Source organism: Oncorhynchus tshawytscha, unplaced genomic scaffold (assembly GCF_018296145.1).
Source record: "Oncorhynchus tshawytscha isolate Ot180627B unplaced genomic scaffold, Otsh_v2.0 Un_contig_4748_pilon_pilon, whole genome shotgun sequence".
Taxonomy (NCBI): domain Eukaryota; kingdom Metazoa; phylum Chordata; class Actinopteri; order Salmoniformes; family Salmonidae; genus Oncorhynchus; species Oncorhynchus tshawytscha.
Genome location: NW_024609781.1, coordinates 157,636 through 445,993, shown reverse-complemented (window position 1 = coordinate 445,993; position 288,358 = coordinate 157,636). Strand labels below are relative to the sequence as shown.

The 288,358-nt window shown below is 47.5% G+C and overlaps 7 protein-coding genes across 14 annotated transcripts; 4 read left to right on the top strand and 3 right to left on the bottom strand.

Annotated features, from left to right (window-relative positions):
- Positions 1 to 25,799: 25,799 nt before the first annotated feature.
- On the top strand, positions 25,800 to 27,601 carry LOC112240548 (inhibitor of DNA binding 4). The gene is made up of 2 exons (XM_024408821.2): positions 25,800 to 26,407; positions 27,539 to 27,601. The coding sequence occupies exons 1-2, from the start codon at positions 26,027 to 26,029 to the stop codon at positions 27,599 to 27,601; spliced, it is 444 nt and encodes a 147-aa protein (XP_024264589.2). The 5' UTR covers positions 25,800 to 26,026.
- A 65,065-nt stretch (positions 27,602 to 92,666) lies between these two features.
- On the bottom strand, positions 92,667 to 111,814 carry cep76 (centrosomal protein 76). 4 transcript variants are annotated; one of them, XM_042318019.1, is made up of 12 exons: positions 111,536 to 111,814; positions 111,084 to 111,239; positions 108,591 to 108,678; positions 108,261 to 108,485; positions 107,127 to 107,312; positions 106,511 to 106,608; positions 104,387 to 104,512; positions 103,331 to 103,525; positions 97,739 to 97,905; positions 95,556 to 95,889; positions 93,336 to 93,553; positions 92,667 to 93,041 (listed from the first exon to the last, which is right to left on the bottom strand). In XM_042318019.1, exons 1-12 carry the CDS (start codon positions 111,596 to 111,598, stop codon positions 92,903 to 92,905), a joined length of 1,995 nt encoding a protein of 664 aa, XP_042173953.1. In that variant the 5' UTR covers positions 111,599 to 111,814; the 3' UTR covers positions 92,667 to 92,902. The 4 variants fall into 4 exon arrangements, with proteins under 4 accessions (XP_042173953.1, XP_042173954.1, XP_042173951.1 ...); XM_042318017.1 differs by having other exon boundaries at positions 92,668 to 93,041; positions 104,387 to 104,515; positions 111,536 to 111,813; XM_042318020.1 differs by lacking the exon at positions 104,387 to 104,512.
- A 4,704-nt stretch (positions 111,815 to 116,518) lies between these two features.
- On the bottom strand, positions 116,519 to 119,676 carry LOC121845855 (tyrosine-protein phosphatase non-receptor type 2-like; the record flags this gene model as incomplete). Its single annotated transcript, XM_042318022.1, has 2 exons — positions 116,519 to 119,134; positions 119,477 to 119,676. Coding segments are annotated over 2 exons (390 nt in total), but the record flags the coding sequence as incomplete, so codon positions are not given.
- Positions 119,677 to 119,815: 139 nt separating this feature from the next.
- On the bottom strand, positions 119,816 to 129,085 carry LOC112238094 (tyrosine-protein phosphatase non-receptor type 1-like). Its single transcript, XM_042318023.1, has 8 exons — positions 128,298 to 129,085; positions 125,536 to 125,626; positions 125,306 to 125,406; positions 125,047 to 125,145; positions 123,489 to 123,626; positions 123,190 to 123,399; positions 122,386 to 122,547; positions 119,816 to 119,961 (listed from the first exon to the last, which is right to left on the bottom strand). Exons 1-8 carry the CDS (start codon positions 128,352 to 128,354, stop codon positions 119,881 to 119,883), a joined length of 939 nt encoding a protein of 312 aa, XP_042173957.1. The 5' UTR covers positions 128,355 to 129,085; the 3' UTR covers positions 119,816 to 119,880.
- A 4,510-nt stretch (positions 129,086 to 133,595) lies between these two features.
- LOC112238091 (nucleoporin SEH1-like) lies at positions 133,596 to 151,063 on the top strand. The gene is given in 11 exon segments (XM_042318016.1): positions 133,596 to 134,017; positions 134,362 to 134,412; positions 134,577 to 134,723; positions 134,905 to 135,116; positions 135,517 to 135,619; positions 137,845 to 137,859; positions 138,081 to 138,202; positions 138,440 to 138,594; positions 142,473 to 142,626; positions 150,836 to 150,843; positions 150,846 to 151,063. Coding segments are annotated over 11 exon segments (1,152 nt in total). The 5' UTR covers positions 133,596 to 133,906; the 3' UTR covers positions 150,920 to 151,063.
- Positions 151,064 to 153,705: 2,642 nt separating this feature from the next.
- On the top strand, positions 153,706 to 156,085 carry LOC121845854 (centrosomal protein of 192 kDa-like). Its single transcript, XM_042318015.1, has 4 exons — positions 153,706 to 154,004; positions 154,427 to 154,646; positions 154,957 to 155,067; positions 155,863 to 156,085. The coding sequence occupies exons 2-4, from the start codon at positions 154,480 to 154,482 to the stop codon at positions 156,068 to 156,070; spliced, it is 486 nt and encodes a 161-aa protein (XP_042173949.1). The 5' UTR covers positions 153,706 to 154,004; positions 154,427 to 154,479; the 3' UTR covers positions 156,071 to 156,085.
- Positions 156,086 to 157,294: 1,209 nt separating this feature from the next.
- cep192 (centrosomal protein 192) lies at positions 157,295 to 215,220 on the top strand. 5 transcript variants are annotated; one of them, XM_042318012.1, is made up of 43 exons: positions 157,295 to 157,338; positions 158,655 to 158,796; positions 162,243 to 162,352; positions 164,612 to 164,701; positions 168,247 to 168,399; positions 168,649 to 168,790; positions 171,234 to 171,523; positions 171,795 to 171,944; positions 172,650 to 172,902; positions 174,474 to 174,617; positions 177,830 to 178,119; positions 178,398 to 178,539; positions 179,979 to 180,362; positions 180,488 to 180,596; positions 180,636 to 181,714; positions 182,393 to 182,519; positions 182,615 to 182,789; positions 185,041 to 185,950; positions 186,103 to 186,251; positions 186,519 to 186,749; positions 187,917 to 188,042; positions 192,003 to 192,143; positions 192,243 to 192,306; positions 192,763 to 192,902; positions 193,085 to 193,177; positions 194,231 to 194,349; positions 194,622 to 194,822; positions 195,154 to 195,244; positions 196,144 to 196,323; positions 200,275 to 200,535; positions 200,649 to 200,770; positions 200,989 to 201,098; positions 202,448 to 202,613; positions 204,458 to 204,639; positions 204,818 to 204,944; positions 205,372 to 205,477; positions 205,872 to 206,091; positions 206,535 to 206,707; positions 207,481 to 207,600; positions 208,511 to 208,626; positions 209,938 to 210,064; positions 210,173 to 210,231; positions 212,895 to 215,220. In XM_042318012.1, exons 1-43 carry the CDS (start codon positions 157,327 to 157,329, stop codon positions 213,025 to 213,027), a joined length of 8,259 nt encoding a protein of 2,752 aa, XP_042173946.1. In that variant the 5' UTR covers positions 157,295 to 157,326; the 3' UTR covers positions 213,028 to 215,220. The 5 variants fall into 5 exon arrangements, with proteins under 5 accessions (XP_042173946.1, XP_042173945.1, XP_042173944.1 ...); XM_042318011.1 differs by having other exon boundaries at positions 168,256 to 168,399; positions 180,488 to 181,714; XM_042318010.1 differs by having other exon boundaries at positions 180,488 to 181,714.
- Positions 215,221 to 288,358: the final 73,138 nt, after the last annotated feature.

Genomic DNA, 288,358 nt, shown 5'->3' with positions numbered 1-288,358 from the left:
TGACTACACTAAGACACGGGGGGCCGTTATGACTGCACTAGGACACTGGGGGGGGGTTATGACTACACTAGGACACGGGGGTCGTTATGACTACACTAGGACACGGGGGGTCGTTATGACTGCACTAGGACACGGGGGGGTCGTTATGACTACACTAGGACACGGGGGGTCGTTATGACTGCACTAGGACACGGGGGTCGTTATGACTACACTAGGACACGGGGGGGCCGTTATGACTGCACTAGGACACGGGGGGTCGTTATGACTACAGTAGGACATGGAGGGGGCTGTCGTTATGACTGCACTAGGACACGGGGGCGTCGTTATGACTGCACTAGGACACGGGGGGTCTGTCGTTATGACTGCACTAGGACACGGGGGGCTGTCGTTATGACTGCACTAGGACACGGGGGGGCTGTCGTTATGACTGCAATAGGACACGGGGGTCGTTATGACTGCACTAGGACACGGGGGGCTGTCGCTATGACTGCAATAGGACACGGGGTGGGGGGTCGTTATGACTGCACTAGGACACGGGGGGGGCTGTCATTATGACTGCAATAGGACACGGGGGGATCGTTATGACTGCACTAGGACATGGGGTGGGGCTGTCGTTATGACTGCAATAGGACACGGGGGGCTGTCGTTATGACTGCAATAGGACACGGGGGTTCGTTATGACTGCACTAGGACACGGGGGGGTCGTTATGACTGCAATAGGACACAGGGGGGTCGTTATGACTGCAATAGGACACGGGGGGGATGTCGTTATGACTGCAATAGGACACGGGGGGTCGTTATGACTGCAATAGGACACGGGGGGGGCTGTCGTTATGACTGCAATAGGACACGGGGGGCTGTCGTTATGACTGCAATAGGACACGGGGGGGTGTCGTTATGACTGCAATAGGACACGGGGGACACGGGGGGCGTTATGACTGCAATAGGACACGGGGGGTCGTTATGACTGCAATAGGACACGGGGGGTCGTTATGACTGCAATAGGACACGGGGGGTCATTATGACTGCAATAGGACACGGGGGGGGGGTCGTTATGACTGCAATAGGACACGGGGGGACTGTCGTTATGACTGCAATAGGACACGGGGGGCCGTTATGACTGCACTAGGACACGGGGGGCTGTCGTTATGACTACACTAGGACACGGGGGGGACTGCACTAGGACACGGGGGGGTCGTTATGACTGCACTAGGACACGGGGGGTCATTATGACTGCACTAGGACACGGGGGGGTCGTTATGACTGCACTAGGACACGGGGGGGTACTGTCGTTATGACTGCACTAGGACACGGGGGGGGTCGTTATGACTACACTAGGACACGGGGGGGGTCTGTCGTTATGACTACACTAAGACACGGGGGTCATTATGACTGCACTAGGACACGGGGGGTCATTATGACTGCACTAGGACACGGGGGGGTATGACTGCACTAGGACACGGGGGTCGTTATGACTACACTAGGACACGGGGGCTGTCGTTATGACTACACTAGGACACGGGGGGGGTCGTTATGACTACACTAGGACACGGGGGTCGTATGACTACACTAGGACACGGGGGGGTCGTTATGACTGCACTAGGACACGGGGGTCGTTATGACTGCACTAGGACACGGGGGGTCGTTATGACTACACTAGGACACGGGGGGGCTGTCGTTATGACTGCACTAGGACACGGGGGGGGTCGTTATGACTGCACTAGGACACGGGGGGCCGTTATGACTGCACTAGGACACGGGGGGTCAGTTATGACTGCACTAGGACACGGGGGCTGTTATGACTGCACTAGGACACGGGGGCCGTCGCTATGACTGCACTAGGACACGGGGGGGGGGTCGTTATGACTGCACTAGGACACGGGGGGGTCTGTCTATGACTGCAATAGGACACGGGGGGCTGTCGTTATGACTGCACTAGGACACGGGGGGGGCTGTCGTTATGACTGCACTAGGACACGGGGGGGTCGTTATGACTGCAATAGGACACGGGGGGGTTATGACTGCACTAGGACACGTTATGACTGCAATAGGACACGGGGGCTGTCGTTATGACTGCAATAGGACACGGGGGGCTGTCGTTATGACTGCACTAGGACACGGGGTGGGGCTGCAATAGGACACGGGGGGGGGTCGTTATGACTGCAATAGGACACGGGGGGGGGTCGTTATGACTGCAATAGGACACGGGGGGGGGTCGTTATGACTGCAATAGGACACGGGGTGGGGGGGGGGTCGTTATGACTGCAATAGGACACGGGGGGGTCGTTATGACTGCAATAGGACACGGGGTGGGGGTCGTTATGACTGCAATAGGACACGGGGGGCTGTCGTTATGACTGCAATAGGACACGGGGGGGGTCGTTATGACTGCAATAGGACACGGGGGGCTGTCGTTATGACTGCAATAGGACACGGGGGGGGGTTGTTATGACTGCACTAGGACACGGGGGGGTCGTTATGACTGCACTAGGACACGGGGGGTCGTTATGACTGCACTAGGACACGAGGGGGGCTGTCGTTATGACTGCACTAGGACACGAGGGGGGTTGTTATGACTGCAATAAGACACGGGGGTCGTTATGACTGCACTAGGACACTGGGGGTCGTTATGACTACACTAGGACACGGGGGGCTGTCGTTATGACTGCACTAGGACACGGGGGGTCGTTATGACTACACTAGGACACGGGGGGCTGTCGTTATGACTACACTAAGACACGGGGGTCGTTATGACTGCACTAGGACACTGGGGGGGTTATGACTACACTAGGACACGGGGGGGTCGTTATGACTACACTAGGACACGGGGGGTCGTTATGACTGCACTAGGACACGGGGGGGCCGTTATGACTACACTAGGACACGGGGGGCACTAGAGACACTGTTATGACTGCACTAGGACACGGGGGTCGTTATGACTACACTAGGACACGGGGGGGTCGTTATGACTGCACTAGGACACGGGGGGGTCGTTATGACTACAGTAGGACATGGAGGGGGCTGTCGTTATGACTGCACTAGGACACGGGGGCGTCGTTATGACTGCACTAGGACACGGGGGTCTGTCGTTATGACTGCACTAGGACACGGGGGCTGTCGTTATGACTGCACTAGGACACGGGGGGCTGTCGTTATGACTGCAATAGGACACGGGGGGTCGTTATGACTGCACTAGGACACGGGGGGGCTGTCGCTATGACTGCAATAGGACACGGGGTGGGGGGTCGTTATGACTGCACTAGGACACGGGGGGCTGTCATTATGACTGCAATAGGACACGGGGGGATCGTTATGACTGCACTAGGACATGGGGTGGGGCTGTCGTTATGACTGCAATAGGACACGGGGGGGCTGTCGTTATGACTGCAATAGGACACGGGGGTTCGTTATGACTGCACTAGGACACGGGGGTCGTTATGACTGCAATAGGACACAGGGGGGTCGTTATGACTGCAATAGGACACGGGGGCTGTCGTTATGACTGCACTAGGACACGGGGGGGGACGTTATGACTGCACTAGGACACGGGGGGCTGTCGTTATGACTGCAATAGGACACGGGGGGCTGTCGTTATGACTGCAATAGGACACGGGGGGGGGTCGTTATGACTGCAATAGGACACGGGGGGGGGTCGTTATGACTGCAATAGGACACGGGGGGGGTCGTTATGACTGCAATAGGACACGGGGGGTCGTTATGACTGCAATAGGACACGGGGGGCTGTCGTTATGACTGCAATAGGACACGGGGGGCTTGTTATGACTGCAATAGGACACGGGGTGGGGTCGTTATGACTGCACTAGGACACGGGGGGGTGTCGTTATGACTGCACTAGGACACGGGGGGTCGTTATGACTGCACTAGGACACGGGGGGCTGTGTTATGACTGCACTAAGACACGGGGGGGTCATATGACTGCACTAGGACACGGGGGGGCCGTTATGACTACACTAGGACACGGGGGGCTGTCGTTATGACTGCACTAGGACACGGGGGTCGTTATGACTACACTAGGACACGGGGGCTGTCGTTATGACTACACTAAGACACGGGGGTCGTTATGACTGCACTAGGACACGGGGGGTCGTTATGACTACACTAGGACACGGGGGGGGCCATTATGACTGCACTAGGACACGGGGGTCGTTATGACTGCACTAGGACACGGGGGTCGTTATGACTACACTAGGACACGGGGGGCCGCGTTATGACTGCACTAGGACACGGGGGTCGTTATGACTGCACTAGGACACGGGGGGGTCGTTATGACTGCACTAGGACACGGGGGGTCGTTATGACTGCACTAGGACATGGAGGGGGCTGTCGTTATGACTGCACTAGGACACGGGGGGCTCGTTATGACTGCACTAGGACACGGGGGCTGTCGTTATGACTACAGTAGGACATGGAGGGGGGCTGTCGTTATGACTGCACTAGGACACGGGGGGCTGTCGTTATGACTGCACTAGGACACGGGGGGTCTGTCGTTATGACTGCACTAGGACACGGGGAGGGGCTGTCGTTATGACTGCACTAGGACACGGGGGGCTGTCGTTATGACTGCAATAGGACACGGGGGGCGTTATGACTGCACTAGGACACGGGGGGGGGTCGCTATGACTGCAATAGGACACGGGGGGCTGTCATTATGACTGCAATAGGACACGGGGGGGATCGTTATGACTGCACTAGGACATGGGGGGGGCTGTCGTTATGACTGCAATAGGACACGGGGGGGGGGGCTGTCGTTATGACTGCAATAGGACACGGGGGTTCGTTATGACTGCACTAGGACACGGGGGGGTTATGACTGCAATAGGACACAGGGGGGTCGTTATGACTGCAATAGGACACGGGGGGGTCAGTTATGACTGCAATAGGACACGGGGGGATCGTTATGACTGCACTAGGACACGGGGGCTGTGCGTTATGACTGCAATAGGACACGGGGGGGGGTCGTTATGACTGCAATAGGACACGGGGGCTGTCGTTATGACTGCAATAGGACACGGGGGGGGGGTCGTTATGACTGCACTAGGACACGGGGGGTCGTTATGACTGCAATAGGACACGGGGGGCCGTTATGACTGCAATAGGACACGGGGGGGTCGTTATGACTGCAATAGGACACGGGGGGGCTGTCGTTATGACTGCAATAGGACACGGGGTGGGGGTCATTATGACTGCAATAGGACACGGGGGCTGTCGTTATGACTGCAATAGGACACGGGGGGTCGTTATGACTACACTAGGACACGGGGGGCTGTCGTTATGACTACACTAAGACACGGGGGGTCATTATGACTGCACTAGGACACGGGGGGGCCGTTATGACTACACACTAGGACACGGGGGGGGCTGTCTTTATGACTGCACTAGGACACGGGGGGTCGTTATGACTACACTAGGACACGGGGGGCTGTCGTTATGACTACACTAAGACACGGGGGGTCGTTATGACTGCACTAGGACACTGGGGGGTTTATGACTACACTAGGACACGGGGGGGACTGCACTCGTTATGACTACACTAGGACACGGGGGGCCGTATGACTGCACTAGGACACGGGGGTCGTTATGACTACACTAGGACACGGGGGGTCGTTATGACTGCACTAGGACACGGGGGGTCGTTATGACTGCACTAGGACACGGGGGTCGTTATGACTGCACTAGGACACGGGGGGGTCGTTATGACTGCACTAGGACACGGGGGTCGTTATGACTACACTAGGACACGGGGGGGCGTTATGACTGCACTAGGACACGGGGGGCCGTTATGACTACAGTAGGACATGGAGGGGGGCTGTCGTTATGACTGCACTAGGACACGGGGCGTCGTTATGACTGCACTAGGACACGGGGGTCTGTCGTTATGACTGCACTAGGACACGGGGGAGCTGTCGTTATGACTGCACTAGGACACGGGGGGCTGTCGTTATGACTGCAATAGGACACGGGGGGTCGTTATGACTGCACTAGGACACGGGGGGCTGTCGCTATGACTGCAATAGGACACGGGGTGGGGGGGTCGTTATGACTGCACTAGGACACGGGGCTGTCATTATGACTGCAATAGGACACGGGGGATCGTTATGACTGCACTCTTGACTGTGCTCTTAACAACTAGTGTTATCTTAACAACTATTGTTCTCTTAACAACTAGTGTTATCTTAACAACTATTGTTATCTTAACAACTAGTGTTATCTTAACAACTAGTGTTATCTTAACAACTAGTGTTCTCTTAACAACTAGTGTTATCTTAGCAACTATTGTTATCTTAACAACTAGTGTTATCTTAACAACTAGTGTTATCTTAACAACTATTGTTATCTTAACAACTAGTGTTATCTTAACAACTAGTGTTATCTTAACAACTAGTGTTATCTTAACAACTAGTGTTATCTTAACAACTAGTGTTATCTTAACAACTAGTGTTATCTTAACAATAGTACATGATGCTGAAATGAAACCCTGATCAAAAACATTCCAAAATAAGGTACTTTTCAGTTTAAAAAATAAATAAACTAACATGAGTGTGTTCTCTGGTGTGTAATTATTGTGAATTATTTTTGACTTTCTCAAAAAACAAAATCTAAACAATTACTTGAATTTGACAATTTTTCGGTTTTATAGTTATGTCCAAAGTAAAGAGATTTCGATAATGAAATGATCTTCTGAACCCTTTACACATCATACTACAGGAACCCCAATGTCCTTCAGTATGACTTCTGAACCCTTTACATCATACTACAGGAACCCCAATGTCCTTCAGTATGACTTCTGAACCCTTTACACATCATACTACAGGAACCCCAATGTCCTTCAGTATGACTTCTGAACCCTTTACACATCATACTACAGGAACCCCAATGTCCTTCAGTATGACTTCTGAGCCTTTACACATCATACTACAGGAACCCCAATGTCCTTCAGTATGACTTCTGAGCCAACTTACACATCATACTACAGGAACCCCAATGTCCTTCAGTATGACTCTGAGCCCTTTACACATCATACTACAGGAACCCCAATGTCCTTCAGTATGACTTCTGAGCCTTTACACATCATACTACAGGAACCCCAATGTCCTTCAGTATGACTTCTGAGCCTTTGCATCATACTACAGGAACCCCAATGTCCTTCAGTATGACTTCTGAACCCCTTTACACATCATACTACAGGAACCCCAATGTCCTTCAGTATGACTTCTGAGCCTTTACACATCATACTACAGGAACCCCAATGTCCTTCAGTATGACTTCTGAACCCTTTACACATCATACTACAGGAACCCCAATGTCCTTCAGTATGACTTCTGAGCCCTTTACACATCATACTACAGGAACCCCAATGTCCTTCTGTATGACTTCTGAACCCTTTACACATCATACTACAGGAACCCCAATGTCCTTCTGTATGACTTCTGAACCTTTTACACATCATACTACAGGAACCCCAATGTCCTTCTGTATGACTTCTGAACCCTTACACATCATACTACAGGAACCCCAATGTCCTTCAGTATGACTTCTGAACCCTTTACACATCATACTACAGGAACCCCAATGTCCTGTACGACTTCTGAGCCCTTTACATCATACTACAGGAACCCCAATGTCCTTTTACACATCATACTACAGGAACCCCAATGTCCTTCTGTATGACTTCTGAACCATGAAATTAGGACCTTAAAAGACTTCCTCGTTTGAATAAACGTTTCCAGGAGCAAAATAATAACAGTTGAAATATAAATAAATGAGATGCGGGTTCCCTAATTATAATATTATCAGTCCCCCTTAATGTATATTTCTAACTTTAAAGATCATGATGTTATTTATAGAACTCCATTTCACCCAAACTTTATTTATTTATTATGATCCCCATCCTCTAAAATCCCCACATTTCTTCACAGACTCATCTTTCAGAACGATGAGAGAGTTCAATACGGTGTGTGTGTGTGTGTGTGTGTATGGTGTCGGTCTCTCTGTGTGTGTGTGTGTGTGTGTGTGTGTGTGTGTGTGTGTGTGTGTGTGTGTGTGTGTGTGTGTGTGTGTGTGTGTGTGTGTGTGTGTGTGTGTGTGGATGGTGTCGGTGTGTGTGTGTGTGTGTGTGTGTGTGTGTGTGTGTGTGTGTGTGTGTGTGTGTGTGTGTGTGTGTGTGTGTGTGGATGGTGTCTCTCTGTGTGTGTGTGTGTGTGTGTGTGTGTGTGTGTGTGTGTGTGTGTGTGTGTGTGTGTGTGTGTGTGTGTGTGTGTGTGTGTGTGTGTGTGTGTGTGTGTGTGTGTGTGTGTGTGTGTGTGTGTGTGTGTGTGTGTGTGTGTGGATGGTTTGTTGAGCAAGGAGAGGCAGGAAGCACAATGTACAGTGCAGGGTTTTTATTTTAAAGCTCTTGGAGCAGGTGCAGCTATTACCAACACGTAGAATTCATCCAACAAGATGCTTGACCAGGCTCAAAGTAAATAATAAACAGATTTTTATTTTTTAAATTAGTCAAATAAATACAAAGACTGAAAATCAGTCTGACTAGCCCCTAGGACTCGCATCAGCCCTACCTAACCCCTGCAGAGACAGGCAGCCATTTTGTATTGAATCTCCCATAAAGCTCTAGAACTTTAAGCCCTCCAGCCACTGGCAGAGATCAGGTGACAGGAAATAGGAAACACTTGCATTAACAGAAGGCACCTTGTCAAACTAAGCCCTTAGGAGGGAGCTATCACACAATAATCCCGGGTTCAAAATTATTGAAAATTATGTGGATATATTGAAGCAACATCTCAAGATATCAGTCAGGAAGTTAAAGCTTGGTCGCAAATGGGTCTTCCAAATGGACAATGACCCCAAGCATACTTCCAAAGTTGTGGCAAAATGGCTTAAGGTCAACAAAGTCAAGGTATTAGAGTGGCCATCACAAAGCCCTGACCTCAATCCTATAGAATTTTTGGGGGCAGAACTGAAAAAGCGTGTGAGAGCAAGGATGCCTACAAACCTGACTCAGTTACACCAGCTCTGTCAGGAGGAATGGGCCAAAATTCACCCTAAACAATCTTAGCTTAGCGTAGCTTAGCATCCGCATCATCTAACCACTTCCCTATTGACGGTAAACAACCCGTCTCTGATTTGAAGACTTCCCCATAGTTGTTATGCTGCCTAGGAGGGAGAGAGAGAGAGAGGACCCCCCTATTAGCATCTGAAGGAGCTAAACATTGGCCAAGAAAGAAAGATGTCCTGTTGAATGGCATGAAGAAAACAAACTCCTTGTCCTTTGGTGTCCAGCCATCTGTCCTTCTGTCCCTGCACAGTAAACAGAGTCTAGGGGGGCAGAACAGAGCAGAGGCTCGGGAGGCGCCATGGATAAAACCCCTCTCATAATAAACTTCTACATCCCGTTAATTTAATACTTTACAAGTCTTCACACTCATCACCTTTTCTTCTATGTCGAATCACGTCCCAAAGAACTGTCCCAAATCACGTCCCAAATCACGTCCCAAAGACCTGTCCCAAATCACGTCCCAAAGAACTGTCTCAAATCACATCCCAAAGAACTGTCCCAAATCACGTCCCAAATCGCATCCCAAAGAACTGTCCCAAATCACGTCCCAAATCGCATCCCAAATCACGTCCCAAATCACGTCCCAAAGACCTGTCCCAAATCACGTCCCAAAGACCTGTCCCAAATCACATCCCATAGACCTGTCCCAAAGAACTGTCCCAAAGAACTGTCCCAAAGAACTGTCCCAAATAACTGTCCCAAATAACTGTCCCAAATCATGTCCCAAAGAACTGTCCCAAATCATGTCCCAAATGACGTCCCAAAGACCTGTCCCAAATCACATCCCATAGACCTGTCCCAAAGAACTGTCCCAAATCACGTCCCAAATCACGTCCCAAATAACTGTCCCAAATCACGTCCAAAGAACTGTCCCAAATCACATCCCAAATCGCGTCCCAAAGAACTGTCCCAAATCACGTCCCAAATAACTGTCCCAAATCACATCCCAAATCACGTCCCAAATCACGTCCCAAAGACCTGTCAAACGTTCCTCATATGTTAAAGGACCCATCCAGAGGAAGCTGTTCCTTTTAAATATTGATTAACTCACACCACCATACTGGGAGAGTCCACAGTGTTAACCCACACCACCATACTGGGAGAGTCCACAGTGTTAACCCACACCACCATACTGGGAGAGTCCACAGTGTTAACCCACACCACCATACTGGGAGAGTCCACAGTGTTAACCCACACCACCATACTGGGAGAGTCCACAGTGTTAACCCACACCACCATACTGGGAGAGTCCACAGTGTTAACCCACACCACCATACTGGGAGAGTCCACAGTGTTAACCCACACCACCATACTGGGAGAGTCCACAGTGTTAACCCACACCACACCACTGGGAGAGTCCACAGTGTTAACCCACACCACCATACAGGGAGAGTCCACAGTGTTAACCCACACCACCATACTGGGAGAGTCCACAGTGTTAACCCACACCACACCACCGTACTGGGAGAGTCCACAGTGTTAACCCAAACCACCATACTGGGAGAGTCCACAGTGTTAACCCACACCACCATACTGGGAGAGTCCACAGTGTTAACCCACACCACCATACTGGGAGAGTCCACAGTGTTAACCCACACCACCATACTGGGAGAGTCCACAGTGTTAACCCACACCACCATACTGGGAGAGTCCACAGTGTTAACCCACACCACCATACTGGGAGAGTCCACAGTGTTAACCCACACCACACCACCACACTGGGAGAGTCCACAGTGTTAACCCACACCACCATACTGGGAGAGTCCACAGTGTTAACCCACACCACACCACTGGGAGAGTCCACAGTGTTAACCCACACCACCATACTGGGAGAGTCCACAGTGTTAACCCACACCACCATACTGGGAGAGTCCACAGTGTTAACCCACACCACACCACCGTACTGGGAGAGTCCACAGTGTTAACCCACACCACCATACTGGGAGAGTCCACAGTGTTAACCCACACCACCATACTGGGAGAGTCCACAGTGTTAACCCACACCACCATACTGGGAGAGTCCACAGTGTTAACCCACACCACCATACTGGGAGAGTCCACAGTGTTAACCCACACCACCATACTGGGAGAGTCCACAGTGTTAACCCACACCACCGTACTGGGAGAGTCCACAGTGTTAACCCACACCACCATACTGGGAGAGTCCACAGTGTTAACCCACACCACCATACTGGGAGAGTCCACAGTGTTAACACACACCACACCACCGTACTGGGAGAGTCCACAGTGTTAACACACACCACACCACCACACTGGGAGAGTCCACAGTGTTAACTCACACCACCATACTGGGAGAGTCCACAGTGTTAACCCACACCACCATACTGGGAGAGTCCACAGTGTTAACCCACACCTCACCACCGTACTGGGAGAGTCCACAGTGTTAACCCACACCACACCACCGTACTGGGAGAGTCCACAGTGTTAACCCACACCACACCACCATACTGGGAGAGTCCACAGTGTTAACCCACACCACCATACTGGGAGAGTCCACAGTGTTAACCCACACCACCATACTGGGAGAGTCCACAGTGTTAACCCACACCACCATACTGGGAGAGTCCACAGTGTTAACCCACACCACCATACTGGGAGAGTCCACAGTGTTAACCCACACCACACCACCACACTGGGAGAGTCCACAGTTTTAACCCACACCACACCACCATACTGGGAGAGTCCACAGTGTTAACCCACACCACACCACCATACTGGGAGAGTCCACAGTGTTAACCCACACCACCACACTGGGAGAGTCCACAGTGTTAACCCACACCACACCACCGTACTGGCAGAATCCACAGTGTTAACCTACACCACACCACCGTACTGGGAAAGTCCAGTGTTAACCCACACCACACCACCACACTGGGAGAGTCCACAGTGTTAACCCACACCACCATACTGGGAGAGTCCACAGTGTTAACCCACACCACCACACTGGGAGAGTCCACAGTGTTAACCCACACCACACCACCATACTGGGAGAGTCCACAGTGTTAACCCACACCACCATACTGGGAGAGTCCACAGTGTTAACCCACACCACCACACTGGGAGAGTCCACAGTGTTAACCCACACCACACCACCGTACTGGGAGAGTCCACAGTGTTAACCCACACCACCATACTGGGAGAGTCCACAGTGTTAACCCACACCACCACACTGGGAGAGTCCACAGTCTTAACCTACACCACACCACCGTACTGGGAGAGTCCACAGTGTTAACCCACACCACCACACTGGGAGAGTCCATAGTGTTAACCTACACCACACAACCACACTGGGAGAGTCCATAGTGTTAACCCACACCTCACCACCGTACTGGCAGAATCCACAGTGTTAACCTACACCACACCACCGTACTGGGAGAGTCCACAGTGTTAACCCACACCACACCACCACACTGGGAGAGTCCACAGTGTTAACCCACACCACACCACCATACTGGGAGAGTCCACAGTGTTAACCCATACCACCGTACTGGGAGAGTCCAGTGTTAACCCACACCACCATACTGGGAGAGTCCACAGTGTTAACCCATACCACCGTACTGGGAGAGTCCACAGTGTTAACCCACACCACACCACCACACTGGGAGAGTCCACAGTGTTAACCCACACCACCATACTGGGAGAGTCCACAGTGTTAACCCACACCACCACACTGGGAGAGTCCACAGTGTTAACCTACACCACACCACCGTACTGGGAGAGTCCACAGTGTTAACCCACACCACACCACCGTACTGGGAGAGTCCATAGTGTTAACCTACACCACACAACCACACTGGGAGAGTCCATAGTGTTAACCCACACCACACCACCCTACTGGGAGAGTCCACAGTGTTAACCCACACCTCACCACCGTACTGGCAGAATCCACAGTGTTAACCTACACCACACCACCGTACTGGGAGAGTCCACAGTGTAAACCCACACCACACCACCATACTGGGAGAGTCCACAGTGTTAACCCACACCACCGTACTGGGAGAGTCCACAGTGTTAACCCACACCACACCACCGTACTGGGAGAGTCCACAGTGTTAACCTACACCACACCACCATACTGGGAGAGTCCACAGTGTTAACCCACACCACCGCACTGGGAGAGTCCACAGTGTTAACCTACACCACCACACTGGGAGAGTCCACAGTGTTAACCCACACCACCGTACTGGGAGAGTCCACAGTGTTAACCCACACCACCACACTGGGAGAGTCCACAGTGTTAACCCACACCACCGTACTGGGAGAGTCCACAGTGTTAACCTACACCACAACACCACACTGGGAGAGTCCACAGTGTTAGCCTACACCACACCACCGTACTGGGAGTCAAGTGTTAACCCACACCACACCACCGCACTGGGAGAATCCACAGTGTTAACCCACACCACCGTACTGGGAGAGTCAAGTGTTAATCCACACCACACCACTGTACTGGGAGAGTCCACATTGTTAACCCACACCACACCACCGTACTGGGAGAGTCCACAGTGTTAGCCTACACCACACCACCGTACTGGGAGAGTCCACATTGTTAACCCACACCACCGTACTGGGAGAGTCCACATTGTTAACCCACACCACCGCACTGGGAGAGTCCACAGTGTTAACCCACACCACCACACTGGGAGAGTCCACAGTATTAACCCACACCACACCACCGTACTGGGAGAGTCCACAGTGTTAACCCACACCACCATACTGGGAGAGTCCACAGTGTTAACCCACACCACCATACTGGGAGAGTCCACAGTGTTAACCCACACCACCACACTGGGAGAGTCCACAGTATTAACCCACACCACACCACCGTACAGGAGAGTCCACAGTGTTAACCCACACCACCACACTGGGAGAGTCCACAGTGTTAACATACACCACACCACCGTACTGGGAGAGTCCACCGTGTTAACCCACACCACACCACCACACTGGGAGAGTCCACAGTGTTAACCCACACCACCATACTGGGAAAGTCCAGTGTTAACCCACACCACACCACCACACTGGGAGAGTCCACAGTGTTAACATACACCACACCACCACACTGGGAGAGACCACAGTGTTAACCGACACCACACCACCACACTGGGAGAGTCCACAGTGTTAACCCACACCACCACACTGGGAGAGTCCACAGTGTTAACCCATACCACCGTACTGGGAGAGTCCACAGTGTTAACCCACACCACACCACCACACTGGGAGAGTCCACAGTGTTAACCCACACCACAACACTGCACTAGAAGAGTCCACAGTGTTAACCCACACCACACCACCACACTGGGAGAGTCCACAGTGTTAACCCACACCACACCACCGTACTGGGAGAGTCCACAGTGTTAACCCACACCACCATACTGGGAGAGTCCACAGTGTTAACCCACACCACCACACTGGGAGAGTCCACAGTGTTAACCCACACCACACCACCGTACGGGAGAGTCCACAGTATTAACCACCCACCATTTGGGAGAGTCCACAGTGTTAACCCACACCACTGTACTGGGAGAGTCCACAGTGTTAACCCACACCTCACCACCGTACTGGCAGAATCCACAGTGTTAACCTACACCACACCACCGTACTGGGAGAGTCCACAGTGTTAACCCACACCACACCACCGTACTGGGAGAGTCCACAGTGTTAACCCACACCACACCACCATACTGGGAGAGTCCACAGTGTTAACCCACACCACCGGGAGAGTCCACAGTGTTAACCTACACCACCACACTGGGAGAGTCCACAGTGTTAACCCACACCACCGTACTGGGAGAGTCCACAGTGTTAACCCACACCACCACACTGGGAGAGTCCACAGTGTTAACCCACACCACCGTACTGGGAGAGTCCACAGTGTTAACCTACACCACAACACCACACTGGGAGAGTCCATAGTGTTAGCCTACACCACACCACCGTACTGGGAGAGTCAAGTGTTAACCCACACCACACCACCGCACTGGGAGAGTCCACAGTGTTAACCCACACCACCGTACTGGGAGAGTCAAGTGTTAACCCACCCACACCACTGTACTGGGAGAGTCCACATTGTTAACCCACACCACACCACCGTACTGGGAGAGTCCACAGTGTTAGCCTACACCACACCACCGTACTGGGAGAGTCCACATTGTTAACCCACACCACCGTACTGGGAGAGTCCACAGTGTTAACCCACACCACCGTACTGGGAGAGTCCACATTGTTAACCCACACCACCGCACTGGGAGAGTCCACAGTGTTAACCCACACCACCACACTGGGAGAGTCCACAGTATTAACCCACACCACACCACCGTACTGGGAGAGTCCACAGTGTTAACCCACACCACCATACTGGGAGAGTCCACAGTGTTAACCCACACCACCATACTGGGAGAGTCCACAGTGTTAACCCACACCACCACACTGGGAGAGTCCACAGTGTTAACCCACACCACACCACCGTACTGGGAGAGTCCACAGTGTTAACCCACACCACCACACTGGGAGAGTCCACAGTGTTAACATACACCACACCACCGTACTGGGAGAGTCCACAGTGTTAACCCACACCACACCACCACACTGGGAGAGTCCACAGTGTTAACCCACACCACCGTACTGGGAAAGTCCAGTGTTAACCCACACCACACCACCACACTGGGAGAGACCACAGTGTTAACCGACACCACACCACCACACTGGGAGAGTCCACAGTGTTAACCCACACCACCACACTGGGAGAGTCCACAGTGTTAACCCATACCACCGTACTGGGAGAGTCCACAGTGTTAACCCACACCACCACACTGGGAGAGTCCACAGTGTTAACCCACACCACACCACCATACTGGGAGAGTCCACAGTGTTAACCCACACCACCACACTGGGAGAGTCCACAGTGTTAACCCACACCACACCACCATACTGGGAGAGTCCACAGTGTTAACCCACACCACCATACTGGGAGAGTCCACAGTGTTAACCCACACCACCACACTGGGAGAGTCCAAAGTGTTAACCCACACCACACCACCGTACTGGGAGAGTCCACAGTGTTAACCCACACCACCGTATTGGGAGAGTCCACAGTGTTAACCCACACCACTGTACTGGGAGAGTCCACAGTGTTAACCCACACCTCACCACCGTACTGGCAGAATCCACAGTGTTAACCTACACCACACCACCGTACTGGGAGAGTCCACAGTGTTAACCCACACAACACCACCACACTGGGAGAGTCCACAGTGTTAACCCACACCACAACACCGCACTAAAAGAGTCCACAGTGTTAACCCACACCACACCACCATACTGGGAGAGTCCATAGTGTTAACCCACACCACCATACTGGGAGAGACCACAGTGTTAACCCACACCACACCACCATACTGGGAGAGTCCACAGTGTTAACCCACACCACCACACTGGGAGAGTCCACAGTGTTAACCCACACCACCGTACTGGGAGAGTCCACAGTGTTAACCCACACCACCACACTGGGAGAGTCCACAGTGTTAACCCACACCACCATACTGGGAGAGTCCACAGTGTTAACCCACACAACCACACTGGGAGAGTCCACAGTGTTAACCCACACCTCACCACCGTACTGGGAGAGTCCACAGTGTTAACCCACACCACCACACTGGGAGAGTCCACAGTGTTAACCCACACCACACCACCGTACTGGGAGAGTCCACAGTGTTAACCCACACCACCATACTGGGAGAGTCCACAGGGTTAACCCACACCACTGTACTGGGAGAGTCCACAGTGTTAACCCACACCACACCACCATACTGGCAGAATCCACAGTGTTAACCCACACCACCGTACTGGGAGAGTCCACAGTGTTAACCTACACCACACCACCGTACTGGGAGAGTCCACAGTGTTAACCCACCACCATATTGGGAGAGTCCACACCACCACACTGGGAGAGTCCACAGTGTTAACCCACACCACCGTACTGGGAAAGTCCAGTGTTAACCCACACCACACCACCACACTGGGAGAGTCCACAGTGTTAACCCGCACCACAACACCGCACTGGGAGAGTCCACAGTGTTAACCCACACCACACCACCATACTGGGAGAGTCCACAGTGTTAACCCACACCACACCACCACACTGGGAGAGTCCACAGTGTTAACCCACACCACAACATACTAGAAGAGTCCACAGTGTTAACCCACACCACACCACCATACTGGGAGAGTCCACAGTGTTAACCCACACCACCGTATTGGGAGAGTCCACAGTGTTTAACCCACACCACCACACTGGGAGAGTCCACAGTGTTAACCCCCACCACACCACCACACTGGGAGAGTCCACAGTGTTAACCCACACCACCATACTGGGAAAGTCCAGTGTTAACCCACACCACCACACTGGGAGAGTCCACAGTGTTAACCCACACCACCATACTGGGAGAGTCCACAGTGTTAACCCACACAACCACACTGGGAGAGTCCACAGTGTTAACCCACACCTCACCACCGTACTGGGAGAGTCCACAGTGTTAACCCACACCACCACACTGGGAGAGTCCACAGTGTTAACCCACACCACACCACCGTACTGGGAGAGTCCACAGTGTTAACCCACACCACCGTATTGGGAGAGTCCACAGGGTTAACCCACACCACTGTACTGGGAGAGTCCACAGTGTTAACCCACACCACCACCGAACTGGCAGAATCCACAGTGTTAACCCACACCACCGTACTGGGAGAGTCCACAGTGTTAACCTACACCACACCACCACTGGGAGAGTCCACAGTGTTAACCCACACCACACCACCACACTGGGAGAGTCCACAGTGTTAACCCACACCACCATACTGGGAAAGTCCAGTGTTAACCCACACCACACCACCACACTGGGAGAGTCCACAGTGTTAACCCGCACCACAACACCGCACTAGAAGAGTCCACAGTGTTAACCCACACCACACCACCATACTGGGAGAGTCCACAGTGTTAACCCACACCACCGTATTGGGAGAGTCCACAGTGTTAACCCACACCACCACACTGGGAGAGTCCACAGTGTTAACCCACACCACACCACCACACTGGGAGAGTCCACAGTGTTAACCCGCACCACAACACCGCACTGGGAGAGTCCACAGTGTTAACCCACACCACCCACCATACTGGGAGAATCCACAGTGTTAACCCACACCACCGTACTGGGAGAGTCCACAGTGTTAACCCACACCACCACACTGGGAGAGTCCACAGTGTTAACCCCACCACACCACCACACTGGGAGAGTCCACAGTGTTAACCCACACCACCGTACTGGGAAAGTCCAGTGTTAACCCACACCACACCACCACACTGGGAGAGTCCACAGTGTTAACCCACACCACCGTATTGGGAGAGTCCACAGTGTTAACCCACACCACCGTACTGGCAGAATCCACAGTGTTAACCCACACCACACCACCACACTGGGAGAGTCCACAGTGTTAACCCACACCACCACACTGGGAGAGTCCACAGTGTTAACCCACACCACACCACCACACTGGGAGAGACCACAGTGGCAGAATTAACCCACACCACCACACTGGGAGAGTCCACAGTGGCAGAATCCACAGTGTTAACCCACACCACCACACTGGGAGAGTCCACAGTGTTAACCCACACCACCACACTGGGAGAGACCACAGTGTTAACCCACACCACACCACTGGGAACTGAAACTAGCAGCTGGGGAAGTTTGAGAAACTCCCATTGAAGATACTGAAACTAACTATTCCTAATAATGCTGTTCAGTCCCAGAAGATCTGATATGATACACTTGATACTGTATCCAATAACGTCCCAAAACACTGTAGGGACGCTGGAAGAACCTGTGCACTGCAGGGAGTATCTGAGAAAGAGAAAGAGAGAGATAGAGAGAGAGGGAGGAGAGAGAGAGAGAGAGACAGAGAGAGAAACTCAGGAAATACTTTTAAAAACATTGAGGTCGCCACAAAACTACCTTCATACTTCTATTAGTTTTTTAACGGGTTCTGGTTACCTTCAGACGAGTCCTGTGACACTTGTGGGGTCGAACACTCATGGTGTTCGTGAGTCTCCTCTTTCCATAGAAGGGGTCACAATAGTTCGTAGGTCAAACCGTTCGGACACCACAGACATTTACATCAGAAGACCGATTTCCGGGATGTCTCCTGGTCTGACTAAACACCGCTCTGGCTCTGCCACCTTTCACCTCAGATGGGATGTCTCCTGGTCTGACCAACACCGCTCTGTCACCTTTCACCTCAGATGGGATGTCTCCTGGTCTGATAAACATCACTCTGGCACCTTTCACCTCAGATGGGATGTCTCCTGGTCTGACAAACACCTCTCTAGTTCTGTCACCTTTCACCTCAGATGGGATGTCTCCTGGTCTGACAAACACCTCTCTATCTCTGTCACCTTTCACCTCAGATGGGATGTCTCCTGGTCTGACAAACACCTCATCTCTGTCACCTTTCACCTCAGATGGGATGTCTCCTGGTCTGACAAACACCTCTCTGTCACCTTTCACCTCAGATGGGATGTCTCCTGGTCTGACCAACACCTCTTTCTGTCACTTTTCACCTCAGATGGGATGTCTCCTGGTCTGACCAACACCTCTCTATCTCTGTCACCTTTCACCTCAGATGGGATGTCTCCTGGTCTGACAAACACCTCTCTATCTCTGTCACCTTTCACCTCAGATGGGATGTCTCCTGGTCTGACAAACACCTCTCTATCTCTGTCACCTTTCACCTCAGATGGGATGTCTCCTGGTCTGACAAACACCTCTCTGTCACCTTTCACCTCAGATGGGATGTCTCCTGGTCTGACCAACACCTCTCTAGTTCTGTCACTTTTCACCTCAGATGGGATGTCTCCTGGTCTGACCAACACCTCTCTAGTTCTGTCACCTTTCACCTCAGATGGGATATCTCCTGGTCTGACAAACACCGCTCTGTCTCTGCCACCTTTCACCTCAGATGGGATGTCTCCTGGTCTGACCAACACCTCTCTGTCACCTTTCACCTCAGAACGTGTGACATCGGTCAGATGCGGTGGATTGAGAACAGACATCTCTCTCTTAAATTAAGGACTTTGATTGGAACTTAGACCAACCTACCGGTGTGTCAATCGACTCAAGGGGGTTAAAAAGGGAGCCATTTCCATCTTAAAATGTCAAACTTGATTTGTCTTAATGAACTAAAAACGTATCAACCCCTACAAAAAGAATGTCCATTAATTATAATCCACATAACAAATAACATTCCCTGTTTCTGCAGGATTATTTTCCTGCTGTAAAAACCCTGGGTCAAATTAAGATGCGGCACCAGTAACAGAGGTAGTTTCTATATACTATATCTATGTAGTTTCTATATACTGTAGACTGTAGACTGGAACTACAGAAGTGAGGACAGACGGATCAGCTAAAATCACAGCTAAAGGAACCAGAGAGAAGTCATGGTTTCTCTGTGTATTATATTGACCAAAGGGAACCAAATCAAATTTTATTTGTCACATACACATGGTTAGCAGATGTTAATGCGAGTGTAGCGAAATGCTTGAAATGCCAGAGAGAAGTCATGGTTTATCTGTGTATTATATTGACCAAAAGAAACCAGAGAGAATCCAGAGTCATGGTTTCTCTGTGTATTATATTGACCAACAGAGTCATGGTTTCTCTGTGTATTATATTGACCAACAGAGTCATGGTTTCTCTGTGTATTAGATTGACCAAAAGCATCCCTCTACACCCTCCTGTCTCCTGTCCTCTACACCATCCTGTCTCTCATGTCCTCTACATCCTCCTGTCTCATGTCCTCTACACCCTCCTGTCTCATGTCCTCTACACCCTCCTGTCTCCTGTCCTCTACACCCTCCTGTCTCCTGTCCTCTACACCCTCCTGTCCCCAGTCCTCTACACACTCCTGTCTCCTGTCCTCTACACCCTCCTGTCTCCTGTCTCCTGTCTCCTGTCCTCTACACCCTCCTGTCTCATGTCCTCTACACCCTCCTGTCTCCTGTCCTCTACACCCTCCTGTCTCCTGTCCTCTACACCATCCTGTCCCCTGTCCTCTACACCCTCCTGTCTCCTGTCCTCTATACCCTCCTGTCTCCTGTCCTCTACACCCTCCTGTCCCCAGTCCTCTACACACTCCTGTCTCCTGTCCTCTACACCCTCCTGTCTCCTGTCTCCTGTCCTCTACACCCTCCTGTCTCATGTCCTCTACACCCTCCTGTCTCCTGTCCTCTACACCCTCCTGTCTCCTGTCCTCTACACCCTCCTGTCTCCTGTCCTCTACACCCTCCTGTCTCATGTCCTCTACACCCTCCTGTCTCCTGTCTTCTACACCCTCCTGTCTCCTGTCCTCTACACCATCCTGTCCCCTGTCCTCTAAACCCCTCCTGTCTCCTGTCCTCTACACCCTCCTGTCTCCTGTCCTCTGCACCCTCCTGTCTCCTGTCCTCTACACCCTCCTGTCTCCTGTCCTCTACACCCTCCTGTCTCCTGTCCTCTACACCCTCCTATTTCCTGTCCTCTACATCCTCCTGTCTCATGTCCTCTACACCTCCTGTCTCCTGTCCTCTACACCTCCTGTCTCCTGTCCTCTACACCTCCTGTCTCCTGTCCTCTACACCCTCCTGTCATCTACACCTCCTGTCTCCTGTCCTCTACACCCTCCTGTCTCCTGTCCTCTACACCCTCCTTTCTCCTGTCCTCTACACCCTCCTGTCTCCTGTCCTCTACACCCTCCTGTCTCCTGTCCTCTACACCCTCCTGTCTCCTGTCCTCTACACCCTCCTGTCTCCTGTCCTCTACACCCTCCTGTCTCCAAGACAACCAATACTAATCTTCCCACATAGTATGAGAGTTACTGGGGCACCATGGCAACCATCCTGGTATTCACCCTCACCTGTGTAGCTTCTTCCTCTGCTGTACAGCTATAGGATCGGGTGCAGCAGAAACATCAAATTGTAGGGAGAGAGGATTGCCATAAAGGAATATCCAGCTCCAAAACTTGTTTGGTGATCAAGAATAGAAACGTCTACTTTGCTCACCAGCAATGGGGCAGATATCAAACAACAACTACTAGCATAGGCCTGCTGGTCTTTTGGTATGTCAAAGTTGCTGGACATTTACAATTTACTTATGCATTTGGAATTTGTTGTTAAAATGTATTATTATATAATCAAAATGTGTTGTAGACTAAATAATGAAAAGGGCTGTCTGGTAGCCTCAATACATAGACAGAGGTTTGTAGTTGAACAAGTCGTTGCTGGAAAGATTTTTGTTTTACTTGACTTGAGACTTGACTTGAGACTTGACTTGAAAAAACGTGTCACTTGACTTGATTTGCTCTTAGAACGCACAACTTGGACTTGACTCGAGACTCGACCTGTTCTACTTGGGTCTCGACCTGTTCTACCTGGGTCTCGGTCTCGACCTGTTCTACCTGGGTCTCGACCTGTTCTACTTGGGTCTCGACCTGTTCTACCGGGATCTCGACCTGTTCTACCTGGGTCTCGACCTGTTCTACTTGGGTCTCGACCTGTTCTACCTGGGTCTCAACCTGTTCTACTTGGGTCTCGACCTGTTCTACCTGGGTCTCGGGTCTCGACCTGTTCTACCTGGGTCTCGACCTGTTCTACTTGGGTCTCGACCTGTTCTACCTGGGTCTCGGCTTGGACTTGACTCGAGACTCGACCTGTTCTACCTGGGTCTCGACCTGTTCTACTTGGGTCTCGACCTGTTCTACCGGGTCTCGACCTGTTCTACCTGGGTCTCGACCTGTTCTACTTGGGTCTCGACCTGTTCTACCTGGGTCTCAACCTGTTCTACTTGGGTCTCGACCTGTTCTACCTGGGTCTCGACCTGTTCTACCTGGGTCTCGACCTGTTCTACTTGGGTCTCGACCTGTTCTACCTGGGTCTTGACCTGTTCTACATGGGTCTCGACCTGTCCTACCTGGGTCTCGACCTGTTCTACCTGGGTCTCGGCTTGGACTTGACTCGAGACTCGACCTGTTCTACCTGGGTCTCGACCTGTTCTACTTGGGTCTCGACCTGTTCTACCTGGGTCTCGACCTGTTCTACTTGGGTCTCGACCTGTTCTACTTGGGTCTCGACCTGTTCTACCTGGGTCTCGGCTTGGACTTGACTCGAGACTTGACCTGTTCTACCTGGGTCTCGACCTGGGTCTCGACCTGTTCTACCTGGGTCTCGACCTGTTCTACCTGGGTCTCGGCTTGGACTTGACTCGAGACTCGACCTGTTCTACCTGGGTCTCGACCTGTTCTACCTGGGTCTCGACCTGTTCTACCTGGGTCTCGACTTGTTCTACCTGGGTCTCGACCTGTTCTACCTGGGTCTCGACCTGGTCTACCTGGGTCTCGACCTGTTCTACCTGGGTCTCGACCTGTTCTACCTGGGTCTCGACCTGTTCTACCTGGGTCTCGACCTGTTCTACCTTTGTCTCGGCCTGTTCCACCTGGGTCTCGACCTGTTCCACCTGGGTCTCGACCTGTTCCACCTGGGTCTCGACCTGTTCCACCTGGGTCTCGACCTGTTCCACTAGGGTCTCGACCTGTTCCACTTGGGTCTCGACCTGTTCTACCTGGGTCTCGACCTGTTCTACCTGGGTCTCGACCTGGTCTACCTGGGTCTCGACCTGTTCTACCTGGGTCTCGACCTGTTCTACCTGGGTCTCGACTTGAGAATTGGACTTTGTGACTTGGGGTCCTCGACTTGTTGGTTCTCCAATAATAATGACTTGATTGGTCCTCCAATAATGACTTGGTCCTCCAATACCTGGGGTCCTCCAATAATAATGACTTGGTTCTCCAATAATAATGACTTGGTTGGTTCTCGATTGGTCCTCCAATAATAATGACTTGTCTCCAATAATAATGACTTGGTTGGTCCTCCAATAATAATGACTTGGTTCTCCAATAATAATGACTTGGTTGGTCTCAATAATAATGACTTGATTGGTTCTCCAATAATAATGACTTGGTCTCCAATAATAATGATTGGTTCTCCAATAATAATGACTTGGTTCTCCAATAATAATGACTTGGTTGGTCCTCCAAAAATAATGACTTGGTTGGTCCTCCAATAATAATGACTTGGTTGGTTCTCCAATAATAATAACTTGGTTGGTCCTCCAATAATAATGACTTGGTTCTCCAATAATAATGACTTGGTTGGTTCCACTTCTGGCCCCTAGTGGTCGGTTTTGAAGGCATGCAGGCCAGAAGTCTGCAGTTCATGCTCATCTATGAATAGAAGCTGAGTGCTATAGACTATTCTATGATATTCATTTAGGCTATCCTTTTAATAACATTATAACAATCACCTAATTGTGTTTGATATTATATTTACTTTGTTCTTCTTTCATATTTCACTGTTGAGAGGTAGCTGGCTAGCAGCATTTCACTGCCCTGTTGAGAGGTAGCTGGCTAGCAGCATTACACTGCCCTGTTGAGAGGTAGCTGGCTATTACACTGCCCTGTTGAGAGGTAGCTGGCTAGCAGCATTTCACTGCCCTGTTGAGAGGTAGCTGCCCTGCTGGCTAGAGCATTTCACTGCCCTGTTGAGAGGTAGCTGGCTAGCAGCATTTCACTGCCCTGTTGAGAGGTAGCTGGCTAGCAGCATTACACTGCCCTGTTGAGAGGTAGCTGGCTAGCAGCATTACACTGCCCTGTTGAGAGGTAGCTGGCTGCCCTGTTGAGAGGTAGCTGGCTAAGCATTACACTGCCCTGTTGAGAGGTAGCTGGCTGGCTAGAAGCATTACACTGCCCTGTTGAGAGGTAGCTGGCTAGCAGCAGTTGAGGGTAGCTGGCTAGCAGCATTTCACTGCCCTGTTGAGAGGTAGCTGGCTAGCAGCATTTCACTGCCCTGTTGAGAGGTAGCTGGCTAGCATTACACTGCCCCGTTGAGAGGTAGCTGGCTAGCAGCATTTCACTGCCCTTCAGAGGTAGCTGGCTAGCAGCATTACACTGCCCTGTTGAGAGGTAGCTGGCTAGCAGCATTTCACTGCCCTGTTGAGAGGTAGCTGGCTAGCAGCATTTCACTGCCCTGTTGAGAGGTAGCTGGCTAGCAGCATTACACTGCACTGTTGAGAGGTAGCTGGCTAGCAGCATTACACTGCCCTGTTGAGAGGTAGCTGGCTAGAAGCATTTCACCTTTTGCTCCCTGTTTGTTGTATCTTGTGTATGACATAAAAACGTTGATTTCATGTACAAGATATATAAAATAGAAATATATATTTTAAGTGAACGATGATAATCAGTTTAAACAGAATTGTTGCATTTTATATTTCAAATGCTCCGGCCTCCTTACTGATTAGATGTTATATATCGACCACACACACACACACACACACACACACACACACACACACACACACACACACACACACACACACACACACACACACACACACACACACACACACACACAAACACACACACACACACACACACACACACACACACACACACACACACACACACCTTCGACAGGCGTCACCCTCCGCAGCGCAGAGGCAGGCACGCATTTCTATAGGGTGGTGTTGTTCCATCATGGGCACCGGGCGGCTCGTGATTGACCAGTTTCTCTCCGGTTCTGTCAACCAGCAGCGCGCCGGCGCCTCCTTTCCCATATAAGTGAACGGAATCTATTCATTCTTCACGCGGTGCTTGGTGAAGTAGAACCGACTGGTCCACGGGATGTTGACAGAATAAAATCTACTACTTTTGAAACATTTTTGTCGACCGTTTTCTTTTGGTAGTTTGGCTTTTACGTCGGTCATAGCCATCTTCATCGCCTACATATAATATCCGGTATTTGGCACCAGTGATTGTTTTCTCTCTACCCCGCGGTACGGGTGCGTTATTACCGAAATGAAGGCTACTACTCCCGTCCGCCCCCAGAAGGATACCTCAAGCAGCAGCGGCAACGAGCTTTCTTTACACTACCTCTCGGATCACAGCCTGAACATCGCTCGGTCGAGGTTGCAGGAAGAAGAGCAGCTGTGTCTGCAGGACGATATGAACCAGTGTTACAGTCGCCTCAAGCGCCTCGTACCCACCATACCGCAGGATAAGAAAGTCAGCAAAGTGGAGATCCTTCAGCACGTCATAGATTACATCTTGGACCTGCAGCTCGCGCTGGAGACGCACCCTTCCCTCCTGAAACAACAGACGGGGACCTTGACGGGGACGTGCCCGCCGTCCCCAGTCTCTAACCGGACACCACTAACGGTTCTCAACACAGACCACCAGGTAAGAAGCAATGGCACAAGACGTAAATTCAACGTCTCTTCCACGTTGGTTCAACAATGAAATGACGTGGAAACAACGTTGATTCAACCAGTGTGTGCCCAGTGGGATGGTCTAGAAAACTATATATGGAATGGGTGGTGTGTATCAGTGGCGTTGTCCTTTTCAAGTCAGAAGACTCCTGTATTGTAGAATAACAAATGGTCTTGTTTATGTTCTTGTGGAAAACACCATATTGGCAGAGACACATGTTATTGAAACATCGTATTGGCAGAGACACATGTTATTGAAACATCGTATTGGCAGAGACACATGTTATTGAAACATCGTATTGGCAGAGACACATGTTATTGAAACATCGTATTGACAGAGACACATGTTATTGAAACATCGTATTGACAGAGACACATGTTATTGAAACATCGTATTGACAGAGACACATGTTATTGAAACATCGTATTGGCAGAGACACATGTTATTGAAACATCGTATTGACAGAGACACATGTTATTGAAAGGCAGAGACACATGTTATTTCTAGTGGCAGTGGTTATTGAAACATGTGGCAGAGACACATGTTATTGAAACATCTATTGACAGAGACACATGTTATTGAAGGCATAATACGTTTCTAGTGGCAGTGGTTGGTGATGCTCTCAAAGATGATAAGTTGGACCCCTGTGCATGAGGTGAAGGAGTCTGTGGTCCTGCTGTGATGCTCTCAGATCAGATGATAAGTTGTGTTGTGGTCCTGCTGTGATGCTCTCAGATCAGATGATAAGTTGTGTTGTGGTCCTGCTGTGATGCTCTCAGATCAGATGATAAGTTGTGTTGTGGTCCTGCTGTGATGCTCTCAGATTAGATGATGATAAGTTGTGTTGTGGTCCTGCTGTGATGCTCTCAGATCAGATGATAAGTTGTGTTGTGGTCCTGCTGTGATGCTCTCAGATCAGATGATGATAAGTTGTGTTGTGGTCCTGCTGTGATGCTCTCAGATCAGATGATAAGTTGTGTTGTGGTGAAGGGTCATGTCATGTAGTCAACACTGGTTCATTCTCTGTATAGCTCGTGGTTTGTGTCACCTTACCTGACTCATTAACTGTCAGGTAGTATTAATTCTTTTCCCTTATTTCAGAGGATGTCAACAGGCAAAAAGGACGACTCAGTTTTTATGTCGCTGAGAAATGGCAAATGGTGAGTAGGATCCTATTATTCTGGCTTAAATCTGCTTCACAATCTGTGTGTTCTCTTCAATGGAATAGACCTTCAATTCACCTGGATTAGTATTATTATGAGTAGTACTAGCAGTATTATTATTATGAGTAGTACTAGCAGTAGTAGTATTATTATGAGTAGTACTAGCAGTATTATTATTATTGTGAGTAGTACTAGCAGCATTATTATTAATATGAGTAGTACTAGCAGTATTATTATTATTAGTATGGGTAGTACAAGCAGTATTATTATTATTATTATTATTATTATGAGTAGTACTAGCAGTATTATTATTATTATGAGTAGTACTGGCAGTATTATTATTATTATGAGTAGTACTAGCAGTATAAGTGTTATTATGAGTAGTACTAGCAGTATAAGCGTTATTATGAGTAGTAGTAGCAGTATTATTATTATTATGAGTAGTAGTAGCAGTATTATTATTATTATGAGTAGTACTAGCAGTATTATTATTATGAGTAGTAGTAGCAGTATTATTATTATTATGAGTAGTAGTAGCAGTATTATTATTATTATGAGTAGTAGTAGCAGTATTATTATTATTATGAGTAGTAGTAGCAGTACTATTATTATTATGAGTAGTAGTAGCAGTATTATTATTATTATGAGTAGTAGTAGGAGTATTATTATTATTATGAGTAGTAGTAGCAGTATTATTATTATTATGAGTAGTAGTAGCAGTATTATTATTATTATGAGTAGTAGTAGCAGTATTATTATTATTATGAGTGGTAGTAGGAGTATTATTATTGTTATTATTATTATTATGAGTAGTAGTAGGAGTATTATTAATTGTGTTATTATTATTCTGAGTAGTAGTAGCAGAATTATTATTATTATTATTATGAGTAGAGGTCGACCGATTAATTGGAATGGCCGATTAATTAGGGCCGATTTCAAGTCTTCATAACAATCGGAAATCGGTATTTTTGGGTGCCGATTTTGCCAAAAATTGTGTATATATATATATATATATTTAAAAAAAATCACTTCACTTAACTAGGCAAGTCAGTTAAGAACACATTCTTATTTTCAATGACGGCTTAGGAACGGTGGGTTAACTGCCTCGTTCAGGGGCAGAACGACAGATTTTCACCTTGTCAGCTCGGGGGATCCAATCTTGCAACCTTACAGTTAACTAGTCCAACGCTCTAACTACCTGCCTCTCATTGCACTCCACGAGGAGCCTGCCTGTTACGTGATTGCAGTAGAAGCCAAGGTAAGTTGCTAGCGAGCATTAAACTTATCTTATAAAAAACAATCAATCAATCATAATCACTAGTTATAACTACACATGGTTGATGATATCAAACAGCACTTTCGCGCGTTTTGCCAGCAGCTCTTCGCAAGCACAGCGCTGTTTATGACTTTATGCCTATCAGCCTAACGGCTGGTGTAACCAATGTGAAATGGCTGGCTAGTTAGCGGGGTGCGCGCTAATAGCGTTTCAAACGTCACTCGCTCTGAGACTTGGAGTAGTTATTCCCCTTTGTGGAGCGATGGGTAACGCTGCTTCGAGTGTGGCTGTTGTCGATGTGTTCCAGGTTCGAGCCCAGGTAGGGGCGAGGAGAGGGACGGAAGCTATACTGTTACACTGGCAATACTAAAGTGCCTTTAAGAACATCCAATAGTCAAAGGTATATGAAATACAAATGGTATGGAAAGAACTACAACCTAAAACGTATTACCTGGGAATATTGAAGTCTAATGTTAAAAGGAACCACCAGCTTTCATATGTTCACATGTTCTGAGCAAGGAACTGAAACGTTAGCTTTCTTACATGGCACATATTGCACTTTTACTTCTCCAACACTTTGTTTTTGCATTATTTCAACCAAATTGAACATGTTTCAGTATTTATTTGAGGCAAAAAAAAAAAATATTGATGTATTATATTAAGTTAAAATAAGTGTTCATTCAGTATTGTTGTAATTGTCATTATTACAAATAAATAAATAAAAATTGTCCGATTAATCGGTATCGGCTTTTTTGGCCCTCCAAAAATAATCGGTATCGGTATCGGCGTTGAAAAATTATAATCGGTCGACCTCTAATTATGAGTAGTCGTAGCAGTATTATTATTATTATTATTGTTGTTGTTATTATGAGTAGTACTAGTAGTATTATTGTTATTGTTATTATGAGTTTAGTAGTAGTAGTAGTATTATTATTATTGGTATTATGAGTAGTACTAGTAGTATTATTGTTATTGTTATTATGAGTTTAGTAGTAGTAGCAGTATTATTATTGTTGTTATTATTATTAGTATTGTTGTTGTTGTTATTATTATGAGTAGTACTAGTAGTATTATCGTTATTGTTATTATTATTATGAGTGGTAGTAGTATTATTGTTATTGGTATTATGAGTAGTAGTAGTATTATTGTTATTGTTATTATGAGTAGTAGTAGTATTATTATTATTGCTATTGTTATTATTATTCTTGTTGTTGTGAGTAGTACTTGTAGTATTATTGTTATTGTTATTATGAGTAGTAGTATTATTATTGCTATTGTTATTATTATTCTTGTTGTTGTGAGTAGTACTTGTAGTATTATTGTTATTGCTATTATTATTACGAGTAGTAGTAGTATTATTATTGTTATTATTATTATGAGTAGTAGTAGTAGTATTATTGTTATTGTTATTATTATTACGAGTAGTAGTAGTAGTATTATTGTTATTATTATTACGAGTAGTAGTAGTAGTAGTAGTATTATTGTTATTATTATTGTTATTGTTATTGTGAGCAGTAGCAGTATTATTATTATTATTATGAGTGGTAGTAGTATTATTAGTATCATTATTATGAGTAGTTGTAGTAGTAGTAGCAGTATTATTATTATTATTATTATGAGTGGTAGTAGTATTATTATTATTATTATTATGAGTGGTAGTAGTAGTAGCAGTATTATTATTATTATGAGTGGTAGTAGTAGTATTAGTATTATTATTATTATGAGTAGTAGTAGTAGCATATTATTATTGTTATTATGCTATTATTATTATGAGTAGTAGTATTAGTATTATTATTATTGTTATTATTATGAGGTAGTAGTAGTAGCATTATTATTATTATTATTATTATGAGTAGTAGTAGTATTATTAGTATCATTATTATGAGTAGTTATAGTAGTAGTAGCAGTATTATTATTATTGTTATTATTATGAGTAGTAGTATTATTATTATTATTATTATTATGAGTGGTAGTAGTAGTAGCATCATTATTATTATTATGAGTGGTAGTAGCAGTATTATTAGTATTATTATGAGTGGTTATTATTAGAGTTATGAGTAGTTGTAGTAGTAGTAGCAGTATTATTATTGTTGTTGTTGTTATTGTTATTATGAGTAGTAGCAGTATTATTATTATGAGTGGTAGTGTTGTTGCTGTGGTTTCAGCTATTAAACTGTGACTTGCAGTAGACAGAGTGTCATTGAGTAACCTGATTATTGACAACACCCAGGAGCCAGCTGTGTGTTGCACAATAACTGTCCTCTTGTGTAGCAACGTTCCAAGCAGAGGGTTAAAGGTCATCTGCCTGTAAATGAGGAGCAGAGCATGGTTAGCTGGAGCAGAGCATGGTTAGGGCCTAGTTAGCTGGAAGGCTCTGAGACCCAGACAGGCCTGGTTAGGACAGGCAGGCAGCTGGCAAGGCTCTGTGTCAGCAAGACAGACAGACAACAGACAAGGCAGGCAGGCAGGCAGGCAGGCAGGCAGACAAGCAAGCAGACAGACAAGACAGACAGCAGACAGACAGACAGGCAGGCAGGCAGGCAGGCAGGCAGGCAGGCAGGCAGGCAGGCAGCTGTGTTTGTGGTATACTGGAAGTCAGTTGTCTGAGCCGGTTCGTTTGTTTTGGCTTGTTGATGAAGCCCTGTGTTGTGTTGACGGCGCCAGTCAGTCTGGAGCAGACCGTTCACACACCCCATCTATTCATTCTGTCCACAGGTGTGCAGAGCAGAGCTGAGAGCAGAGCTGAGAGCAGAGCTGCTCCAGTCCACAGCCAGCACAGCCTCAGCCTCCAGCCAGGGAATCTCAGCCAGCCACATGAAGCTTTATCACACAGGGGATACCCCCCCCAGCTGGAGAACCTACGACTGGCAAATAAAAACATATTTATAACACGTTTATTAGAAACAAACTAAAGCCTGCTACGTTCAACTGACCCATAACTTAACTGTAAATGTCAAATACAATTACAACCTGAAAGGGTGAATGAAGAATCCCTTGTTGTTGTGAGGTCTTGCTAGAAACTAGAGCTTGTTGAACGACAAATACCAGTTTATAAAATGTGACAAATACCGGTTTATAAAATAAAAATAACTAAACCTACAGTGTGGAACTTTACTAAACAGGAATATAATTGTACATGTTTTGCCATCTATTGTTTAAAATAGATGATTTGTGTCGGACAAGGTTTTTCCCTGAAATCAACTTGTTTCATATTGTGAAGGGGAACAAATGGCTGGAGACAATTCAGATGGTCTATGTAGAAACAGATGCTCTAGGTGGAAGAAAAGATCTATTATCCTCAGAAAGACTATTGTAATTATAAGATATTTTTATTAAAACCTTTTGACATGTAAATAATGTGTTTTTGATTAAATATTAATACTTCAAGATGTTTTGTTAATAAACTCTCCACAGCAGTTCATTTTGCAGAGTTATATTTCAGCGTGTTGTTGTTATATTTCAGCGTGTATATTTCAGCGTGTTGTTGTTATATTTCAGCGTGTTGTTGTTATATTTCAGCGTGTTGTTGTTATATTTCAGCGTGTTGTTGTTATATTTCAGCGTGTTGTTGTTATATTTCAGCGTGTTGTTGTTATATTTCAGCGTGTTGTTGTTATATTTCAGCGTGTTGTTGTTATATTTCAGCGTTTGTTGTTATATTTCAGCGTATTGTTGTTATATTTCAGCGTGTTGTTGTTATATTTCAGCGTATTGTTGTTATATTTCAGCGTGTTGTTGTTATATTTCAGCGTGTTGTTATATTTCAGCGTATTGTTCTAGTTCAACGTTTTAGTTTTAAAGCACACAGCATGTAAAGGCTCCAGTAATAGCTGGAAGAGCAGTTTAAAATGTACTAAAACTGTTTGTATGTAATTTGGTAAAGCCAAAATTCCCTTGTTTTATATTCCTTTCAATTGTTAGGATTGTTGATGATTTGGTAACATTTGACTGTAACTGTTGAAGAACAATACAACTGGAGAAACTAACCTCCAATCACAGCATCAGATTGTTCTGAGGACCACAAGGACCAAAACTAACCTCCAATCACTGCATCAGATTGTTCTGAGGACCACAAGGACCAAAACTAACCTCCAATCACTGCATCAGATTGTTCTGAGGACCACAAGGACCAAAACTAACCTCCAATCACTGCATCAGATTGTTCTGAGGACCACAAGGACCAAAACTAACCTCCAATCACTGCATCAGATTGTTCTGAGGACCATAAGGACCAAAACTAACCTCCAATCACTGCATCAGATTGTTCTGAGGACCACAAGGACCAAAACTAACCTCCAATCACTGCATCAGATTGTTCTGAGGACCACAAGGACCAAAACTAACCTCCAATCACTGCATCAGATTGTTCTGAGGACCACAAGGACCAAAACTAACCTCCAATCACTGCATCAGATTGTTCTGAGGACCACAAGGACCAAAACTAACCTCCAATCACTGCATCAGATTGTTCTGAGGACCACAAGGACCAAAACTAACCTCCAATCACTGCATCAGATTGTTCTGAGGACTACAAGGACCAAAACTAACCTCCAATCACTGCATCAGATTGTTCTGAGGACTACAAGGACCAAAACTAACCACCAATCACTGCATCAGATTACTGTGCTATCCCGATAAGGATTTCCATGGTGATTTCTACCTCTGAGCCTGGATCTGTGTGAGAGGACAGCTGTTCAGTATTTACTGTGTTCCACTGTTGGACAACGTGACCTTCCACGTGATGGAGAGGAAGAGCTGTCATCACATTAAAGGGTTTCCAGTCACACTTCATGGGTCGTCCCACACTTCATGGGTCGTCTCTAGTTAAAGGGTTTCTGGTCACACTTCATGGGTTGTCTCTAGTTAAAGGGGTCACACTTCATGGGTCGTCTCTAGTTAAAGGGTTTCCAGTCACACTTCATGGGTCATCTCTAGTTAAAGGGTTTCCGGTCACACTTCATGGGTCGTCTCTAGTTAAAGGGTTTCTGGTCACACTTCATGGGTCGTCCCACACTTCATGGGTCGTCCCAGTCACACTTCATGGGTCGTCTCTAGTTAAAGGGTTTCCAGTCACACTTCATGGGTCGTCTCTATTTAAAGGGTTTCCGGTCACACTTCATGGGTCGTCTCTAGTTAAAGGGTTTCCAGTCACACTTCATGGGTCGTCTCTAGTTAAAGGATTTCCAGTCACACTTCATGGGTTGTCTCTAGTTACAGGGTTTCCAGTCACACCTCATGGGTCGTCTCTAGTGAAAGGGTTTCCGGTCACACTTCATGGGTCCTCTCTAGTTACAGGGTTTCCAGTCACACTTCATGGGTCGTCCCACACTTCATGGGTCGTCTCTAGTTAAAGGGTTTCGAGTGCACACTTCATGGGTCGTCTCTAGTTAAAGGGTTTCTGGTCACACTTCATGGGTCGTCCCACATTTCATGGGTCGTCTCTAGTTAGAGGGTTTCCAGTCACACTTCATGGGTTGTCTCTAGTTAAAGGGTTTCCAGTCACACTTCAAAGGTTGTCTCTAGTTAAAAGGTTTCCAGTCACACTTCACGGGTCGTCTCTAGTTAGAGGGTTTCAGGTCAGACTTCATGGGTCGTCTCTAGTTAAAAGGTTTCCAGTCACACTTCATGGGTCGTCTCTAGTTAGAGGGTTTCCAGTTACACTTCATGGGTCGTCTCTAGTTAAGGGGGTCACACTTCATGGGTCGTCTCTAGTTAAAGGGTTTCCAGTAACACTTCATGGGTCGTCTGAGAGGGTCCTGGTCAGTCATCAGTAGTTGTCATAGTGCTGATCTGACTGATGTAGGTCTTCTGAATTGATCTCGAATCCACATACTGTTCTGTTCTGTAATTATTCCCTCTTATCGATTGATCTATTCTAGATTACTACTTGGCTGCTGTGAAAGGCTGAGCTATTGATATTTACAGTGATGAGGACATTATATACTGAAATTTAAGAAATATACTTTTGACAACCTGATATGCATGGTTTAAGATAACTAAGAGAGAGACCTAAGGACAGGGTTTAAGATAACTAAGAGAGAGACCTAAGGACAGGGTTTAAGATAACTAAGAGAGAGACCTAGGGACAGGGTTTAAGATAACTAAGAGAGAGACCTAGGGACAGGGTTTAAGATAACTAAGAGAGAGACCTAGGGACAGGGTTTAAGATAACTAAGAGAGAGACCTAGGGACAGGGTTTAAGATAACTAAGAGAGAGACCTAGGGACAGGGTTTAAGATAACTAAGAGAGAGACCTAGGGACAGGGTTTAAGATAACTAAGAGAGACCTAGGGACTTTAAGATAACTAAGAGAGACCTAGGTTTTGTAGGTGTGACTACGTGAGCAGAGAGACTAGGGACAGGGTTTTGTCGTTAATGTAGGTGAGCAGAGAGACTAGGGACAGGGTTTTGTCGATAATGTAGGTGAGCAGAGAGACTAGGGACAGGGTTTTGTCGTTAATGAGGTGAGCAGAGAGACTAGGGACAGGGTTTTGTCGTTAATGTAGGTGAGCAGAGAGACTAGGGACAGGGTTTTGTCGTTAATGTAGGTGAGCAGAGAGACTAGGGACAGGGTTTTGTCGTTAATGTAGGTGAGCAGAGAGACTAGGGACAGGGTTTTGTCGTTAATGTAGGTGAGCAGAGAGACTAGGGACAGGGTTTTGTCGTTAATGTAGGTGAGCAGAGAGACTAGGGACAGGGTTTTGTCGTTAATGTAGGTGAGCAGAGAGACTAGGGACAGGGTTTTGTCGTTAATGTAGGTGAGCAGAGAGACTAGGGACAGGGTTTTGTCGTTAATGTAGGTGAGCAGAGAGACTAGGGACAGGGTTTTGTCGTTAATGTAGGTGAGCAGAGAGACTAGGACAGGGTTTTGTCGTTAATGTAGGTGAGCAGAGAGACTAGGGAAGGGTTTTGTCGTTAATGTAGGTGAGCAGAGAGACTAGGGACAGGGTTTTGTCGTTAATGTAGGTGAGCAGAGAGACTAGGACAGGGTTTTGTCGTTAATGTAGGTGAGCAGAGAGACTAGGGACAGGGTTTTGTCGTTAATGTAGGTGAGCAGAGAGACTAGGGACAGGGTTTTGTCGTTAATGTAGGTGAGCAGAGAGACTAGGGACAGGGTTTTGTCGTTAATGTAGGTGAGCAGAGAGACTAGGGACAGGGTTTTGTCGTTAATGTAGGTGAGCAGAGAGACTAGGGACAGGGTTTTGTCGTTAATGTAGGTGAGCAGAGAGACTAGGGACAGGGTTTTGTCGTTAATGTAGGTGAGCAGAGAGACTAGGGACAGGGTTTTGTCGTTAATGTAGGTGAGCAGAGAGACTAGGGACAGGGTTTTGTCGTTAATGTAGGTGAGCAGAGAGACTAGGGACAGGGTTTTGTCGTTAATGTAGGTGTGACTATACGTGAGCAGAGAGACTAGGGACAGGGTTTTGTCAGTTAGTAGGTGAGCAGAGAGACTAGGGACAGGGTTTTGTCAGGAAGGCAGGTGAGCAGAGAGACTAGGGACAGGGTTTTGTCGTTAATGTAGTGAACCCTAGAGAGACTGGGACAGGGTTTTGTCAGGGTTAATATAGGTGTGACTACACGTGAGCAGAGATGACTAGGGACAGGGTTTTGTCCTCTACCTCAGGAAGAGGACCAGGGACAGGGTTTGACTACAGTTATTATAGTGAGCAGATGACTAGGGACAGGGTTTTGTCCAGGAGGTTTTCCAGACACCAGAAGACTGGCCCTTTAAGGACAGGGAGGCAGTCAGCTAGCTGTGTGTTTCCAGTCTGTGTACATAGTGAACATGACCCTTATGGCCTGGACAGCCCTGACAGTTATGGTGTTCATGTCTGTTGTTGTGATGGCTCAGGGTTAAATAGCCTGACATCGTTACCTTCACACACGCACAGAGATGACAGGAAACAGAGTTACAGTCCTCTACCTCAGGAAGAGGACCACATCGTTATGACTACAGTTATTATAGAGATGACAGGAAACAGGGTTACAGTCCTCTACCTCAGGAAGAGGACCACATCGTTATGACTACAGTTATTATAGAGATGACAGGAAACGGGGTTACAGTCCTCTACCTCAGGAAGAGGACCACATCGTTATGACTACAGTTATTATAGAGATGACAGGAAACAGGGTTACAGTCCTCTACCTCAGGAAGAGGACCACATCGTTATGACTACAGTTATTATAGAGATGACAGGAAACAGAGTTACAGTCCTCTACCTCAGGAAGAGGACCACATCGTTATGACTCCAGCTATTGTTTTCAGTCGTGTTTATATTTAGTCATCTCGTAGACGTTCTTGTCCAGAGCTTCTGGCAAATAAGTCGAATCACTAGAGGCAGTGACCTTGAAGCCAGTTCCACTGCATTTGTTAATTGTTGCCTTCTAATCAGGGATTTGTTTAGACCGGGGACACCAGCTACGTGCAATTAATGATCAGGTAGAACAGAAAACCAGCAGGCTCTGGACCTCGTCAGGTCAGAGTTGAATAACCCTGTAATAGGCTGAGGTGATCACACCTGTTTCTTCATAGACTCTGTGAGATATCTGCTGGGCAGGGCTGAGATAATCACACCTGTTTGAGGTAGAGGCTTGTGTACACTATGTGGTCAGACTGTGTGTGTGTGTGTGTGTGTGTGTGTGTGTGTGTGTGTGTGTGTGTCAGTCAGTCAGTCAGTCACCAGTGCTAAGCTACCCTTCATCTCTTCTCCGGCCTGGGTCTGGAGGGAAGTATCCCTAGCAATGGCGTATCTTCTTGGAAAGAGACAACCACGTCCACAAGATATGTTTTCTCTTGCCAAACATGGAGGGAAGTATCTCCTAGCATGGCGTATCCAACCTTGGACAGAGGCAACCTCTATGTCCCCACATGGAGGGAAGTATCTCCCAGCATGGCGTATCCAACCTTGGACAGAGACAACCTCTATGTCCCCACACGGAGGGAAGTATCTCCCAGCATGGCGTGTCCAACCTTGGACAGAGGCAACCTCTGTGTCCCCACATGCGTCCTCCATTGCCTGGAGAAGCGGCATGCGGGCATAGGGGCATTGGCGATCATACACTTTCCAGCGGCAGGCTGAGAAGAATTCCTCTATGGGATTTAGAAAAGGTGAATATGGGGGGAGGTACAAAACTACACATTGTGGATGGGTGGCAAACCAGTTTTGGACCAGAACAGATTGGTGAAAACTAACATTGTCCCATAAAACCACAAATCTAACAGGCTCCTGATCTGGATCAGGGACAAGCATTGTGTAAATTGCCTCCAGAATAGTGAGCATATGGCCGGTGTTGTACGGACCCAGTGTGGCGTTGTGATGGAGGACCCCGTTTTGAGTGATGGCAGCACATATAGTTATATTACCCCCACGCTGTCCAGGGACATTGGTAATTGCCCTCTGTCCTATTACATTTCTTCCACTGCGCCTGGTTTTGGTGAGGTTGAAGCCGACCTCATCCACATAAATAAATTAATGGCGAATTACATGGGCATCCAGCTCCAATACGCTCTGTAACAGACAAAAGGATATACAGATGAGTAAATATGGTCTGGAGTACTGGATGTAGTGTTGCATACATACCTCTACAAAGTCATGTCGCATATTCTTGACTCTGTCAGAGTTTCTCCCAAATGGCACCTTGTAAAGTTGTTTCATCGCCACTCGGTGCCGTTGGAGGATGTGTTGTATGGTCGACAGTAAAGTTGTTTCATCGCCACTCGGTGCCGTTGGAGGATGCGTTGTGTGGTCGACAGTAAAGTTGTTTCATCGCCACTCGGTGCCGTTGGAGGATGTGTTGTGTGGTCGACAGTAAAGTTGTTTCATCGCCACTCGGTGCCGTTGGAGGATGTGTTGTGTGGTCGACAGTAAAGTTGTTCCATCGTCACTCGTGTGTGTTCCATCGTCACATCGTCGGTGCCGTTGGAGGATGTGTTGTATGGTCGACAGTAAAGTTGTTCCATCGTCACTCGGTGCCGTTGGAGGATGTGTTGTATGGTCGACAGTAAAGTTGTTTCATCGTCACTCGGTGCCGTTGGAGGATGTGTTGTATGGTCGACAGTAAAGTTGTTTCATCGTCACTCGGTGCCGTTGGAGGATGCGTTGTGTGGTCGACAGGCTTACAGCATTGATGTTGTTAAATATGGTGTCGTTATTCAAGATATGCTCTCTTATCTCTCGAATCCTAATTGCCTTGTTGGCCAAAACCATATTTATAATTGCAGTCTCTTGTACATGTGTAAACAAGCGTCCTCGTCCTCCATGATGCCTTTGCCTTTCCACTCTGTACAGAATTCAAACACAGTATGTGTTCAGCATAGGAACTGTAAACAATGTACAAAAACATGTAGTACAGCATGATAACCAACCTCATTCATTCAATGCAGTGCAGTAAATGGATGGCTTAGAGTTACAGATGTTTATGCAATACTATGCAGTCATATGTATTTTACAGTACATTACTGTAATACTAAAATAGTCATTAGATAGTTGCATACCTGTTCTCATTTCTGAAGGTTCGAATTATGGACGCCACTGACTCTCAGTCCAGCCTCTCTCATGGTCAAACCGTGTTTGATCACATGATCAACAAGTGTTGCCCAAATCTCATCTGAGATGGCTCTCCTTCCTCTTCCTCTCCCTCCTACTCCTCTTGCTCTCTGTCCATTGTTGGCGTCCATTGTTCAAAACAGGTCATCTGACCTTTGACCTATTTATAGGCCTATACTACAGTAAAGCAGTGATTGGTTGGTGATCAGTTAAGCTATTAGTGTTTGCACATGTGAGGAGTGTGTGTGTGACCTGGTGAATAAGTGTAGCATTTTGATTGGTTGTGTTTGGAAAAGGAAAGCAAGTCACTTCCTGTTAGATTTTTGTGTTTTAGGTAGAGAATTGTGTGTAGTGTTTTGAAAAAAAGTGTTTTATGCAATTGACAACTGAGTCCAAGGCTGAGAAATAGCTTATGGTTTTGGAAATTCGGTGTGTAGTTTTGCACTTTGAGTGAGAGGTTTCAAAAATCGTGTGACATGAAAAGATGTGTGTAAGCAGTTGAAAAAAACTGTAAAATACTGTTTGATTGTGTGCGTAACCTCCAAATGGAGGTTCCTTGTCACATAACAAAATACATATTGAATATTAAAATTAAAGTTTAAGATTAGAAGGTTATTTTGCAGTAGTTTTCCTATAGACACAAAGCTTGTGATCAGAGTTTACAGAAGACTTCAGGAAATGTACTTCTAGTCTTGGTTTGGTCTGTCTACTGAGTGGACAGACATCACCACTTACCACCTGTCTCCTAAAGTCTTGGTTTGGTCTGTCTACTGAGTGTGCAGACATCACCACTTGCCACCTGTCTCCTAAAGTCTTGGTTTCGTCTGTCTACTGAGTGTGCAGACATCACCACTTGCCACCTGTCTCCTAAAGTCTTGGTTTGGTCTGTCTACTGAGTGGACAGACATCACCACTTACTACCTGTCTCCTAAAGTCTTGGTTTGGTCTGTCTACTGAGTGTGCAGACATCACCACTTGCCACCTGTCTCCTAAAGTCTTGGTTTCGTCTGTCTACTGAGTGTGCAGACATCACCACTTGCCACCTGTCTCCTAAAGTCTTGGTTTGGTCTGTCTACTGAGTGGACAGACATCACCACTTACCACCTGTCTCCTAAAGTCTTGGTTTGGTCTGTCTACTGAGTGGACAGACATCACCACTTACCACCTGTCTCCTAAAGTCTTGGTTTGGTCTGTCTACTGAGTGGACAGACATCACCACTTACCACCTGTCTCCTAAAGTCTTGGTTTGGTCTGTCTACTGAGTGTGCAGACATCACCACTTACCACCTGTCTCCTAAAGTCTTGGTTTGGTCTGTCTACTGAGTGGACAGACATCACCACTTACCACCTGTCTCCTAAAGTCTTGGTTTGGTCTGTCTACTGAGTGGACAGACATCACCACTTACCACCTGTCTCCTAAAGTCTTGGTTTGGTCTGTCTACTGAGTGTGCAGACATCACCACTTGCCACCTGTCTCCTAAAGTCTTGGTTTGGTCTGTCTACTGAGTGGACAGACATCACCACTTACCACCTGTCTCCTAAAGTCTTGGTTTGGTCTGTCTACTGAGTGGACAGACATCACCACTTACCACCTGTCTCCTAAAGTCTTGGTTTGGTCTGTCTACTGAGTGGACAGACATCACCACTTACCACCTGTCTCCTAAAGTCTTGGTTTGGTCTGTCTACTGAGTGGACAGACATCACCACTTACCACCTGTCTCCTAAAGTCTTGGTTTGGTCTGTCTACTGAGTGTGCAGACATCACCACTTGCCACCTGTCTCCTAAAGTCTTGGTTTGGTCTGTCTACTGAGTGGACAGACATCAACACTTACCACATGTCTCCTAAATAAGTCAAGTGGAATGTTTTTATGGTATAGAAAAGCCTCTTCTTTAATCACACATGTTCTGCAAGCCTAGTGCATAAACTATGTAAGCTAGAGATGGGCTCGGTCTTCAATAAACCTTCTGAGTTATACTGCAATAACAGGTTTAGCTGTTCTCCCCTCCTGATTTAACTTCACAGTACACCATTCCACAGGAGCACACATCGGTCTGTGTGTGTGTGTGTGTGTGTGTGTGTGTGTGTAAAAAGAGGAGAGCGTGCTGCCTCTTGGACAGTACTTGATGAGACTCTAATTGGTGCAGAGTGATTAAATATCTCATGCTTCTTACTAATTGCATCTATTTAAAGCAGCTATTAGCTTATAAACCACCAACAGGCGTTTCCTCAAACTAAATGTTCGATGTTGTTCAGAAAACCCAGAGGACAGGAAAACAATATGAAGACAGAGAGAAGAAGAGAGGATTGTATTTTATGATGTTGTTCAGAAAACAATACGAAGACAGAGAGAAGAAGAGAGGATTGTATTTTATATGATGAGGTTCAGAAAACAATATGAAGACAGAGAGAAGAAGAGAGGATTGTATTTTATATGATGTTGTTCAGAAAACCCAGAGGACAGGAAAACAATATGAAGACAGAGAGAAGAAGAGAGGATTGTATTTTATATGATGAGGTTCAGAAAACAATATGAAGACAGAGAGAAGAAGAGAGGATTGTATTTTATATGATGAGGTTCAGAAAACCCAGAGGACAGGAAAACAATATGAAGACAGAGAGAAGAAGAGAGGATTGTATTTTATATGATGTATTTTATATGATGTTCAGAAAACCCAGAGGACAGGAAAACAATATGAAGACAGAGAGAAGAAGAGAGGAAGACAGAAAACCCAGAGAGGAAAACAGAAGAGAGATTGTATTTTATATGATGAGGTTCAGAAAACAATATGAAGACAGAGAAAGAAGAGAGGATTGTATTTTATATGATGAGGTTCAGAAAACAATATGAAGACAGAGAGAAGAAGAGGAATGAGGTTCAGAAAACAATATGAAGACAGATTGTATTTTATGATGTTGTTCTTTTTCTTCTTTGTTTCTACTGGCTTCATTTTAGCAAAAAAAGACTGAATCCTTTTAAAAAGTCTCTATACTGAATCCTTTTTAAAAAGTCTCTATACTGAATCCTTTTTAAAAAGTCTCTATACTGAATCCTTTAAAAAAAGTCTCTATACTGAATCCTTTAAAAAAAAGTCTCTATACTGAATCCTTTAAAAAAAGTCTCTATACTGAATCCTTTAAAAAAAGTCTCTATACTGAATCCTTTTTAAAAAGACAATGTTACCAAATACTAATTGAGTGTATGTAAACTTCTGACCCACTGGGAATGTGATGAAAGAAATAAAAGCTGAAATAAATCATTCTCTCTACTATTATTCTGACATTTCACATCCTTAAAATAAAGTGGTGATCCTAACTGACCTAAAACAGGGCATTTTTACCAGGATTAAATGTCAGGAATTATGGAGAAACTGAGTTTAAAGGTATTTGTCCACGGTGTATGTAAACTTCTGACATCAACTGTATACAGGACCAGTCAAGGTTGGACACATCAACTCATTCAAGGGTTTTTCTTTATTTTTTACTATTTTCATTTACTGATCGTTTTAAGTAAAACAAAAATGTATTATATTTCTGTAAATGTGCAAAATCACTAAAGTATTAATGTGCAGACTATTGAACCACTTCTCAGTGATGCTTCAGTTATAGTTTGATTTCACTGAACTTAATTTCTGCAGCTCCGTCTCATTGAGATCAAATGTATGTTTAATGACTGACCTTGTCCACGTCGAGTCCCCATTCAGGGTAGCTAGCCTGGTGTTTTACAAAGCTTCAGGCCGGATAGAGAAAAAAACTGGCCAGGCACAACCTGTGCCAACTCCATCTCCCCGGAGACCCTCAATGAATTACAGAAATTACATCTCTCTGATAAATGCCAAGCTCTTCTAAGGAGGCCAGCGTCAGAAAGGCTCAGCTCCCGGAGAAGCAGTGATTAAGGAGGAAGGAGAGGCTGCCAATACCCTGACTGGAACACAGAGGACCAGGGCTGCTGGGGGTGGCTGGAACAACAGCCTTGTCACGCAACACGACTCTGAGGGGATGTCAGTGATCAGGCATCAATATGTCACGGTAAATACCACTGCAACAAAGGCTGGGGCTGGAAGCTGGGTCTGGAAGCTGGGGCTGGAAGCTGAGGCTGGGGCTGGGGCTGGAAGCTGAGGCTGGGGCTGGAAGCTGGGGCTGGAAGCTGAGGCTGGAAGCTGGGGCTGGAAGCTGGAGCTGGAAGCTGAGGCTGGAAGCTGGGGCTGGAAGCTGGGGCTGGAAGCTGAGGCTGGAAGCTGGGGCTGGAAGCTGAGGCTGGAAGCTGAGGCTGGAAGCTGGGGCTGGAAGCTGAGGCTGGAAGCTAAGGCTGGAAGCTGGGGCTGGAAGCTGAGACTGGAAGCTGAGGCTGGAAGCTGGGGCTGGAAGCTGAGACTGGGGCTGGAAGCTGAGGCTGGAAGCTGGGGCTGGAAGCTGAGGCTGGAAGCTGGGGCTGGAAGCTGAGGCTGGAAGCTGAGACTGGGGCTGGAAGCTGGGGCTGGGGCTGGAAGCTGAGGCTGGAAACTGGGGCTGGAAGCTGAGGCTGGAAGCTGGGGCTGGAAGCTGAGGGTGGAAGCTGGGGCTGGAAGCTGAGGGTGGAAGCTGGGGCTGGAAGCTGAGGCTGGAAGCTGAGGCTGGAAGCTGGGGCTGGAAACTGGGACTGGAAGCTGAGGCTGGAAGCTGGGGCTGGAAGCTGAGGCTGGAAGCTGGGGCTGGAAGCTGAGGCTGGAAGCTGAGACTGGGACTGGAAGCTGAGGCTGGAAGCCGGGGCTGGAAGCTGAGGCTGGAAGCTGGGGCTGGAAGCTGAGGCTGGAAGTAGGGGCTGGAAGCTGAGGCTGGAAGCTGAGACTGGGGCTGGAAGCTGAGGCTGGAAGCTGAGGCTGCCAGGCGGGAGTTACACTTTCCTACAGATTGTGATGGAGTAGCATCACTCTGTGCTGTCTCTGTTCTGTCTCTGTGACTAACTGTCATGGACGACTGTCTCTGTACTGTCTCTGTACTGTCTCTATTCTGTCTCTATTCTGTCTCTGTACTGTCTCTGTGCTGTCTCTATTCTGTCTCTGTACTGTCTCTGTGCTGTCTCTGTGCTGTCTATTCTGTCTCTATGCTGTCTCTGTACTGTCTCTATTCTGTCTATTCTGTCTCTATGCTGTCTCTATTCTGTCTCTATTCTGTCTCTATGCTGTCTCTGTACTGTGTCTGTGCTGTCTCTATGCTGTCTCTGTGCTGTCTCTATTCTGTCTCTGTACTGTCTCTATTCTGTCTCTATGCTGTCTCTGTGCTGTCTCTATTCTGTCTCTGTACTGTCTCTATTCTGTCTCTATGCTGTCTCTGTACTGTGTCTGTGCTGTCTCTGTGCTGTCTCTATTCTGTCTCTATGCTGTCTCTGTACTGTGTCTGTGCTGTCTCTGTGCTGTCTCTATTCTGTCTCTATGCTGTCTCTGTACTGTGTCTGTGCTGTCTCTGTGCTGTCTCTATTCTGTCTCTGTGCTGTCTATTCTGTCTCTGTGCTGTCTCTGTGCTGTCTATTCTGTCTCTGTGCTGTCTATTCTGTCTCTGTGCTGTCTCTGTGCTGTCTATTCTGTCTCTGTGCTGTCTCTGTGCTGTCTCTGTGCTGTCTATTCTGTCTCTGTGCTGTCTCTGTGCTGTCTCTATTCTGTCTCTGTGCTGTCTCTATTCTGTCTCTGTGCTGTCTCTGTGCTGTCTCTGTGCTGTCTCTGTGCTGTCTCTATTCTGTCTCTGTGCTGTCTCTATTCTGTCTCTGTGCTGTCTATTCTGTCTCTATTCTGTCTCTGTGCTGTCTCTGTACTGTCTCTATTCTGTCTCTGTACTGTCTCTGTACTGTCTCTGTACTGTCTCTGTTCTGTCTCTGTGCTGTCTCTGTACTGTCTCTATTCTGTCTCTGTGCTGTCTCTGTACTGTCTCTATTCTGTCTCTGTGCTGTCTCTGTACTGTCTCTATTCTGTCTCTGTACTGTCTCTGTACTGTCTCTGTACTGTCTCTGTACTGTCTCTGTTCTGTCTCTGTGCTGTCTCTGTACTGTCTCTATTCTGTCTCTGTGCTGTCTCTGTACTGTCTCTGTGCTGTCTCTGTGCTGTCTCTGTACTGTCTCTATTCTGTCTCTGTCTCCTTAGTAATGGATCATGTTATTTATTCCCCTTTGAAAGTCTGTTTCAGTGTAAATTACGTCGTTACAGAAAGAAGGTAGAAACGATAAGAATGTAAACATTCTATTCCTCATCTCATTCCTTCAACTCTCTGACTGACAATCTGTCGTTCTGTGTCAAAATGTAGATTATATTTGTCGTTCTGTGTCAAAATGTAGATTTATTTGTTGTTCTGTGTCAAAATGTAGATGTTATTTGTCGTTCTGTGTCAAAATGTAGATTTTATTTGAGGTTGAATCTGCCTGAGGGAAACAAACACATAATCCCATTAAGTCTGAATGATGAAAGGGACCACTTGAACCACTGTAAAACAACCATTATAATTGGAGGTTAAAAAATCCCTTGTCAATACCCCTCAGTCCAATGTCTTCAAGCCTTCCAAATGGTACCAGTCTATTGATCTGCATTGGGGTATGTATAATGTACAGTATTTTGTAGTTCCCATGCATGACGGAACATACCTTCCATTTATACCCTCTGGTGCTGCTCAGATCTGAACCCGACTGGAACAGAACCCAGTGCTATCTGATAGTTCTGTTGCGTAATATGTCCTGATTATTGACATCAACATTACTGATGAGCAGACTGTTATCCTGTGTTGTCACGCTGCTAGCTTGGCACTAATCAAACAACTCCACTTGGCATAGACCCCAATTCTCTAATTCACATGGTAATCAGTTCCAGTCCAGGGGGTTCCTCCCTCTTACCCCCAAAACTGGTCCTGTTGACTCAAGAGCTGATTGGCCCAGATGGCCACCTGCTGCACCCCAGGAGGAGGCTTTGTTCAGGGGATCCCTGACATATGATCAACAACATGAGGCGACTATACGCTGAACCCTGTTTACTACAGCCGTTGCTGTCACATCCAGGGTTACAGTTTAAATCGGTCGACTGTCACATCCAGAGTTACAGTAGGCTTTAATCGGTCTACTGTCACATCCAGAGTTACAGTAGGCTTTAATCGGTCTACTGTCACATCCAGAGTTACAGTAGGCTTTAATCGGTCTACTGTCACATCCAGAGTTACAGTAGGCTTTAATCGGTCTACTGTCACATCCAGAGTTACAGTAGGCTTTAATCGGTCTACTGTCACATCCAGAGTTACAGTAGGCTTTAATCGGTCTACTGTCACATCCAGAGTTACAGTAGGCTTTAATCGGTCTACTGTCACATCCAGAGTTACAGTAGGCTTTAAATCGGTCTACTGTCACATCCAGAGTTACAGTAGGCTTTAATCGGTCTACTGTCACATCCAGAGTTACAGTAGGCTTTAATCGGTCTACTGTCACATCCAGAGTTACAGTAGGCTTTAATCGGTCTACTGTCACATCCAGAGTTACAGTAGGCTTTAATCGGTCTACTGTCACATCCAGAGTTACAGTAGGCTTTAAATCGGTCTACTGTCACATCCAGAGTTACAGTAGGCTTTAATCGGTCTACTGTCACATCCAGAGTTACAGTAGGCTTTAATCGGTCTACTGTCACATCCAGAGTTACAGTAGGCTTTAATCGGTCTACTGTCACATCCAGAGTTACAGTAGGCTTTAATCGGTCTACTGTCACATCCAGAGTTACAGTAGGCTTTAATCAGTCTACTATCACATCCAGAGTTACAGTAGGCTTTAATCGGTCTACTGTCACATCCAGAGTTACAGTAGGCTTTAATCGGTCTACTGTCACATCCAGAGTTACAGCTTTAATCGGTCTACTGTCACATCCAGAGTTACAGTAGGCTTTAATTGGTCTACTGTCACATCCAGAGTTACAGTAGGCTTTAATCGGTCTACTGTCACATCCAGAGTTACAGTAGGCTTTAATCGGTCTACTGTCACATCCAGAGTTACAGTAGGCTTTAATCGGTCTACTGTCACATCCAGAGTTACAGTAGGCTTTAATCGGTCTACTGTCACATCCAGAGTTACAGTAGGCTTTAATCGGTCTACTGTCACATCCAGAGTTACAGTAGCCTTTAATCTGTCTACTGTCACATCCAGAGTTACAGTAGGCTTTAATCGGTCTACTGTTAAATAAAGTTAAATTAAAAGATAAGAACATTCCAGGCATTTCATTCTAGTCCCACAAAAAAAAACGCAAATATGCAAAAAAATCCTCCCTCTGTCACTCAGAAACATAATGCGTCTGCCTGGCAGCTGGAACTCTCTGCCTGAGCTGTTGCATGTTAATGCTACCTGCTCTCCCACTCTGGACCAGGAGCCAACAGTACCTGCTCTCCCACTCTGGAGCAGGAGCCAACAGTACCAGCTCTCCCACTCTGGACCAGGAGCCAACAGTACCTGCTCTCCCACTCTGGACCAGGAGCCAACAGTACCTGCTCTCCCACTCTGGACCAGGAGCCAACAGTACCTGCTCTCCCACTCTGGACCAGGAGCCAACAGTACCTGCTCTCCCACTCTGGACCAGGAGCCAACAGTACCTGCTCTCCCACTCTGGACCAGGAGCCAACAGTACCTGCTCTCCCACTCTGGACCAGGAGCCAACAGTCCCTGCTCTCCCACTCTGGACCAGGAGCCAACAGTACCAGCTCTCCCACTCTGGACCAGGAGCCAACAGTACCTGCTCTCCCACTCTGGACCAGGAGCCAACAGTACCTGCTCTCCCACTCTGGAGCAGGAGCCAACAGTACCTGCTCTCCCACTCTGGACCAGGAGCCAACAGTTCCAGCTCTCCCACTCTGGACCAGGAGCCAACAGTACCAGCTCTCCCACTCTGGACCAGGAGCCAACAGTACCTGCTCTCCCACTCTGGACCAGGAGCCAACAGTACCAGCTCTCCCACTCTGGACCAGGAGCCAACAGTACCTGCTCTCCCACTCTGGACCAGGAGCCAACAGTACCTGCTCTCCCACTCTGGAGCAGGAGCCAACAGTACCTGCTCTCCCACTCTGGACCAGGAGCCAACAGTTCCAGCTCTCCCACTCTGGACCAGGAGCCAACAGTACCAGCTCTCCCACTCTGGACCAGGAGCCAACAGTACCTGCTCTCCCACTCTGGACCAGGAGCCAACAGTACCAGCTCTCCCACTCTGGAGCAGGAGCCAACAGTACCTGCTCTCCCACTCTGGACCAGGAGCCAACAGTACCAGCTCTCCCACTCTGGACCAGGAGCCAACAGTACCAGCTCTCCCACTCTGGAGCAGGAGCCAACAGTACCAGCTCTCCCACTCTGGACCAGGAGCCAACAGTTCCAGCTCTCCCACTCTGGACCAGGAGCCAACAGTTCCAGCTCTCCCACTCTGGAGCAGGAGCCAACAGTACCAGCTCTCCCACTCTGGACCAGGAGCCAACAGTACCAGCTCTCCCACTCTGGACCAGGAGCCAACAGTACCAGCTCTCCCACTCTGGACCAGGAGCCAACAGTTCCAGCTCTCCCACTCTGGACCAGGAGCCAACAGTACCAGCTCTCCCACTCTGGACCAGGAGCCAACAGTACCAGCTCTCCCACTCTGGACCAGCAGCCAACAGTTCCAGCTCTCCCACTCTGGACCAGGAGCCAACAGTTCCAGCTCTTCCCACTCTGGACCAGGAGCCAACAGTACCAGCTCTCCCACTCTGGACCAGGAGCCAACAGTACCAGCTCTCCCACTCTGGACCAGGAGCCAACAGTACCAGCTCTCCCACTCTGGACCAGCAGCCAACAGTTCCAGCTCTCCCACTCTGGACCAGGAGCCAACAGTTCCAGCTCTCCCACTCTGGACCAGGAGCCAACAGTACCAGCTCTCCCACTCTGGACCAGGAGCCAACAGTTCCAGCTCTCCCACTCTGGACCAGGAGCCAACAGTACCTGCTCTCCCACTCTGGACCAGGAGCCAACAGTACCAGCTCTCCCACTCTGGACCAGGAGCCAACAGTACCTGCTCTCCCACTCTGGACCAGGAGCCAACAGTACCAGCTCTCCCACTCTGGACCAGGAGCCAACAGAGATCTTTAAATAGCTATAGAAGAATGGATTCTCTTTTCAATGCTAGTTAAGGATACTATAGGCCTAGATATCACGTTGGATTTATTTACTACAAACAGGTAATACGTGTTTTTAATTCTGGTGTCGCTCTGCAAGCAGAAGCTTGTTAGCTAAATAGATTAAAAGGACATTCAGAGTTCCTCCATAAAAGCCGCTCCTCCTAGATATAATTGTGTGGACTTAAATCAGATAGTGCATGTCACAACAAGATGCCCAGCGCTTCAAGCCTCTTCCTCAACCCTCTCTGGCTCTCTCCCCACCTGCAAAATTTCACTCACATCTTGCGGCATCGGCAACACTTGTCTCTCCATCACGCATGTGAACAACTATATTGCCTGCTCTGTCCTCACTGATTGGTCTAAACAACTATCTTGCCTGCTCTGTCCTCACTGATTGGTCTAAACAACTATCTTGCCTGCTCTGTCCTCACTGATTGGTCTAAACAACTATCTTGCCTGCTCTGTCCACACTGATTGGTCTAAACAACGATCTTGCCTGCTCTGTCCTCACTGATTGGTCTAAACAACTATCTTGCCTGCTCTGTCCTCACTGATTGGTCTAAACAATGATCTTGCCTGCTCTGTCCACACTGATTGGTCTAAACAACAATCTTGCCTGCTCTGTCCTCACTGATTGGTCTAAACAACGATCTTGCCTGCTCTGTCCACACTGATTGGTCTAAACAACGATATTGCCTGCTCTGTCCTCACTGATTGGTCTAAACAACGATCTTGCCTGCTCTGTCCACACTGATTGGTCTAAACAACGATCTTGCCTGCTCTGTCCTCACTGATTGGTCTAAACAACGATCTTGCCTGCTCTGTCCACACTGATTGGTCTAAACAACGATCTTGCCTGCTCTGTCCTCACTGATTGGTCTAAACAACTATCTTGCCTGCTCTGTCCTCACTGATTGGTCTAAACAACGATCTTGCCTGCTCTGTCCACACTGATTGGTCTAAACAGCGATCTTGCCTGCTCTGTCCTCACTGATTGGTCTAAACAACGATCTTTCCTGCTCTGTCCTCACTGATTGGTCTAAACAACGATCTTGCCTGCTCTGTCCTCACTGATTGGTCTAAACAACGATCTTGCCTGCTCTGTCCTCACTGATTGGTCTAAACAACGATCTTGCCTGCTCTGTCCACACTGATTGGTCTAAACAACGATCTTGCCTGCTCTGTCCACACTGATTGGTCTAAACAACGATCTTGCCTGCTCTGTCCTCACTGATTGGTCTAAACAACGATCTTGCCTGCTCTGTCCTCACTGATTGGTCTAAACAACGATCTTGCCTGCTCTGTCCTCACTGATTGGTCTAAACAACGATCTTGCCTGCTCTGTCCTCACTGATTGGTCTAAACAACGATCTTGCCTGCTCTGTCCACACTGATTGGTGAAGTCATTTAATGAGCTCAATGTAAACAGTTGATTTCACCAGTTGAAAAAGGAACAGGAAAGGAACCGGTCCTCGTCTTGGTTTGAACCGGTCATCGTCTTGGTTTGAACCGGTCCTCGTCTTGGTTTGAACCGGTCCTCGTCTTGGTTTGAACCGGTCCTCGTCTTGGTTTGAACCGGTCCTCGTCTTGGTTTGAACAGGTCCTCGTCTTGGTTTGAACCGGTCCTCGTCTTGGTTTGAACCGTCCTCGTCTTGGTTTGAACCGGTGCTCGTCTTGGTTTGAACCGGTGCTCGTCTTGGTTTGAACCGGTGCTCGTCTTGGTTTGAACCGGTCCTCGTCTTGGTTTGAACCGGTCCTCGTCTTGGTTTGAACCGGTCCTCGTCTTGGTTTGAACCGGTCCTCGTCTTGGTTTGAACCGGTCCTCGTCTTGGTTTGAACCGGTCCTCGTCTTGGTTTGAACTGGTCCTCGTCTTGGTTTGAACCGGTCCTCGTCTTGGTTTGAACCGGTTCAGAACGTTATTTTGCCTGTCGGAAACAGTGGAACAGAATGTTTTTTTAAAAAACGGTTCTGATCAGAACAAAACAAACGGAAAATAATGTTGGTTCTAACCCCTTGTAACGAGTCAGTCATCAGTACACACCATTGAAGTGGAATAGTGTGGACATTATAATCCTAACCTCAGTGGTTCTGGGGATGGGTACACTATAGATTGACGGAGAGAGAGGAAGCTTGATTAAACCTTGATTAAATCATTGCTCTACCTATCCTAGAATAATATTTTAAATTAATGAGCCTATTCATCATTTCCTGATTCCACCTGTCATTACATCATCATAGAGCCATAGGGTCAAAGCCGCTGATGTAGAAAGAGATTCTCTTTATATTCATCAGAGTTAGGTCACAAAAATTCAGAGCTGGTAACACCATGCAATACAGGATTCATTTAAGAAAGATGTTACTATTTTCCAAGTCACCTTCCCAGCATACAGCTGTGCACTCTGATGACGTCAGTTGTCGTATTTGACGTACATGATTACCATTGTGTGTTTCTACAGGAATTATTATTCAGCACCTGGGATTTGAACTCATAACCTCTTGGTTCACGGCAGTCCGTTCCTCCTTTCTTCTTCCTGCCACCATGCCTGTGTCAAAGACTGATGTCACCTGTATTCCTACACTTTGCACTTCGGAGTAGATCAAAGCTCTGTTCATAAAAGTAAAGTACACTCAAGCAAAACTATTTTATTTGTCATAAAACATTTAAAATAAGTCAATAAGTAACTCAAATCGATGGTGAGAAAATAGTTAGATTAATTGATTACTGACAGACGTGGTGTCGTAGCAGGAAGAACGGAACGCCTTGAACCAAGAGGTTGTGAGATCAAATCCCAGGTGAGGACAAGTTGAATAATAATTACTGTAGAAATGTAATCGTGTACATCAACGTGTGTCAAATATGTACGTTGAAAACATTCTAAGTTGGAGGCAAGTTTGGGCCAACTACACATTTTGAGTTCAGATAACACTTTGAACAAAAAAAGGCTGTGGAATAATTATTTGTTAAATCAACCAGATTTGTTTTTACAGTGTGTGTGTGTGTGTGTGTGTGTGTGTGTGTGTGAGGAGCGGGATGTGGGTCACACAAGACAGCTCTGTAAAGCACCCCATGGTGAGGGTCAACAACATCTCCTCCCATCTCAACACTGGGGCCCCACAAGTGCGTTCTGAGCCCCGTCCTGTACTCCCTGTTCACCCACGACTGCGTGATGACGCCTCCAACTCAATCATCAAGTTTGCGGACGACACAACAGTGGTAGGCTTGATTACCAACAACGAGTACTGTAAGGGAGTGGGGCCCTCGGAGTGTGGTGTCAGGAAAATAACCTCACACTCAACGTCAACAAAACTAAGGAGATGATTGTGGACTTCAGGAAACAGCAGAGGGAACACCCCCCATCCACATCGATGGAACAGTAGTGGTGAGAGGTACTGTAGCAAGTTTTAAGTTCCTCGGCATACACATCACAGACAAACTGTGGTCCACTCACACAGACAGCATGGTGATGGAAGGCGCAGCAGCGCCTCTTCAACCTCAGGAGGCTGAAGTGGATCAGGTGTCACCAAAAGCACTCACAAACTTCTACAGATGCACAATCGAGAGCATCCTGGCGGGCTGTATCACCGCCTGGTATGGCAACTGCACCGCCCTCAACCGTGGATCCAGAGTGGTAGACAGGTCTGCACAACGCATCACCGGGGTGATCCAGGACACCTACACCACCCGATGCTACAGGAAGGCCATGTATCATCAAGGACATCAACCACCCGAGCCACTGCCTGTTCACCCCGCTGTCATCCAGAAGGCGAGGTCAGTACAGGTGCATCAAAGCTGGGACCGAGAGACTGAAAAACAGCTTCTATCTCAAGGCCATCAGACTGTTAAACAGCCACCACTAACATTGAGTGGCTACTGCCAACACACTGTCAATGACACTGACTCTACTCCAGCCACTTTAATCATGGGAATTGATGGGAAATGATGTAAATATATCACTAGCCACTTTAAACAATGCTACCTTATATAATGTTACTGACCCTACATTGTTCATCTCATATGCATACGTTGATACTGTACTCTATATCATCGACTGCATCCTTATGTAATACATGTATCACTAGCCACTTTAACTATGCCACTTGGTTTACATACTTATCTCATATGTATATACTGTACTCGATATCATCTACTGTATCTTGCCTATGCTGCTCTGTACCATCACTCATTCATATATCCTTATGTACATATTCTTTATCCCCTTACACTGTGTATAAGACAGTAGTTTTTTTTTTTTTGGAATTGTTAGTTAGATTACTTGCTCGTTATTACTGCATTGTCGGAACTAGAAGCACAAGCATTTCGCTACACTCGCATTAACATCTGCTAACCATGTGTATGTGACAAATAAAATTTGATTTGATTTGATTTGATTTAAAGCACCAACCATTGGACTCTGTTACACCTCATCTGCCACTGTATCAGGTGGTGATGACAGAGTACTGTAGCAGTGGATCAGGTGGTGATGACAGCGTACTGTAGCAGTGTATCAGGTGGTGATGACAGTGTATCATGTGGTGATGGCAGCGTACTGTAACAGTGGATCAGGTGGTGATGACAGCGTACTGTAGCAGTGTATCAGGTGGTGATGACAGAGTACTGTAACAGTGGATCAGGTGGTGATGCCAGAGTACTGTAACAGTGGATCAGGTGGTGATGACAGCGTACTGTAGCAGTGTATCAGGTGGTGATGACAGTGTATCATGTGGTGATGGCAGCGTACTGTAACAGTGGATCAGGTGGTGATGACAGCGTACTGTAGCAGTGTATCAGGTGATGACAGTGTACTGTAACAGTGTATCAGGTGGTGATGACAGTGTATCATGTGGTGATGGCAGCGTACTGTAGCAGTGTATCAGGTGGTGATGACAGTGTATCAGGTGGTGATGACAGCGTACTGTAGCAGTGTATCAGGTGGTGATGACAGCGTACTGTAACAGTGTATCAGGTGGTGATGACAGTGTATCATGTGGTGATGACAGCGTACTGTAACAGTGTATCAGGTGGTGATGACAGTGTACCATGTGGTGATGACAGCATACTGTAACAGTGTATCAGGTGGTGATTACAACATTGCAGTCTCTGGCAGGCTGGGATGACAGTTTTTGTCTGTTATCATCTGGTCTGTCCAGCCCGCTGGCGCCCCCACCACTACACTCAGGGAGAGATGCTGTCCTGGCTGGGGGGAGATGCTGTCCTGGCTGGGGGGAGATGAGATGCTGTCCTGGCTGGGGGTGATGCTGTTCTGGCTGGGGTGAGGTGATGTCCTGGCTGGGGGGGAGAGATGCTGTCCTGGCTGGGGGTGATGCTGTTCTGGATGGGGAGATGCTGTCCTGGCTGGGGGAGATGCTGTCCTGGCTGGGGGAGATGCTGTCCTGGCTGGGGGAGATGTTGTCCTGACTGGGGAGATGCTTTCCTGGCTGGGGGAGATGCTGTTCTGGCTGGTGACCTGACAGGGGTGAGGTGATGTTCTGGCTGGGGGAGATTATGTCCTGGCTGGGGAGACATGCTGTCCTGGCTGGGGGAGATGCTGTCCTGGCTGGGGAGAGGTGATGTCCTGGCTGGGGAGAGATGCTGTCCTGGCTGGGGAGAGATGCTGTCCTGGCTGGGGAGAGATGCTGTCCTGGCTGGGGGAGATGCTGTTCTGGCTGGGGGAGATGCTGTCCTGGCTGGGGGAGATGCTGTCCTGGCTGGGGGAGATGCTGTCCTGGCTGGGGGAGATGCTGTCCTGGCTGGGGGAGATGCTGTCCTGGCTGGGGGAGATGCTGTCCTGGCTGGGGGCGATGCTGTCCTGGCTGGGGGGGGTGATGCTGTTCTGGCTGGTGACCTGACAGGGGTGAGGTGATGTTCTGGCTGGGGGAGATGCTGTCCTGGCTGGGGAGAGATGCTGTCCTGGCTGGGGAGAGATGCTGTCCTGGCTGGGGGAGATGCTGTTCTGGCTGGGGTGAGGTGATGTCCTGGCTGGGGAGAGGTGATGTCCTGGCTGGGGAGAGATGCTGTCCTGGCTGGGGAGAGATGCTGTCCTGGCTGGGGAGAGATGCTGTCCTGGCTGGGGGAGATGCTGTCCTGGCTGGGGGAGATGCTGTCCTGGCTGGGGGAGATGCTGTCCTGGCTGGGGGAGATGCTGTCCTGGCTGGGGGAGATGCTGTCCTGGCTGGGGGAGATGCTGTCCTGGCTGGGGGCGATGCTGTCCTGGCTGGGGGAGATGCTGTTCTGGCTGGTGACCTGACAGGGGTGAGGTGATGTTCTGGCTGGGGGAGATGCTGTCCTGGCTGGGGAGAGATGCTGTCCTGGCTGGGGAGAGATGCTGTCCTGGCTGGGGGGAGATGCTGTTCTGGCTGGGGTGAGGTGATGTCCTGGCTGGGGAGAGGTGATGTCCTGGCTGGGGAGAGATGCTGTCCTGGCTGGGGAGAGATGCTGTCCTGGCTGGGGAGAGATGCTGTCCTGGCTGGGGATCTGACAGGGGTGAGGTGCCACTATACAGGCACTGACAGGGACAACACAGACACCTCTAGAAGACTGCTGTAGCTGGTTGAGAGAGAATGAGAGTGTGAGAGGAAGATAGAGAGATAGATAGAGAGAGAGACTTAAAGGGTGTTTGGAGAGTGAGAGAAGATAAAGAAGATAAAGAGATAGATAGAGAGAAGATAAAGAGATTAAAGGGTGTTTGGAGATTTTCAAAAGCTTTTAACTACCACACTGATGGCACCCGTAGCCCCGGTAGAACAGGGACTTCAGGGAGTTGCTTTTTCCTTGCGGTAGTGCAATCCAAAATACATTTAGCTGTAAAGCTAATGAGAGACAAATATAACTGCAGGAAACATCTGAGTAGAGCATCTGCTGCCGGTTTCAGGGGAACGAGTCCAGTCCCTCACAGAGCCATGTATAGATACAGCCCATGTCCCTCCAGATGCACCAAGCCTGCTGGAGACCTGTCGGCTGATTGGCCGGCACGGTGGCACCCTCTCCCTGATTGGCCCGGCACGGTGGTACCCTCTCCCTGATTGGCCCGGCACGGTGGTACTCTCTCCCTGATGGGTTGTTGTGCAGCTGGGTTCCATTAACACTCCTTTCTGCTGATTCAGCTGAAACTTTATTTGAGACAAAGCAGCATGCGCTTCCCATTGAGCAACAGTGACCTGTACAGTACATCTGTGGGTGCTTGGTACACTGCTGGAGATGTTAAACCTCACGAACATACAGAGGCAGCTATCGAGGACAGTGAAGAGTGACCGACAGGTGACAGTCAGCTGGGATAGCAACCACACAGCAGAAGGACTCCAAAATAGCACCCTATTCCCTATAAAGTGCACTACTTTAGACCCCTATGGGTCCTGGTGGGTCCTTCCGTTTGATCCAGATTCACTGGCTACCTCTTTCAGCTGCTTGACAAACTGCTCTGACGGTCTGCCGCAGAGCCTGTCCATGGATTCCAAGTTCTTTCAGCAACCTGATGGTGGAAGAAGCCACGAATCCTCTGCATCCCACTTCAACTGGCCAGACTTTTGCATTCCAGCCACGCTGAGTTGCATCTGCTGCCAACTCTGTGGAACACAGTTTCTTACGCTCGTAGGCCTCTTCAACAGAGTTTTCCCACGGGACTGTGAGCTCTATGATGTACACAGCCTTTCGTGAAGGGGACCAGAGTACCATGTCTGGCCTAAGATTGGTAGAAGCAATCTCAGGTGGACAAATGAGTTGCTGGCCAATATCGACAAGCATCTTCCAGTCCCGGGCCATGGCTAGGTGTCCAGTTTCTGGCTTCGTAGGAGGATGCTTGGGCCTTTTCTGTCTCTCACGAATGAATGTTGTTGTTTTGATGGGATTGCTTGTTTTTGGAGGTAATGAATTGGTTGCATATGAAATGAGTAAAACAGCATGTAAACATTATTAAGGACTAGAATACAGTATATACATATGAAATTAGTAATATCAGCATGTAAACATTATTAAGGACTAGAATACAGTATATACATATGAAATGAGTAATATCAGCATGTTAACATTATTAAGGACTAGAATACAGTATATACATATGAAATGAGTAATATCAGCATGTTAACATTATTAAGGACTAGTGTTCCATTATTATAGCTAGGCAATGAGTAATATCAGCATGTTAACATTATTAAGGACTAGTGTTCCATTACATGGTCTGTACATGCTCTGAGGACACGGCTAGAGATACTGTCTCCTCTACCAGCCAGACAGTTACATAGACAACCTCCTATACCAGCCAGACAGTTACATAGACAACCTCCTATACCAGCCAGACAGTTACATAGACAACCTCCTATACCAGCCAGACAGTTACATAGACAACCTCCTCTACCGGCCAGACAGTTACATAGACAACTTCCTCTACCAGCCAATTACACAGGCAACCTCCTCTACTAGCCAGACAGTTACACAGACAACCTCCTCTACCAGCCAGACAGTTACATAGACAAACTCCTCTACCAGCCAGACAGTTACATAGACAACCTCCTAGACAGTTAGACAACCTCCTATACCAGCCAGACAGTTACATAGACAACTTCCTGTACCAGCCAATTACATAGACAACCTCCTCTACCAGCCAGACAGTTACACAGACAACCTCCTCTACCAGCCAGACAGTTACACAGACAACCTCCTCTACCAGCAAGACAGTTACATAGACAACCTCCTCTACCAGCCAGACAGTTAGACAGACAACCTCCTCTACCAGCCAGACAGTTACATAGACAACCTCCTCTAGCAGCCAGACAGTTACATAGACAACCTCCTCTACCAGCCAGACAGTTACATAGACAACCTCCTCTAGCAGCCAGACAGTTACATAGACAACCTCCTCTACCAGCCAGGATCTGAAGACAGATCCTCTGTCCTATATGAAGCTTATCCCAAGTGGACCACAGCAATTCCTTTTACAATGTCAATTCCTTTTACAATGTCAAAGAAATCTTGCTATTGGTGATACAGTGCTGCAACCAAGAGATGGTATGATAAAATATACAATATCTCTCTTTCTCTGAGTAATACTGTAGAGAGGAAAGGAGATGAGGGGAGAAGAGGAGAGGAGATGAGGGGAGAGGAGAAGAGGGGAGAAGAGGGGGAGGAGATAAGGGGAGAAGAGGAGAGGAGAGGGAGAGGAGAGTGGTGGAGGAGGCATGAAGAGAGGAGGAGGGGTTGGCGAGGAGAGGGGAGGAAGAGAGGGAGAAGAGGAGGAGGGGTTGAAGAGGAGGAGAGGGAGCGGAAAGGGGAGGGAGAGGAGCAGAGTAGATGGACAGCTCTATAATCTGAGAGGTCTGTCTGTTACGACAAGACAAAAGTTAATGAGGTCTGAACGTTGCTGCATCGAAGCCTTGTCTTTGTCTTCTCATCTCCTCCCCCTCCCTTCCTCTCTCCCTGCGTCCTGCCCCTTCTTAGCAGACTAATACAACATGGGCCTTAAGTGTGCAGCTGCAGAGAGACAGAGAGAGATACAGTGAGCGAGACAGAGAGAGAGAGAGAGATACAGTGAGTGAGACAGAGGGAGAGCGAGACAGAGAAGGACAGAGAGACAGAGACAGAGAAGGAGAGAGAGAGAGAGAGACAGAGGGGGAGAGTGAGAGAGAGAGACAGAGAGGGAGAGACAGAGAGACGTACAGAGAGACAGAGAGATGGAGGGCAGCGTCTCTTATTAATTGGGGTCTGGTTGTAAAGATAGTAATTGATGTCTGGTTGTAAAGATAGTAATTGATGTCTGCTTGTAAAGATGGTTATTTGAGGTCTGGTTGTAAAGATAGTAATTGGGGTCTGGTTGTAAAGATAGTAATTGTTGACAGTCTGGTTGTAAAGATAGTAATTGTTAACAGTCTGGTTGTAAAGATAGTAATTGGGTCTGGTTGTAAAGATAGTAATTGTTGACAGTCTGGTTGTAAAGATAGTAATTGTTAACAGTCTGGTTGTAAAGATAGTAATTGTTAACAGTCTGGTTGTAAAGATAGTAATTGTTGACAGTCTGGTTGTAAAGATAGTAATTGTTAACAGTCTGGTTGTAAAGATAGTAATTCTGGTTGTAAAGATAGTAATTGTTGACAGTCTGGTTGTAAAGATAGTAATTGTTAACAGTCTGGTTGTAAAGATAGTAATTGTTAACAGTCTGGTTGTAAAGATAGTAATTGTTGATCATCTGGTTGTAAAGATAGTAATTGGGGTCTGGTTGTAAAGATAGTAATTGTTGACAGTCTGGTTGTAAAGATAGTAATTGTTAACAGTCTGGTTGTAAAGATATTAATTGTTGACAGTCTGGTTGTAAAGATAGTAATTGGGGTCTGGTTGTAAAGATAGTAATTGGGTCTGGTTGTAAAAACAGCAATTGTTGACAGTCTGGTTGTAAAGAGAGTAATTGTTGACAGTCTGGTTGTAAAGACAGTAATTGTTGACAGTATGGTTGTAAAGATAGTAATTGTTGACAGTCTGGTTGTAAAGACAGTAATTGTTGACAGTCTGGTTGTAAAGATAGTAATTGGGGTCTGGTTGTAAAGATAGTAATTGTTGACAGTCTGGTTGTAAAGATGGTAATTTAGGTCTGGTTGTAAAGATAGTAATTGAGGTCTGGTTGTAAAGATAGTAATTGGGGTCTGGTTGTAAAGATAGTAATTGGGGTCTGGTTGTAAAGATAGTAATTGATGTCTGATTGTAAAGATAGTAATTGTTGATAGTCTGGTTGTAAAGATAGTAATTGGCGTCTGGTTGTAAAGATAGTAATTGATGTCTGGTTGTAAAGATAGTAATTGAGATCTGGTTGTAAAGATAGTAATTGATGTCTGGTTGTAAAGATAGTAATTGGGGTCTGGTTGTAAAGATAGTAATTGGGGTCTGGTTGTAAAGATAGTAATTGATGTCTGGTTGTAAAGATAGTAATTGTTGACAGTCTGGTTGTAAAGATAGTAATTGGGATCTGGTTGTAAAGATAGTAATTGGGGTCTGGTTGTAAAGATAGTAATTGTTGACAGTAGGTTGTAAAGATAGTAATTGGGGTCTGGTTGTAAAGATAGTAATTGGGGTCTGGTTGTAAAGATAGTAATTGTTGACAGTCTGGTTGTAAAGATAGTAATTGGGGTCTGGTTGTAAAGATAGTAATTGGGGTCTGGTTGTAAAGATAGTAATTGGGGTCTGGTTGTAAAGATAGCAATTGATGTCTGGTTGTAAAGATAGTAATTGGGGTCTGGTTGTAAAGATAGTAATTGGGGTCTGGTTGTAAAGATAGTAATTGGGGTCTGGTTGTAAAGATAGTAATTGTTGACAGTCTGGTTGTAAAGATAGTAATTGTTGATAGTCTGGTTGTAAAGATAGTAATTGTTGATAGTCTGGTTGTAAAGATAGTAATTGTTGATAGTCTGGTGGTAAAGGTAGTAATTGTTGATAGTCTGGTTGTAAAGATAGTAATTGAGGTCTGGTTGTAAAGATAGTAATTGGGGTCTGGTTGTAAAGATAGTAATTGGGGTCTGGTTGTAAAGATAGTAATTGGGGTCTGGTTGTAAAGATAGTAATTGATGTCTGATTGTAAAGAGAGTAATTGTTGATAGTCTGGTTGTAAAGATAGCAATTGGGGTCTGGTTGTAAAGATAGTAATTGATGTCTGGTTGTAAAGATAGTAATTGGGGTCTGGTTGTAAAGATAGTAATTGATGTCTGGTTGTAAAGATAGTAATTGGGGTCTGGTTGTAAAGATAGTAATTGGGGTCTGGTTGTAAAGATAGTAATTGATGTCTGGTTGTAAAGATAGTAATTGGGGTCTGGTTGTAAAGATAGTAATTGGGGTCTGGTTGTAAAGATAGTAAGACAGTTGACAGTCTGGTTGTAAAGATAGTAATTGGGGCCTGGTTGTAAAGATAGTAATTGGGGTCTGGTTGTAAAGATAGTAATTGTTGACAGTCTGGTTGTAAAGATAGTAATTGGGGTCTGGTTGTAAAGATAGTAATTGGGGTCTGGTTGTAAAGATAGTAATTGGGGTCTGCTTGTAAAGATAGTAATTGGGGTCTGGTTGTAAAGATAGTAATTGTTGACAGTCTGGTTGTAAAGATAGTAATTGGGGTCTGGTTGTAAAGATAGTAATTGGGGTCTGGTTGTAAAGATAGTAATTGGGGTCTGGTTGTAAAGATAGTAATTGTTGACAGTCTGGTTGTAAAGATAGTAATTGGGGTCTGGTTGTAAAGATAGTAATTGGGGTCTGGTTGTAAAGATAGTAATTGGGGTCTGGTTGTAAAGATAGTAATTGTTGACAGTCTGGTTGTAAAGATAGTAATTGTTGACAGTCTGGTTGTAAAGATAGTAATTGAGGTCTGGTTGTAAAGATAGTAATTGGGGTCTGGTTGTAAAGATAGTAATTGGGGTCTGGTTGTAAAGATAGTAATTGGGGTCTGGTTGTAAAGATAGTAATTGTTGACAGTCTGGTTGTAAAGATAGTAATTGTTGATAGTCTGGTTGTAAAGATAGTAATTGAGGTCTGGTTGTAAAGATAGTAATTGATGTCTGGTTGTAAAGATAGTAATTGGGGTCTGGTTGTAAAGATAGTAATTGGGGTCTGGTTGTAAAGATAGTAATTGGGGTCTGGTTGTAAAGATAGTAATTGATGTCTGGTTGTAAAGATAGTAATTGGGGTCTGGTTGTAAAGATAGTAATTGATGTCTGGTTGTAAAGATAGTAATTGATGTCTGGTTGTAAAGATAGTGATTGTTGATAGTCTGGTTGTAAAGATAGTAATTGTTGATAGTCTGGTTGTAAAGATAGTAATTGTTGATAGTCTGGTTGTAAAGGTAGTAATTGAGGTCTGGTTGTAAAGATAGTAATTGGGGTCTGGTTGTAAAGATAGTAATTGTTGATAGTCTGGTTGTAAAGATAGTAATTGAGGTCTGGTTGTAAAGATAGTAATTGTTGACAGTATGGTTGTAAAGATAGTAATTGTTGACAGTCTGGTTGTAAAGACAGTAATTGGGGTCTGGTTGTAAAGATAGTAATTGGGGTCTGGTTGTAAAGATAGTAATTGGACAGTCTGGTTGTAAAGATAGTAATTGGGGTCTGGTTGTAAAGATAGTAATTGGGGTCTGGTTGTAAAGATAGTAATTGGGGTCTGGTTGTAAAGATAGTAATTGTTGACAGTCTGGTTGTAAAGATAGTAATTGGGGTCTGGTTGTAAAGATAGTAATTGGGGTCTGGTTGTAAAGATAGTAATTGTTGACAGTCTGGTTGTAAAGATAGTAATTGGGGTCTGGTTGTAAAGATAGTAAAGGTCTGGTTGTAAAGATAGTAATTGGGGTCTGGTTGTAAAGATAGTAATTGGGGTCTGGTTGTAAAGATAGTAATTGATGTCTGATTGTAAAGATATAGTCTAATTGTTGATAGTCTGGTTGTAAAGATAGTAATTGGGGTCTGGTTGTAAAGATAGTAATTGATGTCTGGTTGTAAAGATAGTAATGTCTGGTTGTAAAGATAGTAATTGGGGTCTGGTTGTAAAGATAGTAATTGATGTCTGGTTGTAAAGATAGTAATTGGGGTCTGGTTGTAAAGATAGTAATTGGGGTCTGGTTGTAAAGATAGTAATTGATGTCTGGTTGTAAAGATAGTAATTGTTGACAGTCTGGTTGTAAAGATAGTAATTGGGGTCTGGTTGTAAAGATAGTAATTGGGGTCTGGTTGTAAAGATAGTAATTGGGGTCTGGTTGTAAAGATAGTAATTGGGGTCTGGTTGTAAAGATAGTAATTGTTGACAGTCTGGTTGTAAAGATAGTAATTGGGGTCTGGTTGTAAAGATAGTAATTGGGGTCTGGTTGTAAAGATAGTAATTGGGGTCTGGCTGTAAAGATAGTAATTATTGACAGTCTGGTTGTAAAGATAGTAATTGGGGTCTGGTTGTAAAGATAGTAATTGGGGTCTGGTTGTAAAGATAGTAATTGGGGTCTGGTTGTAAAGATAGTAATTGTTGACAGTCTGGTTGTAAAGATAGTAATTGGGGTCTGGTTGTAAAGATAGTAATTGGGGTCTGGTTGTAAAGATAGTAATTGGGGTCTGGCTGTAAAGATAGTAATTATTGACAGTCTGGTTGTAAAGATAGTAATTGGGGTCTGGTTGTAAAGATAGTAATTGGGGTCTGGTTGTAAAGATAGTAATTGGGGTCTGGTTGTAAAGATAGTAATTGTTGACAGTCTGGTTGTAAAGATAGTAATTGTTGACAGTCTGGTTGTAAAGATAGTAATTGTTGACAGTCTGGTTGTAAAGATAGTAATTGTTGACAGTCTGGTTGTAAAGATGGTAATTTAGGTCTGGTTGTAAAGATAGTAATTGAGGTCTGGTTGTAAAGATGGTAATTTAGGTCTGGTTGTAAAGATAGTAATTGAGGTCTGGTTGTAAAGATAGTAATTGGGGTCTGGTTGTAAAGATAGTAATTGATGTCTGGTTGTAAAGATAGTAATTGGGGTCTGGTTGTAAAGATAGTAATTGATGTCTGGTTGTAAAGATAGTGATTGTTGATAGTCTGGTTGTAAAGATCGTAATTGTTGATAGTCTGGTTGTAAAGATATGAATTGTTGACAGTCTGGTTGTAAAGATAGTAATTGTTGACAGTCTGGTTGTAAAGATATGAATTGTTGACAGTCTGGTTGTAAAGATAGTAATTGGGGTCTGGTTGTAAAGATAGTAATTGATGTCTGGTTGTAAAGATAGTAATTGGGGTCTGGTTGTAAAGATAGTAATTGGGGTCTGGTTGTAAAGATAGTAATTGATGTCTGGTTGTAAAGATAGTAATTGTTGACAGTCTGGTTGTAAAGATAGTAATTGGGGTCTGGTTGTAAAGATAGTAATTGATGTCTGGTTGTAAAGATAGTAATTGGGGTCTGGTTGTAAAGATAGTAATTGTTGACAGTCTGGTTGTAAAGATAGTAATTGGGGTCTGGTTGTAAAGATAGTAATTGGGGTCTGGTTGTAAAGATAGTAATTGGGGTCTGGTTGTAAAGATAGTAATTGTAAAGATAGTAATTGGGTCTGGTTGTAAAGATAGTAATTGGGGTCTGGTTGTAAAGATAGTAATTGGGGTCTGGTTGTAAAGATAGTAATTGTTGACAGTCTGGTTGTAAAGATAGTAATTGGGGTCTGGTTGTAAAGATAGTAATTGGGGTCTGGTTGTAAAGATAGTAATTGGGGTCTGGTTGTAAAGATAGTAATTGGGGTCTGGTTGTAAAGATAGTAATTGATGTCTGATTGTAAAGATACTAATTGTTGATAGTCTGGTTGTAAAGATAGCAATTGGGGTCTGGTTGTAAAGATAGTAATTGATGTCTGGTTGTAAAGATAGTAATTGGGGTCTGGTTGTAAAGATAGTAATTGGGGTCTGGTTGTAAAGATAGTAATTGATGTCTGGTTGTAAAGATAGTAATTGGGGTCTGGTTGTAAAGATAGTAATTGGGGTCTGGTTGTAAAGATAGTAATTGATGTCTGGTTGTAAAGATAGTAATTGTTGACAGTCTGGTTGTAAAGATAGTAATTGGGGTCTGGTTGTAAAGATAGTAATTGATGTCTGGTTGTAAAGATAGTAATTGTTGACAGTCTGGTTGTAAAGATAGTAATTGGGGTCTGGTTGTAAAGATAGTAATTGGGGTCTGGTTGTAAAGATAGTAATTGGGGTCTGGTTGTAAAGATAGTAATTGTTGACAGTCTGGTTGTAAAGATAGTAATTGTTGACAGTCTGGTTGTAAAGATAGTAATTGGGGTCTGGTTGTAAAGATAGTAATTGGGGTCTGGTTGTAAAGATAGTAATTGTTGACAGTCTGGTTGTAAAGATAGTAATTGGGGTCTGGTTGTAAAGATAGTAATTGGGGTCTGGTTGTAAAGATAGTAATTGTTGACAGTCTGGTTGTAAAGATAGTAATTGAGTCTGGTTGTAAAGATAGTAATTGTTGACAGTCTGGTTGTAAAGATAGTAATTGTTGACAGTCTGGTTGTAAAGATAGTAATTGTTGACAGTCTGGTTGTAAAGATAGTAATTGTTGATAGTCTGGTTGTAAAGATAGTGATTGTTGACAGTCTGGTTGTAAAGATGGTAATTTAGGTCTGGTTGTAAAGATAGTAATTGAGGTCTGGTTGTAAAGATAGTAATTGGGGTCTGGTTGTAAAGATAGTAATTGGGGTCTGGTTGTAAAGATAGTAATTGATGTCTGATTGTAAAGATAGTAATTGTTGATAGTCTGGTTGTAAAGATAGTAATTGGCGTCTGGTTGTAAAGATAGTAATTGATGTCTGGTTGTAAAGATAGTAATTGGGGTCTGGTTGTAAAGATAGTAATTGATGTCTGGTTGTAAAGATAGTAATTGATGTCTGGTTGTAAAGATAGTGATTGTTGATAGTCTGGTTGTAAAGATATTAATTGGGGACAGTCTGGTTGTAAAGATAGTAATTGGGGTCTGGTTGTAAAGATAGTAATTGGGGTCTGGTTGTAAAGATAGTAATTGTTGACAGTCTGGTTGTAAAGATAGTAATTGTTGACAGTCTGGTTGTAAAGATAGTAATTGTTGATAGTCTGGTTGTAAAGATAGTGATTGTTGACAGTCTGGTTGTAAAGATAGTAATTGGGGTCTGGTTGTAAAGATAGTAATTGTTGTAAAGATAGTAATTGATGTCTGGTTGTAAAGATAGTAATTGTTGATAGTCTGGTTGTAAAGATAGTAATTGGGGTCTGGTTGTAAAGATAGTAATTGATGTCTGGTTGTAAAGATAGTAATTGATGTCTGGTTGTAAAGATAGTGATTGTTGATAGTCTGGTTGTAAAGATAGTAATTGTTGATAGTCTGGTTGTAAAGATAGTAATTGTTGATAGTCTGGTTGTAAAGGTAGTAATTGAGGTCTGGTTGTAAAGATAGTAATTGGGGTCTGGTTGTAAAGATAGTAATTGGGGTCTGGTTGTAAAGATAGTAATTGTTGATAGTCTGGTTGTAAAGATAGTAATTGAGGTCTGGTTGTAAAGATAGTAATTGGGGTCTGGTTGTAAAGATAGTAATTGATGTCTGGTTGTAAAGATAGTAATTGGGGTCTGGTTGTAAAGATAGTAATTGAGGTCTGGTTGTAAAGATAGTAATTGTTGTCTGGTTGTAAAGATAGTAATTGAGGTCTGGTTGTAAAGATAGTAATTGGGGTCTGGTTGTAAAGATAGTAATTGGGGTCTGGTTGTAAAGATAGTAATTGATGTCTGATTGTAAAGATAGTAATTGTTGATAGTCTGGTTGTAAAGATAGTAATTGGCGTCTGGTTGTAAAGATAGTAATTGATGTCTGGTTGTAAAGATAGTAATTGGGGTCTGGTTGTAAAGATAGTAATTGATGTCTGGTTGTAAAGATAGTAATTGGGGTCTGGTTGTAAAGATAGTAATTGATGTCTGGTTGTAAAGATAGTAATTGATGTCTGGTTGTAAAGATAGTGATTGTTGATAGTCTGGTTGTAAAGATAGTAATTGTTGATAGTCTGGTTGTAAAGACAGTAATTGTTGACAGTCTGGTTGTAAAGATAGTAATTGTTGACAGTCTGGTTGTAAAGATAGTAATTGGGGTCTGGTTGTAAAGATAGTAATTGGGGTCTGGTTGTAAAGATAGTAATTGGGGTCTGGTTGTAAAGATAGTAATTGGGGTCTGGTTGTAAAGATAGTAATTGTTGATAGTCTGGTTGTAAAGATAGTAATTGAGGTCTGGTTGTAAAGATAGTAATTGGGGTCTGGTTGTAAAGATAGTAATTGATGTCTGGTTGTAAAGATAGTAATTGGGGTCTGGTTGTAAAGATAGTAATTGGGGTCTGGTTGTAAAGATAGTAATTGTTGACAGTCTGGTTGTAAAGATAGTAATTGGGGTCTGGTTGTAAAGATAGTAATTGGGGTCTGGTTGTAAAGATAGTAATTGGGGTCTGGTTGTAAAGATAGTAATTGTTGACAGTCTGGTTGTAAAGATAGTAATTGTTGACAGTCTGGTTGTAAAGATAGTAATTGTTGACAGTCTGGTTGTAAAGATAGTAATTGTTGACAGTCTGGTTGTAAAGATAGTAATTGTTGATAGTCTGGTTGTAAAGATAGTAATTGAGGTCTGGTTGTAAAGATAGTAATTGAGGTCTGGTTGTAAAGATAGTAATTGGGGTCTGGTTGTAAAGATAGTAATTGATGTCTGATTGTAAAGATAGTAATTGTTGATAGTCTGGTTGTAAAGATAGTAATTGGCGTCTGGTTGTAAAGATAGTAATTGATGTCTGGTTGTAAAGATAGTAGGGGTCTGGTTGTAAAGATAGTAATTGTTGATAGTCTGGTTGTAAAGATAGTAATTGATGTCTGGTTGTAAAGATAGTATTGTTGATAGTCTGGTTGTAAAGATAGTAATTGTTGATAGTCTGGTTGTAAAGATAGTAATTGTTGATAGTCTGGTTGTAAAGATAGTAATTGGGGTCTGGTTGTAAAGATAGTAATTGTTGACAGTCTGGTTGTAAAGATAGTAATTGGGGTCTGGTTGTAAAGATAGTAATTGGGGTCTGGTTGTAAAGATAGTAATTGGGGTCTGGTTGTAAAGATAGTAATTGGGGTCTGGTTGTAAAGATAGTAATTGATGTCTGATTGTAAAGATACTAATTGTTGATAGTCTGGTTGTAAAGATAGCAATTGGGGTCTGGTTGTAAAGATAGTCTGGTTGTAAAGATAGTAATTGGGGTCTGGTTGTAAAGATAGTAATTGGGGTCTGGTTGTAAAGATAGTAATTGATGTCTGGTTGTAAAGATAGTAATTGGGGTCTGGTTGTAAAGATAGTAATTGGGGTCTGGTTGTAAAGATAGTAATTGATGTCTGGTTGTAAAGATAGTAATTGTTGACAGTCTGGTTGTAAAGATAGTAATTGGGGTCTGGTTGTAAAGATAGTAATTGGGGTCTGGTTGTAAAGATAGTAATTGGGGTCTGGTTGTAAAGATAGTAATTGGGGTCTGGTTGTAAAGATAGTAATTGTTGACAGTCTGGTTGTAAAGATAGTAATTGGGGTCTGGTTGTAAAGATAGTAATTGGGGTCTGGTTGTAAAGATAGTAATTGGGGTCTGGTTGTAAAGATAGTAATTGACAGTCTGGTTGTAAAGATAGTAATTGGGGTCTGGTTGTAAAGATAGTAATTGGGGTCTGGTTGTAAAGATAGTAATTGGGGTCTGGTTGTAAAGATAGTAATTGTTGACAGTCTGGTTGTAAAGATAGTAATTGGGGTCTGGTTGTAAAGATAGTAATTGGGGTCTGGTTGTAAAGATAGTAATTGGGGTCTGGCTGTAAAGATAGTAATTATTGACAGTCTGGTTGTAAAGATAGTAATTGGGGTCTGGTTGTAAAGATAGTAATTGAGGTCTGGTTGTAAAGATAGTAATTGTTGTCTGGTTGTAAAGATAGTAATTGTTGACAGTCTGGTTGTAAAGATAGTAATTGTTGACAGTCTGGTTGTAAAGATAGTAATTGTTGACAGTCTGGTTGTAAAGATAGTAATTGTTGATAGTCTGGTTGTAAAGATAGTAATTGGGGTCTGGTTGTAAAGATAGTAATTGATGTCTGGTTGTAAAGATAGTAATTGGGGTCTGGTTGTAAAGATAGTAATTGATGTCTGGTTGTAAAGATAGTAATTGATGTCTGGTTGTAAAGATAGTGATTGTTGATAGTCTGGTTGTAAAGATAGTAATTGGGGTCTGGTTGTAAAGATAGTAATTGATGTCTGGTTGTAAAGATAGTAATTGATGTCTGGTTGTAAAGATAGTGATTGTTGATAGTCTGGTTGTAAAGATAGTAATTGAGTCTGGTTGTAAAGATAGTAATTGTTGATAGTCTGGTTGTAAAGATAGTAATTGAGGTCTGGTTGTAAAGATAGTAATTGGGGTCTGGTTGTAAAGATAGTAATTGATGTCTGGTTGTAAAGATAGTAATTGGGGTCTGGTTGTAAAGATAGTAATTGGGGTCTGGTTGTAAAGATAGTAATTGATGTCTGGTTGTAAAGATAGTAATTGTTGACAGTCTGGTTGTAAAGATAGTAATTGGGGTCTGGTTGTAAAGATAGTAATTGGGGTCTGGTTGTAAAGATAGTAATTGGGGTCTGGTTGTAAAGATAGTAATTGTTGACAGTCTGGTTGTAAAGATAGTAATTGTTGACAGTCTGGTTGTAAAGATAGTAATTGGGGTCTGGTTGTAAAGATAGTAATTGGGGTCTGGTTGTAAAGATAGTAATTGTTGACAGTCTGGTTGTAAAGATAGTAATTGGGGTCTGGTTGTAAAGATAGTAATTGGGGTCTGGTTGTAAAGATAGTAATTGTTGACAGTCTGGTTGTAAAGATAGTAATTGGGGTCTGGTTGTAAAGATAGTAATTGGGGTCTGGTTGTAAAGATAGTAATTGGGGTCTGGTTGTAAAGATAGTAATTGGGGTCTGGTTGTAAAGATAGTAATTGATGTCTGATTGTAAAGATAGTAATTGTTGATAGTCTGGTTGTAAAGATAGTAATTGGCGTCTGGTTGTAAAGATAGCAATTGATGTCTGGTTGTAAAGATAGTAATTGGGGTCTGGTTGTAAAGATAGTAATTGGGGTCTGGTTGTAAAGATAGTAATTGGGGTCTGGTTGTAAAGATAGTAATTGTTGACAGTCTGGTTGTAAAGATAGTAATTGGGGTCTGGTTGTAAAGATAGTAATTGATGTCTGGTTGTAAAGATAGTAATTGTTGACAGTCTGGTTGTAAAGATAGTAATTGGGGTCTGGTTGTAAAGATAGTAATTGATGTCTGGTTGTAAAGATAGTAATTGTTGACAGTCTGGTTGTAAAGATAGTAATTGGGGTCTGGTTGTAAAGATAGTAATTGGGGTCTGGTTGTAAAGATAGTAATTGGGGTCTGGTTGTAAAGATAGTAATTGTTGACAGTCTGGTTGTAAAGATAGTAATTGGGGTCTGGTTGTAAAGATAGTAATTGGGGTCTGGTTGTAAAGATAGTAATTGGGGTCTGGTTGTAAAGATAGTAATTGAGGTCTGGTTGTAAAGATAGTAATTGGGGTCTGGTTGTAAAGATAGTAATTGGGGTCTGGTTGTAAAGATAGTAATTGTTGATAGTCTGGTTGTAAAGATAGTAATTGAGGTCTGGTTGTAAAGATAGTAATTGTTGACAGTCTGGTTGTAAAGATAGTAATTGTTGACAGTCTGGTTGTAAAGATAGTAATTGTTGACAGTCTGGTTGTAAAGATAGTAATTGTTGATAGTCTGGTTGTAAAGATAGTAATTGTTGACAGTCTGGTTGTAAAGATGGTAATTTAGGTCTGGTTGTAAAGATAGTAATTGAGGTCTGGTTGTAAAGATAGTAATTGGGGTCTGGTTGTAAAGATAGTAATTGGGGTCTGGTTGTAAAGATAGTAATTGATGTCTGATTGTAAAGATAGTAATTGTTGATAGTCTGGTTGTAAAGATAGTAATTGGCGTCTGGTTGTAAAGATAGTAATTGATGTCTGGTTGTAAAGTTAGTAATTGGGGTCTGGTTGTAAAGATAGTAATTGATGTCTGGTTGTAAAGATAGTAATTGATGTCTGGTTGTAAAGATAGTAATTGTTGATAGTCTGGTTGTAAAGATAGTAATTGGGGTCTGGTTGTAAAGATAGTAATTGTTGTCTGGTTGTAAAGATAGTAATTGAGGTCTGGTTGTAAAGATAGTAATTGTTGACAGTATGGTTGTAAAGATAGTAATTGTTGACAGTCTGGTTGTAAAGACAGTAATTGTTGACAGTCTGGTTGTAAAGATAGTAATTGTTGACAGTCTGGTTGTAAAGATAGTAATTGGGGTCTGGTTGTAAAGATAGTAATTGGGGTCTGGTTGTAAAGATAGTAATTGTTGTCTGGTTGTAAAGATAGTAATTGTTGATAGTCTGGTTGTAAAGATAGTAATTGGGGTCTGGTTGTAAAGATAGTAATTGATGTCTGGTTGTAAAGATAGTAATTGATGTCTGGTTGTAAAGATAGTAATTGTTGATAGTCTGGTTGTAAAGATAGTAATTGTTGATAGTCTGGTTGTAAAGATAGTAATTGGATAGTCTGGTTGTAAAGATAGTAATTGATCTGGTTGTAAAGATAGTAATTGGGGTCTGGTTGTAAAGATAGTAATTGATGTCTGGTTGTAAAGATAGTAATTGTTGATAGTCTGGTTGTAAAGATAGTAATTGAGGTCTGGTTGTAAAGATAGTAATTGGGGTCTGGTTGTAAAGATAGTAATTGATGTCTGGTTGTAAAGATAGTAATTGGGGTCTGGTTGTAAAGATAGTAATGGGGTCTGGTTGTAAAGATAGTAATTGATGTCTGGTTGTAAAGATAGTAATTGAGGTCTGGTTGTAAAGATAGTAATTGGGGTCTGGTTGTAAAGATAGTAATTGGGGTCTGGTTGTAAAGATAGTAATTGATGTCTGATTGTAAAGATAGTAATTGTTGATAGTCTGGTTGTAAAGATAGTAATTGGCTCTGGTTGTAAAGATAGTAATTGATGTCTGGTTGTAAAGATAGTAATTGGGGTCTGGTTGTAAAGATAGTATTGATGTCTGGTTGTAAAGATAGTAATTGGGGTCTGGTTGTAAAGATAGTAATTGAGGTCTGGTTGTAAAGATAGTAATTGATGTCTGGTTGTAAAGATAGTGATTGTTGATAGTCTGGTTGTAAAGATAGTAATTGTTGATAGTCTGGTTGTAAAGATAGTAATTGTTGATAGTCTGGTTGTAAAGATAGTAATTGTTGATAGTCTGGTTGTAAAGATAGTAATTGAGGTCTGGTTGTAAAGATAGTAATTGGGGTCTGGTTGTAAAGATAGTAATTGATGTCTGGTTGTAAAGATAGTAATTGGGGTCTGGTTGTAAAGATAGTAATTGTTGATAGTCTGGTTGTAAAGATAGTAATTGAGGTCTGGTTGTAAAGATAGTAATTGGGGTCTGGTTGTAAAGATAGTAATTGATGTCTGGTTGTAAAGATAGTAATTGGGGTCTGGTTGTAAAGATAGTAATTGGGGTCTGGTTGTAAAGATAGTAATTGTTGATAGTCTGGTTGTAAAGGTAGTAATTGAGGTCTGGTTGTAAAGATAGTAATTGGGGTCTGGTTGTAAAGATAGTAATTGTTGATAGTCTGGTTGTAAAGATAGTAATTGAGGTCTGGTTGTAAAGATAGTAATTGTTGACAGTATGGTTGTAAAGATAGTAATTGTTGACAGTCTGGTTGTAAAGACAGTAATTGTTGACAGTCTGGTTGTAAAGATAGTAATTGTTGACAGTCTGGTTGTAAAGATAGTAATTGAGGTCTGGTTGTAAAGATAGTAATTGAGGTCTGGTTGTAAAGATAGTAATTGGGGTCTGGTTGTAAAGATAGTAATTGATGTCTGGTTGTAAAGATAGTAATTGTTGACAGTCTGGTTGTAAAGATAGTAATTGGGGTCTGGTTGTAAAGGTAGTAATTGATGTCTGGTTGTAAAGATAGTAATTGGGGTCTGGTTGTAAAGATAGTAATTGATGTCTGGTTGTAAAGATAGTAATTGATGTCTGGTTGTAAAGATAGTAATTGTTGATAGTCTGGTTGTAAAGATAGTAATTGTTGATAGTCTGGTTGTAAAGATAGTAATTGTTGATAGTCTGGTTGTAAAGATAGTAATTGAGGTCTGGTTGTAAAGATAGTAATTGGGGTCTGGTTGTAAAGATAGTAATTGATGTCTGGTTGTAAAGATAGTAATTGGGGTCTGGTTGTAAAGATAGTAATTGTTGATAGTCTGGTTGTAAAGATAGTAATTGAGGTCTGGTTGTAAAGATAGTAATTGGGGTCTGGTTGTAAAGATAGTAATTGATGTCTGGTTGTAAAGATAGTAATTGTTGACAGTCTGGTTGTAAAGATAGTAATTGGGGTCTGGTTGTAAAGATAGTAATTGATGTCTGGTTGTAAAGATAGTAATTGTTGACAGTCTGGTTGTAAAGATAGTAATTGGGGTCTGGTTGTAAAGATAGTAATTGGGGTCTGGTTGTAAAGATAGTAATTGGGGTCTGGTTGTAAAGATAGTAATTGATGTCTGGTTGTAAAGATAGTAATTGGGGTCTGGTTGTAAAGATAGTAATTGGGGTCTGGTTGTAAAGATAGTAATTGGGGTCTGGTTGTAAAGATAGTAATTGGGGTCTGGTTGTAAAGATAGTAATTGTTGACAGTCTGGTTGTAAAGATAGTAATTGGGGTCTGGTTGTAAAGATAGTAATTGGGGTCTGGTTGTAAAGATAGTAATTGTTGACAGTCTGGTTGTAAAGATAGTAATTGGGTTGTAAAGATAGTAATTGGGGTTGAAAAGATAGTAATTGGGGTCTGGTTGTAAAGATAGTAATTGGGGTCTGGTTGTAAAGATAGTAATTGGGGTCTGGTTGTAAAGATAGTAATTGTTGACAGTCTGGTTGTAAAGATAGTAATTGTTGATAGTCTGGTTGTAAAGATAGTAATTGAGATCTGGTTGTAAAGATAGTAATTGATGTCTGGTTGTAAAGATAGTAATTGGGGTCTGGTTGTAAAGATAGTAATTGGGGTCTGGTTGTAAAGATAGTAATTGATGTCTGGTTGTAAAGATAGTAATTGTTGACAGTCTGGTTGTAAAGATAGTAATTGGGATCTGGTTGTAAAGATAGTAATTGATGTCTGGTTGTAAAGATAGTAATTGTTGATAGTCTGGTTGTAAAGATAGTAATTGGGGTCTGGTTGTAAAGATAGTAATTGATAGTCTGGTTGTAAAGATAGTAATTGATGACAGTCTGGTTGTAAAGATAGTAATTGGACAGTCTGGTTGTAAAGATAGTAATTGGGGTCTGGTTGTAAAGATAGTAATTGATAGTAATTGGGTCTGGTTGTAAAGATAGTAATTGTTGATAGTCTGGTTGTAAAGATAGTAATTGGGGTCTGGTTGTAAAGATAGTAATTGGGGTCTGGTTGTAAAGATAGTAATTGGGGTCTGGTTGTAAAGATAGTAATTGTTGACAGTCTGGTTGTAAAGATAGTAATTGTTGACAGTCTGGTTGTAAAGATAGTAATTGTTGACAGTCTGGTTGTAAAGATAGTAATTGTTGATCTCTGGTTGTAAAGATAGTAATTGTTGACAGTCTGGTTGTAAAGATAGTAAAGATAGTAATTGAAAAGATAGTAATTGAGATAGTAATCTGATTGTAAAGATAGTAATTGTTGATAGTCTGGTTGTAAAGATAGTAATTGGCGTCTGGTTGTAAAGATAGTAATTGATGTCTGGTTGTAAAGATAGTAATTGGGGTCTGGTTGTAAAGATAGTAATTGATGTCTGGTTGTAAAGATAGTAATTGATGTCTGGTTGTAAAGATAGTGATTGTTGATAGTCTGGTTGTAAAGATAGTAATTGTTGATAGTCTGGTTGTAAAGATAGTAATTGTTGATAGTCTGGTTGTAAAGGTAGTAATTGTTGATAGTCTGGTTGTAAAGATAGTAATTGAGGTCTGGTTGTAAAGATAGTAATTGGGGTCTGGTTGTAAAGATAGTAATTGTTGACAGTCTGGTTGTAAAGATAGTAATTGTTGATAGTCTGGTTGTAAAGGTAGTAATTGAGGTCTGGTTGTAAAGATAGTAATTGATGTCTGGTTGTAAAGATAGTAATTGGGGTCTGGTTGTAAAGATAGTAATTGGGGTCTGGTTGTAAAGATAGTAATTGGGGTCTGGTTGTAAAGATAGTAATTGATGTCTGGTTGTAAAGATAGTAGTTGTTGACAGTCTGGTTGTAAAGATAGTAATTGGGGTCTGGTTGTAAAGATAGTAATTGGGGTCTGGTTGTAAAGATAGTAATTGTTGACAGTCTGGTTGTAAAGATAGTAATTGGGGTCTGGTTGTAAAGATAGTAATTGGGGTCTGGTTGTAAAGATAGTAATTGGGGTCTGGTTGTAAAGATAGTAATTGTTGACAGTCTGGTTGTAAAGATAGTAAAGATAGTAATTGGGGTCTGGTTGTAAAGATAGTAATTGGGGTCTGGTTGTAAAGATATTAATTGGGGTCTGGTTGTAAAGATAGTAATTGTTGACAGTCTGGTTGTAAAGATAGTAATTGTTGACAGTCTGGTTGTAAAGATAGTAATTGTTGACAGTCTGGTTGTAAAGATAGTAATTGTTGATAGTCTGGTTGTAAAGATAGTAATTGGGGTCTGGTTGTAAAGATAGTAATTGTTGATAGTCTGGTTATAAAGATAGTAATTGGGGGCGTTCCAGCTCGACATTATCCTTTTGTTCTGAAAGTCAAGAAGAAGAAACACCCTGCAATCCCCTGAGGTTGTAATATCGCTATCCTCAGCCAGGTAGAACCACACCAGCAGATCTCTAGTGTAGTACCTCTATCCTCAGCCAGGTAGAACCACACCAGCAGATCTCTAGTGTTGTACCGCTATCCTCAGCCAGGTAGAACCACACCAGCAGATCTCTAGTGTAGTACCTCTATCCTCAGCCAGGTAGAACCACACCAGCAGATCTCTAGTGTAGTACCGCTATCCTCAGCCAGGTAGAACCACACCAGCAGATCTCTAGTGTAGTACCTCTATCCTCAGCCAGGTAGAACCACACCAGCAGATCTCTAGTGTAGTACCGCTATCCTCAGCCAGGTAGAACCACACCAGCAGATCTCTAGTGTAGTACCTCTATCCTCAGCCAGGTAGAACCACACCAGCAGATCTCTAGTGTAGTACCTCTATCCTCAGCCAGGTAGAACCACACCAGCAGATCTCTAGTGTAGTACCGCTATCCTCAGCCAGGTAGAACCACACCAGCAGATCTCTAGTGTAGTACCGCTATCCTCAGCCAGGTAGAACCACACCAGCAGATCTCTAGTGTAGTACAGCTCTCCTCAGCCAGGTAGAACCACACCAGCAGATCTCTTCGTCTTAGATGGGTCGCAGTCTTTTCCCTCTACACGGAGGTGGCCTACATTAGATGGGTCGCTGTCTTCATCTTTTCCCTCTACGTGGAGGTGGTCTACATTAGATGGGTCGCAGTCTTTTCCCTCTACCGGAGGTGGCCTACATTAGATGCGTCGCAGTCTTCGTCTTTTCCCTCTACGTGGAGGTGGTCTACATTAGATGGGTCGCAGTCTTCGTCTTTTCCCTCTACGTGGAGGTGGCCTACATTAGATGGGTCGCAGTCTTCGTCTTTTCCCTCTACGTGGAGGTGGCCTACATTAGATGGGTCGCTGTCTTAGTCTTTTCCCTCTACGCGGAGGTGGCCTACATTAGATGGGTCTTGGTCTTTTCCCTCTACGCGGAGGTGGCCTACATTAGATGGGTCTTGGTCTTTTCCCTCTACCGGAGGTGGCCTACATTAGATGCGTCGCAGTCTTCGTCTTTTCCCTCTACGTGGAGGTGGTCTACATTAGATGGGTCGCAGTCTTCGTCTTTTCCCTCTACGCGGAGGTGGCCTACATTAGATGGGTCGCTGTCTTTGTCTTTTCCCTCTACGCGGAGGTGGCCTACATTAGATGGGTCTTGGTCTTTTCCCTCTACGTGGAGGTGGCCTACATTAGATGGGTCGCTGTCTTTTCCCTCTACGCGGAGGTGGCCTACATTAGATGGGTCTTGGTCTTGTCCCTCTACGTGGAGGTGGCCTACATTAGATGGGTCTTGGTCTTTTCCCTCTACTGGAGGTGACCTACATTAGATGGGTCTTGGTCTTTTCCCTCTACCGGAGTGGCCTACATTAGATGGGTCGCCGTCTTCGTCTTTTCCCTCTACGCGGAGGTGGCCTACATTAGATGGGTCGCCGTCTTCGTCTTTTCCCTCTACGCGGAGGTGGCCTACATTAGATGGGTCTTGGTCTTTTCCCTCTACGTGGAGGTGGCCTACATTAGATGGGTCGCTGTCTTTTCCCTCTACGCGGAGGTGGCCTACATTAGATGGGTCTTGGTCTTTTCCCTCTACGTGGAGGTGGCCTACATTAGATGGGTCTTGGTCTTTTCCCTCTACGCGGAGGTGACCTACATTTCAAAGAGAAATATCACTGGAACACAGATATGTAATATGGCACAGGCAGGGGAATTCAGACAGAGCCGAACAGCCATTTTAGAGCCTGTACTTTCACATTCAGCACTTGTAGTTCTTGTATGCCAGGGAACCTGAGAGTTCGTTCTCCCTCTGTGTCTGTGTCTGTCTCTCTCTCTCTCTCTCCCTCTCTCTCTCCCTCAATTCATTTTAAGGGCTTTATTGCCATGGGAAAGTGCGCACATAGCCTGTGTTCTCTTGAGAGCCAGGTTTGCCTACGGTGGCCTTTCTCAATAGCAAGGCTTTGCTCACTGAGTCTGTACATAGTCAAAGATTTCCTTATGTTTGTGTCAATCACAGTGGTCAGGTATTCTGCCACTATGTACTCTCTGTTTAGGGCCAAATAGCATTCTAGTTTGCTCTGTTTTTTAGTTGATTCTTTCCAATGTGACAAGTAATTATCTTTTTGTTTTCTCATGGTTGGGTCTAGCTTGCTTAGGGGACTCAGGTTCATCTCTGTGAGAAGGTTTGGGATGAGTCGGACCGCAGAGTGAAGGAAAAGCAGCCAACAAATGCTCAGCATATGAGGGAACTCCTTCAAGACCGTTGGAAAAGCTTTCCAGGTGAAGCTGGTTACGAGAATTCCAAAAGTGTGCAAAACTGTCATCAAGGCAAAGGGTGGCTATTCGAAGAATCTCAAAAATATTTTGATTTGTTTAACACTTTTTTGATTACCCCCTAAAATATTAAATCTGATCCACCCCTAAAATATTACATCTGATCCACCCCCTAAAATGTTCAATCTGACCTACCCCCTAAAATATATAAAATACAATTAAAAACAATTAAGAGAGAGAGTTGTGGTGTGAAAAACCAACAAGGTATCTGCTACTACAGACCTACAAGAGAACATCTCTCTCTCCACTCTCCACCTGCACCACCATTCATCATAGTCTCGTTACTCGATGTGTATCACTGCTCTCCCCCTGCAGCACATTAAAAAGGCCAAGGCGTGTGTTATGTGATCCGAATCATGCATTCTACACCAAACAATGAGTGCTGAACACAAACTGACAGTGTTACCTGGCTGGGATGCTTTAAGGAAAGGCTGGTGTCTGGACTGATGAATTCACCAGGACTACAGTCAGGGAACCAGTCAGAACTGGACTGATGAAACCAGTCAGTAGTGGACTGATGAATCCAGTCAGTAGTGGACTGATGAAACCAGTCAGTAGTGGACTGATGAATCCAGTCAGTAGTGGACTGATGAAACCAGTCAGTAGTGGACTGATGAAACCAGTCAGTAGTGGACTGATGAAACCAGTCAGTAGTGGACTGATGAATTCACCAGGGAATACAGTCAGGGAACCAGTCAGAACCGGACTGATGAATTCACCAGGACTACAGTCAGGGAACCAGTCAGAACCGGACTGATGAATTCACCAAGGACCACAGTCAGGGAACCAGTCAGAACTGGACTGATGAAACCAGTCAGAACCAGACTGATGAAACCAGTCAGTAGTGGACTGATGAAACCAGTCAGTAGTGGACTGATGAAACCAGTCAGTAGTGGACTGATGAAACCAGTCAGTAGTGGACTGATGAATTCACCAGGGAATACAGTCAGGGAACCAGTCAGAACCGGACTGATGAATTCACCAGGACTACAGTCAGGGAACCAGTCAGAACCGGACTGATGAATTCACCAAGGACCACAGTCAGGGAACCAGTCAGAACTGGACTGATGAAACCAGTCAGAACCGGACTGATGAAACCAGTCAGTAGTGGACTGATGAAACCAGTCAGTAGTGGACTGATGAAACCAGTCAGAACCGGACTGATGAAACCAGTCAGTAGTGGACTGATGAAACCAGTCAGAACTGATACAACCCACCGTCAGACCTGATACAACCCACCGTCAGACCTGATACAACCCACCGTCAGACCTGCTACAACCCACCTGATTACAACCCACCTGATACGACCCACCGTCAGATCTGCTACAACCCACCGTCAGACCTGATACAACCTGATACAACCCACCGTCAGACCTGATACAACCCACCGTCAGACCTGATACAACCCACCGTCAGACCTGATACAACCTGATACAACCCACCGTCAGACCTGATACAACCCACCGTCAGACCTGATACAACTCACCGTCAGACCTGATACTACAACCCACCGTCAGACCTGATACAACCCACCGTCAGACCTGATACAACCCACCTGATACAACCCACTGTCAGACCTGATACAACCCACCTGATACAACCCACTGTCAGACCTGATACAACCCACCGTCAGACCTGATACAACTCACCGTCAGACCTGATACAACCCACCGTCAGACCTGCTACAACCTGATACAACCCACCGTCCTGATACAACCCACCGTCAGACCTGATACAACCCACCGTCAGACCTGATACAACCCACCGTCAGACCTGATACAACTCACCGTCAGACCTGATACAACTCACCGTCAGACCTGCTACAACCCACCGTCAGAACTGATACAACCCACCGTCAGACCTGCTACAACCCACACTGGCATCCTAGAGTCCAGCCCAGCAGCCTGCCTGAAGGACCTGATACAACCCACCTAATACACTGACTGACTGACTGACTGCCAGCTTCCATCCTCCTCAGCCCTGGTTGACTGGCTGGCTGACTGGTTGACTGGCTGGCTGGCTGGCTAGCTGACTGGCTAGCTGACTGGCTGACTGGCTGGCTGGCTGGCTAGCTAGCTAGCTGACTGGCTAGCTGACTGGCTGGCTAGCTGACTGGCTAGCTGACTGGCTAGCTGACTGGTTGACCTGGTTGACTGGCTGCCTGGCTAGCTAGCTAGCTGACTGGCTAGCTGACTGGCTGGCTAGCTGACTGGTTGACTGGCTGGCTGGCTAGCTGACTGGCTGACTCCCTGAATGCCTGGCAGTCTGACTGGCTGGCTGGCTGGCAGGCTAGCTGGCTGACTGGCCATCTGACTGGCTGGCTAGCTGGATGGCTGGCTGGTTGACTGGCAGGCTGGCTGACTCCCTGAATGCCTGGCTGTCTGACTGGCTGGCTAGCTGGATGGCTGGCTGGTTGACTGGCAGGCTGGCTGACTCCCTGAATGCCTGTCTGTCTGGCTGCTGGAGGAGAGGAGATTGCCTGACCTTATTGTTTGCCTTCGTCTTCTCTCTGTTCTTCAGAAACTAAGGTGTTTTAATAAACTGAACGGGCCCATAGAGAGATGAAAGGGGGCAGTGAGGTGTGCTACGATGTGGCAGGAAAAGAAGCCGCTCATCAGGAAATAACAAAGGTGCTGCTTGAAGATAAGGCCGCTGCCAGAGATTAATCCAGCTGCTCTGATTGTTTTCTTTAATAACAGTCTTGCTACGGCAAGCGATAAGTTTGCTGAGTAATTTGGTTTTCTGGGGAGGGAAGGGGGTGCTCAAAAAATATTCAGGTGTTCTCCGGGAATTTATTTCCTTTCCTGCAAATAAAAGAACAAGGAAAACAGAAAAAACGCTGAAACTCTGAAGTGTTTTGACTTGATGGTCCTCTTTCTGCCTTTACTTTCCCCTGGATTCATAAAGGAGCTTTGCTCCAGACAATAAGGACAGGACAGGGACGTGCTTGAGAAAGCAGTGTTGTCCTCTCTGCTCACAGGCCCATTGTAGAGGACTCTAGAGACAGGCAGGCAGACAGACAGACAGACAGACAGACAGACATGTGTCAGGCAGGCAGACAGACAGACAGACAGACAGGTGTCAGGCAGACAGACAGACAGACAGACAGACATGTGTCAGGCAGGCAGACAGACAGACAGACAGACAGACAGACAGACAGACAGACAGACAGACAGACAGACAGACAGACAGACAGACAGACAGACAGACAGGTGTCAGGCAGACAGACAGACAGGTGTCAGGCAGACAGACAGACAGGCAGCAGTCAGTCAGTCAGACAGAAGTCAGACAGACACGCAGGTGTCAGGCAGACAGACATGCGTCAGGCAGACAGAAAGACAGACAGGCAGCAGTCAGTCAGACAGACAAGCAGGTGTCAGGCAGACAGAAAGACAGACAGGCAGCAGTCAGACAGACAGACAGCAGTCAGACAGACAAGCAGGTGTCAGGCAGACAGACATGCGTCAGGCAGACAGAAAGACAGACAGGCAGCAGTCAGTCAGACAGACAAGCAGGTGTCAGGCTGACAGAAAGACAGACAGGCAGCAGTCAGACAGACAGACAGACAGACAGACAGGCAGCAGTCAGACAGACAAGCAGGTGTCAGGCAGACAGACATGCGTCAGGCAGACAGAAAGACAGACAGGCAGCAGTCAGACAGACAGACAGCAGTCAGACAGACAAGCAGGTGTCAGGCAGACAGACATGCGTCAGGCAGACAGAAAGACAGACAGGCAGCAGTCAGTCAGACAGACAGGCAGCAGACAGACAGACAGACCACTGTGTGACATTTTGATGAGCTTGCAAATTAATGTAAAGAACAATAGATTAAAATCTATTAGTTCACTAATGAAAAGAGGGCATGCAGTCAGACAATGTTAATTTGGTTGCATAAATGAAATATGTAAATAAGGTTTAGAATGGGTGAAATGTTGCTTGCGGTCTATCCCAGAAGCCTTTACAGTTTCTTCCAACATAACTGTTCTGTCTCTCCTCTTGGGGAGCTCACTAGTATAGTAGTCAGTTTCTCTAACTACTAAACATATGGGATAACGTGAAGGAGCCTTGTTCTACCATTCAGAACAGAAGAAAAGCCTTGTTCTACCATTCAGAACAGATGGAAAGCCTTGGTCTACCATTCAGAACAGATGGAAAGCCTTGGTCTACCATTCAGAACAGATGGAAAGCCTTGGTCTACCATTCAGAACAGATGGAAAGCCTTGGTCTACCATTCAGAACAGATGGAAAGCCTTGGTCTACCATTCAGAACAGATGGAAAGCCTTGGTCTACCATTCAGAACAGATGGAAAGCCTTGGTCTACCATTCAGAACAGAAGTAAATTATTCCTGTAAAACAATGACGTCGCAATAATGTTTATCTCCTCCATGTCCAGTGGAGAGTACTGGTTATCTCCTCCATATCCAGTGGAGAGTCCTGGTTATCTCCTCCATGTCCAGTGGAGAGTCCTGGTTATCTCCTCCATGTCCAGTGGAGAGTCCTGGTTATCTCCTCCATGTCCAGTGGAGAGTACTGGTTATCTCCTCCATGTCTAGTGGAGAGTACTGGTTATCTCCTCCATGTCCAGTGGAGAGTACTGGTTATCTCCTCCATGTCCAGTGGAGAGTACTGGTTATCTCCTCCATATCCAGTGGAGAGTACTGGTTATCTCCTCCATGTCTAGTGGAGAGTACTGGTTATCTCCTCCATGTCCAGTGGAGAGTACTGGTTATCTCCTCCATGTCCAGTGGAGAGTACTGGTTATCTCCTCCATGTCTAGGGGAGAGTACTGGTTATCTCCTCCATATCTAGTGGAGAGTACTGGTTATCTCCTTCATATCTAGTGGAGAGTACTGTGCATATTTGGCAACAAAACAAATAGCCTACTGAACTGACACACAAACTCACTCACACTCCCAAAAGAAGAATCATGTAGGTGACAGAACAGTTCCCAGTATGAATCATGTAGGTGACAGAACAGTTCCCAGTATGAATCATGTAGGTGACAGAACAGTTCCCAGTATGAATCATGTAGGTGACAGAACAGTTCCCAGTATGAATCATGCAGGTGACAGAACAGTTCCCAGTATGAATCATGCAGGTGACAGAACAGTTCCCAGTATGAATCATGTAGGTGACAGAATAATGTAGGTGACAGAACAGTTCCCAGTATGAATCATGTAGGTGACAGAACAGTTCCCAGTATGAATCATGTAGGTGCCAGAACAGTTCCCAGTATGAATCACGTAGGTGACAGAACAGTTCCCAGTATGAATCATGCAGGAGACAGAACAGTTCCCAGTATGAATCACGTAGGTGACATAACAGTTCCCAGTATGAATCATGCAGGTGACAGAACAGTTCCCAGTATGAATCACGTAGGTGACAGAACAGTTCCCAGTAGGAATCATGTAGGTGACAGAACAGTTCCCAGTATGAATCATGTAGGTGACAGAACAGTTCCCAGTATGAATCATGTAGGTGACAGAACAGTTCCCAGTATGAATCATGCAGGTGACAGAACAGTTCCCAGTATGAATGATGCAGGTGACAGAACAGTTCCCAGTATGAATCATGCAGGTGACAGAACAGTTCCCAGTATGAATCATGTAGGTGACAGAACAGTTCCCAGTATGAATCATGTAGGTGACAGAACAGTTCCCAGTATGAATCATGTAGGTGACAGAACAGTTCCCAGTATGCCTCATGTAGGTGACAGAACAGTTCCCAGTATGAATCATGCAGGTGACAGAACAGTTCCCAGTATGAATCATGCAGGTGACAGAACAGTTCCCAGTATGAATCATGCAGGTGACAGAACAGTTCCAGTATGAATCATGTAGGTGACAGAACAGTTCCCAGTATGAATCGTGTAGGTGACAGAACAGTTCCCAGTATGAATCATGTAGGTGACAGAACAGTTCCCAGTATGAATCATGTAGGTGACAGAACAGTTGCCAGTATGAATCACGTAGGTGACAGAACAGTTCCCAGTATGAATCATGCAGGTGACAGAACAGTTCCCAGTATGAATCATGCAGGTGACAGAACAGTTCCCAGTATGACTCACGCAGGTGACAACAGTTCCCAGTATGAATCATGTAGGTGACAGAACAGTTCCCAGTATGAGGAATCGTGTAGGTGACAGAACAGTTCCCAGTATGAGGAATCGTGTAGGTGACAGAACAGTTCCCAGTATGAATCATGTAGGTGACAGAATAATGTAGGTGACAGAACAGTTCCCAGTATGAATCATGTAGGTGACAGAACAGTTCCCAGTATGAATCACGTAGGTGACAGAACAGTTCCCTGTATGAATCATGCAGGTGACAGAACAGTTCCCAGTATGAATCACGTAGGTGACAGAACAGTTCCCAGTATGAGGAATCGTGTAGGTGACAGAACAGTTCCCAGTATGAGGAATCGTGTAGGTGACAGAACAGTTCCCAGTATGAATCATGTAGGTGACAGAACAGTTCCCAGTATGAATCACGTAGGTGACAGAACAGTTCCCAGTATGAATCATGCAGGTGACAGAACAGTTCCCAGTATGAATCACGTAGGTGACAGAACAGTTCCCAGTATGAATCACGCAGGTGACAGAACAGTTCCCAGTATGAATCATGCAGGTGACAGAACAGTTCCCAGTATGAATCACGCAGGTGACAGAACAGTTCCCAGTATGAATCATGCAGGTGACAGAACAGTTCCCAGTATGAATCATGTAGGTGACAGAGCAGTTCCCAGTATGAATCATGTAGGTGACAGAACAGTTCCCAGTATGAATCATGTAGGTGACAGAACAGTTCCCAGTATGAATCATGTAGGTGACAGAACAGTTCCCAGTATGAATCATGCAGGTGACAGAACAGTTCCCAGTATGAATCATGCAGGTGACAGAACAGTTCCCAGTATGAATCATGCAGGTGACAGAACAGTTCCCAGTATGAATCATGTAGGTGACAGAACAGTTCCCAGTATGAATCATGTAGGTGACAGAGCAGTTCCCAGTATGAATCATGTAGGTGACAGAACAGTTCCCAGTATGAATCATGCAGGTGACAGAACAGTTCCCAGTATGAATCATGCAGGTGACAGAACAGTTCCCAGTATGAATCATGTAGGTGACAGAGCAGTTCCCAGTATGAATCATGTAGGTGACAGAACAGTTCCCAGTATGAATCATGTAGGTGACAGAACAGTTCCCAGTATGAATCATGTAGGTGACAGAACAGTTCCCAGTATGAATCATGCAGGTGACAGAACAGTTCCCAGTATGAATCATGCAGGTGACAGAACAGTTCCCAGTATGAATCATGCAGGTGACAGAACAGTTCCCAGTATGAATCATGTAGGTGACAGAACAGTTCCCAGTATGAATCATGTAGGTGACAGAGCAGTTCCCAGTATGAATCATGTAGGTGACAGAACAGTTCCCAGTATGAATCATGCAGGTGACAGAACAGTTCCCAGTATGAATCATGCAGGTGACAGAACAGTTCCCAGTATGAATCATGCAGGTGACAGAACAGTTCCCAGTATGAATCATGTAGGTGACAGAACAGTTCCCAGTATGAATCATGTAGGTGACAGAACAGTTCCCAGTATGAATCACGTAGGTGACAGAACAGTTCCCAGTATGAATCATGCAGGTGACAGAACAGTTCCCAGTATGAATCATGCAGGTGACAGAACAGTTCCCAGTATGACTCACGCAGGTGACAGAACAGTTCCCAGTATGAATCATGTAGGTGACAGAACAGTTCCCAGTATGAGGAATCATGTAGGTGACAGAACAGTTCCCAGTATGAAATCGTGTAGGTGACAGAATAATGTAGGTGACAGAACAGTTCCCAGTATGAATCATGTAGGTGACAGAACAGTTCCCAGTATGAATCATGTAGGTGACAGAATAATGTAGGTGACAGAACAGTTCACAGTATGAATCACGTAGGTGACAGAACAGTTCCCAGTATGAATCACGTAGGTGACAGAACAGTTCCCAGTATGAATCACGTAGGTGACAGAACAGTACCCAGTATGAATCATGCAGGTGACAGAACAGTTCCCAGTATGAATCATGTAGGTGACAGAACAGTTCCCAGTATGAGGAATCGTGTAGGTGACAGAACAGTTCCCAGTATGAATCATGCAGGTGACAGAACAGTTCCCAGTATGAATCATGCAGGTGACAGAACAGTTCCCAGTATGAATCACGTAGGTGACATAACAGTTCCCAGTATGAATCATGCAGGTGACAGAACAGTTCCCAGTATGAATCATGTAGGTGACAGAACAGTTCCCAGTATGAATCATGTAGGTGACAGAACAGTTCCCAGTATGAATCATGTGGTCAGTATCATCCTGGCTGTACTCCAGGTTGTTTCCAGTTACAGACAGATAGGCCTTTTCAACGAAGATCATTAGAACTACAGATCCATGTAGCTTTCCACAGAACAGCACCACAGGACAGCACCACAGGACAGCACCACAGGACAGCACCACAGGACAGCACCACAGGACAGCACCACAGGACAGCACCACAGAACAGCACCACAGGACAGCGCTACAGGACAGCACCACAGAACAGCGCTACAGGACAGCACCACAGGACAGCACCACAGGACAGCACCACAGGACAGCACCACAGAACAGCACAGAACAGCACCACAGGACAGCACCACAGAACAGCACCACAGAACAGCACCACAGAACAGCACCACAGGACAGCACCACAGAACAGCACCACAGGACAGCACCACAGAACAGCACCACAGAACAGCACCACAGGACAGCACCACAAACAGCACCACAGAACAGCACCACAGAACAGCACCACAGGACAGCACCACAGAACAGCACCACAGAACAGCGCTACAGGACAGCACCACAGAACATCGCCACAGAACATCGCCACAGAACATCGCCACAGAACAGCACCACAGGACAGCACCACAGGACAGCACAACAGAACATCACGACAGGACAGCACCACAGAACAGCACCACAGGACATCGCCCACAGGAAGCGCCACAGGACAGCGCCACAGGACAGCGCCACAGGACAGCGCCACAGGACAGCGCCACAGAACAGCACCACAGAACAGCACAGGACATCGCCACAGAACACCACAGGACAGCACCACAGGACACCGCCACAGGACAGCACCACAGGACAGAACAGGACAGCACCACAGAACAGCCCCACAGGACAGCACCACAGGACAGGACAGCACCACAGGACAGCACAGGACAGGACAGCACCACAGGACAGGACAGAACAGCACCACAGGACAGCTGTCTGGAACTGCTGTAATGTCAACGTGGCACTGAAGTGTCTCCATTATATCTGCTCGTCAAATGGTATCTTATCCCTACATAGTGCACTACTTTAGAACAGAGCCCTATGGACCCTGGACAAAATGAGTGCACTAGGAATAGAGTGCCATTTCGGACACATCCTATGGCTGCGGCCTGTCTGTATTAATGGGGTTTTAGATTGGGTAGAACATCCTGTGACCTGTCTGTATTAATGGGGTTTTAGATTGAGTAGAACATCCTGTGGCCTGTCTGTATTAATGGGGTTTTAGATTGGAGTAGAACATCCTGTGGCCTGTCTGTATTAATGGGGTTTTAGATTGAGTAGAACATCCTGTGACCTGTCTGTATTAATGGGGTTTTAGACTGGGCATCTGTATATAACAACAGGAGCAGGATGTAACACGAGACGGTCGATGAGCTGCTCGGCTCACAGCAGACAGTGTAGGGACCAATCAGAACAATCCTCCTTCACAGCTCTGCAAAAAACACTAATTGGTTTGAAGTAAATCAATATGGGCTGGCAGCTACCCACAGTCCATCAGGCTCATTCTGCCGTTAGCTCATTGATTGGTCCGTACTAATTGATGGTACGGTTATTACAGGGTCCAGTCAGTCTCCACAGCAGCAGAGTTCAGGATATCAATTAGAGGGAATGTTTATACGGAGCGATCCCCGGTCTCTTCAGAGATCAACTTTCATTAATGACAAATCACATGTAATCAGCTAGATGAGAGAACATCTACCTGGATGTCCATACAAACCCAGAGAGCATAACAGGATGTATCTGTTGATGCTTTCATGTGTTATTGTGATCATTATTTCATGAACTAAGAGAAAAACAAATGGTTCATTATGATTTTGGTAATAATAGCATATAACATTTATTTCAGTGATTATTAATCTACATTCTACATTAACGGGAAAATATCAGCCTATGTATTTTCCACAAGCCTTGATTAGCCTTCATTCATTGGTACTTGACAGCCAAGTTAAACGCCTGGCATTGAGCCACGGACCTGTCTTAGTTCATCTCGTGACCACAGATAACGGAGAGGAACCAGTTACCATCTGAGAGGAACCAGTTACCATCTAACTGAGAGGAAGCAGTTACCATCTAACTGAGAGGAAGCAGTTACCATCTGAGAGGAACCAGTTACCATCTAACTGAGAGGAACCAGTTACCATCTGAGAGGAACCAGTTACCATCTGAGAGGAACCAGTTACCATCTAACTGAGAGGAACCAGTTACCATCTAACTGAGAGGAACCAGTTACCATCTAACTGAGAGGAACCAGTTACCATCTAACTGAGAGGAACCAGTTACCATCTAACTGAGAGGAACCAGTTACCATCTAACTGAGAGGAACCAGTTACCATCTAACTGAGAGGAACCAGTTACCATCTAACTGAGAGGAACCAGTTACCATCTAACTGAGAGGAACCAGTTACCATCTAACTGAGAGGAACCAGTTACCATCTAACTGAGAGGAACCAGTTACCATCTAACTGAGAGGAACCAGTTACCATCTAACTGAGAGGAACCAGTTACCATCTAACTGAGAGGAACCAGTTACCATCTAACTGAGAGGAACCAGTTACCATCTAACTGAGAGGAACCAGTTACCATCTGACTGAGAGGAACCAGTTACCATCTGAGAGGAACTGAGAGGAACCAGTTACCATCTAACTGAGAGGAACCAGTTACCATCTAACTGAGAGGAACCAGTTACCATCTGAGAGGAACCAGTTACCATCTGAGAGGAACCAGTTACCATCTAACTGAGAGGAAGCAGTTACCATCTAACTGAGAGGAAGCAGTTACCATCTGAGAGGAACCAGTTACCATCTGAGAGGAACCAGTTACCATCTGAGAGGAACCAGTTACCATCTGAGAGGAACCAGTTACCATCTAACTGAGAGGAACCAGTTACCATCTAACTGAGAGGAACCAGTTACCATCTAACTGAGAGGAACCAGTTACCATCTAACTGAGAGGAACCAGTTACCATCTTACCATCTGAGAGGAACCAGTTACCATCTAACTGAGAGGAACCAGTTACCATCTAACTGAGAGGAACCAGTTACCATCTGAGAGGAACCAGTTACCATCTGAGAGGAACCAGTTACCATCTGAGAGGAACCAGTTACCATCTAACTGAGAGGAACCAGTTACCATCTGAGAGGAACCAGTTACCATCTGAGAGGAACCAGTTACCATCTGAGAGGAACAGTTACCATCTGAGAGGAACAGTTACCATCTAACTGAGAGGAACCAGTTACCATCTAACTGAGAGGAACCAGTTACCATCTAACTGAGAGGAACCAGTTACCATCTAACTGAGAGGAACCAGTTACCATCTAACTGAGAGGAACCAGTTACCATCTGAGAGGAACCAGTTACCATCTAACTGAGAGGAACCAGTTACCATCTAACTGAGAGGAACCAGTTACCATCTAACTGAGAGGAACCAGTTACCATCTAACTGAGAGGAACCAGTTACCATCTAACTGAGAGGAACCAGTTACCATCTAACTGAGAGGAACCAGTTACCATCTAACTGAGAGGAACCAGTTACCATCTAACTGAGAGGAACCAGTTACCATCTAACTGAGAGGAACCAGTTACCATCTAACTGAGAGGAACCAGTTACCATCTGAGAGGAACCAGTTACCATCTAACTGAGAGGAACCAGTTACCATCTAACTGAGAGGAACCAGTTACCATCTGAGAGGAACCAGTTACCATCTAACTGAGAGGAACCAGTTACCATCTAACTGAGAGGAACCAGTTACCATCTAACTGAGAGGAACCAGTTACCATCTGACTGAGAGGAACCAGTTACCATCTAACTGAGAGGAACCAGTTAGCATGAACTTTTATAATACATTCAGTCCAGTGTGAATAGAGCTACAGTAAAGAGAAGCATACTGTATTAACACCAGGCTAAATCCCCCTAAGATCTGCATTAACACCAGGATAAATCCCCCTGAGATCTATATTAACACCAGGCTAAATCCCCCCTAAGATCTGCATTAACACCAGGCTAAATCCCCCCTAAGATTTGCATTAACACCAGGCTAAATCCCCCTAAGATCTGCATTAACACCAGGCTAAATCCCCCCTAAGATTTGCATTAACACCAGGCTAAATCCCCTTAAGATCTGCATTAACACCAGGCTAAATCCCCCCTAAGATCTGCATTAACACCAGGCTAAATCCCCCTAAGATCTGACCCTCTTTTAGCTTCATACTGAGCCAATGAGACTCATCACAGTTTAATTGAGGGCAGATCACAGCCAGTAAGATAATGAAATAGTCATGACAGAACCGTTCAGACAGCATTACTTTCCTCTTATTGTAATATTCATCCAATAAAAGAGAGACTGGAGATGCCAACTGTTTTCAGAGACTACTGGGTAGGACAGTACCAGCTACCGGGAAGGACAGCACCGGCTACCGGGAAGGACAGCACCAGAAACTGGGAAGGACAGCACCGGCTACCGGGAAGGACAGCACCGGCTACCGGGAAGGACAGCACCGGCTACCGGGAAGGACAGCACCGGCTACCAGGAAGAACAGCACCGGCTACCGGGAAGGACAGCACCAGAAACTAGGAAGGACAGCACCAGAAACTGGGAAGGACAACACCAGCTACTGGGAAGGACAGTACCAGCTACTGGGAAGGACAACACCAGCTACTGGGTAGGACAACACCAGCTACTGGGAAGGACAACACCAGCTACTGGGAAGGACAACACCAGCTACCGGGAAGGACAACACCAGCTACCGGGAAGGACAGTACAAGCTACCGGGAAGGACAGCACCAGCTACTGGGAAGGACAACACCAGCTACTGGGAAGGACAACACCGGCTACTGGGAAGGACAACACCAGCTACTGGGAAGGACAACACCAGCTACTGGGAAGGACAACACCAGCTACTGGGAAGGACAGCACCAGCTACTGGGAAGGACAGCACCAGCTACTGGGAAGGACAACACCAGCTACTGGGAAGGACAACACCAGCTACTGGGAAGTCTGGGAGATCTCTCACTTATTATCTGTGGTTTGAATCCTAAAGTGCTTTTTGCAAATACCATCAACTTAGTTGTAAAGTGTTTAACAGGTGTTTTATGAATCATTTTGTTTGTCAGTTCAGTAGATGTGAGGAGGATGAGAGGGTCGGTATTCTCTAGACAGTGATTACACTGAACAGCATCACTGCTGGAGGAATGGAGCCTTTAGTTCAGTCAGTTCAACCTTTACCGTCTCTGCTGGTCTTCACTCGCCATCTAGTGGTGGAACAATGTTATTACATATCTACTGTTTATTAACTTCATGGTGGGCTTAAACTCTAGTAATTAAACCTTGAATGACTAGATAACAGGAACCAGTTCTGATCAATCAAATTTTGTTAAATTACAAATCAAACTCACTCAATTTAAAAAAAAAGTAAATTATTTATTTAGAAAAAAATATATGTAGCTATAAATACATTCTCATAGAGTAAACAAAGTCTGTAATAAGACAGTAGAAAGACAACACATTGTAGTGACAGGAGGGAATCAATAGTTACATATCAGGATATTACATGTTTGGGAATAACAATAAGATCACAGTATCGAATCGCAATACATATGGTATCGGTACCTACAGTAAGTTTGTCAAATCTGTGGTTCTGCCCCTGAACAGGCAGTTAACCCACTGTTCCTAGACCAGTTAACCCACTGTTCCTAGACCAGTTAACCCACTGTTCCTAGACCAGTTATCCCACTGTTCCTAGACCAGTTAACCCACTGTTCCTAGGCCAATTAACCCACTGTTCCTAGACCAGTTAACCCACTGTTCCTAGACCAGTTATCCCACTGTTCCTAGACCAGTTATCCCACTGTTCCTAGACCAGTTAACCCACTGTTCCTAGGCCAATTAACCCACTGTTCCTAGACCAGTTAACCCACTGTTCCTAGACCAGTTATCCCACTGTTCCTAGACCAGTTATCCCACTGTTCCTAGACCAGTTGACCCACTGTTCCTAGACCAGTTAACCCACTGTTCCTAGGCCAGTTGACCCACTGTTCCTAGACCAGTTATCCCACTGTTCCTAGGCCAGTTAACCCACTGTTCCTAGGCCAGTTGACCCACTGTTCCTAGGCCAGTTAACCCACTGTTCCTAGGCCAGTTGACCCACTGTTCCTAGGCCATCATTGGTATGGGGAGGTCCCTGGTAATTCAATAGATATGGTATCAGCCCTTCAGTATGGTGTTATTATGGTATGGGGAGGTCCCTGGTCCCTTAAACTTGATGTTCCTCCAACGGTGGGGGCGTGTCAAAGGTCAGGGGTCAGAGTACAGAACGATACTTGCAGGCGAACATCACCCAGACGGCACAGGCAGACTCGGGGTACGCAAACACCCGGACACGTACCGCCAGCCTCACGTGGTCCCCACGGCAACACACTATCTCATCACAGAACGGAGACCTGCCGAAACAACAACAGTCACACATCACTTCAGTATCCACGACAACACACACTTCTCCTGTCCTTCATTTACCTGATCAACTTATAAAATTGTGAGGTGTCTAAAAGCTGGAAATATTCAGTGTTGCTATAGTTACCGGAAGCAAGTAGCGAAGGCTCGACATGTGTTGCGGTGCGTTGCTATAGTTACCGGAGGCAAGTAGCGAAGGATCGTGTGTGTTGCAGTGCGTTGCTATAGTTACCGGTGGCAAGTAGCGAAGGCTCGCGTGTGTTGCCGTGCGTTGCTATAGTTACCTGAGGCAGGTAGCGAAGGCTCGCCGTGCGTTGTGGTGCAGGAAGTGGATAGGGAAACCTTTGAAGGTGTGTCCGTCCGGCACCGCCCTCCGCACAGCATCCTGGAACTCCTCGTTACCGCAGGAAGTCCCCGTGCAGCGCTCCAGCTCGTACGCCGCCAGAGCGGAGGACAGGACGTAGGACAGGTGGTCATCCCACACTGTGGCCAGGCCAAGGTCCTGGAGGGAGACACAGAGATCTACTATAATACAGACACAGAGATCTACTATAATACAAACACAGAGATCTACTATAACACAGACACAGAGATCTACTATAATACAGACACAGAGATCTACTATAACACAGACACAGAGATCTACTATAATACAGACCCTGAGATCTACTATAATACAGACCCTGGAGGGAGACACAGAGCTCTACTATAATACAGACACAGAGATCTACTATAATACAGACACTGAGATCTACTATAATACAGACCCTGGAGATCTACTATAATACAGACCCTGGAGGGAGACACAGAGCTCTACTATAACACAGACATCTACTATAACACAGAGATCTACTATAACACAGACACAGAGATCTACTATAACACAGAGCTCTACTATAACACAGACACAGAGATCTACTATAACACAGACACAGAGCTCTACTATAACACAGACACAGAGATCTACTATAACACAGACACAGAGATCTACTATAATACAGACACAGAGATCTACTATAATACAGACACAGAGATCTACTATAATACAGACACAGAGATCTACTATAATACAGACACAGAGATCTACTATAATACAGACACAGAGATCTACTATAATACAGACAGAGATCTACTATAATACAGACACAGAGATCTACTATAATACAGACAGAGATCTACTATAATACAGACACAGAGATCTACTATAATACAGACCCTGGAGGGAGACACAGAGATCTACTATAATACAGACACAGAGATCTACTATAATACAGACAGAGATCTACTATAATACAGACACAGAGATCTACTATAATACAGACCCTGGAGGGAGACACAGAGATTTACTATAATACAGACACAGAGATCTACTATAATACAGACACAGAGATCTACTATAACACAGACACAGAGATCTACTATAACACAGAGCTCTACTATAACACAGACACAGAGATCTACTATAACACAGACACAGAGATCTACTATAACACAGACACAGAGATCTACTATAATACAGACACAGAGATCTACTATAATTCAGACACAGAGATCTACTATAATACAGACACAGAGATCTACTATAATACAGACACAGAGATCTACTATAATACAGACAGAGATCTACTATAATACAGACACAGAGATCTACTATAATACAGACAGAGATCTACTATAATACAGACACAGAGATCTACTATAATACAGACCCTGGAGGGAGACACAGAGATCTACTATAATACAGACACAGAGATCTACTATAATACAGACAGAGATCTACTATAATACAGACCCAGAGATCTACTATAATACAGACCCAGAGATCTACTATAATACAGACCCAGAGATCTACTATAATACAGACCCAGAGATCTACTATAATACAGACACAGAGATCTACTATAATACAGGTTCCAGGTTCTTGAGGGACAAAATGTCCCTTAGGGCCCCCAAAAGGTTAGAGCCGGCTCTGACTGTATGTGTGGGTCTGGATGTGGATACACAGACCCATGAGCCAATATATACACACAGAGACCATGTTAATATCCTGTACTGTAGATATACATGACTAGACACACAGAGACCATGTTAATATCCTGTACTGTAGAGACACAACATGACTAGACCCACAGAGACCATGTTAATATCCTGTACTGTAGAGACACAACATGACTAGACACACAGAGACCATGTTAACATCCTGTACTATAGAGACACAACATGACTGACAGGTATGGGCTCTGACAGGTGTGGGCTCTGACAGGTGTGGGCTCTGACAGGTGTGGGCTCTGACAGGTGTGGGCTCTGACAGGTGTGGGCTCTGACAGGTGTGGGCTCTGACAGGTGTGGGCTCTGACAGGTGTGGGCTCTGACAGGTGTGGGCTCTGACAGATGTGGGCTCTGACAGGTGTGGGCTCTGACAGGTATGGGCTCTGACAGGTGTTACAGGTTAAACTGACCTGTACGCCGTTGACCAACCTGTACGCCGTTGTTCGTACTCTCACCTTCCTGTGTTCCACCACCAGGTACCTCAGCTCCAGTTCCAGCTGGTTGGAGGCAGCGCTGGGCTCCAGGGAAGGGCCACAGAGAGGAGGTAGAGGGGGCAGAGAGGTGGTGCTGCCTGGGGAGCAGACTGAGCCAACAGCCTCCTCACTCATAGCCTTCCACTGGGACTGGTTGTGGAAGTCGAACGAGCAGAGTTCCACGGCGTCTGACGGCTGGCAGTTGGCCAGGAAGGACCTGTGGTTGAACACACAGCCGATGGTCCTGTAGGGATAGGAGGGGCGGGGCTGGGGGGCCAGGGGAGGGGCATCTGGGTCAATGGCCTGGTGGAGGTACCTGAAACAAACAATGGTTGAATAGGTAGAAATATATTGTGTAGAACCGACATGCCACTGACGTACAGACTAGAGTGAGGGATCATCGCAGCTCTATTCATAACCATGCTGCACCCTGGTGAAGGGGACTCCGTTAACCTATCAGAAACTCCGCCAGAGAAACAGAGGACTTAATTGTTGCAGGTGTTGTTAAGCATCACATTTAAAACATCTGATGTGTTTTTATGCAGTTGAAGAACACAGTTTGTTTGATCTGAAACAGTGTGGTTTTAGGAACATCTCATGTTGGCTAGCTGGAGTTTCCAAAATTCAACATGTCAAATCTTAGCGAAAAACTTGCGACTCACTTTAGCGAGAACAGTGCGCTGACTTTCTGTGTTCAGCCAAGCAGCTAACTAGTTAGACAAGCAGACAGCTAGCTGTTTTGCTGCAGTAATAGCTAGCTGTTTTGCTGCAGTAATAGCTAGCTGTTTTGCTGCAGTAATAGCTAGCTGTTTTGCTGCAGTAATAGCTAGTCTAGCTTGTTGATATTTCTCTGACGAGTCGCAAAGTGTGTAACTTTCCTGGTGAATGTATTTCATGAAACTTGTTTGCTACAACACCTAGCGGCTACAACACCTAGCGGCTACAACACCTAGCGGCTACAACACCTAGCGGCTACAACACCTAGCGGCTACAACACCTAGCGGCTACAACACCTAGCGGCTACAACACCTACGGCTACAACACCTAGCGGCTACAACACCTAGCGGCTACAACACCTTGTTGCCTTGCTGCTACAACACCTAGCTGCTACAACACCTAGCTGCTGCAACACCAAGCTGCTGCAACACCTAGCTGCTACAACACCTAGCTGCTACAACACCTAGCGGCTACAACACCTTGTTGCCTTGCTGCTACAACACCTAGCTGCTACAACACCTAGCTGCTGCAACACCAAGCTGCTGCAACACCTAGCTGCTACAACACCTAGCTGCTACAACACCTTGTTGCCTTGCTGCTACAACACCTAGCTGCTACAACACCTAGCTGCTACAACACCTAGCGGCTACAACACCTAGCGGCTACAACACCTAGCGGCTACAACACCTAGCGGCTACAACACCTAGCGGCTACAACACCTTGTTGCCTTGCTGCTACAACACCTAGCGGCTACAACACCTAGCGGCTACAACACCTAGCGGCTACAACACCTAGCGGCTACAACACCTTGTTGCCTTGCTGCTACAACACCTTACTGCTACAACACCTAGCTGCTACAACACCTAGCTGCTACAACACCTAGCTGCTACCTACAACAAGTGGCAACTTTGTTTCAAAGAAATCATGTCATTGTAAAGAGGCAGCATTACCATGGAAACGGTCTGAACTGTGTCTGGTATTTATTTTTTTCTCCCCAATTCCCATCTTGTCTCATCGACTGCCCTACGGGCTCTGGAGACGAAGGTCCAGTCGTGTGTCCTCTGAAACATGACCCGACAAACCGCACTTCTTAACACCCGCCCGCTAAACCCGGAAGCCAGCCGCACCACCGTGTCGGAGGAAACACTGTTCAACTGACCATCGAAGTCAGCCTGCAGGCGCCCGGCCCGCCACATGGAGTCGCTAGAGTGCGATGAGCCAATTGTGCACTGTTTTATGGGACTCCAGCCTGTGACCAAACCCGGGTCTGTAGTGACGCCTCAAGTACTGCGATACAGTGCCTCAGACCGCTGGCCACTCGGGAGACCCTGGGCTGGTCTTTTTGATCTGAACATCTCGTCTTCAGTTCAGCTACAACATTGTGAAACAGTCTGGTTGTGTCTCGTCTCAGGTGGGGCCGTTGTATCTGAACCAGGCTTCAGTCTCACCTGTGTGCGGTCAGGCTCTCCCAGAAGGTGATGGTGCTGTCAGTGCCCCTGGTCATCACCCAGGTGTGTGCCAGGCTCTTGGGCTTAGTGCCAACACACACGTAGGCATCCAGGCCGAACCCCAGCAGCAGACTGCACAGCAGGGTGGCATGGTCCTCACAGTCGCCCTGGATACACACAACCAATCAGATCAGAGAGATGTCACAGTCTCCCTGGAAACACCAAAAACATCATGTCTCAGTCTGGTCTCTCTAACCCACAGGGCTGGTCATCATGTCTCAGTTCCTAACTCTAACCCACAGGGCTGGTCATCATGTCTCAGTTCCTAACTCTAACCCACAGGGCTGGTCATCATGTCTCAGTTCCTAACTCCAACCCACAGGGCTGGTCATCATGTCTCCGTTCCTAACTCTAACCCACAGGCCTGGTCATCATGTCTCCGTCTGGTCTCAGATCCTAACTCTAACCCACAGGCCTGGTCATCATGTCTCAGTTCCTAACTCTAACCCACAGGGCTGGTCATCATGTCTCAGTTCCTAACTCTAACCCACAGGGCTGGTCATCATGTCTCAGTTCCTAACTCTAACCCACAGGGCTGGTCATCATGTCTCAGTTCCTAACTCTAACCCACAGGGCTGGTCATCATGTCTCAGTTCCTAACTCTAACCCACAGGGCTGGTCATCATGTCTCAGTTCCTAACTCCAACCCACAGGGCTGGTCAGCATGTCTCAGTTCCTAACTCTAACCCACAGGGCTGGTCATCATGTCTCAGTTCCTAACTCTAACCCACAGGCCTGGTCATCATGTCTCAGTTCCTAACTCTAACCCACAGGGCTGGTCATCATGTCTCAGTTCCTAACTCCAACCCACAGGGCTGGTCAGCATGTCTCAGTTCCTAACTCTAACCCACAGGGCTGGTCATCATGTCTCAGTTCCTAACTCTAACCCACAGGCCTGGTCATCATGTCTCAGTTCCTAACTCTAACCCACAGGCCTGGTCATCATGTCTCAGTTCCTAACTCTAACCCACAGGGCTGGTGATCATGTCTCAGTTCCTAACTCTAACCCACAGGGCTGGTGATCATGTCTCAGTTCCTAACTCTAACCCACAGGGCTGGTCATCATGTCTCAGTTCCTAACTCTAACCCACAGGCCTGGTCATCATGTCTCAGTTCCTAACTCCAACCCACAGGGCTGGTCAGCATGTCTCAGTTCCTAACTCTAACCCACAGGGCTAGTCATCATGTCTCAGTTCCTAACTCGAACCCACAGGGCTGGTCATCATGTCTCAGTTCCTAAGTCTAACCCACAGGGCTGGTCATCATGTCTCAGTTCCTAACTCTAACCCACAGGGCTGGTCATCATGTCTCAGTCTGGTCTCAGTTCCTAACTGCAACCCACAGGGCTGGTCATCATGTCTCAGTTCCTAACTCTAACCCACAGGGCTGGTCATCATGTCTCAGTTCCTAAGTCTAACCCACAGGGCTGGTCATCATGTCTCAGTTCCTAACTCTAACCCACAGGGCTGGTCATCATGTCTCAGTCTGGTCTCAGTTCCTAACTGCAACCCACAGGGCTGGTCATCATGTCTCAGTTCCTAACTCCAACCCACAGGGCTGGTCAGCATGTCTCAGTTCCTAACTCTAACCCACAGGGCTAGTCATCATGTCTCAGTTCCTAACTCTAACCCACAGGCCTGGCCATCATGTCTGTCTGGTCTCAGTTCCTAACTCTAACCCACAGGGCTGGTCATCATGTCTCAGTTCCTAAGTCTAACCCACAGGGCTGGTCATCATGTCTCAGTCTGGTCTCATCATGTCTCAGTTCCTAACTCTAACCCACAGGGCTAGTCATCATGTCTCAGTTCCTAACTCTAACCCACAGGCCTGGTCATCATGTCTGTCTGGTCTCAGTTCCTAACTCTAACCCACAGGGCTGGTCATCATGTCTCAGTTCCTAAGTCTAACCCACAGGGCTGGTCATCATGTCTCAGTCTGGTCTCATCATGTCTCAGTTCCTAACTCCAACCCACAGGGCTGGTCAGCATGTCTCAGTTCCTAACTCTAACCCACAGGGCTAGTCATCATGTCTCAGTTCCTAACTCTAACCCACAGGGCTGGTCATCATGTCTCAGTTCCTAACTCTAACCCACAGGGCTGGTCATCATGTCTCAGTCTGGTCTCATCATGTCTCAGTTCCTAACTCCAACCCACAGGCCTGGTCATCATGTCTCAGTCTGGTCTCAGTTCCTAACTGCAACCCACAGGGCTGGTCATCATGTCTCAGTTCCTAACTCTAACCCACAGGGCTGGTCATCATGTCTCAGTTCCTAAGTCTAACCCACAGGGCTGGTCATCATGTCTCAGTTCCTAACTCTAACCCACAGGGCTGGTCATCATGTCTCAGTTCCTAACTCTAACCCACAGGCCTGGTCATCATGTCTCAGTTCCTAACTCTAACCCACAGGGCTGGTGATCATGTCTCAGTTCCTAACTCTAACCCACAGGGCTGGTCATCATGTCTCAGTTCCTAACTCTAACCCACAGGGCTGGTCATCATGTCTCAGTTCCTAACTCTAACCCACAGGCCTGGTCATCATGTCTCAGTCTGGTCTCAGTTCCTAACTCTAACCCACAGGGCTGGTCATCATGTCTCAGTTCCTAACTCTAACCCACAGGCCTGGTCATCATGTCTCAGTTCCTAACTCCAACCCACAGGGCTGGTCAGCATGTCTCAGTTCCTAACTCTAACCCACAGGGCTAGTCATCATGTCTCAGTTCCTAACTCGAACCCACAGGGCTGGTCATCATGTCTCAGTTCCTAAGTCTAACCCACAGGGCTGGTCATCATGTCTCAGTTCCTAACTCTAACCCACAGGGCTGGTCATCATGTCTCAGTCTGGTCTCAGTTCCTAACTGCAACCCACAGGGCTGGTCATCATGTCTCAGTTCCTAACTCTAACCCACAGGGCTGGTCATCATGTCTCAGTCTGGTCTCATCATGTCTCAGTTCCTAACTCCAACCCACAGGGCTGGTCAGCATGTCTCAGTTCCTAAGTCTAACCCACAGGGCTGGTCATCATGTCTCAGTCTGGTCTCATCATGTCTCAGTTCCTAACTCCAACCCACAGGGCTGGTCATCATGTCTCAGTTCCTAACTCTAACCCACAGGCCTGGTCATCATGTCTGTCTGGTCTCAGTTCCTAACTCGAACCCACAGGGCTGGTCATCATGTCTCAGTTCCTAAGTCTAACCCACAGGGCTGGTCATCATGTCTCAGTCTGGTCTCATCATGTCTCAGTTCCTAACTCCAACCCACAGGCCTGGTCATCATGTCTCAGTCTGGTCTCAGTTCCTAACTGCAACCCACAGGGCTGGTCATCATGTCTCAGTTCCTAACTCTAACCCACAGGGCTGGTCATCATGTCTCAGTTCCTAAGTCTAACCCACAGGGCTGGTCATCATGTCTCAGTTCCTAACTCTAACCCACAGGGCTGGTCATCATGTCTCAGTTCCTAACTCTAACCCACAGGCCTGGTCATCATGTCTCAGTTCCTAACTCTAACCCACAGGGCTGGTGATCATGTCTCAGTTCCTAACTCTAACCCACAGGGCTGGTCATCATGTCTCAGTTCCTAACTCTAACCCACAGGGCTGGTCATCATGTCTCAGTTCCTAACTCTAACCCACAGGCCTGGTCATCATGTCTCAGTCTGGTCTCAGTTCCTAACTCTAACCCACAGGGCTGGTCAGCATGTCTCAGTTCCTAACTCTAACCCACAGGCCTGGTCATCATGTCTCAGTTCCTAACTCCAACCCACAGGGCTGGTCATCATGTCTCAGTTCCTAACTCTAACCCACAGGGCTGGTCATCATGTCTCAGTTCCTAACTCTAACCCACAGGGCTGGTCATCATGTCTCAGTCTGGTCTCAGTTCCTAACTGCAACCCACAGGGCTGGTCATCATGTCTCAGTTCCTAACTCTAACCCACAGGGCTGGTCATCATGTCTCAGTCTGGTCTCATCATGTCTCAGTTCCTAACTCCAACCCACAGGGCTGGTCAGCATGTCTCAGTTCCTAACTCTAACCCACAGGGCTAGTCATCATGTCTCAGTTCCTAACTCTAACCCACAGGCCTGGTCATCATGTCTGTCTGGTCTCAGTTCCTAACTCTAACCCACAGGGCTGGTCATCATGTCTCAGTTCCTAAGTCTAACCCACAGGGCTGGTCATCATGTCTCAGTTCCTAACTCTAACCCACAGGGCTGGTGATCATGTCTCAGTTCCTAACTCTAACCCACAGGCCTGGTCATCATGTCTCAGTTCCTAACTCTATAACCCACAGGGCTGGTGATCATGTCTCAGTTCCTAACTCTAACCCACAGGGCTGGTGATCATGTCTCAGTTCCTAACTCTAACCCACAGGGCTGGTGATCATGTCTCAGTTCCTAACTCTAACCCACAGGGCTGGTGATCATGTCTCAGTTCCTAACTCTAACCCACAGGGCTGGTCATCATGTCTCAGTTCCTAACTCTAACCCACAGGGCTGGTCATCATGTCTCAGTTCCTAACTCTAACCCACAGGGCTGGTCATCATGTCTCAGTTCCTAACTCTAACCCACAGGGCTGGTCATCATGTCTCAGTCTGGTCTCAGTTCCTAACTCTAACCCACAGGGCTAGTCATCATGTCTCAGTTCCTAACTCTAACCCACAGGGCTGGTCATCATGTCTCAGTCTGGTCTCAGTTCCTAACTCTAACCCACAGGGCTGGTCATCATGTCTCAGTTCCTAACTCTATAACCCACAGGGCTGGTCATCATGTCTCAGTTCCTAACTCTAACCCACAGGGCTGGTCATCGCTGGTCATCATGTCTCAGAAGATAGAGGAGGAGGAGAGGGGAGGAGGGGAGAGGATAGAGGAGGAGGAGAGGGGAGGATAGAGGAGGTTAGAGGAGGAGGAGAGGGGAGAGCATAGAGGAGGAGGAGAGAGGGGGGGAGGATAGAGGAGGAGGAGAGGGGGAGGGGAGAGGGGAGGGGAGAGGATAGAGGAGGAGAGGGGAGAGGATAGAGGAGGAGGAGAGGGGAGGGGAGAGGATAGAGGAGGAGGAGAGGGGGAGGGGAGAGGATAGAGGAGAGGATAGAGGAGAGGAGAGGAGAGGAGAGGAGAGGAGAGGAGAGGAGAGGAGAGGGAGAGGAGAGGAGAGGAGAGAGAGGAGAGGAGAGGAGAGGAGAGGAGAGGAGAGGAGAGGAGAGGAGAGGAGAGGAGAGGAGAGGAGAGGAGAGGAGAGGAGAGGAGAGGAGAGGGAGAGGAGAGGGGAGGAGGGGGAGGGGAGGGGAGAGGATAGAAAAGGGGAGGCATTTATTCATTCTGCTGCACTGGGGAAATCCCAGAACCGTCCATCAGGATATAAATAAATCTTCTCATAACAGACCGTTTAACCGTTTCAGAAATCAATTATTTTACAATTCCACCACTGACGATTAGAACACAGAGAGATGAGTTCAGAGGTTAAAGACGTCATAGCATTACAGCTGTCTAAATGCTTAAAGCTGTGTGTGTGTGTGGTTGAGAACAGAGCCGGTCCTCACCTTGTTTCTACAGAGGAAGGCGAGAAGGGAGCACCACTGCTCCTGTTTGCCCGCTCCTCCTCCCCCCACCACGGGGGCTTTCTCCAGGCCCAGCAGGCTAACGAAGCGGGCCGCCTGACGGGGACTCTCCAGGAGACGACCAGCACGCAGGACACGCACGTAGGAACACACCGGCCTGTTGACGCCGTTCTCATCCTGCAAGCAACACAGCAAAGTTCAAATACAGCCCGGATAACACCCAGCACGGCTAACACCCAGCACGGCTAACACCCAGCACGGCTAACACCCAGCACGGCTAACACCCAGCACGGCTAACACCCAGCACGGCTAACACCCAGCACGGCACGGCTAACACCCAGCACGGCTAACACCCAGCACGGCTAACACCCAGCACGGCACGGCTAACACCCAGCACGGCACGGCTAACACCCAGCACGGCTAACACCCAGCACGGCACGGCTAACACCCAGCACGGCACGGCTAACACCCGCACGGCTAACACCCAGCACGGCTAACACCCAGCACGGCACGGCTAACACCCAGCACGGCACGGCTAACACCCAGCACGGCACGGCTAACACCCAGCACGGCTAACACCCAGCACGGCTAACACCCAGCACGGCTACCACCCAGCACGGCTAACACACTGTCCGGTTGACACCCAGCACGGCTAACACCCAGCACGGCTAACACCCAGCACGGCTAACACCCAGCACGGCTAACACCCAGCACGGCTAACACCCAGCACGGCTAACACCCAGCACGGCTAACACCCAGCACGGCTAACACACTGTCCGGTTGACACCCAGCACGGCTAACACCCAGCACGGCTAACACCCAGCACGGCTAACACACTGTCCGGTTGACACCCAGCACGGCTAACACCCAGCACAACACCCAGCACGGCTAACACACTGTCCGGTTGACACCCAGCACGGCTAACACCCAGCACGGCTAACACCCAGCACGGCTAACACACTGTCCGGTTGACACCATTCTCATCCTAAAAAACACAGAAAAACAATGTTTTTTGAATATTATTAAACATGTGAGGACCTGAGCAAAGATCTTGACCAGTTTGGATTGGTTGGCCTGTCTGATCTCTAGAAACTCTCTCCACCACTGTTTCGCATAAACCAGAAACAGCCTCTCCTTCTCCGCCGTCTTCTGCCGCTCCAGGGACTGCTGCAGACAATAAACACCAGGAACAATCACTATCAACCCCTGTCTCTTAGGGACTGCTGCAGACAATAAACACCAGGAACAATCACTATCAACCCCTGTCTCTTAGGGACTGCTGCAGACAATAAACACCAGGAACAATCACTATCAACCCCTGCCTCGTAGGGAGGAACCATATGTCTGCCTCTTAGGAAGGAACAATATAAATCTCTGCCTCTTAGGAAGGAACAATATAAATCTCTGCCTCTTAGGGAGGAACAATATAAATCTCTGCCTCTTAGGGAGGAACAATATAAATCTCTGCCTCTTAGGGAGGAACAATACGTCTGCCTCTTAGGGAGGAACAATACGTCTGCCTCTTAGGGAGGAACAATACGTCTGCCTCTTAGGGAGGAACAATACGTCTGCCTCTTAGGGAGGAACAATACGTCTGCCTCTTAGGGAGGAACAAAACGTCTGCCTCTTAGGGAGGAACCATATAAATGTCTGCCTCTTAGGGAGGAACCATATAAATGTCTGCCTCTTAGGGAGGAACCATATAAATGTCTGCCTCTTAGGGAGGAACCATATAAATGTCTGCCTCTTAGGGAGGAACCATATAAATGTCTGCCTCTTAGGAAGGAACAATATAAATGTCTGCCTCTTAGGAAGGAACCATATAAATGTCTGCCTCTTAGGAAGGAACCATATAAATGTCTGCCTCTTAGGAAGGAACAATATAAATGTCTGCCTCTTAGGGAGGAACCATATAAATGTCTGCCTCTTAGGAAGGAACAATAAATGTCTGCCTCTTTGGGAGGAACCATATAAATGTCTGCCTCTTAGGGAGGAACAATATAAATGTCTGCCTCTTAGGGAGGAACCATATAAATGTCTGCCTCTTAGGAAGGAACCATATAAATGTCTGCCTCTTAGGAAGGAACAATACGTCTGCCTCTTAGGGAGGAACCATATAAATGTCTGCCTCTTAGGAAGGAACAATACGTCTGCCTCTTTGGGAGGAACCATATAAATGTCTGCCTCTTAGGAAGGAACCATATAAATGTCTGCCTCTTAGGAAGGAACCATATAAATGTCTGCCTCTTAGGGAGGAACAATACGTCTGCCTCTTAGGGAGGAACAATACGTCTGCCTCTTAGGGAGGAACAATACGTCTGCCTCTTAGGGAGGAACCATATAAATGTCTGCCTCTTAGGAAGGAACAATATAAATGTCTGCCTCTTAGGGAGGAACAATACGTCTGCCTCTTAGGGAGGAACAATACGTCTGCCTCTTAGGGAGGAACAATACGTCTGCCTCTTAGGGAGGAACAATACGTCTGCCTCTTAGGGAGGAACAATACGTCTGCCTCTTAGGGAGGAACAATACGTCTGCCTCTTAGGGAGGAACAATATAAATGTCTGCCTCTTAGGGAGGAACAATATAAATGTCTGCCTCTTAGGGAGGAACCATATAAATGTCTGCCTCTTAGGAAGGAACCATATAAATGTCTGCCTCTTAGGAAGGAACCATATAAATGTCTGCCTCTTAGGGAGGAACCATATAAATGTCTGCCTCTTAGGGAGGAACAATATAAATGTCTGCCTCTTAGGGAGGAACAATACGTCTGCCTCTTAGGGAGGAACAATACGTCTGCCTCTTAGGGAGGAACAATACGTCTGCCTCTTAGGAAGGAACCATATAAATGTCTGCCTCTTAGGAAGGAACCATATAAATGTCTGCCTCTTAGGGAGGAACAATATAAATGTCTGCCTCTTAGGAAGGAACAATATAAATGTCTGCCTCTTAGGGAGGAACAATATAAATGTCTGCCTCTTAGGGAGGAACAATACGTCTGCCTCTTAGGGAGGAACAATACGTCTGCCTCTTAGGGAGGAACAATACGTCTGCCTCTTAGGGAGGAACCATATAAATGTCTGCCTCTTAGGAAGGAAGATGTCAGTGAATCATAGCGCGACAACATGACAGAGCATAGCAGCATTGCGACCAGTCTCTGACCTGTGTGGTGATGATGTCAGGTGACAGGATCTCTGACAGAGGAGGGTAAAGGTCAAGACTCATGTTGAGTACACCAGCCGTCACCTTACATTCACTACCTGTTAGGATATAGAGGAGATATACTGAACACCTGTTAGGATACAGAGGAGATATACAGAACACCTGTTAGGATACAGAGGAGATATACTGAACACCTGTTAGGATACAGAGGAGATATACAGAACACCTGTTAGGATACAGAGGAGATATACTGAACACCTGTTAGGATACAGAGGAGACATACTGAGGAGATATACTGAACACCTGTTAGGATACAGAGGAGATATACTGAACACCTGTTAGGATACAGAGGAGATATACAGAACACCTGTTAGGATACAGAGGAGATATACAGAACACCTGTTAGGATACAGAGGAGATATACAGAACACATGTTAGGACAGAACAGAAACACCTTACACTCACTACCGACAGTTGGAACAGAACAGAAACCCAGAACAGCAGACAGGATGTGTTCCCTCTCTTTTGTCTTTAATTTCTATGTATTTAACTGGGTGTAAATCAGGCTAATTCATAGAAAATGAAACCTCAAATAGTTGAACCCTAGTGTCCTTACCGACTCCAAGCAGCTCTACGGCAACGCTGGTCTTCCCAGAGGGAGAGGAGAGGACGGTCCTCCAGTCCAGGAAGTAAGAGGAGACCAGGGTGGTCTCGCTGGACGTGTCTCTCTTTATCAACACCAGGTGTACCGGGTCACAGATAGACAACATCGTGGTGGCATCTGCCATTTTACTGCCATCGCCTGTAAGACACAGAGACAAAGGAAGGTCACGGACAATAAGCCTGTTCAGAGATGATCAATTATTACGTTGTTGTTGTTGGTAGTATCCCCTTTTCCTCCCCAATTCCCATCTTGTCTCATGGACTGCCCTACGGGCTCTGGAGACGAGTCGTGCGTCCTCTGAAACTTGACCCGACAAACCACGCTTCTTAACACCCGCCGGTTTAACCCGGAAGCCAGCCGCACCACCGTGTCAGAGGAAACACCGCCGGTTTAACCCGGAAGCCAGCCGCACCACCGTGTCAGAGGAAACACAGTTCAAACTGACAACAGAGGTCAGCCTGCAGGCGCCTGGCCCGCCACAAGGAGTCGCTAGAGCTCAATGAGCCAAGTATCCTATAGTAAACTATAGTAAACAGGACTACTAGTAAACAGGACTACTAGTAAACAGGTCAACTATAGTAAACAGGTCAACTATAGTAAACACGACTAATAGTAAACAGGACTACTAGTAAACAGGACAACTATAGTAAACAGGACTACTAGTAAACAGGACTACTAGTAAACAGGACAACTATAGTAAACAGGACTAATAGTAAACAGGACTAATAGTAAACAGGACTACTAGTAAACAGGACTAATAGTAAACAGGACTACTAGTAAACAGGACTAATAGTAAACAGGACAACTAGTAAACAGGACTACTAGTAAACAGGACTACTATAGTAAACAGGACAACTATAGTAAACAGGACTACTAGTAAACAGGACTACTAGTAAACAGGACTACTAGTAAACAGGTCAACTATAGTAAACAGGACTACTAGTAAACAGGACTACTAGTAAACAGGACTACTAGTAAACAGGACTACTTTACAACAGGGATTAAAGATAAATTAAAGGAGGCAATGTTGTCTACAGTAAACCAGTTGTGTAACATCAGGCAGTCAGCAAGTCAACCCGTCTGTACCCAGGCCCTCTCTGTGTATCTCCAGCAGGAAGCCCTCCTGCAGGTCTGGCTCACAGGCACAGGGGACAGGCTTGGAGTGGAAGCGCTGGTTCCTGAAGTGCAGGTAGAGGGTGAAGGTGGAGCAGACCTGACCAGGTAGAGGCTCTGGCTCCTGGAGGTGCTCTAGAAAGGCCTTACCCCCCAGGACCTGGAGGTACAGGTACCTCCTCGCTGGGTCCATGTTGGCTGGGAGGACAGAAATACAATAATTTGACACTGAACAGTAGTAAGGGAGCGTCAGGTGCTACAAGAGACTGCTCGTTCAATCTCCCCGGTAACAGTTTTTCTTACTCTTCTTGAGCTTCGTCGGGTCCTTGTCAATAAAGTGAGTTGCAGGCTTCGGAGTGTTCTGGAGTCCTAACTCGGTGTCAGGCACTTCCTGTCAAAACACTGTCAACGTTATGAAGGTACGGAAGCCCAAAGAGGACATAAAACAAACGCCTCATTATGTTGAGATCACAACTTATTTATGACCACTACAAACCCCCTCATTATGTTGAGATCACAACTTATTTATGACCACTACAAACCCCCTCATTATGTTGAGATCACAGCTTATGTCATGAACACGACAAACCCCCTCATTATGTTGAGATCACAACTTATTAATGAACACTACAAACCCCCTCATTATGTTGAGATCACAACGTATGTCATGAACACTACAAACCCCCTCATTATGTTGAGATCACAACTTATTTATGACCACTACAAACCCCCTCATTATGTTGAGATCACAACTTATTTATGACCACTACAAACCCCCTCATTATGTTGAGATCACAGCTTATGTCATGAACACGACAAACCCCCTCATTATGTTGAGATCACAACTTATTAATGAACACTACAAACCCCCTCATTATGTTGAGATCACAACTTATTTATGAACACTACAAACCCCCTCATTATGTTGAGATCACAACTTATGTCATGAACACTATAAACCCCCTCATTATGTTGAGATCACAACTTATTAAACTCTATAAATAGGAGTGGATCAGAGCCCGCGGTGGATCAGAGCCCGCGGTGGATCAGAGCCCATGTTTTTATTGACTGCTACACTAAGTGATGGTACATTTCATGCTGACATCATGCTTTCATTTGTGTTTGGAGATCATTATCAGTTTCTACGTTAGAATGTGAACAAGATAAATGTCCCTTTAGAGCTAATGGGGCATCTATGCCCTTAACTATGCCTGACAGGCAGCACTGTCTACCAGGCTGTGTTCCACCCCCGAGACCACAGCCAATCGCATGCAAGCAACAACGCAGCTAACTTGGCTCGTCTTGTGAGTGAGTAAGCGAACTAGCAAGGTAGTTTTGTCAGCTAGCGAGCTTGTTATCTGTGCTGGTTGTTAGCTTGCATAACTGATATGTGTTTATCTGTAAGGGACACTGTATGTTTTATGGATAATATTTACATTTACAGAGTGGGTGAGCTTCATTCCTGACAGGCTGATCAGATTCAATAGCAGCCTCAGGATGCTGCCTCTGAGCCTCTCAGGATGCTGCCTCTGAGCCTCTCAGGATGCTGCCTCTGAGCCTCTCAGGATGCTGCCTCTGAGCCTCTCAGGATGCTGCCTCTGAGCCTCTCAGGATGCTGCCTCTGAGCCTCTCAGGATGCTGCCTCTGAGCCTCTCAGGATGCTGCCTCTGAGCCTCTCAGGATGCTGCCTCTGAGCCTCTCAGGATGCTGCCTCTGAGCCTCTCAGGATGCTGCCTCTGAGCCTCTCAGGATGCTGCCTCTGAGCCTCTCAGGATGCTGCCTCTGAGCCTCTCAGGATGCTGCCTTGTAGGCTGTTTCATATGTAAGGCTCCTTGCAGACAGCATACTGACTTACCAGCCTCTGAGGCTGCAATTGAATCTGATCTAGCTCTGAGGCTGCTATTGAATCTGATCTAGCTCTGAGGCTGCTATTGAATCTGATCTAGCACTGAGGCTGCTATTGAATCTGATCTAGCTCTGAGGCTGCTATTGAATCTGATCTAGCTCTGAGGCTGCTATAGAATCTGATCTAGCTCTGAGGCTGCTATTGAATCTGATCTAGCTCCGAGGCTGCTATTGAATCTGATCTAGCTCTGAGGCTGCTATTGAATCTGATCAGCCTGCCAGGAATAGAGCACAACTACTCTGGATTATATGCATCAACCTATAAAGCACCGACAGCTAATCCGCCTGCAAGGAGCTTGACCTATGAAACAGCCTCTAAAGGCAGCATCCTGATTCATCAGCCTCTGAGGCTGAAATTGAATCTCATCAGCCTGTCAGGAATGGAGTTGATCCACTGTACATTTAAATATTATCCACAAAACAAATAGTGTCCATTATAGTTATACACATATCAGTTATGCAAGCTAACTGTCAGCATAGACAACTTTCTAGTAAGACGATCCAGCTAACTAGCCAAGTTAGCTGCGTTGTTCCTTGCATGCGATTGGCTGTGGTCTTGGGGGCGGCACACAGCCTGGGAGACAGGGCTGCTTGTCAGGCATTGTTCGGGGCTTAAATGCCCCAGGAGTGCATTGTGACCAATACAGCCACAGGACTCCTTGATGAGGTGGTTAAATCCTGCACGGTGCATCTGAACAAATTAATGGATGATGTGTGGTACTTTCGATTATCTCGTGGTCTCAAACAACGTTTGTTATGTAGCGACCATGAGATAAGTTGTGATCTCGACATAACAGGGGAATTAATTTGTGTATATTCATGTCCTCTCTGAACTTCTGTAGAAAGCTGCATTAATAAAACGTGCTGAACGGAGGATTTCCCAGAACTCACCTTGGAGAAATGAAGATCCTTCATGACATCGTCTACGATTCCCCTGCATTGCAGAGCCCGGAGGAAGTCCTCCTCAGACAGAGAGCTATGTCCAGGGTCCAGATCCTCTCTCACGGTCTCCGCCAACACATCCCTGATCTTCGCATGGATGTTCATCTGACAAAACACACGTTACTACTAGTCACTAAATCTTAGAACAGAATGGTTCAACTCCTGGCTGTTCTCCCTCAATGGCAACAGTCTCTCTTTAACTAGAAGTGTTTCCCTGTACATAGCTAGATACAGTGAATTATAAGTGAAATAATCTGTGCATTAAGTAGACGTCCTAACCGACTTGCCGAAACTATAGTTTGTTAACAAGACATTTGTGGAGTGGTTGAAAAACGAGTTTTAATGACTTCATAGCTATCAGATTGGTAATGATTATTTTAAATGCTTCGGTAACTATCTACCTTGATCAGATGGTTGTGTATGATCTGCTTTAGTTCAGATGCTTTCTCCGGTGGCAGAGACATCTCGGTAGACTTCCACCCGCGGTTCGCCCGTTTTACTAAATGAACACTACACTGTACGTGTGGTAAGAAGTGCTACATGTAAATGGCTTATAGTTGCCTTATTTGCCTGAACAACACGAAGGATCGGGAAAATCCATCTGCAAAAACTTCAATCCCAGACCTCCACAACAATAACAACTGCCAGTTTAAACTGTGGCGGAAAAGGAAGCGGGCATGTGTCTTCCTCATTGCCTGAAGCGGTTCGTCTAATTAAAGTCTCAACTAAGGACAAAACCATTCCATTCAATTACAATAATCACACCAAGTATTACATAAAACCATCACTTTTTGAAGACTGAGTCTTGTTTAACGTGTATTTGCTTTATTTTCATTCAATATTTTACATTTCTATAAATCGTCAGGGATAAACTACTCGGTTATAGAAGGACCCACAAGGACCAGTTTGTAGTTTGAGACCTGATTGTAGTTTTCTCAGAGATACTTTTCAGGAGACGTGAAACGCCCATTGTGTACGTTGTCCATACGTCGTCGATGGGCCGCGCCGTGCATCGACGTAATGGCGAAAATAACCGACTGAAAACGAAAACAACCGAGTGAAAACGAAAGTTGAGGAAAGTGAATTCAGGGGAGGTGTTTCTGCATCTGATGAAAGTCGGACACTAATATGGTTTTTCAACAGCAAGGCTCAGATCAACATGGCGCTGTTGCCATTGTTTAGAAGTAAAACATAGCTCCAACCCCCATATCACACACTCACAAGCTGAAATATTGTGGGTACATTATACAATCAATCATTGAGAGAGCCTCTAAAATCACATTTATTTGTATTACTTCACTGTACATGAATCGTGGTAAAGTTGGTCCCTTACGAAAATGTACCATGGTAGTAAAATAAAACAATAAATACCATGATAACATTACTATTATGGTTTTGGGGGCACTACCATGGCAGGAAAATACCTTGGTACTGGTGCAAATGCCATGGAATTTTCCTGCCATGGTAGTGACCAAAAAAACATGATCGTACCATGGTCGTTTTTTCATTGTACTACTACAGCAGGAAAATACCATGGTACCCCAAAAACATTTTTTTTACATGGTATTAGCTACCATGGTAAAATGAACCATGGTACAGCGATGTAAAAAACACCATGGTTTTGTACTAGCAGCATGTGGTGAAACATGAAAGCATGGTAGTTGTATACAATGTATTATGGTCGTCTGTGTCCCATCGTTTTTTGGGTAAAGTGACCAAAAAACATAGTAATTCATGGTACTCACACAATGCAACATTGACTTCTGTGCAATGGCAAAGCGTAGTACCCTCTTAAACCCCTTTAACTCAGTGAAAAACCACAACACACATGGTCTAGTTGTGTAGTGTACCCTATTAAACCCTGTTAACTCAGTGAAAAACCACAGCAGACATGGTCTAGTTGTTAGCTAGATTACTCGTTGGTTATTACTGCATTGTCGGAACTAGAAGCACAAGCATTTCGCTACACTCGCATTAACATCTGCTAACCATGTGTATGTGACAAATAAAATTTGATTTGAGTTGTGTAGTGTACCCTCTTAAACCCTGTTAACTCAGTGAAAAACCACAACACACATGGTCTAGTAGTGTACCCTATTAAACCTTGGGACCTGGACAGGGTATGGTGAGAAGAATGAATGGAGTCTGAAACATTGAAGATTTAAAATCATTTATCAGGGGCTTCTCTCTTCAATACAGTTGTCTCGCTCGTATTCAGCTGACTTGGATACTCATATACAATTCTAAAATAGCCAACATACTAAAAACTATTTGTAAAAAGGTATACATCCTCATCTTATCTCATAGATACATTTTCATCATATAATTGTCAACCTTTCCCTTAAAACAGGAAGTGATGTGTTCCTGTTTCCACTCTGTGTGAACAGCCGCTCGTTGGTCCTGTTGCCATGACACCCCCAGGCTAGCTTGACTGGAGCTAACGTTAGCTTCTATGCTAACGGATCAACTAATTAAACTATCAAAATGTTAAATGAAAAAATACAATTACACCCCCCGCTTCTTAGTGTTTCATACCATATGCTTTATAACTCGCTCACCCGGATAACGTTTAAAATATATTCCGTGTATCTGGTGTCTGTGTCATTCGGCTGCCTCGGCAGGCTAGTGAGAGACCCGCTGTGGAGAGAGACTGAACGGGAAGAGACCGCTACAGCGACCGGCTCCATCTGCGGCCCGAAACAGGCGCTACACCCCTGGACGATAAGTACTGTAAATTATTAAAACATGCCAAAGATTAGTCTACCATATCTCTCACATTTCAGATTGGCAACACAGGGAACCCAAACATGAGAAGCAAAAAAAAAAAAAAACAGTACTATCAATGTATGATCACTTTTTATTTGACGTTACAGACAAACTAGGATCAACAACAGCAGCCTGCCTCGGACTTCATCAGAAACTTGCCTATACTAGTATATACATTTTTGAAAACTTTTACTTACCTACATTCCTAAAGAAAATCATGTACTTTTTACTCCATACATTTTCCCTTGTTAGGAAAACAGTCCATTTCACACAGGTATCAGGAGAACACCTGGTCATCCCTGCTGCCTCTGATCTAGCAGACTCACTGAACACAAATGCATCTTTTGTCAATTATGTTGGAGTGTGCCCCTGGCTATCCGCAAATGTTAAAAACAAGAACATTAACCGTCTGCTCTGATTAATATAAGGAATTTGAAATGATTTATATTTTTACTTTTGATATTTGATTATATTTCAAATCGGGGGGAACATAATTACAAATCATTTGTAGACTGAAAATATATTTTAGTCAAACATGATCTGTTTGGGCTTCTTGCTCTCAATTTGTATACAATCCCATCTCTCCCTTCTAAATGAACACGGGATTTCAGCTCCAATCACATCTGTCCCTTCTAAATGAACACGGGATTTCAGCTCCAATCACATCTCTCCCTTCTAAATGAACACGGGATTTCAGCTCCAATCCCATCTCTCCCTTCTAAATGAACACGGGATTTCAGTTCCTTCTAAGACCTGTGTAGAAGCATCACTGATTGAAAGCGGATTAACTCAGCCATAAGCATGTACGGTTTAAAAAATACATTTTATTGAACAAGTTTAAACAAGTTGAACAGGTTCAGGTTGTTTTTTAAAACATTATCAGTCAGGTTGTGACTGCACAGTTACACAAAACTCACCTGAATCTCATGGGAAACAACAAACAAATGTTATGGTCCATGCTGTTCTGAGGCCAGTATTACCGAGGCCAGTATTACCGAGGCCAGTATTACCGAGGCCAGTATACAGAGGCCATGCTGTTCTGAGGCCAGTATTACAGAGGCCAGTATTACCGAGGCCAGTATTACAGAGGCCATGCTGTTCTGAGGCCATGCTGTTCTGAGGCCAGTATTACAGAGGCCAGCATTACAGAGGCCAGCATTACAGAGGCCAGCATTACAGAGGCCAGTATTACAGAGGCCAGCATTACAGAGGCCAGTATTACAGAGGCCAGTATTACAGAGGCCAGTATTACCGAGGCCAGTATTACCGAGGCCAGTATTACAGAGGCCAGTATTACAGAGGCCAGTATTACCGAGGCCAGTATTACCGAGGCCAGTATTACAGAGGCCAGTATTACAGAGGCCAGTATTACAGAGGCCAGTATTACAGAGGCCAGCATTACCGAGGCCAGCATTACCGAGGCCAGTATTACCGAGGCCAGTATTACCGAGGCCAGTATTACCGAGGCCAGCATTACAGAGGCCAGTATTACAGAGGCCAGTATTACAGAGGCCAGTATTACCGAGGCCAGTATTACAGAGGCCAGTATTACAGAGGCCAGTATTACCGAGGCCAGCATTACAGAGGCCAGCATTACAGAGGCCAGTATTACAGAGGCCAGTATTACCGAGGCCAGCATTACCGAGGCCAGCATTACAGAGGCCAGCATTACAGAGGCCAGCATTACCGAGGCCAGTATTTACCGAGGCCAGTATTTACCGAGGCCAGCATTACCGAGGCCAGCATTACCGAGGCCAGCATTACCGAGGCCAGTATTTACTGAGGCCAGCATTACCTGTCTAAACCATAACCAATGGTGGAGGATCGTCCAGTGTCATCACAATGTTGGAGTCCCAAATGGAACCCTTTCCCCTATATAGTGCACTACTATTGACCAGAGCCCTATGGCAACCCTTTCCCCTATATAGTGCACTACTATTGACCAGAGCCCTATGGCAACCCTTTCCCCTATATAGTGCACTACTATTGACCAGAGCCCTATGGAAACCCTTTCCCCTATATAGTGCACTACTATTGACCAGGGCTCTATGGCAACCCTTTCCCCTATATAGTGCACTACTTTAGACCAGAGCCCTTTTTCAAAAGTAGTGCACTATTAAGAGAATAGGGCACCACTAAGAACGTAACCAATGAGTCATTCTATCATAAGGACTGAGCACCTGGGACGACATAAAGAAGACATCCTAGGTCAGTACATGCTAACAACACATTTGGTACGCGAACGTGGGCCCATACAACCATTCCTATTTGAGTTAGCCACACGGTTTATTTTTGATCAACAGTATACAGGACAATGACCATTCAGGGTATATGAAGTCAACTCTGTCACACTGTCCTAATAGCAAACAGCGCTCCATTCCCTATCACGTTACTATGGAAACCCTGGGACTACCGTAAAGGCACATTCAAGTATTTTGGGGGTTTAAAAGCAACAGAGTAAAAGATACAACCACATCATATTGTCACCGAGCTTTCTTTTAACATTCATTTCCTTAACCTTGGACTGGCAGGTGCTTTGACCAAACACACACACACACACACACACACACACACGTTTCTCTGTCCATGCTGCAACACAGAGACCAAGGCTACTGTTATACATCACTTCTCCTTACTGTCTGCTGGGCATCAGCCAGCCAGTCAGCCAGCCAGTCAGCTATCCAGTCAGTCAGTCAGTCAGCCAGTCAGCTATCCAGTCAGTCAGTCAGTCAGCCAGCCAGTCAGCTATCCAGTCAGTCAGTCAGCCAGTCAGCTATCCAGTCAGTCAGTCAGCCAGTCAGCTATCCAGTCAGTCAGTCAGCCAGTCAGCCAGTCAGCTATCCAGTCAGTCAGTCCGCCAGCATCAGATGAATAATACTACAACTAAATAAAATAGACTCAGGTTACCAAGCTTGTCATATCAGATATAACCTCATAAGACTCAGGTTACCAAGCTTGTCGTATCAGATATAACCTCATAAGCAGACTTTGCACAAGCTAGCTAGCTGAGAAGTCCACCAGGAGAGACATCCTGGATCAGCTGCCAGTAGAACGTAACCCAGTGGGTTGGTAGGTAGAGACCAGACTAACGGACCAGGGGAAACCCGCTGTATGGACCCGGTACACAACAATGTGGGTTGGTAGGTAGAGACCAGACTAACGGACCAGGGGGAAACCCGCTGTATGGACCCGGTACACAACAACGTGGGTTGGTAGGTAGAGACCAGACTAACGGACCAGGGGGAACCCGCTGTATGGACCCGGTACACAACAACGTGGGTTGGTAGGTAGAGACCAGACTAACGGACCAGGGGAAACCCGCTGTATGGACCCGGTACACAACAACGTGGGTTGGTAGGTAGAGACCAGACTAACGGACCAGGGGGAACCCGCTGTATGGACCCGGTACACAACAACGTGGGTTGGTAGGTAGAGACCAGACTAACGGACCAGGGGAACCCGCTGTATGGACCCGGTACACAACAACGTGGGTTGGTAGGTAGAGACCAGACTAACGGACCAGGGGGAACCCGCTGTATGGACCCGGTACACAACAACGTGGGTTGGTAGGTAGAGACCAGACTAACGGACCAGGGGGAACCCGCTGTATGGACCCGGTACACAACAACGTGGGTTGGTAGGTAGAGACCAGACTAACGGACCAGGGGGAACCCGCTGTATGGACCCGGTACACAACAAAGTGGGTTGGTAGGTAGAGACCAGACTAACGGACCAGGGGGAAACCCGCTGTATGGACCCGGTACACAACAACGTGGGTTGGTAGGTAGAGACCAGACTAACGGACCAGGGGAAACCCGCTGTATGGACCCGGTACACAACAACGTGGGTTGGTAGGTAGAGACCAGACTAACGGACCAGGGGGAACCCGCTGTATGGACCCGGTACACAACAACGCGGGTTGGTAGGTAGAGACCAGACTAACGGACCAGGGGGAAACCCGCTGTATGGACCCGGTACACAACAACAGACCAAACTCTGCCCGGTCCGGGCCCTGCTGACACAACGGAAGAACCGTGTCTGGTCAGGAACACATGTCAAAGCACCATCAGCATTATGAAGAACAAAGTATGTTGTTGGTTAGAGAACAGTTCTACTGTTGACCTCTGACCTCTATGTTCCTGTTGCACTGTGTGCTCTATGAGAGGATCCCCCCAAAAAGAGGTGAAACCCAGCCTTTGAATTGCTTCCTGTCAAATACGTACATCAATCATATCAATGAAACAATCTGACCTTTTAAAATGAAATAAAAAGAATGAACGGAAGTAAAAAGGTCAAGATGTTGTTGTTTTGTACTGAGCCTTTTGCACATGATGTCTGTTGCTGCTGCATAGGGGGGATTCAGACAGTACATTCATCAGGTGCTGCCAACTGGAGCACCAACAGCCTGAGAGAAGACGTTACCACCAAGATCTATAAACAGGAACCAAAATATACACCGGGACGGTTTGATCTAGTGCTCTGACCTTTCCACCAGGGTTGAGTTCAACACCATTTCAGTTCAGAAAGTAAAACTAAATTCAAACTGTTAAATCATTAAAAAAGCTTGAAGAGAATTGAAATGTGGAATTTCAGTGTACTTCCTGAATTGACAGGAATCAAAAATGGAATTGACCCCAATCTTGGTTTTGACCTGTAGAAATAAATACCCCTGTTATGCACAAACAGACCATGAGAATGTATCTTACAGAGAGAGAGAGAGAGGGCACCGTGTCCCAGGTACTGGTGCAAAAAGAGGAGTCAGAGAGGGAGGGGGTATCACTGGGAGAAGAGCCAAACCACCACTAGCCCCAGGGCCACGACAGCTCTGACAGAGGGAGGGAAATCACTGGGAGAAGAGCCAAACCACCACTAGCCCCAGGGCCACGGCAGCTCTGACAGAGGGAGGGAAGTCACTGGGAGAAGAGCCAAACCACCACTAGCCCCAGGGCCACGACAGCTCTGACAGAGGGAGGGAAGTCACTGAGAGAAGAGCCAAACCACCACTAGCCCCAGGGCCACGACAGCTCTGACAGAGGGAGGGAAGTCACTGGGAGAAGAGCCAAACCACCACTAGCCCCAGGGCCACGGCAGCTCCAGCCCCCATGTTGAGCAGGACAGGCCTCCAGTACAGCCAGCGTTCTCTCTGCCTCTCTGTGTTCGTCAGTCTCTGTTTCATCAGGTGAAGCTTCTGGGCCGTGCAGGCGATACGCTCCTCCCTGTGTCTCTTCCTCAGACTGGAATAAGATAATAAGATGAGGGTTTCATTACATGGTTAGAGAAGTCTGGAAGGGTCCTAATTGAAAGCCATCTAAACATGTGAGTCTGGAAGGGTCCTAATTGAACGCCATCTAAACATGGGAGTCTGGAAGGGTCCTAATTGAACGCCATCTAAACATGTGAGTCTGGAAGGGTCCTAAGTGAACGCCATCTAAACATGTGAGTCTGGAAGGGTCCTAATTGAACGCCATCTAAACAGTCTGCCCAGCACTGAAGGCCCACAGCCAGCTTCAGTAGGAGGAGTTAAGCAGACAATAGAGAGAAGCAGTAGAGGGGAATACTCCTCGAGGTGTACTGACCTTGGCACCTCCGCCAGGTCCTTCTCTGAGCTGTCTGGATCTGTCCCGTCTCCTGATGTCCGGTCCTCTCTGGACAACGCCACAGGCTCAGGCTCCACACAGGGCAGTGGCTGGCCGTTGGGCTTTTCTGAGGGCCGACTGCGGGACGGGGGGGCAGGGGCGTCTAAAGGTCGTGGTGGGGGTAGAGGGGGCGGGGGCGTCTAAAGGCTGTGGTGGGGGTAGAGGGGGCGGGGGCGTCTAAAGGTCGTGGTGGGGGTAGAGGGGGGGGGGGTGTCTAAAGGCCGTGGTGGGGTGGGGGTGTCTAAAGGTCGTGGTGGGGGGGGTAGAGGGGGCGGGGGTGTCTAAAGGCCGTGGTGGGGTGGGGGGTCTAAAGGTCGTGGTGGGGGTAGAGGGGGGTGGGGGTGTCAGAGAGCCACCTGGGAGGGGGCAGGCGGTGAATCACATACTGTCGCTCTGTCCTCTCTGGACAGCTCTCTCTTCTGGCTCTGTACAGACAGACAGGACAGTAGTTAATGACCAACAGCCACTCATACAGACAGACAGGACAGTAGTTAATGACCAACAGCCACTCATACAGACAGACAGGACAGTAGTTAATGACCAACAGCTCCCCAGACAGACAGACAGGACAGTAGTTAATGACCAACAGCCACTCATACAGACAGACAGGACAGTAGTTAATGACCAACAGCCACTCATACAGACAGACAGACAGACAGGACAGTAGTTAATGACCAACAGCCACTCATACAGACAGACAGACAGACAGGACAGTAGTTAACGACCAACAGCTCCCCAGACAGACAGACAGGACAGTAGTTAATGACCAACAGCCACTCATACAGACAGACAGGACAGTAGTTAATGACCAACAGCCACTCATACAGACAGACAGGACAGTAGTTAATGACCAACAGCCACTCATACAGACAGACAGGACAGTAGTTAATGACCAACAGCCACTCATAGACAGACAGGACAGTAGTTAATGACCAACAGCTCCCCAGACAGACAGGACAGTAGTTAATGACCAACAGCCACTCATACAGACAGACAGGACAGTAGTTAATGACCAACAGCTCCCCAGACAGACAGACAGGACAGTAGTTAATGACCAACAGCCACTCATACAGACAGACAGGACAGTAGTTAATGACCAACAGCCACTCATACAGACAGACAGGACAGTAGTTAATGACCAACAGCCACTCATACAGACAGACAGGACAGTAGTTAATGACCAACAGCCACTCATACAGACAGACAGGACAGTAGTTAATGACCAACAGCCACTCATACAGACAGACAGGACAGTAGTTAATGACCAACAGCCACTCATACAGACAGACAGGACAGTAGTTAATGACCAACAGCTCCCCAGACAGACAGACAGGACAGTAGTTAATGACCAACAGCCACTCATACAGACAGACAGGACAGTAGTTAATGACCAACAGCCACTCATACAGACAGACAGGACAGTAGTTAATGACCAACAGCCACTCATACAGACAGACAGGACAGTAGTTAATGACCAACAGCCACTCATAGACAGACAGGACAGTAGTTAATGACCAACAGCTCCCCAGACAGACAGACATACAGACAGACAGGACAGTAGTTAATGACCAACAGCCACTCATACAGACAGACAGGACAGTAGTTAATGACCAACAGCCACTCATACAGACAGACAGGACAGTAGTTAATGACCAACAGCCACTCATACAGACAGACAGGACAGTAGTTAATGACCAACAGCCACTCATACAGACAGACAGGACAGTAGTTAATGACCAACAGCCACTCATACAGACAGACAGGACAGTAGTTAATGACCAACAGCCACTCATACAGACAGACAGGACAGTAGTTAATGACCAACAGCCACTCATACAGACAGACAGGACAGTAGTTAATGACCAACAGCCACTCATACAGACAGACAGGACAGTAGTTAATGACCAACAGCCACTCATACAGACAGACAGGACAGTAGTTAATGACCAACAGCCACTCATACAGACAGACAGGACAGTAGTTAATGACCAACAGCCACACAGGACAGTAGTTAACGACCAACAGCCACTCATACAGACAGACAGGACAGTAGTTAATGACCAACAGCTCCCCAGACAGACAGACAGACAGACAGACAGACAGACAGACAGACAGACAGACAGGACAGTAGTTAATGACCAACAGCTCCCCAGACAGACAGACAGGACAGTAGTTAATGACCAACAGCTCCCCAGACAGACAGACAGGACAGTAGTTAATGACCAACAGCTCCCCAGACAGACAGACAGGACAGTAGTTAACGACCAACAGCTCCCCAGACAGACAGACAGGACAGTAGTTAATGACCAACAGCCACTCATACAGACAGACAGGACAGTAGTTAATGACCAACAGCCACTCATACAGACAGACAGGACAGTAGTTAATGACCAACAGCCACTCATACAGACAGACAGGACAGTAGTTAATGAAGACACAGTTCTGCTCATGTCTAGTTTCACATTGACAGTCCTCTACTCTCCGATACGGCAATATTTTTTAATTTTACCTTTATTTAACTAGGCAAGTCAGTTAAGAACAAATTCTTATTTTCAATGACGGCCCAGGAACAGTGGGTTAACTGCCTTGTTCAGGGGCAAAACAGCAGATTTTTACGTTGTCAGCTTCGATCTTGCAACCTTTCGGTTACTAGTCCAACACTAACTACTAGGCTACCTGCCGCCTCAGAATGACCCTGTACAGTGTCACAACCCCCCAAATCGTTTCACGGTGACACAGGACTCATCCCTTACACTAGTTACAGTGTGTACCTGTGCAGAGCAGTCTCCCATGATGCTCTTGGCTCCCTCCAGCTAGCTAGGTGTGTGGTTAGGGTAAGTGGTGTTTACCTGTGCAGAGCACTCTCCCATGATGCTCTTGGCTCCCTCCAGGACAGCCCTGTAGGAGAAACGTAGCTGGTCAGGAGTCTGGATCAGACCCATCCGGTACTCCCTCATGTCCAGCAGAACTCTCAGAATGTCCACTGACGACGAGTCCTTCCTCTTGTCCATCTGGACAGGAGAGAGAGAATGACTTCACCCACAACACCAGGGACAAGACCGGCTGGTCTACATAATGCTGAACAGTACATTTAGCCTGGAGACACAGCACATCTGTAAATAGCCCACCCAACTACCTCATCCCCATATTGTTATTTATTTTTGCTCCTTTTGCACCCCAGTATCTCTACTTGCACATCATCATCTGCACATCTATCACTCCAGTGTTAATGCTAAAATTGTAATTATTTCTCCTCTATGGCCTATTTATTGCCTTACCTCCCTACTCTTCTACATTTGCACACACTATACATAGATCTTTCTATTGTGTTATTGACTGTACGTTTGTTTATGTGTAACTCTGTGTCGCACTGCTTTGCTTTATCTTGGCCAGGTCCCAGTTGTAAATGAGAACTTGTTCTCACCTGGCCTACCTGGTTAAATAAAGGTTAAATAAAAACATAAAAATATAGTTTGACCAGGAGCTGATGTGAAACACCACGTAGCAGAGCCTTGTCCGAGACAGAATCTCCTGTATCTGTAGCGGGAACAGGCTCAATGTCCAAGGACAACCCCTGAACAGGAAGCTAGTCTACTTTCAGACCAACCTCGGGGATTCAATTACAATGTAAAAACAGGAAGTATTTATGTTACCAGGATGAGACACGTGTCGACCAACGAGAAGGTCCCCGAGCGTCCAATCCCAGCGCTGCAGTGGACCACGGAGGGCCCGTGCTCCGGCCCCAATGAGCCAGACTCCCGCACCTTGACCAGGAAGTTGAGGAAAGAGGCCGGGGATTCTGGGACGCCAAAGTCAGGCCAGGTGGTGTAGTGAAAGTGGTATATCTCTGTGGTTCCTCCTGTCTGGATAAAAGACAAGTCGTTTTATTACGGTGACTGTTGCTAACAGCAACGTCCTCATGACACAGAGTCCGCGGAGACGAAGAGCTCACCTCTGTGTTCCTCAGCTCCAACACTCGTATGATGTAGTTGGACTTGTCCTCTTCCTTCACTAGCGTCACGACAAACCCTGTGTCCGTGTAAGACAGCTGCTGTTCCTCAGCTGTAGGCCAGTACTGAGCACACTTCTCCTGTTGGGGGGGGACAATACATCAGTCAGCTGTAGTACTGAGCACACTTCTCCTGTTGGGGGGGGACAATACATCAGTCAGCTGTAGTACTGAGCACACTTCTCCTGTTGGGGGGGACAATACATCAGTCAGCTGTAGTACTGAGGACACTTCTCCTGTTGGGGGGGGACAATACATCAGTCAGCTGTAGTACTGAGCACACTTCTCCTGTTGGGGGGGGGACAATACATCAGTCAGCTGTAGTACTGAGCACACTTCTCCTGTTGGGGGGACAATACATCAGTCAGCTGTAGTACTGAGGACACTTCTCCTGTTGGGGGACAATACATCAGTCAGCTGTAGTACTGAGCACACTTCTCCTGTTGGGGGGACAATACATCAGTCAGCTGTAGTACTGAGCACACTTCTCCTGTTGGGGGGGGCAATACATTAGTCAGCTGTAGTACTGAGCACACTTCTCCTGTTGGGGGGGGACAATACATCAGTCAGCTGTAGTACTGAGGACACTTCTCCTGTTGGGGGGCAATACATCAGTCAGCTGTAGTACTGAGGACACTTCTCCTGTTGGGGGAGGGGGACAATACATCAGTCAGCTGTAGTACTGAGCACACTTCTCCTGTTGGGGGGGGGCAATACATCAGTCAGCTGTAGTACTGAGCACACTTCTCCTGTTGGGGGGACAATACATCAGTCAGCTGTAGTACTGAGGACACTTCTCCTGTTGGGGGGACAATACATCAGTCAGCTGTAGTACTGAGGACACTTCTCCTGTTGGGGGGCAATACATCAGTCAGCTGTAGTACTGAGGACACTTCTCCTGTTGGGGGACAATACATCAGTCAGCTGTAGTACTGAGCACACTTCTCCTGTTGGGGGGACAATACATCAGTCAGCTGTAGTACTGAGCACACTTCTCCTGTTGGGGGGGGACAATACATCAGTCAGCTGTAGTACTGAGGACACTTCTCCTGTGGGGGCAATACATCAGTCAGCTGTAGTACTGAGCACACTTCTCCTGTTGGGGGACAATACATCAGTCAGCTGTAGTACTGAGCACACTTCTCCTGTTGGGGGGGGACAATACATCAGTCAGCTGTAGTACTGAGGACACTTCTCCTGTTGGGCGGGGGACAATACATCAGTGATTAGCCCAACCTGAACACCTGATGGGATGGCTAACTAGCCACTGCAGCTCCCTGGTCTATTTGTGCATAATGTTGGTCCACACTTGGTTGTGTGGTCTAGACTGTGGTGGAAACCTAAAGCACAGGCTTGTCTGTCAGAGAGGGATGCCAATGTACTGTAGCTACAGATCCCTTCTCTAGGATTCTGTTCAGCATTATAACATGTATGTAGGCTACTTACAGACCCCTTCTCTAGGATTCTGTTCAGCATTATAACATGTATGTAGGCTACTTACAGACCCCTTCTCTATGATTCTGTTCAGCATTATAACAGCTTTGGAGTTCTGCTCCCAGACCATCAACCAGAAGTGACCGCAGGTGTTCTTCAAGGGGCCCTTTGGGAGAAAACACAACACACTGCTTCATCACCAACTGAAACACAGACCAACCCTTAAAATGTAGATACACAATCCTTAGTACATGTTGAGTGAAAATCTCATTTCAGTGATCAGTACAGAATGAATGGAAATGTCTGAGCTACTTGTATGTACTGACCTGAGACAGAATATAGGTTCTTTGGGCTTCCTCCACCATGACTAGACTTGCATTGATGTAGTCATTTTCAGAGTTTTCAAGTTTAACGCGACTGTGATCATCTGAAACCAGATATATTTCAAATGTGTAAATGAAAACTAATTTTCGACTCGTCAAGGTGTAAACATTCATCACATTGATGACTCAATGAAGCGTCATGAATGATAGTTGCACAGGAAAATAATACTTACAGGGGCTGACATCTCTATATCGGTTTCGATTCTGATTCTCTGGAAGTTTTGCCACCTTATATGAGTAGTCGCTGGCTTGGTTTCGGATTTCCTGAGAAAGAACGAGAACAAATACCAGCCAGCGACTGTGAAGACGACTTTCATTGAAATGTGTACAGGTCTGATCTACAGCAACTACCAGCAGACATCTGCAGTAAGAGCACTAACAAACAGGTTATCAACTTCTGAGAAAGGCTTACTACTGGCTACTGGGTATACACTACCTAACTATTTACCTAGGTCAGCTTACTACTGGGTATACACTACCTAACTATTTACCTAGGTCAGCTTACTACTGGGTATACACTACCTAACTATTTACCTAGGTCAGCTTACTACTGGGTATACACTACCTAACTATTTACCTAGGTCAGCTTGCTACTGGGTATACACTACCTAACTATTTACCTAGGTCAGCTTACTACTGGGTATACACTACCTAACTAATTACCCAGGTCAGCTTACTACTGGGTATAACCCTGTCTATAACCCTGTCTCCTATCCCTAGCCTAGAACCTCTATAACCCTGTCTCCTATCCCTAGCCTAGAACCTCTATAACACTGTCTCCTATCCCTAGCCTAGAACATCTAGAAGCCTGTCTCATATCCCTAGCCTAGAACCTCTATAACCCAGTCTCCTATCCTAGAACCTCTATAACCCTGTCTCCTATCCCTATCCTAGAACCTCTATAACCCTGTCTCCTATCCCTAGCCTAGAACCTCTATAACCCTGTCTATAACCCTGTCTCCTATCCCTAGCCTAGAACCTCTATAACCCTGTCTCCTACCCCTAGCCTAGAACCTCTATAACCCTGTCTATAACCCTGTCTCCTATCCCTAGCCTAGAACCTCTATAACCCTGTCTATAACCCTGTCTCCTATCCCTAGCCTAGAACCTCTATAACCCTGTCTCCTACCCCTAGCCTAGAACCTCTATAACCCTGTCTATAACCCTGTCTCCTATCCCTAGCCTAGAACCTCTATAACCCTGTCTCCTAGCCTAGAACCTCTATAACCCTGCTACTATAATATTAAAAGTAATGTAATTGGCCTCAACAGGCCCAACACTGGATTTTACTACATTGTAATGGAATGTAGGCAGAAGGATTATAGTCCTCATAATGAAAACAGCCACTTGGATAACATTGTAATCAACTCACATCCATGACTCTTCACATGTACACATCCATTTTACATGTTTGAAGATGAAATGTTGCCATTATTGATCATAACATCAGAAATCAGCGATTCAGAAAGATTTTTGGCTACATTCTTACAATTATTTGAATAATTCAACATCTTTATATATCTGGTTCCTCTGGCTCATGTAGTTGTTAATTCTACATCACTATGAACATTTTGGGGCATTCACAGGTGTGAAATTGTCCAATAAGACCCCATAGAGTTGTTGGGCGGCCATATTGGGAAAAGGCTTCTATGGGGTTAATGTGTGACTTCTGTGATGGCCCTGTAAATACAAATCCCTTTAACACCCTGTTCTAGCTGTGTGTGTGAACTGTGATGGCCCTGTAAATACAAATCCCTTTAACACCCTGTTCTAGCTGTGTGTGTGTGTGTGAACTGTGATGGCCCTGTAAATACAAATCCCTTTAACACCCTGTTCTAGCTGTGTGTGTGAACTGTGATGGCCCTGTAAATACAAATCCCTTTAACACCCTGTTCTAGCTGTGTGTGTGTGTGTGAACTGTGATGGCCCTGTAAATACAAATCCCTTTAACACCCTGTTCTCGCTGTGTGTGTGTGTGTGTAACTTGGTGATTCTATAACCAAAGTCACATTTCAAAAACATAGCTGCCCCATTACAATGGCACCTTTATGGGTGATTTTTAAACAATAGTTTGGTGTTGGTGCTTTCAAAGTTGGTTACATTATATATATATATATATATATATATATATATAAAATTGGAAAGGTATTTTCATGACCTTTCAGAACCACTTGTAAAATAGGGTTTCCTTTTCTAAAGCCATTTATACAAGTAATTCTGATATGAACACTAGAGGTCTGTTGACATGAACATTCTGAAAATGTGTCTTTCCAATAAGCTTTCCAATTATATATGATTAATGGGTATAAGTGAGCAATACCTTGTTGTATACTGACATTGTTTGTCATAGTAAAATCCCTTTGGGAGAAATGAATGGTATAAAACAAACTGTAATAACAGACAGAAGGCTACTGTTGCTGCACTACTATCACACATTTTTCAACTCTAAGGATATAAAACTCAAACATGAACTATAACACGCTCATAATAACTACAACTACAAAACGGGACTGTGTGTTCCTTGTGGCCGAGTAGGTAGTTATATAGGCTGTTGTTAACTTGAGCTCCAGACATCCACTTCTCTGTAAATCTGCCCAGTTTCCTAGATATGGCAACACATGCGCACATCTTATTTCAGGAAGTGTTTGCGACTTCTCAGAAACAGGCGAGCCAGCTAATGTTGATGCACGGTTTCCGGAAGTCGGACTCTTCTCCTGTGAAGCTTAGTTTATCTTTCAGGATGAACACCAGTTTAACTAGTATTATCCATTCAATATACCGTTCAAATTACATAGTTTGGTGCTAGCTAGTTTGATGGATAATGTGCATAATTGCTAGCTAGTAACCGGGCAGATAGCTAGCCAATTTAGTTAGCAACATAACTAACGTTAGCTAGGTTAGCAACCGAAAATAACACATCGAATGCCCAACTTACATTATAAAGGTTTTGCCACTGCCCAGACGAATCTATTTCCTCAAACTGTTGATCCATTTTGGTATTGATATTTCTGTCTTGTGAATATAGTCTGAATGTTATCGTTGTCAACGGTGAGTTAGCCCCAACTGACAGCCATCTACCGCGGAGAGTCAGCCGACTGTGGGGGGATCTACGTCATCTCCACCAGACCTCTGCATGACGGATGGTTCACCTCGTCTGGGGTTTTGCCCAAACTCTGGTCCTGGGTGCACGTTTTGGTTGTTGCTCTCTAACGCAACACAGCTGATACAAATAATCAAAGCGTAATTATGAGTTGGTTATTTTAATCAGCCCAAAACGGACACACGGGACAGAGTTTGGGAAACCACCAGAACCCTGAAGAGGAGAACTATCCGTCATGTTGGCGTCGGTTCTGTGACACCATTGGAAGGGCGGCCCCTGTGGGAGGAGTGTGGGAGATGATTAAAAGGATGAGTGGGGTCAGAAGGGAGTGGGATTATCCAGTGTTGAAGAGTGGGAAGGATGTGGCAGTAACAGCTGAGGAGAAAGCAGAGATGATGGCCAAAGTGTTCGTTTCAGTGCATAGCTCTACATTTGTCAGAGGAGGCGGAGCATCCTGGAGTGCTGGATAGGAGGGAGGATGTAGATGATGTGTTGAATGCGCCATGACATGTGAAAAGGGCAATAGGTAAGGCTGGGTTAACTTCACCTGAGAAAGATGAGGTGTGCTATATTATGTTGGCCCATGTTAGTGATGAGGCTCTGGATAAGGTATTGGTGTTGTACAACAGAGTGTAGGAGGGGGACTACCAGGCAGTTGGAAGATTATGAGGCTAACTTACTTCCTGTAGTGGTACCAGATTTGGAAGGGAAGAGGAACCTCAGGCTTACTTCCTGAAGGACCCACATCAGAGGCAGGAAGGGAAGAGGAACTATGGACAAGTGCTTACTTCCTGGAGAGCAGTGGGCTAATTGCCACATCAGCCAGGAAGGGAAGAGGAACTTAACATCACAGTGTATCAGTTCAGGAAGGGAAGAGGAACTTACCCAGTGATAAAGCAGTGGGTTAGAGGCTTCAGGAAGGGAAGAGGAACTATGGACCCAGTTCCTGGAGAGCAGTGGATTCAGGAAGGGAAGAGGAACTATGGACCCAGTGCTTACTTCCTGGAGAGCAGTGGGCTAGTATCGCCACATCAGAGTGGATTCAGGAAGGGAAGAGGAACTATGGACTCAGTGCTTACTTCCTGGAGAGCAGTGGGCTAGTATTGCCACATCAGAGCGGATTCAGGAAGGGAAGAGGAACTATGGACCCAGTGCTTACTTCCTGGAGAGCAGTGGGCTAGTATTGCCACATCAGAGCGGATTCAGGAAGGGAAGAGGAACTATGGACCCAGTGCTTACTTCCTGGAGAGCAGTGGGCTAGTATTGCCACATCAGAGCGGATTCAGGAAGGGAAGAGGAACTATGGACCCAGTGCTCTGCTTAGAAGCAGAGGTCAGGAAGGCTCAGGTGAACAAGAAGACTGTTGTAGCTGTATTTTTTTTGATGTGGAAGGAAGGTTTGTAAATCAAGCTTGATATTATGGGGGTAGGAGGAAGAACATACAACTGGATAAAGGATTTCCTGTTTGGAAGGTCTATCCAAGTAAGGCTGGGGAAGTCTCTCCGGCAGCTATCTGGTGGATAATGGTACACCACAGGGCAGCGTGATTAGTCCTCTGTTGTTCTCAGTCACAATCAACAGGAAGTTCTGGGTCAGCATTTGTAGAGCAGGAATATGGGGTGAAAGTCAGGAAACGTAGTACAGATCTGGCTGTAGATACGGTGGAAATGATGGCCATACTGTTGATGTACTGGCTAAACAAGCACTAAGTAGTGGGGATGTTGATGTACTGGCTAAACAAGCACTTAGTAGTGGGGATGTTGATGTACTGGCTAAGCAAGCACTAAGTAGTGGGGGGTGTTGATGTGGTAGTTTCAATGAGCAAAGCAGAGGCAAAAAGCCTGATATGGACCGTGATGGTGCAGAGATGGCAGGAGCAGTGGAATAGAGATACTATTACAGGGGCTGAGTCACTGGCTTACTGGGGCTCTTACATACCGTCCCTGGGAGGGGTGCGTCACTTGAGTGGGTTGAGTCACTGGCTTACTGGGGCTCTTTCATACCGTCCCTCGGAGGGGTGCGTCACTTGAGTGGGCTGAGTCACTGGCTTACTGGGGCTCTTTCATACCGTCCCTGGGAGGGGTGCGTCACTTGAGTGGGTTGAGTCACTGGCTTACTGGGGCACTTTCATACCGTCCCTCGGAGGGGTGCATCACTCACTGGCTTACTGGGGCTCTTTCATACCGTCCCTGGGAGGGGTGCGTCCCCACTGATGTGATCTTCCTGTCTGGGTTGTGCCCCCCTTGGGTTGTGCCGTGGCGGAGATCTTTGTGGGCTATACTCGGCCTTGTCTCAGGATGGTAAGTTGGTGGTTGAAGATATCCTTCTAGTGGTGTGGGGGCTGTGCTTTGGTAAAGTGGGTGGGGTTATATCCTTCCTGTTTGGCCCTGTCCGGGGGTGTCCTCGGATGGGGCCACAGTGTCTCCTGACCCCTCCTGTCTCAGCCTCCAGTATTTATGCTGCAGTAGTTTATGTGTTATCAGTTTGTTATATCTGGAGTACTTCTCCTGTCCTATTCGGTGTCCTGTCTGAATTTAAGTGTGCTCTCTCTAATTCTCTCTTTCTCTCTTTCTTTCTCTCTCTCGGAGGACCTGAGCCCTAGGACCATGCCTCAGGACTACCTGACATGATGACTCCTTGCTGTCCCCAGTCCACCTGGCCGTGCTGCTGCTCCAGTTTCAACTGTTCTGCCTTATTATTATTGGACCATGCTGGTCATTTATGAACATTTGAACATCTTGGCCATGTTCTGTTATAATCTCCACCCGGCACAGCCAGAAGAGGACTGGCCACCCCACATAGCCTGGTTCCTCTCTAGGTTTCTTCCTAGGTTTTGGCCTTTCTAGGGAGTTTTTCCTAGCCACCGTGCTTCTACACCTGCATTGCTTGCTGTTTGGGGTTTTAGGCTGGGTATCTGTACAGCACTTTGAGATATCAGCTGATGTACGAAGGGCAATATAAATACATTTGATTTGATGCATTTATTTCAAGTACAGAGGAAAGTTGTGGAGGGGAGAAAGGCAGGTAGGGATAGAACAGAGGAGGCTATATTTACAAGATTAAGGGTGGGACACAGCCAGTTGAATAAGGCTGGGACAGAGCCAGTAGATGAAGGCTGGGACACAGCCAGTAGATTAAGGCTGGGACAGAGCCAGTAGATGAAGGCTGGGACACAGCCAGTAGATTAAGGCTGGGACAGAGCCAGTAGATGAAGGCTGGGACACAGCCAGTAGATTAAGGCTGGGACACAGCCTGTAGATTAAGGCTGGGACACAGCCAGTAGATTAAGGCTGGGACACAGCCAGTAGATGAAGGCTGGGACACAGCCAGTAGATTAAGGCTGGGACAGAGCCAGTAGATGAAGGCTGGGACACAGCCAGTAGATTAAGGCTGGGACACAGCCTGTAGATTAAGGCTGGGACACAGCCAGTAGATTAAGGCTGGGACACAGCCAGTTGAATACGGCTGGGACACAGCCAGTAGATGAAGGCTGGGACACAGCCAGTAGATTAAGACCTTACATGTGAAATGAAAGCATCCAACAGGAAGATGTGAGTATTGACAGGAAACAGAGACAGTGGAATGTGTATTGATACAGTGTGGACATTATTGGAGGGAAAGAGAGAGGATGAGATCAAGTATGAGGGAGAAGGGCGGAGGGGGGGTACAGGAAATTAGTATAAAGAGTAAATTGAGTTGAACATCATTAGATATAGTCTCAAATAGTTGTTTATTTGTTTTTAAGAGCAACGGGGCTGGCAGGTAGGATTTAGTTTCTCCCCGTCTCTGTCATACACTCCAGTACAATAGGTGGCGGTAATGCACCATAACATTGGATGCCAACAGCCGATAAACCCCACCGAAGAAGTTTGCTAAACCCTGAAATATGCATGCGCTCTCGCTCAGCCTGTGCACAAGAGAAAACTAAATAAACTCAGCAAAAAAGGAACGTCCCTTTTTCAGGACCCGGTCTTTCAAAGATAATTCGTAAAAAATCCAAATAACTTCACAGATCTTCATTGTAAAGGGTTTCCCTTGCTTGTTCAATGAACCATAAACTATTAATGAACATGCACCTGTGGAACGGTCGTTAAGACACTAACAGCTTACAGACGGTAGGCAATTAAGGTCACAGTTATGAAAACTTAGGACACTAAAGAGACCTTTCTACTGACTGAAAAACACAAAAAGAAAGATGCCCAGGGTTCCTGCTCATCTGTGTGAACGTGCCTTGGGCATGCTGGAAGGAGGCATGAGGACTGCAGATGTGGCCAGGGCAATAAATTGCAATGTCTGTACTGTGAGACGCCTAAACAGTGCTACAGGGAGACAGGACGGACAGCTCATCGTCCTCACAATGGCAAACCACGTGTAACAACACCTGCACAGGATCCATACATCCGAACATCACACCTGCGGGACAGGTACAGGATGGCAACAACAACTGCCTGAGTTACATCAGGAACACATAATCCCTCCATCAGTGCTCAGACTGTCCGCAATAGGCTGAGAGAGGCTGAACTGGGCTTGTAGGCCTGTTGTAAGGCAGGTCCTCACCAGACATCACCGGCAACAACGTCACCTATGGGCACAAACCCACCGTCGCTGGACCAGACAGTACTGGCAAAAAGTGCTCTTCATTGGCGAGTCACGGTATTGTCTCACCAGGGGTGATGGTCGGATTCGCGTTTATCGTCGAAGGAATGAGCGTTACACCGAGGCCTGTACTCTGGAGCGGGATAGATTTGGAGGTGGAGGGTCCGTCATGGTCTGGGGCGGTGTGTCACAGCATCATCGGACTGAGCTTGTTGTCATTGCAGGCAATCTCAACGCTGTGCATGTGGTACCCTTCCTGCAGGCTTATCCTGACATGACCCTCCAGCATGACAATGCCACCAGCCAGACTGCTCGTTCTTTGCTTAGATTTCCTGCAAGACATGAATGTCAGTGTTCTGCCATGGACAGGGAAGAGCCCGGATCTCAATCCCAACACATCTGGGACCTGTTGGATCGGAGGGTGAGGGTGAGGGCTAGGGCCATTCCCCACAGAATTGTCTGGGAACTTGCAGGTGCCTTGGTGGAATAGTGGGGTAACATCTCACAACAAGCACAATAAAATCTGGTGCAGTCCATGAGGAGGAGATGCACTGCAATACTTAAGTTTGCTGAAAATAAACTTTTTTTTTTGCTGAGTTTAGTTGTATTGATTAAGGTTTTAAATTAGTACTAAAGACTGGCACCCATAACCAGTAAAGTTTCTTTAAAGATTGTACATTAGCTTAGCGTAGTTACACTCTCTTGATTGAATGTAGCAAATACAAGTGTTTTTACGCCTCTTTGTGGTCACCATGTGAAGTGTGAACACTGGGAGGCCACATGACAGCAGCATCCGTTCTGAGAAGGAGAGGCTCAGTGGGGGAAATAACTTAACGACTAAAATAAACATGTTTGTGGCTCGTAGCATTGCAGCAGATCACAAAGATCTAATCCACGATGTTTCCTACGATTTTCACGGCCGGAGAATGGCAACGTGTTCAAGTGACCAAAGTGTCAAGGTAAAAAAAAAAAACTAGTGAGCTAAGCTAACTAGCTAGTAGCAGGCTAGCTGGCTTTCTAACTCTTTACCTTATTAATATTGAACTAAACAGCTAATTCAGTAACCAAATTAACTGCAGCTAACTAGTTTACTTGATTAATATTACCCACTTTTAGAGAAAAGCAATTCACTGATAATATTTGCAGTTTTAAAACAGTTAGCTAGCTAACGTTAACTAAGCTAGCCGGGTGGTTTGCAAGCCATGCAGCTAGCTTGCTATGCTAGCTAGGATGTAAACAAAATGCCCAGACTGTAACCAGAGGTTGCTTTAGTGAACCATTGTCAATGTTCTGCATCCTTCAGGTTTGGGACAAGAGTGAAAGTGGGGAGTGGCACTGCACTGCCAGCTGGAAGGCAAGTCGGTTTTATTTCTTACACGCCAAGATTTAAAAGTGTGTTTTAAAGTATTCCCTTTGAATTATAGCTAGCTCCTCTCCCTTTTTGAAAGGACTTTCTTTGCTTATTCAATCCTGAAATGGTCTGTAGAATGAAGGTTTGTTATTGACTCGTCTTTGCAGACACACAGCGGGTCAGTATGGAGGGTGACATGGGCCCACCCTGAGTTTGGACAGGTGCTGGCCTCCTGCTCCTTTGACCGAACAGCCGCTGTGTGGGAGGAGATAGTTGGGGAGTCTAATGACAAACAGAGGGGGCAGAGCCACTGGGTAAGACTCCTGGACATTCAGCTACGAGCCTGGTCTCACATATATTTGTATTGTCCTGCCGATCTTGTACCAGGCTATTATCCAGCCACTGCTGTGAGGTGATTCTTTGACCCAAGTTATTGGGTGAAAGAGACATGTGCCTTGGTGTGCAGTATCGGCAACAAACTCTCATTCTGCTTAGATAAAGAGGACGACTCTGGTGGACAGCAGGACGTCGGTGACGGACGTGAAGTTTGCTCCGAAACACATGGGTCTGATGCTGACCACGTGCTCAGCAGACGGGGTGGTGAGGGTCTACGAGGCTCCAGACGTGATGAACCTCAGCCAGTGGTCCCTGCAGCATGAGATCTCCTGTAAACTCAACTGCTCCTGTATCTCCTGGAACCCCTCCAGGTCAGCTGGGGTCCATAGAGTCCATAGATTTAGGCCCAATTCACTCCAGGTGAAACCAGTCAGTGATTTTTAAGATGAAATCACTTTTATTTGTCAATTATTCACAATGTCCAATGACCTAAAGTGTTCATTGGTGTTGCTGATTGTACACAGTACACAGCAGCTGTAGATACTAATGGGCTATTGTATTGATGCCTATTAACATGTTACCTAGTTTAATAACTGTCTTTATCAGCAGCTGTAGATACTAATGGGCTATTGAATTGATGCCTATTAACATGTTACCTAGTTTAATAACTGTCTATTTATCAGCAGCTGTAGATACTGATGGGCTATTGTATTGATGCCTATTAACATGTTACCTAGTTTGATAACTGTCTATGTATCCTTGTCTCCTTAGTTCTCGCGCCCACCCTCCCATGATAGCAGTGGGAAGTGATGACAGCAACGTGATGTACGGTGGGAAGGTTCAGATCTACGAGTACAATGAAAACACTAGGTCAGTCCTATTACATTATTAGTATAATGAAAACACTAGGTCAGTCCTATTACATTATTAGTACAATGAAAACACTAGGTCAGTCCTATTACATTATTAGTGTAATGAAAACACTAGGTCAGTCCTATTACATTATTAGTATAATGAAAACACTAGGTCAGTCCTATTACATTATTAGTACAATGAAAACACTAGGTCAGTCCTATTACATTATTAGTACAATGAAAACACTAGGTCAGTCCTATTACATTATTAGTACAATGAAAACACTAGGTCAGTCCTATTACATTATTAGTGTAATGAAAACACTAGGTCAGTCACAGTCCTATTACATTATTAGTGTCAATTACATTATTAGTACTGAAAACACTAGGTCAGTCCTATTACATTATTAGTACAATGAAAACACTAGGTCAGTCCTATTACATTATTAGTACAATGAAAACACTAGGTCAGTCCTATTACATTATTAGTATAATGAAAACACTAGGTCAGTCCTATTACATTATTAGTACAATGAAAACACTAGGTCAGTCCTATTACATTATTAGTATAATGAAAACACTAGGTCAGTCCTATTACATTATTAGTACAATGAAAACACTAGGTCAGTCCTATTACATTATTAGTACAATGAAAACACTAGGTCAGTCCTATTACATTATTAGTACAATGAAAACACTAGGTCAGTCCTATTACATTATTAGTACAATGAAAACACTAGGTCAGTCCTATTACATTATTAGTACAATGAAAACACTAGGTCAGTCCTATTACATTATTAGTACAATGAAAACACTAGGTCAGTCCTATTACATTATTAGTACAATGAAAACACTAGGTCAGTCCTATTACATTATTAGTATAATGAAAACACTAGGTCAGTCCTATTACATTATTAGTATAATGAAAACACTAGGTCAGTCCTATTACATTATTAGTATAATGAAAACACTAGGTCAGTCCTATTACATTATTAGTATAATGAAAACACTAGGTCAGTCCTATTACATTATTAGTATAATGAAAACACTAGGTCAGTCCTATTACATTATTAGTACAATGAAAACACTAGGTCAGTCCTATTACATTATTAGTACAATGAAAACACTAGGTCAGTCCTATTACATTATTAGTATAATGAAAACACTAGGTCAGTCCTATTACATTATTAGTACAATGAAAACACTAGGTCAGTCCTATTACATTATTAGTACAATGAAAACACTAGGTCAGTCCTATTACATTATTAGTACAATGAAAACACTAGGTCAGTCCTATTACATTATTAGTACAATGAAAACACTAGGTCAGTCCATTATTAGTACATTAATTAATTATTAGTAAAAAACACTAGGTCAGTCCTATTACATTATTAGTATAATGAAAACACTAGGTCAGTCCTATTACATTATTAGTACTAGGTCAGTCCTATTACATTATTAGTATAATGAAAACACTAGGTCAGTCCTATTACATTATTAGTATAATGAAAACACTAGGTCAGTCCTATTACATTATTAGTATAATGAAAACACTAGGTCAGTCCTATTACATTATTAGTATAATGAAAAAAACACTAGGTCAGTCCTATTACATTATTAGTATAATGAAAACACTAGGTCAGTCCTATTACATTATTAGTATAATGAAAACACTAGGTCAGTCCTATTACATTATTAGTATAATGAAAACACTAGGTCAGTCCTATTACATTATTAGTACAATGAAAACACTAGAAAATTATTAGTATAATGAAAACACTAGGTCAGTCCTATTACATTATTAGTATAATGAAAACACTAGGTCAGTCCTATTACATTATTAGTATAATGAAAACACTCCTAGGAAAACACTAGTCAGTCTATTACATTATTAGTATAATGAAAACACTAGGTCAGTCCTATTACATTATTAGTATAATGAAAACACTAGGTCAGTCCTATTACATTATTAGTATAATGAAAACACTAAGTCAGTCCTATTACATTATTAGTCAGTCCTATTACATTATTAGTATAATGAAAACACTAGGTCAGTCCTATTACATTATTAGTATAATGAAAACACTAGGTCAGTCCTATTACATTATTAGTATAATGAAAACACTAGGTCAGTCCTATTACATTATTAGTATAATGAAAACACTAGGTCAGTCCTATTACATTATTAGTAAAATGAAAACACACTAGGTCAGTCCTATTACATATTACATTATTACATTATTAGTATATGAAAACACAGGTCAGTCCAATGGTATAATGAACCCACTAGGTCAGTCCCTATTACATTATTATTACATTATTAGTATAATGAAAACACTAGTTGTGAAATTAGTATAATGAAAACACTAGGTCAGTCACTATTATTACATTATTAGTATAATGAAAACACTTTATTGTAGGTCAGTTCTCTAGTTACATTATTAGTGATCAAATTCTCTAAATTTGGAAATATGAAAACAGACATTGATGACGGTGACTGATGCGGTGCACGACATAGCCTTCTCCCCTAACCTGGGGCGGTCCTTCCACGTGCTCGCCATAGCAACCAAAGATGTTCGGATCTTTAAGTTGGTACCTTTGCGGTGAGTGTATAAATTGCGATTTAAATATATATATTTTTATATATATTTTTTTGTACACTTTTTACTAACGTTTTCTGACTTAGTATAATGTACATAATGAGTTGTCTAATAGATATTAGCTGTATATATATTTTTCGACTTGCTGTATTGTCTAAGTAGCAGATCACAGCTGTTCAGAGCCTGTACCGTGCCCATATGTTATACTGACCTGTTCTGCATCTCTCTCTCGTCTGACAGTAAGGAGAGCAGCTCAACAGGCCCTACTAAATTTGAGGTTCAGATCGTGGCCCAGTTCGACAACCACAACTCCCAGGTGTGGAGAGTCTCCTGGAACATCACTAGCACCTTGCTGGCCTCCTCAGGAGACGACGGCTGTGTCCGACTCTGGAAAGGTGATCTATCTAGTATAGACTGAGAGGTGATCTATCTAGTATAGACTGAGAGGTGATCTATCTAGTATAGACTGAGAGGTGATCTATCTAGTATAGACTGGGAAGGTGATCTATCTAGTATAGACTGGGAAGGTGATCTATCTAGTATAGACTGAGAGCTGATCTAGTAGTATAGACTGAGAGGTGATCTATCTAGTATAGACTGAGAAGGTGATCTATCTAGTATAGACTGAGAAGGTGATCTATCTAGTATAGACTGAGAAGGTGATCTATCTAGTATAGACTGAGAGGTGATCTATCTAGTATAGACTGAGAGGTGATCTATCTAGTATAGACTGAAGGTGATCTATCTAGTATAGACTGAGAGGTGATCTATCTAGTATAGACTGAGAGGTGATCTATCTAGTATAGACTGAGAGGTGATCTATCTAGTATAGACTGAGAGGTGATCTATCTAGTATAGACTGAGAGGTGATCTATCTAGTATAGACTGGGAAGGTGATCTATCTAGTATAGACTGAGAGGTGATCTATCTAGTATAGACTGAGAGGTGATCTATCTAGTATAGACTGAGAGGTGATCTATCTAGTATAGACTGGGAAGGTGATCTATCTAGTATAGACTGGGAAGGTGATCTATCTAGTATAGACTGGAAAGGCTGTGTCCCACTCTGGAAAGGTGATCTATCTAGTATAGACTGAGAGGTGATCTATCTAGTATAGACTGGAAAGGTGATCTATCTAGTATAGACTGGAAAGGTGATCTATCTAGTATAGACTGGAAAGGTGATCTATCTAGTATAGACTGGGAAGGTGATCTATCTAGTATAGACTGAAAAGCTGTGTCCCACTCTGGGAAGGTGATCTATCTAGTATAGACTGAGAAGGTGATCTATCTAGTATAGACTGGAAAGGTGATCTATCTAGTATAGACTGAGAAGGTGATCTATCTAGTATAGACTGAGAAGGTGATCTATCTAGTATAGACTGAGAAGGTGATCTATCTAGTATAGACTGAGAAGGTGATCTATCTAGTATAGACTGAGAGGTGATCTATCTAGTATAGACTGAGAAGGTGATCTATCTAGTATAGACTGAGAGGTGATCTATCTAGTATAGACTGGGAAGGTGATCTATCTAGTATAGACTGGAAAGGTGATCTATCTAGTATAGACTGGGAAGGTGATCTATCTAGTATAGACTGAGAAGGTGATCTATCTAGTATAGACTGAGAAGGTGATCTATCTAGTATAGACTGAGAAGGTGATCTATCTAGTATAGACTGGAAAGGTGATCTATCTAGTATAGACTGGAAAGGTGATCTATCTAGTATAGACTGGAAAGGCTGTGTCCCACTCTGGGAAGGTGATCTATCTAGTATAGACTGAAACACAGAGATCCTATTAACGATCCACTCTGGGATCTTAAAGATGTACTATGGAGAAATCGCTCCATTTCCTGGTTGCTGAAATTCTAATAGTTTGATTACTTTCTGTTTGTGACAAAAGCAACTATAATGTAATAATTGTACCATCTTAATCACTGTGAAATATTGTCCATAACCATAAGCTGGTGTACAAAAGTAAGACACAAAAAACAAATTCAAGACCGAGTAGCATAGAAAATAACAGATCCATAACTTATATTTCTATGTGTATTTGGTCAGGTCTCCCCAAAAAGTTACATATCGCAGCTTAAAGCACAACATCGCACAAAATGGATGACGTGGTGCACAAAATGGATGACGTAGTGCACAAAATGGATGACGTAATGCACAAAAAAAACAGAATGGATGACTTGGTGCGCAAAAAAACAGAATGGATGACGTAGTGCACAAAATACAGAATGGATGACGTAGTGCACAAAATACAGAATGGATGACGTAGTGCACAAAAAAACAGAATGGATGACGTAGTGCACAAAATACAGAATGGATGACGTAGTGTACCAAAACAACAGAATGGATGACGTAGTGTACCAAAAAACAGAATGGATGACGTAGTGTACCAAAACAACAGAATGGATGACGTAGTGCACAAAAAACAGAATGGATGACGTAATGCACAAAAAACAGAATGGATGACGTAATGCACAAAAAAACAGAATGGATGACGTAGTGTACCAAAACAACAGAATGAATGACGTAGTGCACAAAAAACAGAATGGATGACGTAATGCACAAAAAACAGAATGGATGACGTAATGCACAAAAAAACAGAATGGATGACGTAGTGTACCAAAACAACAGAATGGATGACGTAGTGCACCAAACAACAGAATGGATGACGTAGTGCACAAAATACAGAATGGATGACGTACTGCACAAAATACAGAATGGATGACGTAGTGTACCAAAACAACAGAATGGATGACGTAGTGTACCAAAACAACAGAATGGATGACGTAGTGCACAAAACAACAGAATGGATGACGTAGTGCACCAAAACAACAGAATGGATGACGTAGTGCACCAAAACAACAGAATGGATGACGTAGTGTACCAAAACAACAGAATGGATGACGTAGTGCACAAAATACAGAATGGATGACGTAGTGCACAAAACAACAGAATGGATGACTGGTGTGATCTAGTAACGAAACACAGAGATAGTGCACAAAACAACAGAATGGATGACGTAGTGCACAAAACAACAGAATGGATGACGTAGTGTACCAAAACAACAGAATGGATGACGTTGCACAAAACAACAGAATGGATGACGTAGTGCACCAAAACAACAGAATGGATGACGTAGTGCACCAAAACAACAGAATGGATGACGTAGTGTACCAAAACAACAGAATGGATGACGTAGTGCACAAAACAGAATGGATGACGTAGTGTACCAAAAAACAGAATGGATGACGTAGTGCACCAAAACAACAGAATGGATGACGTAGTGTACCAAAACAACAGAATGGATGACGTAGTGCACAAAACAACAGAATGGATGACGTAGTGTACCAAAACAACAGAATGGATGACGTAGTGTACCAAAACAACAGAATGGATGACGTAGTGCACCAAAACAACAGAATGGATGACGTAGTGTACCAAAACAACAGAATGGATGACGTAGTGCACAAAACAGAATGGATGACGTAGTGTACCAAAAAACAGAATGGATGACGTAGTGCACCAAAACAACAGAATGGATGACGTAGTGTACCAAAACAACAGAATGGATGACGTAGTGCACAAAACAACAGAATGGATGACGTAGTGCACAAAATACAGAATGGATGACGTAGTGTACCAAAACAACAGAATGGATGACGTAGTGTACCAAAAAACAGAATGGATGACGTAGTGTACCAAAACAACAGAATGGATGACGTAGTGTACCAAAAAACAGAATGGATGACGTAGTGTACCAAAAACAACAGAATGGATGACGTAGTGTACCAAAACAACAGAATGGATGACGTAGTGCACCAAAACAACAGAATGGATGACGTAGTGCACCAAAACAACAGAATGGATGACGTAGTGTACCAAAACAACAGAATGGATGACGTAGTGCACCAAAACAACAGAATGGATGACGTAGTGTACCAAACTACAGAATGGATGACGTAGTGTACCAAACAGGGATCTGTTTCAGCCTTTCAAACCTTCAGGCTAAAATGTTAAATGTTTGAGAGCATCTTTTAACTGACTTCACTAGTTTATTATGTCATTCTACGCTGCAGCTTGACAATGACCACTAGTTGGCCAGGCAGCACCAACAGGTTTGGGACCGGGCTAAAAGTCTATCCAGTCATTTCAAAGCCAATGGTTTAGCTGAAGGGAAATAGAAGTGGCCGTCTACTCGGGAACTGTGGAAAGTTCCCCACACATTTACACTGTTTCATTGGTTCCCATCTTCTGGTCCCCAGCTAACTATATGGACAACTGGAAGTGTACAGGCATCCTGAAGGGAGACGGAAGTCCAGTCAACGGGTCGTCAGGACAACCCGGTGCCATGAATACTATGGTGGGGTCCACTGTCCAGACCTCCCAGAATGCACTGAACGGCTCTGCTGCAGGAAGGTAGGAGGCCGCGCCCTCTGCCGGCTGGCCAGAGCTGGCGACTGACTGCCTCACTGCTTTACTCTCTCTGGGCCTGCCTGACTGACACTGCAGCGCTGACCCCCCCTCCCTGGGTCAACTGACACTGTGTGTTGCGCTCATGCAAAGAGCTTGGCTTGTGGCAAGGCCCAGCAGGCCAGACCCAGCACGTAGGCCTGCTCCCTGTGGCAGGTCTGTCTGCTCGTCATAAAAGGAGTGTTTGGGAGGGCTATTTGCTACAGTTTTTTAATGTTCGTACAACAGCAGACTGATGTTTGGATTGTACAATAATTTTTGGTAATTGTTTATTGACACAATTTTATGTTGATTGGAACATTAATGTTATTTTGAAGAATATAATTTTTTTTTACATTTTAGATTAGTTATTACAGATGTCTGTCGTCCTCACATAATGCCCTGGAAATTGTCAGAATTTCAATACATACCAGGACCAAACATACAAGCTTGCTAAATTGAATAATTGACTCTTTTGATGTAATCTTATAACAGCATGTGTAGAATGTTTGAAGGGCATATTGATAAACGTTCATATTTTCAATGTATAAAATGATTACCAAAAAGTTTCCATAATCTCTGCATGTTGTAGGAGCATCTGGAATATAATCTGGTAATAATCCCTATTAACCGGCTGCTAATCTGCAATTAATCTGAATGAAATAATGACTGAAGGCTGGTGAACGTGCTAGTGCTTTAATAACACACACATGGCTGAGTTTATATTCAATATTCCACCCTAGTACAGTACATCAACATTCAGTTTATATTCAATATTACACCCTAGTACAGTACATCAACATTCAGTTTATATTCAATATTACACCCTAGTACAGTACATCAACATTCAGTTTATATTCAATATTCCACCCTAGTACTGTACATCAACATTCAGTTTATATTCAATATTACACCCACCCTAGTACAGTACATCAACATTCAGTTTATATTCAATATTACACCATCTAGTACAGTACATCAACATTCAGTTTATATTCAATATTACACCATCAACATAGTACAGTACATCAACATTCAGTTTATATTCAATATTACACCCTAGTACAGTACATCAACATTCAGTTTATATTCAATATTCACCCTAGTACAGTACATCAACATTCAGTTTATATTCAATATTCCACCCTAGTACAGTACATCAACATTCAGTTTATATTCAATATTACACCCTAGTACAGTACATCAACATTCAGTTTATATTCAATATTCCACCCTAGTACAGTACATCAACATTCAGTTTATATTCAATATTCCACCCTAGTACTGTACATCAACATTCAGTTTATATTCAATATTCCACCCTAGTACAGTACATCAACATTCAGTTTATATTCAATATTCCACCCTAGTACAGTACATCAACATTCAGTTTATATTCAATATTCCACCCTAGTACAGTACATCAACATTCAGTTTATATTCAATATTCCACCCTAGTACTGTACATCAACATTCAGTTTATATTCAATATTCCACCCTAGTACTGTACATCAACATTCAGTTTATATTCAATATTCCACCATCAACATTCAGTTTATATTCACCACCCTAGTACTGTACATCAACATTCAGTTTATATTCAATATTCCACCCTAGTACAGTAAATCAACATTCAGTTTATATTCAATATTCCACCCTAGTACTGTACATCAACATTCAGTTATATTCAATATTCCACCCTAGTACAGTACATCAACATTCAGTTTATATTCAATATTCCACCCTAGTACTGTACATCAACATTCAGTTTATATTCAATATTCCACCCTAGTACAGTACATCAACATTCAGTTTATATTCAATATTACACCCTAGTACAGTACATCAACATTCAGTTTATATTCAATATTACACCCTAGTACAGTACATCAACATTCAGTTTATATTCAATATTCCACCCTAGTACTGTACATCAACATTCAGTTTACAGACATTATACTCTCTCTCCTAGTACTGTACATCAACATTCAGTTTCCAGACATTATACTCCTAGTACTGTACATCAACATTCAGTTTCCAGACATTATACTCCTAGTACAGTACATCAACATTCAGTTTCCAGACATTATACTCCTAGTACTGTACATCAACATTCAGTTTCCAGACATTATACTCTCTCTCCTAGTACTGTACATCAACATTCAGTTTCCAGACATTATACTCTCTCTCCTAGTACTGTACATCAACATTCAGTTTCCAGACATTATACTCTCTCTCCTAGTACAGTACATCAACATTCAGTTTCCAGACATTATACTCTCTCTCCTAGTACTGTATAATGGTTCATAAGAAAAGCCTCATTATCCCTATTCTGCCTTAAAATCCACTCCGTTCTGAAAGGCCTCTGCTAACCTGTTACATTGTATGGTGTTACGTTTCTCTGTTTTTAATGACAACCTTTTTCTGTACTCCTGTCCAATCTTTGATAAAAAAAATGCATCGTATTGTGATTTGTTCACGACTGTGTGTTTTGTACAATTTCATTCACACAATCTAATTTAAAAAATGAAATAGTTAGCTTGCGTATTATTGTCCCGTTTTCAATAAGGACTCATCCCTGTGTGGTCTATTGGACGTGATGGATGCTGCTTGTTGCATGCACACAGGAACGGCCAGAGGATCCCCTTTAGCCCTCGCCTGCGGAGCCTGACTGCCCTGAAGACACTCAACCAGCCTGCGTACTGTTAACCTAAAGCCCGCTGACCAGCGAGCACCCTGGTGACCTTGCATGGACCAGGATGCCACTGCTTCAGCAATACTTACTTCTAATAGGTGTTGCTTTATTTTAGATCAAATTGTATTTGTCACATGTGCCCGAATACAGCAGGTAAATGCTGATTTTAAAAGCCCTGAATCAACAAAGCAGTTTTAAGAAAATATCTTTTTTTTTTTAAGTATGCGGTAAGAAAGACAAAGAGCAGCAGTATATAACAATACAGGTCTGTAAAACTGCTGAATACCTTACCACACAGTCTCCTGTTAGTTCTGCTGAATACCTTACCACACAGTCTCCTGTTAGTTCTGCTGAATACCTTACCACACAGTCTCCTGTTAGTTCTGCTGAATACCTTACCACATAGTCTCCTGTTAGTTCTGCTGAATACCTTACCACATAGTCTCCTGTTAGTTCTGCTGAATACCTTACCACACAGTCTCCTGTTAGTTCTGCTGAATACCTTACCACACAGTCTCCTGTTAGTTCTGCTGAATACCTTACCACACAGTCTCCTGTTAGTTCTGCTGAATACCTTACCACACAGTCTCCTGTTAGTTCTGCTGAATACCTTACCACACAGTCTCCTGTTAGTTCTGCTGAATACCTTACCACACAGTCTCCTGTTAGTTCTGCTGAATACCTTACCACACAGTCTCCTGTTAGTTCTGCTGAATACCTTACCACACAGTCTCCTGTTAGTTCTGCTGAATACCTTACCACACAGTCTCCTGTTAGTTCTGCTGAATACCTTACCACACAGTCTCCTGTTAGTTCTGCTGAATACCTTACCACACAGTCTCCTGTTAGTTCTGCTGAATACCTTACCACACAGTCTCCTGTTAGTTCTGCTGAATACCTTACCACATAGTCTCCTGTTAGTTCTGCTGAATGAATCTCCTGTTAGTTCTGCTGAATACCTTACCACACAGTCTCCTGTTAGTTCTGCTGAATACCTTACCACACAGTCTCCTGTTAGTTCTGCTGAATACCTTACCACACAGTCTCCTGTTAGTTCTGCTGAATACCTTACCACACAGTCTCCTGTTAGTTCTGCTGAATACCTTACCACACAGTCTCCTGTTAGTTCTGCTGAATACCTTACCACACAGTCTCCTGTTAGTTCTGCTGAATACCTTACCACATAGTCTCCTGTTAGTTCTGCTGAATACCTTACCACACAGTCTCCTGTTAGTTCTGCTGAATACCTTACCACATAGTCTCCTGTTAGTTCTGCTGAATACCTTACCACACAGTCTCCTGTTAGTTCTGCTGAATACCTTACCACACAGTCTCCTGTTAGTTCTGCTGAATACCTTACCACACAGTCTCCTGTTAGTTCTGCTGAATACCTTACCACACAGTCTCCTGTTAGTTCTGCTGAATACCTTACCACACAGTCCCTGTTACCACACAGTCTCTCTGTTAGTTCTGCTGAATACCTTACCACACAGTCTCCTGTTAGTTCTGCTGAATACCTTACCACACAGTCTCCTGTTAGTTCTGCTGAATACCTTACCACACAGTCTCCTGTTAGTTCTGCTGAATACCTTACCACACAGTCTCCTGTTAGTTCTGCTGAATACCTTACCACACAGTCTCCTGTTAGTTCTGCTGAATACCTTACCACACAGTCTCCTGTTAGTTCTGCTGAATCTCCTGTTAGTTCTGCTTACCACACAGTCTCCTGTTAGTTCTGCTGAATACCTTACCACACAGTCTCCTGTTAGTTCTGCTGAATACCTTACCACACAGTCTCCTGTTAGTTCTGCTGAATACCTTACCACACAGTCTCCTGTTAGTTCTGCTGAATACCTTACCACACAGTCTCCTGTTAGTTCTGCTGAATACCTTACCACACAGTCTCCTGTTAGTTCTGTCTCCTGTTAGTTGAATACCTTACCACACAGTCTCCTGTTAGTTCTGCTGAATACCTTACCACACAGTCTCCTGTTAGTTCTGCTGAATACCTTACCACACAGTCTCCTGTTAGTTCTGCTGAATAATACCTTACCACACAGTCTCCTGTTAGTTCTGCTGAATACCTTACCACACAGTCTCCTGTTAGTTCTGCTGAATACCTTACCACACAGTCTCCTGTTAGTTCTGCTGAATACCTTACCACACAGTCTCCTGTTAGTTCTGCTGAATACCTTACCACACAGTCTCCTGTTAGTTCTGCTGAATACCTTACCACACAGTCTCCTGTTAGTTCTGCTGAATACCTTACCACACAGTCTCCTGTTAGTTCTGCTGAATACCTTACCACACAGTCTCCTGTTAGTTCTGCTGAATACCTTACCACACAGTCTCCTGTTAGTTCTGCTGAATACCTTACCACACAGTCTCCTGTTAGTTCTGCTGAATAATGAATACCTTACCACACAGTCTCCTGTTAGTTCTGCTGAATAATGAATCTCCTTTACCACACAGTCTCCTGTTAGTTCTGCTGAATACCTTACCACACAGTCTCCTGTTAGTTCTGCTGAATACCTTACCACACAGTCTCCTGTTAGTTCTGCTGAATACCTTACCACACAGTCTCCTGTTAGTTCTGCTGAATACCTTACCACACAGTCTCCTGTTAGTTCTGCTGAATACCTTACCACACAGTCTCCTGTTAGTTCTGCTGAATACCTTACCACATAGTCTCCTGTTAGTTCTGCTGAATAACCACATAGTCTCTCCTGTTAGTTCTGCTGAATACCTTACCACACAGTCTCCTGTTAGTTCTGCTGAATACCTTACCACACAGTCTCCTGTTAGTTCTGCTGAATACCTTACCACACAGTCTCCTGTTAGTTCTGCTGAATACCTTACCACACAGTCTCCTGTTAGTTCTGCTGAATACCTTACCACACAGTCTCCTGTTAGTTCTGCTGAATACCTTACCACACAGTCTCCTGTTAGTTCTGCTGAATACCTTACCACACAGTCTCCTGTTAGTTCTGCTGAATACCTTACCACATAGTCTCCTGTTAGTTCTGCTGAATTGAATACCTTGCCACACAGTCTCCTGTTAGTTCTGCTGAATACCTTACCACATAGTCTCCTGTTAGTTCTGCTGAATACCTTACCACACAGTCTCCTGTTAGTTCTGCTGAATACCTTACCACACAGTCTCCTGTTAGTTCTGCTGAATACCTTACCACACAGTCTCCTGTTAGTTCTGCTGAATACCTTACCACACAGTCTCCTGTTAGTTCTGCTGAATACCTTACCACACAGTCTCCTGTTAGTTCTGCTGAATGAATAATACCTTACCACACAGTCTCCTGTTAGTTCTGCTGAATACCTTACCACATAGTCTCCTGTTAGTTCTGCTGAATACCTTACCACACAGTCTCCTGTTAGTTCTGCTGAATACCTTACCACACAGTCTCCTGTTAGTTCTGCTGAATACCTTACCACACAGTCTCCTGTTAGTTCTGCTGAATACCTTACCACACAGTCTCCTGTTAGTTCTGCTGAATACCTTACCACATAGTCTCCTGTTAGTTCTGCTGAATACCTTACCACACAGTCTCCTGTTAGTTCTGCTGAATACCTTACCACATAGTCTCCTGTTAGTTCTGCTGAATACCTTCTGCTGAATACCTTACACATAGTCTTCCTGTTAGTTCTGCTGAATACAGTGTCTTCTGTTAGTTCTGCTGAATACCTTACCACACAGTCTCCTGTTAGTTCTGCTGAATACCTTACCACACAGTCTCCTGTTAGTTCTGCTGAATACCTTACCACACAGTCTCCTGTTAGTTCTGCTGAATACCTTACCACACAGTCTCCTGTTAGTTCTGCTGAATGAATGAATACCTTACCACACAGTCTCCTGTTAGTTCTGCTGAATGAATGAATACCTTACCACACAGTCTCCTGTTAGTTCTGCTGAATACCTTACCACACAGTCTCCTGTTAGTTCTGCTGAATACCTTACCACACAGTCTCCTGTTAGTTCTGCTGAATACCTTACCACACAGTCTCCTGTTAGTTCTGCTGAATACCTTACCACACAGTCTCCTGTTAGTTCTGCTGAATACCTTACCACACAGTCTCCTGTTAGTTCTGCTGAATACCTTACCACATAGTCTCCTGTTAGTTCTGCTGAATGAATGAATACCTTGCCACACAGTCTCCTGTTAGTTCTGCTGAATACCTTACCACATAGTCTCCTGTTAGTTCTGCTGAATACCTTACCACACAGTCTCCTGTTAGTTCTGCTGAATACCTTACCACACAGTCTCCTGTTAGTTCTACTGAATACCTTACCACATAGTCTCCTGTTAGTTCTACTGAATACCTTACCACACAGTCTCCTGTTAGTTCTGCTGAATACCTTACCACATAGTCTCCTGTTAGTTCTGCTGAATACCTTACCACACAGTCTCCTGTTAGTTCTGCTGAATACCTTACCATCTCCTGTTAGTTCTGCTGAATTTACCACATAGTCTCCTGTTAGTTCTGCTGAATGAATGAATACCTTACCACACAGTCTCCTGTTAGTTCTGCTGAATAATACCTTACCACACAGTCTCCTGTTAGTTCTGCTGAATACCTTACCACACAGTCTCCTGTTAGTTCTGCTGAATACCTTACCACACAGTCTCCTGTTGAATACCTTACCACACAGTCTCCTGTTAGTTCTGCTGAATACCTTACCACACAGTCTCCTGTTAGTTCTGCTGAATACCTTACCACACAGTCTCCTGTTAGTTCTGCTGAATACCTTACCACATAGTCTCCTGTTAGTTCTGCTGAATACCTTACCACACAGTCTCCTGTTAGTTCTACTGAATACCTTACCACACAGTCTCCTGTTAGTTCTGCTGAATACCTTACCACACAGTCTCCTGTTAGTTCTGCTGAATACCTTACCACACAGTCTCCTGTTAGTTCTGCTGAATACCTTACCACATAATCTCCTGTTAGTTCTGCTGAATGAATGAATACCTTACTACATAGTCTCCTGTTAGTTCTGCTGAATACCTTACCACACAGTCTCCTGTTAGTTCTGCTGAATACCTTACCACATAGTCTTCTTCTGTGTTAATGTGTCTGTGTTCTGCTGAATATAGTGTCTTCTGTTAGTTCTGCTGAATACCTTACCACATAGTCTTCTGTTGTGTTAATGTGTCTGTGTTCTGCTGAATACAATGTCTTCTGTTAGTTCTGCTGAATACAGTGTCTCCTGTTGTGTTAATGTGTCTGTGTTCTGCTGAATACAGTGTCTTCTGCACCTCCTCTTACCCTCCCCTTTATTCTGTTCTGTACAGCTGCCGTAGCCTGTTCACGTCCTCCCCCTTTATTCTGTTCTGTACAGCTGACGTAGCCTGTTCACGTCCCCCCTTTTCCTATTTTAATTCACCTCTCATTTCTCCGTTTTTGTTTATTTCTTTGTATCCCATTGTTGTCTTGTTTCCTGTCTGTTCCTGTCTGTTGTTTCAGGTATTTCTTCCCCCTCTGGATGCCCCCAGGGCAGGGTCCAGGTACGGCCACCTGCTGCCCCCCTTCTCTGATAGAGCACTCTGATGCCCAGTTCAGCCCCCACAGCCAGCTCCCCCAGTCCCCCATGGCCATCCATGGCCAGCCCCCCAATCCCCTCTGTCCCTGCACAGACTGTACTCACACTCTAGAGCCCTCACCACCCTGCCTGAACACGACTGACCCTCTAGAGCCCTCAACACCCTGCCTGAACACGACTGACCCTCTAGAACCCTCAACACCCTGCCTGAACACGACTGACCCTCTAGAGCCCTCAACACCCTGCCTGAACACCACTGACCCTCTAGAGCCCTCAACACCCTGCCTGAACACCACTGACCCTCTAGAGCCCTCAACACCCTGCCTGAACACCACTGACCCTCTAGAGCCCTCAACACCCTGCCTGAACACCACTGACCCTCCAGACCCCTCAACACTGACCCTCTAGAGCCCTCAACACCCTGCCTGAACACGACTGACCCTCCAGACCCCTCAACACTGACCCTCTAGAGCCCTCAACATCCTGCCTGAACATGGCTGACCCTCTAGAGCCCTCAACACCCTGCCTGAACACAGCTGACTGGGAGGATACTCTTCTTCTTAGTGACTAATCAGAAGAAGACCTTCCCCTCTCCCAGAACAGTTTGGTTGGTGCATAAAACCAGTGAATCTTCATGAGCAAAAATGTAATGATTTCTTAGACATTTTGTTTACGATAGTCCCTCCATATGTAAACAGCCCTAGTGCTGACTGACAATTCTCCTCCCTGGCAGTCTGCCTCCCTGGCAGTCGGCCCAGGTGTAGTCTCCCAGAGCTGTGAGTGATGATTCTCTAGATATATTTGATCTTGGTTTTTATTTAATTAAAAACCAACATGCTGGTTTACTACGGTGCCTGCGGTTCAAACTCACATCACTGTGTTGGAATGTGTCTTTACAAGACCGTGGCTCTGTGGGTGTAATTCCTGCGTGTGTTATTCATGTGGGTGTAATTCCTGTGGGTGTAATTCCTGCGTGTGTAATTCCTGCATGTGTAATTCCTGTGGGTGTAATTCCTGCGTGTGTTATTCATGTGGGTGTAATTCCTGTGGGAGTAATTAATGTGGGTGTAATTCCTGCGTGTGTTATTCATGTGGGTGTAATTCCTGCGTGTGTTATTCGTGTGGGTGTAATTCATGTGGGTGTAATTCCTGTGGGTGTAATTCCTGCGTGTGTTATTCATGTGGGTGTAATTCCTGTGGGAGTAATTAATGTGGGTGTAATTCCTGCGTGTGTTATTCATGTGGGTGTAATTCCTGCGTGTGTTATTCGTGTGGGTGTAATTCATGTGGGTGTAATTCCTGTGGGTGTAATTCATGTGGGTGTAATTCCTGTGGGTGTAATTCCTGTGGGTGTTATTCATGTGGGTGTTATTCATGTGGGTGTAATTCCTGCGTGTGTTATTCATGTGGGTGTTATTCATGTGGGTGTAATTCATGTGGGTGTAATTCCTGCGTGTGTTATTCATGTGGGTGTAATTCATGTGGGAGTAATTCATGTGGGAGTAATTCATGTGGGTGTAATTCATGTGGGTGTAATTCCTGTGGGAGTAATTCATGTGGGAGTAATTCCTGTGGGTGTAATTCATGTGGGTGTAATTCATGTGGGTGTAATTCCTGTGGGAGTAATTCATGTGGGAGTAATTCCTGTGGGTGTTATTTGTGTGGGTGTAATTATTGCGTGTGTTATTCCTGTGTGTGTGTTTAATTTCAAGCCTAATGTTGTTGCATTAATGAAATGGGGGCTAGTCGATGCATATGAGAGATTTTAAAGAATAAATGCTCATTTAAATGTCAAAACTGACTATACCATCACCACAGTAACATTAAAACCCAACGCGGTTATACAATGTAGCTGTGTATCCCATGTGTGCACTCACAATGTGTCATCCATGACTGACTACCATGTGAATCAGCCTATACACTCACAATGTGTCATCCATGACTGACTACCATGTGAATCAGCCTTTAGAGTAATACATAGTGATCCAGAGGCATCACATGGTCTGAGCCTGGATTCTGTTCTGAAATCCCTGAGCACTTTACATTCTAACACTGGGTTTCTCTCATGAAACGATCAGACTGAGGGCCCTGGGCACTTTACATTCTAACACTGGGTTTCTCTCATGAAACTATCAGACTGAGGGCCCTGGGCACTTTACATTCTAACACTGGGTTTCTCTCATGAAACTATCAGACTGAGGGCCCTGGGCACTTTACATTCTAACACTGGGTTTCTCTCATGAAACTGTCTTGTCCTTCTCATACTGTACACAAATCACAGCAAGTATCTTTGAAGTCTGTAGAAAGATGGGAGTCGGTCAGCATTGGTATGGTGTGTTGTATTGACTGTGCAGCTGTCAACTAGCCAAGTGATGGCTGCAGCTGCTGTGGGGAACATATGATACTCCTGCAAGTTCCTGACCACTCCTTAGACTTAGGATGGATGATATGGTATGGATCCTATTGAATCTGCAACAAGTGCTACACATTTTGAATATATATCATATACATTTCATGAGCAAAAATAATATACAATTTAACTAGAAATGACAACAATTAGTGATGAGAAGCACTTAAATCCAATGCTATACTTTCAGAATATATATATATATATATATATATATATGTATGTGAATAGGCCTCTACAATTGAACTAATTATAGTTAAATGACAAGATAACAATCCAATGGTGATACATCCTTTCACACGGTCAAAGAGGTTAGTCCAATCAAAACGTCTCTTTCCTGCCTCCGTCCCGCCCATAGTGATGGTCGCTTAGCGCGGGCTTCCTGTGATTGGTCCAACCGAATACAGTGTTTCTCCGAGGCTCCTGCTACAGTTCGTTACCGACAAAATACGTTACACTTACAACTGGCTATGAAAATAGATAATTCTCTTAACTTTTAGTTAATTGTGTAGCGAAATAATCACTTAAACGTGTTGTTACTTTAGAAACAGTAAGGTTACGGTGTCTTGCGGCTCCGTCTCGTCGGTTTTCACTCCGGGAGAGAAGAAGCTTCTTCATTTGTTGTGAACATTGTAACGCTGTTTACTTTCGGTATTTTGGGGAAAGTCCTGGCCTTAAACTATTCAGTAAGTTAGATAAAAGGTTTATTTGTGTGTACATCCACTTTGGTTAAAGTGTTTGTAGTTAACTATAACTTGCCTTGACAAACTTTCCTCCGTGTCAACACAAGTTATGTTTTGTCAGGCCACAACGACAAAACAAAAATGACTGGCTACATTGACTACATTTATCTGTCCATCTAATATTCATCTAGATGGGACAATGTGACAGTATCTTGTTTTACTTTGTGTTGTTGGTTAACTTGTTGCTTGAGTTTGGACTGGAGTGAGTTGACTGGGTATTTCAGAGTCTTTGAACATCACAAGGAGGATGTCAGTGTTTGTTTGAACTACAACACACTTTCCACTATGAACTGCGGTGTTGCTCGTCTGACTGACATGTTTATCAGCAATTGTGATGATTTTTTTTTGTCTTTCTCTCCACTCAGTTGATGGTCTGCAGTAGAACCTGAGGTAGCGGGCCTAACCGTAGCCCAACATCATGACCGAGAGTTTCAGCAACATCGAGGATGAGGCATTCCCCAGTTTCCTGTCTAGCTCTGTGGGCAGCAGCCGTGCCACCCTGGGGAACATCACCCTGGCCTCCACCCTGGGGCTGCCCGTAGCTGCCTCCACCGTGGCTAAAATTAGAGCTGGGGCCGACAACAGGTGGGTCAGCAGCACCACTTAACATCAGCAGCAATGTCACTGGAACACAAGGCCCTGCAGAACTATAGGGGTTCTGGCTCAGTACCCTGCAGAACTATAGGGGTTCTGGCTCAGTACCTGTCACTGGAACACAAGGCCCTGCAGAACTATAGGGGTTCTGGCTCAGTACCTGTCACTGGAACACAAGGCCCTGCAGAACTATAGGGGTTCTGGCTCAGGACCTTCTAAAGCAGCATTACCGTTATGTAGCTCTGATCAGTGTTCATAACGATCTGACTGCTATAAATGAATCTCACTCCTTTCTCTCCAGAGTAAATGCTGTCCAGGCGTCATATCTGGAGGACGGACGGCTCTCTCTGGCTAACTCTCAGTCCAACAACAAGGAGCAGGGACAATTCGCCCTCAGCTTCAAAGATGAGCTGTGAGTATCAGGAGTTTGTTTTAGCAGCCGTGGAAGTCATGTCATGCAGGGCTCTATGCTGACTTGTTTTCCAAGGAGCACATTGTTCTCTGAAGTTGAAAAATGTAGGAGAACCAGAGAAATGCAGGGTTAAGGCGTCCTGCCGTTCCCCAGTGCTTTACCTCACGGTGTACTGCCGTCCCCAGTGCTTTACCTCACAGCGTCCTGCTGTTCCCCAGTGCTTTACCTCACGGCGTCCTGCCGTTCCCCAGTGCTTTACCGCACGGCGTCCTGCCGTTCCCCAGTGCTTTACCTCACAGCGTCCTGCCGTTCCCCAGTGCTTTACCTCACAGCGTACTTTACCTCACGGCTGCGTCCCCACGTGTACTGCCGTCCCCAGTGCTTTAGTGCTTTAGTGCCGTCCCCCAGTGCTTTACCTCACGGTGTACCTCCCCACAGCGTCCTGCCGTCCTCCCCAGTGCTTTGCTTTACCTCACAGCGTACTGTCCCCCAGTGCTTTACCGCACTGCGTCCTGCTTTACCTCACAGCGTACTGCCGTTCCCCAGTGCTTTACCTCACAGCGTACTGCCGTCCCCAGTGCTTTACCTCACGGTGTACTGCCGTCCCCCAGTGCTTTACCGCACTGCGTCCTGCTTTACCTCACAGCGTCCTGCCGTTGCCCAGTGCTTTACCACACGGTGTACTGCCGTCCCCCAGTGCTTTATCATGCGGTTTGGGATGTGAATATCCCCCATGTTTGCTTCAGTGAATGATGTTGCTCACATGGATCCCCTCTCTCTCTCTCCACCTCTCAGAGATGATGCAGATGACTTCATAGCAGCCAACCGGTTCTCAGACATGCTGGTGAAGGTGAATCTGGACGAGACAGAGCCCAGGACTAGAGCCTCCTCCCTCGGCCCCAACACCCAGACTGAACCTCTCCCTGCAAGACACTCTGACCATAGAGACGGTAACACTGTACCATTTACCTTGGTTTGTGGTTTTGTGTGGCTCAGTTGGTAGAGCATGGTGCATGCAATGCCAGGGTTGTGGGTTCGATTCCAGGGGCCACCCATAAGTCAAATGGTATCCACACGTCACTAAGTGGTTTTGGATAAAAGCGTCTGATAAATAGCATTTATTAGTAGTAGTAGTATTATTTTTAGTGGTAGTATTAGTAGTGGTGGTAGTATTATTATTATTTGGTAGTAGTAGTATTATTATTTTGGTGGTATTATTATTATTTATTAGTAGTGGTGTAGTATTAGTTTGGTGGTAGTATTAGTATTATGATTATTAGTGGTAGTATTAGTGGTGGTGGTGGTGGTGGTAGTAGTAGTATTAGTAGTGGTGGTGGTGGTAGTATTAGTAGTCGTGGTAGTATTATTATTAGCAGCGGTGGTAGTAGTGGCAGTATTATTATTAGTGGTGGTAGTATTATTATTATTAGTCTTATTAGTTTTATTTATTTTACCTTTATTTATCCAGGCAAGTCAGTTAAGAACAAATTCTTATTTTCAATGACTGCCTAGGAACAGTGGGTTAACTGCCTGTTCAGGGGGCAGAACAACAGATTTGTACCTTGTCAGCTCGGGGACTTTAACTTGCAACCTTCCCAATGCTCTAACCACTAGGCTTCCCTGCCTCCCCATAGTGGTGGTGGTAGTATTATTAGTAGTGGTAGTAGTAGTATTATTAGTAGTGGTGGTGGTATTATTAGTAGTGGTAGTTTTATTATTGAGAGGTAAACCTGATGTACCACGTGGTCTTGATTAACTCTGTCCTTCACTAGTTGATAGATCAGTGATGTCCATCAGGCTGGTCTCTGTCCTTCACTAGTTGATAGATCAGTGATGTCCACCAGGCTGGTCTCTGTCCTTCACTAGTTGATAGATCAGTGATGTCCACCAGGCTGGTCTCTGTCCTTCACTAGTTGATAGATCAGTGATGTCCGTCAGGCTGGTCTCTGTCCTTCACTAGTTGATAGATCAGTGATGTCCGTCAGGCTGGTCTCTGTCCTTCACTAGTTGATAGATCAGTGATGTCCGTCAGGCTGGTCTCTGTCCTTCACTAGTTGATAGATCAGTGATGTCCGTCAGGCTGGTCTCTGTCCTTCACTAGTTGATAGATCAGTGATGTCCGTCAGGCTGGTGTGCTATGTTAGCTAACAAACCAACTAACTGAATTTCTCATCTCCCTATCAGTCTCAGGCTCCTGTCCTTCACGGGATCAGTGATGTCTGGTCTCTGTCCTTCACCAACCTGGTTAATAGGGACTTTATGGATCTAAAGGTATCAGGCTGGTCTCTGTCCTTCACTGTGATAGATCAGTGATGTCCGTCTCCTTGCCTGGTCCTGACCTTTTAGGGTCCAGTATGGGTGGTAGCCTGCCTTCACTATGTTGAGATCAGTGATGTCCTATCAGATCCTTTAGGGTCCAGTATGGGTGGTGCCTCTATGTCTAGACCTTTAGGGTCCAGTATGGGTGGTAGCCTCCCCCTGTCTAGACCTTTAGGGTCCAGTATGGGTGGTAGCCTCCCCTGTCTAGACCTGGTCTAGGGACCTTTAGGGTCCAGTATGGGTGGTAGCCTCTCCTTTAGGGTCCAGTATGGGTGGTAGCCTCTCCTTTAGGGTCCAGTATGGGTGGTAGCCACCTCTCCTTCCCCCTGCCCAGGCCTTTAGGGTCCAGTATGGGTGGTACCCTCCCCTGTCCGGACCTTTAGGGTCCAGTATGGGTGGTAGCCTCCCCTTTAGGGTCCAGTATGGGTGGTAGCCTCCCCCTGTCTAGACCTTTAGGGTCCAGTATGGGTGGTACCCTCCCCTGTCTAGACCTTTAGGGTCCAGTATGGGTGGTAGCCTCCCCTGTCTAGACCTTTAGGGTCCAGTATGGGTGGTAGCCTCCCCCCCCTGTCTAGACCTTTAGGGTCCAGTATGGGTGGTACCCTCTCCTGACCAGGCCTTTAGGGTACAGTATGGGTGGTAGCCACCTCTCCTTCCCCCTGTCCAGACCTTTAGGGTCCAGTATGGGTGGTAGCCTCTCCTTTAGGGTCCAGTATGGGTGGTAGCCTCCTCCTGCCCAGGCCTTTAGGGTACAGTATGGGTGGTAGCCTCCTCCTGCCCAGGCCTTTAGGGTACAATATGGGTGGTAGCCACCTCTCCTTCCCCCTGTCCAGACCTTTAGGGTCCAGTATGGGTGGTAGCCTCCCCTTTAGGGTCCAGTATGGGTGGTAGCCTCCTCCTTCAGGGTCCAGTATGGGTGGTAGCCTCCCCTGTCCAGACCTTTAGGGTCCATTATGGGTGGTAGCCACCCCTTTAGGGTCGAGTTTGGGTGGTAGCCACCCCTTTAGGGTCCAGTATGGGTGGTAGCCTCTCCCTGTCCAGACCTTTAGGGTCCAGTATGGGTGCTAGACCTTTAGGGTCCAGTATGGGTGCCTAGCCTCCCCTTTGGGGTCCAGTATGGGTGGTAGCCTCCCCTTTAGGGTCCAGTATGGGTGGTGGCCTCCCCTTTAGGGTCCAGTATGGGTGGTGGCCTCCCCTTTAGGGTCCAGTATGGGTGGTGGCCTCGCATGATACCAGAATGTAGTTGTAATTCTGTCTCTGTGATCCAGGTCCGATCCCTCCCAGGTACCGTGGACGACCAGAGTCTGGCCAGTGACGGAGCCGACAGCGACCGCTTCAGTGGGAGTGTCTCCAGCTTCCTGGCCAATGAGAAGCTCATGTCTGTGGACAGCATGAACAGTGATGTCACAGGTGAGGCCCCACCCCTTTCATAGCACAGCATGAGGCTTACTCTCTCGGAGGACCTGAGCCCTAGGACCATGCCCCAGGACTACCTGACATGACTCCTTGCTGTCCCCAGTCCACCTGACCGTGCTGCTGCTCCAGTTTCAACTGTTCTGCCTTATTATTATTGGACCATGCTGGTCATTTATGAACATTTGAACATCTTGGCCATGTTCTGTTATAATCTCCACCCGGCACAGCCAGAAGAGGACTGGCCACACCACATAGCCTGGTTCCTCTCTAGGTTTCTTCCTAGGTTTTGGCCTTTCTAGGGAGTTTTTCCTAGCCACCGTGCTTCTACTCCTGCATTGCTTGCTGTTTGGGGTTTTAGGCTGGGTTTCTCAAATCAAATCCAATTTTATTTGTCACATACACATGGTTAGCAGATGTTAATGCGAGTGTAGCGAAATGCTTGTGCTTCTAGTTCCGACAATGCAGTAATAACCAACAAGTAATCTAACTAACAATTCCACAACTACTGTCTTATACACAGTGTAAGGGGATAAAGAATATGTACATAAGGATATATGAATGAGTGATGGTACAGAGCAGCATAGGCAAGATACAGTAGATGATATCGAGTACAGTATATACATATGAGATGAGTATGTAAACCAAGTGGCATAGTTAAAGTGGCTAGTGATACATGTATTACATAAGGATGCAGTCGATAATATAGAGTACAGTATCTACGTATGCATATGAGATGAATAATGTAGGGTAAGTAACATTATATAAGGTAGCATTGTTTATATATTTACATCATTTCCCATCAATTCCCATTATTAAAGTGGCTGGAGTTGAGTCAGTGTCATTGTCAGTGTGTTGGCAGCAGCCACTCAATGTTAGTGGTGGTTGTTTAACAGTCTGATGGCCTTGAGATAGAAGCTGTTTTTCAGTCTCTCGGTCCCAGCTTTGATGCACCTGTACTGACCTCGCCTTCTGGATGATAGCGGGGTGAACAGGCAGTGGCTCGGGTGGTTGATGTCCTTGATGATCTTTATGGCCTTCCTGTAACATCGGGTGGTGTAGGTGTCCTGGAGGGCAGGTAGTTTGCCCCCGGTGATGCGTTGTGCAGACCTCACTACCCTCTGGAGAGCTTTACGGTTGTGGGCGGAGCTGATGTACGAAGGGCTATATAAATAAATTTGATTTGATTTATTCGGGAAGATGCAACGTTACTGACCATTCACGTAGAAATGGATAGTGTAGAACAGACATGGGGGGTTTTGTTGTCAATAGGAAATTGGGCCAGCTCTATGCATTTCATTTCTATCTACAACGTTGTGAACATTCACCTTTCTGAACTCCTCTCTGGTGGGGGTTATAGCTGTGTGTTGTCTGAACTCCTCTCTGGTGGGGGTTATAGCTGTGTGTTGTCTGAACTCCTCTCTGGTGGGGGTTATAGCTGTGTGTTGTCTGAACACCTCTCTGGTGGGGGTTATAGCTGTGTGTTGTGTCTGAACTCCTCTCTGGTGGGGGTTATAGCTGTGTGTTGTGTCTGAACTCCTCTCTGGTGGGGGTTATAGCTGTGTGTTATAGCTCTCTCTGGTGGGGGTTATAGTTGTGTCTGAACTCCTCTCTGGTGGGGGTTATAGCTGTGTGTTGTGTCTGAACACCTCTCTGGTGGGGGTTATAGCTGTGTATGAACACCTCTCTGGTGGGGGTTATAGCTGTGTGTTGTGTCTGAACACCTCTCTGGTGGGGGTTATAGCTGTGTGTTGTCTGAACACCTCTCTGGTGGGGGTTATAGCTGTGTGTTGTGTCTGAACACCTCTCTGGTGGGGGTTATAGCTGTGTGTTGTGTCTGAACACCTCCTCTCTGGTGGGGGTTATAGCTGTGTGTTGTGTCTGAACACCTCTCTGGTGGGGGTTATAGCTGTGTGTTGTGTCTGAACTCCTCTCTGGTGGGGGTTATAGCTGTGTGTTGTGTCTGAACTCCTCTCTGGTGGGGGTTATAGCTGTGTGTTGTGTCTGAACACCTCTCTGGTGGGGGTTATAGCTGTGTGTTGTGTCTGAACACCTCTCTGGGTGGGGGTTATAGCTGTGTGTTGTGAACACCTCTGGTGGGGGTTAACTGTGTGTTGTGTCTCTCTCTGGTGGGGGTTATAGCTGTGTGTTGTGTCTGAACTCCTCTCTGGTGGGGGTTATAGCTGGTGTTGGGGTTATAGCTGTGTGTTGTCTGAACTCCTCTCTGGTGGGGGTTATAGCTGTGTGTTGTGTCTGAACACCTCTCTGGTGGGGGTTATAGCTGTGTGTTGTGTCTGAACTCCTCTCTGGTGGGGGTTATAGCTGTGTGTTGTGTCTGAACTCCTCTCCTCTCTGGTGGGGGTTATAGCTGTGTGTTGTGTCTGAACACCTCTCTGGTCTGGTGGGGTTATAGCTGTGTGTTGTGTCTGAACTCCTCTCTGGTGGGGGTTATAGCTGGGGTTGTGTTGAACTCCTAGCTGTGTGTTGTGTCTGAACTCCTCTCTGGTGGGGGTTATAGCTGTGTGTTGTGTCTGAACTCCTCTCCTCTCTGGTGGGGGTTATAGCTGTGTGTTGTGTCTGAACTCCCTCTCTGGTGGGGGTTATAGCTGTGTGTTGTGTCTGAACTCCTCTCTGGTGGGGGTTATAGCTGTGTGTTGTGTCTGAACACCTCTCTGGTGGGGGTTATAGCTGTGTGTTGTGTCTGAACTCCTCTCTGGTGGGGTTATAGCTGTGTATTGTGTCTGAACACCTCTCTGGTGGGGGTTATAGCTGTGTGTTGTGTCTGAACTCCTCTCTGGTGGGGGTTATAGCTGTGTGTTGTGTCTGAACTCCTCTCTGGTGGGGGTTATAGCTGTGTGTTGTGTCTGAACTCCTCTCTGGTGGGGGTTATAGCTGTGTGTTGTGTCTGAACACCTCTCTGGTGGGGGTTATAGCTGTGTGTTGTGTCTGAACACCTCTCTGGTGGGGGTTATAGCTGTGTGTTGTGTCTGAACTCCTCTCTGGTGGGGGCTGTTTGTGTCTGCTGTGGGGGCTGTGTGTTGTGTCTGAACTCTGGTGTGTGTGTTGTGTCTGAACTCCTCTCTGGTGGGGGTTATAGCTGTGTGTTGTGTCTGAACTCTCTCTCTGGTGGGGGTTATAGCTGTGTGTTGTGTCTGAACTCCTCTCTCTGGGGGGTTATAGCTGTGTGTTGTGTCTGAACTCTCCTCTCTGGTCTGGTGGGGGTTATAGCTGTGTGTTGTGTCTGAACTCCTCTCTGGTGGGGGTTATAGCTGTGTGTTGTGTCTGAACTCCTCTCTGGTGGGGGTTATAGCTGTGTGTTGTGTCTGAACACCTCTCTGGTGGGGGTCATAGCTGTGTATTGTGTCTGAACTCCTCTCTGGTGGGGGTTATAGCTGTGTGTTGTGTTTGTCGTTCTGTTGATTATTGATCTGTTTGATCCCCAGATGACGACGTGAACGACCTGCAGGATGAAGATCTGGACCTGTACTTAAACCAGCTGGTGAATCCTGCCATGCAGAGAGGACGGGTGGAGGGACAGGAGATACCTGATGCTGTAAAGCAACCGCTCTCTCTCCCTGCTTTCTAATCCTCTCTGTCCCTGCTTTCTAATCCTCTCTCGCTCCCTGCTTTCTAATCCTCTCTCGCTCCCTGCTTTCTAATCCTCTCTCGCTCCCTGCTTTCTAATCCTCTCTCTCTCCCTGCTTTCTAATCCTCTCTCTCTCCCTGCTTTCTAATCCTCTCTCTCTCCCTGCTTTCTAATCCTCTCTCTCCCTGCTTTCTAATCCTCTCTCTCCTCTCTTAATCCTCTGCTTTCTAATCCTCTCTCTCTCTCTCTTCCTGCTTTCTAATCCTCTCTCTCTCTCCCTGCTTTCTAATCCTCTCTCTCTCTCCTGCTTTCTAATCCTCTCTCTCTCTCCTGCTTTCCTGCTTTCTAATCCTCTCTCTCTCTCCTGCTTTCTAATCCTCTCTCTCTCTCCCTGCTTTCTTAATCCTCTCTCTCTCTCCCCTGCTTTCTTAATCCTCTCTCTCTCTCCCTGCTTTCTTAATCCTCTCTCTCTCTCTTCCTGCTTTCTTAATCCTCTCTCTCTCTCGCTGCTTTCTTAATCCTCTCTCTCTCCTCTTTCTTAATCCTCTCTCTCTCTAATCCTCTCTCTCTCTGCTTTCTAATCCTCTCTCTCTCTCTTTGCTTTCTTAATCCTCTCTCTCTCTCTCTTCCTGCTTTCTAATCCTCTCTCTCTCTGCTTTCTAATCCTGCTTCTCCCTGCTTTCTAATCCTCTCTCCTCTCTCTCTCTCCCTGCTTTCTTAATCCTCTCTCTCTCTCTCGCTCCTGCTTTCTTAATCCTCTCTCTCTCTCTCTCCTGCTTTCTAATCCTCTCTCTCTCTCTGCTGCTTTCCTAATCCTCTCCTCTCTCTCCTCTCTGCTTTCTAATCCTCTCTCTCTCTCTCCCTGCTTTCTAATCCTCTCTCTCTCCCTGCTTTCTAATCCTCTCTCTCTCCCTGCTTGCTTTCTAATCCTCTCTCTCGCTCCTGCTTTCTTAATCCTCTCTCTCTCTCGCTCCTGCTTTCTTAATCCTCTCTCTCTCTTCCTGCTTTCTTAATCCTCTCTCTCTCCTTTGCTTTCTTAATCCTCTCTCTCTCTCTTCCTGCTTTCTTAATCCTCTCTCTCTCTCTCGCTTCCTGCTTTCTTAATCCTCTCTCTCTCTCCTGCTTTCTTAATCCTCTCTCTCTTTGCTTTCCTGCTTTCTCCTCTCTCTCTCTCTCTCGCTTCCTGCTTTCTTAATCCTCTCTCTCTCTCTTCCTGCTTTCTTAATCCTCTCTCTCTCTCGCTTCCTGCTTTCTTAATCCTCTCTCTCTCTCTCTGCTTTCTTAATCCTCTTCCTGCTTTCTTAATCCTCTCTCTCTCCTCTTTCTTAATCCTCTCTCTCTCTTCCTGCTTTCTTAATCCTCTCTCTCTCTCCTCTCGCTTCCTGCTTTCTTAATCCTCTCTCTCTCTCTCCTGCTTCCTGCTTTCTTAATCCTCTCTCTCTCTCTCTTCCTGCTTTCTTAATCCTCTTTCTCTAATCCTGCTTTCTTAATCCTCTCTCTCTCTCGCTTCCTGCTTTCTTAATCCTCTCTCTCTCTCTTCCTGCTTTCTTAATCCTCTCTCTCTCTCTCTTCCTGCTTTCTTAATCCTCTCTCTCTCTCTCTCCTGCTTCCTGCTTTCTTAATCCTCTCTCTCTCTCTCTCTCCTGCTTCCTGCTTTCTTAATCCTCTCTCTCTCTCTTCCTGCTTTCTTAATCTTCTCTCTCTCGCTTCCTGCTTTCTTAATCCTCTCTCTCTCTCTTAATCCTCTCTCTTCCTGCTTTCTTAATCCTCTCTCTCTCTCTCTTCCTGCTTTCTTAATCCTCTCTCTCTCTAATCCTGCTCTTAATCTCTCTCTCTCTCTCGCTTCCTGCTTTCTTAATCCTCTCTCTCTCTCTCTCTCTCTCGCTCTGCTTTCTTAATCCTCTCTCTCTCTCTCTCTTCCTGCTTTCTTAATCCTCTCTCTCTCTCTCTCTCTTCCTGCTTTCTTAATCCTCTCTCTCTCTTCCTGCTTTCTTAATCCTCTCTCTCGCTTCCTGCTTTTTTAATCCTCTCTCTCGCTCGCTTCCTGCTTTCTTAATCCTCTCTCTCGCTTCCTGCTTTCTTAATCCTCTCTCTCGCTTCCTGCTTTCTTAATCCTCTCTCTCGCTTCCTGCTTTCTTAATCCTCTCTCTCGCTTCGACACATCTATTATTTATTTTTATATTTGTCATATTGTTATATTAATAATAATATTGTATTGATTTTCAGAACCAGCCAGCCAACCAAGACTATTCATCTCAGCCCGGTTCTACAGAACCACAGAAGAACAGATACCAGTTCCTGGATGACTATGATCAGGTGGATACAACTCCTCCATGACATTATTACTTTTATTACTTTACAGGCGGGCAGGCAGGCAGTTGGGCGGGCAGTCGGACGGTCGGGCGGGCGGGCGGGCGGACGGGCGGGCAGTCGGGCAGTCGGGCAGTCGGACGGGCGGGCAGTCGGACAGGCGGGCAGACTGTGTCTCCCATTTAGCATCGACTAATCAGCCGGTTACAGACTTATTTTCAGCCGGTAACGTTTTCCACCTCATATTAACTGAGATACTTTTTATAAAAGTTTGAATTCGCTTGTCCGTCAAGCCCTCTCCCGTTAGAATGAACAATTAGAATCTTCTAGAGATCTGTCGATAGGACAGGCGCCTGACGCATTGTGTCCCCCGTCCAATTTGTGTGCGCTGTTGTCGGTTGCGGTCTCATTTCTTTCCACGTCATTTCCACGTCTCATGTAATGTGGTAACGATGAGTTGGAACCCACCTCTTAGCGTCATTGTAGGTTTTTTTGGCACATTTATTTTATTTTCATGAGTTTCTCGCAGCCAGCCATGCAGAGTCGTGGAGTATAGTAGGCTATTTACTGTGCTGTGATTGACAGCTGAGCAGCCAGTGTTGACTAGGTGTGCTGTGATTGACAGCTGAGCAGCCAGTGTTGACTAGGTGTGCTGTGATTGACAGCTGAGCAGCCTGTGTTGACTAGGTGTGCTGTGATTGACAGCTGGTTAAATGTCCACTGTGCCACATCTGGACAAGTAAACCAAAGGATTGTCAGGTTTATTTTCCTGGGATGTCGGGGCTTGTCAGACAAGACCAAAGTCACTCCCTTTATCCTCACTGTCAGTCAGTCTAGCTTCCCGAATCGCATCGCTGACAGAGCCGTTCATTTGGCTTTTTTTTGCGATTATCTGCAGATAAATGATAACATTTGATGTAGATGGTGAATCATCACTGCAGGACAGTATCTCCTATATGGAGAGCCTTATTCTGGTCCCTATATGGAGAGCCTTATTCTGGTCCCTATATGGAGAGCCTTATTCTGGTCCCTATATGGAGAGCCTTATTCTGGTCCCTATATGGAGAGCCTTATTCTGGTCCCTATATGGAGAGCCTTATTCTGGTCCCTATATGGAGAGCCTTATTCTGGTCCCTATATGGAGAGCCTTATTCTGGTCCCTATATGGAGAGCCTTATTCTGGTCCCTATATGGAGAGCCTTATTCTGGTCCCTATATGGAGAGCCTTATTCTGGTCCCTATATGGAGAGCCTTATTCTGGTCCCTATATGGAGAGCCTTATTCTGGTCCCTATATGGAGAGCCTTATTCTGGTCCCTATATGGAGAGCCTTATTCTGGTCCCTATATGGAGAGCCTTATTCTGGTCCCTATATGGAGAGCCTTATTCTGGTCCCTATATGGAGAGCCTTATTCTGGTCCCTATATGGAGAGCCTTATTCTGGTCCCTATATGGAGAGCCTTATTCTGGTCCCTATATGGAGAGCCTTATTCTGGTCCCTATATGATCATTAGGGCCCTCACGGAATCCAGGCATGAAAACAGAATTCAACAATGAGTTGACCTTAGTACGGAATTAACTAAATGTATTGAAAATGTATTAATTAGCCCACGTATCATTTTTTGATTTATTGGGATCCCCCGTTAGCCGACAAAGACACTAGCTGGTCTTACAGAGGTCTGACACACAACGACCGACGTGACGGACAAAATAATTTACTATTTACATACATGTAAAAACATTAACATGTAGTGTGTTTATCCATCAGGTACATGTCAGTACATACAACATGTATTTCACATGGAGGAGAGGCGTCGCGCTATTTGTTTTGTGAAACCAGGTTTGCTGTTCACTTGCGATATAAGATGGGAGTTCCATGCACTCATGGCTCTGTATAATATTGTATGTTTCTTTGAATTTGTTCTGGGCCTGTATGCTGGGGGGACTGTGAAAAGACCCCTGGTGGCATGTCTGCTGGGGGGACTGTGAAAAGACCCCTGGTGGCATGTCTGCTGTGGGGACTGTGAAAAGACCCCTGGTGGCATGTCTGCTGTGGGGACTGTGAAAAGACCCCTGGTGGCATGTCTGCTGTGGGGGGACTGTGAAAAGACCCCTGGTGGCATGTCTGCTGGGGGGACTGTGAAAAGACCCCTGGTGGCATGTCTGCTGGGGGGACTGTGAAAAGACCCCTGGTGGCATGTCTGCTGGGGGGTATGTGTGTTTGTCAGATCTGTGTGTAAGTTGACTATGCTAACAATTTGGAATTTTCAACACATTAATGTTTATTATAAAAACAAGGAGTGAACGTCACTTTCCTCAACTCTTAGCCAAGAGTACCAGTTTATTACTGGCCACCCATTCCAAAACAGATTGTAGCTTTTTGTTAAGGGTTTCAGTGACTCCATTAGCTGCATTTATGGTTGAATCATCAGCATGCTTTTGTTTAATGCCAGTGGCAGGTCATTGGTAAAAATAGACAAGAGTAGAGGGCCTAGAGAGCTGCCCTGCGGTACACCACCCTGTTTTACTTTAGAGAAGCTTCCATTAAAGAATGCCATATTGTGGATTCAGAGCTGGGGTTGAAAAGCGAAAACACAAGTTTCCCCCACCAACAGATTATGGTCAATATCAAAGAAGATCGATTAAATGTTAGTATTAATGTTCTTAATCCTGATCATATTTTCAAAACAACTAACAATACACTGAATTCATGTTCAGTAATTTAAATTGTAAAGTAATGTCTTTCTGCACAATAGCATAAATGCTTCCAATCTGGGAGGTGAACTCGATGAAGTAATTTAGTGTTTTGGATGGAATCAAGGCAGGAGGATTTCCCAGATTCCACAAATTTCGACCACCTCTGGCTGGGCGGGGCCTGGTTGGCTACGCCTCTGGCTCGGGCGGGGCCTGGTTGGCTACGCCTCTGGCTCGGGCGGGGCCTGGTTGGCTACGCCTCTGGCCCGGGCGGGGCCTGGTTGGCTACGCCTCTGGCTCGGGCGGGGCCTGGTTGGCTACGCCTCTGGCTCGGGCGGGGCCTGGTTGGCTACGCCTCTGGCTCGGGCGGGGCCTGGTTGGCTACGCCTGGTTGGCTACTGGCTCGGGCGGGGCCTGGTTGGCTACGCCTCTGGCTCGGGCGGGGCCTGGTTGGCTACGCCTCTGGCTCGGGCGGGGCCTGGTTGGCTACGCCTCTGGCTCGGGCGGGGCCTGGTTGGCTACGCCTCTGGCTCGGGCGGGGCCTGGTTGGCTGCGCCTCTGGCTCGGGCGGGGCCTGGTTGGCTGCGCCTCTGGCTCGGGCGGGGCCTGGTTGGCTGCGCCTCTGGCTCGGGCGGGGCCTGGTTGGCTACGTCTTCTATTTGGTTGGCTATTCCTATGTAGTGGAAAACACTGGTTTATTGAAACCTTATTTATGAAGACTAAGAGCAGCTCTGTCAGCCTATGGATCTTGTTCACAACTAGTATTCTTTTTTCATCTTCCTGTACAAACTAAACAGTATATTAGTATTCTATTTCAGCCTGGTTTCACTAAGATTGGATTGTTTGTCCTGTCCTGAGGGTTTCCAGATGCCTGACGTGCGGCTGGCTGCTACAGGGATGGACTCGTGTCCTGGCAGTGATGAGGAGGACACTGAGGATGAGCTGGAGGCAGCTAGGAGACACACTTCTACCAGACACAGACTCCTGCTGTCCAGCACCTCCCGACAGCTGGTATGATAATGTCTCTGTCTGTCTGTTTCTCTATCTCACTGCTTCTGGTTGACCTTGGAGGTTTTCAGCAGAAAACACAAAGCTGAACAACGTTACAAAACAGAATGTACGAATCATTTTCAACCAAACCAGTATTTGATAAGTTGATGTAGCGTTTGGTTTTCAAAATGTTTTCTACCAAATAGTCCTACTGAACACAGCCCTGTTTTAGCCTGTCAGACCAGAGGTCATTATGTCTGTCTGGGTTAGGTGGGGGAGAGCAACCGTCCCAGCTTCAGACCTGGGCTGGAGGGAGGCAGCTCTGACGAAGAAGTTTACTCTGGTCGTAACCCTCTACCTGGGTTAGAACACAGATACTCTGCGGAGGGCCAAGTCATCAACACTGTAACAGGTAACAGGTCCCGTGTTTCATGAGCTGAAATAAAAGATCCCAGGAATGTTCCATACGCACAGCACAATGAGCTTATTTCTCTCTAATTCTGTGCACACATTTGTTGACATCCCTGTTAGTGAGCATCTCTCCTTTGCCAAGATAATCCATCCACCTGACAGGTGTGGCGTATCATCAAGCTGATTAAACATCATGATCATTACACAGGTGCACCTTGTGCTGGGGACAATAAAAGGCCACTCTAAAATGTGCAGTTTTCTTACCCAACACAATGCCACAGATTTCTCAAATTTTGAGGAAGGTTACAATTGGCATGCTGACTGCAGAAATCTTCACGAGCTGTTGCCGGAAAATTGAAAGTTCATTTCTCTATCATAAGCGGCATCTAATGCCATTTTAGAGAATTTGACTGTACGTCCAACTTGCCTCATAACCTCAGAAAGCGTGTATGGTGTTGTGTGGGTGAGCGGTTTGCGTTTTGCTGATGTCAACGTTGTGAACAGAGTGCCCCATGATGGGGTTATGGTATGGGCAGGCATGAACTACGGACAACGAACACAATTGCGTTTGAGATCCTGGGGTCCGTTGTCGTGCCATTCAAATCAAACGTATTTTATATAGCCCTTCGTACATCAGCTGATATCTCAAAGTGCTGTACAGATACCCAGCCTAAAACCCCAAACAGCAAGCAATGCAGGTGTAGAAGCACGGTGGCTAGGAAAAACTCCCTAGAAAGGCCAAAACCTAGGAAGAAACCTAGAGAGGAACCAGGCTATGTGGGGTGGCCAGTCCTCTTCTGGCTGTGCCGGGTGGAGATTATAACAGAACATGGCCAAGATGTTCAAATCAAATCAAATTTTATTTGTCACATACACATGGTTAGCAGATGTTAATGCGAGTGTAGCGAAATGCTTGTGCTTCTAGTTCCGACAATGCAGTAATAACGAACAAGTAATCTAACTAACAATTCCAAAAAAACTACTGTCTTATACACAGTGTAAGGGGATAAAGAATATGTACATAAGGATATATGAATGAGTGATGGTACAGAGCAGCATAGGCAAGATACAGTAGATGATATCGAGTACAGTATATACATATGAGATGAGTATGTAAACCAAGTGGCATAGTTAAAGTGGCTAGTGATACATGTATTACATAAGGATGCAGTCGATGATATAGAGTACAGTATCTACGTATGCATATGAGATGAATAATGTAGGGTAAGTAACATTATATAAGGTAGCATTGTTTAAAGTGGCTAGTGATATATTTACATCATTTCCCATCAATTCCCATTATTAAAGTGGCTGGAGTAGAGTCAGTGTCATTGACAGTGTGTTGGCAGTAGCCACTCAATGTTAGTGGTGGCTGTTTAACAGTCTGATGGCCTTGAGATAGAAGCTGTTTTTCAGTCTCTCGGTCCCAGCTTTGATGCACCTGTACTGACCTCGCCTTCTGGATGACAGCGGGGTGAACAGGCAGTGGCTCGGGTGGTTGATGTCCTTGATGATCTTTATGGCCTTCCTGTAGCATCGGGTGGTGTAGGTGTCCTGGAGGGGAGGTAGTTTGCCCCCGGTGATGCGTTGTGCAGACCTCACTACCCTCTGGAGAGCCTTACGGTTGAGGGCGGTGCAGTTGCCATACCAGGCGGTGATACAGCCCGCCAGGATGCTCTCGATTGTGCATCTGTAGAAGTTTGTGAGTGCTTTTGGTGACAAGCTGAATTTCTTCAGCCTCCTGAGGTTGAAGAGGCGCTGCTGCGCCTTCCTCACGATGCTGTCTGTGTGAGTGGACCAATTCAGTTTGTCTGTGATGTGTATGCCGAGGAACTTAAAACTTGCTACCCTCTCCACTACTGTTCCATCGATGTGGATGGGGGGGTGTTCCCTCTGCTGTTTCCTGAAGTCCATGTTCAAATGTTCATAAATGACCAGCATGGTCGTATAATAATAAGGCAGAACAGTTGAAACCTCATGTTTGAATGAATGGCCCCGTGTCACAAGGATCTGTACATAGTTCCTGGAAGCTGAAAATGTCCCAGTTATTCCATGGTGTGGATACTCACCAGACATGTCACCCATTGTTGTTTGGGATGTTCTGTATCGACGTGTACGACAGCGTGTTCCAGTTCCCGCCAAAATATCCACAGACTTCGCACAGCCGTTGAAGAATGAATGGGACAATATTCCACAGGCCACGATCAGCAGCCTGATCGATCAGCAGCCTGACTCTATGTGAAGGAGATGTCTCGCTGCATGAGGTGGTCCCACCAGATACTGACTGGTTTCCTGGTCCACGCCCCTACCTTTTTTATTTTTAAGGTGTCTGAACAACAGATTAGATTAGGGCCTAATGAATTTATTTAAATTGACTGATTTCCTTATATGAATGTGCTGACCTCTGAGTGGATGTTGGTAACCGGTCATCTGTCCTTCACCAGGAGGAGGAGGAGATGGGAGCAGTGGGAGTGAGGAGGGAGGGAACGATGGCGTGTCCACTCTACCCTCCTCCTCGGCCCAGACCACCTACGATGTGCTGCGGGGGCTGGGGATCCTGGGGGCCAGCGTGCCGGGAGAGAATGCCCAGGACCCTCACTCTCTACTGGGGCTGAGCCGGGGCAGCCTGATGGGGGACCGTGTGGGGCCGGTGGGGACTGTAGAGACCAGCGCTGGGCCCCAGAGGATGTCCCCTGTCAACTGGAGTATGGCCGTAGACAGACAGGGGGCGCTGGTGAGTCTTCTGTTGGCCCTTTTTCCATTACAACACCGGTGTGGACTGAGACTGTGTACGTGGCAGGAGTTGTACCTAAGAGGCCAGGAGTTCCTCCAGGTCAGGTCATGCTGTCAGGAAAAACTCCTGGCCGCCCACAACCCCGTGTTCTGTGCTATTTACCGGACGTGATACGGTCACCGGCAGTGATATTGTTACATACAACAGACACTTGGATAATCTTGTCCCCTCCATTTATGTGTGTGTGTGGGGGGGGGGTTTGGTTCTGCAGGATGCCATGGACAGTACAGAGTCTACGGTGGCAGAGGAGGGTCAAGGTGTCTTGGATTCTATATATCTGAGGACTGGTGCTGGACACTGGAGACCCCAGGACATGACCTCTCACCTCCAGACCACACAGAGCAGCTTCCACCTCTCTCAGGTACACTGACAAACCAATACATTTAGGACATGCTGCCCCTCGGAGTTAAAGGACATGCTGCCCCTCGGGGTTAAAGGACATGCTGCCCCTCGGGGTTAAAGGACATGCTGCCCCTCGGGGTTAACCAATACATTTAGGACATGCTGCCCCTCGGGGTTAACCAATACATTTAGGACATGCTGCCCCTCGGGGTTAAAGGACTTGCTGCCCCTCGAGGTTAACCAATACATTTAGGACATGCTGCCCCTCGTGGTTAAAGGACATGCTGCCCCTCGGGGTTAAAGGACATGCTGCCCCTCGGGGTTAAAGGACATGCTGCCCCTTGGGGTTAAAGGACATGCTGCCCCTCGGGGTTAAAGGACATGCTGCCCCTCGGGGTTAACCAATACATTTAGGACATGCTGCCCCTGATGAGGGGAGGGTTAAAGGACATGCTGCCCCTTGGGGTTAAAGGACATGCTGCCCCTTGGGGTTAAAGGACATGCTGCCCCTCGGGGTTAAAGGACATGCTGCCCCTCGGGGTTAAAGGACATGCTGCCCCTCGGGGTTAAAGGACATGCTGCCCCTCGGGGTTAAAGGACATGCTGCCCCTCGGGGTTAAAGGACATGCTGCCCCTTGGGGTTAAACATTTGAAGAATCCTAGTTAAATTAAGGTAAAGGTACACAATTATACAGTGTTATTGAGTTTTCTCCTTCTGTACCAGGTGCTTCCTTCGCTTAGTGATGATGAGGAGGGGAGGGAGAGGCCTGCTGCCCTGGGGCCAAGAGGAGGTCCATGTGGGGACTCCTCTGCACCTCCTGGTCCTCCTGACCTGTCAGACACGAGTCAGGGTGAGAAGGATCTCCTCTACATCTCTCTGGAAGCGAAGTACCTCTCTCAGAGCTTCCAACAGGAGGACTCCTCTCACTCTGACAGCGACTGGAACCACTGTCCTGATAACCTGGACTTCCAACCGGGTAAGTCCCAAACGGCTCTCTGTTTGTGTGGTGTTTCCAGGTACTAACTGGCTCCCTGTGTGGTGTTTCAGGTACTAACGGCTCCCTGTGTGGTGTTTCAGGTACTAACGGCTCTCTGTGTGGTGTTTCAGGTCCCTAACGTGCTCTCTGTGTTTTGGTGTCCCCGGTTAACGGCTCCCTGTGTGTCCCTGTGTTGTCCCCGGTACTAACTTTTGGGTGTCCCCGGTACGGTACTAACGGCTCCCTGTGTGTGGTGTTTGTCCCGGTACTAACGGCTCCCTGTGTAAATGTCTAAACTGCTCCCTGTGTGGTGTCCCCGGTACTAACGGCTCCCTGTGTGGTGTCCCCGGTACTAACTGACTTGCCTAGTTAAATACATAGTCTGTCATTTTTCCCCCATTCAGAATAATGATCAGGTGTAGTGTTTGGTATTGCGCAATAGTCTATCCTGCGCAATTTCCCACGGTAGCCTCGGTGTCCAATCAGAGGCAACGAAAACATGAGCTCAATGCTTTCTCTGTTAAATCTAATGAGACCCTGCTGGAAATCAGACCACAGATGATCAACATCAGTTCCCCCTGGGTGGGACCCAGTCAGTTCCCCCCCGAGTGGGACCCTGTGCACAACGGTCTTCACTGGCGTAACAAATGATAACAAATATTCTTGAAATTCCTCTAACACCTTTTAAAAAAAAATGTATGACCCTTGGGCTGTTGCTGTGTCACATGATCACAACAGCTGTTAGTCACTCCACTGTCATCCAGTTCCTTCCTGGATCAGATGATGATGATGATGATGTGTAAATAAACAGCTTAACACCAGATTAGCATCCATCAAGTATTATGCATCATCATTGAAGAACCACGTTAATGGCAGTATAGATGTAGTTTTATAAGTATCAACGTAAGGTGACTCTTTCGGTTTGCAATCGTTTACATTTTGGGGATTTGTGTGTTTTACATTTTGGGGATTTGTGTGTTTTACATTTTGGGGATTTGTGTGTTTTCACATTTTACACTAAATGCTACACTGCATTTCTGTCTCTATTCAACACAACTTTGGGGATTTACAGGGTGTCAGGAGAAGTGTTTTAACAACCCGTAACATAAGGAGACACTAAATGGGTCATGTTTAATACTGCATTTCTGAGCTCTCATTCAACTATCTGATGTAACAACTAGACCCAGGATCCTTACAGGGGTCATGTTTAATATCTAATTTAACTGATTAATGCTTAATATATGATGTAACAACTTACACTGCTATAAATTCATGGACAGAAAATTATTGTTTTATGTGACTTGATTTTGGACCGATCCGTCAAGACACCAACCACGATACCGGGTGAAACCGGTTTTAAATCAACGGGTGAATTTGATTGAATATCGCTATGATCCACCCTCATCTTAATGACTTGAAAACAATTGTCTGATTTTATTTTTAATGACTTAACAGCTGTACCAAGTTGTCCAGCTGTAGTAAATCCTCACTGGTACCCTGGTTTATAGAACAGGGTCTCCATCAGGTCTGTGTGGTTCATTGTCCTCCCTGTGTGTGTGTCTGTGTTCCAGCCTCTCACAGTGTGGTCTACCAGAACGAGGAGGGGAAGTGGGTGACTGATCTGGCTTACTACTCGTCCTTTGAGAAGGAGGTGGATGGAAACCAGCTGCCGGAGGTAGCAGACCAGTTCCAGGCTGAGGACTTCGTTCCAGGCAGTAAGTAGAGGGGCTATTGTCAAACTGTTCGTTTAGCTGTACATGGAAATAGGGATTTGTGTATTGTTATTTTGGTTCTAACTAGGGGTTGGTGTTCCGCACCGTAACGTTGGTACCAAAGATCCATTATTAAAACAGCTTGTTTGGATCCTGGATGCTGATTGAACGAACAGCGTTCCAAACCGTGCTCTATTGGCTGTTAAGTTCCATCTGAAAATGATCACCGTGCCTCGTCAGAATATCATGTTGCTGTCCCGAATGATCACTGTGCCTCATCAGAATATCATGTTGTCCCGAATGATCATCGTGCCTCGTCAGAATATCATGTTGCTGTCCTGAATGATCACTGTGCCTCGTCAGAATATCAAGTTGCTGTCTCGAATGATCACTGGGCCTCGTCAGAATATCAGTTTGCTGTCTCGAATGATCACTGGGCCTCGTCAAAATATCATGTTGCTGTCCCAATCATCTCAACTTGCACATTATTTTTTCTCTTCCAGCCTAGCGTTTAGTATCAGCCGAGCGTTTAGTTTGGTACAGCCGGGGGGTTTAATATCAGCCTAGCGTTTAGTTTGGTACAGCTGGGGGTTAATATCAGCCTAGCGTTTAGTTTGCTGTAGCCGGGGGGGTTAATATCAGCCTAGCGTTTAGTTTGCAGCTGCTAGCCGGGGGGTTAGCCGGGGGTTAATATCAGCCTAGTGTTTGGTTTGGTTACAGCCTAGCTGGGGGCCAGGGTTAATATCAGCCTAGCGTTTAGTTTGCTGTAGCCGGGGGTTAATATCAGCCTAGTGTTTGGTTTGGTACAGCTGGGGGTTAATATCAGCCTAGCGTTTAGTTTGCTGTAGCCGGGGGTTAATATCAGAATAGCGTTTAGTTTGGTACAGCTGGTGGGTTAGTATCAGCCTAGCGTTTGGTTTGGTACAGCTGGGGGTTATCAGCCTCAGCCAGCTGGTGGGTTAGTATCAGCCTTTGGTTTGGTACAGCTGGTGGGTTAGTATCAGCCTAGCGTTTGGTTTGGTACAGCTGGTGGGTTAGTATCAGCCTAGCGTTTGGTTTGGTACAGCTGGTGGGTTAGTATCAGCCTAGCGTTTGGTTTGGTACAGCCGGGGGTTAATATCAGCCTAGCGTTTGGTTTGGTACAGCCGGGGGTTAATATCAGCCTAGCGTTTAGTTTGGTACAGCTGGGGGTTAGTATCAGCCTAGCGTTTGGTTTGGTACAGCTGGGGGTTAGTATCAGCCTAGCGTTTAGTTTGCTATAGCCGGGGCGTTAGTATCAGCCAAGCTGTCTGCCTTTCTGACCTCGTAAACAATGTTTCACTTTGGGATTTAGCTCTCTTTAGTACCAGACATGAACGGTGCCCAGAATAACTTTTTTCTGAGTCAGGCAAAATCACGCGTCACTGTCATCATCATGGACTTACCCAAGTAAATGCCAATAGAAAACCAGCTCAAACGAACGCAGCTACTGTCCTGTCATTCCAGGTTCAATGTTTGACGTGACTGAGTCAGCTGAAAAATGTCTGGCTAGCAAGCGACCAGAACGTCATCCAGCCTGCGTAGAACGAATGAACAGTCCTTTTTCATAGAAACTATGCTGAAATAATTAAGGACTGGGTCGGGTCTGTAGCAACGTGACCCAAATCACGAACAACCAGATTTTCTCTTCCTGTGCAATAATCTAAATAACATTTCAATGTAAAGATGTTATCGTTGTTTAATATGTCGGTAACAGTCTTATAAAAAGCGATGAGTCACCCGAGGCAGTGCTGTATGGTAAATGCTGTCCCAGGTAAATGGGTTGACTGGCCCTATGCTGTTGTGACGGGCCGAACCCCAGGTAAATGGGTTGACTGGCCCTATGCTGTTGTGACGGGCCGAACCCCAGGTAAATGGGTTGACTGGCCCTATGCTGTTGTGACGGGCCGAACCCCAGGTAAATGGGTTGACTGGCCCTATGCTGTTGTGACGGGCCGAACCCCAGGTAAATGGGTTGACTGGCCCTATGCTGTGTGACTGGGCCGAACCCCAGGTAAATGGGTTGACTGGCCCTATGCTGTTGTGTGACGGGCCGAACCCCAGGTAAATGGGTTGACTGGCCCTATGCTGTTGTGACGGGCCGAACCCCAGGTAAATGGGTTGACTGGCCCTATGCTGTTGTGACGGGCCGAACCCCAGGTAAATGGGTTGACTGGCCCTATGCTGTTGTGACGGGCCGAACCCCAGGTAAATGGGTTGACTGGCCCTACTGGCTGCTGTTGTGACGGGCCGAACCCCAGGTAAATGGGTTGACTGGCCCCTACGCTGTTGTGACGGGGTAAACCCCAGGTAAATGGGTTGAAATGGGTTGACTGGCCCTACGCTGTTGTGACGGGCCGAACCCCAGGTAAATGGGTTGACTGGCCCTATGCTGTTGTGACGGGCCGAACCCCAGGTAAATGGGTTGACTGGCCCTATGCTGTTGTGACGGGCCGAACCCCAGGTAAATGGGTTGACTGGCCCTATGCTGTTGTGACGGGCCGAACCCCAGGTAAATGGGTTGACTGGCCCTATGCTGTTGTGACGGGCCGAACCCCAGGTAAATGGGTTGACTGGCCCTATGCTGTTGTGACGGGCCGAACCCCAGGTAAATGGGTTGACTGGCCCTATGCTGTTGTGACGGGCCGAACCCCAGGTAAATGGGTTGACTGGCCCTATGCTGTTGTGACGGGCCGAACCCCAGGTAAATGGGTTGACTGGCCCTACGCTGTTGTGACGGGCCGAACCCCATTTAACAGGGACTGTATTCATCGTACAGCACTGCCTCGCGTGCCTTATGGCTTCAATCAGTGTTGGGAAGAGTCCAGATCAGCGGTATGCTGGAGTTGTCCTGTTTTGTGTTCCAGGTAACACCATAGACAGATCAGCAGTGTGCTGCAGTTGTCCTGTTTTGTGTTCCAGGTAACACCATAGACAGATCAGCAGTGTGCTGCAGTTGTCCTGTTTTGTGTTCCAGGTAACACCATAGACAGATCAGCAGTGTGCTGCAGGTGTCCTGTTTTGTGTTCCAGGTAACACCATAGACAGATCAGCAGTGTGCTGCAGGTGTCCTGTTTTGTGTTCCAGGTAACGCCATAGACAGATCAGCAGTGTGCTGCAGGTGTCCTGTTTTGTGTTCCAGGTAACACCATAGACAGATCAGCAGTGTGCTGCAGGTGTCCTGTTTTGTGTTCCAGGTAACGCCATAGAGAAGATCATAGAAGACCAGAAGGAGTTTGAGAAGGAGAACCAGTTCATGCAAGAGGAGGTGATGGAGCCTGCCTCCACCAGTCCAGGTCTCCTATCTGACACGTCCTGGAGACTCCCAGCCAGCAGCCACATCCTGATGAGGGCCAGCCAGGTGTCCCAGGAGCTGGACAGAGGGAACCAGAGCTACCTCCGTCTGTCTCTAGGGACCTTCTTCCAGCAGCGCTCTGAGGCCCTGGGCTGTCTAGGGGACGACCGGGAGGACGATACAGTCAAACGGGTATGGGACTTGTTCAGTGTCCTGTTGACGCCGCTCTGCGGGACGCCGCTCTGCAGGCCACTGCTCATCTCTTTCACTATTCACGTAGTCTCTTAGGGTTGGTGTCCTTTTAGTTCAGGAATACGAGGCTTCATCTCGGTCCGGGATAACCTACCCGCGGTGCATAGGGGACAGAAGGGAAGCCATGTTTGAGACTACCACTGAGGGTTTAAGCCTGTGATTTTTTTTTTTTCCCATCACCCTTCTGACTTGACCAGTTTGTTGTATCTTCTCTCCAGCCGTCGTTTGGTTACGTCATCACCTCTCCAGAGAAGAGGGAACCGTTTCCTCTGATTCAACCATCAGACTTCCTCTCTCAGGACAGCTCGGTCCACAACGACACCCTCACACACACTGACCACGACCGCACCATGAACACAGGTACGTACCGTCTGGACGTCCCGGACACTTATTCCTGATTTCCACTGTGAGGCCAGGCAGTGAGACACTTATTCCTGATTCTCACTGTGAGGCCAGGCAGTGAGACACTTATTCCTGATTCTCACTGTGAGGCCAGGCAGTGAGACACTTATTCCTGATTCTCACTGTGAGGCCAGGCAGTGAGACACTTATTCCTGATTCTCACTGTGAGGCCAGGCAGTGAGACACTTATTCCTGATTCTCACTGTGAGGCCAGGCAGTGAGACACTTATTCCTGATTCTCACTGTGAGGCCAGGCAGTGAGACACTTATTCCTGATTCTCACTGTGAGGCCAGGCTGTGAGACACTTATTCCTGATTCTCACTGTGAGGCCAGGCTGTGAGACACTTATTCCTGATTCTCACTGTGAGGCCAGGCTGTGAGACACTTATTCCTGATTCTCACTGTGAGGCCAGGCTGTGAGACACTTATTCCTGATTCTCACTGTGAGGCCAGGCTGTGAGACACTTATTCCTGATTCTCACTGTGAGGCCAGGCTGTGAGACACTTATTCCTGATTCTCACTGTGAGGCCAGGCTGTGAGACACTTATTCCTGATTCTCACTGTGAGGCCAGGCTGTGAGACACTTATTCCTGATTCTCACTGTGAGGCCAGGCTGTGAGACACTTATTCCTGATTCTCACTGTGAGGCCAGGCTGTGAGACACTTATTCCTGATTCTCACTGTGAGGCCAGGCTGTGAGACACTTATTCCTGATTCTCACTGTGAGGCCAGGCTGTGAGACACTTATTCCTGATTCTCACTGTGAGGCCAGGCTGTGAGACACTTATTCCTGATTCTCACTGTGAGGCCAGGCTGTGAGACACTTATTCCTGATTCTCACTGTGAGGCCAGGCTGTGAGACACTTATTCCTGATTCTCACTGTGAGGCCAGGCTGTGAGACACTTATTCCTGATTCCCACTGTGAGGCCAGGCTGTGAGACACTTATTCCTGATTCTCACTGTGAGGCCAGGCTGTGAGACACTTATTCCTGATTCTCACTGTGAGGCCAGGCTGTGAGAAACTTATTCCTGATTCTCACTGTGAGGCCAGGCGGTAAGACACTTATTCCTGATTCCCACTGGAGGCAGTGGCAGTAGGGACATTTATTCCTGATTCCCACTGTGAGGCAGGCCAGGCAGTAGGGACATTTATTCCTGATTCTCACTGTGAGGCCAGGCTGTGAGACACTTATTCCTGATTCTCACTGTGAGGCCAGGCGGTAAGACACTTATTCCTGATTCTCACTGTGAGGCCAGTACGGTACATTCTGACTTGGTTTGGCACCATTCTTCTTACTTGATCACAGTCATCTTTATTCCTCATTTTAAAGTCATCAGTCATAATCAGAGTATCACATATGGTGACTGATACTTCCAATGTGTTGTTTTTGTAGAGGACTTGGACAAGACTGTGGAGGCAGATTCAGACAGGGTGTCACCTACAGGAGATGACGAGCCAGAGCCTTGTGAATCAGCCTCTTCCCCCCTCCCTGAGGCCCTGCTCTCCCCCAGCCAGACCCTTCCCTCAGCCTCCCCCCTCCCTGAGGCCCTGCTCTCCCCCAGCCAGACCCTTCCCTCAGCCTCCCCCGGCAGCCTGGGCCCCAGCCCCGGCACAGACCAATCTAACCTCATGTTGTCTATCAGCACCATTGCCTCGGCCATCGCAGATGCCTCCATCTCCTCCGAGCCCTCCCAGCTGGCTGCCATGATCATGGAGCTGTCCAAGAGGAGTAGGGTACAGAGGCAACACCAGAAAGGTGTGCCGAGTCCACCGCCAGGTACCCCATGTTCATACTACATCTGACATGTTACTCTTTACTTCTGTGTGTTTGTTGGAAGGTGATGTCAGCACCACTTCACCAGGTCATGAATAATGTAAAGGAGATTTGATTATGTTTCCCAGCCTCTGTCCTGGAAGAGCAAACACCCAGCCCTAACCAGGTTCAACTGGACCAGCCCAGCCCTAACCAGGTTCAACTGGACCAGAGAATCCTGCTGGAGACTCTACAGAGGAGCCAGTGTGCCGGGGACCTGCTGGAGACTCTACAGAGGAGCCAGTGTGCCGGGGACCTGCTGGAGACTCTACAGAGGAGCCAGTGTGCCGGGGACCTGCTGGAGACTCTACAGAGGAGCCAGTGTGCCGGGGACCTGCTGGAGACTCTACAGAGGAGCCAGTGTGCCGGGGACCTGCTGGAGACTCTACAGAGGAGCCAGTGTGCCGGGGACCTGAGTGCCTTCGACGTTGAAAAGTACCTGAAGCAGACCGAGGTATCCACCAGCAGCGACAGCGACCAGTCAGGCTCCTCCCACTACACCTTTGACTTCCTCAGCTGGGCCGACAGCGTCAACTCCGCCCACAGGAAGTCCCAGGCTGCGTCACTTGTTGTTACTGTGGAGAACGAGAGCTCAGGTTATCAACACCAGGCTACCGAATACCAGGCTAGCACCAAGGGAGATATCTCCTCTGGCGTAGAGGCTAAGGCAGGTTTGACACAAGGTTACCCTGCTGCTATGACCCGTCCAGTCTCTGCTGGGCTACATCCAGGTTCTGGTCAGAGTGGAGTAGGCCCAGCTAACAAGATGGAGGTGAGGAGGAGTTCCATCCCCCGTCCCAGGGCCAGTTCCATCCCTACAGCCTCTGGTAAACCAGGGAGGAGGTCTGTGGGCTCTGGACAGTTCTCCTCAACCACCATCTCCCCAGCCAAACCAGCTGCTAACAGGAAGGCTGTAGGGAATAACAGTGAGCCCCAGCCAGCTGCTGTACTGAGCAGGAGCAACACAGAGAGTGGTGGGGCTGAACTAGGAGCAGTCCGTCCAACACCCAACAACACCCCAGCCCAGAAGGTAGAGGACCCCTCCGCATCTCCTGCCCCAGGCCCTAAGACCTCCCCTGGTCTGAGGAAGGGTCTGTCAGGGCCACTGTCCCTCAAAGACATCACATCCCCCTCCCAGATAACCAGGAGGAGCACAGTGAAGACCCACGCTACAGGGAGCAGTACAACCCAGCAGGAGAAACCCAGTGGCCTGGAGAAGAGTGTTGGAGAAGCTCCTCCCAACGCTGTGGCCAAACATGTTGGTTTTACTTCCTCGTGTCACAGCCCCCAGCCTGCTGCTGGACACACAACGTACGGTCAGTCTCTGGTCCAATCAACAACCTTATTCAGCTCTTCAACTCATTTAAGAGAGGAATAAACATGTTTGTTAAGCTTAGCTTAGTTTCGATCCCATTCTTTTCCTGGTCCTTCCGGCCGGATTGGGACATCTGGTTTTTCAATGTTGATTATAGTTTATTTGAGGTGATTTCCTGGTCTTGTGTTCTGCAGATAATGATAAAGGAGGATTTAGTTCATTGGCTAAGGAGTGTATTAATGTCCTGGTCAGGTGATGTTCTCTGGTTAGATTGTATTAATATCCTGGTCAGGTGATGTTCTCTGGTTAGATTGTATTAATGTCCTGGTCAGGTGATGTTCTCTGGTTAGATTGTATTAATGTCCTGGTCAGGTGATGTTCTCTGGTTAGATTGTATTAATGTCCTGGTCAGGTGATGTTCTCTGGTTAGATTGTATTAATGTCCTGGTCAGGTGATGTTCTCTGGTTAATGTGTTGTATTAATGTCCTGGTCAGGTGATGTTCTAATGTTAGTTGTTTTAATGTCCTGGTCAGGTGATGTTCTCTGGTTATGTGTTGTATTAATGTCCTGGTCAGGTGATGATAGTAATGTGTTTTAATGTCCTGGTCAGGTGATGATAGTAATGTGTTGTTTTAATGTCCTGGTCAGGTGATGATAGTAATGTGTTGTTCTCTGTAGATGTGTCTCCAGGTACTCCTGTGCATCATGCCGGAGGACCAGAGCAGAGCCAGTGCACCTTCAGACCCTCCACCTCTCCTCTCACCCACTCCTCCCCCTCACAGACCTCCTTCCCCAGCCAAGAAGGGTACACGGCTGCTTCAAATCAATCAATCAATTATTAAATCAATCCGATGTGTAACTACTTCCTAAATCTTCTCTTTCTCTCTGGTGCCCCGACAGGACTGTGTCGCCCCCCTCCCCCAGTGTAGGGGACAGGAGACGTCCCAGTGATCTCACTCCTCCCCAGTCTGAGTGGAGCTGTTCTAGTCCCAGCCTCAGCAGACTGACATACATCTCCCTGAATGACAGCACGGCTCTCAACACAACCGGCGTCCCAACTCCTGACAGACACAAGGTATAGTAGGCAGGGACTGGACCTCGTACAGGCTTCTCTTTCAAATACTCCTTTCCATGTCTCAGTGAGATTCCATCAGGCAGTTTACAAATGACCAAGAGATCAATCACACGTCGTCTGACCGAGGGCCGGAAGTGATCAGGAAGTGATCAGGATGGCTCCTGAAGCTCTCCTCAATATGACTTTAATTCCTGTCTTCCTGCTTAACAGTTCAGTTAAAACCGTGAGGTCAATGGAGTCCATAGTGTTCGGTACTTAGCGAAAGGAAAATGTGTTTTCTACTTCTGTCTCTGGTGGTAGCTAACGTGACAGGGCTAGCCATCCCGACTTGGTTAACCCATGCTGTGAGGCTTAAGCTAACTTGGCTAGCCTGCTGGAATGCTTCATCTGCCGAAGTGCTGTTCCCTTTGGCTAGCCAGCTGGCCGACGTGCTGTGTTCCCTTTGGCTAGCTGGACCTCTGCTGGTTCCCTTTGGCTAGCCTGCTGGACTTCATCTGCCGACGTGCTGTTCATCTGGACCGATCTGCTGTGCTGTTCCCTTTGGCTAGCCAGCTGCCGAAGTGCTGTTCCCTTTGGCTAGCCTGCTGGACCGCTTCATCTGCTGACGTGCAGAGGTCCCAAAGGGAGGTCCCTCCTGTCAACGGCTAACCACTGGATTGATACTGTAGGCTGTTATGTTGTGTTATAATGGAAAGGGTTTACCCCAGAGGGCTTGATGGCTCATTCCACCAGAGGTGTGGGTACCTCATGGGCACTGTCAAAGGCATCTGTTTGCGATTCAGTATTTTGGGCTTTCCCTCATACGGTCTTGAGTCGATAAGTGTTCAACCATTTTGTTTTGGCAAGTCTAGGTAAGTTCAGTGTTATTAATGTCCTTTCGTCACGTAATAATTTCCATGGACTCACTCTGTGGGCAATAATAGTGTTTAACATTATTTTTGAAAGACTACCTCATCTCTGTACCCCACACATACAATTATCTAAGGTCCCTCAGTCAAGCAGCGCATTTCAAACACAGATTCAACCACAAAAACAAGGGAGGTTTTTCAATGCCTCGTAAAGAAAGGTACCTGTTGGTAGATGGGTCAAAATAAAACAATCTGACATTGAATAACCCTTTGAGCATGGTGAAGTTAATAATTACACTTTGGATGGTGTATCAATACACCCAGTCACTAAAACGATACAGGCTTCCTTTTTAACTCAGTTGCCGGAGAGGAAGGAAACCCCTCAGTGATTTCAATGGTGACTTCAAAACAGTTAGTTTAATTGCTGTGATAGGAGAAAACTGAGGAAGGATCAACATTGTAGTTACTCCACAATACTAACCTAATTCACATAGTGAAAAGGTCTGTATAGAATACAAATATTCCAAAACATGTAACAAGGCACTAAAGTAAAACTGCAAAACACATGTGGCAACGCAATTAACTTTTTGTCCTGAATACAAAGTGTTATGTTTGGTTCAAATCCAATACAACACAACACTGAGCACCACTCTTCATAATTTTTAAGCATTGTGGTGACTGCGTCATGTTATGGGTATGCTTGTCATCGTTGAGGAGTTTTTTTTAGGATAAAAAGAAACAGAATGGAGCTAATCACAGGCAAAATCCTAGAGGAAACCCTGGTTCAGTCTGCTTTCCACCAGACACTGGGATTCACCTTTCAGCAGGACAATAACCTAAAACACAAGACCAAATATACCCTGGAGTTGCTTACCAAGAAGACCAGTGAATGTTTGAGTGGCCAAGTTTACACTTTTGACCTAATTCTGCTTAAAAATCTATGGCAAGACCTGAAAATGGTTGTCTGGCAATGATCAGCAACCCATTTGACAGAACATGAAGAAGAATGGGCCAATGTGGAACGCTCTTAGATTTACCCAGAAAGACTCACAGCAGTAATCACTGTCCACATGCTTTGACTCAGGGGGTTGAAGACTTGTCTAGGCAACATCTATTAGTGATTCATTTTTACAGAAATGTTTTACAAATGTTCACATTTTTCTTCCACTTTGACATTTGACAAAGTATTTTGTGGAAAAAGTCAAAGGGATGTGAATATTTTCTGACGGCGCTAAATCTCTCATCAGAGAACCGAGGTGAAGTAACCTTGAGTTTTGGGTGCTTGTCTTGCTTGTTGTTGAATGATGGTCATCTGCCTGGAAATACTCAGCTATGTCATGTCGTGGAGTTACCACATGAAGGAATAACCAACTGACTGCGTGATATCTCTCTCCCTTCCCCAGAGTCATGGCACCATGTCTCTGAGCACCACTATCATCAGGGCCAGTCCCACCCCGCCAGTAGAAGGGGCTGATACCCAGAGTCCTACAGGTCAGGAGCTACCTCCTCACCGCTCTACAGATGGCCTCTGTCCTCCTAGACAGTCCAAGAGCCCAGAGTCTCCTCACCACTCGAACGGTCCTCGTAGTGGCTCGGTAGACCTGCGGAGTGGTTCAGGTCTGGGCTTCACACGCAGCCAGAGTGAGTGTAACTATCACTGTGGGAACAATAGAGACTACAACCAGCAGAAACGCCACTCCGAACCCAACTCGCACCTTCTCACCAAGTTGGATTCTGGCTACTCCAGCAACCTGAACATCCAGCAGCCCAGCGGTATGGGGGGCCAGGGGAACCAGCAGTGGTCTGGAGTCTCAGCCCAGGGGCGTGAGGTCTATCCTGGGGCCAGGACGGTCTTCGGGCTGCCTTCCTCAGAGGACCTGTGCTACATGCCCATCTCCAGCTTCAAGCCCCAGGGCTCCATGGTGGACCTGCCTCCAGGGGTCCCTAGCCTCCTGACGGGTCGCTCCCTCTTCAGTTCCCAGCTGGCACAGCAGAAACTGGGCTCGGATGGAGCTCTTCACCCTGGTCTCCCTCTGCCTGCTCCCTACCACCACATGACAGCAGCAGGGAACGGCCTGTATGGTCACGCTATGTCCTCACGGTTAGGACCCAACGTTGACCCCTCAGTCGGACACCTCCACAGCTCTGGGGGTCTGGGTGTCTCTGGGCCAGGTGGACCAGGAGGTCCCGGGGGTCTGTACCACTGCTCTAACCCCCACCTCAAACCCTTGGACGCAGGACTGATGGAGGGGAACCCCTACAACCAGCACTGTGTAGCCTCGTGGTCTGACGGCAGCCTTCCTGAACCCACAGGTAAGTCTTCAATCAGTTCTGGAATGTTCTCTTGAATCACTCGAGATAAAAGGGTGTGTAGGAATAGTTCAAAATGGTTCATTTTTAAATACATGTAATTTTGTAAGCTTTAAGATAATCCTGGACCCCTCTCTCCCTCTCCAATCCTCCAGCCCAGGTCGTGATCCCTGAGGAGCTGAGGTTCCCCCATGCCTGCTGTGTGGGCATCTCCTCTCAGACCTCACTGGGCATCTTCAATCCCTCCGAGCGCTGGCAGCAGGTCTCCATCACCGTCACCAGTCTGGCCATCAACGGAGAGAAGGTGTCATTTTGTTTCTAATACATTTGTAAAGAGGACAATGATTTAGAGAGAAGTGTATGGTCTGAAATAGTGTCAGCAAATGTAAAAAAATAAAAAATAATTAAATGCTAGAGAATATGTAACCACTCCGAAGAACTAGGAACTGCTGTCGAACCATAATGACCATTTCCTGTCCCACCCAGGTTGATTCATTCCCGTACCAGTGGCTGATGGTGAAGAACTAGGAACTGCTGTCGAACCGTAATGACCATTTCCTGTCCCACCCAGGTTGATTCATTCCCGTACCAGTGGCTGATAGTGAAGAACAAGACCATCATTGGCCCTAAGAGCACGGAGGAGCAGAAGGTGTTGTTCATCCCACCTCAGGCCGGGGTGTACCAAGCTGTCCTCAGTGTCTCCTCCTGGCCTGCCTCCGCTGAGGCCCAGGCTGTCGCCCGCGCCGAGGTGTTCGCCAAGAGGGTGGTCCTCGTCGCCATGGCAGAGAACCCTGCTCTGGAGGTAAGGGGGGGTGCGGCTGATCAGTTGTTGGCTTGAGTCCCAAGATCGATCATTAGTTAGCTTTGAGTCCATGTCAGGACGTGGGCATACTTCCTGTTTGGTTTGTTTTACTTCTTATATTTCAGTGTTTTGATATAACAGTTGTGAAAAACCTCAAGGTTTCTGTTCTAGTTGTTTGATATCAGTTATTTTGTTTCTCCACTGTGTTCTGGGTGGTTTCTCCACTGTAACACACTGTGTTCTGGGTGGTTTCTCCACTGTAACACACTGTGTTCTGGGTGGTTTCTCCACTGTAACACACTGCGTTCTGGGTGGTTTCTCCACTGTAACACACTGCGTTCTGGGTGGTTTCTCCACTGTAACACACTGCGTTCTGGGTGGTTTCTCCACTGTAACACACTGCGTTCTGGGTGGTTTCTCCACTGTAACACACTGTGTTCTGGGTGGTTTCTCCACTGTAACACACTGCGTTCTGGGTGGTTTCTCCACTGTAACACACTGCGTTCTGGGTGGTTTCTCCACTGTAACACACTGCGTTCTGGGTGGTTTCTCCACTGTAACACACTGCGTTCTGGGTGGTTTCTCCACTGTAACACACTGCGTTCTGGGTGGTTTCTCCACTGTAACACACTGCGTTCTGGGTGGTTTCTCCACTGTAACACACTGCGTTCTGGGTGGTTTCTCCACTGTAACACACTGCGTTCTGGGTGGTTTCTCCACTGTAACACACTGCGTTCTGGGTGGTTTCTCCACTGTAACACACTGCGTTCTGGGTGGTTTCTCCACTGTAACACACTGCGTTCTGGGTGGTTTCTCCACTGTAACACACTGCGTTCTGGGTGGTTTCTCCACTGTAACACACTGCGTTCTGGGTGGTTTCTCCACTGTAACACACTGCGTTCTGGGTGGTTTCTCCACTGTAACACACTGCGTTCTGGGTGGTTTCTCCACTGTAACACACTGCGTTCTGGGTGGTTTCTCCACTGTAACACACTGCGTTCTGGGTGGTTTCTCCACTGTAACACACTGCGTTCTGGGTGGTTTCTCCACTGTAACACACTGTGTTCTGGGTGGTGTCTCCACTGTGTTCTGGGTGGTTTCTCCACTGTGTTCTGGGTGGTTTCTCCACTGTAACACACTGTGTTCTGGGTGGTTTCTCCTCTCCAGGTGGATGTGGGGAAGTGTGGCAGTCTGGACTTCGGAGACCTGGCAGGTGGCAGTGCCAAAGCTCTCCCTCTGAAGCTGCTGAACAGGACTCAGGCCACCGTACCTATTAGACTGGTTATCAGTGCTGTAAGACAATACAATGCACTACATTACCATACAATACAATGCAGTACATTACAATACAGTACAATGCTATGCGCTACATTACCATGCAGTACAATACAATGCTATGCAGTACATTACGATGCAATACACTACAGTGCAGTACGATGCAATACACTGCAGTGCAGTACGATGCAATACACTGCAGTGCAGTACGATGCAATACACTGCAGTGCAGTACGATGCAACACACTGCAGTGCAGTACGATGCAATGCTGTGCAGTACGATGCAATGCTGTGCTGCAATGCTGTGCGGTACGATGCAGTGCTGTGCGGTACGATGCAGTGCTGTGCTGTGCTGTGCTGTGCTGTGCTGTGCAGTGCTGTGCAATGCTGTGCAGTGATGCTGTGCAGTGCAGTACGATGCAGTGCTGTGCAGTACGATGCAATGCTGTGCAGTACGATGCAATGCTGTGCAGTGCACGATGCAAGCTGTGCAGTACGTGCAGTGCTGTGCAATGCTGTGCGATGCAGTACGATGCTGTGCTGTGCAGTGCGATGCTGTGCGTGCGGTACGCAATGCTGTGCAGTGCAGTGTGCGTGCGATGCTGTGCAGTGCAGTACGATGCAATGCTGTGCAGTGCAGTACGATGCAATGCTGTGCAGTGCAGTACGATGCAATGCTGTGCAGTGCAGTACGATGCAATGCTGTGCAGTGCAGTACGATGCAATGCTGTGCAGTGCAGTACGATGCAATGCTGTGCAGTGCAGTACGATGCAATGCTGTGCAGTGCAGTACGATGCAATGCTGTGCAGTGCAGTACGATGCAATGCTGTGCAGTGCAGTACGATGCAATGCTGTGCAGTGCAGTACGATGCAATGCTGTGCAGTGCAGTACGATGCAATGCTGTGCAGTGCAGTACGATGCAATGCTGTGCAGTGCAGTGCGGTACGATGCAATGCTGTGCAGTGCAGTACGATGCAATGCTGTGCAGTGCAGTACGATGCAATGCTGTGCAGTGCAGTACGATGCAATGCTGTGCAGTGCAGTACGATGCAATGCTGTGCAGTGCAGTACGATGCAGTGCACAGTGCGGTACGATGCAGTGCAGTGCTGTGCACGGTGCTGTGCAGTGCGGTGCTGTGCAGTGCAGTACGGTGCAGTACCATGCAGTGCAGTGCGTGTGCAGTACGTGCAGTACGGTGCAGTGCTGTGCAGTGCGGTGCGTACGGTGCTGTGCAGTACGGTGCAGTGCAGTACGGTGCAGTGCAGTACGGTGTGCAGTGCGGCTGTGCGGTGCAGTGCAGTGCGGTGCGGTGCAGTACGGTGCGGTGCGGTGCAGCGGTGCAGTGCAGTACGGTGCAGTGCGGTGCTGTGCGGTGCGGTGCGGTGCGTGCAGTGCAGTGCGATGCTGTGCAGTGCAGTGCTGTGCAGTGCAGTGCAGTGGTGCAGTACGGTGCTGTGCGGTGCAGTGCAGTGCTGTGCAGTGCAGTGCTGTGCGTGCAGTGCAGTGCGGTGCTGTGCAGTGCGGTGCTGTGCAGTGCTGTGCTGTGCTGTGCAGTACGGTGCTGTGCGGTGCGGTGCTGTGCACGGTGCTGTGCAGTGCTGTGCGGTGCTGTGCTGTGCGGTGCTGTGCAGTGCGGTGCGGTGCTGTGTGCGGTGTGCAGTGCTGCACGTGCAGTGCGGTGCGTGCTGTGCAGTACGGTGCTGCAGTGCAGTGCGGTGCAGTGCAGTACGGTGGCAGTGCTGTGCAGTGCGGTGCTGTGCAGTGCAGTACGGTGCTGTGCAGTGCTGTGCGGTGCTGTGCAGTGCTGTGCAGTACGATGCTGTGCTGTGCAGTACGATGCTGTGCAGTGCAGTACGGTGCTGTGCAGTGCAGTGCAGTGCAGTGTGCTGTGCAGTGCAGTGCGGTGCTGTGCGTGCAGTGCGGTGCGGTGCTGTGCAGTGCAGTGCGGTGCGGTGCAGTACGGTGCTGTGCAGTGCAGTGCAGTGGGTGCAGTACGGTGCGGTGCAGTGCGGTGCAGTGCGGTGCTGTGCGGTGCAGCGGTGCAGTACGGTGCTGTGCTGTGTGCTGTGCGGTGCAGTGTGCGGTGCTGTGCGGTGCAGTACGGTGCGTGCTGCGGTGTGTGTGCGGCGTGCAGTGCGGTGCGGCAGTGGTGCAGTGCGGTGCAGTGCGGTGCTGTGCAGTGCGTGCAGTGCAGTGTGCAGTGCGGTGCTGTGCGGTGCTGTGCTGTGCGTGCGGTGCGGTGCTGTGCAGTGCTGTGCGTGCGGTGCGGTGCGGTGCGATGCGTGCGGTGCGGTGCGTACGATGCGGTGCAGTACGATGCGGTGCGGTACGATGCTGTGCGGTGCGGTACGATGCTGTGCGGTGCGATGCTGTGCGGTGCTGTGCGGTGCGGTACGATGCTGTGCTGTGCTGTGCGGTACAATGCTGTGCGGTGCAGTGCGGTACGATGCTATGCAGTACAGCTTCGGGACAATAACTAATGTTGTGTGGGTCAGTACTCTTCTGTCTGGGTTGTGCAGAACTTTGTCCTGCTGCCCTCAATTTCAACAGCCATGGCCCTCGATGTCCCCTTGTGTGGCCAGCCGTAATGCTACCTAATGTAGTACATTCCTTACAGCCAAAGTGTCCGTTGTGCCCTTTGGATTAGTATAATAATTATAATTCCCTTCTCCCCGCTGCCAATCGCCGTGCTCCGAAGCACCTCACTCACATGGCTCTGTCAGTTATCTCAATTCATATTAGTCAATGTTTGTCATGTGATCAGGTCCTGCACTGCGCCCGTCCCCGCCACAGGAGTCGCTAGTGTGCGATGGGACAATGACATCCCTGCCGGCCAAACCCCTCCCCTAACCCGGACGACGCTGTGCTGAGTGTTTGCCGCCCCAGCCGGCTGCGACAGAGCCTGGACTCTAACCCAGAATCTCTAGTGGCACAGCTAGCACTGCGATGCAGTGCCTTAGACCACTTGGCCACTCAGGAGGTCCTGATCAGGTCCTTCTGACAGTCATCTCAACATCGCCATAGGCTACAAGTGAAGACTGACTCATCGAAGTAGGCTACAAGTGAAGACGGACTCATCGAAGTAGGCTACAAGTGAAGACGGACTCATCGAAGTAGGCTACAAGTGAAGACGGACTCATCGAAGTAGGCTACAAGTGAAGACGGACTCATCGAAGTAGGCTACAAGTGAAGACGGACTCATCAGAGATGCAACAGCGCCCGTCCTTATGGAATCCGGAGGCACACATCAACTGTTCATCAGCCAACTCCTGGCAAAAGGACCAGTGCCTCCAGTATGACAGATTCAAGCCTTTAGATATTAATAATGATCCTATTGGTCAAGCATTACTGTCATCTAGCCTGCAACATTGTCTGGCACTTCCCTCCTGGCAGCATCGGTCAGGACATGAGAGTGGAGGCTCAATATGCCAGGCTGTCGCCTGAGGCTCAATATGCCAGGCTGTCGCCTGAGGCTCAATATGCCAGGCTGTCGCCTGAGGCTCAATATGCCAGGCTGTCGCCTGAGGCTCAATATGCCAGGCTGTCGCCTGAGGCTCAATATGCCAGGCTGTCGCCTGAGGCTCAATATGCCAGGCTGTCGCCTGAGGCTCAATATGCCAGGCTGTCGCCTGAGGCTCAATATGCCAGGCTGTCGCCTGAGGCTCAATATGCCAGGCTGTCGCCTGAGGCTCAATATGCCAGGCTGTCGCCTGAGGCTCAATATGCCAGGCTGTCGCCTGAGGCTCAATATGCCAGGCTGTCGCCTGAGGCTCAATATGCCAGGCTGTCGCCTGAGGCTCAATATGCCAGGCTGTCGGGCACCACTTAAATGCCAATGGCCTTGCTCCTAAAATCCTGACATTCCAGGCCTGATGTCATCTTTCTGTTACTCAAAAACACTTAGATTTTGTTAAAATATTTGGCTGTACAAGCCCTCTTTGATAGATATCGTCTTTTGTGATGTCGTATTTCTAGAACGCCACAGCCTGGCGCTGCTTCACCTTCTCCAAGAGTCCCGTTGCCATGACAGCTGAGGGCTTGCTGCAGGCGGGAACTCTGACATCACTGGCCGCTCCGTCCGTCATGAACCACGTGATGCACGCCAGCTACGGAGAGGTGAGTAACCCTGGAGTGACCTAGTCTCAGTGACTTGTGACTTCAATAGCTGAGTAGTTTGAGGGATGTTTTGGAATGTTGTTTTGTGTTGTATTTCAGAATCCAGAGAGCTTCATGGTTTGGGTCCACTTCCACGCTCCACAGAAGTACCAGTCCTGTTCAGGTATGACCCCTGTCCTGGCTCCATGAATATTAATACACGAAGATGCCATTCAGCCACCAATCACAGCTGATGTTTGTCATGTCTAATGTCATACAGGTGTTCTAGGTCCAGCTGATGAGTACAGTGATGTCATTGTGTCATACAGGTGGTCTAGGTCCAGCAGATGAGTACAGTGATGTCATACAGGTGGTCTAGGTCCAGCTGAGGAGTTCAGTGATGTCATTGTGTCATACAGGTGGTCTAGGTCCAGCTGAGGAGTTCAGTGATGTCATTGTGTCATACAGGTGGTCTAGGTCCAGCTGAGGAGTTCAGTGATGTCATTGTGTCATACAGGTGGTCTAGGTCCAGCTGAGGACTACAGTGATGTCATACAGGTGATCTAGGTCCAGCTGATGAGTACAGTGATGTCATACAGGTGATCTAGGTCCAGCTGATGAGTACAGTGATGTCATACAGGTGATCTAGGTCCAGCGGATGAGTACAGTGCGCGGGTGGACATCGAGGTGGACTGTCCAGGCCCCAGTCATGTGATCAGGAGCGTCCCTCTCAGAGCCAGGTCTGGAACAGCCAGAGTACACGCCCCTAAAGACCTGCAGGTAGGAACTGACCCGCAGCACTGCTGACATGAGACTAGTCTTTATATTCAGGGTTTAACTGGGAAACCAGTGTGTTGTATTGCCTTAATAACACATTCCGTATTAGAGTTAGGGTTGACCTTTTGTGTGATGTTGATATTTCTGTAATTCTTTCCTCATATCATTTTTTTGGGGAGGGGCAGAATGTTAACCTCTCGGCAGCGTTGGGTCAATCCAGTACGCAGACTCTGCCTCTGAAGAATGCAGGCAACATTGATGTTCAGCTGAAACTTAAGGTATTCTGTCCCTTTTACTTCCCTGTTTAAGCTGTGGTTTGGATAAGCCTGGGGGGGTGTGTGGTTTGGATAAGCCTGGGGGGTGTGGTTTGGATAAGCCTGGGGGGTGTGGTTTGGATAAGCCTGGGGGGGTGTGGTTTGGATAAGCCTGGGGGGTGTGGTTTGGATAAGCCTGGGGGGTGTGGTTTGGATAAGCCTGGGGGGGGTGGGTTTGGATAAGCCTGGGGGGTGTGGTTTGGATAAGCCTGGGGGGTGTGGTTTGGATAAGCCTGGGGGGTGTGGTTTGGATAAGCCTGGGGGGTGTGGGTTTGGATAAGCCTGGGGGGTGTGGTTTGGATAAGCCTGGGGGGTGTGGTTTGGATAAGCCTGGGGGGTGTGGTTTGGATAAGCCTGGGGGGTGTGGTTTGGATAAGCCTGGGGGGTGGTTTGGATAAGCCTGGGGGGTGTGGTTTGGATAAGCCTGGGGGGTGTGTGGTTTGGATAAGCCTGGGGGGTGTGGTTTGGATAAGCCTGGGGGTGTGTGGTTTGGATAAGCCTGGGGGGTGTGTGGTTTGGATAAGCCTGGGGGATGCTGACTGTTGGTTGATAAGCCTGGGGGTGCTGACTGTTGGTTGATATGACCTCCTGTGGGGTGCTGACTGTTGGTTGATATGACCTCCTGTGGGGTGCTGACTGTTGGTTGATATGACCTCCTGTGGGGTGCTGACTGTTGGTTGATATGACCTCCTGTGGGGTGCTGACTGTTGGTTGATATGACCTCCTGTGGGGTGCTGACTGTTGGTTGATATGACCTCCTGTGGGGTGCTGACTGTTGGTTGATATGACCTCCTGTGGGGTGCTGACTGTTGGTTGATATGACCTCCTGTGGGGTGCTGACTGTTGGTTGATATGACCTCCTGTGGGGTGCTGACTGTTGGTTGATATGACCTCCTGTGGGGTGCTGACTGTTGGTTGATATGACCTCCTGTGGGGTGCTGACTGTTGGTTGATATGACCTCCTGTGGGGTGCTGACTGTTGGTTGATATGACCTCCTGTGGGGTGCTTGTCTACAGAACAGCGGTGGTGATGGCTGTTTCTCTGTGAGTCCTGTTGACCTGTGTCTGCGTGCCGGGGAGGAGCAAGGCATTGTGGTCTCGTTCAGCTCTCAGGGCGGCAGGAAGAACCGAGAGAGGTACTTTTTATTATTTAGTTATTTATTACATACTTCAGAGTTCTGAGCATCCAGCCTTGTGGAAAGCCTTCTACATTACTCAGTGCTCTGACTGTCTAGCCTTGTAGAAAGCCTTCTACATTACTCAGTGTTGTACTTTACAGAGTGTAATCTATCTGTTACTCTCTGATCCTTGTCCTGGTAGCTCAGACTTCTCCCTGCGTGGTTGTTCTGTGTCCTTGTGTTTTCATGATACTTCCTGTTCTGATGTTTCTCTGTGCTTGACCCTCCAGTGTTCTGACCATCTTGGTGCTGCCGTCTGGTCCTCAGTATGAGGTGGTTCTGAAGGGACAGGTGGTACCAGAGGAGGGGGTGAACCCTGCTGCCCCTGGTCCTGTCTCTGCCCTGGGTATGCTGCCCCACAGTGAGGTGCCCCCCATCCTCTCCAACAAGCAGTTTGTGGCCTGGGGAGGGGTCACGCTGGGCAGGGCTGTGTAAGGAACATTTTACTAGACTCTTCCATGTTAGTCATAATGATTCATCCATACATAGTTGCTCCCGAGTGGCGCAGCGGTCTAAGGCACTGCATCTCACTGCAAGAGGCGTCACTACAGTCCCTGGTTCGATTCCAGGCTGTATCATACCCGGCCGGGATTGGGAGTCCCATAGGGCGGCGCACAATTGGCCCAGCGTTGTCCGGGTTTGGCCATCGTTGTAAATAAGAATTTGTTCTTAACTGTCTTGCCTAGTTAAATAAAGGTTGAATATATTTTGGTGGTGTTGTGGTGGTGTTGGAGCTCTGGATGTGGTCTTCTACCTGTACAGACAACAGAAGCTGGTTCTTCGTAATAACTCCCCCAACACAACACATCACCTGCGTCTGCTGATCCGAGGACAAGACCACAGCTGTTTCCAGGTAAGAACCAAACCTCCTTGACTTGTCCAGCTCCATGTGGCCTTCAGCTACTCTTCAGATATCAATCACAACAGCTCTGTGTCAGACTGCTCCTTAACCCTCTCCAGCTACTCTTCAGATATCAATCACAACAGCTCTGTGTCAGACTGCTCCTTAACCCTCTCCAGCTACTCTTCAGATATCAATGACAACAGCTCTGTGTCAGACTGCTCCTTAACCCTCTCCAGCTACTCTTCAGATATCAATGACAACAGCTCTGTGTCAGACTGCTCCTTAACCCTCTCCAGCTACTCTTCAGATATCAATGACAACAGCTCTGTGTCAGACTGCTCCTTAACCCTCTCCAGCTACTCTTCAGATATCAATGACAACAGCTCTGTGTCAGACTGCTCCTTAACCCTCTCCAGCTACTCTTCAGATATCAATCACAACAGCTCTGTGTCAGACTGCTTGCCTGGAGACTCCTGTGGTGTTTGAAGCCATTAGAGTGAACAGTCATGTCTCTCTCTCCATCTGTGTCTCTCTCTCTCCATCTGTGTCTCTCTCTCTCCATCTGTGTCTCTCTCTCTCTCCATCTGTGTCTCTCTCTCTCTCCATCTGTGTCTCTCTCTCCATCTGTGTCATCTGTGTCTCTCTCTCTCCATCTGTGTCTCTCTCTCCCATCTGTGTCTCTCTCTCTCCATCTGTGTCTCTCTCTCCCATCTGTGTCTCTCTCTCTCCATCTGTGTCTCTCTCTCTCCATCTGTGTCTCTCTCTCTCGCTCTCTCCATCTGTGTCTCTCTCTCCATCTGTGTCTCTCTCTCCATCTGTGTCTCTCTCTCTCGCTCTCTCCATCTGTGTCTCTCTCTCCATCTGTGTGTCTCTCCTGTCTATATATTAATGTAATATCTCTCTCCCAGCTCCAGAGTAGTTTTGGACAGGAGGAGAGGTTGACCCGACACAGAGAGCTGTCTATCCGGCCCAGGGAGGATGTTGTTGTCCACCTGCTGTTTGCCCCAACCCGGGTGGCCTGCACCCTGTCCAAGCTGGAGATCAAACAGTCTGGAGTACGGCCCTCACAGCCTGGCATCAAGTTCACTGTGAGGCCCTCTCTACCCTAACTATCCTGGTTTACTGTGAGGCCCTCTCTACCCTAACCATCCTGGTTCACTCTGAGGCTCTCACAGCCTGGCATCAAGTTCACTGTGAGGCCCTCTCTACCCTAACCATCCTGGTTTACTGTGAGGCCCTCTTTACCCTAACCATCCTGGTTCACTGTGAGGCTCTCACAGCCTGGCATCAAGTTCACTGTGAGGCCCTCTCTACCCTAACCATCCTGGTTTACTGTGAGGCCCTCTCTACCCTAACCATCCTGGTTTACTGTGAGACTCTCTACCCTAACCATCCTGGTTTACTGTGAGGCCCTCTCTCCCCTAACCATCCTGGTTTACTGTGAGGCCCTCTCTACCCTAACCATCCTGGGCCCTCTCTCTACCCTAACCATCCTGGTTTACTGTGAGGCCCTCTCTACCCTAACCATCCTGGGCCCTCTCTACCCTAACCATCCTGGGCCCTCTCTACCCTAACCATCCTGGTTTACTGTGAGGCCCTCTCTACCCTAACCATCCTGGGCCCTCTCTACCCTAACCATCCTAGTTTACTGTGAGGCCCTCTCTACCCTAACCATCCTGGGCCCTCTCTACCCTAACCATCCTGGGCCCTCTCTACCCTAACCATCCTGGGCCCTCTCTACCCTAACCATCCTGGTTTACTGTGAGGCCCTCTCTACCCTAACCATCCTGGGCCCTCTCTACCCTAACCATCCTGGTTTACCGTGAGGCCCTCTCTACCCTAACCATCCTGGTTTACTGTGAGGCCCTCTCTACCCTAACCATCCTGGGCCCTCTCTACCCTAACCATCCTAGTTTACTGTGAGGCCCTCTCTACCCTAACCATCCTGGTTTACTGTGAGGCCCTCTCTACACTAACCATCCTGGTTTACTGTGAGGCCCTCTCTACCCTAACCATCCTGGTTCACTGTGAGGCCCTCACAGCCTGGCATCAAGTTCACTGTGAGGCCCTCTCTACCCTAACCATCCTGGTTTACTGTGAGGCCCTCTCTACCCTAACCATCCTGGTTCACTGTGAGGCCCTCTCTACCCTAACCATCCTGGTTTACTCTGAGGCCCTCTACCCTAACCATCCTGGGCCCTCTCTACACTAACCATCCTGGTTTACTGTGAGGCCCTCTCTACCCTAACCATCCTGGGCCCTCTCTACCCTAACCATCCTAGTTTACTGTGAGGCCCTCTCTACCCTAACCATCCTAGTTTACTGTGAGGCCCTCTCTACCCTAACCATCCTGGGCCCTCTCTACCCTAACCATCCTGGGCCCTCTCTACCCTAACCATCCTGGGCCCTCTCTACCCTAACCATCTTGGGCCCTCTCTACCCTAACCATCCTGGTTTACTGTGAGGCCCTCTCTACCCTAACCAACCTGGGCCCTCTCTACCCTAACCATCCTAGTTTACTGTGAGGCCCTCTCTACCCTAACCATCCTGGGCCCTCTTTACCCTAACCATCCTGGTTTACTGTGAGGCCCTCTCTACCCTAACCATCCTGGGCCCTCTCTACCCTAACCATCCTAGTTTACTGTGAGGCCCTATCTACCCTAACCATCCTGGGCCCTCTCTACCCTAACCATCCTGGTTTACTGTGAGGCTCTCTCTACCCTAACCATCCTGGGCCCTCTCTACCCTAACCATCCTAGTTTACTGTGAGGCCCTCTCTACCCTAACCATCCTGGTTTACTGTGAGGCCCTCTCTACCCTAACCATCCTGGTTTACTGTGAGACTCTCTACCCTAACCATCCTGGTTTACTGTGAGGCCCTCTCTCCCCTAACCATCCTGGTTTACTGTGAGGCCCTCTCTACCCTAACCATCCTGGGCCCTCTCTACCCTAACCATCCTGGTTTACTGTGAGGCCCTCTCTACTCTAACCATCCTGGTTTACTGTGAGGCCCTCTCTACCCTAACCATCCTGGTTTACTGTGAGACTCTCTCTACCCTAACCATCCTGGTTTACTGTGAGACTCTCTCTACCCTAACCATCCTGGTTTACTGTGAGGCCCTCTCTACCCTAACCATCCTGGTTTACTGTGAGGCCCTCTCTACCCTAACCATCCTGGTTTACTGTGAGGCCCTCTCTACCCTAACCATCCTATAGACTAATGTTTCTTCATCCTGGGCCGTAGTTGTTGCCCTAGCACTAACTACACTCCTGATTCCACGAATCAAAGGCTTGATGATGACGTGGTTATTTGAGTCCGGTGTGTAGTGCAAGGCCAACAACAGAAACGTGAAAATCTATGGGTTCCGAGGATCTAGCTACTTATTGAAGTGACCAGACTGATTTTCAGTGGTGGTTTCTGATCTTAAAGGGACATTACACTTTTTAAAGTTTGTCTAATGTTTTCAGACTTCACAATGAGTCTGTGGCGACGTATGGGTTATGTGTCTGTGGCGACGTATGGGTTATGTGTCTGTGGCGCCGTATGGGTTATGAGTCTGTGGCGACGTATGGGTTATGTGTCTGTGGCGACGTATGGGTTATGAGTCTGTGGTGACGTATGGGTTATGTGTCTGGCGACGTATGTGTCTGTGGCGACGTATGGGTTGTGAGTCTGTGGCGACGTATGGCTTATGTCTGGCGACGTATGTGTCTGGCGACGTATGGGTTATGTGTCTGTGGCGACGTATGGGTTGTGTGAGTGTGGCGACATGGGTTATGAGTCTGTGGCGACGTATGGGTTATGTGTCTGTGGCGACGTGTGGGTTGTGTGTCTGTGGCCACGTGTGGGTTGTGTGTCTGTGGCCACGTGTGGGTTGTGTGTCTGTGGCCACGTGTGGGTTGTGTGTCTGTGGCCACGTGTGGGTTATGTGTCTGTGGCCACGTGTGGGTTATGTGTCTGTGGCCACGTGTGGGTTATGTGTCTGTGGCCACGTGTGGGTTATGTGTCTGTGGCCACGTGTGGGTTATGTGTCTGTGGCCACGTGTGGGTTATGTGTCTGTGGCCACGTGTGGGTTATGTGTCTGTGGCCACGTGTGGGTTATGTGTCTGTGGCCACGTGTGGGTTATGTGTCTGTGGCCACGTGTGGGTTATGTGTCTGTGGCCACGTGTGGGTTATGTGTCTGTGGCCACGTGTGGGTTATGTGTCTGTGGCCACGTGTGGGTTATGTGTCTGTGGCCACGTGTGGGTTATGTGTCTGTGGCCACGTGTGGGTTATGAGTCTGTGGCCACGTGTGGGTTATGAGTCTGTGGCCACGTGTGGGTTATGAGTCTGTGGCCACGTGTGGGTTATGAGTCTGTGGCCACGTGTGGGTTATGAGTCTGTGGCCTCGTGTGGGTTATGAGTCTGTGGCCACGTGTGGGTTATGAGTCTGTGGCCACGTATGTGTCTGTGGCGACGTATGTGTCTGTGGCGACGTATGTGTCTGTGGCGACGTATGTGTCTGTGGCGACGTATGGGTTGTGTGAGTGTGGCGACGTATGGGTTGTGTGAGTGTGGCGACGTATGGGTTGTGTGAGTGTGGCGACGTATGGGTTGTGTGAGTGTGTGGCGACGTATGGGTTGTGTGAGTGTGGCGACGTATGGGTTGTGTGAGTGTGGCGACGTATGGGTTGTGTGAGTGTGGCGACGTATGGGTTGTGTGAGTGTGTGGCGACGTATGGGTTGTGTGAGTGTGTGGCGACGTATGGGTTGTGTGAGTGTGTGGCGACGTATGGGTTGTGTGAGTCTGTGGCGACGTATGGGTTGTGTGTCTGTGTATGGGTTGTGTCAGTGTGGCGACGTATGGGTTGTGTGAGTGTGGCGACGTATGGGTTGTGTGAGTCTGTGGCGACGTATGGGTTGTGTGAGTCTGTGGCGACGTATGGCTTGTGAGTCTGTGGCGACGTATGGGTTATGTAGCTCTGGCTATATGCCTCACATCTCAATAAATAGAGATATACAAACAGCCCTCTGTCTCTCTCTCTCGCCCCCCCAGATCCCCCTATCAGGCTATGGAGGGACCAGTAACATTATTCTGGAAGATCACAGGAAGCGTTCAGACAGCTACGTGGCTATGCTAATGGGGGTGGCAGCAGGCCAGGTCTCCAAGCTGTGTGTCTGTGTGAGAAACACTGGATGCAGGGCTGCCTTCATTAAGGCTGTTCCCTACTCTGACCTACACACACGCTCTGTCATGGACTCCTCGGACATCAGCCTCTCTCCGTCTCAGTTCGTCCTGAAGGAGAGGACACAGGAGGTAGGTCACATGACTTGTTGTGGTCAGAAAGGAGGTTCTGGTTTGATCTGGACTTCCTGACAGGAGAGATGTTTCTATCATTAATAATTGGTTTGAACTGGTTCTTTCTCCAGGTGATCACGGTTCTGATGAAGGTGACCCAGAGAGAGCAGACTCTGTGTCATTCAGCTAATGCCGTCCTGTCCACAGTCTGTCTCTTCTGTGGAGACGAGGTCTCACGACAACAGTTCAGGAGGTGAGGACCTGTCCCTCTGTTTCTTACATGGGCTGTCATTAACCTGACTTTTAAACATCCATCTTGTGAAGCAATAGCATTAGAGGCTTTGAGGAGGTTGTTCCAGGCTGTCAGACAGAACCGTTTGAACCACTACTGTCTGTTTCTGTTCTCCAGGCCCTCTAGTTTGATTTACAACACTAAGGAGACTGATTTCACCTCCATCTCCTGTCCCCCAGGTTGCTGCTGTCAAAGCCTGATGCAGGCAGGAAGATTCTGTCAGAGAACAGTCTGCTGAAAGGACTCAACTTCAACGAGAGGTTCCTGGGGGAGGAGCAGGTCCTGGAGGGTAAGGGTCATGGGTCTTTCTAGAACAGAGGTGGGATAATGTTGCTTTGATGAGATAGGAGCTGGGAGCTTGCGGTGTCTGATACTTGCGGGATTTGTTAGTGACATTTTGCGGTCAGAATTGTTTGGCGAGCTACTCGTAGGTGGTCTGTGAGTTACTGGTAGATCAACCTGTTGGAGACGCCTGTTCTATACACCTGGGAACCAGTGAGGATTTCCTACTCTGGACAACTTGTTATTCAAACTTGTTTGTTGTGGAAATGTTTATATATATATATATATACACACACACACACACACAGTTGAAGTCGGAAGTTTACATACTTAGATTAGCGTCATTAACTCATTTTTCAACCACTCCACAAATTTCTTGTTAACAAACTATAGTTTTGGCAAGTCAGTTAGGACATCTACTTTGTGCATGACACATGTGATTTTTCCTACAATTGTTTACAGACAGATTATTTCACTTATAATTCACTGTATCACAATTCCAGTGAGTCAGAAGTTTACATACACTAAGATTACTGTGCCTTTAAAAGTGCTTGCAAGCCGAAGAACAGCATCCCAACCGTGAAGCACGGGGGTGGCAGCATCATGTTGTGGGGGTGCTTTTCTGCAGGAGGGACTGGTGCACTTTACAAAATAGATGGCATCATGAGAAGCCAAATGTGTATTTATTGAAACAGCTCAAGACATCAGTCAGGAAGTTATAGCTTGGTCACAAATGGGTCTTCCAAATGGACAATGACCCCAAGCATACTTCCAAAGTTGTGGCAAAATGGCTTAAGGACAACAGTCAAGGTATTGGAGTGGCCATCACAAAGCCTTGACCTCAATTGGATAGAATATTTGTTGGCAGAACTGAAATAGCGTGTGCGAGCAAGACGACCTACAAACCTGACTCAGTTCCACCAGCTCTGTCAGGAGGAATGGGCAAAAATCACCCAACTTATTGTGGGAAGCTTGTGGAAGGCTACCCGAAACGTTTGACCCAAGTCAAACAGTTTAAAGGCAATGCTACCAAATACTAATTGAGTGTATGTAACTTCTGACCCACTGGGAATGTGATGAAAGAAATAAAAGCTGAAATAAATCATTCTCTCTACTATTATTGACATTTCACATTCTTAAAATAAAGTGGTGATCCTAAAAGTCCTAAAACAGGGAATTTTTACTAGGATTAAATGTCAGGAATTATGGAGAAACTGAGTTTAAATGTATTTGGCTAAGGTGTATGTAAACTTCTGACATCAACTATATATGTGTGTGTGTGTATATATAATAGTGTATAATGTATGTGTTGACCCACTATGTTTAGCTCATGGTTTCCCATGCTGTTGTCTCCAGCCTACGACCTGCCCCAGAGCCCCAACCAGGCCCAGTTGTTCTATGGGAACCTGAGTAAGGTGGTGTTGTCAGTGCTGGGCAGCACAGAGACCTTGGACTCTGGAAGGACTGACCTCCATGTCCAGCCCCCCCTAGCTGTCACCAGGAGAGGCTCGGAGGCTGACAGGTACTGGGACTGAATATCATACCTTTAGGAAAGAACGTAATCATACGAATGTTTTCATCTCACACCTCATTTGGTTTCTAGAGTGTTTCTCTCTGCTTAGAACATACAGGCTGTTAATGGTTTATAATGTTGTAGTGGTGTTAATGGTTATATAATGTTGTAGTGGTGTTAATGGTTATATAATGTAGTAGTAGTGGTGTTAATGGTTTATAATGTAGTAGTAGTGGTGTTAATGGTTATATAATGTAGTAGTGGTGGTGTTAATGGTTATAATGTTGTGGTGGTGTTAATGGTTATATGATGTTGTAGTAGTGGTGTTAATGGTTATATGATGTTGTAGTAGTGGTGTTAATGGTTATATGATGTTGTAGTAGTGGTGTTAATGGTTATATAATGTTGTAGTAGTGGTGTTAATGGTTATATGATGTTGTAGTAGTGGTGTTAATGGTTATATAATGTTGTAGTAGTGGTGGGGTTAATGGTTATAGAATGTAGTAGTGGTGGTGTTAATGGTTATATAATGTTGTAGTGGTGGTGTTAATGGTTATATAATGTTGTAGTAGTGGTGGGGTTAATGGTTATATAATGTTGTAGTAGTGGTGGTGTTAATGGTTATATAATGTTGTAGTAGTGGTGTTAATGGTTATATAATGTAGTAGTGGTGTTAATGGTTATATAATGTTGTTATATAATGTGGGGGGGTGTTAATGGTTATATAATGTTGTAGTGGGGGTGTTAATGGTTATATAATGTTGTAGTGGGGGTGTTAATGGTTATATAATGTTGTAGTGGGGGTGTTAATGGTTATATAATGTAGTAGTGGTGGTGTTAATGGTTATATAATGTTGTAGTAGTGGTGGTGTTAATGGTTATATAATGTTGTAGTAGTGGTGGTGTTAATGGTTATATAATGTTGTAGTAGTGGTGGTGTTAATGGTTATAGAATGTTGTAGTAGGGGTGTTAATGGTTATATAATGTTGTTGTAGTGGTGGTGTTAATGGTTATATAATGTTGTAGTAGTGGTGGTGTTAATGGTTATATAATGTTGTAGTTATATAATGTTGTAGTGGTGGTGTTAATGGTTATATAACATTGTAGTGGGGGTGTTAATGGTTATATAATGTTGTAGTAGTGGTGTTAATGGTTATATAATGTTGTAGTAGTGGTGTTAATGGTTATATAATGTAGTAGTGGTGGTGTTAATGGTTATATAATGTTGTAGTGGGGGTGTTAATGGTTATATGATGTTGTAGTGGTGGTGTTAATGGTTATATGATGTTGTAGTAGTGGTGTTAATGGTTATATAATGTTGTAGTAGTGGTGTTAATGGTTATATAATGTTGTAGTGGTGGTGTTAATGGTTATATAATGTTGTAGTGGTGGTGTTAATGGTTATATAATGTTGTAGTAGTGGTGGGGTTAATGGTTATATAATGTAGTAGTGGTGGTGTTAATGGTTATATAATGTTGTAGTGGTGGTGTTAATGGTTATATAATGTTGTAGTAGTGGTGGGGTTAATGGTTATATAATGTTGTAGTAGTGGTGGTGTTAATGGTTATATAATGTTTAATGTTAGTGGTAGGGTTGTGTTAATGGTTATATAATGTTGTAGTAGTGGTGGTGTTAATGGTTATATAATGTTGTAGTAGTGGTGGTGTTAATGGTTATATAATGTTGTAGTAGTGGTGGTGTTAATGGTTATAGAATGTTGTAGTAGGGGTGTTAATGGTTATATAATGTTGTTGTAGTGGTGGTGTTAATGGTTATATAACGTTGTAGTGGGGGTGTTATACTAACATTATGGTGTTAATGGTTATATAACGTTGTCTTATCATGTTGTAGTGGTTTTGGGAACTCAGACCGTCACATCAGCAACGTGTCTCTGGATGTACTGCCTGTGAAGGGTCCTCAAGGCCCCGCGTTACCCAGGACAGAGGCCTCTGGGACGGGGACAGAACCAGGGGACCACAGGGACTCCTGGAGCCTCCAGCCTGAACAGCTGGTCCTCACCTCTCCCACTATCAGTCAGTATTATCATCTCACTGTTTGAGACCAACTCTGTGCTCTTTGCAGCCTGAGCAAGGTCTCTCAGGACAGAAACATTGACGCTCCAGATTTTCTGTTCATAAAACGTTTTTTTTTGTAGTTTTTAATAGAATATAATTAAACCCTTTCCTTTGGTTTATAATGTATGTTGTCCAGACGGAGCCTCCAACACCAGACATGTCCTGATCCAGAACCACTCATCATCCAGAGAGCTGAGCTTTGAGTTGTCCTGGCCAGCCCACTGTCTCACTGTTACCCCTCAACATGGAGTCATAGAACCACAGTATGTACACACACACACACACACACACACACACACACACACACACACACACACACACACACACACACACACACACACAGCTTTGTGTTATCCTGGCCAGCCAACCGTTACACCTCAACATGGCCTTCTAGATAGGACCCCTCGGACGGTAACCAGTACACCTCAACATGGCCTTCTAGATAGAACCGCAGTAGGAAGCCTCGGACGGTAACCAGTACACCTCAACATGGCCTTCTAGATAGAACCGCAGTAGGAAGCCTCGGACGGTAACCGGTACGCCACAACATGGCCTTCTAGATAGAACCGCAGTAGGACCCCTCGGATGGTAACCGGTACGCCTCAACATGGCCTTCTTTCACCATAGTTAGTTAGTTTTACCAGGTGACTGTATTACTAGGGGTGTTTCACAGTAGTTTTTTGTTCCCAGGTGCCACCTCCAGATCCTCATCAGTCCTAATCCGTCCCTAGCAACCAGGACATCCATGTTTCCATGGAGTGGCCAAATCTATGTCCAGTGTGACAATCAACAGAAGGTAGTGATGATGTTGTGGGCCCCTCAATGTCTTGATGTGGTGCCCCCCCCCTCAATGTCTTGATGTGGTGCCCCCCCTCAATGTCTTGATGTGGTGCCCCCCCCTCAATGTCTTGATGTGGTGCCCCCCTCAATGTCTTGATGTGGTGCCCCCCTCAATGTCTTGATGTCTTGATGTCCCCCTCAATGTCTTGATGTGGGGGCCCCCTCAATGTCTTGATGTGGTGCCCCCTCAATGTCTTGATGTGGTTCCCCCCTCAATGTCTTGATGTGGGGGCCCCCCTCAATGTCTTGATGTGGTGCCCCCCTCAATGTCTTGATGTGGCCCCCCCCTCAATGTCTTGATGTAGTGGCCTCCCCTTAATGATGTTATTTTCTCTCCTCCTGCTGTCCAGTTCATCAAAGTCCAGATCCGTCAGGACCTGGCTCTGGATGTATCAACGGCCCCAGCAGACCGGAGCCTAGCCCCCCTTCCTCCTCAGACTGCTAGCCCCATGCCCACCACCATGCTGCCCCCTGCAGGCCAACCCCCCCTGACCAGGACAGCTCCAGCCACGGTAGAGATCAGTAACCGTACCATCGTGTTTCCTGCCACGCCCTCAGGAGAAACCTCAGGTAGGAGACACTCTGACTCCCAGCGTTACTCAGCATTGGGACACATCTGTAATCTCAGTGTTGGGACACATCTATAATCTCAGCATTGGGAGATATCTATAATCTAAACATTGGGACATATCTATAATCTAAGCATTGGAACATATCTATAATCTCTGACTCAGAATTGGGACATATCTATAATCTCAGCATTGGAAGATATCTATAATCTCTGACTCCCAGCGTTACTCAGCATTGGGACATATCTATAATCTGAGTCCCAGTGTTGGGACATATCTATAATCTCTGACTCAGTGTTGGGACATATCTATAATCTCTGGAGTTTGCAGTTGCCAGTCGATAGCCCTATTTCCCCTCTAGATAATACCAAAATGCTGTGTGTGTTCTTGAAGAATGTTCCTGTTTCCAGTGTTTTGATCTAAAGCCGTCTCTTCTTTCGTCAGAGTCCTCTGTGGAGGTGGAGAACAGAGGAGAGCAGGTGAGGTGGTACCTGTCTTCCTTCGCCCCTCCCTATGTAAAGGGGGTGGACAGCAGTGGGGATGTGTACCGGGCCACCTACACAGCCTTCAGATGTCCCAGAGTCTCTGGAACCCTGGGAGCATACCACAAGATGCAGGTGATTACTCCATCTCTACCCCTACCTATGACTTTATTAGGGTTACTGACCACCCAGCTTTACCCAGTCACACCCCTGGTCCCCAGAACATATCTTTATTCGGGGGGGTTACTGACCACCCAGCTTTACCCAGTCACACCCCTGGTCCCCAGAACATATCTTTATTAGGGGGGTTACTGACCACCCAGCTTTACCCAGTCACACCCCTGGTCCCCAGAACATATCTTTATTCGGGGGTTACTGACCACCCAGCTTTACCCAGTCACACCCCTGGTCCCCAGAACATATCTTTATTTGGGGGTTACTGACCACCCAGCTTTACCCAGTCACACCCCTGGTCCCCAGAACATATCTTTATTTGGGGGTTACTGACCACCCAGCTTTACCCAGTCACACCCCTGGTCCCCAGAACATATCTTTATTCGGGGGGTTACTGACCACCCAGCTTTACCCAGTCACACCCCTGGTCCCCAGAACATATCTTTATTCGGGGGGGTTACTGACCACCCAGCTTTACCCAGTCACACCCCTGGTCCCCAGAACATATCTTTATTTGGGGGGTTACTGACCACCCAGCTTTACCCAGTCACACCCCTGGTCCCCAGAACATATCTTTATTCGGGGGGGTTACTGACCACCCAGCTTTACCCAGTCACACCCCTGGTCCCCAGAACAATGTGTCTTTGGTCAATAGGATGTCCTGTAGGGCTTTGACCATGATGGTGGTGTTGATGTCTCATCTCCTCCTGTTGGTGTCTCCTCCTCTCCTCCAGGTGCCCATCACCTTCCTGCCCAGGGACCGAGGGGACTATGCTCAGTTCTGGGACCTGGAGTGTCACCCAGTGGCTGAGCCTCAGCACAAGACCAGGATACGCTTCCAGCTCTGTGGCACTGTGGGTAGACTGTTATAGGACATCATTATACTGCCAGGAGACTGTTATAGGACATCATTATACTGCCCGGAGACTGATATAGGACATCATTATACTGCCAGGAGACTGATATAGGACATCATTATACTGCCAGGAGACTGTTATAGGACATCATTATACTGCCAGGAGACTGTTATAGGACATCATTATACTGCCAGGAGACTGTTATAGGACATCATTATACTGCCAGGAGACTGATATAGGACATCATTATACTGCCATGAGACTGTTATAGGACATCATTATACTGCCAGGAGACTGATATAGGACATCATTATACTGCCAGGAGACTGATATAGGACATCATTATACTGCCAGGAGACTGATATAGGACATCATTATACTGCCAGGAGACTGTAAAGGTAGACTGTTACAGGACATCATTATACTGCCAGGAGACTGTTATAGGACATCATTATACTGCCAGGAGACTGTAAAGGTAGACTGTTATAGGACATCATTATACTGCAGGGTGTCTTCCCGTTTATGAAGTGTCCCCTAATGAATACGACCCTTTTGGGTGTGGTGTCCCCTAATGAATACGACCCTTTTGGGTATGGTGTCCCCTAATGAATACGACCCTTTTGGGTATGGTGTCCCCTAATGAATACGACCCTTTTGGATATGGTGTCCCCTAATGAATACGACCCTTTTGGATAGGGTGTCCCCTAATGAATACGACCCTTTTGGATAGGGTGTCCCCTAATGAATACGACCCTTTTGGATATGGTGTCCCCTAATGAATACGACCCTTTTGGATATGGTGTCCCCTAATGAATACGACGTGGCGTGGAGGAGGGTGACGAATGCGGTGGAGGGTTGCCATGATGATGATGATGATGATGATGATGATGATGATGATGTTTTTCAGGGTGTGAAGGTTGGTCCAGCGGTGGCTCCTCAGGAAGCAGACTGTTCTCTGGTGAAGACTGAAGCCTTTAAGACCAGGAGAAGACCTGACCCGGTTGCTGATGGTGGCATGACTGGGTAAGGGCTGGCAGTCAGGTCTCACTAGTGATGACTGGGTAAGGGCTGGCAGTCAGGTCTCACTAGTGATGACTGGGTAAGGGCTGGCAGTCAGGTCTCACTAGTGATGACTGGGTAAGGGCTGGCAGTCAGGTCTCACTAGTGATGACTGGCAGTCAGGTCTCACTAGTGATGACTGGCAGTCAGGTCTCACTAGTGATGACACTCACTAGTGATGACTGGCAGTCAGGTCTCACTAGTGATGACCAGGCAGTCAGGTCTCACTAGTGATGACTGGCAGTCAGGTCTCACTAGTGATGACTGACTGGCAGTCAGGTCTCACTAGTGATGACTGGCTGGCAGTCAGGTCTCACTAGTGATGACTGGCAGTCAGGTCTCACTAGTGATGACTGGCAGTCAGGTCTCACTAGTGATGACTGGCAGTCAGGTCTCACTAGTGATGACTGGCAGTCAGGTCTCACTAGTGATGACTGGCAGTCAGGTCTCACTAGTGATGACTGGCAGTCAGGTCTCACTAGTGATGACTGGCAGTCAGGTCTCACTAGTGATGACTAGAAAAACAAGGTTGATCCTCCACAGTCCAGAGCACAGTGGAGGATGAATCACCAAACAGGGAGCACTGGTTAGCCAGCTAGTTAGTCAGTCAGCTGGCTAACTAGCTGGCTATCTGGTTAATGTTCAGATATAGTTCTTGATTTGTTCTGAAGGATAAGTGATCAGGAAGCTCAGAGCCCCATGGAGGAGGAAGGTTCAGGTAGACGTTCAGGAAGCTCAGAGCCCCATGGAGGAGGAAGGTTCAGGAAGCTCAGAGCCCCATGGAGGAGGAAGGTTCAGGAAGCTCAGAGCCCCATGGAGGAGGAAGGTTCAGGAAGCTCAGAGCCCCATGGAGGAGGAAGGTTCAGGAAGCTCAGAGCCCCATGGAGGAGGAAGGTTCAGGTAGATGTTCAGGACGCTCAGAGCCCCATGGAGGAGGAAGGTTCAGGAAGCTCAGAGCCCCCATGGAGGAGGAAGATTCAGGAAGCTCAGAGCCCCATGGAGGAAGGTTCAGGAAGCTCAGAGCCCCATGGAGGAGGAAGGTTCAGGTAGATGTTCAGGACGCTCAGAGCCCCATGGAGGAGGAAGGTTCAGGAAGCTCAGAGCCCCATGGAGGAAGGTTCAGGAAGCTCAGAGCCCCATGGAGGAGGAAGGTTCAGGTAGATGTTCAGGACGCTCAGAGCCCCATGGAGGAGGAAGGTTCAGGAAGCTCAGAGCCCCATGGAGGAGGAAGGTTCAGGTCGATGTTAAATGTGTGGATGATGTTGTGTGTTCCAGTCAGGAGGAGGCTCTGTGTAGGGGGGTATACGCCCCCCAGGACCACTACTCATTCCCCCCTACCAGGGTAGGGGAGACCAGCACACTGAAGGTCAACATGAGAAACAACTCCTTGGAAACGCATGCGGTGAGCAACACACACACAGAATAATTGCATGAACTGTGATGGATGTGATAACTACCCAGAATGCTTTGCATTGCATGGATTTGATGTTGAGCTTGTCTGATGTTGCAGCTGATGTTCCTAACCCCTAAAGAGCCATTCCACATCAAGCATTCCAAATATTCCCTAAGGTGAGTCCACGCCGCTTGGTGACTGTCATTCCTCTTCTGTAATCAGTGTCCTGGTTAACCTGGCCACAGAGCTATACCATGACCATAGAAGTTGACCAAGAAGGCACAACCAGGTCTGGGACCAGGCTATGATGTACTGAAAGGCTGTGATTGGTGCTGTGTGTAACCTGAGTGTGACTTCCTGCTCCTAATGCTGTGGAAACTCAAAGGGGTCGGTCTGAGAGCGTCTGGACAGCAGGCCCACTCACTGTGTTGGTCAGGCTCTGGGTCTGAGAGCGTCTGGACAGCAGGCCCACTCACTGTGTTGGTCAGGCTCTGGGCCTGAGAGTGTCTGGACAGCAGGCCCACTCACTGTGTTGGTCAGGCTCTGGGCCTGAGAGTGTCTGGACAGCAGGCCACTCACTGTGTTGGCCAGGCTCTGGGCCTGAGAGCGTCTGGACAGCAGGCCCACTCACTGTGTTGGTCAGGCTCTGGGCCTGAGAGTGTCTGGACAGCAGGCCACTCACTGTGTTGGCCAGGCTCTGGGCCTGAGAGCGTCTGGACAGCAGATCACTGTTTTGGCCAGGCTCTGGGCCTGAGAGCGTCTGGACAGCAGGTCACTGTTTTGGCCAGGCTCTGGACAGCAAGTCACTGTGTTGGTCAGGCTCTGGGCCTGAGAGTGTCTGGACAGCAGGTCACTGTGTTATCTACTGAAGTAGGTGTGGTGGTGCTGTGTGGCGAATGGCACCTTGCTGCATGTCCTGACTCCTCCCATGGTGCATAGCGTTTTCATTCACACGTCATCGCCATGTGGAATTAACATTTGTTACTACATTTTTATCACAGTATTTTCTTCAACGTGAGATTTGGTGCTTCCTGTACTGTACCTGTCAGGTGACACTGTTCTATTCTAACAACAATCACAGCTCAAAGTCTGCCTCAGTCTGTATTGTCTGCCTCTCAGTCCGTGTTGTGTCTGCCTCTCAGTCCGTGTTGTGTCTGCCTCTCGGGTCCGTGTTGTGTCTGCCTCTCAGTCCGTGTTGTGTCTGCCTCTCAGTCCGTGTTGTGTCTGCCTCTCAGTCCGTGTTGTGTCTGCCTCTCAGTCCGTGTTGTGTCTGCCTCTCAGTCCGTGTTGTGTCTGCCTCTCAGTCCGTGTTGTGTCTGCCTCTCAGTCCGTGTTGTGTCTGCCTCTCAGTCCGTGTTGTGTCTGCCTCTCAGTCCGTGTTGTGTCTGCCTCTCAGTCCGTGTTGTGTCTGCCTCTCAGTCCGTGTTGTGTCTGCCTCTCAGTCCGTGTTGTGTCTGCCTCTCGGGTCCGTGTTGTGTCTGCCTCTCGGGTCCGTGTTGTGTCTGCCTCTCGGGTCCGTGTTGTGTCTGCCTCTCGTCCGTGTTGTGTCTGCCTCTCTGGTCCGTTGTGTCGTCTGCCTCTCTGGTCCCTAGTGTCGTCTGCCTCTCTGGTCCCTAGTGTCGTCTGCCTCTCTGGTCCCTAGTGTCGTCTGCCTCTCTGGTCCCTAGTGTCGTCTGCCTCTCTGGTCCCTAGTGTCGTCTGCCTCTCTGGTCCCTAGTGTCGTCTGCCTCTCTGGTCCCTAGTGTCGTCTGCCTCTCTGGTCCCTAGTGTCGTCTGCCTCTCGGGTCCCTAGTGTCGTCTGCCTCTCTGGTCCGTGTGTCGTCTGCCTCTCTGGTCCCTAGTGTCGTCTGCCTCTCTGGTCCCTAGTGTCGTCTGCCTCTCGGGTCCCTAGTGTCGTCTGCCTCTCGGGTCCCTAGTGTCGTCTGCCTCTCGGGTCCCTAGTGTCGTCTGCCTCTCGGGTCCCTAGTGTCGTCTGCCTCTCGGGTCCCTAGTGTCGTCTGCCTCTCGGGTCCCTAGTGTCGTCTGCCTCTCGGGTCCCTAGTGTCGTCTGCCTCTCGGGTCCCTAGTGTCGTCTGCCTCTCGGGTCCCTAGTGTCGTCTGCCTCTCGGGTCCCTAGTGTCGTCTGCCTCTCGGGTCCCTAGTGTCGTCTGCCTCTCGGGTCCCTAGTGTCGTCTGCCTCTCGGGTCCCTAGTGTCGTCTGCCTCTCGGGTCCCTAGTGTCGTCTGTCTGCCTCTCGGGTCCCTAGTGTCGTCTGCCTCTCGGGTCCCTAGTGTCGTCTGCCTCTCGGGTCCCTAGTGTCGTCTGCCTCTCGGGTCCCTAGTGTCGTCTGCCTCTCGGGTCCCTAGTGTCGTCTGCCTCTCGGGTCCCTAGTGTCGTCTGCCTCTCTGGGTCCCTAGTGTCGTCTGCCTCTCGGGTCCCTAGTGTCGTCTGCCTCTCGGGTCCCTAGTGTCGTCTGCCTCTCGGGTCCCTAGTGTCGTCTGCCTCTCGGGTCCCTAGTGTCGTCTGCCTCTCGGGTCCCTAGTGTCGTCTGCCTCTCGGGTCCCTAGTGTCGTCTGCCTCTCGGGTCCCTGTGTCGTGTCGTCTGCCTCTCGGGTCCCTATGTTTTGATTTCTTCCCTAGTGTCGTCTCCTCTCGGGTCCCTAGTGTCGTCTGCCTCATCCACCTGCCTAGTGTCAGTTGCCTCTCGGGTCCCTAGTGTCGTCTGCCTCTCAGGTCCTGTGTGTTGGTTCGGGTCCCTAGTGTCGAAACCTCTCGGGTCCCTAGTGACTGGTCCGAGTGCCCTGCCCCCTAAATACTTAGTCCATGTTTTGATTTCTTCCCGTTTCTCCCTGCCCTCCAGATGCCAACGCTACATCCACCTGCCAGTCCAGTTCAAGCCGGTTGTAACTGGCAACCACTCCAGCCTGCTGTTGGTTCAGACGGATACCAGTGGAAACATCGCTATCCAGCTGACTGGTGAGGCCCTGCCCTGACTGACCAAGAGGACTGCTGCTCTGGGTCAGTGAGGACTGCTGCTCTGGGTCAGTGAGGACTGCTGCTCTGGGTCAGTGAGGACTGCTGCTCTGGGTCAGTGAGGACTGCTGCTCTGGGTCAGTGAGGACTGCTGGGTCACTGCATCTGTAGTGTGGCCTGTACTGGAGCACTGATGGTCATATGGAAGAATGAACTATGAAGCCTTTGTCCAATATGGCACCCTAATCCCTAGATAGTGCACTGCTTCAGGCCCGGCAACGTCCCAACGTCTCATTGGTTCCACTCCTGGCAACTTCCCAACGTCTCATTGGTTCCACTCCTGGCAACGTCCCAACGTCTCATTGGTACCACTCCTGGCAACGTCCCAACGTCTCATTGGTACCACTCCTGGCAACGTCACAACGTCTCATTGGTTCCACTCCTGGCAACGTCACAACGTCTCATTGGTTCCACTCCTGGCAACGTCACAACGTCTCATTGGTTCCACTCCTGGCAACGTCACAACGTCTCATTCATATATCCTATCCTCTGGGGGTCTGCATAGAGCTAGCAGACTACAGCTCTATATCCTATCCTCTGGGGGTCTGAATGGAGCAGACTACAGCTCTATAGCCTATCCTCTGGGGGTCTGCATAGAGCTAGCAGACTACAGCTCTATATCCTATCCTCTGGGGGTCTGCATAGAGCTAGCAGACTACAGCTCTATATCCTATTCTCTCTGGGGGTCTGCATGGAGCTAGCAGACTACAGCTCTATATCCTATCCTCTGGGGGTCTGCATAGAGCTAGCAGACTACAGCTCTAAAGCCTATCCTCTGGGGGTCTGCATAGAGCTAGCAGACTACAGCTCTAAAGCCTATCCTCTGGGGGTCTGAATGGAGCAGACTACAGCTCTATAGCCTATCCTCTGGGGGTCTGCATAGAGCTAGCAGACTACAGCTCTATATCCTATCCTCTGGGGGTCTGCATAGAGCTAGCAGACTACAGCTCTAAAGCCTATCCTCTGGGGGTCTGCATAGAGCTAGCAGACTACAGCTCTATATCCTATTCTCTGGGAGTCTGCATGGAGCAGACTACAGCTCTATATCGTCTCCTCTGGGGGTCTGCAAAGAGCTAGCAGATGACAGCTCTAAAGCCTATCCTCTGGGGGTCTGCATGGAGCAGACTACAGCTCTATATCGTCTCCTCTGGGGGTCCGCAAAGAGCTAGCAGATGACAGCTCTATATCCTATTCTCTGGGGGTTTGCATGGAGCAGACTACAGCTCTATATCCTATTCTCTGGGGGTCTGCATAGAGCTAGCAGACTACAGCTCTATATATCCTATTCTCTGGGGGTCTGCATAGAGCTAGCAGACTACAGCTCTATATATCCTATCCTCTGGGGGTCTGCATGGAGCTAGCAGACTACAGCTCTAAAGCCTATCCTCTGGGGGTCTGCATAGAGCTAGCAGACTACAGCTCTATAGCCTATCCTCTGGGGGTCTGCATAGAGCTAGCAGACTACAGCTCTATAACCTATCCTCTAGGGGTTGACATGGAGCAGACTACAGCTCTATAGCCTATCCTCTGGGGGTCTGCATAGAGCTAGCAGACTACAGCTCTATAACCTATCCTCTGGGGGTTGACATGCAGCAGACTACAGCTCTAAAGCCTATCCTCTGGGGGTCTGCATAGAGCTAGCAGACTACAGCTCTATCCTATCCTCTGGGAGTCTGCATAGAGCAGACTACAGCTCTATAACCTATCCTCTGGGGGTTGACATGGAGCAGACTACAGCTCTATAACCTATCCTCTGGGGGTTGACATGGAGCAGACTCCAGCTCTATATCCTTTCCTCTGGGGGTTGACATGGAGCAGACTACAGCTCTATATCCTATCCTCTGGGGGTCTGCGTAGAGCTAGCAGACTAGAAACATTTGACTGAATTTGATGCCCAGTACAACTTGAAGAGAGTTGGCATGGCTGATGTCATGTGACAGGGTTTATATGGGGTTTTGGTCAGTTGACCTACTGATGAACTCAAGAGTAATCTCCGTGCTGGGCCAGGAGGAGGTTTTCCACCATCAACTCAATCATTGTTCCCTACTTTGGTTTTCTATTAGAAATGGCACATGCTTTAAAAAAGCACATGGTTTATATTATATGTTGTTGTGATTGTAAATGAACCTGATCAAATAAAGATTTGTCAAACATTTTGCTCGCTTTTTATGTTTTTGAAATGTAGATGTTAAATAACTGGACAGAGATGCCTATTTCTATTTTATATGTATTCTGAGACTGTGTTTTAGCTAACTTCAAACAAAAAGCAGACTCCTACATGTAGTCAGACTATAATACAGTAGAGTGCAGAGACTCCTACATGTAGTCAGACTATAATACAGTAGAGTGCAGAGACTCCTACATGTAGTCAGACTATAATACAGTAGAGTGCAGAGACTCCTACACGTAGTCAGACTATAATACAGTAGAGTGCAGAGACTCCTACATGTAGTCAGACTGTAATACAGTAGAGTGCAGAGACTCCTACATGTAGTCAGACTATAATACAGTAGAGTGCAGAGACTCCTACATGTAGTCAGACTATAATACAGTAGAGTGCAGAGACTCCTACACGTAGTCAGACTATAATACAGTAGAGTGCAGAGACTCCTACACGTAGTCAGACTATAATACAGTAGAGTGCAGAGACTCCTACATGTAGTCAGACTATAATACAGTAGAGTGCAGAGACTCCTACATGTAGTCAGACTATAATACAGTAGAGTGCAGAGACTCCTACATGTAGTCAGACTATAATACAGTAGAGTGCAGAGACTCCTACATGCAAGCTAAATATTGGATATGGTATCAGACAAAAATGTCATACTGGTCCATCACTACTAATTATTACTGCGCATGTAAACGTACTCAAAGCAGCTACCGCTACTTCTCAGCAGGGGGCGCTACAGCTCCAGTTTCTCATCTTGGTGTGTTGTGTTCCTCTGATTTGGCTACATTTTCAGGTAAGACTGATGGCTGTATTTTACTGTAAAATGTGTAGTTTACGTTGCTTTGGGGATAGGGAGCTACCGTCTTTACTGTTAGGGTTTAATAGTTGCCCCTTTTTAATGATGTACTGTAGCTAGCCAGCAAGCTAGATGGGGGTGGTCTCACCACTGTTGGAAAGTTGGAAAGTGCGTCTCCAAGGATACTAAGTGCACTAGATCTGATCCGCGCACTAGAATCTGATACACTAGATCTGATCAGCGCACTAGAATCTGATACACTAGAATCTGATCAGCACACTAGAATCTGATCAGCGCACTAGATCTGATGATCTGCTCAGCGCACTAGATCTGATGCACTAGATCTGATCAGCGCACTAGATCTGATGCACTAGATCTGCTCAGCGCACTAGCAGCTGCGGAGGCTGCAGGGTCAATTAGGAGACGCCTTTTCTCTTCCTCGCCAGCGGTTGACCAGATTTAATCGACGTTTGTAAATATGTTTCTAATAATTTATCCTGCTACTAGCCCGATGTGGTTGATCTGTAACTCTGCGTTGTGTGTGTGGTTGATTGAGACTATAGACGTGGACTTTGGAGATCAGGTCGTTTTAATCAAGCAGAACTCACTCTCTGCATCCAAAAGGAAATAAAACATTTGTAGAGCCACATCTGTTCTGAGAATCGTCGCCTCTTTCTCTCTCAGTGCATCAAAATCATTTTCGAATACAAAAATTAATACATGAACCTGGTGAAATTCACATAGTACTTTCGCAACTGTTACAGATACACGGGATAGCCTTTGTGAGATTGTGTGGAACTACTGTTGCAGGCCATTGGCCAGTATGGAGGGTGATAACAGACAGCCAGCGAGCTCAGCGATCTCGTGCAAATAGCAACGCTCCATTGAATACATCATTTCTCTGTTATCCAGCCTGCTGTCTAGCTCATAATTCACATTATCCATGTCTGTAGGTTCAGTTTGAAAATATAAATTCAATTTCCAGGAAACCTAAATATTTATTATTATTGATTGACCTTGTGAGTTGAGTACCTCTGTCATGTGACGTCTTCACACTGGATGATGCGCGACGTGTCTGATTCAACCATGAAGTTGTCGCGCTGTGTCCATCACCTCCCTTCACACATGAGGCCCACAGCTATTAAATTAGGGTCCTGTTGTGTTGTGGGAATGTTCCTTTCTTTATGGACCCACCACAGTCAGGAGCCCTGTCATTGGTACATCATTCAGATTGGTACATTTGGTTCAATAGACTCAACCAATCATCCCGTCAGTCTTCTCTCTGACTATAGCTGTGAACAGTACAGTTAATCACCAGTCTGCTCCTGTAGTCTAGTCAGCTGGACGGCTGCTGATATTTAATGCAACAGCCAGACCTACTGCCATGCCAGGCGGCACCGTGAGCAGCGCCAAGCCCTCTACGGGGAGAGGACATGCTGTGTCCCAAATGGAACCCGGAACCCTCTTCCCAATATAGTGCACTACTTTAGACCAGGACCCACCCTATTCCCTATATAGTGCACTACTTTAGACCTGTGCCCATAGGGCTGGTTCCATGTGGTATCAGACAGGGAGCTCTGTCCAACACTGTTCAGGCAGAGCTCCTAGGCTTTGGCTGTCGTGATCATCTCTGACTGCTTCTCCCTGGCCCCGCTCTGTAGCTAGCTGGGGGCCGCGACCAGCCCCCGCTCTGTAGCTAGCTGGGGGCCGCGACCAGCCCCCGCTCTGTAGCTAGCTGGGGGCCGCGACCAGCCCCCGCTCTGTAGCTAGCTGGGGCACGCGACCAGCCCCCGCTCTGTAGCTAGCTGGGGCACGCGACCAGCCCCCGCTCTGTAGCTAGCTGGGGCACGCGACCAGCCCCCGCTCTGTAGCTAGCTGGGGCACGCGACCAGCCCCCGCTCTGTAGCTAGCTGGGGCACGCGACCAGCCCCCCCCGCTCTGTAGCTGGGGCACTGGGGCTGGGGCACGCGACCCCCGCTCTGTAGCTAGCCCGCGACCAGCCCCTGTAGCTAGCTGGGGCCACGCGACCAGCCCCGCTCTGTAGCTAGCTGGGGCACGCGACCAGCCCCGCTCTGTAGCTAGCTGGGGCACCGACCAGCCCCGTCTGCTGGGGCAGGCTACCCCCGCGACCAGCCCCCCGCTCTGTAGCTAGCTGGGGCACCAGCCCCCGCTCTCTGCTGGGGCAGGCTAGCCCCCTCTGGCCCAGTCTGCCCCGCTCTGTAGGCTGGGGCCCCCCGGCCCAGTCTGCTAGGCTACCCCTCGGCCCAGTCTGCTAGGCTACCCCCTCGGCCCAGTCTGCTAGGCTACCCCCTCGGCCCAGTCTGCTGGGCTACCCCCTCGGCCCAGTCTGCTAGGCTACCCCCTCGGCCCAGTCTGCTAGGCTACCCCCTCGCCCAGTCTGCTAGGCTACCCCTCGGCCCAGTCTGCTAGGCTACCCCCTCGGCCCAGTCTGCTAGGCTACCCCCCCGGCCCAGTCTGCTAGGCTACCCCGCTCTGGCCCAGTCTGCTAGGGGCTACCCCCCAGCCCAGTCTGCTAGGCTACCCCCTCAGCCCAGTCTGCTAGGCTACCCCTCAGTCTGCTAGGCTACCCCCTCGGCCCAGTCTGCTAGGCTACCCCCTCGGCCCAGTCTGCTAGGCTACCCCCTCGGCCCAGTCTGCTAGGCTACCCCCTCGGCCCAGTCTGCTAGGCTACCCCCTCGGCCCAGTCTGCTAGGCTACCCCCTCGGCCCAGTCTGCTAGGCTACCCAGTCTGCTAGCTGGGGCCAGTCTGCTAGGCTACCACCTCGGCCCAGTCTGCTAGGCTACCCCCTCGGCCCAGTCTGCTAGGCTACCCCCTCGGCCCAGTCTGCTAGGCTACCCCCTCGGCCCAGTCTGCTAGGCTACCCCCTCGGCCCAGTCTGCTAGGCTACCCCCTCGGCCCAGTCTGCTAGGCTACCCCCTCGGCCCAGTCTGCTAGGCTACCCCCTCGGCCCAGTCTGCTAGGCTACCCCTCGGCCCAGTCTGCTACTACCCCTCGGCCCAGTCTGCTAGGCTACCCCCTCGGCCCAGTCTGCTAGGCTACCCCTCGGCCCAGTCTGCTAGGCTACCCCCTCGGCCCAGTCTGCTAGGCTACCCCTCGGCCCAGTCTGCTAGGCTACCCCCTCGGCCCAGTCTGCTAGGCTACCCCTCGGCCCAGTCTGCGGCCCCAGTCTGCTAGGCTCTGCTAGGCTACCCCCTCGGCCCAGTCTGCTAGGCTACCCCCTCGGCCCAGTCTGCTAGGCTACCCCCTCCCCAGTCTGCTAGGCTACCACCTCGGCCCAGTCTGCTAGGCTACCCCCTCGGCCCAGTCTGCTAGGCTACCCCCTCGGCCCAGTCTGCTAGGCTACCCCCTCGGCCCAGTCTGCTAGGCTACCCCCTCGGCCCAGTCTGCTAGGCTACCCCCTCGGCCCAGTCTGCCCAGGCTGCCCCCCCCTCGGCCCAGTCTGCTAGGCTACCCCCTCGGCCCAGTCTGCTAGGCTACCCCCTCGGCCCAGTCTGCTAGGCTACCCCCTCGGCCCAGTCTGCTAGGCTACCCGGCCCAGTCTGCTAGGCTACCCCCTCGGCCCAGTCTGCTAGGCTACCCCCTCGGCCCAGTCTGCTAGGCTACCCCCTCGGCCCAGTCTGCTAGGCTACCCGGCCCAGTCTGCCCCCTCGGCCCAGTCTGCTAGGCTACCCCCTCGGCCCAGTCTGCTAGGCTACCCCCTCGGCCCAGTCTGCTAGGCTACCCCCTCGGCCCAGTCTGCCAGTCTGCTAGGCTACCCCCTCGGCCCAGTCTGCTAGGCTACCCCCTCGGCCCAGTCTGCTAGGCTACCCCCTCGGCCCAGTCTGCTAGGCTACCACCTCGGCCCAGTCTGCTAGGCTACCCCCTCGGCCCAGTCTGCTAGGCTACCCCCTCGGCCCAGTCTGCTAGGCTACCCCCTCGGCCCAGTCTGCTAGGCTACCCCCTCGGCCCAGTCTGCTAGGCTACCCCCTCGGCCCAGTCTGCTAGGCTACCCCCTCGGCCCAGTCTGCTAGGCTACCCCCTCGGCCCAGTCTGCTAGGCTCACCCCTGCTCTACCCCCTCGCCCAGTCTGCTAGGCTACCCCCTCGGCCCAGTCTGCTAGGCTACCCCCTCGGCCCAGTCTGCTAGGCTACCCCCTCGGCCCAGTCTGCTAGGCTACCCCCGGCCCAGTCGGCCCAGTCTGCTAGGCTACCCCCTCGGCCCAGTCTGCTAGGCTACCCCGGCCCAGTCTCGGCCCAGTCTGCTAGGCTACCCCCCGGCCCAGTCTGCTAGGCTACCCCCTCGGCCCAGTCTGCTAGGCTACCCCCTCGGCCCAGTTCCCCTGTTTGTAAGCAGCTCCACATTCAGTACCATTTTGAGTGCTGTTTTGTTCTCTCTGCTCTGGCAGATGAAATGTAGTGTGAACAGTCTCTCCTCTGCCTGGCTGTTACATCACCCCCCCCCCCAGTACCAGGACTCTGCTTGGCTGACTGGGCTGTTACATCACCCCCCACCCCCAGTACCAGGACTCTGCTTGGCTGACTGGGCTGTTACATCACCCCCCCCAGTACCAGGACTCTGCTTGGCTGACTGGGCTGTTACATCATCCCCCCCCCCGTGCCGGGACTCAGCTTGTACTGAACACAACAGTCAGCCATCTTCATCTGCATGAGACTTCCTTGTCTGTCACAAGCCTTGTGTTATAGCTGGTGTCAACACGTTGTGAAGGTTTAAAGGTCGGTAACATCACCCTGAGCACGTCGCCCTGAGCATGTCGCCCTAACCACATCACCCTGACCACATGTCACATTGACCTGACCACATCACCCTGACCACATGTCACATCGACCTGACCACATCACCCTGACCACATGTCACATCGACCTGACCACATCACCCTGACCACATGTCACATCGACCTGACCACATCACCCTGACCACATGTCACATCGACCTGACCACATCACCCTGACCACATGTCACATCGACCTGACCACATCACCCTGACCACACCAACCTGACCACATCACCCTGACCACACCAACCTGACCACACCAACCTGACCACACCAACCTGACCACATCCCCCTGACCACATCCCCCTGACCACATCACCCTGACCACATCAACCTGACCACATGTCACATCAACCTGACCACATCAACCTCGACCACTTGTCACATCAACCTGACCACATGTCACATCAACCTGACCACATGTCACATAAACCTGACCACATGTCACATCAACCTGACCACATCAACACGACCACATGTCACATCCACCTGACCATATCAACTGACCACATGTCACATCAACCTGACCACCTCAACCTTGACCACATGTCACATCAACCTCGACCACATGTCACATCAACCTGACCACATTAACCTGACCACATTAACCTGACCACATCAACCCGACCACATCAACCCGACCACATCAACCCGACCACATCAACCCGACCACGTCTCCCTGACCACGTCTCCCTGACCACGTCTCCCTGACCACATGTCACATCATCCTGACCACATCGACCTGACCACATGTCACATCATCCTGACCACATCGCCCTGACCACATGTCACATCATGCTGACCACATGTCACATCATCCTGACCTGACCACATCACATCATCTGACCACATGTCACATCATCCTGACCACATCACCCTGACCACATCACCCTGACCACATCACCCATGACCACATCACACCCTGACCACATCACCACACATCACCCTGACCACATCCACATCACCTGACCACATGTCACATCAACCTGACCACATCAACCTGACCACATGTCACATCATCCTGACCACAACCTGACCACATGTCACATCAACCTGACCACATCACCTGACCACATGTCACATCAACCTGACCACATCACCTGACCACATGACCACATCACCCTGACCACATCACCCTCCACATCACCCTGACCACATCACCCCGACCACATCACCCCGACCACATGTCACATCAACCCGACCACATGTCACATCAACCCGACCACGTCAACCCGACCACATGTCACATCAACCTGACCACGTCAACCTGACCACATGTCACATCATCCTGACCACATCAACCTGACCACATGTCACATCAACCTGACCACATGTCACATCAACCTAACCACTTGTCACATCAACCTGACCACATGTCACATCAACCTGACCACCTGTCACATCAACCTGACCACGTCACCTCGACCACATGTCACATCAACCTGACCACATGTCACATCAACCTGACCACATGTCACATCAACCCTGACGACCACATCAACCCGACACATCAACCCGACCACATGTCACATCAACCTGACCACATGTCACATCAACCTGACCACATGTCACATCAACCCGACCACATGACCACATCAACCCGACCACATGTCACATCAACCCGACCACATCAACCACATCAACCTGACCACATGTCACATCAACCTGACCACATGTCACATCAACCTGACCACCATGTCACATCAACCTGACCACGTCAACCTGACCACATCAACCTGACCACATCAACCCGACCACATCAACCCGACCACATCAACCCGACCACATCAACCTGACCACATCAACCACATCAACCCGACCACATGTCACATCAACCTGACCACATGTCACATCAACCTGACCACATGTCACATCAACCTGACCACATCAACCCGACCACATCAACCCGACCACATGTCAGCCGGACCACATGTCACATCAACCTGACCACGTCAACCTGACCACATGTCACATCAACCTGACCACGTCAACCTGACCACATGTCACATCAACCTCACCACGTCAACCTGACCACATGTCACATCAACCTGACCACATCAACCTGACCACATGTCACATCATCCTGACCACATGTCACATCAACCCGACCACATCAACCCGACCACATCAACCCGACCACATCAACCCGACCACATCAACCCGACCACATGTCACATCATCCTGACCACATCAACCTGACCACATGTCACATCAACCTGACCACTTGTCACATCAACCTGACCACTTGTCACATCAACCTGACCACATGTCACATCAACCTGACCACATGTCACATCAACCTGACCACATGACCGCATCAACCTGACCACATCACCCTGACCACATTAACCTGACCACATCATCCTGACCACATGTCACATCACCCTGACCACATCAACCCGACCACCTGACCATATCAACCTGACCACATGTCACATCAACCTGACCACATGTCACATCAACCTGACCACTTGTCACATCAACCTGACCACATGTCACATCAACCTGACCACTTGTCACTTCAACCTGACCACATCAACCTCGACCACTTGTCACATCAACCTGACCACCTCAACCTCGACCACATGTCACATCAACCTCGACCACATGTCACATCAACCTGACCACCTCAACCTCGACCACATGTCACATCAACCTCGACCACATGTCACATCAACCTCGACCACATGTCACATCAACATGACCACATGTCACATCAACCTGACCACATCAACCTGGCCACATGGCCACATCAACCTGGCCACATCAACCTGGCCACATCAACCTGGCCACATCAACCTGGCCACATCAACCTGGCCACATCAACCTGGCCACATTAACCCGACCACATTAACCCGACCACATCAACCCGACCACATCAACCCGACCACATGTCACATCAACCTGACCACGTCAACCTGACCACATGTCACATCATCCTGACCACATGTCACATCAACCTGACCACATGTCACATCATCCTGACCACATCAACCTGACCACATGTCACATCATCCTGACCACATCAACCTGACCACATGTCACATCATCCTGACCACATCAACCTGACCACATGTCACATCATCCTGACCACATCAACCTGACCACATGTCACATCAACCTGACCACTTGTCACATCAACCTGACCACATCACATCAACCTGACCACCACATCAACCTGACCACATCACATCCCGACCACATCAACCCGACCACATCAACCCGACCACATGTCACATCAACCTGACCACGTCAACCTAACCACATGTCACATCATCCTGACCACATCAACCTGACCACATGTCACATCATCCTGACCACATCAACCTGACCACATGTCACATCATCCTGACCACTTGTCACATCAACCTGACCACATCAACCTGACCACATGTCACATCAACCTGACCACATCAACCTCGACCACATGTCACATCAACCTCGACCACGTCAACCTCGACCACATGTCACATCAACCTGACCACATGTCACATCAACCTGACCACATGTCACATCAACCTGACCACATGACCACATCACCCTGACCACATCACCCTGACCACATCAACCCGACCACATCAAACCGACCACATGTCACATCAACCTGACCACACCAACCTGACCACATGTCACATCATCCTGACCACATCAACCTGACCACATGACCACATCAACCTGACCACATTAACCTGACCACATCATCCTGACCACATGTCACATCACCCTGACCACATCAACCCGATCACATGTCACATCCACCACCTCCACATGTCACATCAACCTGACCACATGTCACATCAACCTGACCACATGTCACATCAACCTGACCACATCATTCTGACCATATCAACCTCAACCTGACCACATCAGCCACATCAACCTGGCCACATCAACCTGGCCACATCAACCTGACCACATCAACCTGACCACATCAACCTGACCACATCAACCTGACCACATGTCAACCTGACCACATCAACCTGACCACATGTCACATCAACCTGACCACATGTCACATCCACCTGACCACATCCACCTGACCACATCCACCTGACCACATCCACCTGACCACATCCACCTGACCACATTAACCTGACCACATTAACCTGACCACATGTCACATCAACCTGACCACATGTCACATCAACCTGACCACATCAACCTGACCACATGTCACATCAACCTGACCACATCAACCTGACCACATGTCATCATACCTGACCACATCAACCTGACCACATCATCCTGACCACATGTCACATCCCCTGACCACATCAACCTCGACCACATGTCACATCAACCTGACCACATCAACCTGACCACATGACCACATCACCTGACCACATCAACCTGACCACATCTCCCTGACCACATCACCCTGACCACATCACCCTGACCACATCACCAACCTGACCACATCACCCTGACCACATCACCCTGACCACATCACCTGACCACATGAACCCGACCACATGTCACATCAACCTGACCACATCAACCTCGACCACATGTCACATCAACCTGACCACATGTCACATCAACCTGACCACATCAACCTGACCACATCAACCTGACCACATCAACCTGACCACATGACCACATCAACCTGACCACATGTCACATCAACCTGACCACATCAACCTGACCACGTCACATCATCCTGACCACATGTCACATCATCCTGACCACATGTCACATCATCCTGACCACATCAACCTGACCACATGTCACATCATCCTGACCACATCGACCTGACCACATGTCACATCATCCTGACCACATCGACCTGACCACATGTCACATCATCCTGACCACATGTCACATCATCCTGACCACATCAACCTGACCACATGTCACATCATGACCACATGTCACATCATCCTGACCACATCACACCTGACCACATGTCACATCATCCTGACCACATCGACCTGACCACATGTCACATCATCCTGACCACATCGACCACCATGTCACATCATCCTGACCACATGTCACCATGTCATCAACCTGACCACATCACCCCTGACCACATGTCACATCCCTGACCACATCAACTGACCACATGTCACATCAACCTGACCACATGTCACATCAACCTGACCACATCAACCTGACCACATGTCACATCATCCTGACCACATCAACCTGACCACATGTCACATCAACCTGACCACATCAACCTCGACCACATGTCACATCATCCTGACCACATCAACCTGACCACATGTCACATCAACCTGACCACATGTCATCATCAACCATGTCACATCAACCTGACCACATGTCACATCAACCTGACCACGTCAACCTCGACCACATGTCACATCAACCTGACCACATCACATCAACCTGACCACATGTCACATCAACCTGACCACATCAACCCGACCACATGTCACATCAACCTGACCACATGTCACATCAACCTGACCACATGTCACATCAACCCGACCACATCACATCAACCTGACCACATGTCACATCAACCCGACCACATCAACCTGACCACATCAACCCTGACCACATCAGCCCCGACCACATGTCACATCAACCTGCACATGTCACATCAACCTGACCACGTCAACCTGACCACATGTCACATCAACCTGACCACATCAACCTGACCACATCAACCCGACCACATCAACCTGACCACATCAACCCGACCACATCACACCCTGACCACATCAACCTGACCACATCAACCCGACCACATGTCACATCAACCTGACCACATGTCACATCAACCTGACCACATGTCACATCAACCTGACCACATGTCACATCAACCTGACCACATCAGCCTGACCACATGTCACATCAACCTGACCACGTCAACCTGACCACATGTCACATCAACCTGACCACGTCAACCTGACCACATGTCACATCAACCTCACCACATCAACCTGACCACATGTCACATCAACCTGACCACATCAACCTGACCACATGTCACATCATCCTGACCACATGTCACATCAACCCGACCACATCAACCTGACCACATCAACCCGACCACATCAACCCGACCACATGTCACATCATCCTGACCACATCAACCTGACCACATGTCACATCAACCTGACCACATGTCACATCAACCTGACCACATGTCACATCAACCTGACCACATCACCTCACCACATGTCACATCAACCTGACCACATGTCACATCAACCTGACCACATGTCACATCATCCTGACCACATCAACCTGACCACATGTCACATCATCCTGACCACATGTCACATCAACCTGACCACATCACCCTCAACCACATCACCTGACCACATCAACCCGACCACATCAACCCGACCACATCAACCTGACCACATCAACCCGACCACATGTCACATCAACCTGACCACATGTCACATCAACCTGACCACCTGACCACATGTCACATCAACCTGACCACGTCAACCTGACCACATCAACCTGACCACATCAACCTCCACATCACACCTGACCACATCAACCTCGACCACATCAACCTGACACATCAACCTGACCACATGTCACATCAACCTGACCACATGTCACATCAACCTGACCACATGTCACATCAACCTGACCACATGTCACATCAACCTGACCACATCAGCCTGACCACATGTCACATCAACCTGACCACATCAACCTGACCACATGTCACATCAACCTGACCACATGTCATCAACCTGACCACATGACCACATCAACCTGACCACATCAACCCTGACCACATGTCACATCAACCTGACCACATCAACCTGACCACATGTCACATCAACCCGACCACATCACATCAACCTGACCACATGTCACATCAGCCTGACCACCATGTCACATCAACCTGACCACATCAACCTGACCACATGTCACATCACCTGACCACGTCAACCTGACCACATGTCACATCAACCTGACCACGTCAACCTGACCACATGTCACATCAACCTGACCACATCAACCTGACCACATGTCACATCATCCTGACCACATGTCACATCAACCCGACCACATCAACCCGACCACATCAACCCGACCACATCAACCCGACCACATGTCACATCATCCTGACCACTTGTCACATCAACCTGACCACATGTCACATCAACCTGACCACTTGTCACATCAACCTGACCACATGTCACATCAACCTGACCACATGTCACATCAACCTGACCACATGACCGCATCAACCTGACCACATCACCCTGACCACATTAACCTGACCACATCATCCTGACCACATGTCACATCACCCTGACCACATCAACCCGACCACATGTCACATCCACCTGACCATATCAACCTGACCACATGTCACATCAACCTGACCACATGTCACATCAACCTGACCACTTGTCACATCAACCTGACCACATGTCACATCAACCTGACCACATGTCACATCAACCTGACCACTTGTCACATCAACCTGACCACATCAACCTCGACCACTTGTCACATCAACCTGACCACCTCAACCTCGACCACATGTCACATCAACCTCGACCACATGTCACATCAACCTCGACCACATGTCACATCAACCTGACCACATCAACCTGACCACATCAACCTGGCCACATCAACCTGGCCACATCAACCTGGCCACATCAACCTGGCCAAATCAACCTGGCCACATTAACCCGACCACATTAACCCGACCACATCAACCTGACCACATCAACCTGACCACATGTCACATCAACCTGACCACACATCAACCTGACCACATCAACCTGACCACATGTCACACATCACCTGACCACATGTCACATCAACCTGACCACATGTCACATCATCCTGACCACATCAACCTGACCACATGTCACATCATCCTGACCACATCAACCTGACCACATGTCACATCATCCTGACCACATCACCCTGACCACATGTCACATCAACCTGACCACTTGTCACATCAACCTGACCACATGTCACCTGACCACATGACCACATCAACCTGACCACATCAACCTGACCACATCAACCCGACCACATCAACCCGACCACATCAACCTGACCACATGTCACATCAACCTGACCACGTCAACCTAACCACATGTCACATCATCCTGACCACATCAACCTGACCACATGTCACATCATCCTGACCACATCAACCTGACCACATGTCACATCATCCTGACCACTTGTCACATCAACCTGACCACATCAACCTCGACCACATGTCACATCAACCTGACCACATCAACCTCGACCACATGTCACATCAACCTCGACCACATCAACCTCGACCTGACCACATGTCACATCAACCTGACCACATGTCACATCAACCTGACCACATGTCACATCAACCTGACCACATGACCACATCACCCTGACCACATCATGACCACATCAACCCGACCACATCAAACCGACCACATGTCACATCAACCTGACCACATCAACCTGACCACATGTCACATCATCCTGACCACATCATGACCACATGTCATCAACCTGACCATGTCACATCATCCTGACCACATGTCACATCACACCATCAATCAACCTGACCACATCAACCTGACCATCATCCACCTGACCACATCAACCTGACCACATCAACCTGACCCTGACCACATCAACCTGACCACATCAACCTGACCACATCAACCTGACCACATCAACCTGACCACATCAACCTGACCACATGTCACATCAACCACATGACCACATGTCACATCCACCTGACCACATCCACCTGACCACATCCACCTGACCACATCACCTGACCTGACCACATTAACCTGACCACATCAACCTGACCACATGTCACATCAACCTGACCACATGTCACATCAACCTGACCACATCAACCTGACCACATGTCACATCAACCTGACCACATCAACCTGACCACATGTCACATCATACTGACCACATCAACCTGACCACATCATCCTGACCACATGTCACATCCCCTGACCACATCAACCTGACCACATGTCACATCAACCTGACCACATCAACCACATGACCACATCACCCTGACCACATCACCTGACCACATCACCCTGACCACACCACATCACCCTGACCACATCACCCGACCACATCAACCCGACCACATCAACCCGACCACATGTCACATCAACCTGACCACATCAACCTGACCACATCACATCAACCTGACCACATGACCACATGTCACATCAACCTGACCACATCAACCTGACCACATGTCACATCAACCTGACCACATCAACCTGACCACATGTCACATCATCCTGACCACATCAACCTGACCACATGTCACATCATCCTGACCACATCAACCTGACCACATGTCACATCAACCTGACCACATGTCACATCAACCTGACCACATGTCACATCAACCTGACCACATCATCCTGACCATCAACCTGACCACATGTCACATCAACCTGACCACATGTCACATCAACCTGACCACATGTCACATCAACCTGACCACATGTCACATCAACCTGACCACATCACATCAACCTGACCACATGTCAACAACCTGACCACATGTCACATCAGCCTGACCACATCAACCTGACCACATGTCACATCAACCTGACCACATCAACCTCGACCACATGTCACATCAACCTGACCACTGACCACATCAACCTGACCACATCAACCTCGACCACATGTCACATCAACCTGACCACATGTCACATCAACCTGACCACATGTCACATCAACCCGACCACATCAACCTGACCACATCAACCCTGACCACATCAGCCCTGACCACATGTCACATCAACCTGACCACATCAACCTGACCACATGTCACATCAACCTGACCACAACAACCTGACCACATGTCACATCAACCTGACCACATGTCACATCCTGACATCACCTCACATCAACCTGACCACATCAACCACATGACCACATGTCACATCAACCTGACCACATGACACATCAACCTGACCACATGACCACATCAACCTGACCACATGTCACATCAACCTGACCACATGTCACATCAACCTGACCACATGTCACATCAACCTGACCACATGTCACATCATCACCCAACCTCGACCACATCAACCTGACCACATCAACCTGACCACATGTCACATCAACCTGACCATGACCACATGTCACATCAACCTGACCACATCAACCTGACCACATGTCACATCAACCTGACCACATCACATCAACCTGACCACATGTCACACCACATCAACCTGACCACATGTCACATCAACCTGACCACATCAACCTGACCACATGTCACATCAACCTGACCACATGTCACATCAACCTGACCACATGTCACATCAACCTGACCACATGTCACATCAACCTGACCACATGTCACCCTGACATCAACCTGACCACATCACACCTGACCACATCACCTGACCACATTAACCTGACCACATCATCCTGACCACATGTCACATCACCTGACCACATCAACCCTGACCACATGTCACATCACCTGACCACATCAACCTGACCACATGTCACATCAACCTGACCACATGTCACATCAACCTGACCACATGTCACATCAACCTGACCACATCAACCTGCGACCACATGTCACATCAACCTGACCACATGTCACATCAACCTGACCACATGTCACATCAACCTGACCACATGTCACATCAACCTGACCACATCATGACCACATGGCCATCAACCTGACCACATCAACCTGACCACATCACCTGACCACATCAACCTGACCACATCAACCCGACCACATCAACCCGACCACATGTCACATCAACCTGACCACACATCAACCTGACCACATGTCACATCAACCTGACCACATGTCACATCAACCTGACCACATCAACCTGACCACATGTCACATCAACCTGACCACATCAACCTGACCACATGTCACATCAACCTGACCACCATGTCCTGACCATCATCACCTGACCACATGTCACATCAACCTGACCACATCAACCTGACCACATGTCACCATCATCACCTGACCACATCAACCTGACCACATGTGACCACATCAACCTGACCACATCAACCTGACCACATGTCACATCAACCTGACCACATCAACCTGACCACATGTCACATCACCTGACCACATGTCACATCAACCTGACCACATCAACCTGACCACATGTCACATCAACCTGACCACATGTCACATCAACCTGACCACATGTCACATCAACCTGACCACATCAACCTGACCACATGTCACATCAACCTGACCACATGTCCACATCAATCCTGACCACATCAACCTGACCACATGTCACATCATCCTGACCACATCAACCTGACCACATGTCACATCAACCTGACCACATGTCACATCAACCTGACCACATCAACATGTGTCACATCAACCTGACCACATCAACCTGACCACATGTCACATCAACCTGACCACATCAACCCTGACCACATGTCACATCAACCTGACCACATGTCCACATCAACCTGACCACATGTCACATCAACCTGACCACATCAACCTGACCACATGTCACATCAACCTGACCACACATCAACCTGACCACATCAACCTGACCACATCAACCTGACCACATCAACCTGACCACATCAACCTGACCACATCAACCTGACCACATCAATCCCCGACCACATGTCACATCAACCTGACCACATGTCACATCAACCTGACCACATCAACCTGACCACATGTCACATCAACCTGACCACATCAACCTGACCACATGTCACATCAACCTGACCACATGTCACATCAACCTGACCAATCAACCTGACCACATGTCACATCAACCTGACCACATGTCACATCAACCACATGACCATCATGACCACATCAACCTGACCACATGACCACATCAACCTGACCACATCAACCTGACCACATCATCAACCTGACCACATCAACCTGACCACATCAACCTGACCACATCAACCTGACCACATCAACCTGACCACATGTCACACCTGACCACATCAACCTGACCACATCAACCTGACCACATGTCACATCAACCTGACCACATCAACCTGACCACATGTCACATCATCCTGACCACATCAACCTGACCACATCAACCTGACCACATGTCACATCAACCTGACCACATCAACCTGACCACATGTCACATCAACCTGACCACATGTCACATCAACCTGACCACATGTCACATCAACCTGACCACATCAACCTGACCACATGTCACATCAACCTGACCACATGTCACATCAACCTGACCACATGTCACATCAACCTGACCACATGTCACATCAACCTGACCACATCAACAACTGACCACATCAACCTGACCACATGTCACATCAACCTGACCACATCAACCTGACCACATGTCACATCATCCTGACCACATCAACCTGACCACATGTCACATCATCCTGACCACATCAACCTGACCACATGTCACATCAACCTGACCACATGTCACATCAACCTGACCACATCAACCTCGACCACATGTCACATCAACCTGACCACATGTCACATCAACCTGACCACATGTCACATCAACCTGACCACATCAACCCTGACCACATCAACCTGACCACATCACCTGACCACATGTCACATCCCTGACCACATCAACCTGACCACATGTCACATCACCTGACCACATCAACCTGACCACATGTCACATCACCCTGACCACATCAACCTGACCACATGTCACATCAACCTGACCACATCAACCTGACCACATGTCACATCAACCTGACCACATGTCACATCACCTGACCACATCATCTGACCATCAACCTGACCACATCAACCTGACCACATCAACCTGACCACATGTCACATCAACCTGACCACATGTCACATCAACCTGACCACATGTCACATCAACCTGACCACATGTCACATCAACCTGACCACATGTCACATCAACCTGACCACATCATTCTGACCACATCAACCTGACCACATCAACCTGACCACATTAACCTGACCACATCAACCTGACCACATCGACCTGACCACATCGACCTGACCACATGTCACATCACCCTGACCACATCACCCTGACCACAGCAACCTGACCACATGTCACATCATCCTGACCACATGTCACATCAACATGACCACATGTCACATCAACCTGACCACATGTCACATCAACCTGACCACATGTCACATCAACATGACCACATGTCACATCAACCTGACCACATCAACCTGACCACATCAACCTGACCACATCAACCTGACCACATGTCACATCAACCTGACCACATGTCACATCAACCTGACCACATGTCACATCAACCTGACCACATCAACCTGACCACATGTCACATCAACCTGACCACATGTCACATCAACCTGACCACATGTCACATCAACCTGACCACATCAACCTGACCACATCACCCTGACCACATCAACCTGACCACATCAACCTGACCACATCAACCCGACCACATCAACCTGACCACATGTCACATCACCACCAACATGACCACATCAACCTGACCACATGTCACATCAACCTGACCACATCAACCTGACCATATCAACCTGACCACATCAACCTGACCACATGTCACATCAACCTGACCACATTAACCTGACCACATCAACCTGACCACATTAACCTGACCACATTAACCTGACCACATCAACCTGACCACATGTCACATCAACCTGACCACATCAACCTGACCACATCAACCTGACCACATCAACCTGACCACATGTCACATCAACCTGACCACATGTCACATCAACCTGACCACACATCTCCTGACCACATCAACCTGACCACATGTCACATCAACCTGACCACATGTCACATCAACCTGACCACATGTCACATCAACCTGACCACATGACCACATGACCACATCAACCTGACCACATCAACCTGACCACACATGACCACATCAACCTGACCACATGTCACATCAACCTGACCACATGTCACATCACCTGACCACATCACCTGACCACATGTCACATCAACCTGACCACATCACATCAACCCACATGACCACATGTCACATCAACCTGACCACATCAACCTGACCACATGTCACATCAACCTGACCACATTGTCACATCAACCTGACCACATGACCACATCATCACATCACCCTGACCACATCAACCTGACCACATCAACCTGACCACATCACCTGACCACATCAACCTGACCACATCAACCTGACCACATCAACCTGACCACATCAACCTGACCACATGTCACATCAACCTGACCACATGTCACATTAACCTGACCACATGACCACATCAACCTGACCACATCATTCCTGACCATCATGACCACATCAACCTGACCACATCAACCTGACCACATCAACCTGACCACATCAACCTGACCACATGTCACATCACCCTGACCACATGTCACATCAACCTGACCACATGTCACATCAACCTGACCACATCAACCTGACCACATGTCACATCAACCTGACCACATGTCCACATCAACCTGACCACATCAACCTGACCACATCACCTGACCACATGACCACATCAACCTGACCACATGACCACATCAACCTGACCACATGTCACATCAACCTGACCACATCAACCTCGACCACATGTCACATCAACCTGACCACATGTCACATCAACCACATGTCACATCAACCTGACCACATCAACCTCACCACATGTCACATCAACCTGACCACATGTCACATCAACTGACCACATGTCACATCAACCTGACCACATCAACCTGACCACATGTCACATCAACCTGACCACATGTCACATCCTGACCACATGACACATCAACCTGACCACATCACCTGACCACATCACCTGACCACATCCCTGACACATCAGCCTGACCACATCAACCCGACCACATGTCACATCAACCTGACCACATCAACCTGACCACATGTCACATCAACCTGACCACATCAACCTGACCACATGTCACATCAACCTGACCACATGTCACATCACCTGACCACATGTCACATCATCCTGACCACATCAACCTGACCACATGTCACATCAACCTGACCACATGTCACATCAACCTGACCACATCAACCTGACCACATGTCACATCAACCTGACCACATGTCACATCAACCTGACCACATGACACATTAACCTGACCACATCAACCTGACCACATCATCCTGACCACATGTCACATCACCTGACCACATCAACCTGACCACATCAACCTGACCACATGTCAACCTGACCACATGTCACATCAACCTGACCACATCAACCTGACCACATCAACCTGACCACATGTCACATCACCTGACCACATCAACCTGACCACATGTCACATCAACCTGACCACACATCAACCTGACCACATGTCACATCAACCTGACCACATCAACCTCGACCACATGTCACATCAACCTGACCACATGTCACATCAACCTGACCACATCACCTGACCACATGTCACATCACCTGACCACATCAACCTGACCACATTAACCTGACCACATCAACCTGACCACATGTCACATCAACCTGACCACATCAACCTGACCACATGTCACATCAACCTGACCACATCAACCTGACCACATCAACCTGACCACATGTCACATCAACCTGACCACATGACCACATCACCTGACCACATCCACCTGACCACCTGACATCAACCTGACCACATGTCATCCTGACCACATCCACATGACCACATCCACCTGACCACATCAACCTGACCACATCAACCTGACCATCATTAACCTGACCACATGACCACATCAACCTGACCACATCAACCTGACCACATCAACCTGACCACATCAACCTGACCACATGTCACATCACCTGACCATGTCACATCAACCTGACCACATGTCACATCATCCTGACCACATCAACCTGACCACATGTCACATCAACCTGACCACATGTCACATCAACCTGACCACATGTCACATCAACCTGACCACATCAACCTGACCACATCAACCTGACCACATCACCTGACCACATCACCCTGACCACATCACCTGACCACATCAACCTGACCACATCAACCTGACCACATGTCACATCCTGACCACACCTGACCACATCAACCTGACCACATGTCACATCACCTGACCACATCAACCTGACCACATGTCACATCAACCTGACCACATCAACCTGACCACATGTCACATCCACCTGACCACATCAACCTGACCACATGTCACATCAACCTGACCACTTGTCACATCAACCTGACCACATCAACCTCGACCACTCACATCAACCTGACCACATGTCACATCAACCTGACCACATCAACCTGACCACATCAACCTGACCACATGTCACATCAACCTGACCACATCAACCTGACCACATGTCACATCAACCTGACCACATGTCACATCATCCTGACCACATCAACCTGACCACATGTCACATCAACCTGACCACTTGTCACATCAACCTGACCACATCAACCTCGACCACATGTCACATCAACCTGACCACATGTCACATCAACCTGACCACATGACCACATTAACCTGACCACATTAACCTGACCACATCATCCTGACCACATGTCACATCACCCTGACCACATCAACCCGACCACATCAACCCGACCACATGTCACATCCACCTGACCATATCAACCTGACCACATGTCACATCCACCTGACCACATCAACCTGACCACATGTCACATCAACCTGACCACATCAACCTGACCACATGTCACATCAACCTGACCACATGTCACATCACCTGACCACATCACCTGACCACATGTCACATCCCTGACCACATCAACCTCACATCAACCTGACCACATGTCACATCAACCTGACCACATCAACCTGACCACATCAACCTGACCACATCACCTGACCACATCACCTGACCACATCCACCTGACCACATCAACCTGACCACATCACCTGACCACATCAACCTGACCACATCAACCTGACCACATGTCACATCAACCTGACCACATGTCACATCACATGTCACATCAACCTGACCACATGTCACATCAACCTGACCACATCAACCTGACCACATGTCACATCAACCTGACCACATCAACCTGACCACATGTCACATCAACCTGACCACACATCAACCTGACCACATCATCCTGACCACATGTCACATCAACCTGACCACATCAACCTGACCACATGTCACATCAACCTGACCACATCAACCTGACCACATCAATCAACCTGACCACATGTCACATCAACCTGACCACATCAACCTGACCACATCAACCTGACCATATCAACCTGACCACATCAACCTGACCACATCAACCTGACCACATCAACCTGACCACATTAACCTGACCACATCAACCTGACCACATCATGACCACATCAACCTGACCACATCAACCTGACCACATGTCACATCAACCTGACCACATCAACCTGACCACATCAACCTGACCACATCAACCTGACCACATGTCAACCTGACCACATCAACCTGACCACATCAACCTGACCACATCAACCTGACCACATCAACCTGACCACATGTCACATCAACCTGACCACATGTCACATCAACCTGACCACATGTCACATCAACCTGACCACATCAGCCTGACCACATGTCACATCAACCTGACCACATGTCACATCAACCTGACCACATGTCACATCAACCTGACCACATCAACCTGACCACATCAACCTGACCACATGTGACCACATCAACCTGACCACATCAACCTGACCACATGTCACATCACCTGACCACATCAACCTGACCACATCACCTGACCACATCAACCTGACCACATGTCACATCACCTGACCATGTCATCACCCTGACCACATCAACCTGACCACATGTCACATCATCCTGACCACATCAACCTGACCACATGTCACATCATCCTGACCACATCAACCTGACCACATGTCACATCAACCTCTGACCACATGTCACATCAACCTGACCACATCAACCTGACCACATGTCACATCAACCTGACCACATGTCACATCAACCTGACCACATGTCACATCAACCTGACCACATCAACCTGACCACATGTCACATCAACCTGACCACATGTCACATCAACCTGACCACATGTCACATCAACCTGACCACATCAACCTGACCACATCAACCTGACCACATCAACCTGACCACATCAACCCTGACCACATCAACCTGACCACATGTCACATCAACCTGACCACATCAACCTGACCACATGTCACATCAACCTGACCACATCACACCTCACCACATGTCACATCAACCTGACCACATCAACCTCCACACCCACATGTCACATCACCTGACCACATGTCACATCAACCTGACCACATGTCACATCATCCTGACCACATGTCAACCTGACCACATGTCACATCAACCTGACCACCTGACCACATCAACCTGACCACATCACCCTGACCACATCACCTGACCACATCAACCTGACCACATCAACCTGACCACATCAACCTGACCACATCAACCTGACCACATGTCACACCAACCTGACCACATGTCACATCAACCTGACCACATCAACCTGACCACATGTCACATCACCTGACCACATCAACCTGACCACATCAACCTGACCACATGTCACATCAATCCTGACCACATCAACCTGACCACATGTCACATCAACCTGACCACATCAACCTGACCACATCAACCTGACCACATCAACCTGACCACATCATTCCTGACCACATCAACCTGACCACATCAACCTGACCACATCAACCTGACCACATGTCACATCAACCTGACCACATGTCACATCAACCTGACCACATGTCACATCAACCTGACCACATCATTCTGACCATATCAACCTGGCCACATCAACCTGACCACATCAACCTGACACATCAACCTGACCACATCAACCTGACCACATTAACCTGACCACATCAACCTGACCACATCAACCTGACCACATCAACCTGACCACATGTCACATCAACCTGACCACATCAACCTGACCACATCAACCTGACCACATCAACCTGACCACATGTCACACCAACCTGACCACATCAACCTGACCACATGTCACATCATCCTGACCACATCAACCTGACCACATGTCACATCAACCTGACCACATGTCATCAACCTGACCACATGTCACATCAACCTGACCACATGACCACATGTCACATCAACCTGACCACCACATCAACCTGACCACATGTCACATCAACCTGACCACATCAACCTGACCACATCAACCTGACCACATCAACCCTGACCACATGTCACATCAACCTGACCACATGTCAACCTGACCACATGTCACATCTACCTGACCACATCAACCTGACCACATGTCACATCACCTGACCACATCAACCCTGACCACATGTCACATCACCTGACCACATCAACCTGACCACATGTCACATCAACCTGACCACATGTCACATCAACCTGACCACATCACATCCCTCTGACCACATCAACTGACCACATCAACCTGACCACATCAACCTGACCACATCAACCTGACCACATCAACCTGACCACATCAACCTGACCACATCAACCTGACCACATGACCACATCAACCTGACCACATCAACCTGACCACATGTCACATCAACCTGACCACATGTCACATCCCTGACCACATGTCACATCAACCTGACCACATCAACCTGACCACATGTGACCACATCACACCCTGACCACATGTCACCTGACCACATCAACCTGACCACATCAACCTGACCACATGTCACATCAACCTGACCACATGTCACATCAACCTGACCACATGTCACATCAACCTGACCACATCAACCTCGACCACATGTCACATCAACCTGACCACATGTCACATCAACCTGACCACATCAACCTGACCACATCACCATCCTGACCACATCACCCTGACCACATCAATCTGACCACATGACCACATCAACCTGACCACATGTCACATCAACCTGACCACATCAACCTGACCACATGTCACATCAACCTGACCACATCAACCTGACCACATGTCACATCAACCTGACCACATCAACCTGACCACATGTCACATCAACCTCAACCACATGTCACATCAACCTGACCACATGTCACATCAACCTGACCATCAACCTGACCACATCAACCTGACCACATGTCACATCAACCTGACCACATGTCACATCAACCTGACCACATGACCACATCAACCTGACCACATCACCTGACCACATCAACCTGACCACATCAACCTGACCACATGTCACACAACCTGACCACATCAACCTGACCACATCATCAACCTGACCACATCAACCTGACCACATCAACCAACCACATGACCACATCAACCTGACCACATGTCACATCCTGACCACATCAACCTGACCACATGTCACATCATCCTGACCACATCAACCTGACCACATGTCACATCAACCTGACCACATGTCACATCAACCTGACCACATCAACCTGACCACATGTCATCAACCTGACCACATGTCACATCAACCTGACCACATGACCACATCAACCTGACCACATTAACCTGACCACATCACATCAACCTGACCACATGTCATCACCCTGACCACATCAACCTGACCACATCAACCTGACCACATCACCACATCACCTGACCACATCAACCTGACCACATGTCACATCAACCTGACCACACATCAACCTGACCACATGTCACATCAACCTGACCACATCAACCTGACCACATCAACCTGACCACATGTCACATCAACCTGACCATGTCATCAACCTGACCACATGTCACATCAACCTGACCACATCAACCTGACCACATCAACCTGACCACATCACACAACCTGACCACATGTCACATCAACCTGACCACATGACCACATGTCACATCAACCTGACCACATCAACCTGACCACATCAACCTGACCACATGTCAACCTGACCACATCAACCTGACCACACCTGACCACATCAACCACACATGACCACATCACCTGACCACATCAACCTGACCACATCAACCTGACCACATCAACCTGACCACATTAACCTGACACATCAACCTGACCACATCAACCTGACCACATCAACCTGACCACATCAACCTGACCACATCAACCTGACCACATGTCACATCAACCTGACCACATGTCACATCAACCTGACCACATGTCACATCAACCTGACCACATCAACCTGACCACATGTCACATCAACCTGACCACATGTCACATCAACCTGACCACATGTCACATCAACCTGACCACATCAACCTGACCACATCAACCTGACCACACCACATCATGTCACCACATCAACCTGACCACATCACATCATTCTGACCACATCAACCTGACCACATCAACCTGACCACATGTCACATCAACCTGACCACATGTCACATCACCTGACCACATCAACCCTGACCACATGTCACATCCTGACCACATCAACCTGACCACATGTCACATCAACCTGACACATGTCACATCAACCTGACCACATGACCACATCAACCTGACCACATGTCACATCAACCTGACCACATGACATCAACCTGACCACATCAACCTGACCACATGTCACATCAACCTGACCACATGTCACATCAACCTGACCACATCAACCTGACCACATGTCACATCAACCTGACCACATGTCACATCACCCTGACCACATCAACCTGACCACATCACATCAACCTGACCACATGTCACATCAACCTGACCACATCAACCTGACCACATGTCACATCAACCTGACCACATGTCACATCAACCTGACCACATGACCACATCAACCTGACCACATCAACCTGACCACATCAACCTGACCACATGTCACATCACCCTGACCACATCATGACCACATCAACCTGACCACATGTCACATCCACCTGACCACATCAACCTGACCACATGTCACACAACCTGACCACATGTCACATCAACCTGACCACATGTCACATCAACCTGACCACATCAACCTGACCACATGTCACATCAACCTGACCACATGTCACATCACCTGACCACATGTCACATCACCTGACCACATGTCACATCAACCTGACCACATCAACCTGACCACATCAACCTGACCACATGTCACATCACCTGACCACATCAACCACATCAACCTGACCATCATGACCACATCAACCTGACCACATCACCTGACCATCAACCTGACCACATCAACCTGACCACATCAACCTGACCACATGTAACCTGACCACATCAACCTGACCACATCAACCTGACCACATCAACCCTGACCACATGTCACATCAACCTGACCACATGTCACATCAACCTGACCACATCAACCTGACCACATGTCACATCAACCTGACCACATCAACCTGACCACACATCAACCTGACCACATCAACCTGACCACATCAACCTGACCACACATCAACCTGACCACATGTCATCAACCTGACCACATCAACCTGACCATCACATCATCCTGACCACATCAACCTGACCACATCAACCTGACCACATGTCACATCAACCTGACCACATCAACCTGACCACATGTCACATCAACCTGACCACATGTCACACATCAACCTGACCACATCATCACCACATCAACCTGACCACATCAACCTGACCACATCAACCTGACCACATCAACCTGACCACATGTCAACCTGACCACATCAACCTGACCACATCAACCTGACCACATGTCACATCAACCTGACCACATCAACCTGACCACATCAACCTGACCACATCAACCTGACCACATCAACCTGACCACATCAACCTGACCACATCACCACCTGACCACATCAACCTGACCACATGTCACATCAACCTGACCACATGTCACATCAACCTGACCACACATCAACCTGACCACATCAACCTGACCACATGTCACATCAACCTGACCACATGTCACATCAACCTGACCACATGTCACATCAACCTGACCACATGTCACATCAACCTGACCACATGACCACATGACACATCAACCTGACCACATCAACCTGACCACATCACATCACCTGACATCAACCTGACCACATCAACCTGACCACATCAACCTGACCACATCAACCTGACCACATCAACCTGACCACATCAACCTGACCACATCAACCTGACCACATCAACCTGACCACATGTCACATCACCTGACCACATCAACCTGACCACATGTCACATCAACCTGACCACATCAACCTGACCACATGTCACATCAACCTGACCACATCAACCTGACCACATGTCACATCAACCTGACCACATGTCACATCAACCTGACCACATCAACCTGACCATCAACCTGACCACATCAACCTGACCATCACCTGACCACATCATCACCTGACCACATGTCACATCAACCTGACCACATCAACCTGACCACATGTCACATCAACCTGACCACATCAACCTGACCACATCACATCACCTGACCACATCAACCTGACCACATCAACCTGACCACATCAACCTGACCACATCAACCTGACCACATGTCACATCAACCTGACCACATCAACCTGACCACATGTCACATCAACCTGACCACATCAACCTGACCACATCAACCTGACCACATCAACCTGACCACATCAACCTGACCACATCAACCTGACCACATCAACCTGACCACATCAACCTGACCACATGACACATCAACCTCCACATGACCACATCAACCTGACCACATGTCACATCAACCTGACCACATCAACCTGACCACATGTCACATCAACCTGACCACATGTCACATCAACCTGACCACATGTCACATCAACCTGACCACATCAACCTGACCACATCAACCTGACCACATCAACCTGACCACATCAACCTGACCACATCAACCTGACCACATCAACACCACATCAACCTGACCACATCAACCTGACCACATGACCACATCAACCTGACCACATGACCACATCAACCTGACCACATCAACCTGACCACATCAACCTGACCACATCAGCCTGACCACATCAACCTGACCACATGTGACCACATCAACCTGACCACATCAACCTGACCACACATCAACCTGACCACATCAACCTGACCACATCACCACATCAACCTGACCACATGTCACATCAACCTGACCACATGTCACATCAACCTGACCACATGTGACCACATGTCATCAACCTGACCACATGTCACATCAACCTGACCACATCAACCTGACCACATGTGACACATCAACCTGACCACATCACCTGACCACATGACCCTGACCACATCAACCTGACCACATCAACCTGACCACATCAACCTCACATCAACCTGACCACATCACCACCTGACCACATCAACCTGACCACATGTCCACATCACCTGACCACATCAACCTGACCACATGTCACACCTGACCACATCAACCTGACCACATGTCACATCAACCTGACCACATCAACCTGACCACATGATCACATCACCCTGACCACATCACCCTGACCACATCACCCTGACCACATCAACCCGATCACATCAACCCGACCACATCAACCCGACCACATCAACCCAACAACATGTCACATCAACCTGACCACATGTCACATCAACCTGACCACATGTCACATCAACCTGACCACATCAACCTGACCACATGTCACATCAACCTGACCACATGTCACATCAACCTGACCACATGTCACATCAACCTGACCACATGTCACATCAACCTGACCACATGTCACATCAACCTGACCACATGTCACATCAACCTGACCACATGACCACATCAACCTGACCACATGACCACATCACCCTGACCACATCACCCTGACCACATCACCCTGACCACATCAACCCGATCACATCAACCCGACCACATCAACCCGACCACATGTCACATCAACCTGACCACATCAACCTGACCACATGTCACATCAACCTGACCACATCAACCTGACCACGTCACATCATCCTGACCACGTCAACCTGACCACGTCACATCAGCCTGACCACGTCAACCTGACCACATGTCACATCATCCTGACCACATCAACCTGACCACATAAACCTCGACCACGTCACATCAACCTGACCACATCATTCTGACCATATCAACCTGGCCACACCAACCTAACCACATCAACCTGACCACATCAACCTGACCACATCAACCTGACCACATCAACCTGACCACATCAACCATGACCACATCAACCTGACCACATGTCACATCACCTGACCACATCAACCTGACCACATCAACCTGACCACATGTCACATCAACCTGACCACATGTCACATCACCTGACCACATGTCACATCAACCTGACCACATGTCACATCAACCTGACCACATCAACCTGACCACATCACCTGACCACATCACCTGACCACATCATGACCACATCAACCTGACCACATGTCCAACCTGACCACATCAACCTGACCACATCAACCTGACCACATCAACCTGACCACATGTCACATCAACCTGACCACATCAACCTGACCACATGACCATCATGACCACATCACATCATCCTGACCACATCAACCTGACCACATGTCACATCAGCCTGACCACATCAACCTGACCACATGTCACATCATCCTGACCACATCAACCTGACCACATGTCACATCAACCTGACCACATCAACCTGACCACATGTCACATCAACCTGACCACATCATTCTGACCACATGTCACACCTGACCACATCAACCTGACCACATCAACCTGACATCACATTGACCACATGACACATCCTGACCTGACCACATCAACCTGACCACATCAACCTGACCACATCAACCTGACCACATCAACCTGACCACATCAACCTGACCACATCAACCTGACCACATCAACCTGACCACATCAACCTGACCACATCAACCTGACCACATGTCACATCAACCTGACCACATCAACCTGACCACATCACATCATGACCACATGACCCATCAACCTGACCACATGTCACATCAACCTGACCACATCAACCTGACCACATCACACCACCTGACCACATCAACCTGACCATGTCACATCACCTGACCACCTGACCACATCAACCTGACCACATCACACCTGACCACATCAACCCTGACCACATGTCACATCAACCTGACCACATCAACCTGACACATCAACCTGACCACATGTCATCACCTGACCACATGTCACATCAACCTGACCACATCAACCTGACCACATCAACCTGACCACATCAACCTGACCACATCAACCTGACCACATCAACCTGACCACATTAACCTGACCACATCAACCTGACCACATTAACCTGACCACATTAACCTGACCACATTAACCTGACCACATCAACCTGACCACATCAACCTGACCACATCACCCTGACCACATCAACCCGATCACATCAACCCGACCACATCAACCTGACCACATGTCACATCAACCTGACCACATGTCACATCAACCTGACCACGTCAACCTGACCACGTCACATCATCCTGACCACGTCAACCTGACCACGTCACATCAGCCTGACCACGTCAACCTGACTACATCAACCTGACCACATGTCACATGAACCTGACCACATAAACCTCGACCACATGTCACATCAACCTGACCACATCATTCTGACCATATCAACCTGGCCACACCAACCTGACCACATCAACCTGACCACATTAACCTGACCACATTAACCTGACCACATCAACCTGACCACATCAACCTGACCACATCAACCTGACCACATCAACCTGACCACATCAACCTGACCACATCAACCTGACCACATCAACCTGACCACATCAACCTGACCACATCAACCTGACCACATCACACCCTGACCACATCAACCTGACCACATGTCACATCACCTGACCACATCGACCTGACCACATCACCTGACCACATGTCACATCACCCTGACCACATCAACCTGACCACATGTCACATCATCCTGACCACATCACCCTGACCACATGTCACATCATCCTGACCACATCAACCTGACCACATGTCACATCAACCTGACCACATGACCACTTGTCACATCAACCTGACAACATCAACATCGACCACATGTCACATCAACCTGACCACATGTCACATCAACCTGACCACATGTCACATCAACCTGACCACATGTCACATCAACCTGACCACATGTCACATCAACCTGACCACATGTCACATCAACCTGACCACATGTCACATCAACCTGACCACATGTCACATCAACCTGACCACATCAACCTGACCACATCAACCTGACCACATCAACCTGACCACATCAACCTGACCACATCACCCTGACCACATCAACCTGACCACATCAACCTGACCACATCACCCTGACCACATCAACCCGATCACATCAACCCGACCACATGTCACATCAACCTGACCACATCAACCTCGACCACATGTCACATCAACCTGACCACATGTCACATCATCCTGACCACGTCAACCTGACCACGTCACATCAGCCTGACCACGTCAACCTGACCACATGTCACATCATCCTGACCACATCAACCTGACCACATGTCACATCAACCTGACCACATAAACCTCGACCACATGTCACATCAACCTGACCACATCATTCTGACCATATCAACCTGGCCACACCAACCTAACCACATCAACCTGACCACATTAACCTGACCACATCAACCTGACCACATCAACCTGACCACATCAACCTGACCACATCAACCTGACCACATCAACCTGACCACATTAACCTGACCACATCAACCTGACCACATTAACCTGACCACATCAACCTGACCACATCAACCTGACCACATGACCACATCACCTGACCACATGTCACCTGACCACATCAACCTGACCACATCACCTGACCACATGACCACCTGACCACATCAACCTGACCACATCAACCTGACCACATCAACCTGACCACATCAACCTGACCACATCAACCTGACCACATCAACCTGACCACATCAACCTGACCACATGTCACATCAACCTGACCACATCATCCTGACCACATCAACCTGACCACATGTGACCACATCAACCTGACCACATCACACCTGACCACATGTCACATCACCTGACCACATCATCTGACCACATCAACCTGACCACATCAACCTGACCACATCAACCTGACCACATCAACCTGACCACATGACCACATCAACCTGACCACATCAACCTGACCACATGACACATCAACCTGACCACATCAACCTGACCACATCACATCATCCTGACCACGTCAACCTGACCACATCATCACCTGACCACGTCAACCTGACCATGTCACATGACCACCCTGACCACATGTCACATCATCCTGACCACATCAACCTGACCACATGACCACATCACCCTGACCACATCACCCTGACCACATCACCCTGACCACATCACCCTGACCACATCAACACGATCACATCAACCCGACCACATCAACCCGACCACATGTCACATTAACCTGACCACATCAACCTGACCACATTAACCTGACCACATCAACCTGACCACATCAACCTGACCACATGTCACACCAACCTGACCGCATGTCACATCAACCTGACCACATCATTCTGACCACATCAGCCTGACCACATCAGCCTGACCACATCAGCCTGACCACATCAGCCTGACCACATCAACCTGACCACATCAACCTGACCACATCAACCTGACCACATGTCAATCACCACCTGACCACATCAACCTGACCACATCAACCTGACCACATGTCACATCAACCTGACCACATCAACCTGACCACATGTCACATCAACCTGACCACATGTCACATCAACCTGACCACATGTCACATCAACCTGACCACATGTCACATCAACCTGACCACATGTCACATCAACCTGACCACATGTCACATCAACCTGACCACATGTCACATCAACCTGACCACATGACCACATCAACCTGACCACATGTCACATCAACCTGACCACATCATGACCACATCACCTGACCCATCAACCTGACCACATCAACCTGACCCACATCAACCTGACCACATCAACCTGACCACATGACACATCAACCTGACCACATCAACCTGACCACATCAACCTGACCACATCAACCTGACCACATCATCACCTGACCACATCAACCTGACCACATCAACCTGACCACATCAACCTGACCACATGTCACACCAACCTGACCACATGTCACATCAACCTGACCACATGTCACATCAACCTGACCACATCAACCTGACCACATGTCACATCACCTGACCACATGTCACATCATCCTGACCACATGTCACCAACCTGACCACATGTCACATCAACCTGACCACATGTCACATCACCTGACCACATCAACCTGACCACATGTCACATCAACCACATCAACCTGACCACATCAACCTGACCACATCAACCTGACCACATCAACCTGACCACATCAACCTGACCACATCAACCTGACCACATGACCACATCACCTGCCACATCAACCTGACCACATCAACCTGACCACATCACCTGACCACATCAACCTGACCACATCAACCTGACCACATCAACCTGACCACATGTCACATCAACCTGACCACATCAACCTGACCACATGTCACATCAACCTGACCACATCATCACCACATCACCTGACCACATCACATCAGCCTGACCACATCAACCTGACCACATGTCACATCATCCTGACCACATCAACCTGACCACATGTCACATCAACCTGACCACATCAACCTGACCACATGTCACATCAACCTGACCACATCAACCATCACATGACCACATCAACCTGACCACATGACCACATCAACCTGACCACATCAACCTGACCACATCAACCTGACCACATCAACCTGACCACATCACCTGACCACAACCTGACCACATGACACCCTGACCACATCAACCTGACCACATCAACCTGACCACATCACATCAACCTGACCACATGTCACATCAACCTGACCACATCAACCGACCACATGTCACATCAACCTGACCACATGTCACATCAACCTGACCACATGTCACATCAACCTGACCACATGTCACATCAACCTGACCACATGTCACATCAACCTGACCACATGTCACATCAACCTGACCACATCAACCTGACCACATCAACCTGACCACATCAACCTGACCACATCAACCTGACCACATCAACCTGACCACATCAACCTGACCACATCACACTGACCACACCACCTGACCACATCACCCTGACCACATCAACCCGATCACATCAACCCGACCACATGTCACATCAACCTGACCACATCAACCTGACCACATGTCACATCAACCTGACCACGTCACATCATCCTGACCACGTCAACCTGACCACGTCACATCAGCCTGACCACGTCAACCTGACCACATGTCACATCATCCTGACCACATCAACCTGACCACATGTCACATCAACCTGACCACATAAACCTGACCACATGTCACATCAACCTGACCACATCATTCTGACCATATCAACCTGGCCACACCAACCTAACCACATCAACCTGACCACATCAACCTGACCACATCAACCTGACCACATCAACCTGACCACATCAACCTGACCACATTAACCTGACCACATCAACCTGACCACATTAACCTGACCACATTAACCTGGCCACATCAACCTGACCACATCAACCTCACCACATCAACCTGACCATATCAACCTGACCACCTGACCACGTCACATCAGCCTGACCACGTCAACCTGACCACATGTCACATCATCCTGACCACATCAACCTGACCACATGTCACATCAACCTGACCACATAAACCTCGACCACGTCACATCAACCTGACCACATCATTCTGACCATATCAACCTGACCACACCAACCTGACCACATCAACCTGACCACATCAACCTGACCACATCAACCTGACCACATCAACCTGACCACATCAACCTCAACCACACATCAACCTGACCACATGTCACACCAACCTGACCACATGTCACATCAACCTGACCACATCATTCAACCTGACCACATCAGCCTGACCACATCAGCCTGACCACATCACCTGACCACATCAACCTGACCACATCAACCTGACCACATGACCACATCACCTGACCACATCATCACCTGACCACATGTCACATGACCACATCAACCTGACCACATCACACCTGACCACATGTCACATCAACCTGACCACATGTCACATCAACCTGACCACATGTCACATCAACCTGACCATGTCACATCAACCTGACCACATGTCACATCACCTGACCACATGTCACATCAACCTGACCACATGTCACATCACCTGACCACATGTCACATCAACCTGACCACATCAACCTGACCACATGTCACATCAACCTGACCACATCACACCTGACCACATGACCACATCAACCTGACCACATCAACCTGACCACATGACCACATCAACCTGACCACATGTCACCTGACCAACCTGACCATGTCACATCAACCTGACCACATCATCAACCTGACCACATCAACTGACACATCAGCCTGACCACATCAGCCTGACCACATCAACCTGACCACATCAACCTGACCACATCCTGACCACATCAACCTGACCACATCAACCTGACCACATGTCACCACCAACCTGACCACATCAACCTGACCACATCAACCTGACCACATCACCTGACCACATGTCACATCAACCTGACCACATGTCACATCAACCTGACCACATGTCACATCAACCTGACCACATGTCACATCAACCTGACCACATGTCACATCAACCTGACCACATGTCACATCAACCTGACCACATGACCACATCAACCTGACCACATGACACATCAACCCACATGACACATCAACCACATCAACCTGACCACATCAACCTGACCACATCAACCTGACCACATCAACCTGACCACATCACCCTGACCACATCAACCTGACCACATCAACCTGACCACATCAACCTGACCACATGTCACATCAACCTGACCACATCACCTGACCACATCAACCTGACCACATCAACCTGACCACATCAACCTGACCACATGTCACATCAACCTGACCACATCAACCTGACCACATGTGACCACATCAACCTGACCACATCAACCTGACCACATGACCACATCAACCTGACCACATCAACCTGACCACATCAACCTGACCACATCAACCTGACCACATGACCACATCAACCTGACCACATCAACCTGACCACATCAACCTGACCACATGTCACATCAACCTGACCACATGTCACATCAACCTGACCACATCAACCTGACCACATGTCACATCAACCTGACCACATCAACCTGACCACATCAACCTGACCACATCAACCTGACCACATCAACCTGACCACATCAACCTGACCACATCAACCTGACCACATGTCACATCAACCTGACCACATGTCACATCAACCTGACCACATCAACCTGACCACATCAACCTGACCACATGTCCACATCAGCCTGACCACATCAGCCTGACCACATCACCTGACCACATCACCTGACCACATCAACCTGACCACATCAACCTGACCACATGTCACATCAACCTGACCACATGTCACATCAACCTGACCACATGTCACATCAACCTGACCACATGTCACATCACCTGACCACATCAACCTGACCACATCAACCTGACCACATCAACCTGACCACATCAACCTGACCTGACCACATGTCACATCACCCTGACCACATGTCTGACCATCATGACACACAACCTGACCACATCAACCTGACCACATGTCACATCAACCTGACCACATCAACCTGACCACATCAACCTGACCACATCAACCTGACCACATCAACCTGACCACATCAACCTGACCACATGTGACCATCAACCTGACCATGTCATCAACCTGACCACATGTCATCAACCTGACCACATCAACCTGACCACATGTCACATCAACCTGACCACATCAACCTGACCACATCAACCTGACCACATCAACCTGACCACATCAACCTGACCACATCAACCTGACCACATCAACCTGACCACATCACCTGACCACATCAACCTGACCACATCAACCTGACCACATCAACCTGACCACATGTCACATCAACCTGACCACATGTCACATCAACCTGACCACATGTCACATCAACCTGACCACATCACACCTGACCACGTCACATCATGACCATCATCCTGACCACATCAACCTGACCACGTCATCAGCCTGACCACATCAACCTGACCACATGTCACATCATCCTGACCACATCAACCTGACCACATGTCACATCAACCTGACCACATCAACCTGACCACATGTCACATCAACCTGACCACATCATTCTGACCATATCAACCTGACCACATGACCACATCAACCTGACCACATCAACCTGACCACATCAACCTGACCACATCAACCTGACCACATCAACCTGACCACATCAACCTGACCACATCAACCTGACCACATGTCACACCAACCTGACCACATGTCACATCAACCTGACCACATCATTCTGACCACATCAGCCTGACATCAGCCTGACACATCAGCCTGACCACATCAGCCTGACCACATCAACCCTGACCACATCAACCTGACCACATCAACCTGACCACATCATGACCACATCAACCTGACCACATGTCACATCAACCTGACCACATGTCACACCTGACCACATCAACCTGACACATCACACCTGACCACCACATCAACCTGACCACATGTCACATCAACCTGACCACATGTCACATCAACCTGACCACATGTCACATCAACCTGACCACATGACCACATCACCTGACCACATGTCACATCACCTGACCACATCAACCCTGACCACATGTCACATCAACCTGACCACATGTCACCACATCAACCTGACCACATCACCTGACCACACATCACCTGACCACATCAACCTGACCACATGTCACACCAACCTGACCACATGTCACATCAACCTGACCACATCAACCTGACCACATCAACCTGACCACATCAACCTGACCACATCAACCTGACCACATCAACCTGACCACATCAACCTGACCACATCAACCTGACCACATCAACCTGACCACATGTCACATCAACCTGACCACATCAACCTGACCACATCAACCTGACCACATCAACCTGACCACATCAACCTGACCACATCAACCTGACCACATCATGACCATCAACCTGACCACATGTCACACAACCTGACCACATGTCACATCAACCTGACCACATGTCACATCAACCTGACCACATGTCACATCAACCTGACCACATGACCACATCACCTGACCACATGTCATCAACCTGACCACATCACCTGACCACATCACCCTGACCACATCAACCTGACCACATCAACCTGACCACATCATCCCTGACCACATGTCACATCAACCTGACCACATCAACCTGACCACATCAACCTGACCACATGACATCACCTGACCACATCAACCTGACCACATGTCACACCAACCTGACCACACATCAACCTGACCACATGTCACATCAACCTGACCACATCATCAACCTGACCACATCAGCCTGACCACATCAACCTGACCACATCAACCTGACCACATCAACCTGACCACATCAACCTGACCACATCAACCTGACCACATGTCACACAACCTGACCATCATCAACCTGACCACATCAACCTGACCACATGTCACACACCCTGACCATGTCACATCAACCTGACCACATCAACCTGACCACATGTCACATCAACCTGACCACATCAACCTGACCACATCAACCTGACCACCTGACCACATCAACCTGACCACATCAACCTGACCACATCAACCTGACCACATCAACCTGACCACATCAACCTGACCACATCAACCTGACCACATCAACCTGACCACATCAACCTGACCACATGACCACATCAACCTGACCACATCACACCTGACCACATCAACCTGACCACATCACATCAACCTGACCACATCAACCTGACCACATGACACATCAACCTGACCACATGTCACATCAACCTGACCACATGTCACATCAACCTGACCACATCAACCTGACCACATCACCTGACCACATCATGACCACATCAACCTGACCACATCACCTGACCACATCATCACCTGACCACATCACCCTGACCACATCAACCTGACCACATCAACCTGACCACATCACACAACCTGATGTCACATCAACCTGACCACATGTCACATCAACCTGACCACATCAACCTGACCACGTCACATCATCCTGACCACGTCAACCTGACCACGTCACATCAGCCTGACCACATGTCACCACCTGACCACATGTCACATCATCCTGACCACATCAACCTGACCACATGTCACATCAACCTGACCACATAAACCTCGACCACGTCACATCAACCTGACCACATCATTCTGACCATATCAACCTGGCCACACCAACCTAACCACATCAACCTGACCACATCAACCTGACCACATCAACCTGACCACATTAACCTGACCACATCAACCTGACCACATCAACCTGACCACATCAACCTGACCACATCAACCTGACCACATCAACCTGACCACATCACCCTGACCACATGTCACATCACCCTGACCACATCAACCTGACCACATCACCTGACCACATCGACCTGACCACATCACCTGACCACATCAACCTGACCACATGACCACATGACCACATGTCACATCACCTGACCACATCAACCTGACCACATGTCACATCATCCTGACCACATCAACCTGACCACATGTCACATCATCCTGACCACATCAACCTGACCACATGTCACATCAACCTGACCACTGTCACATCAACCTGACCACATCACCTGACCACATGTCACATCAACCTGACCACATGTCACATCAACCTGACCACATGTCACATCAACCTGACCACATGTCACATCAACCTGACCACATCAACCTGACATCAACCTGACCACATCAACCTGACCACATCAACCTGACCACATCAACCTGACCACATGTCACATCAACCTGACCACATGTCACATCAACCTGACCACATCATCAACTGACCACATCAACCTGACCACATCAACCTGACCACATCAACCTGACCACATCAACCTGACCACATCAACCTGACCACATCAACCTGACCACATCAACCTGACCACATCAACCTGACCACATCAACCTGACCACATCAACCTGACCACATCACCTGACCACATCAACCTGACCACATCACATCACCCTGACCACATGTCACATCAACTGACCACATGTCACATCATCCTGACCACATCAACCTGACCACATGTCACATCATCCTGACCACATCAACCTGACCACATGTCACATCACCTGACCACATCAACCTGACCACATCAACCTGACCACATGTCACATCAACCTGACCACATGTCACATCAACCTGACCACATGTCACATCAACCTGACCACATGTCACATCAACCTGACCACATGTCACATCAACCTGACCACATGTGACACATCAACCTGACCACATGTCACATCAACCTGACCACATGACCACATCAACCTGACCACATCAACCTGACCACATTGACCACATTAACTGACCACATCAACCTGACCACATCAACCTGACCACATCAACCTGACCACATCACCTGACCACATCAACCTGACCACATCAACCTGACCACAACCTGACCACATGTCACATCAACCTGACCACATGTCACATCAACTGACCACATCACATCATCCTGACCACACATCAACCTGACCACATCACACCTGACCACATGTCACATCATGACCTGACCACATCAACCTGACCACATGTCACATCAACCTGACCACATCAACCTGACCACATCAACCTGACCACATCAACCTGACCACATCAACCTGACCACATCAACCTGACCACATCAACCTGACCACATCAACCTGACCACATCAACCTGACCACATCAACCTGACCACATGTCACACACTGACCACATCAACCTGACCACATCAACCTGACCACATGTCACATCAACCTGACCACATCAACCTGACCACCACCACATCACCTGACCACATCAACCTGACCACATCACATCCCACATGACCTGACATCAACCTGACCACATCAACCTGACCACATGTCACATCAACCTGACCACATCACCACATCACCTGACCACATGTCACATCATCCTGACCACATCAACCTGACCACATCAACCTGACCACATGTCACATCACCTGACCACATCAACCTGACCACATGTCACATCAACCTGACCACATGTGACCACATCAACCCTGACCACATCAACCTGACCACATCAACCTGACCACATCAACCTGACCACATGTCACATGACCACATCACCTGACCACATGTCACATCAACCTGACCACATCAACCTGACCACATCAACCTGACCACATCAACCTGACCACATGTCACATCAACCTGACCACATCAACCTGACCACATGTCACATCAACCTGACCACATCAACCTGACCACATGTCACATCAACCTGACCACATCAACCTGACCACATCAACCTGACCACATCAACCTGACCACATTAACCTGACCACATCAACCTGACCACATCAACCTGACCACATGTCACACCAACCTGACCGCATGTCACATCAACCTGACCACATCATTCTGACCACATCAGCCTGACCACATCAGCCTGACCACATCAGCCTGACCACATCAGCCTGACCACATCAACCTGACCACATCAACCTGACCACATCAACCTGACCACATCAACCTGACCACATCAACCTGACCACATCAACCTGACCACATCAACCTGACCACATCAACCTGACCACATGTCACACAACCTGACCACATGTCACATCAACCTGACCACATCAACCTGACCACATGTCACATCAACCTGACCACATGTCACATCAACCTGACCACATGTCACATCAACCTGACCACATGTCACATCAACCTGACCACATGTCACATCAACCTGACCACATGTCACATCAACCTGACCACATGACCACATCATCCTGACCACATGACACATCAACCTGACCACATGACCACATCAACCCACATCACACCCTGACCACATCACCCTGACCACATCAACCTGACCACATCAACCTGACCACATCAACCTGACCACATTAACCTGACCACATCAACCTGACCACATCAACCTGACCACATGTCACACCAACCTGACCACATGTCACATCAACCTGACCACATGTCACATCAACCTGACCACATCAACCTGACCACATGTCACATCAACCTGACCACATGTCACATCCCTGACCACATGTCACATCAACCTGACCACATGTCACATCACCTGACCACATGTCACATCAACCTGACCACATCAACCTGACCACATGTCACATCAACCTGACCACATCATCCTGACCACATCAACCTGACCACATCAACCCTGACCACATCAACCCTGACCACATGTCATCAACCTGACCACATGACACATCCTGACCACATCAACCTGACCACATCAACCTGACCACATCAACCTGACCACATCAACCTGACCACATCACCTGACCACATCACCATCACATCAACCTGACCACATCAACCTGACCACATCAACCTGACCACATGTCACATCAACCTGACCACATCACACCTGACCACATGTCACATCACATCACCTGACCACATCATCATCCTGACCACATCACATCATCCTGACCACGTCAACCTGACCACATGTCACATCACCCTGACCACAGCAACCTGACCACATGTCACATCATCCTGACCACATCAACCTGACCACATGTCACATCAACCTGACCACATCATTCTGACCACATCAGCCTGACCACATCAGCCTGACCACATCAGCCTGACCACATCAACCTGACCACATTAACCTGACCACATTAACCTGACCACATCAACCTGACCACATCAACCTGACCACATCAACCTGACCACCATGACACATCAACCTGACCACATGACCACATCAACCTGACCACATCAACCTGACCACATCAACCTGACCACATCACCCTGACCACATCAACCTGACCACCTGACCACATCACCTGACCACATCAACCTGACCACATGTCACATCACCTGACCACATCACCTGACCACATGACACATCAACCTGACCATGTCATCAACCTGACCACATGTCACATCAACTGACCACATCAACCTGACCACATCAACCTGACCACATGTCACATCAACCTGACCACATCAACCTGACCACATGTCACATCCTGACCACATCAACCTGACCATGTCACATCAACCTGACCACATCAACCTGACCACATCAACCTGACCACATCAACCTGACCACATCAACCTGACCACATCAACCTGACCACATGTCACATCAACCTGACCACATGTCACATCAACCTGACCACATGTCACATCACCTGACCACATCATCAACTGACCACATCAACCTGACCACATCAACCTGACCACATCAACCTGACCACATCAACCTGACCACATCACCTGACCACATCAACCTGACCACATGTCACCACATCAACCTGACCACATGTCACATCAACCTGACCACATCAACCTGACCACATGTCACATCATCCTGACCTGACTCATCAACCTGACCACATGTCACATCAGCCTGACCACATCAACCTGACCACATGTCACATCATCCTGACCACATCAACCTGACCACATGTCACATCAACCTGACCACATCAACCTGACCACATGACCACATCAACCTGACCACATCAACCTGACCACATCAACCTGACCACATCAACCTGACCACATCAACCTGACCACATGTCACATCAACCTGACCACATGTCACATCAACCTGACCACATCATTCCTGACCACATCACCTGACCACATCACCTGACCACATCAACCTGACCACATCAACCTGACCACATCAACCTGACCACATCAACCTGACCACATCAACCTGACCACATCAACCTGACCACATGTCACACCTGACCACATCAACCTGACCACATCAACCTGACCACATGTCACACCAACCTGACCACATGACACATCAACCTGACCACATCACCTCACCACATGTCACATCAACCTGACCACATCAACCTCGACCACATGTCACATCAACCTGACCACATGTCACATCAACCTGACCACATGTCACATCAACCTGACCACATGTCACATCAACCTGACCACATGTCACATCAACCTGACCACATGACCACATCAACCTGACCACATCACCCTGACCACATCACCCTGACCACATCAACCCGATCACATCAACCCGACCACATCAACCTGACCACGTCACATCAACCTGACCACATCATTCTGACCATATCAACCTGGCCACACCAACCTAACCACATCAACCTGACCACATGTCACACCCTGACCACATCACATCAACCTGACCACATCAACCTGTCATCAACCTGACCACATGTCACATCAACCTGACCACATGTCACATCAACCTGACCACATGTCACATCAACCTGACCACATGTCACATCAACCTGACCACATGTCACATCAACCTGACCACATGTCACATCAACCTGACCACATGTCATCACCTGACCACATGTCACATCACCTGACCACATGACCACATCACCTGACCACATCACCCTGACCATCATGACACATCAACCTGACCACATCAACCAACCTGACCACATCAACCTGACCACATCAACCTGACCACATGTCACATCAACCTGACCACATCACATCAGCCTGACCACATCAACCTGACCACATCAGCCTGACCACATCAACCTGACCACATCAACCTGACCACATCAACCTGACCACATCAACCTGACCACATCAACCTGACCACATGTCACATCAACCTGACCACATCAACCTGACCACATGTCACATCAACCTGACCACATCAACCTGACCACATGTCACATCATCCTGACCACATCAACCTGACCACATGTCACATCAGCCTGACCACATCAACCTGACCACATGTCACATCATCCTGACCACATCAACCTGACCACATGTCACATCAACCTGACCACATCAACCTCGACCACATGTCACATCAACCTGACCACATCATTCTGACCATATCAACCTGACCACACCAACCTGACCACATCAACCTGACCACATTAACCTGACCACATCAACCTGACCACATCAACCTGACCACATCAACCTGACCACATGTCACATCAACCTGACCACATGACACATCAACCTGACCACATCACCTGACCACATCACCCTGACCACATCACCCTGACCACATCAACCTGACCACATCAACCTGACCACATCAACCTGACCACATGTCACATCAACCTGACCACATGTCACATCAACCTGACCACATGTCACATGACCACCATGTCACATCAACCTGACCACATCAACCTGACCATCATGTGACCACATCACACCCACATGACCACATCAACCTGACCACATGTCACATCACCACCTGACCACATCAACCTGACCACATGTCACATCAACCTGACCACATCAACCTGACCACATCAACCTGACCACATCAACCTGACCACATCAACCTGACCACATGTCACATCAACCTGACCACATGTCACATCAACCTGACCACATGTCACATCAACCTGACCATCATTCTGACCATATCAACCTGACCACATCACACCTGACCACATCATGACCACATCACCCTGACCACATCACCTGACCACATCAACCTGACCACATCAACATGACCACATTAACCTGACCACATCAACCTGACCACATGTCACATCAACCTGACCACATCAACCTGACCACATCAACCTGACCACATCACCTGACCACATGACACACATCAACCTGACCACATGTCACATCAACCTGACCACATGTCACATCAACCTGACCACATCAACCTCACCACATGTCACATCAACCTGACCACATGTCACATCAACCTGACCACATGTCCACATCAACCTGACCACATGACCATCAACCTGACCACATCAACCTGACCACATCAACCTGACCACATCACCCTGACCACATCAACCTGACCACATCAACCTGACCACATCAACCTGACCACATCACATCAACCTGACCACATCAACCTGACCACATGTCCACATCACCTGACCACATCAACCTGACCACATGTCACATCACCTGACCACATCAACCTGACCACATGTCACATCACCTGACCACATCAACCTGACCACATGTCACATCAACCTGACCACATGTCACATCAACCTGACCACATCAACCTGACCACATCACATCTGACCACATGACACATCAACCTGACCACATCAACCTGACCACATCAACCTGACCACATCAACCTGACCACATCAACCTGACCACATCAACCTGACCACATGACACATCAACCTGACCACATCACATCAACTGACCACATCAACCTGACCACATGTCACATCAACCTGACCACATCAACCTGACATGTCATCAACCTGACCACATGTCACATCAACCTGACCACATCAACCTGACCACATGTCACATCAACCTGACCACATCAACCTGACCATATCATGACCACATCAACCTGACCACATCAACCTGACCACATCAACCTGACCACATCAACCTGACCACATCAACCTGACCACATGTCACATCAACCTGACCACATGACCACATCAACCTGACCACATGTCACATCAACCTGACCATCATTCTGACCATATCAACCTGACCACATCAACCTGACCACATCATTCCTGACCACACCTGACCACATCAACCTGACCACATCAACCTGACCACATTAACCTGACCACATTAACCTGACCACATCAACCTGACCACATGTCACATCAACCTGACCACATCAACTGACACATCAACCTGACCACATCAACCTGACCACATGTCACACATCACCTGACCACATGTCACATCAACCTGACCACATGTCACATCAACCTGACCACATCAACCTCAACCTGACCACATGTCACATCAACCTGACCACATGTCACATCAACCTGACCACATGTCACATCAACCTGACCACATCACCACATGACCACATCAACCTGACCACATCAACCTGACCACATCACCACACCACATCACCTGACCACATCAACGACCACATCAACCTGACCACATGTCACATCAACCTGACCACATCAACCTGACCACATGTCACATCAACCTGACCACATCAACCTGACCACATGTCACATCACCTGACCACATCAACCTGACCACATGTCACATCACCTGACCACATCAACCTGACCACATGTCACATCAACCTGACCACATGTCACATCAACCTGACCACATCAACCCACATGACCACATCAACCTGACCACATCAACCTGACCACATCAACCTGACCACATCAACCTGACCACATCACCTGACCACATCACCTGACCACATCACCTGACCACATCAACCTGACCACATCAACCTGACCACATCAACCTGACCACATCAACCTGACACATCAACCTGACCACATGTCACATCAACCTGACCACATGTCACATCAACCTGACCACATCACATCAACTGACCACATCAGCCTGACCACATCAACCTGACCACATCAACCTGACCACATCAACCTGACCACATCACCTGACCACATGTCACACCAACCTGACCATGTCATCAACCTGACCACATGTCACATCAACCTGACCACATCAACCTGACCACATGTCACATCAACCTGACCACATGACCACATCAACCTGACCACATCACCCTGACCACATCACCCTGACCACATCAACCTGACCACATCATTCTGACCACATCAACCTGACCACATCAACCTGACCACATCCATCAACCACATCAACCTGACCACATCAACCTGACCACATGACACATCACCTGACCACATGTCACATCAACCTGACCACATGTCACATCAACCTGACCACATGTCACATCAACCTGACCACATCATTCTGACCATATCAACCTGACCACATCAACCTGACCACATCATTCTGACCATCACCTGACCACATCAACCTGACCACATCAACCTGACCACATCAACCTGACCACATCAACCTGACCACATCAACCTGACCACATGTCACATCAACCTGACCACATCATCACCTGACCACATGACCACATCAACCTGACCACATCAACCTGACCACATGTCACATCAACCTGACCATGTCACATCAACCTGACCACATGTCACATCATACCTGACCACATCAACCTGACCACATGTCACATCAACCTGACCACATGTCACATCAACCTGACCACATGTCACATCAACCTGACCACATGACCTGACCACATCAACCTGACCACATCAACCTGACCACATCATCACCTGACCACATCACACTGACCACATCACCCTGACCACATCACCCTGACCACATCAACCTGACCACATCAACCTGACCACATGTCACATCAACCTGACCACATCAACCTGACCACATGTCACATCACCTGACCACATCAACCTGACCACATGTCACATCACCCTGACCACATCAACCTGACCACATGTCACATCACCTGACCACATCAACCTGACCACATGTCACATCAACCTGACCACATCACATCAACCTGACCACATCAACCTGACCACATCATTCTGACCACATCACCCTGACCACATCAACCTGACCACATCACCTGACCACATCCACCTGACCACATCAACCTGACCACATCAACCTGACCACATCAACCTGACCACATCCACCTGACCACATCACCTGACCACATGTCACATCAACCTGACCACATGTCACATCAACCTGACCACATGTCACATCAACCTGACCACATCAACCTGACCACATCAGCCTGACCACATCAACCTGACCACATCAACCTGACCACATGACAACCTGACCACATCAACCTGACCACATCAACCACCATCAACCTGACCACATGTCACATCAACCTGACCACATGTCACATCAACCTGACCACATCACCTGACCACATGTCACATCAACCTGACCACATGACACATCAACCTGACCACATCAACCTGACCACATCACCTGACCACATCAACCTGACCACATGTCACATCAACCTGACCACATCAACCTGACCACATGTCACATCAACCTGACCACATCAACCTGACCACATGTCACATCAACCTGACCACATCAACCTGACCACATGTCACATCAACCTGACCACATGTCACCATCAACCTGACCACATGTCACATCCCTGACCACATCACCTGACCACATCAACCTGACCACATGTCACATCAACCTGACCACATGTCACATCAACCTGACCACATGACCACATCAACCTGACCACATCACCTGACCACATCACCTGACCACATCACCCTGACCACATCAACCTGACCAACCTGACCATCAACCTGACCACATGTCACATCAACCTGACCACATCAACCTGACCACATGTCACATCAACCTGACCACATCAACCTGACCACATGCCACATCAACCTGACCACATGTCACATCTACCTGACCACATGTCACATCATCCTGACCACATCAACCTGACCACATGTCACATCAACCTGACCACTTGTCACATCAACCTGACCACATCAACCTCGACCACATGTCACATCAACCTGACCACATGTCACATCAACCTGACCACATGACCACATTAACCTGACCACATTAACCTGACCACATCATCCTGACCACATGTCACATCACCCTGACCACATCAACCCGACCACATCAACCTGACCACATGTCACATCAACCTGACCATATCAACCTGACCACATGTCACATCAACCTGACCACTGTCACATCAACCTGACCACATTGTCACATCAACCTGACCACATCACATCAACTGACCACATGTCACATCAACCTGACCACATGTCACATCACCTGACCACATCACCTGACCACATGTCACATCACCCTGACCACATCAACCTGACCACATCAACCTGACCACATCACCTGACCACATGTCACATCAACCTGACCACATCAACCTGACCACATGTCACATCAACCTGACCACATCAACCTGACCACATCAACCTGACCACATGTCACATCCACCTGACCACATCCCTGACCACATCAACCTGACCACATCACACCTGACCACATCCACCTGACCACATCCACCTGACCACATCACCTGACCACATCAACCTGACCACATCAACCTGACCACATCAACCTGACCACATCAACCTGACCACATCAACCTGACCACATCAACCTGACCACATCAACCTGACCACATGTCACATCAACCTGACCACATGTCACATCAACCTGACCACATCAACCTGACCACATGTCACATCAACCTGACCACATCAACCTGACCACATGTCACACCTGACCACATCAACCTGACCACATCAACCTGACCACATGTCACATCAACCTGACCACATCAACCTGACCACATGTCACATCAACCTGACCACATGACCATCAACCTGACCACATCAACCTGACCACATCATCCTGACCACATCACCTGACCACATCACCATTAACCTGACCACATCACATCACCACCTGACCACATCAACCTGACCACATGTCACACAACCTGACCACATGTCACATCAACCTGACCACATGTCACATCAACCTGACCACATCAACCTGACCACATGTCACATCAACCTGACCACATGTCACATCAACCTGACCACATGTCACATCAACCTGACCACATCAACCTGACCACATCAACCTGACCACATCAACCTGACCACATCACCTGACCACATCACCTGACCACATCAACCTGACCACATCAACCTGACCACATGTCACATCAACCTGACCACATCAACCTGACCACATGTCACATCACCTGACCACACATCCCTGACCACATGACACATCACCTGACCACATCACCTGACCCTGACCACATGTCACATCAACCTGACCACATCAACCTGACCACATGTCACATCAACCTGACCACATCACCACAACCTGACCACATCAACCTGACCACTTGTCACATCAACCTGACCACTGACACATCAACCTGACCACATCAACCTGACCACATGTCACATCAACCTGACCACATGTCACATCAACCTGACCACATAAACCTGACCACATGTCACATCAACCTGACCACATCATTCTGACCACCATCATGGCCACACAACCTGACCACATCAACCTGACCACATCAACCTGACCACATCAACCTGACCACATCAACCTGACCACATCAACCTGACCACATCAACCTGACCACATCAACCTGACCACATCAACCTGACCACATCAACCTGACCACATCATCCTGACCACATGTCATCACCTGACCACATCACACCCTGACCACATGTCACATCACCTGACCACATGACCACACACATCACCTGACCACATGACCACATCACCCTGACCACATCACCCTGACCACATCAACCTGACCACATGTCACATCATCCTGACCACATCAACCTGACCACATGTCACATCATCCTGACCACATCAACCTGACCACATGTCACATCAACCTCCACCACTTGTCACATCAACCTGACCACATCAACCTGACCACATGTCACATCAACCTGACCACATGTCACATCAACCTGACCACATGTCACATCAACCTGACCACATCAACCTGACCACATCAACCTGACACATCACCCTGACCACATCAACCTGACCACATCAACCTGACCACATCAACCTGACCACATCACATCCCTGACCACATCACCCTGACCACATCAACCTGACCACATCAACCTGACCACATCAACCTGACCACATCACCACAACCTGACCACATGTCACATCAACCTGACCACATCAACCTGACCACATGTCACATCAACCTGACCACATGTCACATCAACCTGACCACATCAACCTGACCACATGTCACATCAACCTGACCACATGTCACATCCTGACCACATGTCACATCAACCTGACCACATCATCCTGACCACATGTCACATCAACCTGACCACATGTCACATCAACCTGACCACATAAACCTGACCACATGTCACATCAACCTGACCACATCATTCTGACCATATCAACCTGACCACACCAACCTGACCACATCAACCTGACCACATCAACCTGACCACATCAACCTGACCACATTAACCTGACCACATCAACCTGACCACATCAACCTGACCACATGACACATCAACCTGACCACATTAACCTGACCACATCAACCTGACCACATCAACCTGACCACATCAACCTGACCACATCAACCCTGACCACATCAACCTGACCACATCAACCTGACCACATGTCACATGACCACCTGACCACATCACCTGACCACATCAACCTGACCACATGTCACATCACCCTGACCACATCACCCTGACCACATCAACCTGACCACATGTCACATCATCCTGACCACATCAACCTGACCACATGTCACATCAACTGACCACATCAACCTGACCACATGTCACATCAACCTGACCACATGTCACATCAACCTGACCACATCAACCTCACCACATGTCACATCAACCTGACCACATGTCACATCAACCTGACCACATGTCACATCAACCTGACCACATCAACCTGACCACATGTCACATCACCCTGACCACATCAACCTGACCACATCACCTGACCACATCACCTGACCACATGTCACATCACCCTGACCACATCACCCTGACCACATCAACCTGACCACATGTCACATCATCCTGACCACATCAACCTGACCACATGTCACATCATCCTGACCACATCAACCTGACCACATGTCACATCAACCTCTGACCACTTGTCACATCAACCTGACCACATCAACCTGACCACATGTCACATCAACCTGACCACATGTCACATCAACCTGACCACATGTCACATCAACCTGACCACATCACACCTGACCACATGTCACATCAACCTGACCACATGTCACATCAACCTGACCACATCAACCTGACCACATCAACCACTGACCACATCAACCTGACCACATCAACCTGACCACATCAACCTGACCACATCAACCTGACCACATTAACCTGACCACATTAACCTGACCACATCAACCTGACCACATGTCACATCACCTGACCACATCAACCTGACCACATCAACCTGACCACATGTCACATCACCTGACCACATCAACCTGACCACATGTCACATCAACCTGACCACATGTCACATCAACCTGACCACATGTCACATCAACCTGACCACATCAACCTCACCACATGTCACATCAACCTGACCACATGTCACATCAACCTGACCACATCAACCTGACCACATGTCACCTGACCACATCAACCTGACCACATCAACCTGACCACATGTCACATCAACCTGACCACATCAACCTGACCACATCACATCATCACCTGACCACATGTCACATCCTGACCACATCACCTGACCACATCAACCTGACCACATCAACCTGACCACATCAACCTGACCACATCAACCTGACCACATTAACCTGACCACATCAACCTGACCACATTAACCCTGACCACATCAACCTGACCACATCAACCTGACCACATGACCACATCAACCTGACCACATGTCACATCAACCTGACCACATGTCACATCAACCTGACCACATCAACCTGACCACATGTCACATCAACCTGACCACATCAACCTGACCACATGTCACATCACCCTGACCACATCAACCTGACCACATCAACCTGACCACATCAACCTGACCACATCAACCTGACCACATCAACCTGACCACATGTCACATCACCTGACCACATCAACCTGACCACATGTCACATCAACCTGACCACATGTCACATCACCCTGACCACATCACCTGACCACATGTCACATCAACCTGACCACATGTCACATCAACCTGACCACATGTCACATCAACCTGACCACATCAACCTGACCACATGTGACCACATCAACCTGACCACATGTCACATCAACCTGACCACATCAACCTGACCACATGTCACATCAACCTGACCACATCATTCTGACCATATCAACCTGGCCACACCAACCTGACCACATCAACCTGACCACATTAACCTGACCACATCAACCTGACCACATTAACCTGACCACATCAACCTGACCACATCAACCTGACCACATCAACCTGACCACATCAACCTGACCACATCAACCTGACCACATCAACCTGACCACATCAACCTGACCACATCAACCCGACCACATGTCACATCACCCTGACCACATCGACCTGACCACATCGACCTGACCACATGTCACATCACCCTGACCACATCACCCTGACCACATCAACCTGACCACATGTCACATCATCCTGACCACATCAACCTGACCACATGTCACATCATCCTGACCACATCAACCTGACCACATGTCACATCAACATCAACCTGACCACACATCAACCTGACCACATCAACCTCGACCACATGTCACATCAACCTGACCACATGTCACATCAACCTGACCACATGTCACATCAACCTGACCACATCAACCTGACCACATCACATCACTGACCACATCAACCTGACCACATCACATCACCTGACCACATCATCCTGACCACCATCAACCTGACCACATCAACCTGACCACATGTCACATCACCTGACCACATCACCACCACCTGACCACAGCAACCTGACCACATGTCACATCATCCTGACCACATCAACCTGACCACATGTCACATCACCTGACCACATCAACCTGACCACATGTCACATCACCTGACCACATCACATCAACCTGACCACATCAACCTGACCACATGTCACATCAACCTGACCACATGTCACATCAACCTGACCACATGTCACATCAACCTGACCACATGTCACATCAACCTGACCACATGTCATCAACCTGACCACATCATGACCACATCATCACCTGACCACATGACCACATCAACCTGACCACATCAACCTGACCACATCAACCTGACCACATCAACCTGACCACATCAACCTGACCACATCACCCTGACCACATCAACCTGACCACATCAACCTGACCACATTAACCTGACCACATCAACCTGACCACATGTCACATCACCTGACCACATCACCTGACCACATCAACCTGACCACATGTCACATCACCTGACCACATCAACCTGACCACATGTCACATCAACCTGACCACATGTCACATCAACCTGACCACATGTCACATCAACCTGACCACATCAACCTGACCACATGTCACATCAACCTGACCACATGTCACATCACCTGACCACATCAACCATGACACATCAACCTGACCACATCAACCTGACCACATCAACCTGACCACATGTCACATCCCTGACCACATCAACCTCACCACATCAACCTGACCACATGTCACATCCACCTGACCACATCCATCAACCTGACCACATCACCTGACCACATCAACCTGACCACATCACCTGACCACATCAACCTGACCACATCACCTGACCACATCAACCTGACCACATCAACCTGACCACATTAACCTGACCACATCAACCTGACCACATTAACCTGACCACATCAACCTGACCACATCAACCTGACCACATGTCATCATCAACCTGACCACATGTCACATCAACCTGACCACATCAACCTGACCACATGTCACATCAACCTGACCACATCAACCTGACCACATGTCACATCAACCTGACCACATCAACCTGACCACATCAACCTGACCACATGTCACATCAACCTGACCACATCAACCTGACCACATGTCACATCAACCTGACCACATCATTCTGACCATGACAACCTGACCACATCAACCTGACCACATCATTCTGACCACATCAACCTGACCACATTAACCTGACCACATCAACCTGACCACATCAACCTGACCACATGACTGACATCAACCTGACCACATCATTGACCTGACCACATCAACCTGACCACATCAACCTGACCACATCAACCTGACCACATTAACCTGACCACATCAACCTGACCACATCAACCTGACCACATGTCACACCAACCTGACCGCATGTCACATCAACCTGACCACTTGTCACATCAACCTGACCACATCAACCTCGACCACATGTCACATCAACCTGACCACATGTCCACATCAACCTGACCACATGTCACATCAACCTGACCACATCAACCTGACCACATCAACCTGACCACATCAACCTGACCACATCAACCTGACCACATCAACCTGACCACATCAACCTGACCACATCAACCTGACCACATCACATCACCTGACCACATCAACCTGACCACATGTCACATCAACCTGACCACAACCTGACCACATGTCACATCACCCTGACCACATCAACCTGACCACATGTCACATCAACCTGACCACATTGTCACATCAACCTGACCACATCAACCTCGACCACATGTCACATCAACCTGACCACATGTCACATCAACCTGACCACATGTCACATCAACCTGACCACATGTCACATCAACCTGACCACATGTCACATCAACCTGACCACATAAACCTCGACCACATGTCACATCAACCTGACCACATCATTCTGACCATATCAACCTGACCACATCAACCTGACCACATTAACCTGACCACATCAACCTGACCACATCAACCTGACCACATCAACCTGACCACATCAACCTGACCACATCAACCTGACCACATCAACCTGACCACACCACATCACCTGACCACATCAACCTGACCACATGTCACATCACCTGACCACATCGACCTGACCACATCAACCTGACCACATGTCACATCACCTGACCACATCACCCTGACCACATCAACCTGACCACATGTCACATCATCCTGACCACATCAACCTGACCACATGTCACATCATCCTGACCACATCAACCTGACCACATGTCACATCAACCTGACCACTTGTCACATCAACCTGACCACATCAACCTCACCTGTCACATCAACCTGACCACATGTCACATCAACCTGACCACATGTCACATCAACCTGACCACATCAACCTGACCACATCACATCACCTGACCACATCGACCTGACCACATCACCTGACCACATGACCACATCACATCCCTGACCACATCACCCTGACCACATCAACCTGACCACATGTCACATCATCCTGACCACATCAACCTGACCACATGTCACATCATCCTGACCACATCAACCTGACCACATGTCACATCAACCTGACCACACATCAACCTGACCACATCAACCTGACCACATGTCACATCAACCTGACCACATGTCACATCAACCTGACCACATGTCACATCAACCTGACCACATCAACCTGACCACATGTCACATCAACCTGACCACATGTCCACATCAACCTGACCACATCAACCTGACCACATCAACCTGACCACATCAACCTGACCACATCAACCTGACCACATCACCAACCTGACCACATTAACCTGACCACATCACCTGACCACATTAACCTGACCACATCAACCTGACCACATGTCACATCAACCTGACCACATGTCACATCAACCTGACCACATCAACCTGACCACATCAACCTGACCACATCACCTGACCACATCAACCTGACCACATCCACCTGACCACATCCACCTGACACATCACCTGACCACATTAACCTGACCACATTAAAATGTCACATCAACCTGACCACATGTCACATCAACCTGACCACATCAACCTGACCACATGTCACATCAACCTGACCACATCAACCTGACCACATCAACCTGACCACATGTCACAACCTGACCACATGTCACATCAACCTGACCACATGTCACATCAACCTGACCACATGTCACATCACCTGACCACATCATTCCTGACCATATCAACCTGACCACATGACCACATTAACCTGACCACATCAACCTGACCACATGACATCAACCTGACCACATCATCCTGACCACATCAACCTGACCACATGTCACATCACCTGACCACATCAACCCGACCACATCAACCTGACCACATGTCACATCACCTGACCACATCACCTGACCACATGTCACATCAACCTGACCACATGTCACATCAACCTGACCACATGTCACATCAACCTGACCACATCAACCTCTGACCACATGTCACATCAACCTGACCACATGTCACATCACCTGACCACATCAACCTGACCACATGTCACATCACCCTGACCACATCAACCTGACCACATGTAACCTGACCACATCAACCTGACCACATGTCACATCAACATGACCACATCAACCTGACCACATGTCACATCCTGACCACACCACATCAACCTGACCACATCACCTGACCACATCAACCTGACCACATCACCTGACCACATCACCTGACCACATCCACCTGACCACATCAACCTGACCACATCACATTACCTGACCACATCAACCTGACCACATGTCACATCAACCTGACCACATGTCACACAACCTGACCACATGTCACATCAACCTGACCACATCACATCACCTGACCACATGTCACCTCCACACATCAACCTGACCACATCATCCTGACCACATGTCACATCAACCTGACCACATCAACCTGACCACATGTCACATCATCCTGACCACATCAACCTGACCACATCAACCTGACCACATGTCACATCAACCTGACCACATCAACCTGACCACATGTCACATCAACCTGACCACATCATCACATCAACCTGACAACCTGTCACATCAACCTGACCACATCATTCTGACCACATCACCCTGACACATCAACCTGACCACATCAACCTGACCACATGTCACATCAACCTGACCACATGTCACATCAACCTGACCACATCAACCTGACCACATGTCACATCAACCTGACCACATGACACATCAACCTGACCACATGTCACATCAACCTGACCACATCATTCTGACCATATCAACCTGACCACATGACCACATCATTCTGACCATATCACCTGACCACATCAACCTGACCACATTAACCTGACCACATTAACCTGACCACATCAACCTGACCACATCAACCTGACCACATGTCACATCAACCTGACCACATCAGCCTGACCACATCAACCTGACCACATCAACCTGACCACATTAACCTGACCACATTAACCTGACCACATCAACCTGACCACATCAACCTGACCACATGTCACACCAACCTGACCACATGTCACATCAACCTGACCACATTGTCACATCACCTGACCACATCAACCTGACCACATGTCACATCAACCTGACCACATGTCACATCAACCTGACCACATGTCACATCAACCTGACCACATGACACATCAACCTGACCACATCAACCTGACCACATCACCTGACCACATCACCCTGACCACATCAACCTGACCACATCAACCTGACCACATCAACCCGACCACATCAACCTGACCACATGTCACATCACCCTGACCACATCAACCCGACCACATCAACCTGACCACATGTCACATCCACCTGACCACATCAACCTGACCACATGTCACATCCACCTGACCATATCAACCTGACCACATGTCACATCAACCTGACCACTTGTCACATCAACCTCGACCACATCAACCTCGACCACTTGTCACATCAACCTGACCACTTGTCACATCAACCTGACCACATCAACCTCGACCACATGTCACATCAACCTGACCACATGTCACATCAACCTGACCATGTCATCAACCTGACCACATGTCACATCAACCTGACCACATCATTCTGACCATATCAACCTGGCCACACAACCTGACCACATCAACCTGACCACATCAACCTGACCACATCAACCTGACCACATCAACCTGACCACATCAACCTGACCACATCAACATCTGACCACATCAACCTGACCACATCAACCTGACCACATCAACCTGACCACATCACACCCTGACCACATCGACCTGACCACATCGACCTGACCACACCTGACCACATCACCTGACCACATCACCCTGACCACAGCAACCTGACCACATGTCACATCATCCTGACCACATCAACCTGACCACATGTCACATCATCCTGACCACATCAACCTGACCACATGTCACATCAACCTCTGACCACTTGTCACATCAACCTGACCACATCAACCTCGACCACATGTCACATCAACCTGACCACATGTCACATCAACTTCGACCACATGTCACATCAACCTGACAACATGTCACATCAACCTGACCACATGTCACATCAACCTGACCACATGTCACATCAACCTGACCACATGACCACATCAACCTGACCACATCAACCTGACCACATCACCTGACCACATCAACCTGACCACATCAACCTCAACCACATGTCACATCACCTGACCACATCAACCTGACCACATCAACCTGACCACATCACCTGACCACATCACCTGACCACATCAACCTGACCACATCAACCCGACCACATCAACCCGACCACATCAACCTGACCACATGTCACATCAACCTGACCACATCAACCTGACCACATGTCACATCACCTGACCACATCAACCTGACCACATGTCACATCACCTGACCACATCAACCTGACCACATGTCACATCCACCTGACCATATCAACCTGACCACATGTCACATCAACCTGACCACATCACATCAACCTGACCACATCAACCTGACCACATTGTCACATCCTGACCACTTGTCACATCAACCTGACCACATCAACCTGACCACATGTCACATCAACCTGACCACATGTCACATCAACCTGACCACATAAACCTCGACCACATGTCACATCAACCTGACCACATCATTCTGACCATATCAACCTGACCACACCAACCTGACCACATCAACCTGACCACATTAACCTGACCACATCAACCTGACCACATTAACCTGACCACATCAACCTGACCACATTAACCTGACCACATCAACCTGACCACATTAACCTGACCACATCAACCTGACCACATCAACCCGACCACATGTCACATCACCCTGACCACATCGACCTGACCACATCACCTGACCACATCGACCTGACCACATGTCACATCACCTGACCACATCACCTGACCACATCGACCTGACCACATGTCACATCATCCTGACCACATCAACCTGACCACATGTCACATCATCCTGACCACATCAACCTGACCACATGTCACATCAACCTCTGACCACTTGTCACATCAACCTGACCACATCAACCTCGACCACATGTCACATCAACCTGACCACATGTCACATCAACCTGACCACTTGTCACATCAACCTGACCACATCAACCTCGACCACATGTCACATCAACCTGACCACATGTCACATCAACCTGACCACATGACCACATCAACCTGACCACATCAACCTGACCACATCACCCTGACCACATCAACCCGACCACATCAACCTGACCACATGTCACATCAACCTGACCACATCAACCTGACCACATCAACCTGACCACATCACCTGACCACATCACCCTGACCACATCAACCCGACCACATCAACCTGACCACATCAACCTGACCACATCAACCTGACCACATGTCACATCAACCTGACCACATGTCACATCTACCTGACCACATCAACCTGACCACATGTCACATCCACCTGACCATATCAACCTGACCACATGTCACATCAACCTGACCACTTGTCACATCAACCTGACCACATCAACCTCGACCACATGTCACATCAACCTGACCACATGTCACATTAACCTGACCACATCAACCTGACCACATCAACCTGACCACATCAACCTGACCACATCAACCTGACCACATCAACCTGACCACATCGACCTGACCACATCGACCTGACCACATGTCACATCACCTGACCACATCACCCTGACCACAGCAACCTGACCACATGTCACATCATCCTGACCACATCAACCTGACCACATGTCACATCATCCTGACCACATCAACCTGACCACATGTCACATCAACCTCTGACCACTTGTCACATCAACCTGACCACATCAACCTCGACCACATGTCACATCAACCTGACCACATGTCACATCAACCTGACCACTTGTCACATCAACCTGACCACATCAACCTGACCACATGTCACATCAACCTGACCACATGTCACATCAACCTGACCACATGACCACATCAACCTGACCACATCACCTGACCACATCAACCCGACCACATCAACCTGACCACATGTCACATCAACCTGACCACATCAACCTCAACCACATGTCACATCAACCTGACCACATCAACCTGACCACATGTCACATCAACCTGACCACATGTCACATCAACCTCGACCACATGTCACATCAACCTGACCACATGTCACATCCACTGACACATCTACCTGACCACATCAACCTCGACCACATGTCACATCAACCTGACCACATGTCACATCAACCTGACCACATGACCACATCAACCTGACCACATCACCTGACCACATCACCTGACCACATCACCTGACCACATCACCCTGACCACATCAACCCGACCACATCAACCCGACCACATGTCACATCAACCTGACCACATCAACCTGACCACATCACCTGACCACATCAACCCGACCACATCAACCTCAACCACATGTCACATCAACCTGACCACATCAACCTCACCACATGTCACATCAACCTGACCACATCAACCTCACCACATGTCACATCAACCTCGACCACATGTCACATCAACCTGACCACATGTCACATCAACCTGACCACATGTCACATCCACTGTCACATCTACCTGACCACATCAACCTCGACCACATGTCACATCAACCTGACCACATGTCACATCAACCTGACCACATGACCACATCACCTGACCACATCACCCTGACCACATCACCCTGACCACATCACCTGACCACATCACCTGACCACATCAACCTGACCACATCAACCTGACCACATGTCACATCAACCTGACCACATGACCACATCACCTGACCACATCACCCTGACCACATCACCTGACCACATCACCTGACCACATCACCCTGACCACATCAACCCGACCACATCAACCTGACCACATGTCATCAACCTGACCACATCAACCTGACCACATGTCACATCAACCTGACCACATCAACCTGACCACATGTCACATCAACCTGACCACATCAACCTGACCACATGTCACATCTACCTGACCACGTCAACCTGACCACATGTCACATCATCCTGACCACATCAACCTGACCACATGTCACATCAACCTGACCACATCAACCTCGACCACATGTCACATCAACCTGACCACATGTCACATCAACCTGACCACATGACCACATCAACCTGACCACATCAACCTGACCACATCACCTGACCACATCAACCCGACCACATCAACCTGACCACATGTCACATCAACCTGACCACATCAACCTCACCACATGTCACATCAACCTGACCACATCAACCTCAACCACATGTCACATCAACCTCAACCACATGTCACATCAACCTCGACCACATGTCACATCAACTTCGACCACATGTCACATCCACTTGTCACATCTACCTGACCACATCAACCTCGACCACATGTCACATCAACCTGACCACATGTCACATCAAACTGACCACATCAACCTGACCACATGTCACATCATCCTGACCACATCAACCTGACCACATCAACCTGACCACATGTCACATCACCCTGACCACATCAACCTGACCACATGTCACATCAACCTGACCACATCAACCTGACCACATGTCACATCAACCTGACCACATCAACCTGACCACATGTCACATCTACCTGACCACGTCAACCTGACCACATGTCACATCATCCTGACCACATCAACCCGACCACATGTTACATCAACCTGACCACATGTCACATCAACCTGACCTCATCAATCTGATCACATGTCACATCAACCTCGACCACATGTCACATCAACCTGACCACATGTCACATCAACCTGACCACATGTCACATCAACCTGACCACATGACCACATCAACCTGACCACATTAACCTGACCACATCATCCTGACCACATGTCACATCACCCTGACCACATCAACCCGACCACATGTCACATCCACCTGACCATATCAACCTGACCACATGTCACATCAACCTGACCACTTGTTACATCAACCTGACCACATCAACCTCGACCACATGTCACATCAACCTGACCACATGTCACATCGACCTGACCACATCGACCTGACCACATCAACCTCGACCACATCAACCTGACCACATGTCACATCCACCTGACCACATCCACCTGACCACATCCACCTGACCACATCCACCTGACCACATCCACCTGACCACATGTCACATCAACCTGACCACATTAACCTGACCACATTAACCTGACCACATTAACCTGACCACATTAACCTGACCACATGTCACATCAACCTGACCACATGTCACATCAACCTGACCACATCAACCTGACCACATGTCACATCATACTGACCACATCAACCTGACCACATCATCCTGACCACATGTCACATCCCCCTGACCACATCAACCTGACCACATGTCACATCATCCTGACCACATCAACCTGACCACATCATCCTGACCACATGTCACATCCACTGACCACATCAACCTGACCACATGTCACATCAACCTGACCACATCAACCTGACCACATGTCACATCAACCTGACCACATCATTCTGACCATATCAACCTGGCCACACCAACCTGACCACATCATTCTGACCACATCACCTGACCACATCAACCTGACCACATCAACCTGACCACATGTCACATCAACCTGACCACTTGTCACATCAACCTGACCACATCAACCTGACCACATCAACCTGACCACATCAACCTGACCACATGTCACATCAACCTGACCACATCAACCTGACCACATGTCACATCTACCTGACCACATCAACCTGACCACATGTCACATCTACCTGACCACATCAACCTGACCACATGTCACATCCACCTGACCACATGTCACATCAACCTGACCACTTGTCACATCAACCTGACCTGACCACATCAACCTGACCACATGTCACATCAACCTGACCACTTGTCACATCAACCTGACCACATCAACCTCGACCACATGTCACATCAACCTGACCACATGTCACATCAACCTGACCACATAAACCTCGACCACATGTCACATCAACCTGACCACATCATTCTGACCATATCAACCTGGCCACACCAACCTAACCACATCAACCTGACCACATTAACCTGACCACATCAACCTGACCACATTAACCTGACCACATCAACCTGACCACATTAACCTGACCACATCAACCTGACCACATTAACCTGACCACATCAACCTGACCACATCAACCCGACCACATGTCACATCACCCTGACCACATCGACCTGACCACATCGACCTGACCACATCGACCTGACCACATGTCACATCACCCTGACCACATCACCCTGACCACAGCAACCTGACCACATGTCACATCATCCTGACCACATCAACCTGACCACATGTCACATCAACCTCTGACCACTTGTCACATCAACCTGACCACATCAACCTCGACCACATGTCACATCAACCTGACCACATGTCACATCAACCTGACCACATGACCACATCAACCTGACCACATCAACCTGACCACATCACCCTGACCACATCAACCTGACCACATCAACCTCAGCCACATGTCACATCAACCTGACCACATCAACCTCAGCCACATGTCACATCAACCTGACCACATCAACCTCGACCACATGTCACATCAACCTGACCACATGTCACATCAACCTGACCACATGACCACATCAACCTGACCACATCAACCTGACCACATCACCTGACCACATCAACCCGACCACATCAACCTCAGCCACATGTCACATCAACCTGACCACATCAACCTCACCACATGTCACATCAACCTGACCACATCAACCTGACCACATGTCACATCAACCTGACCACATGTCACATCAACCTGACCACATCAACCTCAACCACATGTCACACATCAACCTGACCACATCAACCTGACCACATGTCACATCAACCTGACCACATAAACCTGACCACATGTCACATCAACCTGACCACATCAACCTGACCACATGTCACATCTACCTGACCACATCAACCTGACCACATGTCACATCATCCTGACCACATCAACCTGACCAAATGTCACATCAACCTGACCACTTGTCACATCAACCTGACCACATCAACCTCGACCACATGTCACATCAACCTGACCACATGTCACATCAACCTGACCACATGACCACATCAACCTGACCACATCAACCTGACCACATCACCTGACCACATCAACCCGACCACATCAGCCTCAACCACATGTCACATCAACCTGACCACATCAACCTCACCACATGTCACATCAACCTGACCACATCAACCTCACCACATGTCACATCAGCCTGACCACATGTCACATCAACCTCAACCACATGTCACATCAACTTCGACCACATGTCACATCCACTTGTCACATCTACCTGACCACATCAACCTCGACCACATGTCACATCAACCTGACCACATGTCACATCAACCTGACCACATGACCACATCAACCTGACCACATCACCCTGACCACATCACCCTGACCACATCACCCTGACCACATCACCCTGACCACATCAACCCGACCACATCAACCCGACCACATGTCACATCAACCTGACCACATCAACCTGACCACATGTCACATCAACCTGACCACATCAACCTGACCACATGTCACATCAACCTGACCACATCAACCTGACCACATGTCACATCTACCTGACCACATGTCACATCATCCTGACCACATCAACCTGACCACATGTCACATCAACCTGACCACTTGTCACATCAACCTGACCACATCAACCTCGACCACATGTCACATCAACCTCGACCACATGTCACATCAACCTGACCACATGTCACATCAACCTGACCACATGTCACATCAACCTGACCACATGTCACATCAACCTGACCACATGACCACATCAACCTGACCACATTAACCTGACCACATCATCCTGACCACATGTCACATCACCCTGACCACATCAACCTGACCACATGTCACATCCACCTGACCATATCAACCTGACCACATGTCACATCAACCTGACCACTTGTTACATCAACCTGACCACTTGTCACATCAACCTGACCACATCAACCTGACCACATGTCACATCAACCTGACCACATCAACCTGACCACATGTCACATCACCTGACCACGTCAACCTGACCACATGTCACATCATCCTGACCACATCAACCTGACCAAATGTCACATCAACCTGACCACTTGTCACATCAACCTGACCACATCAACCTCGACCACATGTCACATCAACCTCGACCACATGTCACATCAACCTGACCACATGTCACATCAACCTGACCACATGTCACATCAACCTGACCACATGTCACATCAACCTGACCACATGACCACATCAACCTGACCTGACCACATTAACCTGACCACATCATCCTGACCACATGTCACATCACCTGACCACATCAACCTGACCACATGTCACATCCACCTGACCATATCAACCTGACCACATGTCACATCAACCTGACCACATGTTACATCAACCTGACCACTTGTCACATCAACCTGACCACATCAACCTCGACCACATGTCACATCAACCTGACCACATGTCACATCGACCTGACCACATCGACCTGACCACATCCACCTGACCACATCCACCTGACCACATCCACCTGACCACATGTCACATCAACCTGACCACATTAACCTGACCACATCAACCTGACCACATTAACCTGACCACATTAACCTGACCACATCAACCTGACCACATGTCACATCAACCTGACCACATGTCACATCAACCTGACCACATCAACCTGACCACATGTCACATCATACTGACCACATCAACCTGACCACATCATCCTGACCACATGTCACATCCCTGACCACATCAACCTGACCACATGTCACATCATCCTGACCACATCAACCTGACCACATCATCCTGACCACATGTCACATCCACTGACCACATCAACCTGACCACATGTCACATCAACCTGACCACATCAACCTGACCACATGTCACATCAACCTGACCACATCATTCTGACCATATCAACCTGGCCACATCAACCTGACCACATCATTCTGACCACATCAACCTGACCACATCAACCTGACCACATGTCACATCAACCTGACCACATCAACCTGACCACATGTCACATCTACCTGACCACATCAACCTGACCACATGTCACATCTACCTGACCACATCAACCTGACCACATGTCACATCCACCTGACCACATGTCACATCAACCTGACCACTTGTCACATCAACTTCGACCACATCAACCTCGACCACTTGTCACATCAACATGACCACTTGTCACATCAACCTGACCACATCAACCTCGACCACATGTCACATCAACCTGACCACATGTCACATCAACCTGACCACATAAACCTCGACCACATGTCACATCAACCTGACCACATCATTCTGACCATATCAACCTGGCCACACCAACCTAACCACATCAACCTGACCACATTAACCTGACCACATCAACCTGACCACATCAACCTGACCACATTAACCTGACCACATCAACCTGACCACATTAACCTGACCACATCAACCTGACCACATTAACCTGACCACATCAACCTGACCACATCAACCCGACCACATGTCACATCGACCTGACCACATCGACCTGACCACATGTCACATCACCCTGACCACATCACCCTGACCACAGCAACCTGACCACATGTCACATCATCCTGACCACATCAACCTGACCACATGTCACATCATCCTGACCACATCAACCTGACCACATGTCACATCAACCTCTGACCACTTGTCACATCAACCTGACCACATCAACCTCGACCACATGTCACATCAACCTGACCACATGACCACATCAACCTGACCACATCAACCTGACCACATCAACCTGACCACATCACCCTTACCACATTAACCTGACCACATTAACCTGACCACATTAACCTGACCACATCAACCCGACCACATGTCACATCCACCTGACCACATCACATCACCTGCCCACATCCACCTGCCCACATCCACCTGCCCACATCCACCTGCCCACATCCACCTTACCACATCCACCTGACCACATCCACCTGACCACATCCACCTGACCACATCCACCTGACCACATCCACCTGACCACATTAACCTGACCACATTAACCTGACCACATTAACATGTCACATCAACCTGACCACATGTCACATCAACCTGACCACATCAACCTGACCACATGTCACATCATCCTGTCCACATCAACCTGACCACATCATCCTGACCACATGTCACATCCCCCTGACCACATCAACCTGACCACATGTCACATCAACCTGACCACATACCACATCAACCTGACCACATGTCACATCAACCTGACCACATCATTCTGACCATATCAACCTGGCCACACCAACCTGACCACATCATTCTGACCATATCACCCTGACCACATTAACCTGACCATATTAACCTGACCACATTAAACTGACCACATTAACCTGACCACATTAACCTGACCACATTAACCTGACCACATTAACCTGACCACATTAAACTGACCACATTAACCTGACCACATCAACCCGACCACATGTCACATCAACCTGACCACATCAGCCTGACCACATCAGCCTGACCACATCAACCTGACCACATTAACCTGACCACATTAACCTGACCACATCAACCTGACCACATCAACCTGACCACATGTCACACCAACCTGACCGCATGTCACATCAACCTGACCACTTGTCACATCTACCTGACCACATCAACCTCGACCACATGTCACATCAACCTGACCACATGTCACATCAACCTGACCACATCACCCTGACCACATCAACCCGACCACATCAACCCGACCACATCAACCCTGACCACATCAACCACCACATCAACCCTGACCACATGTCACATCAACCTGACCACATGTCACATCTACCTGACCACATCAACCTGACCACATGTCACATCACCTGACCACATCAACCCGACCACATGTCACATCCACCTGACCCCATCAACCTCGACCACTTGTCACATCAACCTGACCACTTGTCACATCAACCTGACCATATGTCACATCAACCTGCCCACATGACCACATCAACCTGACCACATCAACCTGACCACATCACCTGACCACATCAACCCCACCACATGTCACATCCACCTGACCATATCAACCTGACCACGTGTCACATCAACCTGACCACTTGTCACATCAACCGACCACATCAACCTCGACCACTTGTCACATCAACCTGACCACCTCAACCTCGACCACATGTCACATCAACCTCGACCACATGTCACATCAACCTCGACCACATGTCACATCAACCTCGACCACATGTCACATCAACCTGACCACATGTCACATCAACCTGACCACATCATTCTGACCATATCAACCTGGCCACATCAACCTGACCACATTAACCTGACCACATTAAACCTGACCACATTAACCTGACCACATCAACCCGACCACATGTCACATCAACCTGACCACATGTCACATCCACCTGACCACATCCACCTGACCACATCCACCTGACCACATCCACCTGACCACATGTCACATCAACCTGACCACATCAACCCGACCACATGTCACATCAACCTGACCACATCAACCAGACCACATGTCACATCGACCTGACCACATCAACCTCGACCACACCACATGTCACACCAACCTGACCACATCAACCCGACCACATGTCACATCCACCTGACCACATCAACCTGACCACATCAACCTGACCACATCAACCCCACCACATCAACCGACCACATCAACCCGACCACATCAACCTGACCACATCAACCCAACCACATCAACCCGACCACATGTCACATCATCCTGACCACATGTCACATCAACCTGACCACATGTCACATCAACCTGACCACATGTCACATCAACCTGACCACATGTCACATCAACCTGACCACTTGTCACATCAACCTGACCACATCAACCTCACCACTTGTCACATCAACCTGACCACCTCAACCTCACCACATGTCACATCAACCTGACCACCTCAACCTCAAACCACATGTCACATCAACCTCGACCACATGTCACATCAACCTCGACCACATGTCACATCAACCTCGACCACATGTCACATCAACCTGACCACATGTCACATGAACCTCGACCACATGTTACATCAACCTGACCACATGTCACATCAACATGACCACATGTCACATCAACCTGACCACATCATTCTGACCATATCAACCTGGCCACATCAACCTGACCACATCAACCCTGACCACATGTCACAACAACCTGACCACGTCAACCTGACCACATGTCAAATCATCCTGACCACATGTCACATCAACCTGACCACATCAACCTGACCACATGTCACATCATCCTGACCACATGTCACATCACCTCGACCACATGTCACATCAACCTCGACCACATGTCACATCAACCTCGACCACATGTCACATCAACCTCGACCACATGTCACATCAACCTCGACCACATGTCACATCAACATGACCACATGTCACATCA

Bases quoted from the DNA above. Each gene is read 5' to 3' on its own strand.
- LOC112240548 (XM_024408821.2), top strand. From the start codon at position 26,027: ATGAAGGCTACTACTCCCGTCCGCCCCCAGAAGGATACCTCAAGCAGC. The intron at 26,408-27,538 runs GTAAGAAGCAAT...CCCTTATTTCAG, and splicing joins TTCTCAACACAGACCACCAG to AGGATGTCAACAGGCAAAAA.
- cep76 (XM_042318017.1), bottom strand. From the start codon at position 111,598: ATGTCTCTGCCACCGGAGAAAGCATCTGAACTAAAGCAGATCATACAC. The intron at 111,240-111,535 runs GTAGATAGTTAC...GTGTTTTGTCAG, and splicing joins TACACAACCATCTGATCAAG to ATGAACATCCATGCGAAGAT. The intron at 93,042-93,335 runs GTAACTATAGCA...TTGTTTCGGCAG, and splicing joins GCCTTCGCTACCTGCCTCAG to GTCTCCGTTCTGTGATGAGA.
- LOC112238094 (XM_042318023.1), bottom strand. From the start codon at position 128,354: ATGGATCAACAGTTTGAGGAAATAGATTCGTCTGGGCAGTGGCAAAAC. The intron at 125,407-125,535 runs GTAAGTATTATT...ATCTGGTTTCAG, and splicing joins ATATAGAGATGTCAGCCCCT to ATGATCACAGTCGCGTTAAA. The intron at 123,627-125,046 runs GTAAGTAGCCTA...CCCCCCCAACAG, and splicing joins GAATCATAGAGAAGGGGTCT to GAGAAGTGTGCTCAGTACTG.
- LOC121845854 (XM_042318015.1), top strand. From the start codon at position 154,480: ATGACCGAGAGTTTCAGCAACATCGAGGATGAGGCATTCCCCAGTTTC. The intron at 154,647-154,956 runs GTGGGTCAGCAG...CTTTCTCTCCAG, and splicing joins AGAGCTGGGGCCGACAACAG to AGTAAATGCTGTCCAGGCGT. The intron at 155,068-155,862 runs GTGAGTATCAGG...TCCACCTCTCAG, and splicing joins CTCAGCTTCAAAGATGAGCT to AGATGATGCAGATGACTTCA.
- cep192 (XM_042318010.1), top strand. The intron at 164,702-168,246 runs GTGGATACAACT...TCCTGTCCTGAG, and splicing joins TCCTGGATGACTATGATCAG to GGTTTCCAGATGCCTGACGT. The intron at 200,771-200,988 runs GTGAGGACCTGT...CCTGTCCCCCAG, and splicing joins TCACGACAACAGTTCAGGAG to GTTGCTGCTGTCAAAGCCTG.